General features: G+C 37.8%; 7 protein-coding genes and 1 long non-coding RNA gene across 30 annotated transcripts; 4 read left to right on the top strand and 4 right to left on the bottom strand.

Moving 5' to 3' along the window:
* Nucleotides 1–42,736: 42,736 nt before the first annotated feature.
* On the bottom strand, nt 42,737–75,263 carry pax2a (paired box 2a). 15 transcript variants are annotated; one of them, XM_089117082.1, is made up of 13 exons: nt 70,656–71,251; nt 68,873–69,038; nt 68,603–68,623; nt 67,978–68,175; nt 64,504–64,586; nt 64,243–64,413; nt 63,379–63,423; nt 57,553–57,728; nt 55,486–55,606; nt 50,317–50,526; nt 48,419–48,520; nt 45,750–45,836; nt 42,737–45,398 (listed from the first exon to the last, which is right to left on the bottom strand). In XM_089117082.1, exons 1-13 carry the CDS (start codon nt 70,696–70,698, stop codon nt 45,277–45,279), a joined length of 1,545 nt encoding a protein of 514 aa, XP_088973208.1. In that variant the 5' UTR covers nt 70,699–71,251; the 3' UTR covers nt 42,737–45,276. The 15 variants fall into 15 exon arrangements, with proteins under 15 accessions (XP_088973208.1, XP_088973209.1, XP_088973215.1 ...); XM_089117083.1 differs by having other exon boundaries at nt 42,737–45,417; nt 70,656–71,242; XM_089117089.1 differs by lacking the exons at nt 68,603–68,623; nt 70,656–71,251 and adding an exon at nt 75,149–75,263 and having other exon boundaries at nt 42,737–45,417; nt 64,243–64,362.
* On the top strand, nt 71,133–94,761 carry LOC120479341 (uncharacterized). 3 transcript variants are annotated; one of them, XM_089117091.1, is made up of 6 exons: nt 71,133–71,532; nt 81,164–81,303; nt 84,336–88,625; nt 90,160–90,264; nt 90,559–90,623; nt 91,655–94,761. In XM_089117091.1, exons 1-3 carry the CDS (start codon nt 71,133–71,135, stop codon nt 84,366–84,368), a joined length of 573 nt encoding a protein of 190 aa, XP_088973217.1. In that variant the 3' UTR covers nt 84,369–88,625; nt 90,160–90,264; nt 90,559–90,623; nt 91,655–94,761. The 3 variants fall into 3 exon arrangements, 2 of the variants coding, with proteins under 2 accessions (XP_088973217.1, XP_088973216.1); XM_089117090.1 differs by having other exon boundaries at nt 90,160–90,623; XR_016145532.1 differs by lacking the exon at nt 71,133–71,532 and adding an exon at nt 75,415–75,519 and having other exon boundaries at nt 81,164–88,625; nt 90,160–90,623.
* Nucleotides 94,762–103,012: 8,251 nt separating this feature from the next.
* cdhr1a (cadherin related family member 1a) lies at nt 103,013–231,304 on the top strand. 4 transcript variants are annotated; one of them, XM_089117080.1, is made up of 19 exons: nt 103,013–103,128; nt 115,578–115,752; nt 127,404–127,480; nt 216,474–216,569; nt 217,010–217,155; nt 217,233–217,283; nt 217,369–217,458; nt 217,604–217,690; nt 219,040–219,159; nt 219,299–219,442; nt 220,427–220,505; nt 220,618–220,718; nt 221,039–221,242; nt 221,776–221,928; nt 222,929–223,093; nt 225,573–225,640; nt 228,331–228,559; nt 228,647–228,901; nt 229,161–230,100. In XM_089117080.1, the coding sequence occupies exons 4-19, from the start codon at nt 216,533–216,535 to the stop codon at nt 229,353–229,355; spliced, it is 2,124 nt and encodes a 707-aa protein (XP_088973206.1). In that variant the 5' UTR covers nt 103,013–103,128; nt 115,578–115,752; nt 127,404–127,480; nt 216,474–216,532; the 3' UTR covers nt 229,356–230,100. The 4 variants fall into 4 exon arrangements, with proteins under 4 accessions (XP_088973206.1, XP_088973204.1, XP_088973205.1 ...); XM_089117078.1 differs by having other exon boundaries at nt 103,021–103,128; nt 229,960–231,304; XM_089117079.1 differs by lacking the exons at nt 103,013–103,128; nt 115,578–115,752; nt 127,404–127,480 and adding an exon at nt 215,043–215,359 and having other exon boundaries at nt 229,960–231,304.
* Nucleotides 203,018–209,878, bottom strand: chst3a (carbohydrate sulfotransferase 3a). 3 transcript variants are annotated; one of them, XM_039672347.2, is made up of 3 exons: nt 209,468–209,878; nt 204,682–204,858; nt 203,018–204,575 (listed from the first exon to the last, which is right to left on the bottom strand). In XM_039672347.2, exons 2-3 carry the CDS (start codon nt 204,759–204,761, stop codon nt 203,411–203,413), a joined length of 1,245 nt encoding a protein of 414 aa, XP_039528281.2. In that variant the 5' UTR covers nt 204,762–204,858; nt 209,468–209,878; the 3' UTR covers nt 203,018–203,410. The 3 variants fall into 3 exon arrangements, with proteins under 3 accessions (XP_039528281.2, XP_039528282.2, XP_039528284.2); XM_039672348.2 differs by lacking the exon at nt 209,468–209,878 and adding an exon at nt 205,214–205,306; XM_039672350.2 differs by lacking the exon at nt 209,468–209,878 and adding an exon at nt 205,016–205,201.
* Nucleotides 231,305–233,575: 2,271 nt separating the features above from the next.
* On the bottom strand, nt 233,576–235,902 carry lrit2 (leucine-rich repeat, immunoglobulin-like and transmembrane domains 2). Its single transcript, XM_089117077.1, has 2 exons — nt 235,139–235,902; nt 233,576–234,508 (listed from the first exon to the last, which is right to left on the bottom strand). The coding sequence occupies exons 1-2, from the start codon at nt 235,899–235,901 to the stop codon at nt 233,706–233,708; spliced, it is 1,566 nt and encodes a 521-aa protein (XP_088973203.1). The 5' UTR covers nt 235,902; the 3' UTR covers nt 233,576–233,705.
* A 926-nt stretch (nt 235,903–236,828) lies between these two features.
* Nucleotides 236,829–242,106, bottom strand: lrit1a (leucine-rich repeat, immunoglobulin-like and transmembrane domains 1a). Its single transcript, XM_039672063.2, has 4 exons — nt 241,589–242,106; nt 240,688–241,148; nt 239,808–240,113; nt 236,829–239,646 (listed from the first exon to the last, which is right to left on the bottom strand). Exons 1-4 carry the CDS (start codon nt 241,708–241,710, stop codon nt 238,604–238,606), a joined length of 1,932 nt encoding a protein of 643 aa, XP_039527997.2. The 5' UTR covers nt 241,711–242,106; the 3' UTR covers nt 236,829–238,603.
* Nucleotides 242,107–243,356: 1,250 nt separating this feature from the next.
* On the top strand, nt 243,357–252,974 carry rgra (retinal G protein coupled receptor a). Of its 2 annotated transcripts, none has more exons than XM_089117076.1 (7): nt 243,357–243,489; nt 248,288–248,444; nt 249,411–249,532; nt 249,859–250,012; nt 250,221–250,338; nt 252,075–252,188; nt 252,812–252,974. In XM_089117076.1, exons 1-7 carry the CDS (start codon nt 243,372–243,374, stop codon nt 252,953–252,955), a joined length of 927 nt encoding a protein of 308 aa, XP_088973202.1. In that variant the 5' UTR covers nt 243,357–243,371; the 3' UTR covers nt 252,956–252,974. The 2 variants fall into 2 exon arrangements, with proteins under 2 accessions (XP_088973202.1, XP_039527999.1); XM_039672065.2 differs by lacking the exon at nt 243,357–243,489 and adding an exon at nt 247,925–248,024.
* A 14,163-nt stretch (nt 252,975–267,137) lies between these two features.
* Nucleotides 267,138–268,729, top strand: LOC148977157 (uncharacterized). The gene is made up of 2 exons (XR_016145646.1): nt 267,138–268,218; nt 268,303–268,729. It is a non-coding gene; the product is annotated as an uncharacterized LOC148977157 (long non-coding RNA).
* The last annotated feature ends 17,215 nt before the right edge of the window (nt 268,730–285,944 follow it).

Genomic DNA, 285,944 nt, shown 5'->3' with positions numbered 1-285,944 from the left:
CAGGCAGTGAAAAGGTAATATTCCCCTCCTCATTACGGGGTCGGCAATAAAAGCCACAGGTTAGGTGGTCCCAAAGTCTGGCTCTGAATATTTGCTGAATGATGCACCCCCCTCGCACCCCCGCCTCACCTCCTCCCCCTGGCGGTGTAGAAATAAGCTGGGAAGCTAGAGGGCGGCTTGGTTGTTTCCTGAAATCGGATTAGCAGCTACTCTACACTTAGATCTGCAGGGAAAGGGGCTTTATTTGAGCCCGGCTCAAGACCACCCATCAGGTAAACAGGTACATTAACGTGGGTCTAAAGAGAGAGAGAGCAAGAGTCAAGGGGAAAGAGAGCGATCGAGAGAGGAAAAGTGAAAGATTCGGTCAGTGATAGGTGGGCAGTCTGAGGATAATACCCATTTTTCTTTCTCCCTGTTGATTTCCATAGAATGTTTTTAATCCAGAGGGACTGTGTTATTTGACCTAGAGGCAGGTGCTAATGATTTTTAGAATTTTAAATTAAATTCTAAACATTTATGCAGTTTTGGATCTTTTTTTTTTTTTTTTTTTAATTTCAGCTTTCCTATGTGATGCACCCACATCCCTCATGTGGAATCAAAAGTTAATCCCCATTTTTCCCCTGTTCATTTCTACAGAATATTTTAATCCACTGTGTTATTTGACCTACAGAGGCAGGCGCAAATGTTGTCTAATTTGTAAAATTCACCAATCTTATCTCATGGGAAAATGTTACAAGGTGGCGATTCCGTACAATTTTGTACGATGTTAATTTTGAAACGTTTTCGAAAATAAAATTGTACGAAAAAACGTATAATGAGATCTAAATGAGAATTAGCCACCAATTCACTCAAATGTAAAATAATTGCAAATTGCCATGAAGATTGAGTTGAATTCACACAAAACAAATTTTAGAAATTTAGAAAAGTCCTTTTTCATTCCATTTGACATATTTAGCCTTTGTGAACATTTATTTTGTAAAATGTCAGCTTTTATTTTGGTCATTTCCATGCGATGCATCCCTAGATCCCTCATGCGCCATGATATCTAAAGCCTGCCATGTAGTAGCACCACCAAAGCATCCTGAGGAAATCCCTGAGTGCTCCTGAAAATGAGTTTTTGGCAAGTTGCTTGAAGACATGCTCTTCCCTGCAAGCCACCCAGGCTTTGTTAGCATTGCTGGCCTGAGCCTGGAGCCTTCAAGACACCTATTATGCCTGACTCAGTGGGGCAGAAAGCGCAAGAGCCTTTTCTGCAGTCATGTGGCCACAGTGGCATTATACACAGTTGAGTATTAGATATTTTGTGAGTCATATAAACAGTGCAGAGGACTGTGAGGCTGCCTGGAGAAGTTTTGATAATTGGGAGTTATATAAGTGTCCAAATCCTCAGCGGAGGCTTGGAAGAGTTTCCCCCTCCCCTCCTTTCTTTCCTCCTATTATGTATTTTTTAAAAGCCAAGACGGCCTCACAGTGGAGGTGACAAATCCTTTGACATAAACTGTTGTGTAAAGGTTAGGGGTAAAGCAAAATCCTCAGGAAGAACGCTGCTAATTGCCTCGTCCGATTACGTTTTTTTTTTTTTTTTTGTGGTCTGTGTTTAACAAATGAAATCTGCGTTAGTGTTCGCCGTTGAGCCTTGTTCGGTACTTAATGCTATTGTATCCACGCTGAACGGTTCACTCAGTGATGTTGTTGTCAACATCCACAGACGAGGTATGTGCCGGTTGGGTGCCGGCTGGGAGAATGGAGATTTTATTAATCAGTGATGGGCAAACTGCAGCACGGTCAGCTGTCAGGAGGGAGGGTCTGGCGGGGGCTTCCTTCAGGAAGCAGACAAAAACCGCTCTTATTTTTCAAGATACTGTTGCTACAACATGGCTCTCGGGAGCGTTTGTGTTTGAAATGCGGTTACGCGCTGTCTCTCACTTGTGTCTTACGGCATGAACTGTTAGCAAACCTTAATCTGACTTGCAATATCGGATAATGAGATTCAGATAGGAAAAGAACATGACTGTAATTTAGGACCACCTTTGTTCAAAATGTGTCACTGGAGAGGGAAGCACCTGGTAGATCTAAACTCTTAACATTTTCAGATTCATGCAAAAAGTTTTTTTTTTTAAATGTCTATCAATCAATCTATCTATCAATTTATCTATCTACAACATGATTGACTGTAGATTTACAGTAAATGACTGGCTACTAGTTGCATTACTTCCACATTAAAGGTTGTATCAGTGATTGTGGGTGTCGTCACTTCTGTTTGTGTTTGAAGCGAGATCCCAAACAAACCAAGTTAGCTCGCCCCTCCCTCCCGTTTCGTGCATCATGAAAAACTCAAATCCCTACAATCTGATATTTGCTAGAGCTATCCAACTTTAGTCGAGCTTCACTCATATTTTTTAAAGAATTATATTTTCACACACAGTTCACATACAAAAAAGTCAGCACTAGAAGCTACTCATCCATCCAGAAGAAACAGTGCAACATCGGCGTCTGATTAAAAATGTTCAATTCTTTGGGTTTCTTTCCACCGTTCAAAAGCCTTCTCGATTATTATTCGTTTCTTTGGTGAAAAATGACGGTATTCCCACGTCCTAATCCTCCACCTCTTCTTGGGGATTGCCTCTTCCATGTTAAATGTATCTGGTCCATTAATAGCATAGGTTGGTTGATAGACACTGGCTTATTCTTCAGCTCTGACTTCGGAATCGGGTCCAGGCTCCGTGCACGAGCATGAGCAATCTAATATTATTGATTTGTTGATTTAAATGTTATTTGCCATTTGTACACTCACAGACATACGAGTGCATTGAAATGTCTTAAGTAAAGTTCTTAGAGTCAGCACTGCAGTAAGAAATGTGGGAAACAAAATAATTAAAGTCCCGATGTAGGCAATAATTGTATCCCTTAAAACTAATCATTTAGTATACTTGGAACCTTGGATATGCTAATTGGCCCCGCCTCCACTCGCACAGACCAGCACAGAGATTGACTTATGTCAACTTACTGAGGTAAATGCACAATGGTATCACTCTTTACAACATCGGGGACATAACGGTAATTAACATGATTAGCCTTTTGCTTGACTATGTTCTCAAACAGCTAGTAATGTGTTGCTAATGCTACACAAACCATGTTCCCGTTTGCCACCTCAGAGTCCGACAGCTGCCTTCTAACAATCATCAGAAAATTAGAACGTCAGTAGAGAAAAGCATATAGTTCATCGTAACATCATAATACACCAGTTATATTGCTAAATCTACTCGATTTTTCATATCAACAAAAATATTTACGGGATAAGGCTCGGTTCACATATAGTGGCTAAAAACGCGTAGAAAACGCTATGCGCACCGCCTTCTCCTTTTTTCAAAGCGCTAGGGTGGTTGCGCTCCGGTTGGTTCTTTTCACCTGACCTACGGTGCGCTTGCGGCATTTTGAGTTTAGAAGTTAAGATGTTTTTTTTTATTTTGAAAAAAAATTAGTGACCGCGTCGCTTCCATTATGAGCACGCATACTGCACGCCTACATTTGAAATAACGTACTAGAGCCAGTGAACAGACCCTAATCTGGCATCACTCGAGACAACCCTGCTAGTTCAGTATTAATGATATTCGAAAGCCCATCGGCACTTTGATGTGATTGGTCACAGGGTAGTTTGTGACGTCAGAAAAAAACAGAGATTTCAAACGGCATTTTTGAGACTCTTTTTTTTTTTCGCTGCAGTTTAAAGGAGAAAATACTCTGCAATGGTGTTGACTTATAAATTTGCAGATGGTTTGTCTTAAAGCCCATTAAAAACACCACATAGACATAAAAACAACATTAAACACTTGATTGATAATAATAAAAGGCACTTTATACAATGACTAAACAGCAAAAAATGCAATGGGGTAGCCTACACTATTTTGTTGAGTGTATAGTATTAGATATTTATGTTTATATTTAATACATTTAAAATGTTTTATTTCACTTAATATTCAAAACATAAAAATAATACATTTATATTAAATTATTATAAATACTAAAAACAGTTTGGTCTAGGCTGAATATATACAATGCATTAATGTTCACTGTCTTGCTGGTTGATGTTGATTGCCCCTTTCCCTCATCCCCCTCTGGTTGTGCCCCCAATTATAAACAACATGAATTTTCCCCAAAGCGGATGCATCCTCCTGCCCTGTGCAGCTGGCCGGTGTGAAGCTCTGCTCTCTGGCTGTCTATCCCCCTGCCACCCCAGCTGTGAGAGAGGAGAGTGGCTGCAAAAGGGCGGCAGGCCGAGGCACTCAGGCATGACCCTGACCATGTCAGGCCGTGTGTGCTGGGGGCATAGAACTGAGTGCCTCCAGCGGTGTGTTTTACCAAGCTCACAAACAGGGATTTAGTTGCCAGCAGAAACCTCTCCACCTTCTTTCACAGCCCTGAGAGATCTGCTCATCTCTCACACAGCTTTGCATCTCTTGCCTTTGGGATGTGACCGACAGCAACAACACAGCCTGTTGTAAATCCAGTTTCTCTAACCATTTTTTTAAATTGATAGGCCTACCGATCCTCATGTTTTTAATGAAATTTAAACAGAGGTCTTTTCTGTACAATAGAAGGGGGGGGGGGGGGCACCATAAAAGTGGTCCTTATTTCACTATAATTTGAATCTTCTGAAGCTGTTCAAAAGCTTAATGTGTGGAACCCATTAAATTTACATCATTATTCACTAATAATTGTGTTCTTTGCACCATATAAACCTTAATTTAGTTTAAAATCGTCAGTTTTCACTATTTTACTCTAGATAACGTAAAAGTCTTTTGGTCATTGTCCTTATCTGAATAGTTTTCTGGGATTTGTCAATGCAAGGCTTTGATTCCCTTGTGATACACATTATAGCTTAACTTCTTTCATATCGTCTGTCTGATTTATGCGAACGAGAATATTTTCTGTGTGGGCTTGTGCCTGTGGGTGGTTTGCCTCACCCGTCTTTGCTTGGCATTGAATTCGGCTGGCGAGAAGGCCAGCCTGGGGCAGAGGCTACTGGTTAAGCATTTTCATGGTGGATTTGAAATCAGATTATATATGGGTCCGCTCAATTGCCTTAATGGATTTTAAGAGACTAGATCCTATTAATAACGCCGCCGCCCCTGAGGCCACTCTGCCACCAGTATCACTATAATCTAGCATGCAAATTAAATCCTACCTCGATATGCTTGTCTATTTAATGTAGTCTGTTACATCCCCTTTATTTGTTTAGATGTAATATTGTTTCAAATACGGCCCCCTTACCTTCAGCCAACCCGAGGAGCGGCAGTAATTGCTGCAGGAAAATGAAGTGTGTTTTGGGGCTCAGGACGCTTGAGGACGAGCCCTGATCATCATGTAGGAGGGAGTCATATTTTGTCATTTCTCTTTCTTAGATCCACTCTCATTTCCCTTCTATTCACCACCATCTCTCAGTGGGGATTAGGAAACGCCAGCCACTTAGGTCTCTAATCCAAGCAAGTGCCACTGTTTGCTCTGTAACTGAGCTTACCCCCTCCTTTTTTGTAACTAATGAGAGTGTACTTTGCCTTATTTCTTTGCATCCTGTTACTGTACGCCTTGTTAGGAGTCAAAGGTACGCAGCCTCACATGCGGCGCATACGTTAATCGGCTTTGGTCTTAATGATGACGGAGATTATACAGCGTATAGAGCTTTGACTTTCAGTCTCTGGGTGGTGTCTCATACCCACCTGCATGAGACACATTATACTCCGATCAGAAATTAAAGTTTAAATCGGCTGGAGAAGGAAAATCCCCAGAAACGGTATACAATAAATGGCTGCGCATTATCTTCCTCTTAGTAAAATGCTTGGTTTACGTGCAATTTATTTGTTCCTCATGGCTGGAAAATGATTTCTCGTGTTTTTACTGCATCGCAAAGTAAGGGGATGTTTTTCCTAAAATGCTGTTTAAGCTTTAATTGATCCATTTACTTTCACAAAATTGAATAAAGCAGTAGAAAGTTTAGAAGTTAAATGAGTTGAATCAGTTAATTTATGCTTAATTAACTTAATATACACACGAGTGAAGTAGTTTAGAAAACGTCTTTAAATTTGCCATTGGTGGAGGGTGAAGGTTTGGCCAAGACAAGTCTTTTGCCAATTACGTTATTACGGATGTAAGCGACATTTCAGGAATTGACAGACTAAAGTAGGATAATCACAGCTCCAAGACTGCATGGTTAAAAGAGAGAGAGAGAGAGAGAGAAAAGATTATTTCCTGTTTCCCAGATATCAACATCCGGCCAAATAAAAATAAATAACCACCTTTCAAACAAAGGTATGCTCGAGAGTGCGCACCTCATTTCAAGCACAATTAACTTGAAATGGAGTGCTGTAGGATCAATAGTCCCCAGTTGATCCAAGGGGGCTGTCACTCTGTGGAAATGGCACACATATGGTAATACCCCAGCTTAACAACAACTTAGAGGATTTACTGTTGCCGTTTTCAGACCAACATGAATAACAAACAGTCGTCCACCCCCTGGGAGCCATTTTGTTTTATTCCAGCTTCAATTAATCTTTCTGGGGGAGGATACCATTTAAGATAAATAACAGGGGGAGCTAAGGAGGATGTATTGAGGAACTGAACAGTAAAGTATGCTAATTATGAAAATGAAAACCTTTTTTATGTAAATGAAATGCTTTTTCTTTTAAGCTGTACTGTGCAAGTACGAGAGACGGAGAGAGATTTCTCATTGTTATACAGCAAATACATATTTTTAGCCCAAAGCCCTCCTCCGTATAGGGAGTATTTATACCCAGGTCAGCTTATGATAATGTATGTATATAATATTGTACTCTTGTACTGTCTGGTCACATTGCTTATCAAGTTCCTGAACATTCAGCAATTTAATAGTAACTAGTATTCAAAAATGTAAAAAAAAAATCCATCACTGGGAATATTTACAATATTAGCAGTTACAAAACCTTGTGAGCTGCCCATTTATATACCACATATTAATGGTGCATTAGTTTGGTGCTAATTTTGAAAGTTTTCAGACTCATCTGAATGGTGTACACTTGCATGAGATGAAGACTGTTGTCATTAGGGATTTTTACACACGACTGTGCATAACAATGGGTTATCGTCATTCGCTTTTTAACCTTGGGTAAATTGATGTTTCACGGTTGTAATTTAGAAGTGGGGTTAGCTACAGTTTTTTAGCCTGGTTAAAACCAGACCATTCTCAGTTGGAACCGAGTTATGGTCTGGCAAAGCGTCATAGACAAATCATTTCCAGAGGGGCATCATCAACGGATGTCGCGGGTAGACCTAAAACCAATCAGAGCGATGAAGGAGATGAAGTATGCAGAGCGGCGGCCGGCGGAGAAACATCTCCGAGTGTTGTTCTTTGCTCGGTTTTTAGCAAAAAGGAAACGTTCAAATTGCTTAAAACAGACGCGATAACTGATTCGAACGAGTGATGTTCGACGGCGGCATCCATCTTTATTACGCAAAATCTGCTTCAAAATCCCAGCGCTGTCGTCATCGTGTAAAGCCCGCCCCAACGTTTCTGATTGGTGCCGCGATTTGGACGGATTGGAAATGGGCTTGAAGGAGCTCTTTGCCAGACTAACTTTCAGAGCAAATCTAAATTTGCCAGAAGTTGTCTGGGTTTTCCCAGGCTAACACTTTTTACCCAGCGTAATGAGACCCTTCTCTGGAGAAGGATTAGCTCATCTTTTGCAATGTTAACCTCACATTGGCAAAAGACAACTAGTTGCGTGCCTCTTATTCACATACTTTGGACAGTCATGGAAACACTGCTATGTATTAACAGTTTCAGTGTCAAATGGTGGCAGAAAATATTACAATTAGAGTGAAGAGACCATTTCATTCTTTAGCTTTATAGTCGACAAGTCCATTCAGAATGGACTTGATAGTACAGTCAGCATTATATATGATGATGCGCAGAGTCTTTATGTAAACAAACTCAACAGTGTGTAGAACACAACAATACCGGACAACTAAATGGAGCACAAAGAGGGACTTAAATACACTGTGATGATGACAAAAGGTTTGATGATTAATGACAACTAATGATGGGTGGGAAACTAGCAACAAAGGAAACACAGGAAACAGTTAACAAGAACTCTTTTTAAATTAGGATTTTCTCCATTACTGATGTCAAAAAGTAATAATTTGTGTATCTGACTCTGAGGATTCGATTAATTATGTCAGTTTTCATGTTAAATAAACCATTAAAACCCCATACTAGGGTATGACAAAGTTTCAGCAGGAATCTTCAATGGGCTCATATTCTCTTGTTCAGTTTTTTAGAAGGATAAGAACATGCATGTAAATACATTCAATGGTAAGTTGAATCTACTATGTGCGCATGTAACGTATTTTATGGGGTGTATGTGTTTATGTAGAGCGTTCCAAATCGCTTGAGGTTCCATTTCATTTAGGATGCACTCTTAAAAGACAGCTCCCTATGTTGGCAGGAGATAGCAAGGCAGCTCACTAGGTTTTGAAAAAGAGCCATTGCATAACAAACACTGATTCTGCATGATCTTGAGGCCAGCCCGACTCCAGTCCTGAGCTGTGCTGCTGATGAGTGCAAAAGCAGACAGGCATATAAAGAGGGAATGTCACCCTGGATGATGAGAGAGCTGAGGTCAATTCCAAATTGATTTTCTTCAAGTGCTGAATTGATGCATTCCATTTGATCAGGAAACTTTGCCATTGTGATTGAATATCTGCTTCAAGAGCTTGTATTAGAATTGACTACGGTGTGTCGAAGCGCTCTCAAACCAGGTGTGCAATTGAGCCACGTAGCGTGTATGATCGGCTATCAGCCAATGTGCCTAACTACGTTGTCACTCGGCTTTAAAGTCATTATGTGGGTATTGAGGTACTTTGAGGAGTTAAATCTAGCTGTAAAGCTGCAAAAATCTAGTTTTCTCTGTTTACCTGAGGCTGAACACCACTCTGATCTCTTGCCTTTTCGACTGATATCGCCTGTGCTGAATGTGGGGAAGCAGACACGCAGAAGCAGAGGCAATTCCTTGTCCTCTTTCCCCAGGAGTATGTTAAACTAAATCTAAATTGCTACTATGATTTCCTCAGTAGCCCCTGATGGAAAGCGAGTGATGTTGGTAAAGAAATGAATAAATGAGGAGCAGTTCCGCTTTGGGGCCAGTTCTCCGAGCCCCTGTGCCTTTCTCATGTAAATCAGAAGAACGGGAGTGGGTTAGGAGGACAATTCCCAAGCCGCCACTTGGGTGAAATGCAACTTTCCTGTGCTTTGAGAACCCACAATGAGGAATTTATTAGGAGTATTCAGTTTTAATTTAAAAGGAGTCGGCGACTCAAGGGAACCGTCGTGGCTTGTGTGATGTTCAAGACAACTAGGGCAGCCACTACTGGCTTTTCCCCATAGTGCATCACCTCCGGTCCAGCTTTTGTGTACTTGTGCGCGTATACGCTGATACATCTGAGGTTTTTCAGGGAAGGGAATTCGTCAGGGTGAAGAAGTGTATCCGTTTTGGTTATTATGTTTTTAAAAATTCTCTCCAGCTCCCTATGAGGCAAGAAAAAGAAAAAAAAATTGCTCCACTAGAGGCAGTGCCTTGAAATTGACAGCTGTTATCTCGCTCCAATGTGCGGCACCATCTGCTACTAATGCCAGACAACAAAAAGGGTTAATATTCTATGATGTTTTTTGTTGGCACTGCCGCCACAACCAGTCAAAGTGTTTTGTTCTGTGCCAGCAGATTGTATCATCCAATAGAATACAGTCTTCCATTACCTGCGTACTAAAGTCGAGGATGCGGTTCACTTAAAGGGTAAGAAATGTTTGGGATAGTGCCAGAAATACCCCTGAAGAAGCAAACGAGCCAATTTAGATGTCATACAGTACATTATTGGTATTTGCATTGGGGATCCATGTTTGAAATCTTTAATGTGTGTAATATGACTTGCACAGAAAGTTATTGACCAGTTTTAGTGGCCACAAATGCATATACAGTATATTAAAACAATGGGACACAGCTCTCTATTTGATATCTTTCAGAGAGGATGGAGCCTGCTGACAATAATAGGCTTCCTGTGGCTAAATAAGCAGTGGTGAAATAACACTAAATGTCCCTAGATTGTTTGACAGACAGGGCCGGAGACTCAGAACAGCGGGTAGTTATTATACAGTGTTCTAGAGAGGGACATATTGCAGACCTCGGGTCCCACGTCAAACCCATTACAATGCAGGGGGTCACTTATAGAAAGCCAAAACCTTCAGTGTACAATACTGTCCGACTCAGTCATTAGATACAATGCAAACTCAAATTGTGAGAGAACTCCAAGCCAAAGTTCAGAACAGAACTTTTCTTTGAGCATAAAATAACACATATGGACACTCATTTGCCCAAAGGTTTAATGTTGACAAAAAGCTAACAAATATGTCCATAAATATGTGGTTTAGCTGGAAGACAGGCTTTTTTTAACGAGTTGCTCATTTAGCATTCTGGGAGACCGTTCACAAAATGGTCCAACATAGAAAGCGTGCAGCAGGGGGTAAATTGGAGCTCAGAGATGAATTATCATATAATCAAAATTCCAGACTGCGCCAAAAACAAAATACACAACATAGAGCGAATCACGTCGCTGTTTCATTGCTCTGTTCGTCACTTTTAGATTGTAAGTTAATTTTTTTGTTTGTTGTATTTATTTACATACAAAATCTGAGTGATTTACACGGAATTGCTGCTTTCTGAATTTTTGTTAATCTTGTAACATTGTTGCTAAGTTACAATTGAGTGAATAAAAAAACAGACATCACAACCCATCAAAAGCTTCTTTTATGATTGTGGAAGCTCACTTTCATGTTGTCAGTGTGCACGTGCACAGTTTGACCTTTACAGAAGTTGAAAAAACTAGAAATGAGATGGTATTGACTGATCGTATCGGTAAAATAGGCTGATGTATTTAAAACGATAAATATATAGACAATTATGCAATCCCACATTATTTCTAGTTTGTCTGTTTTTTTAAAAAAAATATGAAATAAAAATAACAGTTTTTTCAGAGCCTGTATGTTATTCATCACTGAACACTGGCACTTTGCTTTATTCTTTGTTTTATTATTATTTGTTACAGATAAGCATTTATAATTTCTTTATTTGTTCATAGTAGATGTCCGTTTTTAATCTTACAAAAAATAGATTGATAATCGAATATAGGCCAATATATACATTATTGCTTTAAAATAAATATTAATTGTTTTGCAATTTATTAATATTTTGCTTTAAAATATTATTGCTGAAATGTTAATCTTGCTTTCTCACGTTATTTGTGATCAATGCTTAATTCATGAGCATGAGACTGCTTTTTTCAGTAAATTCTGAATGACTTCATCTTTTTAATTTCTTTGTTTTTTTTTAGGTTTTTGAAAATGACTTGTATCTCAAACAATAATTAATGCTATAGTCAAAAAGCATAATCTTATAGAATGTAATGAGATATTTGCAATTACTCTCTGTGTTTGAGTAACATACAATACTGGTTGGCTGTGTGTTTACATAAAAATCTATTGCCAGGATGAGAGTATGAGGTTAAATTAGTCAAATGCAGCAAGTAGATGTCTCCAGTGATGCTGGAAGAAGCGTTACCTGATAACTAAACATGATGTCCGTGTTTCTGCAGAGCACTCTGTATGTTACAGCTACTCTGCATTATGTGTGTAATTCGGCATTTGAAGTGTAAAATGTGGATTAGGTGCTTCTCTTCATGGCTGCAGGCTTCCGTTCTGGTGATAAAGAAAACAGCGGGGCTCTGGCTGCATGCCGAGATGAGACTTGTGCGATGGTCAATAATCTATTACCACACATCGGCCTCCGCAGAGTGACAAATGCCCATCACTGAAATAGGACTGCAAAGGTCAATGTTGGTCTGGTGACCTCAGCCCCAGCTACAAAGACTGGAGTGGTTTTACACTTGCTGCCACAGTCTCCAGGGGTAAACGCAGCCACGCACAAACAAAAATAGCTCAATGTTTTGAGCCTTACTTTTGGTGGGATAATCATGCACACTGTGCATATTACCATTAATTACACTCTGTTGACATTGATCATTATTGTTCTCTGTAGGTTATTTTTTAGATCAATTTTACCATTTTAAGACCATATGCTGATTTATTAAACAAATTATTCACTATTTTCTGAGAAAAGCATCTTTCATAGCCACCTAGGGGCATTTTCTTTCTTTTTGGTTAAGTTGTTGGACTGCAGGATGTCTTTGGCTGTCACTTCTGGCTCTTTTCAGCTGGCTATTTTTTTGTCACGAGTTCCACAGTTGTAGACAGCATGTCAAGTTAAAAGTAGTTCTATTATGTCTACAAGAGAAGAAAGTTTCCTGAATGGATGTTGCTTGTAGTAGTAGCTGTGTCTGCAGATTAGCAAAAACGCTTACTTAATTTTACAGATTTTTTTTTTTTTACGCAGATCATGTAAAAGTATGATTTTATCCATTAACATGAGTTAATGTTAACTTTTAGGCATCATAAGCTAACAATTAATGATTATTTTTTTAATAACATTTATTAGTCTAATGTTTATAAATATTCTATTGTTCAATCATTTAATATATTCATAATTCATGTTATACAAATTATAATATATATATATATATATATATATATATATATATATATATATATGAAGAGTTCAGATGCAAAAACCTCTAAATGCCATTTGAAATTTTCTTCTTTAATGATGATTTTTATCAAACTTGTATATTTAAGTTCAGTAATTTCACTTAAATGGCAATGATAATTACCTATTAATTGTTATTTAAGTGAAATTACTGAACTTAAATATACAAGTTTGATAAAAATCATCATTAAAGATGAAAATTTCAAATGGCATTTAGAGGCTTTTGCATCTGAACTCTTCATATATATGCGCACAAATATATATAAGCAGACTGTATGACTTTTTTTCTGTGGAATATATACAGATGATATTTGAGAAATGTTTTTTTTTTTTGTCCATATGATGGTAGTCAATGGGCACCAAAACATTCTAAGGTTTATAATGATATTATGGTGAGTAAATTACACTTTTTGGGTGAACTGTCCTTTTAAAGAACGTATTTACCTGGTAAGAGTTGACTTGGAAGGAGCTGTGGTAGATTCTTGCGAGTGGGAACCTTTAAGGCTCATAACCGGTAGAACAACATTCCAGTACTCTTATACCAGTCAATGTATGCCTTTAATTCACAGCCACTGAAGCATCACCCACCACCTCATCTTTTCTCGAAAACACATCCCCATGCCTCACATACTTGATTGTGCCCTCTCCAGTGCTGTACAATTAACTCAACTCATCTTGACAAGCTAGCATTGATGCTAGTCCAACAAGTCACAATTTTTGGCGAAAGTAGCCTATACCTTTTTTATTACAAATTTAACCTCAAATTTAACCTTAAGGTAAGTAAGAAGAGTAATAAACTTGCCAAGAAGCTAGTAAGTCTTCAATGTGAGATGTAGAATTGAAGAAATTAACATTTAACAGCAACCTGCAACTCTGGGCGTGATTAGAAACTGTTAGTTTGAATTTAAGCTCATTTTAAAGCTCAGTTGTTTAATTAACAGTTTCAGTTGTTCAAGCTCCATTATCAAACAGAAGAATATTGTGCAAAAATAATATTGTGACTTTTTATAAATTAGTTTACTTGACACTCCCCCTGTCTGCCATTGGTTGAATTGCCCCGCACCCAAAGTAATGCTATTGTTTGAGACAGTGTTGCTGCAGCTGTGTTGAGCTGCTGGGGCTACTGAAACATAATCATTTGGATAACACCACAGAGGCACAGTGTTTACCTTTTGTAGATATGTGTGTGTGTGTGTGTGTGTGTGTGTGTGTGTGTGTGTGTGTGTGTGTGTGTGTGTGTGTGTGTCTGTGTGTCTGTGTGTATAATGTGATTTCATCAAGTACATGTTCCTGGATCAGCAACTTTGTTGATCTTGGAACAACATTCAAATCAACCACTCAGATTTAAGGGACAAGTTTACAGTTTATGTCAAGTTTAGGCGTTCAACAAGGGTTAAGGTCTTCTGCATCATTCTTTTTCACCTATCATTCTCTCTGATTTCAGGGATAAGTTAGGGTTTGGTTTTACTAAGTTCCTGACAGGAATGTTCCAGGAGGATCAACAGAATTTGTCGTCCAGAAACACGTCTTACTTGGCAAATTCATGGTAAAGGGATTTTCACACTTGTACTAGTTAACCTGGGGTCATTCTAAACCCCAGTTAAACTCAATCCTGGGTTATCTTGATTGATGTTTCACATTACTCATATGGTTATTTGTACGCTTACATTTCACACTGTACATTCCTAAACCCAGCGTTAACTTCCTTATTTGCATATTTGTGGTGTCAGTGTCACTGATTGGATGAATTCCGCACGTGTTATTCTCACATAAGGGCTCTTGAAACCGTTTATCTATCTCGTTTTTTCTTTGTATATTTATGCTGTGCTCAATTGGGTATGGTGGGGTTGTGAGGGGTCCATGAGAAACAGAATCAGAGTGTGTGTAGACAAATTAATTTACATGAATATTAATCAGCTTGTTTTCTTGTCCCACACATGTATGACTGACAGACTGAGGTCTCATATTCAGGGGGCAAGGTGATATAAAGAAATGAATCCAATGATTCATGTATTTTCCTTTACTAAGGAAAGCACCTTGAGCCTGGACTTGTGCTTTAATGTGTTGGGTCTGCATATTGGCAATGTGGCTTCCATGTAATAATGATAAGAATGGACGTGAGGCATTTAAGTAGCAAATCAATAGCAAATTAAATTTTTCGGCTCTGAGGCACACTTTCACAATCACGTGTAATTAGCCCTGACAGTCCATCCTGGGCTGAATTAGATTGCTGCCTCTTGTCACGTAACCCATTTTTTAAGTCTACTTTGGATGGGGGCACGTCAACACTTTATGGTGCATTTCAGTGCCTCTCGACAAAAACGGTGGCGTGGTTGTGTTGTTTATCATTGCTTCAAGGCTAGAACATCTGTCCCAATGTAAGGCACTAACCAAGAGAACAGTGACAACAACTATCAGCATCTGTAGACTCTTAATTAAAGGAAAATGGAAACGTACTCCCACTAAGCCAGCTTATTTGCCATAGAGATCTTTAGATTCGACTTACATTTGGTGAAACGCGTCTGTCAGAAGTATCCGCACATCAAACCCATGAGCTTCTCTCCATGTCTTTGGAATTTAATGAACTGAAGTGTCAGATTGTCCCAGAATGATCACTCTAGCGCTATATTCTCAAGGAGATCGCATTGGAAGGGCAGGTCTTGAAGACTCTACCTGAAGTAGGTTAATCAGAGAACACATGGCTCTTGCCTGGCGGTATTGGGGGAAAATGGGCTAGAACCTGATTTAGATAAAGCATGATGACCCACAGGCACTCCTATATAATGAATAGTGTGACGAAAGCGTCCTCCAAAATGCACTGCTTGCTGGAGACCATTCTTCATCTCGATACTCCATATGAATAAACAGAGCATGTTTAATCTATCTTTCCTTCATCTCTTTGTAGGGCATATGGTCCAAACTACAATTGTTGAAGTGCTCATTCATTCAGTTGTTTGTGTGTGTGTGTGTGTAATTATATACTACTCATTTAAATACAAGGCTACTAAAGTTACAAAAAGCGACCAAAATTATTCTTTTTTCCCCCTTGATTCGGTCTGTCAATGCATTGTTTTTCACTTTTCTTCTGTGAAGGTAAAGTCGATGCATTTTGAATTAACTGCACCTGACTGACATGGCAAACACTCTCAATGGGCTTGAAATCTACAGACAAACCCCCTTTTAATAGACTTACACCTCATTTGGCCTCTAAAGCCCATTGAGGGGTCCCAGAGGATGGGTGAAGGCAGGTCTCTTCGGAGACAGCAGGCCGCCTCTGTAGCCGAAGTGAAAAGGGGAGCGTCCTGATTAGAGCATGCCTCCCAGCCAGTGGAGACTACAGCAGGACAATGCCGCATTTTCCCTTTCTAAACAACAGGCCAGCCCGTCTGACCTCTGTCACCGCCAATGTGTCACTGTGAAGATGACACATGCACACACAGAGTCAGAAACAACAAAGCAGAGGTAGACCTCACTCAATAGTTTTTGTATTATGTAAATGTGTTTCTAAATATACTCTGCACATTTTACTTAGCATTCGCTCTATGATACACTGTGTTTGATTGTTTTTATTTTGAAGGTCTCAGTCTGAAGGTTCACACATAATGTCCTTATGAACAAAATATTATTTATGAGTTTTTTTTTCCTTGCATATTGAAACTATGGAGGTAGGCGCCTCCATAAGGTTTCATGTATACATTTCGGGTTGCTTAATTGGCGGAATAATACTTGTCACAACATGTAATTAAATAAATTTAAAGTTAAATATTTACTTTAATTTTAAATGATGTTGCTGATTACTGGCCAATTAGTGAATAACTCAATTGGTAAGTTTTATTTACTCACCGAAACTAATGTATACTCACATTTCATACCTGGCAATGTGTACACTTCTGCCATCTTTAATTTGTCATAATATTTCACCTTAATCAGGCTAATTCTGCCATTTAATAAATTGCTTTGTCATGTCAAGTCAAATTTATTTGTATAACTTTACATAAAGTCATGCAAATATGTCTGCCTTGATGCTGCAACTAACAGAGCACATTTTCTTTATGACGGGGGTATAAATAATCCTCCAGATTTAGATCGTTATATTGGATTTATTATTTTGTTAGCAAAATCTTGTGCACGTTCCTGAGTGTTTGAATGTAACTGAGATATAAATAAGCAGTTCAAAAAGTATTCATGAAAATACGATCAATTATCTGAAGTCAATATAAACCGTTATCAAAGTCTGACTATTTTTTTTAATTTAATCAGCAGCCATTTAAATGACGATGTTGAGAAATATGGATTTCATTTAGTAACATTTAGTTGTTTTAGTAACAAACCACATTTCAGACAGAATTACTGAATTTACTGGGTTTTATTCTCACCTCTAAATAGTTTAAATAGGAAGCTGCTAGAAAGTCCATTTATTTTAAATTATGTTCTATCAAGTTTTTTTTTAAAATAGTGGCTATTTCTATTGTCCCTTCACAACATTAAAACAAGCAGCAAAATGAAGTGTAAAACTTTATTTTAGGGTGATTTCCTCAAATAAGAGTCAAGTAATATGAATGAACTACATGTAGGTACTTACTACAGAGTTAGGGTTTGGTTTAAAGGGATAGTTCACTTTGAAATTAATTTTTGATCTGTTTTAGCTTACCTCGAGGGCATCCAAGATGTAGGTGTCTTTGTTTCCGCAGTAGTTTCAATTTTGATATTTTTAGGTCAAACCGTTCTTGTCTGTCAGTCTTATAATGGAGTTTTATGGGGTTTACCCTGGGTCCACCTCAAAAAGCATGCACAGATAAGTCCAAATTAAACATGATTTAATGACTCGTAAATGTAAGTACACGTTGATGGCCTAAGACACGAAACGAGCGGTTTGTGTGAGAAAACGAACAGTATTTATATCGTTTTTACCTCTTGAAATCACAGTCACGTCCAAGTACAGTACTCTGAGGGCGAGGGCGCTTCTATCTGCGCAAGCGCGCCGGAAATCCCCGGAAGTGGTCTCTTGCGCATGTACGTCACTCATTGTTTACACAGAGATTTCAGAAGTGTTATCCTTCACTGTGAAGATCTAAACATATTTAGATATACAGGAAATTGCAATGGAAGACGATTTCGATATATCAACAGACAACTTCGATTCTTTTTTTTCGCAACCAAGCAAGAGATCACTTCCGGCGCTTTTCGGCGCTTGCGCAGACCGAAGCGCCCGTGCCTTCAGATCACTTGGATGTGGCTGTTGTTACAAAAGATAAAAACAATATAAATACTGTTTGTTTTCTCACACAAACCGCTCGTTTCGTATCTTAGGCCATCAACGTGTACTTACATTTACGAGTCATTCAATCATGTTTAATTTGGACTAATCTGTGCATGCTCTTTGAGGTGAACCCAGGTTAGACCCCATAAACCTCCATTATACGACTGACAGACAATTGAAAGTACTGTGGAAACAAAGACGCCTACATCTTGGATGCCCTTGAGGTAAGCTAAAACATATCAAAAATTAATTTCAAAGTGAACTATCCCTTTAAGGCTAGCTATGCAGAATTTACTGTTATTGCTATAGTACGTAGGCTACATGTAGTAATGTGTAACTGTCACCTTAAAATAAAATGACCAGGTACAAAATGATTTTTGTTCCTGTCGCCACAGTTATAAAAACCCTTTTCCACTCCATTCAGATTTTAATAGCTCCCAATATGCTTTTAAGCTGAATTTCTATACATGTAGTAAGTTACAAGAGGGAAATGTTTTGTGGCAGTGCAGGGAAAAGCCTCAGCCTGGGTTCATCTTAAAAGCTCTTCTGTACAGATGTGCTTGGAATTCAATATCCATGTTGTGTGCAGTATATCACTGAGCTGGGTAGAGATAGGCAGCCCTAGCCCTGCTGAAGAGGCTTTTGGGGGCTGAGAGTCTTGGATAGACGCTCTGTATTCAGCCCCCAGCAAAATATCTGATAGAACCATGAGCCTTCATCTCTACCTAACAGAATACTAATGCACACTCTGTGTGGGCTTTAGCCACAAAAATCCACCCTTTAAGGTGAGGACGGGAGATGTATTGTAGTATTGTAACATGTAGATGAAATGAAACAACCAAAATAAAAAAAGGGCATTTGTACATTTATCAGATTCAACTGATGGCTGAGCCGATTGCCTCACTAACCCTGCTGATGTGCAGCAATATGGCAAGTTTCCACAAGTCAGGCCTGGGTGAAGTGGTCATTAGAAACAAACATTGTCATTTGGAATGGATCGTTACTCATCTGAGTATTGTTCTCTCATATTAATATGGAGATGACCTTCTCAGGAGGGGGCTGGCTTTGCTTAGCCGCAAATTATGATGAATACCAATTGCTATTTATGATATGCCGCAAAACGCTTATGCATCATAGTGTCATATTCAAATTGGTGCCCGTAACCTTGCGATCCCTAAAAAGTCATATGTTATGAATTTGGGTTGGTGGCATTGTTTACGCTGCATTAATCATGCAAACATGCATTTGGAAAACAAATGGCTTGTGTGTTTTTTGGAAATGATTCAAAAAAGGTCTGGCGCTGGTATCGCTTGCTCAATACACGGCGAGAATAAAGAAGACGGCCGCGGAATGGCTCAGACGCTGTGTAGACACTTTCTTTTTGATTCGATTTCCTTTTAACGATTTTGTTTTGCTAGGAACTGCTTCCTGCTTTGCTGATACAAACATGTGTAAGACAAGCTGTGTGAGAGACCCATCAGCCAGCTGCAAGTATAAAATAGTGCAAAGTGCGTTGAAAATTTGTCTCTTTAATCTTCCCATAAGGCTTTTTTTTAATGTTTGTCTGCATACATGGTGGCAGCCGGTAAATATAAAATAGTAAAAATTCATCACAACAGTCTAAATCAGTACTCATACTATAAGTGCAGAGAAAATGACTCCCATAAGGCTTCAAAAAAATTGTCGTGATCTGTTCTCGATCTGCTTTTTTTTAAACGAACATTATTATTGCTGACATTATGCATGCTGTCGCTTATGGGATGGCTTGACCTTAGTTACCTAGTTACCCATATTGGATGCAGGTCAGTAATTGAATACCCACAGCAGACGTAATGCTATTTCTTAGCGAGCTCAGCTGCTGAATGAGCTGTACTGTCATTGCCATCCAATGAATAGGTTACAGCACGTCTAAATGAAGGTTATTCTTGGCTGGGACAAATAAAAGGATGTTGGTGATTTTCATGAATCCTAATGAACATGTGATGTGCACATTTTTGAGAGCTTAACCAAGCACAGCCTCTGGTCCCTTTCTCTCCGTCGCTCTGAAAGGTGACATCCAATGTTCTGATAAGGCACTTAATGTACATGAAGCCCTTGCATAGCTCATTTATTCATTGGCTGTTTCAAAAGCATCCTTTGTCTACACACGGGGCTTATTGTCTCCATATTAAGTGGGGTTCTGTGAAGATTTGAACAGCATCTTGACTCCCCTAAGTTGAAGTGCGGCCGAGGTTAAGTGGTCTCCGTGCTCGCAGCACCCATCTCCACTCCTGCGTGACAGCTGGGGACTAGGCCGTTGCTATGGTTATCACTCCTTCTGTTGCATTGCTGTGCCCCAGACTGCTCATTTGAGACAGGAGCAGTCCACCACCCAGGCACGAAACAGCGATCTGCAGATCCGTAAACTTCCAGGCAGGCACATTTCGTGCCATTTCCTGCCTATTTCCCTTCCTCTCTCTCCTTCTCTCTCTCTCTCTGCTTTGCTTATGGCATTTGGCTGAAACTGTACTTGCTTTGTTTTCACGCATTTGCAACTTTTAATTGCACACAAATTAAAGCAATCGGCATAAAAATGGAAAGTCATTTTTGGAACACAAAGTAAATTCCATTCACTCGAGACATCCTTCCTCCAGTTTATATTGCTCTCTCTTACAGAGCACAATATTGCAGATGGAAGCTTTCCAATTGATGGTGAGGCCACTGATCAGGAAAATTATTTCAAATAGTTGTCACCACTTCCCTCCCCACAGCATTGGCCTTTGTAATGCCGCAGGAATGGCATGTTTATGGATGTTGTGCGGCGGGAATTTTATTGAGATAATTCTAAATGTAGAAATATTTAGCCTCTTTAAATCCTATATAATAATAATAACAATACAATTTTATTTTAAACTTTATTTTGTGTGCATTATTTAACATATAAAATTGTTTTTTGAATTTATTAGGGGTGTAACAATATATCGTGCCACAATATATCGCAATACAAAAATGCAACAATATGTTTCGTGGATAGTCTCCCCACAATAAAAATTACTGTGTGAGAAAAAAATTCAAATTCGAGTTTTAGTGCAAGTATTACATTAAACTAATATATATATGATGTTGATTATAATGTATAAATTAATAATGCAATGTGGGACTATTTGTGGGTCCTGATAATGCCAAATGTCGGATGTTACCAGTAAAAAGTGGCTGATATTTTAAATATATCTAGTCAGTGAAAGTGTGCAAGCATATTCATCTACAATAACTCTAAAAATATTGTTATTCTGGTGTCACCATTGTCCTTGGGTTACAAGCCTATTCATTTAAACCCACAATGTAATATCCAAGACAAGTTAGCATTTTAATCAACAGTACATTTTTTGTTGACCTTTTACTTATGTCTTGAAGTATCGCAATAATATCGTAAGTTGAGTTCAGTATCGTAATATGTCGAATCGTGACATGAGGGCATTGTTACACCCCTAGAATTTATATGAATAATACTGGTTTATAATAGTATATTAGTTGTAACAAATTTTATTTTATTTTGTTTAAAATGTCATTTTTTCCTTTCCTTTTATTTTATTTTATTCACTTCACAAGCTCAATGTGTTCTTCCGTTTTGTAATTTTGCATAATGAAAATCCAATCTGTGCTGCGCTCTGTACTGATATATGAACAAATTTGTAGATTTTAACTCGTTCTGGCAGTTTATTTCTTCTTTTTTGGCTAATAGGGGGACATGCACATATGGATTAGTTTTTGTCACTTTTAGCTCCAAATTAGTACATCCACCCTCCTTTTGTTAGAAACCCTGAGAGAGACTGCGCTCCTTATCTCAGAATCTTCTCAAATCACAGAGCAACACAAGCAGACAAACAAAAACATTTCCTCCAGTGAGAGGCTCGTCTCTTGCAGGGCGAACATTAACAGCTCCGTATGCAGCTGTGCTTGTAATTGTTTTTTCTTCAGAGAGTCGTAAAGATGAACTTCAAAGACTTGGTTTAGTGCTTTAAACTAAAGGAGAACCATTCCGATCCCAAAGCGCTCCCCTTTCTCAATTACAGTCGGTTCTTGGCTAGATGCATTTTAAACTGATAGGCTAGACGAGGGTAACTTTGATCTCAAAAGTCTCAAAAGCACATTCCAAACCTGTCCCACTGCAGACGTAAATAGAGCAAGTGGACATCATTCTGGCGATTTATAGGTCTTCAGTTACCCCCGGTTGTCGTTGGCATGCCTAAACTCCGAGCCTGGCTCTTCCTGTCAGCACCTGTTTGTTGCTGGGCCAAAGTGCCTGGGCCGTGGAGCATCTGGAAGTCCCCACAGCGTTAACCTGCCTTTAGCACCTCTTCCGTCATGCTGCCGTCCGGTCTGCGTGAAGGGTAAATTCAGGCCGTGCGACGGCGGGCCCCACTGGAGCCTCCGACCAGCAGGCTCACATTAGAGCACATTTGTTCCACAATATTGCTGCCTCCTGGTTTCCCTAGGCTGGGCTCGGCGCAGAAGGTAGAGGCAGATATTTGGGTTGTGGCCAAAGCATCTCCATAGCCACCTCGCTAGCACTGCAGGTGCTGAGCTGGGCTCCCCACTGCTAGCACTCAGGGTCCAGAGCCCACACCGCCTGATGGAACAAATGCCGGCCGCACGCCGAATAAACTTATCTTGCTTGCATGACAACACATACCCTCAGGTTAGAACACTGAGCTAGTTTTGCAAAGCAAGCAGGGTCAGGAGCACATCTTCGGCACGAGGGGGAGGACGAGGAGGAGGGGTTCCTCCATAGACAGAAGAGAGGATGAAGGATGGTGTCCTTCTTGCATTCGTATTTGGCTCCAATATGCATTTTTGATAAATGAGCAGATACAAAGTGTCTTTTTAAAGCGATAGTTTACTGTTCACCCAAAATGAAAATTCAGTCATCCCCCGGCTGTCGTTTATGTCTTATCATTCCAAATCTTAAAGGAGAACTCCGGTGCAAAATTAACCTTTGTTCTAATAAAACATTGGTACCTAGTGAACCGTTCTCTGAGAATTGTTTTCGTGATAATCGAATGTAAAGAGTTTTATCTCTAAAACTGTTTAGCGTATAATGCTAGTACTGGGGGCATTTACTAAGTAAAAAGAAATCGCTAGTTTATACCACTTACAAGGCTCAAAATAGCCCCACACTAACACAGTAACATAATCAGGGTCCATACATGCAAAACGAAGCATTGAGAACTTTGTAAGTGTACAGACCGTTTAATGAGAAGATACTTTAGGAAGACAGTTCACTTCGTGTATACAGACAGGAGCCATCTTAGAAAATAGCCTTGATAAGTCGATCCCCGAACGCTGTTCATACAGTTCAGAAATTCGCTGAACTTCGTACTGTTCAGATCACTCAGCACGTCATTCGTGGTTTGACTTGTTGTGACTGTTTTCCAAAGATGGCGCCGCCTGTATACACGAAGTGAACTGTCTTTATAAAGTATCTTCTTATTAAACGGTCTGTACACTTACAAAGTTCTTAATGCTTCGTATTGTATTTAGGGACGCTCATTATGTTACTGTGTTAGTGTAGGGCTATTTTGAGCCTTGTTAGTGGTATAAACTAGCGATTTTTTTTTTTTCAGTACTAGCATTATACGCTAAACAGTTTTTAGAGATAAAACTCTTTACATTTCGATTATCATGAAAACAAATCTCAGAGAACGGTTGACTAGGTACCGATGTTTTATTAGACCAAAGGTTCATTTTGCGCCGGAGTTCTCCTTTAACTTTCATATGTGGAACACAAAAGATGTCTCAGCATTATTTTGTCCATACAGTGGGGTCGAGTGATGTTTTGGACCCCATTTACTTTCCCATTGTTTTGGTTTGAGGATATTTCCCCAGTAACCAGCTTTTATACAGGCTAGATTTAAAAAAACAACTTTTTTGAGTGTACAGTGAAGTGTCTTTTTTGTTTGTAATCATCTGAAATGATTGGTTGGAATACACAACGGAGACTCCATCCTGGCAGATTGCAGTGATTAACTGGGTTTTAATGTGAGATCAATGACTTAAGTTGAAGTATAACGGTGTTGGCATGTGTTGAGTTGAATGGCTCACTTCTCCCCTGCTTTAGAGCCCAATAAGATTTCATCAAGGTCCTGATGTAAGGGTGCCACAGGCGTGATTGATCACCCCCGGCAACCCCCCTCCCCCCCCCCCCCCCAATCCCAGTCGCAACCACCAGAGGCCAGCCGTGTCTGGGCGTAATGATTTGCAATGATCGTGGGAGAGGAGTTTGATGATGGATGAAGCTTTCTTAAGAGGTCAAAAGGAAAAAGAGCATTGACCATACGGGGTATTGACACAGGCCGCAGAGACTGAATAGCGTGGTGCCGTATGTCTTTATCATAATTAAGTGGGGATACTTAACCCTGGAATGATGTGGTTCCTCTTGTCCATTGGGAGGCACGAGCTGGCCTCCTCAGGGAAGCTCTCCCACAATAGCCGGCCATATTGTCAAATGATATGCTAATGGTTGTGACCCCTGGTTCCGAGGGCTATTCCCACATCTGAGAGGTTACTCTCATGAACTGAGCCCACTTAATGAATTTTAGGATATCTTTTTTTTGTGGTTAATATGGAAAATGACAGGTATCAGTAGGATTTTATTTTGTTTATCATTGACTATACCATTTGAAATAAAGTTGACTTATTAACACAGGTTACTTTTTGTAGTTCAGGATTTTTTTGTTGTTGATTAAAATCCTCCCAGATCCAAGTCCAAATCTAGAATGAATATATGAAGAGTTCAGATGCAAAAGCCTCTAAGTGCCATTTTAAATTTTCTTCTAGAATGATCATTTTATCAAGCTTGTATATTTAAGTTCAGTAATTTCACTTAAATGGCAATTCATAGGTAATCTTCATTGTCATTTAAGTGAAATTACTGAACTTAAATATATAAGCTTGATAAAAATGATCATTTTAGAAGAAAATTTCAAATGGCACTTAGAGGCTTTTGCATCTGAACTCTTCATATATTTGACGGTGAGCTGTGAAATATGCTGTATATATAAATTATACGAAAATGAGCCTGCAATCTGAAACAAAGGCTGGTTTTGAGAGGATCATTGACTGCTGTTCTAGATCGTACATTGATTTTCTCAATTCATACATCATTCATTTTACTTTCATTTCTGGTTTTTGATTTTAAAATTTGTGTGGATAGCAGCGGATATTGATACCGTCTGTACGAGTTTTATGCAGGCAACGCCTAAGAAGAACCTTGGATTTGGAGGGGTCGTCGCTGGCGCACATGAGTGCATGCATCAGAGAGCAGGAGTGCTCAGCCAACTCCCCCAAAAAGCCTGTCCCTCGGTACGGGGAATTACACGACCTCTCTCAGCTCACCGTAACCTCCTCATTATACACACACCAATGAACTCGGATCATATTTTCCTGGGCAGTGGGAAAAAATGGAAATGGGTGGGAGGGTGGTGCCATGCATTTGAACAATGCTTTGCTGTTTTTTAAAATGACTCCATGGAGAAGTTCAGATCCCATGTTACCATACCGACACTTCCATTTGCATTTTTGGTATTTTTGGAGTGTTTTTATGCCCCCTAATTTTAGAGCACTGAAAAAAAAGTGTAAAACTGGCTGTGTAAAATATAATGTTGTGTCTCATGTTTGCAGACTAAAATCGTAGACTTGAAATATTCCTATTTTTTATTTCTTTAATAAGGTTTGATTATTGATTATATAATAATACATAGTTTCAATCTGAAATGACTAACTAACATATGATCCGAATGAATTTTCACTTTATAAAAAGACTAGTATTTTGCCATTTGAGAGCATGTCTGAGAATGATTGTAGTGGACACTGTTTATGAGCCTCCTGTGCTGTCTCTGACCGTGGTCTCTCTCTTTCGTTCCCCCCATTCATTTTCAAATTAACCTCCTAATAGACCTCATCTGTCCACGGAGAGCCTATTAACTAAAGATCTGTTTTCATCTGCTGGACAACTTAGGACAGGAGAGACCCCTGCCACACAGACCACCGCTCCCATGCAATGAGCGGCATCAGAAACAAAAATCGAATCAAAAAAAGTAGTAATGAAAGGATTTCATTACATATAGTTAATTACCTCCCAGGCCCGGGCCAACCCTTTGCTGGCAAAAGAATTAGAGAACCTTAATTGCTTTATCACCCGGCCTGTGATTTCCGGCAATCAGGTTGCTTTCATTTAATTCGGCTGCCAGGGTACAATGGTGCACGCTCTGCTCTCTACCTGCCCTGGAGCACAGGTGCACGTTGGGTGGAGTAGGGTGAGACCCAAACTGGCAAATTTAGTGTCTGTGAATTAATGAAAATCAACAGCGGTGTCTGACTACTGCCCCTGAGGTGCGTGTTAGTGGAGGACGCTGTGCTTGAGAAGAAGATGACTGGTGAAGGCTGGTTTCGGTGTAGTGGTGAGAAGGGAAAACTTCACACTGGTCGCCTGAGGATAAACGGAAGGAACCGGGGGGATTTGGACAGCTAATGATATCCGAGCAATTAACACAGACTGTATGAGGAGGAGGAGGAGGAAATATGACCGTGTCTTGAATGCCAGAATGATTAAAAGGCAAATATTAATTATAGAGACATGTTGCTTCTTTAGAATAAAAGGATTATCATATCATGTGGATGAATATGTTTTACATTTGGGTGTCTGGAAAAGGTTCCAACTTTTTTTTATTACTCAATGTATTACTCAAAACACTTTATCACTAGATTTTTTTTTTTTAAATAACCTGTTAAACATGAAAGTATTTTGCAATTATTCAAGATATGTTTCCTTTCTGGCTTAAAGAGTTCTGTAAAATTGAGACAAGAACCTTAGGGTTTTAAAAATATGTAAAAGTAATGCTAGTCGGTTGCAGGTATTAGGGAGTGATGATACTTTGTAAACATGTGGACAAGATAAGTTAACGATATTGTTTCGTTTTCCTCAAGAAACACTATACATTTATTTTTAATATGCTGAAAGCCAACTTATAGGAATACACTGAGTAGCTGTTCAGTAGCGATAAGATGTAGATGTCCGAACGGTTTTATCCTGCAGTCCCTTACTTCTCAGTTTATCCCTGTGGAGCTAATAAGGTTAGATTTAAATACGAAATTCCTGACAGTACATTTTCTGACACTGCTACCTTTAGGTTCTGCATGGCTGTTTGAATCAAAGAGTGGTTATCTCTTATATTGAGCTGTTCTAACCTCTGTCCGGTCTAATTAAACAGGCCGCTGTGAATTTTCTTGTTATTCTGGACCAGTTTTCAGGGTCACTTACTGTGGAAAACAATGCATAAGCCAGTAAAAGACAGTACGCATGTTAAAACAAATATTAGTCCTTTCAAAGTTTTGGTTTAAGTGTTCGGGTTGGCATTTCTATTGCAGTTGGACTTTTGGGGTTACTGTTTTGTTTTAATTAGAATGCATTGCAATAGGCCTAACACTCTCTCGTGATGTGCTCGGTGAAAACTTTTGTTACATGTATCAGATTTTCGTTTATTTATTTGAGCTCTAGTTGTCTTTGTGAGCTCCAGTTGCGCTTGGCTAACTTATAAAACTACAGCAATACAACAGCATAAAACATAAAAGTTTTGATAAAAAAATAAATAAATAAAAAACTGAAAAAATTTCTCCAGTCTGGAGGGTCACATGATCCTTCAGAAATCATTCTATAATTTGTTATTCAAGAATAATTTCTTATTATTATCAATGATGAAAACTGCTGTGCTGCTTAATATTTTGGAGGAATCTGTGATCTGTGAATCTATATCTATATATATATATATATATATATATATATATATATATATATATATATATATATATATATACTTGTAATTCTTTGATTTGAAAGTTCAAAAGAAGCATTTATTTTATTTTTGTAACATTATAAATGTATTTACATTCATTATTAACTAATTAAATTAATCCTTATTATTAAAGTATTTATTATTTATTTTGAATGATAATGAATGATTTAGCTATTTGCAGAGCTTAATTATAAAGATATATATTTTTAAATCAAATAAGATTTTATATATCACTCTCTATATTTATAGCTTGTGGTTTTAATTCACATTTAAACAGAACTCATTACCCAATCTCTTCACTTACCATCACCTTCTTTGTCTCTGCACTAGATAACCATATTGTCAGCCTTTGATTAAAATGTTGACTTTTTACTCAGAATTAACCTGATTATTGTAATTGAATGTAAAAGCGTGTAGCTCAGCACAGACCATGATCAGTGGAGATGAATTAGGAGAGAAGGCTTTCAAATTGAATACAGTTTTCCCCTCTCAGCCCATTAATTGTGCCGTTTACCACTACCTGAGTAAGTGACCAGTGCTATTTAGTTTCTCTAATGATGATGCACAGTGGGCTTGGGTCGGAGATAATTAAAAAAAAAAAAAAAGAATTAGAAGGAAAAGCTCTGCTTTTCTCTTTCAGCCTTTACTTTTGGCCCATTGACAGCTGAGCACAAACGAAATATTGAGCTGTCCTCTTGGCAGCATCCTAAATGCCAGCATCGAGTTCTTCAAATGGCCTCTTGTGCTTTTTCAATAGCTAAAAAAACTGATTGGTCTCTGGTCTTCTGCTCATGACTGACAGAAGTTTTTAAATGCACTCTGGTGTTCGGCTGTGTCCTTCTGACTCTAAACTGTGAAAAAGTTTTCAAAGTTTTGAGTAGGATTTTCTTCTTCTTTTGTATGCTTTCTTGAGAGCCCCCCCCCCCCCCCCCCCCAAACACTTTTAATTGAATCAACATTAACTAATTAAATGTAATCCAATGCAGTCCACATTAAAATGTAAAAATAAATCAAAATCGTGAAGCTATATTTGGGAGAGCCGATGTCAAAGAACTAGCAGAGATGAAAGCCTCCCGTCGGCTGCATCTCGTCCAGGTATTAGTACCCTTTATAATTGAAAAAGGGAAACCGAGACTAGGACTGCAGAAATACAAATATAGCATAGCTTAGCTTCATTTTGAATATTAATCAGCTTGATCACTTTCATTCCAGTCATGTATTTATGAAAATATTGCTCAGGTAAGATGACGTAAATTTATAACAGCCTTCTGTCTTGCACTGTCTTTACTTCTTTGCTCGCTTTCATCACTTTCACTTTTATAACTCTAGCCAATCAGAGTTCTCTCCCCCACCAATTGCCCTATGCAGATTCAACATGCTGAATCCCCCCCCCCCCCCCCCAAAAAAAAAAAAAAAACTGATGGTGTCTGACTTGAGCCAATGGTGTGTAACACGCCCAAAACACTAAGACGGCCGATACTTAAAAACGGCTTGATATTATCCGATGGCCAACAGTTTGCTTGGTGTGTCCCGGCCTTATGGGACAAACCAGAGAGAGGAGGAGAAGGAGAAGAATCCCCTTTCCTGAACACCTTTGTGAAATCTCTCTCGATGTTCTCTCTCTCTCCATCTCTCTTTCTGTCACAGCAAGTGTTTTGCTATTTCACACATGACCACAGGCTAAGTGACATCAAGCCTCATTATATTCATCACATGCCACATTTGTAACCTGTTAGGGGAGTAAATTGTGCTAAAATCAGCTGATGCCCCGTCCTTATCCCCACTCTCACAGAGATGTTCTCCGCTCTGAGAAGTGCAGCACAGGGTTAATTGGGTGGCTTTGGCCCCGTTACATTCTCTGCCGTGATGCCATATCTAACACATTTCAAAGCCTGACATCAGAATACATTGTGTCTGGAGGAAAACTGCAGTTCGCTGATCTTCTTTGCAGCAAAATGAGGAATATGACATTTATTTGGAGAGGGTGGTCGGAGGTGCTGAACCTCATCTGTAGTAAACGGATAAAATGAATGGATAAGTCTGTTTAATTAACTAATTTGGTTTCCAGCAGAAATGACTTTTTAACCTGCATTCTCAGCAAGGGATACAACTTCTGCTATCACGTCTTCTCTTGTTGTTTTAACCTGCGTCACATTGTGCAGTGCTGTTCGTCTTTGTGTCAAGAGGAATACAGGCCATAATTACAAATAAACTAGTATATAAATACACTAGTTTTTACTAAATTGTATCATGGACATCATTCAGTAAACAGCTTCAAATAAAACATTTTACTACACATAAAATGTCATTGCCATGTTTTCCAGTAAAAATCTAATCAGAAGAAAAAAGTTAGTCCAAATCGAAAATGCATGCACATACACACGTGGTCCTGGTAAACATATCCCCAAAGATGGCAATATCCTTATACACACATATATACACTCACCTAAAGGATTATTTGGAACAGCTGTTCAATTTCTCATTAATGCCATTATCTAATCAACCAATCACATGGCAGTTGCTTCAATGCATTTAACTCCAAACCGAATGTCAGAATGGGAAAGAAAGGTGATTTAAGCAATTTTGAGCGTGGCGTGGTTGTTGGTGCCAGACTGGCCGGTCTGAGTATTTCACAATCTGCTCAGTTACTGGGATTTTCACGCACAACCATTTCTAGGGTTTACAAAGAATGGTGTGAAAAGGTAAAAACATCCAGTATGCGGCAGTCCTGTGGGTGAAAATGCCTTGTTGAAGCTAGAGGACAGAGGAGAATGGGCTGACTGATTCAAGCTGATAGAAGAGCAACTTTGACTGAAATAACCACTCGTTACAACCGAGGTATGCAGCAAAGCATTTGTGAAGCTACAACACACACAACCTTCAGGCGGATGGGCTACAACAGCAGAAGACCCCACCGGGTACCACTCATCTCCACTACAAATAGGAAAAAGAGGCTACAATGTGCAAGAGCTCACCAAAATCGGACAGTTGAAGACTGAAAAAATGTTGCCTGTGATGAGTCTCGATTTCTGTTGAGACGTTCAGATGGTAGAGTCAGAATTTGGCATAAACAAAATGAGAACATGGATCCATCATGCCTTGTTAACCCTGTGCAGGCTGGTGGTGGTGGTGTTATGTTGTGGGGGATGTTTTCTTGGCACACTTTTGGCACCTTATTGCCAATTGGGCATCGTTTAAAATGCCACAGCCTACCCGAGCATTGTTTCCGATCAATGTCCATCCCTTTATGGCCACCATGTACCCATCCTCTGATGGCTAATGTCACAAAGCTTGAATAATTTCAAATTGGTTTCTTGAACATGACAATGAGTTCACTGCATCTTTGAGATGTGATTGATCGGGAGCTCCGTGCCCTGGATGTGCATCCCACAAATCTCCATTAAGATGCTATCCTATCAATATGGGCCAACATTTCTAAAGAAAATGCAGCTGCAGTTTTCAACTAACTGTAGCTTGTTTATTGAGGATGCAGGACAACCAGCTAATAAAGCATTACAGTAATCTAGTCTTGAGGTCATGAATGCATGAACTAACTTTTCTGCATCAGAAACAGATAGCATGTTACGTAGCTTAGCAATGTTCCTAAGGTGGAAAAAGGCTGTTCTTGTAACATGAAATATGATGTTCGAAAGACAAGTTGTGGTCTAGTATAGGTCTTTTAGTGTAGTGGATAAAGTAACAGGACATCCTTCTATATTAAAGTTGTATTGTAAAAGGTTTTCTGGGTAATTTTTTGGTCCAATAATACCTCCGTTTTATCTGAATTTAATTGCAGGAAGTTATGTGTCATCCAGCATTTTATCTTTATCTTTGAGACACTGTCAATTTAAATGAGTTAGTGTTTTCATCTGGTCGTGATGAAATGTATAATTGAGTGTCATTAGCATAACAGTGGAAATTAATTCAATGTTTTATAATATTACCAAGTGGCAGCATATATATTGATAATAGCAGAGGGCCTAACACGGATCCTTGTGGCACTCCATCGTCTACTTCAACGTTATCTTCGATTTCTCCCCATTTAAACAGACAAAATGATAACGGTCTGATAAGTACGATCTAATCCAGCTTAATGTATGTTCCTGAACACCAGTGTAGTTTTTTAGTTGATCCAAGAGTATTTTATGATCTATAGTGTCGAACGCAGCGCTAAGATCAAGTAGAACTAGTATTGAGTTACAGCCTTAGTCAGAAGTTAAATATATGCCATCACAGGAATAAATTACAATTTATATTCAAATAAAAAAGTAATATGCTGTACAATATTTCACATTACTCTTGTTTTAGTTTTAATTAAAAAATACAGCCTTAGTGAGCATAAGATACATATTTTAAAAACATTAAAATAATACATAAATAAAATAACATATGTAAAATAAATATGATGTAGTCACTGAAAACAAGTCTTAAATTTATGCTATTATGTTAACTTATGCTGCTTCTCAAGAAATTTCATCTTGATTTAATAATGTTTGGATATATTTAGTGGGAATATATTGCAGTGCATATTGTTAATTTGGTCAGTAATATAAAATAATATATGTTAAATATTATCCAACAAATAATAGAATAGAATAGAATAGAATAATCATACTTCAATATTTTACAAGAATGATATCCATATTCGGGTGCGCTGGAAGCACGCTGTGTCTCGGTGAGTACAGGTGTGCATGTAACGAAGGAAGAAAGTCTTGTCATCTTGATTTTTAAATATGAAATCTCACTTAAGTTCTCCAGAGGGGAACATGCTTCACCCATTCTCTACTACAGCAGAATAGAGAGAGAGAGACCGAGAGAGCAAGATAAATTTATGCCGCCACCAGTGCTGAGCATATGCTGGAATAATTAGGGGGGAAAAATCTTGCGCTTATGCAAACTTCCAATTGCCAAAAAAATAATCTGTCTGAAACAAAGGAAAGACCCCTATGGTGCTGGGGTCTATGGTTTCTGTCATACCTATTCCTGTGGGGTTTCACATGACAAAATGCAGAAAGTTGTTTTGTCCCTCTTCCTGTCATGTTACACCCCTTAACCGGAGTATTTCCCCCCTCTCTCTCATCCTCTCTCTCTCTCTCTCTCTCTCTCTCTCTCTCTCTCTCTCTCTCTCTCTCTCTCTCTCTCTCTCTCTCTCTCTGTCTCTCATGTTGTCTTGCTGTCTGTGCTGTCAGCCCATAGCCTGGCACCTGCTCTCATGTTCCTAATTAGTCTCATTTAATTAATTATATTCTGCTGCACATCTCCTTATCTTTCTCTCGGTTCAGTTTTTTTTTTCCATTTACATTAGGCTGAGAAATGAGCTGCTCAGCTCTGTCTAATGAATTTAAAGAAACGTTGGCCTTTTAACACCACTTAAAATAGTATGAATTCTTGCGGCTATGGTTACTTTTTCGACTGTGACCCTCTGATGCATGAAATATTAAAACACATGTGAATAAAGTATCTTAATGTTTCTTTATTTGAAACAATATGTACAATAGAATATTACATTGCAATGTATTTTTCAAATATTGTTTATTAGAAATAGAATTATGGGTCATAATATATAAATACATTTTATTTGGTGCTAGACAAGAACAAATTATTAACTTTTTTGTGAGTTTTCTGTCTACTCCAATATTAAACAAGCATGCATCAAAGGGTTAATAATTAATGCTAAGCCATGTGTCTTGCTAAATGTTTCAGTAAAAAACAATAATTATAGCAATGAATGACATGCAGATTGAATTATGTAATTTAGCCCACTTCTATAAAGTTCGCACCATATTGCTTTATACTTCTAGGCCGTTTATTTGGTGTCTTCCAAATTTCCCATGCCAGTTTATTTGTCCGTCTATTTACCAGTCACTTAAAGTCAATCTGATATGCGCCCTCCGTCAGCAATCCCCACGCTCAAGGCCTCAGTGCTTCGCATTTAGTTACTGACACACTCATCCACCGGCTCTTTACCTTACCTAAGAAAACAAGTCAACTTTAAACGCGGCAAGTGAGCCGCAGTCAGCAAAGACAGTTTACCTAAGCACCTTCTTTCTTCTCGGTTAGTTTCTCTATTTCATTTGTCAGATTCACTCAGCTTGCATGCCTCTGTTGTCTATCAGGTTTACTGAAGGTGTGATAAATAGCGGCTTTTTTTTCCAGCGGAGTGGACTGTAGAGGAGCCAGAATTCAACGGGGCCTAATGTGCTGACTTGAGACTCAGATTGGAGAGACCGTGGGTGATCACTCATCATTTGATCTGCGATAAGGAATCTTGGTTAGGTTCCAGTGAAGTTAGAGTTCAGACCGATCTCAACAAAAAGCAATTTCTCAAATTACTGTGTTAAACTCATAAAGGACTTGATCCCGTGCTGTTGTTTTCCTGATAATCTCCGTGCAGCCGACTATAATAACGTCTTCTGCATATGGCGAAGATAAACCATAAGACGGTCTCATGTGGTGCTTCCATATTGAACACCTGCAATAAATAGACTCCACTGTTTGGCAGATCAGTCCTCAATCTTTTCATCTAAGAAACGGCTATGGAAGACCATCCAAGGTACCTGGGCTTTCATTCTGGCGGTGGAAAAAGCCTCGAATTTCACTTCCTGCTGGTTGAGATGGGGTGTTCCACAGATGCCCGACTCCCAACGCCTTCGGCTAGAGAAAGGGCCCCATCAATAATTCAGCCTCTGATCAGACTTTCCACAATAGGGAAGAACAAACTTTTGGCTTGACGGCAACCACGTCACACTGATAGTATTTCCCATGCTTAGATAGCTTTGCATTGACCATATGGACATCATAATTACCAATGGGACGAGGCAACAGTTTCTTGATCACCAGGCCAAAAATCACACAACAAACTTAATTAGTTTGGGCTGCTTCAGAGCCCATCCTGGACTAATATGGTGCTGTAATGATGTTTTCTGATAGGCAAGATACCATAGGTACTAATTAATTCTAATCCAATTTTGGAAATGGGCACGGCGAACAAGAAAATGCGAGAGGAGATATTTCCGCTGGATTGACAAGCTGTGATCTACTTTGAATTTTGTTTATGGATTTAGCATTTTATCTGTGATTTGACAGTCAATTTGCCATTTAGCTGTATTTCTTTCAGTCACATATATGAATAACTAAATGCGATATTTGACATTTTATACTAATTATAAACTGTAATTTCTTTATTGTTCTTGAAGTGCTTACTTTTGGTATAAAGTATAGTTTATACCCATTCCAGGGCTTCAGACTGTACTTATAATGATCACCGAGGCAACAAAAAATTAGTTAAATTATTTAAAATCTAGTCACAATTGGTGTCAGTTATGTGAGCACCAGTGTTTTCTAAGTTAATCGTTCATACCCTATATACAGTATGTCAGATTTGAAAGGAGCTTTGAACTATAAGTGATGTTTATATAACAATGTGTAGTTAAAGATGCATTCAGAGTTTTGTTGTAGTATATTCATATATTGTATTCTATAACAAATTTTGTTGGTTATTGGTCCAGCTTTGAGGTTGACTCGACATTAAGGGACAGTTTGTTTGGGTGACGTCATGTTTTTTTGCAAAAAAAAAATTCTTACAAAAAAGATTGATATTTATGGCACAATTGGGATAACTTTAGAGCATCAGATTTGAACTCATTTATAATTAATACGTCTAGAATACACACAAATATCCACTCCACAGACACACTGAAGCTCGAGTTGCCATTGGCTAGTTTTTTTTTATATTTTCCTCGCTAGACTTTTTAAACGATGCAAATGAAAACATTTGCCATAAATATTATGTAAGTATAAACTATAAATTTCAGACTCTATTAAAGTCAAGTAAACCATCTGTAATAAAATAAGAACAATTCAAAACTACAAGCAATAGCACAAATAAACGCAAATGAACAAAAATGCTAATTAAATAAACTGTGCTTTTCATTTTTTTCAGGTAGATCTAACAGTAGTTAGATATAGGGTACAGGTTGAATAAATGAGCCAAATGTAAAATAACACTGCGTCTTCACTGTAAAGTAAATATAGCTGAATCCGTATTAAAGTTACTTAAGTTATTCAGTCAAAAGCATTGTGATTTCTTGCACAGACAGCAGCAGGAATATTAGGCTGTTGTCACTTTAATGTATAATGCACAGATCCAACATAATACTGTTACACTGTTGACATAATTTGGTGTAAAATTGTCAGATCAAGCACAAGAAGGCATGAAAGAGAGCTCAATTCAGTATTCACAAGCTGTCAGACGTGACTTTTTGCAAGTGTGTGTTTCGGACAGTGCGCACAATCCAACATTTTGTATCTTCTTGCACTTGAATGTTTGAATTGCCAAGGCTAAAAAACACTTGCAAATGATTTGTGCGATTTTTGATTTTTTTCTGACGACACAGCACTGGCCAGACAGACAGTCCTGTCAACATGGCTCGCAATGCGTGTGCTCTCTCTTTCTTTCACGGTGAGTGCGCATGTGTGAGTGAAAGTGACCAGGCATTGGCTAATTAAAGACATTTTTGACGCCTCTCGTAAAATGTGGTCACATATGCGAGTGATTTACTCACATTGTAGAGGGTTGCAGTTTACTATGTGTTATTGTAAATAGCCAACTTCAACTTTTTCATGACCTCACGGAATACTGAAGGCCTCATGGAATACTTTTTCGTCCATTGTTTCACGAATACTGCTTATTCGGGCATACTTCTCATTTGACTTGCTGCTTTTCACATACTATATATTGTAGAGAAGTGTGCATATCGCTATGTGAATATTTCCAGAGCTGTAATTAATCACGAAATTGAAACAAGCAACATGTACATCCACCATAAAGTTGTTTTCACTTTTCAGCCCATAAGGAAGTGGCTGTACATATATACAGTTGAGTGTATATCGAATCAGATGCCATTTTCCAATAAAAGAGTTATTTCTAGAATTCGAAACGATGGGGTGGGATTCTATTCTATTAACCTGAGTGCAGTGTTAAAGGATCTGTTTATGGAGAGGAAATGACAAGAAATGGGGTTGACAGGCCTGGAGTGAGACAGTTAAATGCCCCTCGCTGCTTTGGATAATTAATAAATAAAGCACCAGGGGAGCCCTGCCATGCCTTTCTCTATGACAGGGGCTGTCTCCAGTGCGCTAAAGCATTAAATGACCAATTTCTGTCAGACTAACTTCCACCATGCACTCTCTCTTTCTTTCTCCCTCTCCCACTTGCTCTTTTTCTCCCTTCTCTCCGTGGCTTCCTCCTCCGGCTCTCTCTCTCTCTCGCTCTCTTCTCCAAAGTAAGCTACTTTGCTCTCTTTGCACTGAGTTTTTCAGCGACTGATGGCTCTAGTTCATTTCTGCTGAATTAATTGGTCCCTGAATGAATTCTGTTGACAGGGCAATTCATCATGTGTTTGGCCTGACAGTGACTGGGTGTTGGGGAGGGGGTGGTGGTGTAGAGAGGAACACTGAGCCAGGGGGAGGTTGGGGTTAGGAGGGACGATGGGGGTTGGTGCTTCTTCACTTTCTCTCTTTTTTCTGTCTTTTTCTGTCTCTTTCTCTACTCAGACTCTTAACGGGCGAGATGAGCCTCGTTGTGGAGTCTTGAGGACTGTAAGGGAGGGGGATTGTCTGTTGTTTTAGCCTCTGTGTCGAACATTAAGGGTGCCCTGGGGTTGCAAACACACAAACCCCTTAGGTAGGGTCTTTGTCGGCTTTCAGAAGATATCCACTTGATTGGATGGTCGGGTCAAAGGAAAACTCTGCTCTAGGCGCTCTGTTTTCTCATCTCCTCACAGGCTAGGTGACATAATCGCGCGGAGAAGCAGATTGCGGTAGTGCTTAATTACATAATGTAGCACACAATGGCCATTAGAAGCGATCGTTTAGCTGTTGAAAGAAAATGAGATTTGGCTGCCGCTGGAAGTGGCCAGATTCGGAGGGAGAAAGTCTCCGATCAGATGGGCTTCTGTAAGATTCATGTGCTAATAATACAACTAATGAAACCACCCCGTCGCTTGGTGCAAAGGCTGAACCTGGTAGCTCTCAGCGCCACCCACACGTCGCTTTTTACAAAGCTAAATCAATCAGTGCTTGCTCATTAGGACGCTCACCAACTTATGTAACCGTCTCTTGGATGAGCTCACACAGCTTGTGTACGAATGACCTCATAATCACAGCGCAGCCATCAAGACAGCGTCTGAGCACCAAAGCCTCTGTGCTTGCAACAGAGATGATGCTGGGGAATTTGTATTTCGTTCCCATTATTGCCACAATAAAAGAAATCCCGTGTGAAATACATATTGAAAGGTTAGGTTCATTAAAAGTTGGATACCTGCTTCATCCAGTCAAAGTCCCTCAAGGAAAGTCTGTTCTTTATTTGCAGCTATTTCAGGAATCCAATACCAAGTCCTTTCTACTTGAATCCTGAAATCTCAAAAAGTCACTTTATTTAAATTCATTTCAAATCAGCAACCATAACTTATATGAACTGTCCCATAAATTGTGTTTTTTAGGATTGAAATTGTTTATATTTCAGATCCGTGTGCAAAGCACACTGACTGTTCTTATTGCAACTATTGGCAGCTGCAGTGACACGATGACTACCAATCGCCGATTGGCTCTTTTATTTAGAAGTAGGGACTTTGCACTTTCTCCGCATTTATAAGTAATATAAGTGCAACGTCTTTGCACATTTGAAGTCGTTGCTACAGCATACACTCACCTAAAGCAATATAAAGCATATCTGGGCTGCATAATTGTTTATGCTGTCGCAAAATGTAAACTGTTTTATCACACAGCTCTTTATCTTTATCCACATACTGTACAGTACACTCATGTCAAGTCGATATATAGCAAATCTTAACTGCTTCATTTTTTTGTTGTTGCAAAATGTAACTTTTTTATCACCCATCTATAAAGCTGGATATACAAGTATGGCCAACTATATTATATACTCGCATCTCAACTGCTTGATTACTTGATTGTATTGTAAATGTAAACGATATTATCGCCCAGCTCAAATCTACTAAAGATACTAAGATATTATAAACACTAATACAGTGTAGATTACTTACACATTGTATTCAGTTACTTATTCCAAATTACATGACAAAAAATGTACTTAGAAATGTAAAGTAAATTCATTTTCGGCTATGTATTCTGATTACTTTTTAGTTTTGACCCAACTCATTTATTACGTTGATTTGAATAGCATGATCTTGTACCATATTGATATAAAAATACAAAGAGGACGAAAATATATTAAGTTTTTTGTTAAAGACATGAAGTGCATTACATTTGTCAGGGTTTCCCAGACTGAGGTTCATGATATGAAGGACTAAAAATAAACAAATAAAAGTAGGAATAAATACATAAATGCAATAAATATAGTGAAAATAAATACATTTTTGTAATATAAATGGCTATTTCTGTATTTTTACATGTATTTATTTATTTGTGCATTTATTTATGTAAATACTGCAGGTGTTCGTGAGTTTAGTGAAAAGCTATTAATTAAATTATAAAAAATAATAATAATAAAATGAAAACAATTAAAATAAAGCATTTGAAAGTTTTTTTTTTTTTTAAATGTAAATATGAAATGATGTGTTATATGAAATTTGTACATTTGAAAGAGTTGGAAAAACAAAATCCTTCCAAATACAGTATGGTCAAAAACTCACTGAGTGATAATTTAAATAATGATTGTGTTCATCAGGAGCTGATTAGATATGCAATGTTCTTAAAAGAGTTAAATGATTTCTGTAAAACCAGTGATCAAATGCCGTGTGAATCTCAGTTTTTAGTGATAATCACATAACTAGTGGCTGGTCTGTGTGTGCAATTCTACCTGGAATACCATCTGAACGTATTTAAGCAGTAGGCTTTTATTAACAATTATACAGATATGGTACAAGGCTCTCATGACAAGATGCACAACCATCCAGAAGACATTCACAGATGTTTAAGATGGGAACAGGGCATGTAAAAAGAAGTAAAAGAAATAAATAAAATACAGGCAGAGCAAATTTAAGTCAGATCTTTGGGGTACCTTCTATGCAAGTTTTATTATTATTATTTATTTTAATGGCAAAATATTTGCCACCTTTTTTCCATAAGGAGATTTTGAAATCTGTCAAAGTCTTTTGTTTTCATGCTCCGATTCATTGAGGGCCCGTGTTCCTATCATAGATATTTTAATTTACACACCATCCTCTTAAGTAGCATGAAAAATCAGTTCTTGTCAAATCACAAACTACACTTGTCTTGATGATGTACAGTACTTAAGAAATACTCCATTCCCAGACATCGTAGGAAATTTCATAATTAGCAGTGTCCCTAATGAGGTGTATTTGATTGACAGCCCCAGGTTGGCCTTTCCCCTCCCCAGCATCAAATATGACAGCGGTGATGATGACGAGCAATAGACGGCTGACAGGACTTAACAGCGAGTGCTGTCCAGTGCAACTCCTCTGGTGCTCCTTCTCTCTCCAGTGTGACACCCCATGACAGATGATGCCGTTTTCTCCCCATTCAAGCCTCAGAAAACATCCGACATTTTCCCATTTCTTATGAATAATGTGTCTACAAATCTTTATTGTTCGTAGGAAATTTACATAGAACTACATGGACACATTTTCCGTGCGATTACCAATGTGACTAATGCTTGATGAGATGCAGGCGATGTCACACTGGCCTGTTTCTTGAAAACGTGTAAGTTTCTATGTCAGTGATCAGGTTATTCTTGTAAAACCAGTGTAATACAGTCGTACTGCAGTCCTGGGGTTGTCAGATAATTGGAATAGTGCTTACATGAGCGTTTCTGTAGCATACAGGACTGAGAGTTGCAAAATGTACAGAGTTAAAGTTTGGAATACTGTGAGAATGTTAAAGGTAAAAAAAAAAAAAATAGTTCCCCAAAAATTGTATAGTATCATTAATAATGCATTAAAACCAATTATTGTAAACCTTTAGAATCTTTGAACTGCAAGGTCACTTTCACTTTCCAAAAATAGTTCACATAACCTTGGAATTCGTTTGAGAATGAGACTGCATTTGTTTGTATAGTTGTCAGTAGTACTGATCTCGGGCCCCTCGCAGTGTTTGAGGAGCCGAGAGGATGACAGGTGCTTTTTGTAATGCCTTGCTGATGAGAGCCAATCAGCTGATTCCATTCTGCCGCCCCCCCCCCCCCTCCCCTCCATCTCCCCTGTTGTCATCTGGCATGCTAAAGTAAAGATGAGCCTGATTGACAGATGCATCCGGGTTCACAGTTTATTGGTTCCAGCAAAAGAAGCAGATATGCCAATTTAGACAGGGGAGTGACAAAAAAGTTTCCATCTAAATGGAATAATTTTACCACTGGGAATTCTCAGCTGGGGGAAGAACAGAGGCAGGCCTTTTTCGTTATTTTAACAAGGGCTGAATGACAAACATATACGACAGTAAGAGGCTGACAGAACAGCAGCTTTTGATGCTTCACAGGGGAGCCATGAAATAAACAATAGGCAGAAAAATTGAATTACAGCAGGGTAGGATTGTCGGCTCGGGCTGGAGAAGAGCTGCTGCAGGCACCAGTCAGCTGCGGAGGGAACCCAATGCATCATTAAATAGTCCACACTCTGTTTTACACCCTCACTGTGACGACTGCTCTCGGCTTCCGCTCCTGCACGCTTCCTTTTACTTGCTTACACTTTCACTCTCGCTAAGACTCTCTTTGCTCTCATTCTTCCTCGCTTGAACTTCTTTTATGTTTGCATCTCACTGTCTCTTCGACTCTTCCAGCCTTAAACGTCCTCTTGTGTCCGCTCTGCAATGGCATAAAAGGCCCATATGGATTTGTGTTTGTTATGAGATCTGAATATGAAGAAATATATAATATGCGTGTGTGTGTGTGTGTGTGTGTGTGTGTATATATATATATATATATATATATATATATATGTATGTATATGTATGTTTATTTATATATATATATATATATATATATATATATATATATACATGTATGTTTATTTATTTTTATATATATATATATATATATATATATATATATATATATATATATATATGAGGCTGTCAAACGATTAATCGCGATTAATTGCATCCAAAATAAAACTTTGTTTTTACATAATATATGTGGGTGCACGTGTATAATTATATATATATATATATATATATATATATATATATATATATATATATATATATATAAATACACACATATGCTTGTATATATTTAAGAAATATTTTCATGTATATACTATATATATACTGTAGATATATATATATATAATTTATAATATATATATATATAATTTATATTATATAAATATTTTATATATAAATAATATTTTTTTCTTAAATATACATGCATGTGTATATAAATATATATATACAAAATAATTATACACAGTGCACCCACATAAATTATGTAAACACAAACTTTTATTTTGGATCCGATTAATTGCGATTAATCGTTTGACAGCCCTAATATATATATATATATATATGAAGAGTTCAGATGCAAAAGTCCCTAAACGCTCTTTGAAATTTTCTTCTTTAATGATGATTTTTATCAAACTTGTATATTTAAGTTCAGTGATTTCACTTAAATGGCAAAGATAATTACCTATTAATTGTTATTTAAGTGAAATTACTGAACTTAAATATACAAGTTTGATAAAAATCATCATTAAAGAAAAAAATTTCAAATGGCATTTAGAGGCTTTTGCATCTGAACTCTTCATATATATATATACATATATATATATATGTGTGTGTGTGTGTGTGTATACTGTATATATTTGTTTAAAAACACTCAGTGTCCTATACATTTATTTACTGGACACTAACAGATGCGCTATTTTCATAAGCAACAGAGCATTTATCCAAACCGAATATCTCATAGTTTGGAGTATCCTTGAACTCTGAATGACTCTTTCATGAAAGAGTTAATAATCACCACTACTGTCACAGGCTGACATACAAAAAATTTATTTCTCATATGCACAAAAAAAAAAGAGAGAACTGGACAGAGGTGGAATAAAGTGATGGCTAAGGCCATGTCGCTTTTTGTTACATATTTTCATCAGAAACTCTTTTAATGCTTGCAACAAATTTTGTTTGTAGTACATATTTTGCATTATTTTAATGAAAGGAGTACCAACTCCCCTTCCTGATGATGTGGGCTTGTTTTAAAAAGAAGAATTCTGTCAAGAACAAGTTTCCAAAAGCCACAACCAAATGTGGATTGCAGTGAGTGAGTTAGAATATCTTTATAGCTGAAATTATATTTAAAAAAGGAAGACCCAAATAATATATTTTCTATTGTGTGAAATAGAACTTGTAGTTGCTCTGTGTGTACATTTATGTACAGTTGTATTTTGTTATTGTTTTTTTCCTTTGCATGCTATGAATTTTGAATCATCTGTTCTTGTAGCAAAATAACTTTGCGACAAAAAAAGCTTCAGAATTCTGAAGTCTTGTGTTGAACTCTATCTTGACTTGTACAGGAAGGTTAAAAAGTACAAAACAATCCACAAAACTATGCATGTGAAATGTATTTGTTCATTTCTACAGGCTTGTCCTCTATACAGGATTTAGGGATCATTTAAAATGAAAGGTAAAATTGAACGCAGTAATAAAGGAGAATACAGAATACCATTTTACTTGATTTGCATAGAGACTTAAACAGTATGAACAAGTTAAGTAAATGTGAACCGAAACAAAACATACAAACAGCCGCACATGTGGTGATAGCATCTGAAAGCCGCCGAACGACGCAGGTCGGGTTTCAAACTTTTTGTTGTGCGTCTCTGCAAAGCACAACACATTGAAGACACAAATGTAATGTCAATCTTTTTTTTTTTTTCCTTTCAATTGTCATATCTACAAATGGAATCAGTAAATTAGTACGATACTGCAATGGTGAAATGTAGATGATCTTATATACATAGAAGAATTGTTTTCACATTATACACAAATCATTCTACAAAGCAGCAGTTTGTTGCAAATGACATACCTTTTAAGTAACAGAATTCACCTTTTCTGTGTACATTGCTGTGGGTCTAAGATGGATCTTGTCCTTTTTGTTCAACATTACCACATACAATCAGTTTTGACTACTATTAAAACATAATACTGTTTTATTGACAGATACAGCAAATAAAATATTAAATATCAAACTAAGTCTTTGGCAAACGTGGTATAAAGTACATTCACTTTACATTTCCAGGAGCGTATGTATGGACCCTTTCCATTTCTATCCTCGGTTAACATTTTGATGAAACCACACAGAGGGCTTACATGCATGTCTACCTCTCAGGACCATAGCCAAACCATATAATAATCAAATTAAAAAAGCTGTAAGGCATTTGTTGAACTTGTTGTACAATTGACTGCTAATGATTACTTTGGTACTGAGCCAGTCAGAGTCGTTCTGTCTCAGTTACACGTTACAAAAATGGTTCTTTAAGTTTAAGGAATCATTAATGATCCACACGGAAGGACAAAAAAAAAAGAAGCAATGTACTAGTTTTGTAATAAATAGCAAGTGGTTTTTGTCCAATGTTGCTGATTTTTTTGTCAATTGGAGTAGACCTTTTTGCTTCTATGTAATCTGGCAAATTTACAAAGATAATTGCAATTCATTTTGTACTTATAAATCCAGTAATGCAAAATAGTGCAAACGAGAAAAGAGCGGCACCGATCATGATGAAAAAAATGGAATATCCTGAAAAGGTATGACACACAAATGCACACACGCACGCACACAAACCATCAGCTAAACCAAAACAATAATTTAATATACGGTTTCTTTTCAGGTCATTTACAGCAACAGTTAACTTCTTCAGTGTCTGACCTGTTTTTATCTTTTTTTTTAATCTGTTTTCTTTACCCCGTTTTGATTGTGTATCACAGAAAATGTTAAATCAAGTCGGTAATTTCATACCACGAGTCAGAGATGGCTTCTAAGACTGTTACACTTGTCTGTTTGACAGATAATGGAGCAATTCTGCAGTTTTCTGCTCAGCTGACACGTCGCTGTTCTGTCCGTGAGAGGTAAGACACTAGTGAAATGGTGTAGGACATGGGCAAATTACTTTAAAGGCCTCAGGCAACCTTGTGTGTGTGATCTGTTAGTGATCCTAAATACAGTATGTAAAGGAATGTATTGATTGATTTAAAGAGAGAACAAAACAAAAAAACAACAACACATCAATTGTTACTTCGTATTTCTTCACACGGTTCGTCTTGTTTTATATCTTGTATAATATATATATTTTTGTAGAATCTTTCAAAGTCTTTCAGGAAATAGTTCAGTCATTGTTCAGCGATTTAGAGCATGATAGCCTTAGTGTTGATGTTGCGTGAGGGGGTTGGGGGTTGGGGGGGTGGTATAGTCGATGTCTGATGGGGGGGGGGCCCGCTGTTGCTTGACCCTCCTAATCCGATCTCGGCCCCATGAAACTGAAGACCGCGTAGCCATCTTCAATCCCTCTGACCTTAGCGCCATTCAGACTGGTACGATATGGAGGCTGCGGCCATGGTCCTGCAGTTTGATTGGGTTGCCATGGTAACTAGTGGCGGTCATAGGCAGTGGCAGCAGTGGGAGGGGCGGAGCCCCGGGATGCGGCACTATAATAATAAGGGGAACCTGGAAGTTAACAGAAGAGCGGAGCGTTTGAAACCACAGCAAGAGCAACATTTTACGCCCACTCCCAATGGTTTTGCTTATGTAAAATACAATCAAACTATTCTATTACGTTCCGAAACCTCGGCACGCACAAAAACACTTGCGAAGGGCTTATGAGCATCTTAATTTAGAGATGCAGTGTGTTATGACCTTGCTAATCAAAAAGAGAAATAAAACTGTAGCTAGTTTAGTAAAGCTGTATGCAAATAATGTCATTGTAAAATGTGATTATATTAATCCCACTTTAAAGCGACTAATCCCATAAGGGATAAGCAAAAAGGGTTAATACTCACTTAATAACGCGGGGTTGCTGAACCGCCAAGCTTCATTGTAAGTTGTGTACTGCGGGTGAGAGTAGGGATTTCCTGAAAAGTCGCTTCCTAAAATCAAACACAAATGACAGGTTAGCAATAAAGAAAATGGGGTATCTTAAAGCATATTCGGTAGAAGCTCAACAGTCAGAATTTGTGGTATAATGCCCTTTTTTATCACTGAGAAATTTATATTGAAAGTAAATGGTGCCAATTTATGGAAAATTTGAACGCATTTTATAATTCATAGTGCAATCAAGTCGATTAATCGGATCAAACTCAAAAGTTTTTGTTTATATAATATATATGTGTGCGTGCCTCGGTGTGTGAAAGTGTGTGTGTGTGATATATATATATATATATATATGCATGCACACATACATATAGCCATGTATGCATATATACAGTACATATGTGTGTATATTATATAAGCAAAAACTTTTATGTTGGATGCGATTAATCAATTTGAGAACCCTAATAATTTCATAAAAGCACTTAAATGAACTATTTTGTTAATTTTGTAAAGCTATTCAAATCTTTTGCTGTTGTTTTCGAAGTTGGCAACAAAAAAATAAATCAAATCAAAATAATTGTTTACATTTTGTGGCTTTACTATTTGAACAGTGAGTATTTTAACACAGATTGCCCTTTTGTATATGCCTCAATGAACACTGAAAAAAAAATTCTCTCGTAAATTGCATCAAAGAAACAGCAAGTAACACATTCAATTAAATGAGAAAATTCGTAAGACTGAACTATAATTTTCACGTTCTTACTCCAATAACTAAATAATTTTTTTTTTACAGTGGAATCTAGATTGCGGAGGAGGGAGAAGTAGAAATTAGAAATTAATTTTGTGCTTATCACCATTATGCTGTCGATTGAGCTCAACTGAATTACAGTAACGCTGTCCTTGAAATATTGCATCACATTAGTTCAGCACATCAGAACTAAAGGAACTGGCATTGTTTCGCCGCTCTAGATAGCAGATGGCTCGCCCTGTCCTCTTTCCTACGCCCTGGTGCTCGGCCATTTTGGCTGAATTTGTTACATTAATCCTGAGCTGGGGTTTGAATTTTCTTTTCTTTGATTCTGCTGTAGCGCTCTTAAGATTCTCTTTTCTTTGGCCGCACCAAAGCCCCGCTTCAAAAAACCTCCCCAATGGATTCGTTCTCGCGCACACTCGCCCCTTTTTATGCGGCCGAATTCGACTTTCAGGAAGCGGCCCTGTCCATGTCAGTGAGCAATGCTGTTGGTCCCCCACGTTTCTTTCTTTTACGAGACAATAAAGGCCGGGTTTTATATGAAGCTGGTGAGGAATGGCTTTTGCTTTAACAGTGTTTGGGGTCTGTCACTAAATCTTAGTCGTTCGAGGGCCAGATGAATGGAAGTGCACACAAAACCCATGGCTCTAGGATTTAAGAGGATTTCTCAGCCTGTGTGACCAATGAAAATGAATCTTTGATGAAAACATATTTGATGTACCTGTAAAGATATGTTTGCCCAGCAAATGAATCCTGTCACTGAATTAAATTTGCCCCTGCGAACCATTCATGTTTGTGGGCCGTGGAAGCCCAAGACAGACTCGAATCTATCTGAGGCACTCAACGGTGACCGAGAGAAGAATCCCTCTCTGTGCCTGATGTAAAATATTTGTTTTCCAATTTTCGCACACTGCGTGTTTGTGCTCACAAGTCTGACTTAGAGCGCTGATGTTATCCCTCGGCTCCGAGTACAATCGCATTTACACTTTTCCAACTTCTCTGTGGCATCTCTCAGGCGGTCCGTTTGCATGCAGGACGTATGTGTGTGTTTGTGCTGTTTGGGGAGAGGGCACCGTTCTTGCTGCCAGATTGCATCCTGTCCTGGCAGTGAAACTCAAGTCAGGTCCCTCTGAGAGATAGTGATTTAAATATTTACAGGCCTTCCCGCCCGCTGTTTTGTGACCCTTAACTGTTTGCTGTGAACCTGAACTGCAGGTTAAGTAGAGGGGAAAAGAGATACGCTCTGCAGCACTAGAGGCTAGCTTGGAGAAAGCTGTGTTTATCGATGGCCTGTGAGAGCGTCGAACGGTTGGGGAGAGGGAGGGAGGGAGGGAGGGGCGTAATGAGCACTGGAACCCGAGTGGAACTGAGAGGAACTGTCCTATATCCCGCACTTATGTCCCTGATCACTTATTGAGAGGCGCTAATTTTCTCCTCAGCAGCCGATAAGCTGAAGCTCCTACTCGGCTTATTGACGACTCGAGATCGAAATCCACACTGCCTGTCCTTGTCTTTAGTTCTCGTCTTCCTCATTATTCTTATCCTCATTAATATTATGGTCCTCGTTACTATAATCCTGTTTAATAAATATTAGCATCACCAGAAATGTCATGGGCAACATGCATGTAGCTTTTGTGACACTTCTTCTTAAAATGTTACCTGGCATTCTACACTAATATATTAAAACATACAAAAGCAAGCTTTGGGCTTGTGGTAACTGAATATTAATGCACAATATTTTATTATTTTCCAGATGCAGAAGTGCAAATTGAGGTTGGCTTTGACCTCAGGTTTCCTAAAAACGATCAATTGCACAGGATCGTTCCCTGGAAATATTACGAGCTCTCTTAAAATTAACGTCCTCGTAAAAATAGTAATTAAACTTACCAGGGACCATTCCAGCAAGTGTAGAGGTGGGGTAGCTGCCCTGCCCAGTGGGGGGAACGTGAGGTGGGTACCCTGGTAGGGTTGTGCTTGCCATGTCTCGACCTGTAAAGAAAGTAAAATTTGTAACAAACAAATACACACACACACAAAATAATAATAATAATTCAATGGGCAAAATGAGCTTAGTTTTACTACTACATTTCTTAAGTGTACTACACCTAATGAGGGAAGTTAGGCAGAATTCAAGATTTTTAGATCATACAAACACTAGATATATAGGGTATATTAGAGTTACTTTTTGATATGCTGTAAAAAAAGATAACATGAATACCACATATTTTGGCACATACAAATGCATAATGCATAGAATGGGCCTAAGCATTAAACTACTTAAAGTGTTACATGCACACCAATAACACTTTTTAAGCACAACCCTGTAACCATTTTCACTGAAAATCTAAGAAATCAGCTCAATCTTTTTTGTTGTTGACACAGATAACTAGAAAACCCACATGCCAAGCATGCACTGGGTAAAGTTCACCTCCCCTTAAATTCACAACCTGAAAAACTGTTGACCCTGCAGAAGCTAAAACACCTCCACTGCTTTTTTTTTCTCTTCTAGGTCACTCAGCCTTTTAACTTCCTTTAATACACAGAGTGGCGCTGCTGGCCTGTTTTGACTGATCCGACAGAGAGAAGCACAGAATGCCCTCGGCCTGCTGGTGGCATTGCTGCTGCTGCTAAAAAGCCCAAAACATCACGAGAGTGCAGAGCACACAGTGCCAGCTCCATATTCAGTTCTGTCATTTTAGGTGATGGCTAGCAATCCTGCTGGATGTGCTGGCTCAAACTTTGGATCACGTAGGCCTCCTTCAGTCCCAGCTGGACCCTTGTGAGGTCCTGCATCATTGTTTGAAAGGGGACCATAGGAGGGGCGGGCCGGGCAGGTGATCTTTCCCCCGGTCCAGCCACCAACAAGAGAGCTGACAGTCAAACAGGCACACCAGGATGGTAAGCAATGTGAAAACTTGTGATATATATAGTATAGTATATAGTAAATAAGTATAGTCACAGAACTAGAGACTAAAAAAGTGTTAGCAGTGTTTCTCAGGACAGTACAGGACAGAAGCTGTCTCCAGAAGCGCCATGGAATGTGCCTATCTATCGATCTATATATATATATATATATATATATATACATAAATTTTTATTATTATTATTATTTTTTGTCCGTTTTACACACGGACACTACCTTTCAAAAGTTCAGGGTCGGTAAGGTTTTGAAAAATCTCTTTGGTATCTCAAAGGTCTATTACACTCACCAAGGCTACACTTTATTTGATCAAAAATGCATTAAAATAGTACTATTGTGTTTTATGTAATTTTTTTACAACTTAAATGAACTATTTTTGATTGCAATTCATTTATGTATACATAATGTCTAATTTTATTCATATAATGTATTTTCTGCATCATTACTCCAGTCTTCAGTGTCACATGATCCTTCAGAAATCACTCTAATATGTTGATTTGGTGAACAAGATCAATGTTGATCACATGATTCTTTAATGATTACAAGTTCAAAACCACAGCATTTATTTTAAATAGATTTTTTTATAACGTAAAAGAGTCACTTTTAATTAATATAATGCTTAATGTATTAAAACTTCTTTCAAAAATACGTTAATGTCCTCAAATTTTCAAAGGTGTAACACTTAAAATTAGTTAAAGAGTGTTTTTTCTTCCTTTGATAATATGTAGGGCACCAAATGACCTTGGACTGCTATTGGTGCCCTCTTAAAAAGAAACAGATGCATGACGCCTCTGGCTGTTTCCCCCATTTACCAGCGCAAGTTTCTAATCTTTCTTTTTTTCTTTTTTTTTTTTGTAGGGTGTACCTGCTATAATAGGCTGGCTTGCATACTGGCTGTAGCTGGGGGCATGATGGGCATAGGCACCGTAGCAGGGAGTTGAGGCATCTACTGACACGCTGGGCTGGAGGGGCAACAGTTCCGCTAGACCCGAGACTGCCAGTGAGGAAGGGGTGAAAGGAGCCAGGGAAGCCTCATGCGGCTCCTGCTTAACACACGCGGAGGATGAATGTGACTCTGCCAGGTGGAGAAAAACAACAAAAAAAGCCACACACACACAATCAGACAATGCACAATCACTCGCACTCAGCAAAAAAAAAAAAAAAATGAAGAATGATTCATGACAGATGGAAGTACTGAATGGATGCAGTAAAAGAAGAGGAAAATGAAGTTTGGCTGACAGTGTTTGGTGTTGCTGTGATGCTACATTGCGTTTAGGAGGAAAAGAAGGATTTATGTGAAGTTCCGAGAGCCGTGGTGTTCTGACTCAGTTCCCCGGGTGTGTTCAAGAGTTTTAACAGAGCCTCCAGAGGCACACGCTCAGAAAACAACATTTCTACACGCACAAGGGGATTTGATCAAGGTAAGCCAGGAAATGTTACTGTGCGATGTGTGGGTTTAATCATCAAAGATGCTTTAAAACTTTTGCTACACATGTTTGTGGACTACAATTTTTTTAATCATTGGACTGTTTGATGCATTATTCCTGTAAAACTATTCGACAAAATAATTATTTATTTTTCTGTATATTTACAGCTGTCATTAGTACTCCCAGCAACTCTCAGTGAAACATCGCCTCTCACAAAAAAACATTAGGATTGATATTTTATTTCTTATGGTGGCTTGGTGCCTGGAATGCATCTCTTTAAATTCAGGAATTGCAACATAAATTTAAAATAGATCAAAAATAGATACTTTTAATCGTGGACATTTTTGTTGATATAAACATTGTATATATGTATAGATGGAACAGTCACTGATTTTATCTTCAGTAGACCAGTCGAACCTCTTAATTCAATTTGCTCACATTAATAGAGGAAAACATCAGATTCCGAATATCACAGTTTCCCATAATTTGCAATTTCAAAAATATATATTTTTGGGGGGAATTCCAAGAAAAGTTTAAGGCCAGATGGCCAGTTATATTTATTTGATAAAACAACATTTTCCTTGAATTTTTTCCCTCATTGTGATTCTTAATTTTGGGCCCTGCTTACACTTACGAACAGAATAGATTAGAAGTGAAAATATATTTTCATAGTTGTAAACTAATCATAGAAATCTATCTTTCTATCTTTGCAAACTTATAATTTGCTCCATAACATAAAGCTATCAACTTTAGCTTTATATCTGAATCTAAATAAAGCTACATTTTTATACAAATCTGATTGGAATTATTTATCCGTCAAATGAGCTAAAAATGAGCAAATACAAGCAGGTTCAAACAATATCTCTTGAAGAGCATCAGCAAACAGCAGCATGGCTCGCAGATCAATCAAGCTCAAACACAGAGAAATTTCCCTAAGGTTCGGAGGTAAGAGTCGCATCTCCAAAAAAAAAAAAAAAAGCCTGCAAATCGCGACACGGCCCCTTTGCATCGCCAGCCCTAATATCATTTGGCTGATGAGGTTTGGCATTTTTCATCTTAGCGGGTTTGCCACTGCAGCTCAAGCAATCAATTTGAGTTCTGTCTTCATCTCTCTCTCCACTCATCCTCTTTAACATCCTCTGCTGTTAACATGGTCTGTGGGGAGGGCTCTCACAGCTTCATGATAGCCTCATTAGCTGTTTCCCAACTATTGTTGTTTTACAACCGAGCTATGTGCGGAGAGTCGCTCATTAAGATAAGGCCTCCTTTTTGTCAGATGCAACCCTGACAACCCGTTCTGACCTAATGCCAGGAAATCGGGCAACTTAACTGGCTTCTTTCCCACACAAATCAATGGCAGAATTTTCTTTCCTGCGCAAGTCTGCGAATCTTCATACAGCAGGAGCAGGATTTTTAAATCGCATACAAAAACGAGGCTGTTAGATGACTATATTTCAAAGAGTTAGATGATGGCCATAAGGCCTAACTAAAAAAAACTTTAGAGGCCAATAAAGAAGAACAGGAAGAGATGCTGTCGGAGGAATTAGGCCTCGCGTTTTCACGGCCTCTGCTTTGCCGCTGTAAAGCAGACAAGGGCGTTCGCTACACTGACCGAAGCCCAGTGTTCAAGATCACTGAACTCTGAAACTAATCAGAGGTGCTGTTGCTTATTATCCTGGAAACAAGCAATACCTGCAAAAAGGAAGGCTGTCAACCTCCTGATTACAGAGATGGAAGATAAACACTGGTCTATGTGGAGGCGCATCACATCTCAACATGAACCAGAGCTATAGAGTTCTCTACGTACGTCTGTCTCGCTCTCATGAATGCATGGTTTCACATGGGTGCAGTAAGAGAAATGACTTATTTTTTTCTTTTTTTTTTAAACCCAACAGTTCCAGCAAAGTCACCTGCCTTATGTTTTGTAAAAGTACTGAAAACTCTGAGCTCAATTTTCAATATTTCTCACAAGATAACACGAAAACCAGACTGCTTTACACTGATCAATTGCAGCAATGTAATGATTTTAAGCTTGAATCCCCGATATAAGTTGCTAAAGTTATTCATTATCAAATGTGTGCTTAAAGGTTAGTGTGCTATTGTGAGGCTGAAATAAACATTCGTTTGGGCTCTAGGGCCTGCCGGGGCTTCTGGTGACTCAAGACAGAGGCAGTTTGTCACCGGGCCACACATCAGGTACCTCAGTCTAGCCAGCAGCGTGTTGTTTGCTGCTCACTGGAGAATAGCGGGCCACACTTAAAAAATGGCTCTCTGTCGGATATATTTCAGCCGGAGTTCATCAGCCGCATAAACCGACACAAAGCAGTCTTTTCTTTCACTCTGCCTGTGTATGCTGCTTTCCTTTCTTACTTTCCTTGCTTGTTTTTTTTTTTCCAGACATGGAGCTCTGTTGCTTTCAGGCTTGGGCTCTCTGTATTTTTTTTTCTCCTCCCGCCCCCTCCTCTCCCTCCATCTCTCTGAAGAGATTTGGAACAGGGGGGATCCCTTCAGCACCTGCTCAGGTTTTCAGCGGGTCGGAGGGGTGCCCATTTACACGGTACCATCCTACTGGCACCAGGAAGACTTCCATTATATGGCTCGGCAGGAACAGTGCTTAAGAATCCGCACTAGTCATTCATTGTGAAGGTATGTGCAAACGGCCTTTTTAAAAGGCTAGTCATATCTGGACAGCATCCAGACTTTTTACTGCAGTTTGAATAAATCATGCCATTGTTTCCCCCCCCCCCCCCTCTACTACGGTTAATACATGAAAGTGTGGAATGTTCATGAGTCATTGGGGAAAGTACTGCACCTGATGACAACAGAAGTACAGTCATATAACTCTATAATCTGTACTTTCTGGGATTTGATATTATTATTTAAAAATGATTCATATTTATTTAATTTTATATGTATTTATTTATATATTTCTAAATGAAAATGTATATTTCTAAGCATACATCTATTCCATTATTTTAATGAATGTACTTTTTTTTTTATCCAACATAATACATTTCAATTTTAAAATGGGTTTTCCTTTAGGTCTTTCAGTACAGAGCAGTAACCCCTAAAACTAATTGGGTAAACAGTTAACACAAAAATCTATCCTATGCCTCGTAGTGCCCTTAAAATTCCAATTTCTGTTTTGTAATGAAGAGTTCATTAATCACTCATCTTTAATAGATTATGCAAATCGCACGACATAAAATCAACAAGATCAATGGCAGTGTGAATTTTAATTGGCTCAGGAAAACATTGCTGGGAATGAACATAATCTCCAGCTCTATCCAATGAGAGGGAGTAATTTATTCAGAATTGGCTCTCAGTGTAAATGCGTAGGGTAATTTAGCACCTCCTTTAACTCTGTCCTTATTCTTATTTCCAGTTTATCACATGCGAGTACACCATAACATTACGTTATTGCCTCTTTGAACTGCTTTTCTTGCTTTTTTTATTTTTATAAATGAAGTTATTACTGCCAAAAGTCATTTAGAATACGACATGGAACAGTTAATATATACGGCTCTCACGAAATGTCATTTGGAGCCTAGACATTCTGAAAGAGCTTTAGAACATAACTACAACTGGTATTTTTTTTTTTTTTTTCTGAATTTAGGATGCCAGGGGTAGGTATTCTCATCATGCATGCATAAACAACACTGTTTTGAAATCATTAACAACAATATAAGTTAAACAACCATTTGAAAATCTCTCTAGTATAGAGCCGTTCCTGTGCTCTACCAGAAGCAAGAGGTGGTCTGCACTAAGACCCCCGGTGTGTCCCGTCCCAGGTGCAAGAAAGGCCACCTGCCATGAGGGTGCTCTCTAGACCGAGACTGCTTTCATACAAAGGACAAAAACACACCTTTCTTCTCCAGAGGCCCAACTTTCTGGAGGGAACTCTACCTCCCACATATTACAGAGGGGGGAAAAAAGCCCTTTCTTTTCACATAACATTATCCAGCTATCATTTGAGATGGGGACACAGCAATTTTCAATCATCCTGTCCTCCGCCCACACAGAACTCATTGGCTTTGATGGCTCCTGCATAATTATGTGAATTTTATTAAAAGCTCAGCATATTAATCTCAGCCCGACAGTTGGCTATCAGTAAACTTAACCTTCTCTGAGGTAATAACAGCCGCAACAATGAAACAATCTTTCAATTAGCCAGGCTGACATTAACCATCGCATACCAAACACACACACAAAACAAACGAGGCAACAACAAAGGCCAAACCATGCTAGACCGCCATATTTCTTTCTGAGAACTATGAGCTGAAGAAAACTTTTCAGTACACAAAGGTAAAGTAGTAAAACAAATCCATTGGTTTTTGGCGGACAGTTATCCATAATCACTTTGAATGATTGGGACTTGCATGCAAGAAACGGCGCCTGTCTGTTTTGATCGCCTCTCTCTTACACGGGTCCTCAGAGCAGGCAGCACTGATCCATCCACTTTAGATCAACATGTCACATTCCACTCTCACCTGTCCGCTCAACTTATAAAGCTCACTTTACCATATAAAACAGTCACATAGACCAGAATATGAATGTACTGCCAGTATTCTAATGGTCAGCTGGGACGGTCGATCCAGCGCTCTTACCTGTCACTACCGGGTAGCTCTGTGACACGCTGGAGCCCAAATCTGAGCTGACGCTGGTTGACAGACTGGGCTTGACTTCGTCCAGTCCAGGGTTCAGTGCTGGTAGCGAGTATTCATTAGCCTGCCAATGAGGGGAGGGGGGACACTTTAAGTAGATATATCTTGGAATCCAAGCATCACTTTTAGGTGTCCAATTAGAAAGCTTTCTGCCTGTGAGCTGCCATTTCCTTATGTTATTTTAAAACAATTTCGCTCCTTTTTATGATGTTTCTTGTGATTTAAGGAAGGGAAAGTGTTGTACACAAAGTACCAGGGATTTAATATAATGGCGGCTCAGCTACTGTGGCTTTGTAAATGGGCACCTGAAATCCAGTCCTACTACACTTGCATTTTATTTTTTATTTCCCCCAGTCAGATAGATGTGCATGTGTGTTTTGGTGGAGTTAATGTGAACTGTGTGTGCATACATTAAGGTTGTGAGCGGGACAGAGAGTAGGATTTGGAACAGACTGAAAGGAAGGGGTGTCAGCTGTCTCTTTGTGCTTGACTGCAGTCATTCCCCTGACCAGCCAAGGGAGGAGACGGGTCCGCTTTGTTACATTACCAACATGGCCTCGTTTTCGAGAGCATTTGAAATTGTTTTCTTTAGGATGAGAATATGATGACACGAACATGAGCCCTAAAACAGCTCTGTTATTATTTTGAAAAGCTAAAACATCGACGCTTATGTTTTTCTGGATATGTGCGTTGGATTATGCTGCATTTGAATTTCTTCGTAACTAATTCGACAAATGAGAATAGATTTCCGGCTCCCATTGTTCTTCGCGTATTAAAGTGCGAGCATACATATGTCCGCTCTTACGCGTATACGCCTGCGTGCGTGTGTGCGTTCGTGCATTTGCGCATCACAATAGGCCTGTGTCCCAATGGGAAATGCTGTGACCCCAGACTTGTCTGTCTCTATTCCAGATAAACTCTAATTGTCTGCTACAAATGTTCAGTTGGCCAGTAGCGGATGTTCCTCTCTATTTGGTCTGGCCTCAGATGCACAACAGCTATTTTATCATGCAGATAGGGGCAAGTTGGGCGTGGGGCAACTGAAGAGCCATCTGAAAAGGATGACCAAATGGCTGGCAGAAGTGTGGGAGGGGTGAGCCCATTGAGTTTAGCATTTCCAAAATGGCTTTTTAATGCCCAGCCTCACACACCAGACATGGCTAATATGTCCGCTCTTTCAAGAGTTAAAAAGGGGGCATGAAAACGGACAAATAAATGGGAATGTAGTCTGATTAATATTACATTAAATTAAAAGTGATTTTTCTAGACTGTTCCAGGGCTGTTTTTTCCCCTGCATTTAGTCTCTTTCCTTGCCTTTTTTTAATACCTTCTTGGCTTCTCTTTGTGATTGCAAGTCATTTCCAATTCGTTTTGGTATTGATCTTCCAGTAGAAATCAGTTTTGTAATTAGCTGCAAATTAGGCCCTCTACTAGGGGTGAGGGCTGTCCCCCTGATTTATCACCAGTGTAATTCTCAGCGATCGGAGAGAAATTAAAATGAACTCAATTAGGCCACTGCTTTTGCTTTATGGGCCTCTACTTGAAGTTTCAAGGGAAAAATTAATAGTCACTGGTTGTTTGATATTATAATGAAAGTAAATAAAGCTTATATTTATTTAAAAAAAATAGCTTATATGGGGGGGGGGGGGGGGGTTGTGAGACTATTCATTCAGACTGAAGATTCACCAATTATTTTTCATATTCGTATCAGTGGATTCGAGTTGATGAAACTAAATTAATCTGGCTTTAATGCACCTTACACTATTTAATGCATATATTAGTGATGCTTGGGCAAGAAGCATCATTTAACATTTGTCTGGGATTAAATCGTATGGTGACTTGATTTCACTAGTTTATCTTAAAGAGATTTTATTCAGAAAAATCTCTGTCGGTTCAAATAAACTCTGCTGTCCGCTCAAAATTAGTACTGCAGACTGTCTAACAATCTCCAGTTTTTTTTTTTATGTATTAGTTTGTTAGTATTCGTCCATTTGCCTCGATATTACTAACCTGCTCTGGCTTGATGTGTTCTGACGTAGGGAAGACGTCGGGGTATGACGGCCGCTCAAACACCCGATCCAGAGCCTCCAGCTGTTGTTGAGTGAAGGCATCGGCCCTCAGGTGCTTCCGTAAACTCTCCACACTACCCTGAGAATCACTGTTTGGGCCAGAGCCATCTGAACCATCTATGAGAGGAGAGAGGGGACAAGGCCACATGCTAGTACCAGTCGTTATGGTCCCATTTCTCCCTGGAGCAGACCCCCCCCCCCCCCCCTCCCCATCCCGCACCCCCCACAACTGCTACGTCTAGCGCTGTAGTGCACCTCTCAGCACCGCTAGATGAAAGATTGGAGTATATCAGCTCAAATTCAGTCAGCACTAGCCTCAAACTGATCCTAATAGCTGTAGAAAGATAGAGCACATGAGGCTGGGAGAGAAAGAGAGGGAGGGAAAGATGTGGACGGTGCAAAGCGGGGGAGCGAAGACCCACACATCCCCCATCCCCGATCAGCATCAGCACCGTCATCATCTGATAGGCCTGCAGTAATTGATGGATTGCCTTCACAGCAAACATATACTTGTTGGGAACGTCATGTGTTTTAGCGCGAGCCACCTTGTTCTCTTTTCAGTCAGTGGGCTGGTGGAAAATGGAGAGCTATTATTTAAAAGGCACCATTTCCTTTAGAATGTAATGCTGCTTTCACTTTCAGATTGCTTTTCCCTGGAAAAATGGGAGGCCAGTCCCGGCTTGAATACAATTACGCAGCTTGACTGCCAGCTTATGCATTTCCCTCCATCTCGCTCTCTATAAACAAATGAACAGTTTCCCCTCAGACCGTGACCCCATCACCCTGCCGAAGCAGGTAGCCTTTCTTCCCCAGTGCCTCATTTTGCTCCTCCGGAAACCCCTTCGCAAACATTCGACAAACGTCAGTGCATCCTCGCCTCGGCAGCCGCACTGGCAGCCTCCCGAGTCTCGGTCTCTGGTGGTGGAGGGGCTTTTTTTTGCTCCCTTACAAATCTGTCATTCTAAATTTGCAGCAGATTATGTTCTCTCCTCGGCGAGAGCGTAGTGATATATGATATGCAAGGCCCCTATTGATTGCCTGATCTGGTGGCAGGAGAGAGGCGAAATGAACTTGAAATGAACATCATGCCTCAACTCATTGTGCGTATAATACTCTACTTAATCCCACATTTTTCTGTGCTATGGAATTCAATTGATCAATCATGTTCCACTGATAGTACCATTTCAGGGGCTTTATTGCCATTCTACCCGCCAGCTTGACCTTTTTTCAATGGCTGAGGCCACAGGATGAACTGACTTTCAGGAGAAATGGATCCACAGAGAGGTCTGATAAGAGACTGGGAGATATTACGTGTGTGTGTGTGTGTGTGTGCGTGCGCATGGGAGTGTGTATTTAAGCTACACAGAGGTGACATTTTTTCTCTTCCTATTAAGATGTGCTTGTTTTGTTGTGTTTTTTTCTCCTTGCATTATCTGAGTCATTCCATATCTGAGAGCAGGCATTTTTTATAGACGGCTCCCTTGGGGGCCTTCTATAAGGCTGCGTGTTGTTGCCGTATAAACCTCAATTGTTCTCTTTGGTACAGAAGAAAATAGAGTCATTAATTACTTTCTATCAGCTGGTCTAAGTGCAAACTGCGATCAATAAGCAGGCGTTTGTCATTTGCTTCGGTGCAGCATGTTTGCCATACTCAAAAGCCCAAAGCGCGCAGGGCCGCTAGTTGACACAGGGGACGGAGCTGCGGTTTGAGCTGTGTGGGGGGGTGGGGGGGGGAGGTCTCCGTGACGTTAGAATTAGGGGAGATTTAGCTTAGATCAAGGTTAGATCAGCGTTTCGCCATGGAATTTTTGACATTTCTCAGGGATTCACAGTAATGTTGTCTAGACTATGTATATAGCTAGTGTTTACATCAGTGCTCATGCTATATTGATTTCATTGGAACACTTGAGTGTGTTTGTTTTGACATCCCACTGCATTAGCACTCTGGTGCTATGGGACTAGAGCTCTGTCAGATCAGATAACCAGAGTCCATAAAACAGGCCTCCCATGGGCTTCCTCCTCTGGAGAGCCCAGTTCAAATAAAACTAAGAACAAGAGACAGTAAAGGGCTTATCATGGCGAACTTGTCATTTTAAGATATGCACTCTACAAAGTCGATATGTGTAAGTGCGTTTGAATATTTTAAAGTAAAATGTCCTAAAGTTGTGATATGAATTTTGAGAGAATATATTAGGTTTTAGGAAGTTGTGTTTAGGGTTGACCGGGCAGGTGTGACATTCTTTTAAAATAACAGTGCTGTGTTTCCTGCTTTCATCTCATCAGATAAGGCTGGATTGGATGTGAGAGCTTTTTGAAAAGCAAATGAGGGTCTCGTGACCCCTATGACCCTTGACCTGATATCACACATCCTTTGTGTTTATGTATTCCTTTTATTGTTATAAGGATAGTTCAGTTTTATTATAATTTACTCGCCCTCGTGTTGTTCCAAACCAGTATGACTTTCTTCTGTTGAATGCAAAAGACAATGTTTTGAAGAATTGTTAAAGTATGTTTTTTTTTTATACAGTGAAAGTTGTTTTAGACTCTATTGACTTACAATGTACGGATTTTCTTTTGTGTTCCACAGATGAAAAAGTCACACAGGTTTGCCTCTGATGTTGAGTGTTTCATCCATTGAAAATAAATTCTAATTCTACGTTTTTTTGTTTTGTTTTGTTTTTTACAGTTTTTGTCCTACTAATAAAAAAAGTGACATTTTTTTATACATTTTTTGAGGGTTTACATTATAGGCTGTAGCGAACAGAAGAAAAAAAAAGATTTGGCAAAAGACTGCACAGCAAATAACTAATTCAGGAGAAGAGTCAATAAGAGAAAGAACAAGAGAGATGGAGGGAGAGAAAGGGCGAGGTAGCAGCAGCACAACCGGGACTGTTAATTTCCTGTTATGTTACAGCGTGTTTAAAGGCTTTATTAATTCAATTTAGAGTCGCTGAACAGTGTGCAGGCTGCCAGTAGGAGCTGCGCTTTCTCTCCTTTTCTTTTTTTCTTTTTCTCAGGCTACCGCTGTCAGCATGGGTTTCTCATCTCACCCATAACACACATTTCTTTACTGTACTCACACCCGGTCCGTCATTTAGCACATCGGCCTCATGTGACGCAGCGTTCTGGAACGCAATTAATGAATGCGTATCTCCCTCGCTCTCACTCTCTTTCCTTTTAAAATCTGCGTAATGCGGCGCACCATTAATTCTCAGCATCAACGTTCATAATTGACTTTTCTCTGACATGATTCCTCTTCGAGCGAACCACCCTGCCCTTAGATGTTTTCGTGCCGCAGATTTTCGGCCAGGCCGGGGCGGCGGGTCTGCTTGAATGCAGATGTATCAGCCAAGCGGGGGCATAGACCTTTTGTGTCCTTTGATAAGGAACCCGGCACCTTCTTCTCTGCCGGTTCCGCTCTGCAGCCTCGCTCAAATCTGGGCTTTCTCTTTCATACAGAGGCCATCATCATGATGAGATCGGTGGGATGTTCTTATTCGATTTAGACTGAGGCCAATCCATTTCTTGGTTTGGATGTATTTCATTTCTATTCTTTTTTAAAGTAGAATCCATATTGACACAATAGAATCTCACAAGCCATGAAATGGAAGCACAGGTTAAAGCATTCTGGCTGTGGGCCAAACTATTTTAGCATGGGGATTTGAAGTGTGTTGTCACTCACTCTAAAAAGCAATACTTTTCGATGAACAAACAAGCCACAAAGTAAAACTTTTGCGTACCTGTACCACAGTGGCACGGATGTAATCCCTTTATCGTGCTAACGTCAAACAAATACGCCGCTAGGCCTTATAAATCAACCAAACTTTAATTTCTTTCACGTGAACGCACGCTCCCACAGCTGATTCAAGCGTCAATCTGTGTTTTTGCAAGTAATTTATTGCAACCGGCCAACTCCCTATGTAGGGTACGTTTGAACTCATACAGATGGAAGAGAGCTGGGTCACACCAACCTGCTAATCAGCCGACGCAAGGACAGGTGAGAAAGAAACCGCGTGGAAAAACGCGACTCATGCCTGCACGCTAGTAATTAACTCAGTTCATTCATTTGTGTCATTTTGCAACAAAGTATTAACTCTGACAAATGAGAAATCCCAAACAGGCTTAATTTCCCTCTTTTGCCATTAATGCATTTGGCAAGAGAGGCATTCTATTTTCCATAATGAGATACACAAATAAATCTGGCAATGGATTGAAGGGCCTGTGAAGGCAGCAATAAGGTTGAGGCGCATTCTCTGTGCTGGCATAATTGGTATCACTGCTTGCAGACATATAAACCAATCTTTACACAGATAGGGCTGTGTCTCTCTCTTCCCCTTTAGGCTATTTCTTTTGTCTCCTCAATAGCTTGCACATCCACGATAGAGGAAGGGGGTGCTAATTTGTGAATTAATAGCTTTTCTCTGCAGAATTGCAAATTCTCTTAAATGTCACTATGTTCAACTTGCAGGGAGCTATTGCCACCAAAGAACTAATCTTGGGAGGCTCCCCCCAACCCCTCCCTTCTCCGAAGGTCCGCACCACGTCGAACGTCACCCGTGGCCGACGAGCAACACGCTACTTTTAATTTGCAGTAACACATGAAAATGACAGATTAATGACTCTTATGACACCTGTGTCCCTGAAGCCCCTCTTGCAAAGACCTGGTGTACATAACGCGTGTCACACTACATTATCTCCATATCACTCTTGTAATGGGGACCTTTTTTTTTTTTTGTTAAAGGGCACTAGCATCATCAAATAGAAAGACTGCCGATGGCTCTTAAATCAAGCACTGAATGAATGCTTACTCATTGCACATGACTTTTTCTCTTCCCCCGAAACTGGCTGTTCTCAACCTCATTTTTCACGTCACGTGTTTCAAAGTGCATTTCCTCAGCTCTTCCTAAAATCGGATTAGCATATTTCTGTTATGTCATCATCTAATGAAGGGAAGATAGGCTTCACCCAGCCAAATAAGGCTCAGGTAGCCCAAGGCTGCTGGGCTGCTATGAAATTGAAACCATACACTGGCTGTCGCTCTGCCTCCCTGATGTCTCGGTGTGAAATAAGGGCTAAGTTTAAATAACACAATGCTTTTTAGACATTTGGCACTGTATCAATTACCAGCCATGAGCTCTTCATCAGGGACACGGCATGACAAATGCCCTACAAATGTCTCTGTGCACCTTGAGAGACCTGCATAAGGCTGTGTGAGGCCAGAGGAGGGGAAACACATTGGCAACAACAGGAATGTTTACTCTAGTCGTTATAATAAAAGGTAATCCTCGCTGAAGCGGTATCAAATTAGATATTGCGCATGCAAGTAAACTCGTGTTTTCCCGCCTAGTGTTTTATGATGCAATTACACTCGAGCCCTTCATCTCGTGTCAGTTCTAATCAAACTAGGAATAACTACCGGCGCTGGCGTTTGGCTGGGTAATCCCCTCTCGTCATGTTATGTCCTTTCTCTGTTTTTAGGAGCGAACGGTCTGACAGTGGCCCCACAATGGTCTCTGTAAGCGCATGCCATGCTGTAGCAAATGTGATTTGCCACAGTCGCTTTCTCACAGTGTTTATATATGATCCAGAGCTCTTTCCATAAAGATATCATTAAGCGTCAGTGCGCTCGGTTTCATCCCCCTCCCCTCGACACACAACCCTACACGTACACGTGCACACACTCACACACAGCCTCACAGAGCACTTGATCAGACTCGAGTGGCTTGTGATTTAGCAAGCAAGAAAAAGTTAGGCTAACAAAACTTACAATATCCTATTTTCCTCCCATCCAAGTGGTTGCCACTCCAGAGAACTAAAGAGACGGAAACATAAAAGAAGCAAGTAGCCCTGCTTTGATAAATGTTTTAAGAGATCATTTCCAACCACTTCAACCTTCCTCCCTTTGACTACAGCACTTTCTGTGTTCTCGTTCGGCCCAGTGCCACATGGATGTTTATTCACTAGCATTCAAAAGGCGATTGTATGAAGAGCTGATCAGCCATTAGGCCTTAGGCATTAGGTATGTGCCCTCTCATTTATAAAAGGAGAGGGAATGTTGGCATGAGCAGGTTGGCAGCTCCCTTTTTGCTGCTATTTCAGTTCTTCAAAAGCAAAAATACACAGCCAGAAAATTGTGTGAAATTAAAATGTCAGAATATGGCTAGAGTGGTTTTTACGGTGAGCCAATTATAAATCGCACATTCTGTTCTGAGCAAATTATTATTTATTTCATTTTACGCTGCTGATTTCTTTGTCTTCATTTTCATTGACCTGTATTATTTACAAAAGCATAAAGCCGTATCCCTGATGCCCTACCTAAGCGCTATGCTGTCATGATTCAGATGTAGGCATATTCTTGTTTGCGCAGAGCTACTGTATCATCAAATAAAATGTGCTAGAGCCGTACAAACACCATAGTATCAAATGGCTGAATGTAACAGTCCAATCTGCTTTACTACATAACAAGTCACTTGAGAGCCCTTTTTTTTTTCTTTTACAAAATGCTTTGTCCAGTACTATCAAAATGCCATCTTCATCTCCTCACACAAATTGGAAATTACAGGGGGCTGTAGAGAGGCCTAGAAAAGGAGTGAGGGGAATAAAAGCGATGGAGAGAAATCCAGTCTCTTACCATCATCGCGTTTTCTCTTTTCGCCGTTGGAGCGAGGGATTCCTAGGATGCCATTAATAGAGTAGGACCCCACGGGGTCATTGGAAGCGCTTGACACAGGTGGGGAGGCTGTGCTGGGCACTGAAAGAGCACAGGAATAGGTTAACGTATATGGAGTGCTCTCAAGATCACCTTAAAAGAGAATGAATTAACATTAGGGCACAGGCATAATTGATGTCGTTCTGAATTTAATGATTATATGCTAAATGTGTGCTGCCTCACCTATAGTGTGTCCCGTTGTGGAGAGAGGGGTTCCTGTGCCGTCGGATGGATGGAAAGGCTGCTGAACTTTGGTTCGAATTATCCTACGAAATGACAGTTAAAAGAACACGATGAGTTGGGGGAGCAGCTGGTTCGCTGGATCATTGTACGCATAGCCCGAAGCGACCCATTGAGTGTGTAAAACTCTAGTGTTGTTTTGGGGCCTTCCTATATAGATGCACCGATTCTGTCACAAATAACCAATCTTGGGGTATTAGGGCCAATCATGGAGTAGATGTGAGAGGCAGAGTGGGAGCAACCGCGGAGAGAGTGGATTCAATCAAATGGGATCCCATCTTTAGAAATATGATAAAGTCCCACTACCTCGAAGGTGTGATATGGGGGAAAGTCTTCATTGCACTTTGGTCTGAATGATCTTGCAAACAAAGCATGAAATCACATCAATTCACCTCAATGATGAGCTTCACTGCCCTGAACTGGCCTCAGCTTTAATAATCTTTCTCCCTCTCCTTCTCCTTCTTTATCTATCTCAATCTCTCCCTATATCCTCTTCCTCACTGAAGCAAGTGAAGATTGCTTGTAGAGTGTGGATACTGACTTCCCAGATCCGACATTTATTTTCTAGCACAAACATGCAGAGGTGCCAGCATGGATGAGGTCCTATTGATTGGGACTTGGGGATAAAAAAAGTTGGGAATTAGAGGCAGAGAAGAACAGATGCAAATAGAGGGCTATAAATTATATGTGACAGGAAAGCAATAGTGTCTTATTGCTTCACCAAAGCCCACTGCAGCATCTGATGTCTTTAATCTGGGAGACACTTTTGAGAGGAAAAGCTGTCGCCTTATTCTAAGAACACATTTATACTCATTGGCTACACGTTTTCACATTTGTATGAACTATAATATGGCTTATTTGACTAATATTTGATTCAGTGAAGTGATACACACTATATAAATATATATATATATATAAATTTAATGACAATAAAATAATTATTTGATACTATTTTATATCTTCTGAACAAACACCATATCAGTATTTTTTTTAACATCCCTCCAAAACAATGATTTAACCCTGTGTCTATAGCAACACAAATTCAATAGCTTGGATCCATGTTCTCACTATCGAATGAGCTATTTGGAAGGTGTGAATTAATGACTTGCCAGGGTGCTGAGAATTCCCTGTAGAAATATTAAAATATGAATCGATGCTATTGAAAGGATGCTTAGGATTCAGGCAATAGAAGGGCTCAGAACTGGTTGTGTGCCAGTGACTTCATGCTGTGAGGAGGACACAGAGAACACCCCAGACAGTGTGTAATCTTTAATAATTCATGCAGAGAAAATGTGCTTAAAGCTGGGACATCTTCTAATGTCAACAGAGCAGAGGTCACCCTCTTAAGCGCTCAGTGCAAGAGGGTCCTGCCTCTGAAGTCTGCTCACTGGTGAGGGAATACTTTTAGACAGGGTATAGCCTACAAGAACACCTCTTTGAAATGGCACAAGGCTTACAGTTTGACTGGGCGACTACAGCCTAATATAATTATAGGAAATGTGAAAATATTGTATTTGCATTTTATTTGTACTTGGTTGCTTTAAGGACAGTCTTTAGGTGCAGTACAATCCAGTTTACAAACACAGCCCACACTGATGTATAGTGTAGCAACTCCTAATTTATTAAATAATACAGGCAAGTTTTGAAATAATTAGCTCATGTAAGGTTTATCCAATGCGTGTACCCTGAGCATAGAAAACCATCTTTGTATGATTTAGAATAACAGTTTGTTACATCCCTATATGTATTCATTTCATATACAAACATAGGTCCTTACAATGCCCTCCTCTGAGGTGATAACTTTAACATCATTGAAACAAAGGTTTAGTGTCTCTTCTTTCATGTCATTAATGCAGATAAAAAATTTACCACATACATGTGTTGAGACCTGTTCAAATTGCCCTTTTTAAGCAGCCATAGTGCATGAAATGAATTTTTTCAGCCTCCCCAATGTCTCCCCCCCCCCCACCCCCGTTTTTTTTTCTTTCTTTTTCCGAGGAAATGTCTTGTGCGGGTCGGCCCATGATCTCTCTTCAGCTCATTAAAATGTAATGCTGCTGGCCAGCTCTATGGAACAGTGCCTCCTAACCAAAGTTCATTACTCCTGCTTGCAGGTAGGCCTTTTTCACCTCGTTCTTCCACTCTTAACCCCTCCCACCACCATGTCTCCATCTCACTTGGGATAGTCTTGCTAGCCTTTGTATTTTCATAAGAAATAAGAATGGTAATTTAAGACTATTTATTTTCAAATGTCTGATTTAATGTAGGTAGGCATATCTGCATATAATCTCCTTTGCATTATTTATGATAACATAAGGACTACAGGGCCTGTTTGTTAGCCCTTGGAAAGTTAATAACTTACTGAAATTGCTGAGGTAGAAGCCCAGTTACACATCCACCCATTCACAATTATCATTTTTTTTTCGTTTGCACTATTCTTATTTAATAATATTAACAATAATAATACTTTAGATTTATTTTTGTAATTAGTAAAATAAGTTAAATTAAGATAAATTACATTTATTCGTTTAGCAGACGGTTTTATCCAAAGCGACTTACAAATGAAAATAATAGAAGCAGTGAAACTAACACTATGATCCTTGCCAGTTTAATCTAACAATAGATATGTCCTTTTTTAACATAATTGATATAGAATAAATGATGAGGTGTAGTATTAATGGATCACACACATTACTGAATTACACTTTTTTTCAACACATTTAAATAACTTTTTTGTCTTGCATAGGCTATATATGAAGAGTTCAGATGCAAAAGCCTCTAAATGCCATTTGAAATTTTCTTCTTTAATGATGATTTTTATCAAACTTGTATATTTAAGTTCAGTAATTTCACTTAAATAACAATTAATAGGTAATTATCATTGCCATTTAAGTGAAATTACTGAACTATATATATATATATATATATATATATATATATATATATATTTTTTTTTTTTTTAAATACTGAGATAAGTTTCCTTATAAAGCACTGAGGTCTGTTCGCGCATTTCCCAGTGCCACTGGATCTGGTTACAGAGTATTGATTGGTTTTCATCGAGACAGATGTGATTTTCGCGACCTCAACTATAGATCCTCTGCAGGCTGTGGACAGATTTAGGATTGAATTGCACATTTGAGACCACCCCGAGAGCAAGAATTTAAAAAAGCAAAAACATCACCCATGGAATAAGCAATTGGAAATTAGAAACGATAGTTTTCAGTACAAGGCCTCTAAAGGATTTTAAATTAGCTGACGATAATTTGTCCTTTAGTGTTTGGAATCGCCGTTTTAATAACAGTAGCTAGCCTCGGTAGAGAACGGAATAAACAAATAGTTCTGTTCTGTCAATGACATCACGCTTTTCAAATAAATTAGAAATTTAAAATGTGAAAATGGAACTTCAAACCGCTTTACCTGTTTATGGATGAAACACTTGGTACTGTGTCGTTGTCACAAACGCCCTCGGCCAGGAGTCGGTCTCGGATTTCCCAGGCGAACATAGTGGGATTCTGCCGCTTGTATTCTGCGATTTTATCCACAACTTTGGGCGTCGCCACTTTTGGTTTGGACCCCCCAATAACTCCAGGTTTAATACTGCCGGTTTCATAATATCTGGAAAAGATGAACGATAATTCGTTATTTAAAATTGTCCTCACGTCTTAGCGATGGCGTTTTTGTTGTTGTTGCCTGTGGCTTTGAGGCATATTTATAAACAGTGAATTATGAATACGGGCCATAAATACTTAGATTAAATAATCTATTGATTTAATTATATTTTTGACTTTTAAATTAGCAAATGTTATTTCTTTTCCCTCAAGCCTTGCGACGGGAAAAATTGTAATTTGTATTTTAACACGTAGACATTCAATAGTTTTTGCGTCTTCAATCATTAGCATTCGTAGGCTGCGATCTAAAATCGCAATCATTCATTTATCAAACGGTTTCCTCAGCGACTGATATATGTCCCATGCACCCCACGATTAATACATGCCACCAACACATCTCATAATTTCTAAGGAACATTTAAAGTGCAGAATACCTTATAAGATCCTTTTGATAGCTGAAAAATATTTCACAAAATTCAAAAATCTATAACAGTTTCCTAGAAAACATATCCTTCCTCCTTCACAATGAATTTAAGGTCAGTGAATTTAATATTATACCTTTTCACTAAAAGGAAAAAAAAAATCTTACTGATACATTACATATGGCAAAATGGTTTAAGATGTTAATTTACATGAAGCAATAACATTTGACTATAGGTTTCTCTATAATAGGACAAATTTGCTACATCTGTAATTTTTCGTACCTTCCGAGAATTTTGCTGACACAGCCATGGCTGACCCGTAGTTGTCTTGAGATGTCACAAGGTCTGACTCCTTGGTGCGCGAGCTCCACGATTCTTTGCCTGACCACGTCAGGTAGGGGTCTGCCATTCACAAACACCCCTCCTAGCTGGTTCACACCGCCGTGCCCTATATGGGATACAACAACACAGACACAAAAAGCATAACATTACATACATATAGAAGATAGGCTGTGTCGTTAACATGGCTACCACACAGAAGCATTTAATTTTCCCTTTCTCCCCTAACTCTCTCTCTCTTTTTCTTTATCACTCTCCGCGTGGGAGAGCGCGCGCGCACACACACACGCACTACCTGTATGTGCACATGTGGACAACCATAAACAATAAGAGAGTTAGCTATAATATTAACTGGGAAATAATAAAAACGCATAGGCCTTCGTAAAATGTTTTGACCTTCTTGTTCTTTTTTGTTTGTTTGTAGCTTAGGCCTACTATTTCTTTGTATGACTATTAATCAATTATCATCAAAAGGTTCACGGGACAGGTAATAATGTTTTCCTCGTAGGCTAATGTTAAAACAAATGAAACGTGTTGGGCAGTATTTTCAATTTATAGTTTAATTACTTTCTTTATGTTTACATATTTGCCAGCACAGTAAATAATAACCTACAAATTATTATACAGACGTACCGATAATAATAATAATAATAATAATTATTATTATTATATAGGCCTATTATTATTATTCCACCCGTAACCCTCTTATTTTTATACGCATTCATGATTGTAAACATTAGCAAAACGTCATGTGCTATTCTACCCAGAAGACCCATAGTTAGGTAGTATTTTCCTCTTCTATTCCATTGCAGCCAAACACATGTCGCATAGATTATGTTTCAACCTGTTTAATTTTCCTTGCACAATAATTGTAAATAATTAAAAAGAGCTTTGATAACTCATATTACAACCAGGGATAGGCTACTGCAAAATAATTAAGAATTAATTATTTAAATTATACCCAGGCCTTGTTTCAATACAGTGTTTTTAACAAATACAAATAACTAATTTTTTTAAAAACAACAACAACAAAAAAAATTACATGTGCCTAACAGCAAACCTGTTCTCCCTGATTTACAATATGAAGAGCACATTTATTTTGAGTGGAAATTCCGCGCTTTAAAAATGTAATTTTTTTAAAGGCAATGTTTTGTAAAATAATTTAAGCTTTAGCAATTTTTTTCTGGTATTTTCGCGTTGGTACATGTTAGATACTTCTCGTAATTTTGCTTTATATTTTTGCAGTAGGCTACATCTCACACATGTGCCAGTAATTCACTCAAGCATTGGACTTAAAAATAAAAAAATATATATATTGCGTGAAATATGCACTAATCATTTACGTTTTATATACAACGCAGAATCAGTCATTTTAAATTAAACCACGCTAAATATTGTAATCGACTTTTTGAGCGACTTTTTGTCGGAACAAGCGACTAAAGGGCCGCTTAAAATAACATAAGCGATCGCTGATCTTTCTTCACGGCGACTACTTTCCGTATTCCCGTAACTGAGCTAGAAGCAGGCTAGCCTATAAAATAGCTATTAAAACAATTATTTTTACATTTTTGTAAGACATTTAAAACTTAGTAAGAATGAGTAAAGCTTATGCGGACAGGCTATAGTTTTACAAATTCAACTCTACCGAAACGCTTCATAATTTAGAATTGATTTATGCTAAACAAGGTAGAGATTTTGAAGGAGAAAAAACTGATATTTTACTCACGGTGCATCGCCGAGAAGGGGTCTGCTTTGCAGTGAATATCCATGGGATAGCAAAGGAAGGAAAGATAATCGACTGAGGTCGCCGTCTCGCCTTGATTATGTAGCTATAATTGGAATTAATAAAGATCGCTATCCGTTCAAAGCACAGTGCTTCCGATGCCAGTGTAGCCTACAGGAGAAGTTCTTCAGCGAGCGACGAACTTTATCTCGTGCTGATCAGTCCATTCAATGAAGACACGAGGCTGGTCAGGTGCAGATCATGTCCTGCACTAGTCTCTCTCATAAAAAAATCTTTTACGCAGGAACGTTAGCGTAATCAGTCGTTCAGTTAATATTTGTTAGCTACATATTTAAGGGAACGCAAGCATTCGTGGTTGCGTCTCCTCCAGTGTCCTCTGGTGAAACTGCAATGTAAATTCCTCGATATGGAGAGGCGTTTCTGGTAAAGTCTGAGGGGTACAGTCAGATTCGTCCGAGGATGACAGGAAAAAACATGGACACGGCGAGTGTCTCTCGGTCCCCCTCTCTTCAAGAATGGGATGTGCCTGTTAGAAGCTTTGGGCTGAGACTGAAACCCCTCTTCTCAGTGTGTCTGTTTCTAAAAGCTGCAGTCCACCGCCCCCCTCCTTCCCAGATCCCCCCTCGCATAGAGATGGATGACATGTCAGACAAAGGCAATAGATTCCAACACTTTGTGATTCGCCAACGCAAAAAGCTGGAGCACCAAATGAGGAGGTCTCTTCATCTGACACTTCGGAAGGGGAGGGATGCAAACAGGGAAATGAGGAGAGATGGGTTTAAAAAAATCGAGGAAATTAAAAGACAAGTGGAAAGGAAGCGGTACCACCAGCGGCCAGGCATCGTGGTATTTCTAAACTGTATGTTGTCAAACTACATGAATCATGTTTAAATCATGACCTAAACGTATAGACTGAATGTATTTTTGTGTGTGTTGTTGATGTGCATTATGTTGTCAAGATGAGACTACGACGGAAGGTCTTAATCTTCATGTTTTCTATTTCTACTGTCTTTTTTTCTCGATTAGCCTAGGTATTGTCGGATGTTTTTCACATTTTTTCCCCGATTGATTAGCCTATAATAGATTAGCGTTACATATTATCATTGTGAAGCAATATTAAGCTTGTGGCTTTTTTCTAAAACACATACAGCCCTACGCTGTTTTAGCAAATACGGAAAATGTAAACAATACAATGTAGCATAAATATTCAGTTTGCAGATATAAATAGCCAAGACTTAGCCTAAATATAGCTATCTCAATTTCTGACAAATATTTTGTTAGTGCATCTGAAAGCTATCGGATAAGGAAGAATGACTGTAATTAACGTTGCATTTTAAACTATGTCAACCCTACTAAGTTTGGCCTGTCAAATGTTAGTGAAAGGATTGTCTCTTTTGACCATGCTGTTTTTGGGCTGCTGTATTGTAGGCATTTCTGTAGATGGCGCTGCTTAGTTTGCTTTATTTCACTGATGGAGGCTCTTGAAGTTTGTTTTATGGCTATCCAACCAAATTCTTGATTGCTGATGACAATTGATGAACTTAATGTATTGTAAGTTTTGTTTATTTTTCTTACAGCCTACTTATTGTTTTTATTTAAAGCTCAGATATATAATAGCCTATTTTTCGACTGAGATCGATGGTCGGTTTTATCAGTTTGTTTATGCTATCTGATTAGAGAGTAGGCTACCTATATGCCTCACTTGACGTTTCACTATTTTTATTCTATAGGCCTAATCTATCTATCTATCAATCTATCTATCTATCTATCTATCTATCTATCTATCTATCTATCTATCTATCTATCTATCTATCTATCTATCTATCTATCTATCTATCTATCTATCTATCTATCTATCTATATAAAATTCGTTATAAAACGTCTGTATTTCGTATCTCAGAAAAATTCAAGAAGAATCATATCATGTTTTTAGATCCTGGAATATCGGAATACATAGGATCGTGTTTTTTTTCATTACTGAAGCAAGTGATAAAGTTTCATCTTTGATTTCGTATTTTCTTCTGGAAAATGTATTTTTAAACCGTTAAAATACAAATAGAAACGTATGCATTTTTTTTTTTTTACCAAATCGCAATTAATAATTAGAATGCTGTTGTTATTATTATGCTATTATTGTTGCCATTATCATTGCTTTAACTATTTTAGTTTTTAGTAAAATGGCAAGTACAAATTGAGCTGAATTTAAACACCATAAATGCTTATAAAAAAACTATTGTAATTGGTGAAAAGTGCAAGCTTTGGGTTGACTAAAGAAGGCTCTCACACATTTATAAAGTGTTCGCACTATGACCGTTGTTCGGCTAAAAGAACAGGAGGCTATGTTATGTTGTGCCTCCCGGCTAAATTTGGGGACGATTCTTCTTTTTGTTAGTATTTTTGGAGGGAGCTTCTGGTACAATATGTAACACCATGGGCTGTAATTTCACACTTGACTACACATTTCCCCTAAAGCTGCTTTTATTTCCCCGCAAGACCCCAGCTTTTTGCCTTCACTCCCCTTTACTATATTAGTTACTTCCTCTGTTAAATGATAGGAAAACTAATTGCAACTGATCATAGTGGCCATTGAATTCTAAAGGCGGGCTATGGCTTTTAAATTTCACGTGGCTCATCAAAAAAAAAAAAAAAAAAAAAAACAGTACTAAATGGGGAAAGGGAAAATAAATTGCAATCATGGCCTTTAAATAAACAGATAAACATGCAAACATTTTTTTAAATGTCTGCTTTAATGTGTTTGAATTTTTTAAATTTTGTATTATTTTCTTTAGATCAGATTTCTTGAAGGTTTTACTATTAAGATAACTATTAGGAGAGAGTGATCGAACATGTCACAAGAGAGCCAGACAGAAAAGAGAGAGATAGGCTACTCAACTGCACGAGAAGGTGCAGTGATATAGTGCATCTGTTTTGACAGCCTCTGCTATACGCCACATAAGTTTGTTAGTGAAAGTGAACAGAGATGAACGTCCAATGGGAACGCAGAAAAATCACATCTTTCCAATATTTCTATTTCCACTTTTAAAAGCCCATAGGTTTCAACTCATACACTGTAATATTGTCAACGTCACCAATCGATACTTTCCACTCCACTAGACCTGCTGTCCACATCAGTGTGCTACAGCCTAGCTAAATGCAAGTATCCATAGCTTTTACAGCAGAAGTAACCTATAATGGAATTTTAAGGAGTCTGATACGCTTACTGCGATTTTCAGTCGCTGGATTGTTTTAAAATAGCGTACTTAGTCGCGTTTTTCAATAGGTATTCAATTGTCACAGACTGAAAAGATAATGGAGAAATCCATTTATATCCATTTAACTTTAAATAAAAGTTTTTTTATTTATTTTTTGGCTTATTTTTGGCAACAAACTTTTTTTCTTGGAAGGAAAGTTTTAACTAAAAAGTATAAACAAATCTCTGGTCAGGTTAAAATTATTATCATATAAATTTAAATAGTTTGCCAAATAATAGGCCTACTGACATTAGTCTAATAATAATAACAATAGTTTGTGTTGTTTTGTCCAAAATTTCAGAATGATATTGCCTACTAAAACATAATTTTATCTCCAAATGTCTCTTTCATATTAATTACATAGACATATTTTAAGATCCTACTCCAATCAACAAAAAAATATGAGGTTTCCAAATATTTGACCGCTTTAACCAAAACAACAAAACGGCATTCACAACACCAGAGTCATGATATATCAGCTGTGTCTTTAGATTACCCATTCATGGTGTCTATAGAGTGAACAGATGGACCATCAATTGAGTTCTGTCCACAGCATTAGAAATTGATTTTTTACTTGCTTTTAATTTCACCATAATTAATTAGATTATTACAAGTGTTATATTGATCTTCACATTTACACCCAAAATAGAAAGGCGAATTATTAGCATATGATCTGTTTTCAATAAAGAGAACTGCAAACAACAGCAATATTAATAACAACAACAATACTAGTACCTAATAATACTATTTCAAATATCAGTCTATTTATACGATATTAATATTGCTATAAAAACAATGCGATTGCAAAAAGGCTGATGTTGTGGGGAAATTAATTTTTGAATTATGGGAAAGCCCGCAGTAATACATACAAGGCTATTATGGATTACAGTGACCACAAATGTCAACATACGTACGGGCCCAGCTAACAACACATAATAGCATAATTCCAGCGTGAATCGGTTGCCACTTTAACTGTCTACAGATTGGCAAGGCATACCGGTAGTCAGAATTTCCACTACGTAAATTACAACCGTAAGAGCAAACGACTGCGCTTGCAACACAATAGGGCGGTCAATAAAGGTTAGTCGCTGGTCAAGTAGTTTGCGTTTGAAAAGTACAACACCTACTGTATGTTCTTACCTGAGCTGACGGCGACTCACCCCTACCGCTAGAAAATAAACACTCACACTGTTTGGCGAGACGAAAAGAGAGCCCTGCGCTTACCTGATCGACCAGAGCTGTGAGCCATGGCTTTCCCCTGTCTAATGGTCCGTTTCGTCGATGCAGCCCACTAGATCTGTCCGGCCTCCTGCGTTCCCTCCTCGGCTGGGCGTCCTGCCTCTCCCCGCTGCTTTTCACAACCTTTGACCGATCATCCAAAACTAAACGGTTTAGACGACAACAAAAAAGGAGAGCAACCTCTGCTCCACTGAACTAGATTGATAAAGGAGGGAAAATAGCAATCAAAGCAAATAAAGCGTTGCAGGTGTTATATAAAAAGAAAGAATAAAACTTGTCTGCTGGAAGTAAAGGACTAAGAGTATGGAGATATGCTAAGATCCGCACGCAGGCTTTTACGTTCATGAAACTCAAAGGTAGGACTTATAGCGATAAATATACATGATCTTTTGAAAACATATCTATATGCTTACGTGTGTGTACTTAGAAGCTTAACATTTTCTGATCGTGAACTTGTATGAAGTTTGCTCAGAAGTTCGCGTAAAGGCTGCGCGAATGGTTGTGATGACTGATTCGTGCTGCTCATTGGCTGAACTTTAAGGTGAACCTGTTCTCAGTAGGAGGGTCTATAAACCAGCTAATACGAAATTTGAATTCATGTTAATGTATTATGAGGTCAGATTAATTGTAATGTATTATGAGGTCAGATCTATCTATCTATCTATCTATCTATCTATCTATCTATCTATCTATCTATCTATCTATCTATCTATCTATCTATCTATCTATCTATCTATCTATCTATCTATCTATCTATCTATCTAATTTGTTGTTTAAATGTAATAATAATAATTATATAGATCCAATATCGATCCAATATCATCCGATTTCCAATATCCAATGTTAGTCATGCCAATAAAGCTATTATTTAATTATATAGATAGATAGATAGATAGATAGATAGATAGATAGATAGATAGATAGATAGATAGATAGATAGATAGATAGATATATAGATATATAGATAGATAGATAGATTAATGAATTGCCTAAATTTCATAACATTTATAATGCAATTGTTGAATCATCTTTATATTGTATTTGCCAGGTCAACTGAATTAATGCCTGATGACATACTTTTATATATATATTTTTTTTATTTTTCTTTATATATTTGGTTCTGCAGAATTCACGTTACACCAGTGTTTTGTTTTTTTTTTAAAGGTAAGATACTAGATATAGCCACCTTACAAAACAGTAATCCTTATCCTACCCTCCTCACCAGCCGCCAGAAAAAAAGGAAAGGCTAAACTTTTCAGTTGAGCAGTCAAAGGTTTGCTCCCCCTGTCACGGAAACAAGCCTTTACTCATTTGTTGGTGGTGATAGTAGGTTGTATTTTAAACCAATGTCGTTCCCTTCTTTGCATTAGAATTACGTTGCCGTTTATACTTTATTTGCCGTTTTGTTGTAGCCTAGGCTAATTATAATAATTTTTTAATATTCCTTGAGAACGTAGGTATTAAGTCCGTTTTGGTTTAAAAATATTTGATTAGCATATTAATGACAGTTCAAGTAAAATTCGTTTTAAAAAAAACTTTGGCAACTCCGCATGGACAACTTTAAAAGTTTAAAATAACATTTGTCGCGAGGGATCAGATTTATAAGTCTGTTAATGTTGAATGAAACCACCAGTCCTGCATTTCTGTTGCTGGCTTTATTGCTTAGAAACATTATAATAGTTACATGTCTCTGTCACTAGTAATTAACATCCAGGACAATTAAATTAGTCCGATGTAGAGCATTGCACATGTAACAAGGCGTCCACCCATGTTTTAATGAAATCGATTTCGCCGGCCCTCTCTGGCTTCAATAACCACAATTCTGACGTTTTACATCCCTAAACTCTGACAACAGCAGATTCACACAAAATGTTTGTTAACTAGGCGAAGTTGGGGCCATAATAATTTAATGTACAGTTTTATGTCTGTACCACGCTCCGTCGTACTTTTAGATTTTGTAATACGGCATATTTGCAAGTTACTTGTCTGTTAATGTTCCAGTTAGTAGACTTTATCATCCCTTTCTTTTTCTCTGCGATCGCGCGCGCTGTTAAGCTCTGACGGAAGTTCCCACTCATCCGCTCTACTTATATGTGCATTTCGGATGGGGCTATACATGCATCTCCATCGAACATTTGAGCCATATTGCTCACAACATAATTCCGTGTCGTTTTGCTACTTTAATGTACTGAAGCCTTGAGTGGCCGCGCGACTGTTCTCCTCGCATAGTTGGCGTTTTGCAATAAACCACATCTATGGTTTTTATGTCGAATCAGACGAATACGCTTGTGATTCGTTGTAAGAATGTTTCAATGCAAAGAGGATGTACAGAAATAAATACAAACGAAAAGTACTGATTTTATTATGTAGTTTCTCAGAAGATACAAGTAGCCTACTTTAAATTGTTGTAGCCCAGGTGCTTCTTTTATTTCAGCAAGGGCTGAATATTTATATAGCTTTTTTTCTTTTCTTTTCTTTTCTTTTCTTTTCTTTTCTTTTCTTTTCTTTTCTTTTCTTTTCCAAAACAAGTGATTGAATGAAGCAAATGGTCCCAGAAAAGAGATAATGATGAACTTGAGCATACATTAATGTTCTTCTTATTTTTTTTATTTGATATAGGCCTATATATATATATATATATATATATATGAAGAGTTCAGATGCAAAAGCCTCTAAGTGCCATTTGAAATTTTCTTCTAAAATGATTATTTTTATCAAGCTTGTATATTTAAGTTCAGTAATTTCACTTAAATGGCAATTAAGATTACCTATTAATTGTCATTTAAGTGAAATTACTGAACTTAAATATACAAGCTTGATAAAAATGGTCATTTTAGAAGAAAATTTCAAATGGCATTTAGAGGCTTTTGCATCTGAACTCTTCATATATATATATATATATATATATATATACAGTATATATATATATATATATATACATACATACATACACATACACACACACACACACACACACACACACACACATATATATATATAAAATGGTTACAGTAGATAAATAAATAAATCTCATTCATTTACAAACCATAATGTATTTTAATATTTCTATATAATGAGTTTCCAATTGCATTTTGTGCGTGTCTGTGTGTGTGGTGTGTGTTGGACCCTGAGGCAGCCCAGGGTGCTCTCAAGCCAGCTGCCACTGTTCAAAACAGACAGGAAACAGCTTCCACTAACATGACTGCAATATGGAAAGCAGCGACCTCCTCAATGCACCCCATGGCATGATTCTAATATCCCCCCCCTCACTCTTCACCCACACACTTACATACATGTCTGTTAAATGCAGGGTTAAATAGTTTAATATCTCACCTGGTTTGTCATTTATATTATCAACAGCATCATGTGGTTGATATTTTGGAGATCATTCATAGGACCTTGACCTGTTTCAGCAGTAGCTCAGGAGCATTTGGGAACGTGTACCTGGAGTGCAATAGACAGAGACTTTATTTCCCTGTGCTGTGGAGATGCTTTATTTCACTGTAAATTTGTGCGTGTGTGTGTGTGTGAGTGCAAATCTATTATCCTTCTGAGAAATACAGAGCCGCTCGGCTCCCACACTGGCCTCTGATCATCTCCCTGTAAATGCAGCCTGTCACCTTCAGTGGTGTAATGATCACAGAAACTGTGACCTTGATCTATGGCAAGCCATAACAGAGAAGAGAGAGCGTCTCCCACACACCATACTCAGATATAACAGTGATACAGGGGAAGCCGAAGGAGGGTTCAGAACAGGGCCATTTGATTGGCAATAAAGGTTGTTGGAGTGTCTGTAATGGATGTGAGATCTCTCCGGTTATCATCCATTTGGATAGGGCATCGACTGAAGACGACGCGGTTCCAGATTGAAAACTCAGGGAGTGGCTGATTATGGTTTTATTGTATAGTCCATTACACTGGTCAACACTACACACTGTTTCTCAAAGCAGAGGCTGTGGTGGATTAATGGGGCAGCGCTTCTGTTCTCTCCAGCCCCCTCGGACATACGCACCTTTCCTTCCCTTCAGCAAGGCTTTTTGAATATGTCCCAGTTCCTGCCACATTTAGCTTTAAATAAGTTTCACCCTCCCTTCTTCTTGGAAGAAGGGCGCAGTGGGTTCATGCACCCTGTGAGTTCAGCACTCATCATTTATCATCCCTCTCTTTTTGGAAACCATGAACAATATTACTTTTGTGATGGAACCTAATGTGAGAAATGAACGTGTTATACAGGCTTTATAACATTTGATTTGATAAATGTTCAAAAACTGTCATCATTTACTCACCCCCATGTCATTCCAAACCCGTATGTATTTTTTGTGGTGTTTTTTGAAAAATTATTATTTGCTTGTTTTGTCAATGCAGTGTAAATCAGTTTTTTTTCCAGTGTTTGTTTGGGCCCCATTTACTTGCAATGTATGTGCAAAAACATTCTTCAAAATATCGTACAATCCTAAAGGATGAAAAAATGCCATTCAAAAGGAAAAAAAATGCCAAATTTACATAATACAAATTCATACATTAAATGAATGTAATAAATGACTTATCTTTTGTATTCCACAATGGGTTTGGAACAACCGATCTCACGACCAAGTCGTACGAATTCGACGAATGATTTAAAAGTGACTAATTCGTAACAATTCATACGACCTCACTCGTACGAATTAATACGATTTTGCTAAATCGTACATATTTTACGAATTGGCCAATTCGTATGAATTCGTACGAATGACCTACCCCTTACCCCGCCCCTAAACCTAACCATCACGTGGTTTTAGACAAATCGTACGAATTAGTACGAGTGAGGTCGTACGAATTAGTACGAATTAGCCACTTTTTAATCATGCGTCGAATTCGTACGAATTGGTCGTGAGATAGTGTTGCAACAACATGAGGATGAGTCTATGATGACAGACCATTTTTAACATCTTTTGGGTGAACTAACAAACTCATTTCTGAAGTAAAAGTTAGTTTGAACAAAACCTGTTAATATAAAAATTGTGCATTATGTGCAAATGAAACACCTCAAGATATGGTGACAGAGTCAGCAAAAGGGCGCCAGGAAAAAGTAAAAAATTCTCCCTGTGGAAATCTGGATGCTTTTGTGAAATCTGGTCCCCACAACAGCGAGCCCCATCAACTCATCTCCCCTTGCCAGCTTTTCATATTTAAAGCCAGTACGGGTTTAATTACCAAATGATGACAGTGTCATATGGTGCCATGATGGCACAGGATATGTGCGAGACACTGACTGACAGTGGGAAGCTGGAAAGCAAAACGGGGGAGAGAAAAAAAAATAGCTGAGACAGTAAAACATCTGTAATTTGCAATTCACTGGTGTTCAGTGGTTGCTCATGGATTAAAGATTAAAAACTATTGTCTAGCAGATGGAAGAGAGAGAGAGAAAGAGAGAGAAACATGGAGGGAGGGGGAGCTTCTAAGCAGCCCATTTACATTTGTATATAAGCAGCACTGTTAGGATAATCACATGGAAAAAATAAGCTGTCTCCATCACACACCCAAGGCAATGCCTCCATTAGCCCCATCTCCAGATGCAGATGCTTCTGTTTTCAGATCGATTTGTGGTGACAGCATGTTGCCCTCTGTAACAGCTTGGCATATAGTTTGGTACAAGTGTAGTGAGGATCTTTTAGTTATTGTCTTTGAGATGCCACATTTGTAAATGCTAAGTGCAGTAATCTACAGTGTAAAACTTCTTATAATATGCAATACACCGTGTTTGGTTGGCCAGTGTCTAGAATAAAACGTGAGCTAGTTTTTCTTTGTTGGTAATTAAAGAGACCATCAGCTACACCTGATCTTTTTGTAATTGTAATTAATTAGTGTTTTGTTAGTCTTGCTGTGCCTTAATTAGTTAGCACTGCCCAGTAGAGAAAATGAGAAACAGATACCTGGTTGGCACACAGCAAATAAGCATTAGAAATGGCTATAAGCTAATGCTTTCACTGTGAAGTTGACCCTACTTTGATATGCTCATAGGTCCCTTTGATGTATTCGGGTGTACGGGGGTAACGGGCAGCCTATTGGAGCGTGGCAGACCACCTGAGAGTTGTTTTCTGGACTCTGGGAGGTCACCTGACACCAGTGCTCTGGAAAAGCTGCTCAGCACTGGATTTCACGTGAGTTAAAGGACCTCTTCAATAAAACATCACCAGCTTTCAATGGTGCACGCTTGAGCTGCTTGTGTAATTGACTTTTTGACTTTTTTCGGATTTGCATGGACTCTTCAAAAGTAGCTCACCTGGCAAGTATTGCTCTGCTCCAAAATTACAGTAGCTCTGTGTTATATTATAAATAATAAGAACTCTCCACTGGCTAATCATACCGTCTTACCTCTTAAGGCTCGTTCACATCAAGAACGATAACTATAATGATAACTAGCGCCCTCACACACACATCGCACGATAATTTTGTGTTTATTATGTGCTGTTTATTGAGTCAGTTGTCTGCTATTTTAAATGCTCACCCTCTTTAAAGTCAGGTCGATTGATTTGATTGGCCATCAATGTTTTAACCTTTATCAGCTGGAGAAAACTCGTTATGAAAGTGGCTCCAACGATATCGTTCCCCTGTTTCTTATCATACAGTATGTGTGGTGGACTGTGCTATTTTTTTAAAATTAGGAATATTTTTTATGATTTTAATTATATCTCTATTGTTTTTATTATACAGTAGCTATCATCCTTAGTGCAAATGGGCCTTTAGACAACTGTAAAAATTATCTTGATTTTAATGGTAAAAGACCGAAAAAATGCTACAGTGAAAAACTGTTAATTGATTAACAGAACCTTTCCTTACTATATACGGTAAATATTCATGTGTGTAAATATTCATGTGTTACCATGATGGTGTTTAATGTTTGAATGAATGACACTCGGCAGCTCTATGAGAAAGTCTCCAATATATACAGTAGATATATAGTTCGTGTGCCTCTCGTTCCTGCCTCTCAGGGAACTGAAGTTACGATAGTCAGTCGTATCGAGCTTACGATAGTTACGTCAGTATGACATAATGTCCCGTTCCCGCCTCACAGGGAACCGAGGTTACGATAGTAACCGGAGAAGATATTAATCTTAAGTTTCTTGTGGAAGAGCTTCATGTGGTGAGCTTCCATATATCATGTGACTCTCATCACTGCTGTGATTGTTGGTTTTCAGTGTATTACAATGGTATAAAACAGATATTGATACTTCAATTAGTCGATAATGTAACATTAAATCAGATCATAAAAACGGTTTATTTCTGTAAATTTTAAGGTAAGACTGTAAAACCTTGCTACCGTATTTTATACGGTAAATTTGTGGCAACCACAGCTGTCGATACTTTACCGTAAATTTTTTTTTTACAGTGTATGTTTGGTGTGAATGAGAGCCTTCTCCTATCCATGCAGTTCCAATTGTGTAAATTAAAGACACACTCTCAGAAAAAAGGTACACTTTTGTACCTAAAGGGTGCATATTTGTACCAATATGCACCCTTTAGGTACAAAAGTGTACCTTTTGAAAAGGTACCACCCCAGTGACAGCTTTTGTACCATTTTTTCTGAGAGTGCATAGTTCACCAAAAAATGAATATTCTGCCTGTATTTTCTCATATTGTTTGATATACAAACAACATTGGACCCCATTGAGTTTTGTCGAAGGAAGAAAAAAATGAGCATATTTTTATACAACAATCTGTTTTTATGTTCCACAAATAAAAGATAGGTTTGGAATGACATGAGGGTGTGTAAATGATGGGTGAATTTTCACCTGTTTAATATGTTTAAATAGCTCCTAGGCTTCTCAAATGAAATATGAAATCGGAGAATACTATAATTGTATTCTCTCCGAAATGATGGAAGGTTCAAGCAGGATGTTCTGTAGGTGAAATTTAATATGGGCAAACCATTTTAGCCATCTTTGGAGTGAGGTGAAGAATCATTTCTGTTCTGAATGGATGATTTGGAGCCAGAGGTGAATCATACAGGGGTTTGTTTGTATCTGTGCCTTTGATCCCCCTCTGATAGTCCCTACACCGCACAACATCTGTCACGCCGCTTACCACAATCGCTCACATAGAGCTTCAGGTGATGCGGATGTATGGTTATTCCTGCCACGCGGCCCGCATGGGCATCCCCAACGCCAGCGCTCATTAGCAGGCAGGTGGCGTTAGTGCTTCGACTGGGGCCGAGACGAGAAATAGAACCTGGCAAACTGGGTTGTACGTCCGCATCGGGTAATCCCTGCCAGATTGCCAGGATATCAGAAGTGACATCACAAAGCCAACAAAAATTAGCATCCCTAATGGTCTGCCAGGCCAAACATTATTCTTCATGATGAGAAGCAGTCATGCCTGCCCAGGGCTCCTGATGATTTGGCCAAAAGCAGTGGAGGCCCCCAAGTTCTCAGCTCCAGCCAAAACCAATAGGCTCTATTCTCCAACCCATGACGACAGGTTCTACAATACCCAAAGGATGTTCTTGTGAAAAATCCTTGGTGCATCCCCATCATACAGTATACTGCTGATGCCTTCAGATTCTAGAAGATCCTTGGAAATAATTTTGAAGACTATAGCCTTTATATACAACTGAGACTATCACCTGGCACTTTACTACCAGTGAATAACACCTTGACTAGATTTGGAAGCTAAAACCAAGAAAGATCAATGAGAGGAGAGGGGGAGAGTGGCAGATTTAATTAATTACTGCACATTAGAATGTTTGTTTACAAAAGTGAACAGTTACAAGGGGCCTGATGGTAATTAATTTAAAACGTACTTCCCCCTGTCCCTGCCTCGTGTCGGCAGTAGACGTGGCTGCTTCATGGCAGGTAAGCCTACGTCTCATTGGATTTCCATCAATTGCTCAAAGGTGTGTTGGAAAACAAAGATGCATGGTGCGCAAATTAGCCTGAATGTTAACATGATTGCATATTAAGAAATCTAATTAGGATTCCAGGGAATCAAAAGGGAAGAGCTGCATGATGTTGTGATAATGCATATCTAAGAGGAACGTTTCACCATTTTCCATTTCCTTTTTCATTCTCTACAGTATTTAAATGCAACTTAACAATTTTAAATAGATCTGTATATTCTCTCTGTGAAGATAACTTTATTTCCCCAACAATGTCACAGCGGTTGCATGTGTGTGTGTTTTCATCTGTGTGGTCAGGAGGTCTCTCGAGGTCCCCCTCCAGGACAATGATGTATTTAAGTCCCCTAAGAGGTCAGATGGACTCTGTCCAGAACATCACCTGCAATCAATAGTGTTGGTAAACCAGGCTCAACTGAGTGGCCATGAAGACTCCCCTTATAAACACGCTCGCAGAGAGGCCGGCATGGCCCATTGCTTTGCTAAAACTGCAACCAACATCCTGACACACACACACACAACACATGCCACCACTCTGAAAACAAGTGTTGATGACAAAGAGAAGAAAAATAACAGCACCTCAGCGGTAAGTGGAGAGCCTCCAGGTGATGAAATCCTCTCTAAAGTGACACAAAATGAAGCAAATTGACAGCCATGTGAATGTGTTTATAAATGCTAGTGGGTGGTACTGCCGTGGAGCAGTGAACTCTCTGGAGTGAGAGTATTTGTTTTTATTTTATTTTATATATATTTTATTTGTTATTTTATATATTTAAAAAAAAATCCACCTTTTACTCTTCACTATGGTATTTTGTTTCATTATTCTTGCTATTTTGATTGCTAAAATGTGCATAAATGTATATTAGCATTATCTCTGTCCGTCTAACAAAAAAAAGAAACTACTATTCAATTCACATCTATTTGTATAGCGCTTTTCACAATAAACATCATTTCTTAGCAGCTTTAGAATGCATGAGTCAACATTACAATTACAACTTAAACTATAACTGTTATGTATTTCAGAAATGTACACAAATAAAGCTAAAAATGGACTTAAAAAGTTAAAAAAGAACTGTTTTGGTGGACTGTTTTTACATTATTACGTCTAATTATTATTATCTATTCTACTTTGCCTTACTTTTATAATCATAACAATTTCAGCTTTTTGTATTTTTTATTGACCAGCAACACCCTATGCATTCAGCTTCACTCTCTTATAGCAAAGGTTGTGCATTCTCCTTAACGCTCAGGTGAATTGGGTGCACTGCTTCAATCAGGGCTTCACTATTGGGTTTGAGAGTCATCTGAGCCCAGACAACAAAAGCAAACGCTACAGTGAGTGTCTCTACTGTAAGTGGCTTTTGAAGAATTGGCACAGTCATCTGCTGAACACCTCACATCTCTCACAAACAAATGAAGGCCTGGTGCTTCAAAGTGAGATTGATATCTCTCTCTGAACTTCCACCAGAATATTCTGAATATTGAGAGAGGTGCACTCCTCCCACGGGACTGCCGAGGCGCCTCTCTCCTCCCTCGTTCCGCCAAAGAGGGGAAAAAAGATTGCCCCTAGATCTTCCGTGTTCATCAACGCAGCTGAAATTTGGCAGCTGAAATTTGGCCTAGTGTTTCTGAATAGATGACCCAAGGATCCACTTTGCTGCTATGAGTTTGTCTGCAATTGAGTTTTAGGATTAAAACAGAACAATACACAATTTTTTATCAAGTTCAGAGTCGTCTATATATTTTTCGCTATGACAGAAAACCTTTCAGTTTGCTCTGCAAATTCTTAAGAGAACCCAGCCATTTAATAAGACTATAGAATAGTAGCAAATAGATGTATTTACTTTGTCAAATATATATATTTTTCTGTTCTTTTATTTTTCAAATGAAATGGAGAAGAAACTACTGCTAAAAAAGTTGGTCATAAATCAGTATGTACTATTTGAACTGTTTTAAGCTTGTATGTAAAACAGTACAGTATAGGACTGAATTATTGTTATTAAACTAACTAACCTTGCAAGAAGCACAAATGTCTTTACACTTGCAATGTGCTTGTGGACAATGTAATATGAACTATGCACCATTGTATGACAACAAAAAAGATCAAACTACGTTTTTAACTTTACTATATAAAACATACATACATACTAGCGGTAACGGTTCACAAAATTCACGGTTCGGTTCGATACGATACACTTGTGTCACTTGTGTTTGATACGGCTCGGTACGTTTCCGTTACAGCAAAAAGAAAGAAATGGCAGAGAAATTCCCTTGATTTAATTTTTTTTATTTAATTTTATTTTATTAAAACTAACATCATAAAGTATATTTTTTAACTTTGAGCAATGACGGAGCTTGACTTTTCTTAGGAGCATATAAAACAAAACAGCTCCTAGGACAAAATGAAATGTAATATTGTAGAAGTTAAACAAATGTTTATTTTTGTTCAGATTAACATTTGAGGGCAGCAATTGTATTCATAATGTCAAAATAAAACCAACGTGATGTTACACTTGAAAGCATTATAGCCTACCTGCCAAACTTCCATGGTAACAGTTGGAAGTGTTACTACAGTACAAGTGTTACAGTAAATCCATGATGAATGTTGCTGATCTGTGGACACTGGATAGTTCATTCATGGCACAATGTTTCTTCCTGGTTTCCTAGTCAGCGCTGTTTGATCCGTTAATAATGGACAAATGTGAATGTTTCTCACTAGATCTTGCAGCAATGTTATTACTTCAGTGGCGAATTCAAATGTTTTCTTTACAGATTTGGCTGTGTAGTAACAGTGCTGCTTGATTAAGATCGGCTCGCGCTGCATTGGTCCAAATTGATAAACGGTCCGTCAACCACACAATAACGAGTAGCGTTAGCTCAGTTTAGTTCCGCTTACATTACATTTGTCATTTGATGTTGGGCAATGTTGTGGTCACGTCAGCATCTCTTACATTATGAGCACGCTTGACACACATTTGAAATAACAAAATTTACGAACCATTTGGTTCAAAAATGCGTACCGAAAACCAAACCGAAAGCCTCGTACTGAACGGTTCAATACGAATACGTGAATCATTACACCCCTAATACATAAATACATGCATCATCTTCCGCTTATCCGGGGACGGGTTGCTGGGTAGTAGTCTAAGCAGAGATGCCTAGACTTCCCTCTCTCCCAGAAACTTCCTCCAGATCTTCCAGGGGGACACCAGGACAACCAGGAGACATAATCCCTCCAGAGTGTCCTAGGTCTTCCCAGGGGTCTCCTCCCAGTGGGATGCGCCCTGAACACCTTCCAGAGAATGTGTCCAGGAGGCATAAGGAACAGATGCCTGAGCCACCTCAGCTGGCTCCTCTATATGTGGAGGAGCAGTCGGCTCTACTCTGAGCTCCTCCCGAGTGACCGAGCTCCTCACCCTATCTCTAAGGGATCGCCCAGCCACCCAGCGGAGAAAGCTCATTTCGGCCGCCTCTATATGGGATCTTGTCCTTTCGGTCATGACCATAAGGGTGAGTTGGAACGTAGATTGACCGGTAAAATCGACAGCTTGGCCTTGCAGATCAACTCCTTCTTCATCACAACATACCGGTACATTGACCGCATTACTGCAGAAGCTGCACCGATCCGTCTGTCAATCTCCCGTTCCATCCTTCCCTCACTTGTGAACAAGACCCCAAGATACTTAATACTTGCAAAAAGCAGAGACGAAGTCGTGTTGTCGCCAAACCCCAAACACCCTCTGGCCCCTGGCTGCGCCTAGAAATTCTGTCCATAAAAATTATGAACAGAAACGGTGACAAAGGGCAGCCCTGCCGGAGTCCAACATGCACCAGGAACAAGTCTGACTTACTGCCGCCAATGTGAACCAAGCTCTTGCTCCGGTCGTACAGGGACCAGACAGCCCTTAGCAAAGGACCCTGGACCCTATACTCCCAGAGCACCCTCCACAGGACTCCGCGAGCGACATAGTCGAATGCCTTCTCCAAATCCACAAAGAACATATGGATTGGTTGGGCAAACTCTCATGAACCCTCCAGCACCCTGGAGAGGGTATAGAGCTGGTCCAGTGTTCCACGACCGGGACAAAAGCCGCACTGTTCCTCCTGAAACCGAGGTTCTACTATCGGCCGAATTCTCCTCTCCATAACATAGACTTTCCCAGGGAGACAAAGAAGTTTGATCCCCTGTAGTTGGAACACACCCTCCGGTCCCCCTTCTTAAAAAGAGGGACCACCACCCCGGTCTGCCAGCCCAAATGTACTGTCCCTGATGTTGCAAAGTTATGTGAGCCAATACATCCCCACAACATCCAGAGACTTGAGGTGCTCCGGGCGGATCTCATCCACCCCCGCTGCTTTGGCATCATAAGATACATCCAGCAAAAAATGTATCTTAACACAAGCAAAATGCATTGACACACGTTCAGGTTTGCTTCTCTGTTAGTATCTCCACAGCTGTAGGTCTCTGTCAGTGCATTATTGGGAGAATTCCTTGGTAGCCAAATGAAGAGGCAAACACAGATGATGATGATGATGATGATGGTCATGACATACATATCTGAACCACTTCAAGAGGAATGCCAGCTTAAGGTGAGAAAATCTTAAATTTATAAATTACATACATGATTACTGTAATTGAGCTTACTTCTGAAGACCTAAGGCAAGGAGTGACTTAATATTGTCTTGATTGTGGTCAGAGGTGGACAAAGTACACAACTTCCTTACTTGAGTAAAAGTACAGATACTACTGGTCAAATATTACTCCGTTACAAGTAAAAGTTGTAAAAAACAATTTTTACTTAAGTAGAAGTACACAAGTACTTGTTTTTAAAAGTACATAAGTATGAAAAGTAAATGTCAATGCATATTTTTATTATTGTTGCATTGTTGTATGTAATACTTACAGTCAGTACCTTATGCCTCTAAATCCATGTCTGCGTATACCTACCACTCATATCAAACACAGTTCTAGAATACAATACAAATTTCAAGTGACAAAAAAACAAATATTTACCATTCATTAGTTCATCCTGCGAATCCATACTTCAGGTAAAACACCACATTTTAAATTCCCGGTAAATTTTCATGTGAAAAGGACTATGCGCTCACTGTGAAATGTATTACCAACGGGTTGCATACGTTTTCAATTTTCCACAATGCAACATCTACATGCGTGCATGTTTTAATCCTCGTAATGAACAAGAAAACCTACTCTATAATGATTTCCCCTCAGAGGTAAATCAATAATTGCAGAGCTACAAAAGAGTGTTTTGTCCTAAAATGGTAATTAGCACGGGTCTTGACCTCCCTCATGGCATCTCTCAGTCGCCCATCTGAGAGCCAGGGCATGTCCAGAGCTGACACTTAATGACGCTAACATTACACACTCGCTGAACATTGTCGGGCTTTTGTCTTCATTCACATCGAAATGAAGTTCTTGGGGCCCACGTTTATCAATCATGGTGGGGCTCCAGCTGTTCGCCAGTCTTTGGCCTGACTTCAACAGCCGCGCTTACAAATTGTCTCTGAATAGTGTGGAGCTCTGCCTCCCCACCCTTCCACCCCCTTTTTGTCACTGTCTCCTGACAAATGTTCCACTGCAGCTTTTCCCAGACATGGCCGACCCTACCTTCTGCTCCTCGCCATTCAGAGGGGGGTTCTGGCCTCATGTTCCTCTCACAAGATGAGCATGGTAATCTGCAATGCTATAACCATTCAGAAATGCGTAGTGTTGTGATGTCGTGTAATATGATCAATGATGCAAACTTCATCAAACATGAGTTCAATTGTGCCGTGAAGCAGCTTTACAGAAAAGTATCATTATTCGTCTCAAGTCAGTTTGTGTTGGTTCAGTTCAATAATAGTGTAAAGTTAATCAATTATGAAATTAGTTTTATTCAGCTATACAAGCATCGAATCAGTTCAATGTTGTTTCAGTTCAGTTCAATAACAGTGTCGATGTTGCAAAATTTGTCAATTATCAAACAAAGTCAGACACATAAGATTGTATGAAAAGGACAGATTTGATGGAGATACTTAAAATGAAGTATTCATAATGGTCGACTGATGCATTAATTATGAATTGCTTGATAAGATGTGTTTATCTCTCTTTACTACTCTCTAGATCTCCTGCTACCTGACGTCCATCAAACATTTCTCTTGAGAAAACACAAAACAAAAGAAAACAAAAATCAACATGGGTGAAGACGAGATGCGGCTGCATCAGAGGGTTGAGTGACTTGATACAGTTTCTCTTTCACTGTGCTTCGAAAAGTGAAATAATTAAGATAGATGGGCAGATGAATTAGTTGTCTTCCAAGGTCAAACGCTGATTGCCTTATTACTCTATTACTCCACTGTTGTGAAACTGTTACCGCTGACACTTTTTCATGATATTCTTTACATCCACAAAAGAGAAAGGAATGAGTGAAGAAGTGAGAGAGATACAAATTGATTGTTTGGCGGCCAAATCAGTCATAGTCATCTTGGGTGGAAGGATTAATGGGTCTGATGGCTGTTGCAGGTTCAGGCAGGGAGACGGGCAGAAAACAAGAGAAATTGGTTTGGGCCCCCGGGAGCTGAATCGATGTGAGTAGCATGTAAGCAGTGCACTGTTGGTGTGTGTGTGTGTGTGTGGAATGAGAGAGAGATATAAGGCTGTGACACATTTGGTTTCTTAATTAAACGTATTAAAAACAATTGTTCTAAAATAACACAAAATGTTTTGAGTTCAATATAAGCTCAATCAACAGCATTTGTGACATAATTTTGATTACCGTGACAATTCATTTCCACTTTGCCCTTCTTTTTCCTAAAAACAAACAAGTTAATTTTGAAAGCACCTTCAGTGGAAGTCCTATGGTTTTGGAGGATTTATAAGTAGAAATGTGAAGCGTATAATTTTTTATGAAACACTTCTGTTAAAACGTGTGTATTATTTAATCTGTGAAATTGTTCTTTTCATTATCATGGTCATTGTTTGATTTTATGTGTTATTGTATAAAATTTACAAAAGTATATAGAAAAGGTGTGACCATTTTTTTTTTCACATTAAAATCAATTTACTATATATGTAAAACATGTTATGTTTATGAATTGCTTCACTTCCATTGTTAGTGTCTTATTGAACCTAGATTTTTCAACCCGATCTCACGGGAATTTGTACAAATTTTATGAGGTGGCTAATTTGTAACAATTTGTACGATTTTTGCTAAATCGTTCATATTTTACGAATTGGACAATTCGCATGAATTCCCCGCCCCTAAACCTACCCATCACGTGGGTTTAGACAAATCGTACGAATTCGTACGAGTGAGGTCATATGAATTAGTACGAATTAGCCACTTTTTAATCACTCGTACGAATTCGTACAAATTGGTCGTGAGATAGTGTAGAGATTTTTTAAGAAAAGGAAAGACAAATTGAAATTTAATTCTGTGAAAATCAACATTGTGCCACAAATGCTGTTGGTTAACTCGGGTATTGAACCCGCTATATTCATTGAAAGTGAGTTTGGTTGAATATTAAATGATGCATGTATTTATTTTTCTAATTTTTGTGGAATAAAATCTTCTTTAGATCGACATCGATGATTCTCATGTGTTTTTTTTTTTCTTCAGCTCCAGGTTTCCTCAAGTCTTCCAGAAATGGGCCCAGGGAGGTTAGCAGCTGTGACAAAAATCAAAATCCATTTTCTGTGGCCAAATGTAATGAGGACCAAATGGTGGATGTTCCATTCATCTCTCCGGCCTGTCTGAGCACTCTTAGGCCACAGGCAGCAGGCTTGTGAAGGCAGGTGTGAAAGCTGCGGGGAGTCTTATGAGCAACCGCATGATGCTCTATGTACAGGCATGGCATTTTTGCTAGTGTTTTTATTGGATATATAGTTATTTTATATGTCTATTTTTATTAAATCACCACATCAATCCATGTGTGTGCAAGATAAATCGTTCTGGTTAGAGGTCCGTCTAATCAGGCATCACAAAATAAACTATAGCTTCAGGAGTGGGACGTTGTTCCCTTGAAATTGTCCCTATTTGTGGACAAAATAGGGTTTGCTTCGCATACCGAAAAACAACAGATGAAAATTGCTCCAGGATTATGACTGAGAGCCCCTCTTCAATCTTCAGAAAGCCCACCCACACAAAATCTGGCTGAGCAATTCACTTTGGTGAAGTTAGACCTTTTGTGCGACCAGAATATATTTCTCTCCTTCACAACCGAATTCATGTAAAATGAATCAACACCCCTCTGTAATTCCAAAAATTTGCCACACGGACTGATTGGGGTCAACGGCTCAGTTTGACATCAGGAGAGCGCAAACTCCCCATCATGATTGATTGCAAGCATAGTCACACATATTATTATGAAATGAGTTTATTAGCTTTGAATCTGTTGGTTATGCACTGCTGTTTTAGGCCTTGTGTGCAATTTTCAGAGGCAAGCGTGGATCACGAGAGTCATGAAGGCTTTATGATGTCATTTTGAAACTCTCACCTGGTTTATCTGAGGAACTCTTGTTACAATAGTGATAAAATAGGCCTGAACTACAGGAGATTTCTGCCTGTGATTTGTATTTAGACTGAACACTCGGGAATCTCACTGAGCACCAGTCAAGGCTCGTTATTCCCTCAGATAAACAGGCAGGTCAATCATAGAACACCAAGCCAATTCCCAATTCCTCTTATTTATGGGGGGGTTACACTTTCTTTTATTTTGGTGCCATATTTATGTTGCAATCTTCATCATGATTTAGCATGGCAGTCATAAATCATAATTGCAAAGACTGCAGAGGCACCAATTTACTTGCGGATAATAAGGTCTTTGTATTTATAGCTACGCTGGCAGTATATTTTATGGTTATGATCATGTGCATTACACCAGTTCATTACAATCAGCATTAGCTTGAGCTTTTTAATAGAATAAGAAGAGTGCCAAATGCCTGTCTATTTTAACCTGCCTTTCTAATAGCCATATGAGTCTGATAACTAAGCAAAGAGCTTGGCGGTAATGAGTCATGTGACACCTCATGGGGTTTTCCATAACTATTTGAGTAAATGTTCGCTCTCCACCAACAATTCCCTTTGATGACCCATTAGATATTATGGGGCAGCCTGCTGTGAGCTCCATAGTCATGATCTTACCAAATTTGTGTTTAATGCCCAAGAGACAAACAATAACTAGATTTTAAAAACTTCCTGACATTATCTCTCATCTGAAAGTCTAACAAGTTTTGTTGTGAGTGACACTTAATTTTTTTTTTTTTTTAGACATTAGTGATATTGTTGTTGCTACTGGGAACCCCCACCCCAATGCTTTTAATCTGACATTTTATTTGATTCTACTTATGCATAATTTGTGCCTTTTTTTGGTATTTAAACAACAGATATTTCAATGTATTTTTTTATATTGTATTTATGTATAGATTATGAATAGCCTATATTCAATTTGAACAGTTTTCATCTATATTCCTCTTATTTCATATTTCCAAATGGAAAGAGGGTCCTTCTCCTTTTGTTTTCAGAGATTGCATTTGTTTCATTGAATCTTTTGCCACTGAATCCTGATCAACTTCCATTGCAGATGCTTGTCAGCTGGGGAATATATAAAGATAAATGGTATTATGTTAAATTCCACTTAATGACAAATTTTTAATTTTCTGAACACGGTCATTTTCTGGCTTGTGAATCAAGTGTAAGGAGCTAATTACGTGAGGATCTGAGCAAAAATAACTCCTCATCTCAAGGATAATGGAACAGAAATGTTGTAGATTAATGGCACTATTTATCTTTTTTAAATTTCTATCTTTCTCTGGTGATAGCTGTGCTCCCCAAGGAAAATATTCATAAAATGAAATTGAAGTCGTAACTTAATAGGTTATTAAAATTTTTGAGCGCATATCACTTCTTCTTTCGCGGCGCTGTAAATTTAAATTGAAGTTTGTGGCGTTCGGAGTCACCAGCAGAGTTTTTTATGATGGCACAATAGAGGGGGAACATGCATCTTTGTCAGGAGGTATTTGCTATTCTAATTTTATGGCAGGCCAGATTATCAAAAAGGAATGTCATGGTGCGGGCTGCTGACAACACCTCAGCCTTCAGCCATGTGTTTCCATTAAGCGACTGAGTCGTCCGGGGGTTTGTTCGTCCCATTATTTTCCATTTCTGTCTTTTATCTTGATTTAAAGTGAGGCTCACTGCATATTCCTGTGCTGTCATTTCCTTTCCTCTGCCAGAGCCTGAGATTGGGCAGCACAGGGCGTCTCAGCACAGGGGCTCGCTCTCTCTCCAGGGGCCGCGTGTAGAGCGATTCAAGGTGGAATATCTTTAGCCCGCCTATATGTTTGGAAACACTGTGCGAATGAGAGATGGTGATGGAAAGAGAGAGGGGCCATCATCACCGCCCTGGCGTTTTTCCCTCAAGGTCATGGGGCCAAATTTATTTATTTCCCTGAAAGTTACGATGGAATTTTACTGACTACTTTGCAGTAATGATGAGGGACATCAGCAGCCATAAATTTCTCTTGCCATTTCTTTCGCCAATGATGAACCATTTTTTATTTAGCCTTCAAGGACGTTACTTACATGGTATTTGTATGGAAGCAGTGTTATATGTAATGATATCCATTTCATAGCATCATAACCCGGTGGGAAAAAAAAAGTAAAGTAAAACTGACTTGGGTGCATGGTATTCAAATTCATCTGGAGCTATTGTAATAAATAGTAAATGTCAGACAAAATTTGTGACGTCCTTGTCTGTTTTGCAACTAAAAGGCTTGTTTTTGCCCTCTCTAGGATATTAAACAGTTGTTTTTTAATAGCAATTATATATATATATATATATATATATATATATAATTAACTATATATATATATATATATTAACATTAATTATTTTTTTTTTTTTTGCATTAGACTTGTATTTATGATGTAATCTACAGACTGGAAATCAAAGGAGTGTCCCAGCTGTAAATGTGGTTTAACAATATCATCAACTTATTTTTTTCCCCCTTTACCTTCAGAAATCCACAGATTTTCTCAATCTAAAGGTCATGTAATTAGCATAACATCATGATGTCTTTTATTGATTGGCTATTTAAAATCCCATTGTGGTCCTGGGAGTAATGTTAATGGGTAGAAGCCACACCTCTTTATTGCCTCTATTATGAAATCCCATGAGCCCTTGTGAATATTCCTCAGTGGGCACTCTTTTGTAGTTCATTAATGGTCAATTACTTAGAGCTCGTGGGCCCCACTGTGTCATCAACAGCGACACCAGCCAACCCTCTCACCAATCCCCGCTGCCTCCTAAACAAATAATAGAAAACCTTTCTGTGCGCAAAGGCTAGAATCGCAGCCTCTTAACCAGACGATCCCAGAAAACCTGAAAGTTCCTGGTCCCCTGTTATTTGAAAATTAATACCATTTTGTTTCTCAATTTCAGGACGTTCAGCGTACATTTGTCATCTGAGAGATAGCAGCCTCCATTGTTTCCCCCAAGGATATTTCCCCCCCGTCTCTACTTAGAGATTCTGCATGCTGAAAGCTTAAAGTAGAACATATTGGAATGTTCAGACAATCCTGACCTGTTTATGCAAGCAGAGTTGATAGGTTGTCAGGCCCCCAGCGAGAGGGCCCAGAATGAGGCGAGCTATCCTTTAAACTGCCTGCCTGATATTTGTGGATAATAAAAGAAATAAATCAGACAATAGGCCTGAATATTTTATTTGCTATTCATATTCCTTATGGGCAGAAATGATATAGAAATGTAAAAACAGCAATTTCGCCCTGGCCCCTGACGGAATTGTAACACAGCTGCTGCTGTTTTCATGTCTAAAGACAAAGTGCATTCTTGCCACTCGGCTAGCTTGTGCTATATGTGCTGTAACTCTGTTCGGCAGACTCTTATCGTGTTTTGTAATGGGGCCGTGGCTACCCCTTTACACACATCACCCCCTTCAGCCTCCTAGAATTTCATCCTTTTCCTTTAATGTCCTTTCTTACAGTGGTTGACTGTTTTGTATATATATGTCAGTGTTACAGCATCACTTCCAAACATGGACCCGAGGCCTAGCCGGGTCACGCTGACCAATGTCTGTAGCCTATCGCCCTTCATTTAGCATCTCTCGTCTTGCTGTGCCATGCTGCGTCTCTGTGAAAGATGCCTCCATCAGCAGAATAGTGGTGACAGTCAGAGGGGAATGAGCTCGTGAAGTGATTACGAGAACGGGTGGCAGTCATTCAGACCCCCGAGATGACAGCACATTCAGAGGGAAAGTGCCCGACTGGCATTAATCCCGGGAAAATCACTGGCCTCCAGGAATGCATTGTGGGCCTGATAAGATGGTCGCTGTAATATGCACTTAATCTGCAGGTCTCCAATGAGCCTGCTTGTATTTCCAAACTGGAGGGAGCCATTGTTGTGAGGCCTGCAAGATCAGGGGCTAAATTGTAAGGTTTTATTATATTTTAATGCAAAAATGCGTACTGCACCTCATCTGTGCAAAGCTATAAAATCGCAGGCTTGTATAGAAACATTTAAATGGAGAATTCTGACATAATTTGCTCACCGGCGTCATTTTTCAATTGTGGGACTGAATGCTTTTCCATACAGTTACAATGAATGGAATTGGATCTTTTGAGCTTCAAAAAGTTTACAAAAGAACCGTTAAAGTATAAAGTAAAGTAATGTAGTACTTCAATCCTGTATAAAAAGTATTTTAAAAAGGGATAGTTTGCCCATGATTTACTCACCCTCAAGTCATCCTATGTGCATATGACATTCTTCTTTGAGATGAATACAATTGGAGTTATATCAAAAGATCAGTTATATAATGTCTGTGAAAGGCAGTTTCTATTTTGAAGTCCATAAAAGTGCATCTATCCATCATGAGAACTCCAGCCAGGGGGTTATTAATAAAGGCCTTCTGAAGCAAAGTGATGCGTTTGTGTACACTCTAAAAACTGCTGGGTTGTTTCAACCCAAATTTGGGTCAAATATGGATAAACCCAAATGTTGGGTTAAAAATGTTCACTTTCAACTGTAATTTTTTAAATTACATTTTTAATCCAACTTTTGGGTTTGTCTATATTTGACCCAAATTTGGGTTGAAACAACCCAGCAGTTTTTAGAGTTTAGGAAAAAATATACATATTTAAAACAAGCTTCCGGCCAAATGCAAGTACGGATTCGACTTAAGTCTAAACTGTTAGCTTAAGTCCAGCTAACAGTGAACATTCTCAAAACTCTGGAAATATAAATATTCTGGCAAGGTTCTCTCAAAGTTATGAAGATCGTATATTGTCAATATAATATAATATTGATCATGATGAATGTTTTATTTCTGAAACATTTTTTTTTAAATGTTACTATTATCGTTCAAGAACATTCCAAAGTATCCCATTATGTTTCCAAAATGCTAAAATGTCCTCAATGTTTGCATAACCAAAAAAAAGTTTTATAACATAAAAACGATGTTTACATAATGTTTTTTTTTTTTTACATTAATGGGAATGTTAGAAAATACATATTTTTTGTTAACTGGGTAACTGCTGCGACTGAATTATTGAGTGAGTGAGAACTAATAAATTCAAAAGAAATGACTCAAGAGACAATATAATGGGTCAGTTTTATTGTGCTTTTGCATCCTTTTTGAAGCTTTACATCCTATGTCCCCATTCATTGGAAATTGCATAAATAGTGACCAAGTCATTATCCAGAGTTTCTGTGTCTCATACAGGTTTGGAATAATATGAGGATGACGAAAAAAAAAAAAAAAAAAAACTATCCAATTTACTTGGCTATATACATATTTATATTTATATTTATATTTATAATAATTGTATTTATAGATAACATTCAACATGCTTTTTTTTTTTTTTAAATTCAACTAAATATGAAGTGAATGAGGAGTAACATGAGACAAGAGGCGTTGTTCCTGCAATAAACCAGAGCCGACTTTCTGTGCCAAAGAGAAAGGTATATGTTGGCCAATAGCTGATTATGTCCACTCAGCACATTGTCAGAGCAGAGCCGACAGTACCCCTTTCACTCTGTCATTAGACCATTTAGGGGTGAAAATATGGGGTTGTTCTGAGCGGGAGGAGAGCACTCTCTGCCTGTTATTATCAGTTTTACCCTGACAACACCCTGATGTGTAACTTTCACCTGAGAGATGGGAAGATGGAGGTCCCTGTTAAGAAAGGAACCATTGACTGATGGGCAATTTCATATGAATGTCCATGGAGCTGCACTCTAAGTGCTTCTCTTTCAAGTAGTTCATGCAGCTAATATTTTAAAGGTGTGCCATTTATTTTAAATTCTAAAATACTTTCTCCTTTACTTTTTTAATATGCAGAATATTCAGCTAAGGCTTTTAAGGGCTCTCCTCTTATAACAAAACTTTGTTTGTTTGTTTAAAATTGCCAACCTGACAACATAGCAACAGTGGCTCATCCAATGGGGAGAGTTTAGGGTGGGGCTATTGGGTTGTTTGACCAATGGCAGATGAGAGGAGAGTTTGGAAAAACCTGTTTGAAAACAGTTCTTTTTGTGGAATTAACTTTGGTGCTGGTACATAAATGAAATACCACACGTCGGCTTTACTGTGAAGTGAATTATCATTAATGAAAGCTTGTTTGGGTTTGTGTATGTACTGTGTAGAATTAAAATGTTAATTAAAATACTAGTATACCAAATTATTATGTTTGTGACTTTTCAATTTCTCTTCAATCCTTCAGAGTGAAAGCACACTGGAACAGGATTTGAGTGCTAGTCTCTGATAAAACTTTAATTGAGCTAGTTGATGATTGATTTTCATGCTTCGCTGCTGGTTCTATTGGTCCATGCCATATAAATGTTGATTAAAAAATAAATATCACATACCTTCTTCTATCATATGAGCTCATGACCCATGTTTGAGGGTTTGCCAGTATTGGCCTACAGTCACTTGCCTAACATGCACATTGTCTTCATCTGTGACAGCAACATTGCCAAAAAAAACGGTTGCTGATGTACGTAAATACGACCAGAGTTCTTGTAGTGTGGGTGCTTTGCTCCTCTGATTATTAATGACGGCGGGACAGTATGGAGTATGTGATGAGAGACCCAGGTGAGCTCCAGGAGAGTCCGTACACCACACCCTGGGGTCCCACAAATATCACCCTTGTAATTTCATGCCTCTGATTATTATTGCACACTGTAGCTCCGAGCACTGCTCTTCTACCCATTCTGTTTTCTTCCCCAGCTGAGGTGCTGTTTTAACAGGACAAGCCCACCTCCTGCTCTGTTCTCACACACACACACACACACACACACACACACAAATATGGGCATGATCACCTACTGTATTCACTGACTCGCTCTCTGAAGCACAGGCACGCTCACGCTTTAATCTTTATTTTTTAATGTTTTGCCTCCCTGGACCAGTCATGAGCTTTCTCATTTCTTCTTCTCTCATTTTCTGTTAATTCGCTACCATCTGCCTCAACATCTGTTTGAGGAGCTAGAAAAAGTGTCTGCCATGATGGAAAAAGTCTCTGGTCTTTCTTTCCCTTGTTTTCGAGTGTATCCCTTTTGCTTGCTCATTTACATGCCAACCATAGATTTCTCTTCAGTCTTTGTTTGGGTCTCTGCTCCACCCCTTTCAGCCGGTCTCTCTTTTTTTTTAGCATAATCTCTCAAACGCCTGCCTTTTTGCGCCCTCACTCTATCTGCAGTGAGTAAACCGGGCGGCCTTCTTCCTCTCTTGGCCTCAAGACAGGAGTGGGAGTCATATCCTTTCCATGTCCGACTGCTTACTTAATATCCACTGTCAACAGGAGGACACAAAGGATTAGAAAAAGTGCAATTGTAATGCCCAGACAATGCTTTCACTCAAGGTCCTCCCGACATCTCCCCCCCCCCACCCCCAAATCCCTCCCAGCCTGCATCTTTGAGGCTCGCCGACAATAGTGGCAGGCCTGCTGCAGAGCAGAGCCCGGGCCCGGCATCACCCCCAGCCAACCTGCAGATTACAGGCATTCTTTGTGCGGGCCAGGGTTGCTGCGGTCCCCTCACTGGCAGAGGCTGTCCTGCCTCAGGCTGCTTTCTCCTCTGTTTAGAGAAGTTATTGTGTTCCCCCGGTTTGAGTGACACGGAACCCATCATAATCTCCTCCCCGCGGGGACTTGCGCCAGTTGTCTAGCAGACCTTACAAACTGTTTCGACCCCGCGTCCTCTATTCCGTGCCGCATTAGTGTCATTTAATTAATTCAGGCTCACGTTTCATCTTCACTTACATCTCCCCGTGGTGTCACGGTATAATACACAAAGTTTTAATAGATATAAATAAATGGAACGCAAATTATTTTCGAAAGAAATGCCTTGCTCTGCATGTTCTTGTAAATAAATGTAATTATTATCATAAGCGCAATGTTGTTACAATTAAATTGCGGCGATAAATTGCATCGAGCGTCCTATCAGGCCCACTTGAACTCTGGGGATATACAGTAAATAGCGACTTCATTATTTTATGCAGATGTTTGATACTACAAATTTAAAGTTATAATCTATAAGCTATTATGGTTCAAATTATTTGTCTTGCGGGGACACTGACCGACCATTTCTGAATGATCCTCTTGGCTTTGGATAATAACTCTAATGGAGTGGATGCATTTGGCCTGAGGTGCTTATGCATGGCATTCATTTCCCATAATGCCTCCCTCTCTCTCTCCCGCTTTCTCTCTATTTCTCCACAGGGAACACTTTGCTGATAAGTTGCTGCATTACATACTAACTTTTCAGCAATAGCTCTGCATTTGACTCCTTTATGGTCCAAGTCCTAATGGTTACCCTCGGGCTCTGCCTCCGGCAGTCATGTCACAAATAAATAGAGGCTGACACAGTCATTTACTTAAATCTTCTCTCCGCTTTTGCTCCATTTTCCCTTGGAGATTACGCCTATAACAACAGTTATTTGAAATGTCACTGATTCATGCCTCCGGGCCATAGACAAAACATTATAAATCTATTAACACCTATAAATATTTAAGTATATTTTTTTTACATGTAGGTTTTTATTATAGAGATTTAAGATATAAGTATAGATTTATTCTAAAAAAATAATTTAACCTCTATGTGCATAAGTCTTATTTCTAGCTTTGAACTGTGCAGTTTATTTGGTGTATTTATTTAGTGTATTGATAATGTGTTTTCCAACCATCTGTACATCATTTTCTACATATTAAAATTCATATACAAATCTATAAATGTATTTATTTAAATGTGATTGCCATTTCCAGAACTTGCATTATTATTTACAACACATTTACTTCATTCAAATTCTTAGAAATATATTAACATCTAATATTTGCATTTATTTATTCTCTTATTTATTTTAATTGGCTTATTCCCAGACCCTGCCCAATGTATTCATATATTTACTTATTTAATTACATCTTTTCAGTCCACCTTTACAATGCATTCAACATGTTAAAATTCATTGTGCTCCTTTGTAACTGCATAACAAGCCTTTGTTGATGTGTGAGTGTGAGGTCATCTTCTTTAACCGCACACTGCTGCTCTTTGATGTTTCAGTATCCGTGGTGATGAGAGGATCCGCTGTGGTGACACTGGAGTTGCCACGGGGACTTTGTTTGTTTTTAATTTCCTCGCTGGCTATTGTTTAGCGTGGCCGTGTCTAGAGAGGAGGGGGATCTGAGGCCGCTGTCACAGAAAGTCGTTCTACATGACCTCCTGTAACCTTTCTTCTGGCCTTCATGGCATCCCAACATCCCTATTGACTGCCTTGGCTGATGAAGATATTTTTACATGCACACGCAGAACATCAAATAGTTGACGTAGATTAATGCATTCTAATCATGCAAAGACCTATATGCACGAATAAGACTGCTAAATGTGCAATGCACTAACTTGTAATAAATGGGTGGAATAAATCGCTTGTAGGGCTTAACTCTTTACATCATACTTTTTTTCCACAGATTTAAAGTGCACCCAGTCGTATTCCACTATGGTGCTGATGTTCACTTAAAATATGATGATATAATGATATTGCTCACAGTATCAATCTATTCCATTTGATTGCTTTTTGAGATGGGCTCAAAATCCATCTAGGAATAATAGCACCATCTACCTCTTTATATTGCATGTATTTGTTACCTTTAGCCCAGTAGCAATAAATTCAATCTAGTCTCTTGGATTTGGACCACTGACCACTAGGAACTGGTCACAGTGAGCTGCCACAGACCACTTTACCTCCACAACACACACATGCGTGTGCACACACACACCCCTGCCTACCTTTATGAGTTAAATTTTTATGAGAAAACATAAGATATCAATCTAATCTTTTAAAAGTTGTTGATGGGTCAGTGCAAACTTTCTGTTTTTCTTGTGTTTTATTTGATTTATTGTTCAAAAGTTTGGGGTCAGCGCGATTTTTTCTTCTTCTTTTTTTAAGAATAGTAATCTTGTGAAATATTCAAATTTAAAAACTGTTTATTTACTATTTTAATAGGTACATTTCAAAATGTCATTTATTCTAGCTGAATTTTCAGCATTATTACGTCTTCAGTGTTATGTCATATGATCCTTCGGATATCATTCTAAAATATTTTTTCTATTTTATAAACAATATATAAATATGTAACAAAAAAGTGTTACTGACTTCAAACGTTTGAACGGTGGTGTCCACAATGAAAAGAAGTTCATATTCATGTAGGCCCCTATGTGTAAAAATCACATGTTAAGGTCGACTGAATTTCTAAGAAACAGTTTCACCAAACATTAATGAGAAACTGTTGAAAATATGCCATCTTTGGTAATCCCAAGAAAAAAAAAATCATCAAAGTCAAGTTACACACAGTAGGCTAGTTTTAAAATCCTAATACATTAATATGGTATCTCCTAAAAATATAAATAATTTTCTCATTGGAGTACGGAATATGCTTCAAGTCAATGAAAAATATTTTTGTTTTACTTAGGGTACGTATGTTTATAAATAGAGGCGTTACAGTGTAAAATGTCGAGCGGTTGTTGAATGTGGAACACGTGTTGCAGGCAGAACAACAACTTCACATTAAGGAGTCAAAATCAAGTGAGTAAATTATATTCTCCTATTATTGTGATTATTGTTTAATGTGTCTACAGGGAACGTCAGTCTCCGAGCATCTCACTCATTAGTTTTTAAACTTCGCGACATATTGTTTCCTGCGAGTACAAACATTCAGAAAGTAAATTGCTTGTGAGTGATTACTGTCTTTCATAACTGTTCCCACGGGAGCTGCTAATGAAGCCCAGATGGCAAGTAAAGCCACTTTAAGAAGAAAGAGAAATCAGTGACATCACATGTAGGCTACATACAATTCTCTTTTTGTCCTGTAAAGAAACTTGAATATATTTATGCATTTGTGTTTACAGTCAATTGTAATCTTTAGACTCTTTTCATTACCATTAATGGACATACATGCCTACCTGTTCTAGACAATTTACTGTCAACCTTCGAAATAATCTAGTAACCTGACTTTATTGCTTTTAAGTCAATTTGGTCATTTAACACAAGAGTGCAATAGACTGTGATCGCTTAGCTGTACAGTTTATAAGTAAATTAACTTTTTGAGGAATTGCTTTTGGTCTAATAATCACATAACACAAACATTGAACAGGAGAACTCCTGAAGAATTGACATGACAAGGCAAAGTTGATCGGCACTAAACTATGCATTTCTAGTCTGGCTGGAAATGTTATGAAGTTACTAGCAGAGTAATTACAATGCTTGCGTTGTAAATGAAAAATTCAGTGACTCCTGTGACAGTGATGTATTCTACATTGATCATCCTCTGTAATTTTGACTTGCTAATTAATCAACTTTATTTATGCAGTTAGGGGAAAAAATCCTAATGAGCAAAATGCCTCAGCAATCCAGATGCGCTCAATCATATAAACTTTTAGAAATATGCTAAATATGTACATACATTTACCCATTTTTAAAACCAGTGTAAGCTTTGTGGAAAACTACAGAAAAGATATTAACATGCACTTTAAAGACTTTTTATTAAGATAACTGCTTCCACTAACTAAACTAATTTAGTTAAAGAACAGTCTTTTATTTAGCAATTTAAGTGTTGAACTCAACTGTCCACGAGTTGACAGAGCAGTTTGTCTTTTGAAGACGTATTTCCATTTAATATAGTGTAAATTTGTAAAACTTTTTTGAATGTATAAATTAAAATGTTGTTGTAGCCTACTTTGCGTTATATATTAACAAAATAAATGAATAAATAAAGATCCAACTAGGCCACTACTGCATCTTTCTCTGAAATGGCTTTATTATCCCTTGAACTATTGATAATAAACATTTGCCAAAAAGGAACGACTTGTATCTCTTGACTTATAAGTGAATATTTTCTTGTTTTGCTAGTTTACTGAAGCAAAACAGTCTTATTTGAATGTTTGAAATGGAATAAAAGTGTGACAGTAAATTAGTAGGCAGTTTTGACAAGAATTACCTATTATTAATATTTTATTTATACCTAATATTTTGTATAACATTGTATATACTGTTTAATATTGTCCCGTTCAACTATACCGCTTTTACATAGTTTCAAAAGCAGCCGATGAGGGAATGTCCGTAAACTTGTCACCTTTTTTTGACTACTGTTATCATCCAGTTTCCTTCCTTTGGATAGTAATGGAAACTTTTATTAGTGAATGTTTTCTTTTACTCATTTGCATGTTTTTATGATTTTTTTTTTTTTTTTTGTATAGAACTTCCATCTGATTACATAACTCTAAAGAGTGATCACTGGACAGGCTTGACTTCTTAGCTTTGGGTAAGACTTGTAAACAACTTTATGGCTTAGCACAAATTTAATCCACAAAATGAAAAAAAAATGTGAAAGGTTTTTATAAAGTGACTGTCACTTAAATTCATTGGACCACTAAATGGCCCCACCTTTCATTGTAATGAACTTCAGACCTATATATGCACACCCTCAACCCCCAGCCAAGATCATTGCATTGGGCAGCCCACCATATTTTATGCAGTTTTTCTTGTGTTCATTTGCATTTTTATGCAAGGTTACACACAGGGGCTCGATTACCACAGTGAATAGATTAAGGAAACTATCAATCACGTCTGTTGTCGGACACAATGAATCAGGCACACCGCTTACCTGAAAAACTGGAGGTGTGGATACTATAGAGTACTGTCTTTTTACTAAAGGATGACCCCAGACATGATCCAGCAAATGTCTGGCAAGGTTATGCTTTCGAGTGAACTTTAAGAAGTTATCATGAATATTATTATTTGAAAAACACAGATGCTGAATTAAACACGTAAATAACAGCTTTATATACTTTTTTCAGTATTATTTTGCTTTACACATGCTCTTGATTTGTCAACTTTTAGAAAAGAGAAGCTATGTAAAAAAAAACTGCATTACTTTCTGGGGCTAGAAAGGCTTAAAACTTCAGGCTAATGATAACAAATGACAGCTAATGAGTTGTCCAAACATAACAAATGAAAAGAATTAAAGGCTTAGAAGCACCACTGTTTCATTAAAATGCAATAAGGAAAGGAAAGATTAGGTTTATGGATGAGTGAGGATTTTTATTGTGTAGGTTTGGTTTGAAAATGGAAATTCACAAACAAGGGCAGAGTCATGTTTGCTTAGCTGATGGGATGTGATAAGCACCTATGCATTTTAGCCTACTTTTGCAAATAGGGATGCACATACAGTTTGGCCTGCTAATTCTACAATAATCTTATGTGATTCAGGAAGTCTCTCTGCTTCATTGTTTCTTTTTCATGGTTTTTAGACATCCCCCCCCCCCCCAAGTCTTTGTGCTCGACATTGAGCACAATATCATTTATCTTTATGATTGTATTCCTTGAGTAGCAGTTTTCTTAACAATAATCAATATTGAAGTCGCCATTGGCCAAAGCGACCAGAAGAGCACAGCTGTATGAAGACGGGGGAGGTGAGGGAATTCTTCCACTGAATTGACCTTGTCAGTGTAACAGTGCTGTTTGAGTTTGGCCCTGAGCATTCAAACACGCTCTCAATCACCCCTGGAACCCAGCAGTCCACACTCGGCTGCAGTAGTAGCCCTTCGCTATGATCTCAATTTGTATGTTGTCTCGGGCTGTTACGACTTGACATGGTAAAATGAACGGATTGATCTATCGTTTGAGTTTATCTCCTTCCTGGAGGCGGGATAACTTGTTTTTGAGACTTGTGTGAAGAATAAATAATTCGAATGAAACGGCACAAAATGTCGCATTAAGTCTGATTTTGCAGCGGGTTAAACTAATTACCAGGAATAATTTGAAGAACGGCTTGAATGAGGATGATGATGCTTTTATTATTGGTCTGTATTATCAGATATTGCGTTTTTTTTTTTAATCCTCTTACCCTAACAGGCAAATTATTTTCTTGTTTTTGAATAATTTAGTTAGGCTCGTGCTCAGTACAGTAGATTATTATTCAGTTTTGCTCTATTTGTTCAATTTGCATAAATTGAATTTACATTGATGTATTTTGTATGTTTTTCACATTACTGGGCCCGGCTCATTTGTGTAATTTTGTTTTTATTTCACGGCAGCTCTACAAACCATATAGTCTCTGCCGAAACACTGTTTTAACTCTTGACTGCATTACATCTGTTAATGAGCTCGCATATTCGGGACGCCGCCGTGAATTACTTTGCATGTTTTTAAAATGCCCGGCACAGAGTGGGTGCTGTGTGCTACCCTTCTTACAGCAGTCTCCCATAGGGAGTGGAGAATTACACTTATGTTTACTGCAGAAAAGGAGGCGTGCTCACAATTAGATTGCAATAGAGAACCCAGCAGTCCACTCGACTTCATGCCAGGATTTACAGAATGAATACATTCAGCCATCACACAAAGTCAAAGGGGGCTTCATTGTGAGGGCTGGTTTGTAGCTCAGTGTTGGTGGGCCAACATTGGATAGCTCATAATAAGGAAGCCTTACTATTCATAATCCAGTTGTCAGATACACCCATTTGAATGTTTAAAATGAAAATTCTGCCATTATTTACTTGCCCTTATGTTGATATTTTAAAGAATGTTTCAACAGTTTTTGTCCATTCAGGAAAAGACAATGGTTTCCGAAACTTTCAAGCTCCAAAAATATTTACCTATATGACTCCGTTATACTGTTATATAACAACTGTAATATATACTAACTGTCAATATACATGATTTTGATTTACTGAAAAAAATTGAAAACATTGATCAATGCAGAAATACATACACAGCATCAAATATGCAGATAAAAAAGCTAATGGTGTTTGCTCACGTGATGTGCGAGAACCAATGAGTTTTGATGATAATTGACAGTTCTTGTTGCCATATTTGATGTTGTCTCTGAATGTGTGTGTTGATTAATAATACTTCGGTTTGATTAGAAGGTGATTTAAGGCAAGTGTTACTCTATGTAAATGAGTTTAAATTAATTAATTTCACTTCTGTGTCTTTTTTCAGCTTTTATTATTATTATTGATATAATATTATAGTAATCATTGGAATTTAAAATATTTGTTTATATTTCAAGTTTTTCGAGTTTGGCATCAAATGGTGAGCAAATAATGACAGAATTTTCTTTTTGGGCTACTCCTTTAAGAGTTCTATAGATGTACGTTAACATCTGAGTTTTGAGAGGAATACATGTGCATGTTTTTGTGTGTGTGGGTGTCAGTGCTTGAGGATGAGAGAGGCAATATCAGCAGTCACTAAATCATCCTGTAATCAGCTCTCTGTGCGGATCCATCCATGCATGTTGAGAGCGAAGTCTTAGCGTGGCCTGCCTGTGAACGCGAGCCCCCCCCCCCCCCCCGTAGCCGACCCCATCTGTAGCCCATCTCCTTCTGCATTATCTGGAACCTATAAAACTCCTGAGCGGCACAAAAGAGTTAATGATTCCTTTTGTTTTGTGGAGGGGGGGACGGCGCACGGGCAAATGACAACAACAGATCCATCAAACTTAGCGGCGCTGGGCATATCAGCACTTTCTCTTCACCGCTGAAGTGCACATATTGCGCGCTGCCCCTCCCCCAGGAGTGGCAAGCGGACCGAGGGGACAGGGCAGCCCTTCGGTGGCCAGCCAGGACTTGATAAATGACTGGAGCAAACTTCCCTGTCGCCAGCCGGAGAGGAGCCCCCCTGCAGTGAGCTACATCATCCTAACAGCATTATTCTTTGTATGCTGTTTGTCGATAAAGCCACCCCCCCATGATTGGCGTGGTAACATGGGCAGGTTAATTGGAAGGCTGAACTGTGAAATGGCACGGGAAGTGCACAGATATTGTCCCCACACCATAACATATGAAGAGTGTGTATCTGTCTATCGATTACATGCTGGGCTCACGGCACCACCGTGAGCCACAGATGATTGGGGATGGGTGATAAATGTATCCCGGGACAAATGTATGGACGCCGGCGCCATGAAGGCAGGCACTAGTCAGAACTTAGTTGGAGCCTTTGTCATATTTGTTTTCTGTTTTCATAGACTTAAAGGGAAAATTGACTCAAAATTAAAGTTCTGTCACCATTTACTTGTACTTATGAACTCTAAATTTGACTGGCTTTCTTCAGCTCTTTGTCTTGCAAAAGGGCACAAAAGCAACATTATAGTAGTATAATAGTAACTATATTCAGTCAACCCAATATATGAAACTCAATTCAAAGACATTCTCAACTGTGCATTTTTTTTATCTTATCATTTAATCTTTAATCATTTTTTTTTTGCTGTGAACAATAATTATATTGTTTGTCTTATGCTACTTATTATTTTATTTTGAGCCATTTACCCTCTGCATTTCTTGTAAGGTGAGATGTAGCATATATGGATTTGTATTAAACACATTATATAGAAAACAGCCCATTGAAAAAAAAAAAAAACATTTGAGTGCCGATCCACTACTGCATGTGTGATATAAAATAAATGCAGAGTAAAATAAAGTTTATAATCAAGTACATTAACTATCATCAATAGTTCAAAATTAGGGGTGAGTGTAAGTACACATTTATGGCCTAAAACAGAGATTTTGGAAGTTTTACCTTACACTGTAAAGATCTAAATATCGAAATCGTCTTCCATTGTGATTTCCTGTATATCTAAATATGCTTAGATCTTCACGGTGAAAGGTAAAACTTCCGAAATCTCTGTGTAAGCAATGAGTGACGTACATGCACAAGTCATCTCGTCCGGCGCATACGCAGACCGAAGCGCCCGTGCCTTCAGATCAGTTGGACGTGGCTGTGGTTACAAGAGGTAAAAACGATATAAATACTGTTCGTTTTCTCACACAAACCGCTCGTTTTGTGTCTTAGGCCATCAATGTGTACTTACATTTACGAGTCATTCAATCATGTTTAATTTGGACTTCTCTGTGCATGCTCTTTGTGGTGGGCCCCGTAAATCTCCATTATATGACTGATAGACAAGAACGGTTTGACCGAAAAATATCAAAATTGAAAATACTGTAGAAACAAAGACACCTACATCTTGGATGCCCTTGAGGTTAGTTAAAACATATAAAAAAATAATTTCAAAGTGAACTATCCCTTTAAGTCGGGTCTTTTAGATCAGTATAGTTAATTTGGTTAAAAAACTGGTTTGAATGATTTGATTGCAAATTGAACTCTTCCAGTTCTCAAGTTTAACTTACTGGCTCTGGCTCAATGATAACACCTAACTGGATTGGAAATTTATCAGTGAATATTGAATACAAGTCATTTATTTTTTGTCTTTTTTTGACATAGAACTTTTATATGGCTCCGTAAGACGAATAGAATATAGTGTGCAAGGAGTTTGTACAACTTTTATGGTACTTTATCTATACTATTTTTGGTGCTTTTGCATCCTTTTTGAAGTTCTATGACCCATTTATTGTAACTACGTTAAAGTATAAAACATTTCCATTTCTACCAGACTAACCACTGATGTTATTTTTCTTTTACATATTATTAATATTTTACAGCATTTTTGATTTTTTTTAAACTTTTCTAATTTTATGATTATACTGTATCTATGTAATACTTTGAAAACAAACATGTCTAAACTTTTGTTAAATGAAATTAATTAAAAGGTTATCCTTTTATATTTCATAGAAGAAAGTAAGTCATACAGGTTTAGAACGACATGAGGGTGAGTAAATAATTCTAGAATTAAAATTTTTGTGTGAGTTGTTCCTTTTAAAAACGTCTGTCTGAAACACATTTTTTGACTTCTCAGAGACAATTTATCTCAAGAACTATTGCAAGTAGACGGTGCTGAAAATGCACTTTCCCGAGGGTTTAACTGGATTTCAGACCAGCATAGTGTCAGGGAGGCATGGCAATGTTTTGTGTCTGGACTCTTACCTGTAGCAGATCTCTTTAGACAGTGATCCTTTGCTTCAGGAGGCCTTTTGATCAGAGGGCCATGCCTAACATCAGATGGAGGACACTTGATACCAGACAGAGGAGGTAATATAACACAACGTCCTCCTCTAGAACTTTTGCTCCCTGTCTTGCGTGTCTGGCCACCCTGCTCCCTGATACTATCAGCAAGAGAGAAAGACTGACAGTAACTCGGTGCCAAAGGACAGGACATAGGCTTTTTACAAAGCTTGACAGGGGTCAGGTATTTAGTTGCTGTGCTTTTTTTCCTTAGAGAATTTCCCAGCGAGGGCGCAAAATATATTCGATAGCCTGCACATGCAAGTCATTTGGCTTGTGCTTGTGTGTTTGTTCATCTAAACATTTGTGTGTAGCTACTGTATGTTTCCATGTGTCTGGCTGATCAGGTTGTGTTTGTTTTCCTTCCTGTACGTGTCTATCTGTTACCCAAGTTATCTCTCTTCACATAAATGAAGCATTACGTGGTCAAAGTGCAAGCATCTCGGCAGTGTGTTACTTCAATTGCCTTCACATCATTCCAAGTAGCACCATGATTCATTGTTTGGGTATCAAGAGTTTCATTAGTTTGATTCCTTAGTCTCGATATATAGCTTATTAATTCTGAAATTAATTGCAAATGCGAAGTGACATTTTACAAGAAATATTTAGCATGGCATGAATTATTACAGGCAGTTCGGTCCATATCTGTGAGTCCAGGTTTTTTTTGGCTAATAAAATGAGGCATTCGTTTAACATTTTATGTGTTTGGTCACAAGAATTCAACTTAAAGGTTATATTCTTAAATAGAGGCCTAAACGCTTTTGTTTAAGGGTGTGGGCAAATGATGTCATTGAAAATGTATTGACCAATTAAAGCCTGCTGTGTTATGTTTTTATACACACACTTCTAAGGCATAAATTATCAACATGATGAAAACTTTTCTGATGGAAAAACCTGTTCTGTCTTCTGATTCATAGTTCATATTTTTTAGCAAGCAAAGGGGCTTTTAGTATCATTCTCGAAATGTACACCTTCAGGTTGTTGTACACAAGTCTTTTTGCACTGTAATACTGATTTTTATAAACTACAAGAATACATTTTATATGTCTATTAATATTTCAAGATGAACTCTTTCTGGACTGAAGCAACGTACAGTAGGTTTACTTAATGATCCATATATCATTTTTAGAAAAGTCACGTATCAAATATGGTTCATGAATGTCTCTCAATCATCATTATATTGCATTACATTATATAATATGCTTTGTCCCCCACAATGAAAAGTACATAAGCTTTGATAATAAAAATAAGTATTTAAATATAATACTTAGACATTATTGGGGGATATGGAGTTAAAATGGATACATGCATTTTATACAATAGCCTACAAAATCTCATTGATTAACAATACAATTTCATCTTACTTTTTGACCATATAAATATCAGCAACTGCAACAAATTAACTTTTTTTTTTTAATTTGGGTCTCAAATTGAGATGTTTTTTCTTCTTTTTTTAGTTTATTTAGTTTAGTTTATTTTAGTTTATTTTTTTTATTTTTTTTAGAATTAGTTTAACTATTTTCAATTGTCAGGTTTTAAAGGGTTCATATTATATTATATTATAGTTAATAATATAATTATTAGTTTTTTTTTCAGATTTTAATTCTATTGGGCTCTACAGTCTGTGCCACATACTTTTTAAACATTTTTTGATGTTCACAGTGGGACAACAGATGAGTTGCTTTGACTTTCTGATAGATGTTGTTGATGCAAATCCTGTCATCTTTCACTTTAGTACATAGTCGGATATCGTCAGCAGGACAACAATCAAAGCATCTTGCAGTAGCCTCGAGATCCACGTGTCCGCTTCACCTCCCATGGTCTGCCTGTGGAATGGGTGGAAGGCCCCAGCAGGCAGTGTTCTGGCCGCCTCCGTGCTTCCTGGGCCTCCTGGGGCTGGGCGAGTCTGCCTCCTCTCTGGGTGGATGGGAGGATAAGACCGTCCCTCACTGCACAGTGCTGGGGTCCAGATTGCTATACTGGGACAGTCTGGAGGTGGGCTATGGCACTCCAATTCATCTCCTGCTGTAGCTCAGCGATGAAAGCGCCTAGTGCCCACTTCTCATCTGTGGGAGCACTCAGGAAGATGGATTGGTTGGCCGGACCATCAGAGGAGGCAAAGCGTGTGGCTAAGAGCTTATGTAGCACGTGGCTGCTCTCATATGCAAGTTTGATGAAAGACATTCACAAACAGAGTCTGGGGAGCTTCTTCTGTATCAGATGTCTCAAAGTAGCGTACACTTTAGAGCAGGCGAAAGTGTGAAAGCGGCACACGCTGGCATGGGCCATTCATCACTTGCTTTTCACTTTTATGGTTTACTTTGAGTTTGACGTCCAACGATGGCTTCCACTTGGTTCGAAATTAAGATGCTTCGTTAAGTCTGTCTCTCGCGTTCCACCTTGCTCATAATTACATGGGCATGTCCAGAAAGACAGACTAAATTGCACACAGAAATAAGATGAGGTGCTATCGGTAATATTCTTATGATGTTCCTATTAATCAGCTTGGCTGGTTTTTATCACAGTCCGCCCTGCCCACCGCTGGCCAGGCAATAATCAGAAATACATAAAGAAATTCTCGTGGAGCCAGGACCCAGCTTTGTCTTATTATGGAATAAACCTTGTGGAAAATATCGGTTCATCCCCAGAAGCAGCTACAAATTGGTCCTGCGTGACACGCTTGGAATTTCCGCCGCATTCCATGACCTAAAACAAAAATGACATGAACATTGACAAATTTGACAAAGAAATTTGTGCAAAAAACAACCTCTATTTGGTCAGCCAAGCAGCAAATATGTCGGATGATATGCTTTATTAAGCAATCCATTTTTCAGCAATAGCGGTGCCATCTGCAAAGGTTAGCGTGCATCAGGCTACAGAAATTTCATCTACCTCTCTGGGCCTCGGCAAACACTCCGGCACATTTTTCATGTACATACAATTTTGGATGCAAATAGAATACTTGATGAAAGGGATGACCTTCTGAAGTGACTCCTTGGCAGTAAGGTAGGACGGAACAGGCAGCAGGAACAGAATGAGTTACTGCCCTGGCTGATCCAGCAGCACTGTAATATATGACTACTGTTCACACACAGAGTGAAAGCTCACCCCCACCCTACTCTGCTACATCTCGTTTTGCTGTGCCTGCTGGATAAAGAAACTTGGCAGAACTTAAAGGTGATATCCTTCCAATTGTCTCTAAAGATCCCAAAGTTTTTTTAGATTTTAAGGTCTAATTTTAAAATATGACACTGTAAATAAATATACACTCTATATTGTTGATTTAGGAACACTGAAAATAAAATGCATCTAAATATGTATTCAAATGAATATAATTAGGGCTGTCAAATGATTAATCGCATCCAAAATAAAAGTTTGTGTTTACATAATATATGTGGGTGCACTGTGTATAATTATTTTGTATATATATAAATACACACACATGCATGTATATTTAAGAAAAAAAAATATTTATATCTAAAATATTTATATATATAATATAAATTATATATAAATCTATACACAGTATATATATATATATAAAATATTTCTTAAATATATACAAGTATGTGTGTGTATTTATATATATATATATATATAAATACAGTGCACCCACATATATTATGTAAACACAAACTTTTATTTTCGATGCGATTAATCGCGATTAATCATTTGACAGCCCTAAATATAATCATTAAAAAACTGTATTCGACCTATAGGAAAACTAACATCTTCACCCTATTCGAATATTATTTATAAAAAATTGTTAAAGGTTTAGTGAGCATATTACGTAGTGCTTGGAGTCCGTTCTTTTATTTGTGATAACACAATTAAATGTGCCAAATTGTGCAGACGTTATGAACAACACATAAGAGACAACACGAGAGAACTAATTAAATATTTAACTGATGAACCTGATTATGTTGTAGTCAATACTTTTTTACTGTGAGATTAGATAAAATCTGTACCTGTATAGCTTTTTAAACAAATAATTTTGTCAGATAAAAAATCTTTTTCTTCCCTCATATTAAAAACTTTGATAGAACATGTTGGGTGATTTAAAAACAAATATCCCCTCCAGAAATCACTTTAGGCCACTAAAGTTTTTCCAAAACTGAATCGTCTGATCTATGCTATCCCCATTCATTATTAGATCTGCTTTATATCAGGAATTGGTAGTGTTTTATTTTTCTAGAAAAACATCTGAGACCATGCTGTACTTAACTGCTGAGTCTTATGGGCTATGAAAAAGACAAATAAAATAAAAAATCTGCCACAACTAAAAATATTTAGTAACTGAATCTAAGAACAGTTTTTTTTGTGTCGCCAATGATTGTGTCACCATGTAAGTAATGTTCTAGCCGCTCTGTCTTTGTTGTCTGAGGTTTAACAAATGGACAGTCAGGCAGCTTGTGTTCCACTTACTCAGAGGTGTTGGTCGCATCTGTATTGTGGCTGGCAGCACAGTCATCTTCATTCTCTTTGTCCTTACTGAGGAAGGTGATCTATCAGACCACAGACATCATGGTGAATCTAGCTGGCCTCTGCCTTCTCCCATTTGAATTGAAGACACAGTGTTTTAGTGCTCTGCAAGCGTTCCTTTAACCAGGACAGGATTGAGAATGAGTGAGCTGTCCTTGGCTTGTATTACTGTCCCAATATGATTGAGTTCCTTTGTTGGAATTGAAGAAAGGATGAAAATTGAGGACTTGACTTTCTGAGCCATGTGTTTCACTAGGAAGGAATCTGTAATCTCATTTCCATCTAGGTCATTTTTTACCTGTTTTTTTTTTAATATATATTATGAGTAGCGAACTGTTTCATAAAAACTTTTATGGAGGATTTTTAGCTGACGCTATGAATAAGATTAGCATTCCGAATGTGTCTCATCTACTCTGAGCACGAAAAATAATTAGGATCTCATTTTATTACAACAGCTTCATTATTGTTTTTGGAGTGTGATTTAAGATGTCTTGTGCATATTTATATAGTTAAGACAAGATAACCTACTATAGAATTTGAATGTTGGCTATTTGAACAGTGATCAAGAACATTTTTTTGTTTGTCCTCCCCAACAGAGGAAGTTCTAGCAGCCTGACTCTTTTGGGGGGATGATCACAGCGCGATAATTCGACTGACTAAGAAGTTCCTGCTTCAATGACTTTGTCCCACGGAGGGACACGACTTCCAGACCCCTCAGATTGATTGTTTACTTGGGAGCTGAGGGAGAAGAGCATCTACTTGTTTCCCAAGGTGAGCGTTTTTCCAAACACCTGCTGTTAAATAAGCAGGGCAGACCTCTGGCCTGTCTCTCTCCGGCCAGGGGAATACACCGGCTTTGTCTCCGTGATGAAGAACTAGAGCTATTTATCCACCCCCAACCCCCCCCATCCGCTGGATGTGTCACCAGCGAGGTGCTTAGGCTTGAGTGTTATATATAGACTTCCTCAGCCTCTAAATAGAAATGAAATGGGATTGTCAGTGTTTTTGTTGGGCCAACATCGGAGGCGAAAAAAATTAGAGATCCGTTCCTTGTGTATTTCATCACCTGCAGAGCCAATGAGGGAGAGCGCTGTGTGCCCGGCGACTGCAAACTGCGCCCAGGTTACTGCACGCTACAGTAGCCAAGAATGTGTGGTTCTGTAGATGATTAAATCAATACAATTTTGACAAGACATGTAGGAACATGCCTCTTTATTTTACGCAGTTCCTTCCCCACAGTCAGGGGGCATTTATCACCCAACCCCGGCACCGTCATCTAATGGAGATTGTTCTTTAGCCTGCGCTTGATCGAGAGGCAGGATTATGATGCATGTCGATAGTTTGCCGAGATATTGACACAGGGACAAAGAGCGCAGCCTGCAGCCGCTAGCCCGTCTATTCCCAACACGCGGCGACATACGCACACAGTCGTCACGGAAGTATCCCCCGTGGACGATTCCCATTGATATCCCATTGATGAATCGGCCCAAGCGTCTGGGTGACTGGAGGCAGTCGTTAAGACCCCCGCAAACTCATTCAGCTAGCGATTAACTCCGCGAACGTCTGCCACGTTTCTCGTCTTTATTTACCCTGGCCGTTTTCTCAGTGCGTTCTCCCTGTCCTCCCACAAGACTCATCCGAACGCATCCTCGGGACCTTTATCGTGGGCTTCTTCTCACAAAGGGTTAATGATAAAAGACGGAACGTGAGGAGAAGAACGCAGAGGGATAATGAATATGAAAAAGGGGGGCTGCATTGGAAAGAGGAATGAGATGGGGGGGAGCTAATGACAGGTGTAGCTGTAAATTCTTCATTCTGCATGGGCTGATGGGAAGCGCTCGGCTGTGCGCTCGCCTGTGACTTTACAACTAATCCTGTTTGTAAGTTATTATTTATCTTCAGCAAACTTTGTCAAACTTGGGCTTTGATTTTTTTTTTTTTTTTTCTCTTTTTTTTTTCTCCTCCCTCCTCCGATTTCCCTCTTGTGGCTCGCTCTCGCACATGCTCCCCACATAATTTATGACTGCCTCTGGTCCTCATGACAGATTATTAAAAGTAGAATTAGTTTTTTGCGCTGGATTTTTCCACTGGGAATTGGGAAGGCAGTCCTCTCAGAGGAAGGTCTCTTACGAGGTCTCCATTACTAATAGAAGTTTTTTCCCTTTTTTTGATGGGGGTGAGAAGACTAATGATTTGAATTTACTGTAGCAGGCGTCACGTGGTTGGAAAAGCATCAGCAGACGAGACAAGAGGTTAAGTTCTTCCCCGTAGAGAGCTTTATTGGATTGTTTAGCAGCAGAAGGATAATGTTTTTGTCAGAGAATGCCGGAGCACGCTAGTCTGGCAACGGAGAGAAGAAAGATGAAGAGACCGAAAAAAGACAGAGCGAGAGCCAGATTTGGGGAGACAGAAAAGAGCTTCTCTCTTATGTGGGTGGTTTAGAGATAGAGGGACACAGAGACAAAGTGGAACCCAGACAACATTGTTTTAGTATGTAACGCAACTGGACAAACTGCGAGTTGGAGATTTCAAAATACGATTTATTTCCTCTTTTGTTCTTTTATTCTTTCTGTCATGTGCTCAAATGCAAAAAAAGAAAAAAAGAAACGCGCGCACACACACACACACAAAGTGCTATTTCCATTCACCTGATGGCCGTTTGGAGCTTGTTCTCCCAGCATGCTACTGCAGCATGGGAACCAGAGGGGAGTCACAGCACAGCTGAGAGCCTCGGCTTAATCTTATGCATCATTAAGCACTCAGCGGCAAGCCAGCGCTGTTCATATACATCATCCACGCTTAATAAACATAATGATGACATAAGATGTAATTCTAGATGAATTTTCATTTTATAGGGAAATGGAGAATTCCTGTAGAAAGGAAAAGAAAGAAAAAAGTAAATTATCAGGGAAGTACAAAATAAATGATGTTTTTTTCAGCAAGATGAATAGCGGTGTTTGGGGCTTTAGAGCGGGAGAGGAGAGAGAGAGAGAGAGAGTGCGATGCGGGAAGGGGATGAAGGGGCAGCGGAGGTGACTGGGAAAGGGGGGCACCGGCCATTTGTACGTTTTAATCGCGGGAGTCTGATAGACAGGCTGAGGGAGTCGGGGTGGGACTCATCCATCATGTGCGCTGAAAATCAGTAGTATGAGAGGTAGTGTTTCAGCCCGGGTCGCCTTACAGGGGAGGAAATAGGATTCTGATGAAATTGTGAGGGGAGAGTGGCCCTAGACACTTGGTGGGGCAGCCGGGGTCACCGAAAGGCAGAGGAGACCTGAGATTACCACATGTGCTCGGAGAGAGCAGGGGTCCCGGTCGCCCATCTCTTGTAGCGCAGCGACGAGCGGCACCCGTGAATTAATGCAAAGAGGAGGGAGATGAATCGCCCTTTGAAATTAGCGAGCACTTTGAATTCCGACGGAGTGGGCCGGGCGAACTACTTCCCCTCTATCAGTGACTCTTGACACGGGTAGATAAAGGCGCAGAACGAGCATCTACAAATCAAAGCGTAATTACGACTGCTGGCATCCCATAAACGCTTTAGTCAAGATGGCCGCTCGGAGCTGTGCGCTGTTTGTACAGCTGTGTGAGCCCAAGCTTCAGATGCAGCAGAGTCAGAATGCCAGCAAGTGCACAGTTGCATGTCTGCCAAAAGGCTGAGGAAGTGGAATGCTCTGCTTCTGTCTAATGACTAACTAGAGCAGATCAGCCCCAATGCAACCTCCCTGATGCGGTACTGGGAAACATAGCACAATTAGCTAACATTCATTCTGTATATCTTTATTGTGGTTATGTTGACATCTTAAAAAATAAAAGCATATAAAATATATTTACATAAATTCTTATATAAGCTATATATATATATATATACATATACACATTTGAATCAGCATTTGCACAGTATAAGCAATTAAATTGACATGTTGTGTAATGTACATTTAATTGTAAAATGTATTATTTATATTGTGTTAATATAGAATTTGTGTGTAGACATACTGTACAAAAGTTTTGGGTGAGAATTTTTTTTTTTTTAAATGTATTATGTTTCATTTATAATGTTTAAATGTATAATGTATAAAATATTTCTGTGTCAATGCTGTTCAAATTAACAAGAATCCTGAAAAAAATTCGGTTTTCACAAAAATCCTGGAAAATTCGGTTTCCACAAAAATTAAGCACCACAACTGTTTTAACATTGATAATAAAAAGAAATGCTTGTTGAGAATCAAATCAGAATAGTAGAGTGATTTCTGAAGGATCATGTGACAATAATGAATGGATTTTCCAATAATGGAATAAATTACATGCGGTTATTTAAAATTGAAATAATCTTTCACAATACCACTGTATTTGCTGTATTCTTGATCAAATAAATGCAGCATTAAAACATGTTTTGCGTGGTAGTGAATAGACATATTTTACATTGAATAAATAGTAGTACTTACATTAAAATGACTAAAACGTCATATATACTATGAGCATTTCAACAAATTTAACATAGAAATTGTGGTGCAATTGTGAGTAGAGAAAATAAACACTGTTTAGCACTCCACAATAGTGCCAGGACATGTCCCGGTAAACTTGCTGCCAATGCTCTACTGGATCTTTTCCCAGAATGCAAGTCTTTGTTAATGTGGGCATTCAGTGTTCTCAGAATGTATGAAATCATGAGTTACATAAATCATACAAATGGAAAAAAAAATTGTGAACGAACAAACAGCAAACATTCCATGTAATAAGCTAGCTAACATCTTCCCCCTCATCCACTTAAAAAGTTATACTGCAATTCTAATGATTTAGAGCATTAATTTAAAAACAATGGGACCAGAATTACGTTTAAGAATGTTAGTCAGTCTTTCGTGGTTATAAGGTGATGTCATTATGTGGATCACCTGTTATGGAACATCCTGACAGAATCTAGTAATCTTCCATTGACCTTGTACCTCCTCTATGTTGTGCTTTTGATGTATTCTTGCTCTCATGAAGTATAGAGCTGTTCCTGGCACCACTGGCATATTGTATCTTGTTTCTCCAACTATTAAAAGTGTCAGCAGTTGTCTTCTGTTGCTTTTATATGCTGTTATTAACGACACAATGCTAACCGCCCAGAGTGTACATCTAATTAAAACCTCCAAACAGTTATAGCAAGGAATGAATCCAAAAGATAGGATATAATCATAGAGAATAATGTGTTTTTTTTTTTTTTTTCCCCACTGCCTTTGGAGGTTGGGTTGTAATGGGCTATCTGTATTCATACTGTGGGTTGTGAACCCACTCAATGATTGTTATAGAGCGCTGTAAAAGTTGTAGGTTCCTGCAGCAGCTTTTATTATTGCCAGCTCTCTTATTTCAAAGCCTCTTTTAATTTATTATTTGGGATTAAGGTTAATTTATTGAAACCTCCTACGATTAAACTTTGTAACTGTAATCCGCATCTGTCTTCCAATCAATTGGCATGATGCTACCAATGCCATGGGAATGGGTTTGGTCTTGGAATGCATGAACTGCTAAAATTCGTAACTTGAATGTAAGGAAAGTCACTTTGCAGATCTCCTCATAGGTCAAACATTTGAGAGCCGTGTATATATTTTGATTTAGATGACAGTTTGCGGAGTGGCGTATGTATGTATCTCTCTGCCGTAATGCGTTTTTGTCTGTTTGGCCGGGGTCTCCACAGTTCCCCCCTTTCATTCCTGCCCTTTGACACAGTCATCTCCCAGAACCCGAGCCTGCTGGCCTGCATTCAAGCCCCCTGTCTTAACCTGAAGAATTATGTGTGCAGATAATTAGCTCTTATAGGTACACTTTCCATTTCTTCACTTCACTAAGCACATCATCTTCCTTCCCTCTTTATTGTTTGCTTTGCTTTGTCAGATCGATGTCTTGCTACTGCGTAAGTAGCAGTCATATCTAAAGCAACATAAATCACAACAAGGTTCCCTGTCGCACCAGTCACCGCGCCGCTCCGTCTAGAAACGCGGTAGGGAGCGTCTTTTTTTCCGCATGGATCTCGGATCCGGGTATGGCTGCGCTCAGCCTTTCGATGTCTGTTTGTGTGGCGCTGTGCTCACTGGTCTTTTGCCACGTAAAATGGAATGTGATTACACAGTGCTTCGCTTTGGCTTTCAGAGGCTGTCAGAACATCAGGCATTTGTGTCAGATCCCTCTCCGCCCATCCCATAATATCCTCCTGCTCCCTTTGAGTCGGGGGCAGACTGTTGAGGGGGAACTTATCAGATTATCCCCTATCAGGTACCTTGGTGGGGAGCGGTTGGGCAGCATTTCTCCTGCCATTACTGCCAGCCCTGCGATCATGCCCCGCTAATGAATGCGCAAATGCAAATAGCCCTTCCCTGTAAAAGTTGACATTGTCTCCTGTGATAAATTTTCTGCTGAGGTAAGAGACAATTTAGAGTGGAATTACAAGCAGGCTCTTTGTCACTCTTCGGGTCCATTTACATCCGTAATTAGCTGTAATTCCACTGCGCCCATTAGAGAGAGAGAGAGAGAGAGAGAGAGAGAGAGAGAGAGTCACCACTGAAACAGATAAGCAGTAAAAAGGGGCGAGAGAGAGGAAAAGAGAAGCGCCAGATCTCTTGATGCTTTGCACAGCGCCGTCAGCTGGTGATTTATATGCACCCCTACGTGCTTGTCGCCACGCCAATGGGTGTAAACATTGATTAGGAGCAGGAAATGAGGCACACACTTTGTCCTCTGTGTCAGGGTCTTTGGGTCGAGGAAGAGGAAGGCTCATGGCCTTAATGTGTACAGTCCTCAACACCTGAGCGCATTTTAGAGGGTGGCGTTAGATACGCCTCTCAAGCATTACCCAAACAAACACATGACATTGTGCCACAGCGCCGCTTGAGTGACAAGCTCAGACTTGTCATTGAGTATCTTTTAGACCTGTGACACTCAGACACACACGGGAGTCATAGTGCATGATTTTCCTGTGTGAGGATGATGTGGATCAGCCGGCAAAACAAATGTGGATTGATGGAAAGCTTCGAATGAGATGCACCAATGATTGTTTTGTGTTGTTTTAGGTTTTTGACGAGTGTTGCCCGCCACGGGAGGTAAATTAATGCAGGGCTATGACCCCCGTGTTTAACCCTGTATTTTCCCCTGTGGTGCGCAAGGGGCCAAATAATCCTCAAAAAGGTCAAGACGCACGTCTCCTTCCCTACTTCTTCACCCCTATCTAATGAAAGTGTTTCCTGTGTTTGTATGACATCTATCTTAGCCAATCCCCCAAATCCTGTCATTAAAGAGCTTAAGTGTTTGCTAAAGCTCCTGGACAGATTTGACATAATCCATTAATAGCTAAGAAATGTTTTTCTTAGTGAACTTAGTAAACACAATTGTTGGGGAAGCTGCTTAGAAACCGTAGCTTGCCAAGCTACAAACGTATCATAATTTGAAAGAAGTTGAACGACAGCCATTAGGCTACAAGCTAAAAACAAAAAGTAGCTTGAAGCTATTGAGGGAGTAATATGTTTTTATAAATGAAATATATTCAATTATATCATTTATAAATGAATCAACTACTCCTACAGGTACATAAACAATAACAAGCTGTTTTGAATGAAGTACCCTTATACGGAACAAAAATATATGGGAACATACGGCAAAATATAATGCTATGGAAGCTTGTTTCCGACACTGAATTAAAAAAAAAAAATAATAATAATTGTGATTTTATCTCACAATTCTGATTTTTTTTCTCACAATTGCGAGTTTATATCTCTCAATTCTGACTTTATTTCTCAGAATTGCGTGTTATAAAGTCAGAATCGCGTGATATAAAGTCAGAATTGCGAGTTATAAAGTCAGAATTGCAAGATATAAAGTCAGAATTGCGTGATATAAAGTCGCAATTGCGTGTTATAAAGTCAGAATTGCGAGATATAAAGTCAGATTTGTGTGATATAAAGTCAGAATTGCGAGATATAAAGTCAGAATTGGGTGAGAAAAAAAGACAGAAGTGCGACTTTTTATCTCACAATTCTGACTTTTTTTTCTCACAATTGTGAGTTTACATCTCGCAATTCTGACTTTATAACACATAATTGCGAGTTTATATGTCGAAATTCTGACATCTTTTCTCAGAATTGTGAGATATAAACTCGCAATTGCGTGTTATCAGGCCAATTCTAAGGGGAAAAAAAACTTTTTCCCCCTCAGAATAGTTTAAATCTCGCAATTCTGACTTTATCTCTCACAATTCTGACTTTATAACACGCAATTCTGACTTTATATCTCGCAATTGCGACTTTATATCACGCAATTCTGACTTTATATCTCGCAATTGCGACTTTATATCACGCAATTCTGACTTTATATATCGCAATTGCGACTTTATATCACGCAATTCAGACTTTATATCTCGCAATTCTGAGAAATAATGTCAAGAATTGTGAGAAAAAAAGTCAGAATTGTGAGATAAAAAGTCGCAATTACCTTTTATATTTTTCATTCTATGGCAGAAACAAGCTTCCATATAATGCAATATATATATTAGAGAAAACATTTCTATATTTTGGAAGTGCTATTTACATGCATTGAACATGTATGAGTATATATAAATACATGTACAATATTTATGAATGAAGACAAAAATAGCATTACATTTTATATTCACAAATTTTATCCTTTATTGTGTACATATATTGCACATACATGTTCCCAAATATATATATATATATATATATATATATATATATATATATACACACACACACACACACACACACACACACATTCATGGAATGAATTTCAACAGATTTCTAGTTCCCAGCATGGTTTGCTTCTGACTGTTAAAGGAGAGCAAATGTTAAAATTAAGTGTTATTTAATGTGTTTTGCTCAACATTAATATAGGGGGAGATCTGTTAGTGTTTCATTTTCTATTATTTTGGAATTTAAAAGGGTTTATGATATGTCTGACTCTGAGCTTTTGGGGTTACCATTGTGCTGAAGAGAGGCTTTGGTGACGTTGACGATTGGCCGAACATCATTAAGACTATACTTACTATTTAAAAGTAGGAATGCTGTGCACTCCTCAGCACAGTGATAGTCTCTTGGTTAAATACTTGGTGTGCTTGTGATTTTATTAACTAGGTTGAAAATATAAAAGAAATATAATGTGAATAATTAAAAAATATAAGAAATATATTACATTAAATATTCCTCTATATATGTGTGTATGCTTCATGAGTAAATATATCTGCAATATATTACACATGCAGTGCCATATCTGATTAAATATATTATGAAGTGTATTACTGAATATAAATTAATTCTGATATAGCTAGGCCCTATTAGTAAATATACCTTATTGTCACATATTTTTCAAAATATGAAAAGCGGCAATTCCTTGTATTATTCAATATATTGTGATATATTAATACAATAGGCCTATATTATTCTGTATATTTTCAGACATGCTGTTAAACCATATTGGTCATTCATATGGAGATGCATTTTATTTTCTTAAGGGTAGCTCTTAGATAGACAACATCCAGCTTGATCTACATTCAACTAACAATAATTTGTATTACTGAGTCGAAAACATGGTGCATTGTATAATGATTCGAAAATTCCCGTCTTGTAATCCCGGTTCATAGGCTATAAATTAATCTTTACAAGAGTGATCTGTGCGACTAAATCACAGACTATTTCATACTTGTTTGCGAACCCATTTGACCTATTTGATGTGATTTATTCATTCCTGAATCACTAGATTCTAAACAGCTGTACTAAATACTAAGGAAAATTATTGTCAAGTAATTTCCACCAATAGACAAGAATATACAGTATCAGTAATATTTTACAGTGGCTTGTTGTGTCCCAGTAAAAAGAGTTGAGATCACCTGGTTAACTCTATAAGCGTCTTAAAAACAGATGAATTATGTTCACAATACTGAAAGTGTTGTTAGGTGAGTAGTGTCGCTACATTTGGTTACTTCCCAACACTGGCAAACAACAACCTTTTTCTTTTTTCTTTTTCCTTTGACCTGTCCCATTAATGATCTCTTAAAGAGTGCCCTTTCATTGACCGTTTATTTGACCTCCATTTGGGAGCCATACCTGAGTGCTTTTGTAATGCCATTTTCCAGTGAGCTTTAATGAGGCTCATTGTGATGTCTAATTGTCTAGCAGACATTTAACACATCAAATATCATTTTCCTGGATTCATTAACTACAATGAAAAAAATCCACACTCCTAGATTCACAATTTAAAGCGTCCTGTTGGCTATGTCCAGCTCTGCTTTGTTGATGCCAGCAGTCCCCCCCCCCTCCCTCTTTCTTTTTCCTCTAGTGCGGTTTCATTCCCTATGTACCTTCTGGTCTGTTACCCTGGTGTTGTAAAACATAGATGCCTGAATTGTGCATTAGGGCACCATGATTACATCCATCAATCATGTCAGAGAATTTGGAAATGATGGTTTAATGTACCTTTTTAACTACATGTAACTTTGTTGCTGCCTCTGTACACGTTTTGTACCACTGATATGAAATGCACGAGAAGGAAGGGTGGAAAAGAGAGCAAAAACCCATTGTGTTTTTTCCCTGTCATTAAGCTGTGCCTGGGAGATGATGTGGAAGCCGTATGTGGTCCAGGGGAAGTATTTATGGCCCTGCTTGAATCTGGTTGGGCTTCGCTGATAGCTGAGATAATGGGAGCGAATGGGATGCAGCGAGCTGTTCTAATGGCACCAACAAGACATGGGAACAGCCAGGATAAATAAATGTTAGCCATTTTCTCTACTCCACACCATTTGCATGTTCTATCATTAAAGCTGCTTAAATAGTTCCGATAATAGAATAATAATAAAAGTATACTGGTTGCATTTAAATAGTGGAAAGCAGGTCTTTAAATTTTCTTAATGCATTTAATGCAAAGGCTCCGTGTTTCATTAGAATAGTGGAGTTGTGTTCGGCTGAAGATAGCGGGAGGGGAGCTTTAATTTTAATTTGTTTTAATTCTGACACTTATGCTCCAGTGGCTTTTCTTGTGAAATGGGGATGAATACAAACAAGATTTCACTTCATTAAACAGCAACAAACTGTACGGAAATTGCACTTACTTATGGAAATGGATTTTAAGCATGCAAAGCATTACTTGCTCGGTCTACGCTGAAATTTGAAAAACATTACAGGGTGAGCCTATTAGCTCTGACAGAGTTGAGCACAATTACTGGATGGGGGGGGGGGGGGGGGATCAAGGTACAGCTAAACCCATGGTGATAAAAAGTGACAAGCTATTAGGAAAGTATATTGACCTTAAAAAGCACTTAATTTAATAAACCGCAGTTTGCACAGGTGGCATTACTGGCGTAAGAAAAGACAATGATAGAAATATCACTACTTTACAGTGGTATATTTTACAAAAGGATCTCTCTATTTAATATAAATAACTTGTACACTTTATTTAGAGTTTACTATATAATAATGTTAATGGTACATTTACAGTATGCCTGTCTTATTATAGGCCTACATTTTAAAATTAAAATGTGGAAGATTACAGGCTATAGAGTTCTGTGGTGGATTACGGTTTAGTCTCATTCAATTTATCATGAATGCCTAAATTAAAGATTATCAATATTTAAAATCATTTTGTTTTAAATTGACCATTTTTTTAAAGTTGGCGTGAAACAGAAGTTGAGATTGTCGTTTTTTCCTTGGCGTGACGTATATCCGAGTGAAACTGCTTCTGAAATTAGAATAAAATGTAGGGCAGGGCTTGATTCCGTCTTTCGGGAATTGATTGGATCGTTGGAGGTTGGGTGTTGCACACAAAATGGAGGCTGATTTGAATGTGATTCTCTGAGAGGCGGTTCACCGATAGCCGCACCCTCATCCGATCCGGCCGCACCCTTTCGCCATTCGACGTGACCGAAATAGAATAGAGATGGGAGAGGGAAGGGTAATGTATTTGATTAAAGGTTAAATGGGTACATGACTTTTAAAAAAATGAAGTGCACAGCAAGTGCAAATCATTTATAATAAACACTACAGTATTACATGTCAAAAGAAGATTTGTCAAATTTGATTTCATGCCGACTTTAAAGAAAGTTAAATAATGTTTTTTTTTTGTTTAATGTGGTAGCTAAATTGGAAAATATAATGCTCAGAGAACTGTGAATCTGTATATTTCACTTCTTTATATATTGTTTGAACGATTTTGTACAACTATTCTGTATTCGTACAACTAATATATGTTCTGATGATAATTTGTCAGTTATTGTCAACGCTTGTAGGACCAAGATGGCTGACTTATAGTTGTTGCATCTTTTAGTTGTTGAGAATAATAAAATATCAATTTAAAAAATATTGTAAATGGTAACTGGTGAAGTCAGAAAATTTGGGTTGATGATCTAGGACCTTTTGTTTACCTTTCAATGTTATCTGCATTTTCAGTATCTGTTGGAATGAGCTGGACGGTTAACAATGGACATTTCTTCTTTTTCCTGAAACAGCGTTCAAAGATGCTAGAGGTAAGGAGACAATTTAATATAAAAACTCTTTCAAGTTGCAGTTATTTATTAGTTTATTAGCTGTGTTGTAGTTCAACCTAGTTATATTGCTTATAGCATATAATATTTGAGGGCATAAACATATCTAGTACGTTCTTCTAAATAATACTACATTCTATGTTTAGCGTGTCGACAAAGTATTTAGTTGAATATGGATGCATTTGATTGTTTCACATAATTTATTTGGGTTTTGCATTGAGATTTTTGTTGTACTGAAGTGAATAGACCTCATAAATGTAATGATTATTGAGGCAGGACCTCAAAGTAAACATACTATTAACATGCTAAACTTATAACTTCCTCTTTAACTCAGCAACCTTAATTCACCATCCTCCTTCAGCTAGCTTTTAGAGTTGAATGATCTCAGGGAGGTCCAACATGTCTTCCCCGATCCTTTGAGATGTTAGCAGACAAGAATAAAGGAGTCCCCTCGCTCTCTTTTTTCCCCCTCCTCTCATGTCATCTTGTGCTCGGTCTAATCTCCCGAGCATTTGAGGCCAGAATGCCGCTGGAAGTGAATAGAAACTTCAGCCTTATTGTTTATGTGCTTCTCAGTGTGACCGCTCTTTGTGTCCCCCACCTTGTTTTGTTTTTCATGCTACTTAACAGTGACATTGAATACCATGTGTGTTTATCTGTCTTCAGTGCGTTAATCTGTTTGCATTACTGCTGGTATTCTGGTAGTCCCATTATATATTAGAAAAGCAATTATCACTTCATTAAACATCGAAGGTGTTAACACAAGTCATAAGACTAAGCCATCTGTTGAATTATCTTCTCGGTGTCCTCTTGATGCTATCCACTAAACAACGCTTCTCACCAATTAAGGTTATACTTGATAATTTAACTTTGAAAATGGGAAGTGTTCGCCGGTTACCCCTCTAATAATAGCAATGCATATGGCGGTTATTTAGACTTTTTAATGAGAGAGATGGCCCCTTCAATTTGTCTTTGAGATCTGGAAAAGGCAGATTGGAGCCCGAGGACTCAATTCACCTGAGCATATGTTAGAATCTGAGGGGTTTTTTTTTTTTTTTTTTTTTTTTGTTTTTTTGCATGTGGTGGCAGACATTATAACCTATTTTTGAAATCTGCTGTGGGGTTGTATGACAGAATGGTCTTTCCCCCCCCCATTTTTTAATGTTGGTAAAATTTAATTCAACAGATCAGCATAACCAGGTCAGGTAATGTATTTAGTCAGAGTTAAGTCGATTTGCTGTTTTCCGCACCCTTTTAAAAATGTATCCTTATTGGGAATCGTCACACATGTGATCGCTGTGAAATATAGTCCTTTAGTACTTAATTTGAAGTGCGGCAATGATATGTCAAAGAGCCTGTCATCAACTTAACCTCATCTCACTCTGTAAAATCAATAAATCAGTGCTGTAATTGGGCTGCTTTAGCATGTTTTCTGTTTTGAATCACATGCTGGGGTAATTTGAAACTGAGCAGTCATAAGCTAACATCTTGAATTATGTGACATTTAGGCATCTTCAGCCTCTTAAATCTGCGACGAAGGCATTAAGACAGATAAACGCATCTAAAAATCAACTGGATTTAAAGCTAAATGCTTGTTTTTCATGCCTCCAGTTCATCTACTTTAACACATTCTATCCAGTTGGAGCTGTCTGTATTTGAGATGTTTGTAACGCTGATATGAACAAGATTTGCACCACTTAAGTTTTAAAGATGATGTTATCACTTTAGCTGTGCATATCCTCCTGATTTAGAGATTTAACAGCTTAATAACGCCTACCTTATCCCAATAAGTAAAGGATATGTTTGGCTAGGAATATCAGCTTAAGAAGGAATTACATTTTTGAAATATAAAAATCATGTTTTATATGATGATAATTTTTTTTAACTTCTTTTTTAGCAAACATGCAAATGCCGCATGCATAGATTTTTCTCTGCATTTTTTTTTTTTTACATTTTATGTAACATTGTTACACTGAAATAAAGGTTTTAAATAAAAACAGAGCCCGATTATGTGAAATCTAGAGAAATACTGTTTGGAAAGAAAGTTATAACATTCAAATGAAGCAGTTCTTTTTAAGCGTTTATTCTTTTGCTCTTTTGAAGAAAAGCAACTGTAGTCTACCTCTGACTGGGATGGAAAGGTTTTCTCTCAGCTTCTTGCCATGTGTGAGTGTGTATTGACAGCTCAGATGGGATGCTGGCAGAGGAAATGGCCTCATTTGTTTCCTATGGCTCAGTAATGGCAAATCACCTCTTAGGGGCAGTCAATCGACAGACTCCAATCCTAGTGCGCAAACATCCATGAGGATTTTATTGGCTTCCTCTTCAACTCCTCCACCTAATGTGGTTAGCCCAATGAGGCCCAAAACTTGTAAAGGTATTACAGAAAAAAATCAATCACCTGCTGTCCAGGCAAGTTCTGTTTTAGGATGAATCGTTTAAATGAGGACATCAGTCAGACTTGTTGTGTTATGTTTATCCTAGTTGCAAAAGCAGACGTTTTGTCAGGATTTAGTATTTAGTATGACTGGAAGATTGATTTTTATAATCCATTTATGAGTACAATAGCTTACGACGTTCATCATTCTCTCTTAAGCTCTTTTGTAAAGAAAAAAAAGGAGAAAGTTTTTCCAAAATCTTCTGTGTTGTCTTAATGAACAGGTGTCTACATAACACAGCCCACCTCACAGATGGCTATATAATTAGCATTCATTATGGCAGCCTCTCCAAGGTCAAGATCTGTGTGGCCAAGAAGACTTGCTAACCTTCTCACCTTCAAGCAGACCCCTCCCTGTGGGAGGCTGACACTTCTTTTTTTCTTAGCTCGGGAAAGATCGGGGGCCCTTTCATAAGGTGTCATTTTAATGCTTGAGCATTACTGAGACATGAATTTAAATTCCAAGGAGGTCAAGGTCTCCTTGGTAGAATTAAAATATCGAGCATTGCCCCCCCCAAAAATTTTAAATTAACAAAATGTACTGGACTTAAATTGTATATTTTGTAACTAAGGGTGTACCAATACACTCATGCCAATATTGATTCAGCTTGATGCAATATTGATTCAGTCTCTCACAAAATTTTTAAGCCAAAATCGAGTTAAAATGTATTTTTTTTATTTTTTTATTATGACTCCTAAGACAAATAATAAATAGGGCTGTCAAACGATTAATCGTGATTAATCGCATCCAAAATAAAAGTTTTTGTTTACATAATATATGTGGGTGTACTATGTATAATTATTTTGTACATATATAAATATACACACATGCATGTATATTTAAGAAAAAATATTATTATGTATAAAATATTTATATTTACATATAATATAAATTAAATAAATCTTTATATGGTATATACATGAAAATGAAGAGTTCAGATGCAAAAGCCTCTAAGTGCCATTTGAAAATTTCTTCTAGAATAATAATTATTATCAAGCTAGTATATTTAAGTTCATTAATTTCGCTTAAATGGGGATGAAGATTACCTATGAATTGTCATTTAAGTGAAATTACTGAACTTAAATATACAAGCTTGATAAAAATGATCATTCTAGAAGAAAATTTCAAATGGCACTTAGAGGCTTTTGCATCTGAACTCTTCAAATATTTCTTAAATATATACAAGCATGTGTGTGTGTATAAAATAATTATGCACAGTTCATTCACACATATTATGTAAACACAAACTTTTAATCATTTGACAGCCCTAATAATAAACAATACTGAAAGACTTGGACATCGTCCTCCCCCTCATGCACAGGACAATGTTGAAACCAGAATAGCAATATTCATAACAGAATTATGTTAGACGCATGCTTGCACTCAATCCCTGACTATACATTTAACAAGTTTTAGATATTGTATTTTATTAAATCCTGAACTTTATATTTTAACTTATTATCAATTTAATAAGTAAACATGCAAGCTCAAATGTGTGACCTTCTGGGTTTACCATATCTCATGCTGATCTGTCTACACAAAACACTTTGTTGCTATCCACAATAAATATTGTTGCATTTTTGTACAGCAATTATATTGTGATTATTATTTTTTTTTTTTGTTCTGAATGCACATTCATGGTGCTCCAGTCAACATATTTGAAAATGTCATGTACGATAGTATTGGAATAGTTAAATAATATATTTAAACGTTTAGCCCATTCATACCTGAACAGTGCATTCATGCTATCCTCCGCCATGTCTCCCAGAGCTTAAAACAATACAGTTTACTCCTGTAGTAACGGTTGTGGCAGTAGCGGTCAGGTCATTCCACGAGCATGTCAGCTTTCATGCCTGACTGCTTCTGTTGTGGGGCGAGGAGGGGTGGGCCAGAGTGCAGGGAGCACAAGTAGGCCTGTAATTTTCTCCACTTAGAAATGAATTCCATCTAATCTCATTTCACCATGTCAAACGGCACTGTGACATGCTGTTTTCCTCAGTAACATTTGGTTATGCTGCAGCAGTCGACTGCCCTCCTGATGCAGCCTGACACCCTCTGGTTATTAAAAACTGTTTGCACTTTGCGATATTGTATGATGTGGGTTAAATGCAGAGCAATAGAGAGACTAAATAAACCCTCTCTGTTTTTTAGTTTCGTCAGCTGATGTCTTGTGCCGGTAGCTTGTCTCTGTTTCGAGGTTAGTTCGCCTGTCACGTGGGAAATACAGTTAATGGCTAATCCATCTTGTATTTCAGGTGTTACAGCTTTCGACCTTCTGACCTTACATTTGTTTTCTGATTAAAACCTATTTATTATAGTGTTTTCTTATATTAATTATATTATTTGAGTAGTCCAAATGAAAATGGGAATTCATTTTATGTTTTTTATTTTACATTTTTTCATTTCTTCCTTATTATTATTATGATGTTTATTGTAAATACAATATTATAATAATGAGAGAAAGCTTTGCGCAGTTAGCTTTTAGACATAGATTTAATGAGATGTAATATATTTCGCAGCTAATAACTAAATGCATAATATCTCTTTCAGTCTGTATCTTCTATAGTGAGTGCACACACACACACACACACACACACACACATGCACACAGAAGCTTTCCCCTCCCATCACAATAAAGAAGTGCACATTTAGGAGATGGAGTTGCAGACTCTGAGTTATTTGCAGGAGTAATGTATTATTCTGTTCAAGTAATGATCAGGTAGTGTTAGATGAATGCGAGGTGTTCAGCTCCATTACTGGCCGCACATCAGTGAGGCATTATTACATTATCGCTGCTCCTTAGCAGGAGATTGGCTGTGTGAGACCAGGTTCTGAATACACTCATAGTGCTCGGGTTGGCATTAATAGCAGATTGGCTCATTGCTTTCAATGATAAAAAAAGTAAGAATTGCTAGTAAAAAGAGCATGGACTCAGGCTAATCCTTAGCTGTTTGTCAACTGAAGATGTTGGTGCATTAGAAGGAGGGATGTTAAACAGGTGAGGAGATTTTCAGACTAAGAATTCTGCGGTTGGCCATTGACACAAATCTTTAATACGTTTTTTTTTTTGGTCTGGAAATGAAATGAAAGTCTGATCAGTAGCTAAAATGATGTTGTATATTTGTGGTATATTACATTGAGAATTTGGCAAACATTATGGAAAATGAATTCATATTTCAGAATGTTTTAAGTTATTTAGTCATTTGCTTGCTGATTACTTTTATTTACTTATTCTTAGTCTGGCACTCTAGACCCTGGATGATCCTTAGGAGGGAAGGAAATCATTAAAGCAAATTACACTGTAAACATTCTAAGGAGCATTTGTCTTGGGGATCAATATATTCCACAGTTCTTTCCTGGAGTCTATAGTGTTTTTAAACCATCATGAGGGAGATTATGAGAAGAGTCCTTTTTTTGTCTTACAGATGGACCAATAATTATTGACAGCTTGTAAACTAATGACTGAACCTCCTTTTAACCTCCTGCCCAAATGTAATGGATAAACCCTTTTTTTTTGGCTTGAAAATGACAAAATCTTTATTTATATTTTCTGATTTATTTAGTAAAATGCAGACATGCTTATAAATTATTCCATTTGTTATTATATCTGTCTTAGTTGCTTTGCTGAATATTTTTTTAGTTAGACTTCACTTTTAATAGATTTAATACTTTAATAGCAGAGATATTTTACTCATCTGATAAGTATTAATTACATATTTTGAGTATGATAATAATAACAATTCAATTCACATTTGTTTGTCAACATTACAATTTAGAGTGATCTGTTAACTGAGGGTAAATGTTTAAGTTACGTATTTCAGAAATGTACAGTTAGCTACAAATGTAAATGTAATAATTTACCTAACAGTCATGGTTATGTTATTAAATCAGCTTGTTTAACTAAATTCAATCTTTGTTTCTTTTCTGCTTAAAATGATTCCATTATCAGCATTAGCAACGAAATCAGGATTTGCTCTGTTCCTTCTCCACTCCGTCGACAAGGCAGGTGATTCTGAGCTGCAAATTGAAGAAAAGTGTCCCATTAAATCAGACAATATCACATGTATTCATTTCCTCTTCTTTGTACCTTTTAAGCTTATTTTCGGAGAGGATGAAAAGGAGAGAAGTGTCTTCTCTAGATAGGATTTAAGATAGGATTTAAAGCCCAATGTAACCAAAGCTCTATTGTCATTTACACAGTCTGGGCCCCTAACCTATTCGCCAGTTATACTGTTGAGGCCTATGAATTTGTGAACCCCCCCCCCCACAGATAATAAGTCTTAATGGCAACAAAATGACTCCTCTGTTTCATTCTGTTGTTATGTTAAAAACAGCTAACCCAAAATGACCACTCTCTGCATATCAGGCTGGGTTGTTTGCCTTGCTTTTGGTGGGCTGCAAGTTGGAGTTCCTTCTGTTCCCCATATGGCAGCATTGTCTTGGTAATGTGCTACAATGCCCCCCCTTGGAGCGTGCTGCAGGCCCTGCTGCTAGAGGATAAACTATTGGTTTCACTTTTTCTCTCGGAGCCCCTGGAGGCAAGCCTATGGCCTGGGGGACATGCTGCTCTCTGAGCTGGGGGGCTTTCAGCGCGTGGCGGCCCGCCACCCCCGCTGCCACTGCCTGAGAGGGCCCTTAGCCAACAGAAAAAAAAGGAGAAAGGGCTGAAGGGAAGGATGCGTAGCTCTTGGGGGCTCTGAAAGGGAAAGCTAACTTCATTGTGTCCTGTATGGCGGGAATACAGCAAACGGCCTCTTATAAGACTGTATGTACATGTGTTTTGCTGCGTTTCCATTTCCAAAAGTATTTTTAATGTTATTGATTCTGACTAATCCTGCGTCATAACTTTTTTAGCTTGTCTGTAGATGCACAGTTTTCAATTATACATTTTTGAAAATTAAAAATTCATGTTTAATGCTGGTCTTCAAAAAAAAAAGTGAAAACTTGGAAAATCAGGGTGTCACCCTTAAGGCATCATCTCAATCTAGAGCGTGCATTAGCCCAAATGACTAATGGGACTCACTAAAATAATTAGAAAAGAATTTGAAGAAGACCATTATATTATGTAAATGCATAATCATAAAAAATTGTGCTGCATTTGCAAATATGCATATGATTTCATCTTGCCTGTTTTAATTAACCACGTTGTCCTGCCTGAGAGATAATATGATTTATAATCTATCATTAGCAGTTGATGCTCTCTCATTTTTTTTTTTTCGTTTGTTGAAGTTGTCTTGTAGTGTCCGCCACTTTGATCTGTTTACTTGGCTGCCAATTTGCCAAATAGTTCACTGTTAATGGAAAAATTAATTGCCAAGCGACATCAAGAGTGTCAGCCTCAAAATGTAGGAGTCAGTTTGATATTGTAAACTAAGTGTTAGGATGATGCAGTAAGCCGACCTTTCATGTTCTCTCCCACATCAAAAATAGCAGAAGTAATTAAAAACATTTAAGCTAAACTAATGTGTTAAGTTATGATGTTATTTAAGACGCAAACCTCATAAAATTAAAGCCCAAAACCTACTGCCTGTATTTACATATTAAGCTGTGCTATCATTTTCAGGCTAACTTATTCTGACAGTGGAGATGCTTTAATACTCAAATCACATTGCTATTTAACATAGTGTTACATTGAGTCACTCAATACATTGTTTTTTGTTTGACCTATAAATGAATCTTACACAATCATTCTATTTGGATTTAGTCCATATTATTTGGAAATTATACCGATTATTTTAAGCTTACGATGTGTCCAGTTTCATATAAATTCTGCATTTGCTGATTTGTCAGCAAAAATGTGCAGTATAACAGCATGAAAATGTTAATTATGAACAGTATGGATAGAAAAAAATGCATGTTAATCTAGGTTTTTGTTTTTCAGTGCTTAGGATAAAAAAAAGAATTGTAAAAAAATGAAACAGCCAACAGATCATAACACAGTTTCTGAAAAGATATGTGGCACTTCTTTCTCCATATATATATACACACACATATAATTTCCACAAAAAATTTACAAATTCAATGCCTGAGATTGTGAAATGCTAAAACTGATTATTTAACCAGCATACAATTTGTTCATTTTCTTTAGAATATATACTTGTGCCAAAATTATTTGTAAATAGTGACACATTTTGTTGTCAACAAAAATGTACAGTGATAACATACATTTATTTTGGCGCAAGATACTTTTAAAAGAACCCTCTGTTGCCTACTGTAAAAAAAAAATATTTTCAAGATTTGTTGTCACAACGTTTTTTTTCTTTTGTCAAATCAACTTAAATCATTTATTTACTTCAGATAACTTATTATTTTGAGTTTCTGCGCTGTAAAACAATATTTTCAAGATTTGTTATCACAACATTTTTTCTTTTGTCAAGTCAACTTAAATCATTTCTTTAGTTGAGATAACTTATTATTTTGAGTTTCTGATGGTTAAATCAATCTCCTTCATTGTATTAACTCACTTTTTCCAGTTCAATCAACTTAAATTTTTAAGGCAACCAGGTTCCTTACTTTTTTAAGTTAAACCAACAATATTTTTTTTTTTTTACAGTGTAACAATTTCGCTATAGGTAAAAGCTCACCGTATGAGACTTTTAATTTCTCTTAAGATCACACAAGTTTTCTTCTCGCCGCTTGCATACTCTGAACAAGAACCTTTGGTTCACTGCTCACACAAGACATAACTTTTTTTCACATGCTTTTTTTGTGTGCTATTCATCCCCCCCTCTGGGATTGTTTCTACAACACACATTTGTGAATCTGAATTGATGAAAAAGTAACAAAGCCGCTCTGTTGTGGCAGGATGAAAGGCCTTGTGAGAACACTGGGGTTATCTGCTCAATAAATATGATGCTTCCTCATACTGCAACTCTTTGTCACTGACAAAGAGCAAACAGCTGGTAGATGAAATGCTACATTGCGGCACAGGACAACAGACATTTTCAGCTTGGCTGACCAGACACTAGCCTTTGAGCTGGCTCTGGGAAGGCTGTTTGTTTGACCCAAAGGAGTGGAATTGACAGAGAAAGCCTGCAGCACTTTTCTCTTCTATGACTAAGACGGCAAATTATTTTCCAGTTCCCTGTGTGAGGTGGTGTGTTTTTGCTAGCTCTCTCATGACCGCTTTGCACCTGCTGTGTCTGCAGGGTGTACTTCAACAAAGGGAGCACTTGTTGACTGAACTCTGCTTACACCTTCTTTTAACATTTAAATCTCTCGCATCGAACACCGATTCATATGGGCAAAGAGCTCTTTATCAAATGTGTGTGACAATTGTACAGCTTGTGTCGCTACCAGTCTTCATGAGACGTGTGTAATTGCTCACATTATTTGAATCGATTCAGTTTTAAATGATCGATATGATCCCAGGTACCTCGAGTGTGCGCCAGTGTCTGTTGGTATAAACACAGCAATCCACTGGCATTGATTTATGAGACGGGGCACTCGCAAATTGACTTATATGCAAGAGATGTAAATGGGGAAGGCTGTTTGATGGAGACGCTCATTTCCTTCTATAAATGTTTTAAATTAACTCAACCCTTGTGGCAGAACAGCACAAGCTTTTCTTTTTCCCACACTCTCCCTTTTTTATATTTGCAAGATTATCCTCATTATCAGGCAATTTGTTTCATAAACGGAAACGCTTCCCTTTGATAGAGTTAGTACGAGGGAGTTTGATTAAGAGGATTCATTTCTGAAAGTAAACCTATGAAATTAGCCAAGGAACGAGCCATGTTAACAATGATGCAGAGCAAAGATGTTTATAATCAGAGCTTTTTGACAGCACATAGATCACAGTAAAGGTGGAAATAAAGCAAGATACCGAATCACAGTCCCACAAAATGATACAATAGTATTCATTTATCAAGTTTGTGGAGCTTTTCCATCAGACCGTAGTCAATTACTGGTATGAATAGTAAAGATGCATGTGATTCCAGACTCCTATTGGGTTTTTTGTATTGCACTGCTTAGGGTAATACTATTATTTATAAGTATTTATTTTGCCAGCCAGTTCCTAATTCTGCAATAAATATTTTCTGCAGCATTAAAAATACTTATAGTTGTTTTGTAGTATGCACTTGTGTATTATTCAAAAAATATAGGGCTATTTGAAATAATTTCAGCATTTTTTTTCATATCACTATTTATTTATACATCTCTCTATGTTATGGAAGCTGGATTCCACAACAGAATAAAAAAGGTAATTGTGACTTTTTTTATCTCACAATTATGAGTTATTATGAGAATTGCATGATATAAACTTGCATATATCTATTAAAAGTTTCCTCATATATATATATATATATATATATATATATATATATATACGTATAAGCAAACTTTTTACAGTTCAGTTTCAAATTGTGTTGTCAAATTGCAATATAAATATATATATATATACACACACACTTTTTTGATCATCACACAGTGTGGGATAATAATTTTTTTTATTTGCTTCTTAATCTTAAATTGGACGATTTATTTTTAAACTCAACCTGTCTCTTTCTGACTGCACTTATCCTTAACTGTATGATTTTTAATTATACCTTCGTGCCAACAGACCTTTCAGACATAAAAGTTATCTACCAGCTCAGAATCTGTGGCCCCTGCCTCCTAATAGCATGGTATTAAAATCCTACTAATTAAAGAGAGGAAATTTACAATATGAAATCATACATGACACAAACAGAGAGACTTGACTACTGTTGGCTCTGCTTTAAAGCAGGCACCTCCACTTCTCGCTGTTAGTGGGAGGACCCCTACTGGAGGCTGAACGTTTTATCCATCCCATTGAGATGTCTCTTGAGTTCTGTTGCATTTGGACTTCTTTTGTATTATGGTTTATGCTCAATATTTAAAGGCTTTTATATTCTAAAGGAGAAGTAGAATTATTTGTTTAAGAATGTGAATGTTTTTTTCAATACTTTTTTTTAACATCTTGTAATTCATGACAAGCTTTAATGTACAGACTCGGTGAGACACTAACATTAGCTCCTGTTTTGGGATGATGATCTGAATAATTACTTTTATAAAATATATATTTACATATTATCATTTGTAGAACTTAGGCCACCACTAGTATACTGCATAAAAATTGCAAAAACAACCAAAAGAAACTATAAGTAATTACACGTAACGTCCATTTTATGGCAACAAAAAGTCCTCCGTTGATATTTTCCTCAAATCATTTTCCACATCAGTTTTATGTATTGCTTAAGCTTAAAATTGTATTCTGTCAGCATGGTCAGGTGTAGTGAAGGAGTTTCAAACCATTCACAGTGCTTCCCTTTGTTAAGGCTGTGGGGTCTTGTTTCACTAACAGATTGCAAAACCTTTACCAACACATTTTAAAATGATGAAAACCTTCATGATGGATCTAAAATCAACAATATTATCAAAACAGTTATGAAAAATGAATTAGCTGTTCATCTCATCTGAATTAAAACGGGTTTCATTTGTTCAGATGAAGTGTATTTCCCAGTTATCCTCTTACGATGGTAAATGAATTAGGGGGATATATATGAACAAAACCTTAGTCCTCCGGGAGGGAATTTGTCTTGCTGTACTTAAGAAGCAGCCCTTGTAAATTATAAGCTCCTAATTTTTGGTAATTAAATACCACTTGAATATTTAACACCATTGTTTGGGTCTCCTGCAAAATGCGTACAAATGTCGTTCGGACTATCAAGTGACTATTGTCTCCTAAATTGGGATAAAAACCGAAGTGCAAACCAACCCCTCGCTCCTCTCCATAATTTATTTGCATAATTAGCTCTTAATTTGAATTCACTATGCAAATATGTGCCTCTTTTAAATTGCATTTAAATGTGAACTGAGCTCACTGTCAAAGCTAATGTGAATGTATTGTTAAATCGAGATGAGAAATGATCAGAAAAGAAAGCCAGTGTAATGGGGAGCAGAGAGCAGAATGTGCTCGTAGACCAAATATATTGGCTATTTAATCGGTTAAGGTAGGCTCTGTCTTTTTAGTTGTGTTGAGAAATACTAGAAACTTTTTCTGTTCTTTCTTCATGTGCTTTTCATCTTGCTTTACCACACAGGCAGACTTTTGCTGCTCCTCGAAAGTGTGTTTTTCTTGCCCCCAGATGATTTGTGTCGATAGTCGGAGGACTTTTTCTGTATCCATTTCTGTTTGGATGCTCTTTTGCCAGTTTAGGGAGTATTTGCTCTTGTTTCTCTTAGAGAGGGGAGGCGTGCTTTGAGGACACTTATTACCTTCTATTATTCAAAGATATCAAGTGGTCCAGAAACGGGGCTAACTCTCGGTGGCTAAGCCCATAGTCCAGCCCAATGGTGGCCTTTGTAGAGAAGGGAATACAAACCCTTAGCTTGGACAAAGTGAAGGGAAATTGACCTGCTTGATCCCTTTTGGGGGAGCGGCTCTGTCTCTTTCATCTCCTCTTGAGGTCCGTGATCTCGAAGTAGCACTTAAACAAATCAAATTATGCCCCTGCTAACATAGGAACATTAATGTTTATATACTTGTGTGCTTTAAATGGTGCAAGAAAAGAGAAGAAGCCTTCTTTGTCATCGACTGATTTGAATCATGTGGATATTCTTTTAATCTAAAATCCATTTGTTGAATAAGTAAAAAAACAAAAAAACCAAAACCTCAACAGTATATTGAGAGAGCAGGAGCAGAATAGAAATATGAGACTGACAGGCCTTTGGGCCGAGGAAGTAGCCAAAAGGGACAAATTAGCTTTAAACAATAGGGGATCTCTTCCACTGGGGGATAATTAAATGTTTTCTTCATCAAAGCCAAGACAGTTTGCAAGCTGCTCATTTTGTAATCCTATCATGTTTGCCCCTGAGATATGCATTTTGAATTTTCTTCCCTTTCTTTCCTTAGGTTAGTCACTATCTCCATTGATGGCAATTCCATTTAATAACACTGTTGGGGGTGTTAATTATGTTGAGGGCTCAGGCCAGCCTGTTTCAGGCTGCTGCTAATGCAGGCCCTATGTTGTGTCTGTGGGGCTCCAGCCCACCGGTTCACGGCAAACAAGGACCTTTGTCATTTTCAGTTGAACGGCGGGGCTTGCCAGAGACCCTCAGTCGTCATGGTTTATAAGGTTTTTTAATTAAAAAAAAAAAAATTGAGAAATGTATTTGTCTTTTCAGATATTTTATTTTTATATTTGAAGGTATTTTATACAACTGATTTTAAAAATGGACCCAAACCTGTGGAGGAGAACTCTTCGCTGTTGCTCCTCAACTGGTCCCATCTGCAGCATGTGACGGGGACATTCTGTGCCCGCTCTTTCTCTTTGGCCACTGAGCTGTGGATTACATGGTTTGTTGTAGGCCGAGGATCAGAAGGAGGAAGCTGAATAATGTTACCCGTCTCTTTGAGGGAGGCCCACGGTCGGCCGGCTTCAGAATAGCTTTAACAGGATATCTCAGAGGAAACGATGGCTTTTGTCCAGTGCTTTCCAAAAAAGGTTAAGTCAAAAAGATCTGGGGGTCGCCTTTTAAACAGTCGCTGGAATACAGCTTAAACCCGTGCCCACAGCGTTGCCTATCTAACCTCGTGACACCATCAAACGGCATGCTGGGACGTTCCAGCCCTGAATACGTCCCAGTACAACATGCCGCCTGGTCCCTGTGGGCATGGCTGAACATTAATACCGTCTTTGAAGCGGAAATTTTTAATGTAACAGAGGGAACAAAATGCATACGGTTAAAATAGATGAATACATTGTATTTGGCTCTTGGCACATATTCCTGGCTTTGTTAGCTGGTTTGTTGGATCCCTCTATCTTTCGGGAGAGGGTCATTCCAGTGTTTGCTTTGGTGCCGCAGATTGTGGCGAGAGGATCATTGAAGTGGAGGAAAGGATTAGCAAAGATTATCAGTCACAATGAATAAGCAGAAGTGGACAAGTATTTCACTTTCTAGGGCTCATGCTAATATGAATAATCAAACACTTCCCAACCACCCCGTAGTCCAACGCACGCACACGCCAATACGTTCACAGGCCCTCAAATTATCTTTTTTTCCCCCTCTGCCGACACAAAGACAATATGTTTTGAGGAATAAAGCCGTGCTGAAACAATTGCAGCGTCTTGCCTCGGGGTCTGACACAGACTCTAGGGACGGCATTGAGCTCAGGGACCTGTTTGCTCAACACAATCCGTCCTCTTTTCCCAGAAGGCCTGTCACCGCTCAGATCATTTAAATAGCCATTTCTCTAACGGGAACTGAAGCCTGTCTTCTAAGATGTAGACGCGTTTGCTTACTGAAAAGTAGGAATTATGGATCTAACCTTAGAATGCATAAAAGGGGTCAAATTGACTTTTTTTTTTTGGAATAGGTTTCGTTCAATTCCTTGATATTCCATGTATTTCTCAGCCCAGCATGTCTTTTACATATTTGTTGGTCACAGCAAGGTCCAGAAAAAAAATATTTTTTGACTCGCTATTCCAAATCTCACCATTTTATTTTGTTTTCGTATTATACAGTAGGTCTGGGTGCTGTAAGGTTTTATACGTTTTTTGAAAGACGTCTCTTTGGCTCACCAAGACTGCATTTTATTTGATTAAGAAACAGAAACATTGTGGAATATAATTTAAAATAGCTGTTTTCTACTGTCAATATATTTTAAATGTAATTTATTCCTGTGATGGCAACACTGTAAAAAAAAAAATATTGCTGGTTTAACTTAAAAATGAAGTAACCTGGCTGCCTTAAAAATGTAAGTTCATTGAAATGGAAAAATTGAGTTAATACAATGGTGATTGATTTGATCATCAGAAACTTAAAATATTATGTTATCTGAACTGTTGATTTGACAAAAGAAATAATGTTGTGATTACAAATCATGACAATATTTTTTTCAGTGAAAGCTGAATTTTCAGTAGCCATAGTCTTCTGTGTACTTCAGAAATGATTGTAATATGCTGATTTGGTGCACAATTTCTTATTATTATCAGTGTTGAATGTTGACAGTTGTTCTGCCTAATTGTATGTGGAAACATTTTTTGATGAATAAAAGCTCAAAAGAACAGAATTTACCGTCACTTTAATTCAGTTTAATGCATAGTTGCTGAATAAAGGTAATAATTAATAATTAAAAAACATAAACTAGTAAAAAAAAAATTCCTTGACCCATATATTACTGAAACTTTGTATTAAATTACACTTTTGTTTTAAATTACATATACTAAATTAAAATACGCTAGACTTTAGACACACGTGTATGAATGTTTCTCATGATCCTAAAGGTCACAATAAGAAGGTAGAAATGTCCAAATAGGAAGGCCTTTCTTTCTGAATCCAATATGAACGCTTTTATGAAACTATAGGGAACATTTATAATAGAACAGTTCAAATAGTTGTTAATGAGATTGTTGCTTTTAGACATATTGCCTTGAAACACTCTCAGGTTTCATTTCTTGAAATTCTTCATTTCCTCTGGGATCTCCTCCCTTCTCCATCTTCTGTAAAATATCCTGACAGTGACAAATGGCAGGGCCTGTTTTACATTCTAATGTGCTTAATTGAAAATACCTATGTAATCTCAGTTTAGACTGGGAGGTGAATAGTATTTTCACAAACCAATAAAAAAAAAAAAAAAACATAAGCACATTAGAAAACCCCAGAGGCAGTTTAATAGACCTTCTACTGCTGCCCGGGGACCCCTTATGAATGTGTTTTTAGTTATATAGTAATATCTGGGAGTACATAAGCTGACAAAACTTGTAAAAAGTGAATGTATAATGGCTCTGTCAAGTCTGATTGATTTGCAGGCCATCTGCAGTAGCTGCCTAAACTGAATACAATCACACCATGCTTTTATGTAAACCTGCAGCACCCCCCCATCCCCTAATACACAGGCTGGTCAAAGCCCAGGAGCTCGGATCAATAAGACATTCATCCCTCAGTAAGCAGTGAGACAAAATACATGATGGTTAAAGAGTTCAGTTCATGAATCTGGAGCGCTCGTGAGGACTTCTCACAGGGACTGTGTATTTTTTCAGTAGTTTGCCCGAATGCAATCAATGGCACAATGAGCTTCAGCTCATTGATGATAGCCCGTCATTACAGATTACTTTCTGTGAGTAATGAGACCCCACTAGAGAAGATAATGCGATTCAATAACATGTTAACTGCGATCACTGAAAGAAAGAAAAAGAAAACTCTGTACCTGAGCAATTATCCCCCCCAAGAAAAAAAACAATTGCTCATCCTGAGTCTGCTTTGAGCTTTCACACAGTACAGAGGATTATCCATCCTCCATTATAAATAAAAGATATTTGAATGGCACATTGTGTCTCCGCAGTCCATAACTTCATACACCTACACCTGTGCCCAGTATGAATATTTTAATCTAATCCAGTCTTAATTTACAGTGTTGAAACAGAAAAAAAAAAAACGTTCTGCAATGCTAATTAATTAGTTGTGTATAAATATTTTAATGACTTCTGATACAAATGTGACACCACACAGATAGAATTTACTACCGGCTGTATCAGAATATTAATAATGCATAAATGTTATGTTTTTCCTCAGCTTTCGGGCAGTAAAGCCAATGAAGAGTTGCATTTCTTTCCACTGAATATTTTTATTGCATTATTATTATTAAATATTATTATTTATTATATGTTTTCATTTAATTTTAATATATTTTATTTTATCAGCAAAAACATATTGCGTGAAATAGGTCTGAAGTTTTGCTGAACATGTCAGTAGGGCTCAAAAATGTTCATTGGAATCCTCGATCGCTCGATTTAAATCCGTACTGATATGGTTTCTTAAATGTATAATCTTTTTGCGTGCCTGCCATCCAATAATTGTAACTTTTTAATACGTCTTAACTTTAAAATTTTGTTTCAATTTAATCATGAAATTCAAACACTCTTTAATACGGCGTGACAGATCACTGTAGCGCAGTCTAAGCGCACGTGAACAGATCATTTACTGTAATCTCCTCTTTACTACATCACGAACTAAACACAAGCAAACATCAGAAGGTATGTTGAAAGATATGGGCGGCGGTATGACGATATGTCATATATGTGAATCAAAAAGAGAAAATAACACTGCACTTGACTGAATAACTTTAATTAGAATAATTGAATATTTAATTCAGTCACAGTTAAGACTGCAATATTTTATTTTTTTCAACATGATTATGAAATGTCTCTACTAATTCTAACTATATTAAATAAACTTATTGTACCTGAACAATTTAATTTGTTTAATTCATATTTTTGTCATATTTGTCCTATTATTTTTAATTTGCTTCTTTTTTTACTTTTACTAAAATAATTGAGATAAAATAACTATATCATGATGTATATATGAAGAGTTCAGATGCAAAAGCCTCTAAGTGCCATTTGAAATTTTCTTCTAGAATGATCATTTTTATAAAGCTTGTATATTTAAGTTCAGTAATTTCACTTAAATTGCAATGATAATTACCTATTAATTGTTATTTAAGTGAAATTACTGAACTTAAATATACAAGTTTGATAAAAATCATCATTAAAGAAGAAAATTTCAAATGGCATTTAGAGGCTTTTGCATCTGAACTCTTCATATATTTCGTTACCATGAAATAAAATGGATCATATCGTAATAAGAATTTGGTTATGTTTTGTCATATTTACTTGTCATTAATGTTTGAAATTTATATTAGTTAGTTAGTATATTAAATGTTTTTACCCTGGGAATTGAAAAAAGAATTGAATTGGTAAGCAGGATTGAAATGGTTATAGAGTATTTAAAACGATAACCAACCCTACATGTCAGACCACATTTTTGTTTTTTATCTCGTTATAGTTCTTTTTTTTTTTAATATTGTATGGTAGATTGGTAGATCATCTGTTATGGACCATTAGCTGCCATTAAAAGGCAAACAAACAAAAACACACTTAAATACCTTACATATTTTATGTTCTGTAGCTCTTTGCTTCAGGTGCAGAAATGTTTCATATCCTCAAACGTAGTCAGGCTTTGTTAAGGCTAATTCATGCCACAACTCACTGTACAGCCTCTTTGACACAAACATTATGATATGCATTGGTGCATTGGTTAGTGATAAAAAGAAGCCCATTATCGCAATTATTAGCATTTTTTGGCACCCTTGTGAAAAGGCCATTAACAATGTGTGGGTGTGTGTGTATGTATTAGTGACAGAATTAGTTCTATGCACAGACACGGCAGGGAGCCCTCTCTTTCTACTCTAATTCACATCAGAGTCAAATCAGCATGCTCAGAAGCCATGAGTGGCATCAATGCGGTGTGTTCCATCCCTGAGACAGGCCTCCGCCATTAATCACCATTATTGTTATTTTGAGATTAGATGACTAAATGCTGACATTGGGGGTAGTGGCACCAGAGTCACTAGATCTTCAATGTCTGATTTGCTGTGTTCAGACGGAATGGAAGATAAGAGATGGCAAGATGAATTGTGAAGATGCTGTTGTCAATGTTGTTAAGTGCAATCAACAAGGCTAGTTTCTGTAATTGTCTTATTTGGTTTGCTGTAGAAAGGACATTTGTGTGACATTTAAATGTCCATATGATTATGACAAAACCAACACCAGAATTTCATTATTTGTTAATGGAGAACACTGGTTTATATGTGAGAGTGTCTACTTTTCACAATCCTGTGGCACATACATCTGAGACCACATTGAAAGTCTAGTATTCAGAAGCTAATATTTGAGATTTTGAACAATTTAAACCAAACATTATGTTTTCAGATTCTACACTATTTTAGGTCAATAATGAAATAAGCACATTTGTTACCGTGACTGTGTGCACTTTGTACGAAAGTTTAGGTGCTTTCATTGTGGCACATGTTGCTTTTTGGATCATCAGACCAATTTATGAAGGCCGTGAAGCTCATGTTCTACTGACATAGATTTTATTTTTATTTTTTTTACTTCAAGTTCTGATGTAAAAACTTTATTTGTAAAAATTCCACAAAGAAGCATTTTCTAGAGGTCTAAGACTTCATCACCCTACAGTATGTTTTCAACAATCCTGATGGTGTATGTTTGTCCTAAAATCACACTTTTGCATATTAAAAATGATTAATCTAGGGGAATTCATCATGTGCTTTGATAGGTCCTGATTAACATGTATTTATGCAATTAATCAAACCGTTCTTGCCAAAACAATGATCACGGCGGTGGCACTGCCAAAGATTGTACACCTGCTGCCGATTCAACCTACATTATTCTGAGGACACTGGAGCATTTATTGTAGCATCCCTGTTTCACTCTACCAAAACCACTGAAGCTACATGATTAAATTTATATCCTCAGCACTAATTTTTCATCCATGACCCCAAAGTAAACAAATTGTCTCAACACAGTCTATCAAACAAACACCATTGCAAACATGGCAATTGGACATGAATATCACTCATCAAAATGTAAAAATCAAGAGAAAGTGTCCAGAGGTTTCAAAATGGTGTACACTTTCTGTAATAATTGGTGTGGTTCTCATTCTTATATTTACATATATGTATAAAAAAAAAAACACACGTAACCTTATGTTATTCAGGGATTCAGTCATTTTCATCAGCATGGTTTGTTAGGAAAGCTGTAAAGTACATTCACATACTGTAGCTATAAACACATCTGATGAAAACAAATTAGAGCAGAGAAATATAACCGTCTCAAACATTACAGGCTGCAGTCGAAACGCATTAGAGGAAAATTTCGACGTTGCAAATAAATGTAAATGTAATAAATGACACTTGCATCACATAAAATTTGGAATCACTATTTCACATACATCATTCAAATGTGTTTCTTTTCCATTAAACATGCTATTTGGAATATCTCGACACATTTATGGAAATGAGGTTACTAAACTAACCTGTTGATACACAAGTATCCTTTTATGAGGAATAAAGTCTCACAAATAAAGTAGCCATAATCTTTTGACAACATGAGATGAGAGTTTAGCTGATTTGTTGGCGGGCTTCTGTACTATTCTTGTTAATGAATTTTTAATACCCTTAATGACAGCAGAGGAACGATGTAATTAAAGGAGCAAGTTAAGAAAAACGCTGACTTAAACTCTTTATGAGGACCATTTTAATGTTAGTTTAATTGGAACTAACACATTATCTTAATGAACAGATTGCCTTCAAGGAGGTTCTTTCCCTTAGCAAGCTCAAACCGGCCTGCATGCAGTTTTGAAATCTTTTTTTTTTTTTTTTTTTTTTAGACCGGAAGGGATCTTTCACCAAAATGTATGTTCTCTCATGATTTGCTTTAAACCTTCACGATTTTCTTTCTACATTTTGTCCATACAATGACAATGGCCAAAAACCCCAACAAAGTTCATTTTAGGGGAACATTTAAAGTAAGTATTACTCAGGCATGTAACTCAAAGTCTGTTATACTTTTCTCATCAGAATTCAAAATTCTAGCCAGATTGAAGCTGAAAAGGCAATGTCCTCGTGGCATGAAATGGATGCAAAGGGTCCAAGCAAGGCCCCAGCAAATGAAATGTCCTGCAAGTTGACATTAGCGAGACTGTCCCGTCTTTGTCAAGAATGTCTGTGCACCTGGGTCTGTGGTGGGTTGTTGCGGGGCGGGGGGCTGTTTTTATGCGATGAAGCTTTGGGCAGTTGAGTTTAATTTGGGATTTACAAGTGACATTGTGCCCCCACACCCGTCCTCTTACTCTCTGGGGTTTATGGAGTGAGACAGAGGGTCTTCTCCTCATGAATAGACAGCCTGCAACCGGCCATGCACAAAGTATTATGGCTCTGCTGCATTATGTATCCAAATACACCTCAGCCCCCAGCTCTGTCAACTCGGCTCTCGCAAACTGCGAAGGTCAAGGTTTGCCTGCAGCACTAAGGCAAATGAAGATGTTTCGTATCAAGTTGTGTTTCGGCCAAATTATTAGTCTAGAATTTCACTACAAGTCTGCAAGGATGGTCTTTTTTATTCGGAAATGTGGTTGGGGGTGATTTTTGGTGGCCGTTGGTCAGGGTGTTTGGGATGAAGTGATGTATGAACCGCGAGCACCCAGATGTCGACTGCAGGGCTTATCTTCCAGAAGCGGTTTCCCTTAAGCCCTAGCATTAATACACTGATAGCCCAAGGAATAGCCAAGCATAAAATGAATGTAAAAGGATGAAGAAACAACAAGAAAGGCAAAGAAGAAAGAGCATGCGGGTGTTTAGTCCAAAAGTTCAACAGACCAGTAATACAGAACTACCAGGAGCATTACAGGATGGCTCGCATCCACACGTGTATAATTCATTTTTGGGTTTCTTCAAGATGAAGCTCTCTAAATTAACATGGAAGGATCACGTTAACTATTTGGCATGTCAGCAAAAATGCTGCGCTCTTGAATAACCGCGCGGTATTCATCATGCCATTATAAGCATGAACTAGCTGATTATTGAGTTTGTAAACACATTATTCTTAGGGTTCAAAGTGCCGTCATTTAAATCTCCAGCTGACAAAGGGTACGGTAATAATGATACATGACGTGCCGATTTTAAAATATAGTGGCGTTATTGAGTAGTTGTGTTTCGCTTTTTGACTTGTCTGATTGTCCGTTCTACCAAGAAAATGCTCATAACATGGGAAGGTTTTCTCTATATTGTTTGATCAAAGCCACAGATGAAGAGAAGATAATAAGAGAGGATATTAACATTGTGTCTGGGCTGTAATTTAGCCTCTGGATCTTTTGCTCTAGTGAAGTGTAAAACAATTTGTAAAGGACAGTTAAGTTGTTGCCACAGCTCCACCTCCTCTGTGCACAGGACTATGCAAGACTAGCCATTTTAAAATTAAATAAATGTGTGACCATAATTACATAAACTTTATACTACATAAATAAAGCAGGAAAACAGTTGAGTGAGATCTGGGATCAATCGATCACTGAATCAATCAGTTATCAATTAAGAAATTACGTTGGTTCTGTATTAAAATGTGTTTTTTGTTTCATACCTTGTCACAGTAATGCTTTTATTTCCTTATTTTATTGATTTAAAAAATGCCCAGAGGCACTAAAACATACAGGCAATGATTAATGTCCCTCTCAGAAAAAGAAATTATATGGAATAAATTAAACTACTGCGGCAGCAAATTGAAAAATAAGGATGTAAATGAGCTTTGAATACTTAATATCTTATAAAGAAAAATAGTCAATGAGGCCCAAAAATGATGAGGGATCGCCAAAGAAACATAATATTAACACTAATGACCAAGGCTAGGTTTCTGCACTGTCAAAATCTAACTGTCACATGTGATTTGCTACCCAGAAAATGAGTAATGGGGGACAATATAGACCAATTGAAAGAGCTAACCTTGTTCACAAAGCGAAAGACAAGAGCAGTAACCCGCCGAAATGTCGCCTGTGAAATATGGCTTAGAACAATTTTTTAAATCCTGTGCATTTTAGTTATAACTATATGATTAAGCCAATCATTGATGGTTTTTGTGGATTAAGGCTTTCCAGCATTAAAACGATCAGAAACAACCACATGTGAACAGTTGCTTTGTTCATATTTTTGTTTTGTTTTGGAATTCAAATGTGAGATTTCAACAAAAATGTTCAAGCACTGTATATTTTGTTTCCAGAACCTACCAAAACATTTAGTTTATGACTTGCTTGAAACAATGCTGTCCTGGTTTCTCCGAATCCCACCCAGAGGTGCTGGTAAAAGCAGTGGGGTGAGTGACGAGATCTGATGGTGCACCCCTTCACCCATCTCTGCCCATTGAGAGGAGGTGCTGTATATTAAACATCGCTCTTTCAATCGGAACCTTTAATTAGAGCGGCTCAGTATCAGTTACAACAGTCCTGCACAGCTGCCCGGGCCCTTCGAGGCTTGGTTACTCTACCAGACTTAATCTTGGAGGGTGGTGTGTGTGTGTGCGCACATCGAGAGTCGGCTCAGGATATTACAGTAGCTGCCTCTATGGCTGTCCTCCAATTACAGAGGCGGCAAGGGGCACATGACCCAGAATTCAAGTCTAAGTCTTCGAAAATCTTCTGTTGTGTTATTGTTATTTGTGGTTTCACACCCTCAATCCCACTCCCTCCGCCTCTACCACGTTGCCAACATCCGTTCATGGCTCTCTCTCCTAAGGATATACTGAAGCGTGTGTTATGCACACCTAAAGACGCTATAAAAATTGCTGAGGTATAAAATCGAAAGTGCTCAAACTGTCGGTGCAGAAATACCTGGCTGCTTGGCCTGTTCGGTGTGAGGGAATCGCTAGCAAGGCCGGGAGCACTGTAAATCAGACCAAGTTCCGGCCTGTTTGTTTACATATCAAAGGCTTTACTGTGGTGCTAGTAAGCTGGAAGGCCTTCTTGGCTCAGGCTATTGTATGGCCCATAAAATGAAAGAATATGATTGTGCGTGTTTCTGTCTCTTGCTTGTTTGCTTGTAGGTCTATTATGGTCTGTAGGGTGCAGTGTTGAAAATGGAGTTCATGGTTTGATGAAAAAGTGTCCGTGCATTATGGAGCTTGACGTTCGCAGTGCAATGTTCCCAGAAGTTGACATTTCAGAACATCGTAAAGTGTCATTTTGCTGAATTAACTGCTTACAGAATTCTTTTTTATATATAGGTTTATGGAAAAGTTATTGTAAAAAAAAAAAAAAAACTTGCATCCTTTGTTATTTTGGAAGGAAATGTTGCTTAAGAAAAAAAAAAGCCTGTTTCATGTTCAGATAAGTTCAAAACCATGCTTTTATGTTTGCTGATATCATCATTTAGGGCAAGCGATTATGAATTGATTTAACCTAATTCCATATTTTGTTGCACTTTAATATACATTAGTATTATCAGTTGTGATTGTAATATTGTTTTATTTATTTATAGTCAAAAGCATGTTCGTGTAAGTTTCAAATGATTTGAAAGCTGTGATTAACAGCTTCTCTTTGCCAGAGTTATGATCTCTGTGGGACACTGGAGTTGGGTTACTTCTTTTACAGCATAGTTACATCTTTAAAATGGGGTCAGGAGCACTAAAATACTGATGCAGTTAGATGTCAAGCTTTGTTTATAATGTTTGTGTTTGGAGGTCATGCACGCACTCAACTTTTTCCATTTTACATCTGAATAATTAATCAATGGGGCTCATAAATTGTATCCAAGTATGTCTACACGAATTCTGCTGTATATCAAACGTTCATGTGTGCTTTAAGTGGACGGCGGGGCAATCTGATATGTTATCACCTCTTCCTCTCCCTGTCCAGCGTGCAGCGGTAGCAGGCCTACAGACTGAACCTGACAGGTCAGGCATGCAATGTGGCTTCCTCTCTGTAATCAAAGCTTATAAGGACACCAAACACTGATGTCTCCCTCAGCATCATTGAGAATAAGAGTCTCTCTCAAGCGCATGGCTGATTACAGTCCAGGCCTGCCGATCTCATGGTGTTGGAACACATATATGCCAGGCTACAGGCTTGACCATTCCTCTGAATGGCTACACTCTTCTTTATCACGCATTGCTTGTAGTTCCTGATAAGCCAAGATTTTCACATTTTGTGGTTTTGACTGGGCCACTGTTTTTTTTTTAAGGGACAGCGATGGCAGTCCTGGCTTGGAGCCCTTTGTTGAGATATGACAAACCCACAATTTTTAACAACCTACTGTATATAATAAGTGTAAGATGCTTTCGCCCAGTTGTACTATTTTTGTTTAGTCTTACATTTTGTAATATAAATACAGCAAATTGAGAAATAGTATTGTTTATGTGATACTCTCTATACCGTGGATATTTTTTTTTTAGAAGAGTTTTTTTTTTTGGGAGAGTTTTTGATAGAATGATCTTTCAGGGCTGCATTTATACGATAAAAATACATTAAAAATAATATATGTTTAAAATATCTTTTAAACGTTTTTTTATTTGAATATATTTTCGAATGTTATTTGTTTCTGTGATGGCAGCTGAATTTTCAGCATCATTACTCCAGTCTTCAGTGTCTCATGATCCTCCAAAAATTATTCTCACATTCTTCTTGGTGCTCATTTATCGTTATATTTTTAAAACAGCTTCATATTTTTGTGGAAAGTGTGATGGATTCTTTGGCGAATAGATAACAAGGTAAAAAAACGAAATTACTTATGTTATTTGTTTATTATTTATAAGCTAAATTGCAACCGAATCTGTCATTTAGTCATCACAATTTTCATTGTATGAAAATCAGTCCTTTTGTGTTGTATACAGGAAAAAAGTTGTTTCAAGCAATGTGAGTGTGAATAGATGATAATTAGAGCATGCACTAAACCCTCAGTTTATATTAGTATAATATTTAGGGTTTAGGTTTTGTTGTAGGCCATCTCTAAGACATACATAGAGAGTACTGGACATTTTGAGGAAGAAACCACTGAAAGAAGCTACAGTTAATGTTCTCATTTTCCTTAGGTTGTACTGTAACAGCGTTTTAGTTCAGATCACTAAATGTTGGTAGAAGTACACCAAAATATTGTACACCATTTAAATGTCTACAATAGCCAATGGTGTATTAGGAGGATTCAGCCTGCATGAGAATGAGAAGGACAGGCTGAACGAAAGCTTGGGGGAGGGAGGGACGGGGAGGGAAGGAGTGGGACAGGTAAACAAATTCCTTGTCATTTTCTGTTGTTGTCTTCACTGTGCCACTTGGCATTTTAATGGAAGCGAATCTGATGTAACATACAGTGGTATGGCGGCCGCGGCATCATACAAGCCAAGAAAACTTAACTCCACAGACCTATGCATTAAACATATTGTAGAATAGAGTGTAACATTTATCACTGTCAATGGCAGAGAGTTTGTATAAATTTAAATGCAGTCAAGCGTGCTGGTCCCCCCCTCCCCACTGTATATGTGCACAAAAGCCCATTTTCCTGTCTTTTCCATTGTTCTACAGCCCTGTGCCAAAAATACCACTTGAGTATTAGGAACGTGCAAGACCATTTCTCAGCATGATATGCAGCTGGCTTTTTATGTATTGAGTCAGTGTCTTATAGTTTCTATGGCATTTATGAATTATACTGATTATTGGGATCGTTTAGAATTGTGCAAAAATATGTTTTGCATGTTAAATTTAGATTTAAATATGCTATATTTAATTTATAGGTACTTTTATGTCAAATTTGATTTGTTAAGCCCCACTTTTCACTTGTAATCTTAGCACTGATTTGTCATCTTGTGGTGAACAACACTTTTTTTTTTAAGCTTCAGCTTGAAAACTCAAGCTGCAAAAGTAGAGAGCAGGACTGCTGAAATAGAATGTAAGAGTAATTTATGGGGAGCACTTTTGCCAGAAATAAGGGCTGATTTGGAAAAAACAATCACGCCTGTAAGTGTGGAATCTGTCGGGGACCAGTGCATGGCAGCAGTGGTAGCTGACACTTCGCACATTAAAATAAATTACCTAACCTTTTCACTTGCAGTGACAAAAACAGGAGAAATGAAAGATAATGGGTTATTATTCACGGCAAGATCCTATACATAATAATGATATCATCAATAATGGCCATGATACCACAGCTCCTGCGGCTTTTAAAAAACATTTAATGGAATTACTTTTCGGAATCATCACTCCTCGTCCAGTCCCCAGTTATTCAGCTGGAAAGGAGCAGGCGAAGAGAAAGTCTGTGTTAGAGAAAGAGAGAGAGAGGGAGGAAAGAAAGAAAAATGGAGAACATTATATTCTTAGAAGCCTGTTACCAACCGCCAGTCATGAGTCAATTTGCCCAATAATGCAAACAGAACTAGAGAGAACCGGGACCTACTGGACTTTTTTTTTTTTTTTTTTAGGCAGCGAGTGGCCATTAGTCTTGGCCAATACATTCAACCAAACTCTTAGAAATGTAATGAAGACGATTGGCTGACCTTCAGGGACAAATATGCTGGTAGTCTGTTTTGAAACTTCAGGTAGGATACGATGGCATGAGCTGAAGCTGGGCACATTTATGGAGGGCAGGAGACAAGACTGGCACAGAGACCCAGGGGGCTGGAACGCTCTGCTGCCCGTCACTCTTCACTGTTGCCCTGCTTAATGAGAATAAATCCTTTGAGTGGAACACACACAATTTGTCCTTAGGTACTGGGCAGTTAGATTATATTATTTCTTTGATATTGGTTGAAATAAGTAAGACAGGTTTTTTTTTAGTACTGATTTTGGATCAGTTAAATAGATGAAATTACCCCAGACTTCATTTGGATTGTGTGGAGCTCAATTATAAACCTGGCACTTAGTTTTCAATCAAACTAAAAACTGGAAGTTAAAAATGATTTCAACAATTCTTATGATTACAGCAACCTTCTTAGTCATTATGTGAGGATATCTTTATTTTTGATGAAGCTTAAGCATTTTCTTTTTTTGGGTCTCTTTATGCAAATGCACATACAGTATATTGCATGTATGTCTTCATCATACATGGCTACAGTACACTGTGAAAATGAATATGCTTTATCTAATCAATAAAATTGTGGCAACAGATTACAAGCAATATTATTAATTAAATTGAACACATTAGAATTGATTAATAATTAATCAAATTATTCCTTAAAAGTTAGCCATTTAAAATGAGTAATGCAAAATTAAACAAAAATATCTCAATAACAGACAGACGTCAACGATTAATTAAGAACTATTGAAGAAGACACCTGATGTTAACAAGCAGAATCACTGAAGAAAAAAACCTTCATTTAATAACAAACCTAAAACATACACTGATCACCATAATGGTGACTTAAATGTGCGTTTTTTTGGGGGGTTTTTTTGTACGTTTTACTCATTTTAAATGGTTAAATTAATTTGATTAATTATTACTCAATTCTAATTTGTTCAATTTAATTAATAATATTGCATGTAATCTGTTAAGCGCATTCATTTTTACAGTGGCTAGTAGCCTTGTTTTGTTTTGCATATGGCGTATTTGTTTGTGCACAAGCTTATCCTGAAATTCAATAAGCTTAAAGTTTAAGAGTGAGTTTTTACAATAGATAAGATGTCCTGCTTCTCTGAAGAATCACAGTGATTAGCTTTTTTAATTAACATTAGCATTATGGCATATGTGCTGTGACTGAATACCTTCATTTCACCGAGCATGGAGAGGGGAGCAGTATACTCTGCAGAAAATTCACTAAAGTAAATTTAACTGTCTGCATCCAATATAGTCCACCGGAGATTGCTTTATGCATTTGACTTCATAATTAACAGGTTTCAAACCCATAAACTTAAATCATTGAACACAGCTGGCGACCTGTAATTAAACACATTAAATATTTGAATGAACATCTTCCACAAAACAAAACAGCAGTGTTGCTACTCGGCAAGAACTTTAAGCTTGAACTTAATTGGGAAGTGTTATAACTAAAGTACCCCTGTAGTCAATAATTTTATCCCTTAAAACTTATCTTTGATCACTGAAATTACATATTTAAAGTTTTTTCCTTGGAAAAACAAATTCTTCACGCCTTAAAATAGCTTGAATGTAACTCTATACCCTTGCCTAATTTAGTATACACGGTGCTATGAATATGAAAACTTTAAATATGGTGTTTTGCAATAATAATCTAGTTGACTAGTCTACATAAGACCAGACAAAACAACAACAACAACAAAACAAACATTTATATCAGTAGTAAAATCGTTCTTATTATAAACATGGTGGTTAGTTCTAGATCTAATGTGAGCATGCATTTACTCATCTCACAAAAACAGATTGGGTATTCCTCAAAATAAATAAAAACATTGAAATGCAAATTAGGCAAACTAGCAATAAATAAAATGTTACATAATACATAATTTATGTATTTAATCTCACTTGATGTCTTTGCTGCTAACCTTCAATTATCCATTTCAACTATACTAATAAGTAAATTACTTTAGTTAAACAACAAATGTGTTTATTTATTTTTTTATTATTATTATTGCTGAAGTAAGAGTGTTTGAACTTTCTTCTGCATCATTTAATTTTTTGGGGGTGTGAAAGTGCATATATATATATAACATATAGAATATAACATATATATACACTCTCAGAAAAAAAGGTACAAGAGCTGTCACTGGGGCTGTACCTTTTCAAAAGGTACACTTTTGTACCCAAAGGCTGCATATTGGTACCTTAGTGGTGCATATTAGCGCCTAAAATTTACATTTTAACACCTAAAATGTACATATGACCATCTAAAATGGACATATTAGCTCATGAAATGAACATATTAGCACCTAAAATGTACATATTAGGATCTAAAATGTACATGTTAGCTCCTGAAATAGACATATTAGCACCTAAAATGTATATATTAACACCCAAAATGTACATAATAGCACCTAAATTGTTCATATTAACACTTAAAATGTACATATTAGCACCTAACATGTACATATTAGCACCTGAAATGGACAAAAGTTTACCTTTTGAAAAGGTACAGCCCCAGTGACAGCTTTTGTACCTTTTTTCTGAGAGTGTATATAGGCTATATATATATATATATATATATATATATATATATATATATTATTATTATTAAAAGACAGACAGCCAAGTCCAGCCCAGGTGAGAAAAAGTAACGTAACGCATTACTTTCATAATTCAATTAATCACATTTTTAGGGACATAATATTGAAACACATTACTTTTAAAAGTCATTTTGCCCAACAGGCTTTACTTTTACTTTTGAAATTATTATTTTCTTTATAATATCTCTTATAATATTTTTCATCCAATTGACTGTATTTGCCTGTATTCCTTTAAGTTCTATTCTCAAAACCATTTTAGTTTCTCATATAAACATGTGCAGTTAAATAAGATGTGTGCTCCTTTATAAGAGACCAAACAAAAGCTATGTTGATGGACCACCGCTGTTTGTCGGATTCTTTTTTTTTTGTTTTTTCTCTGTTTCTCCTCAACCCACCAATGATGCAGGACTCAATGAGATGTGTCCTGGATGCAGTGTGAGATTGGTTAATACAAACGCTTGTTGGTGAAAACAATGTCCTCTCAGTGGTGACAGAGACAAAGTAGCTCCGTTTGGGGGACGCGTGCGCGGGAGACAGGTGATGGCTGCTAGGGAGCCTTTGAAGAGAATTTGAATTTCATGTGCTAGAGGAGGCAGCTCGTCATTAAAAAACCTTAATTTCTATGTCAGGTAGTCTTACAAGTAATCGATCATCTTGTCAGATGGATTTTATTTTTTCCACTCCTTCAAAGTGGCCTTTACAACTCTTCAATTAAACTTGCAGGTGAAATGGAAAAATGTCTGATGCTGTTAAAAGAAAAGCCTGGGAATTTAAATTTGCAATGAATTATAAATGCACAGACCCTGATTGGTCAATATAGAGTATCTAATCTTAAATTAGTGCTGAAATATATTGTATTTGAAAAGACTTTATAGTAATGCCGTCTTCACTTTTTATGATCAGGATCAGGTCATTCATGAGGAAGACTCTCCTTTGCACACATTGTTTTACAGAAGCGTCATGCGTTTGAATGATTGCACAAGGTTTTTACTTCTTAGCTCCCATTCTAGTTTACATCCTGTTTTCTACAACTAAGACGTACGCTAGGTTCACCACCATTGCCCAGAATATCTCCACATGAGAGCCATTTATTGGTAAATTTCTAAACGTTAACGCTTGTCAGCTCCAATTTCTGTTCCAGACCCTCTTGTACCTGGGGAACAAAATGCTTGTACACTTCTGCTGGAGGCTCTTTGCCTCCCAAGGCACATATTAGATCAGACAAGGAATGACAAGAACCACCAACCGATAGCATTGGACACTCTCTTGCCCTTAAAAGACATTTATGGCTCTTGAGACTTTGCACCACATCAAATGAGCTAGTATTTGGTTGTAACTAATAATGGTGGTTGAGTGGATTTATAATGGTTGTTATTATAATAATAGCCTAATAATGAGTTGTGGTGTGCAGCATAAGTTTTGATACTAATTCAAATGGTTTTCATTATTTTTTTTAGAAACGTTTGCACCTAAATAAAAAAGCTTTTTAATAAGCAATAAGAAAAGTTGGCCAGCATCTCATTACTGATTTCATATTTACCTTGTTGCTACATGTACTTTAAAAAGTCAAATTAAAAGTTCTTCCAATTTCCTAATTTCACATATGAAGTAATTAGAAACCTCTCAAGTCATTTTGCTTCTATGTTCAGTAGAACAGAATGAAAAAACAACCCTGTGAAAAAACCCTAAGCACGTTGAGCTTTAGCAACAAGGAACCTTAACATGAATGTGTTCTATAGCCACTCTTATAAAGCCTAAATGACAAAAATGCCAGTGCAGCAAAAAAAAAAAAAAAAAAAAAACGGTGGAAGAAATAGAGTTGATTAGCAGAACCTTCCCAGCATGCTGTGCAGTGACAAATGATTGACTTGGAACAATATCTAAGGCGATCAGGATAAAGCACCGGCCATTTCAAGGCTCAGCAAAATTCAAATTCTAATTAGACTCTGTACCACATTCCAAATAAAAATTGTTCCCTTGGTATTTTACCCTATCAGGTGTCTCTCTCTGACCAGTGAAACAAAACGAATAAAGAAAATGATTAAAGTGATAACAAAGGCATAAAATTTAAATTATTGCGGCATCACATCTGGGATCTGTATGTCACTGGGCTGCCATTTTTGCCCCCACACTCAGCACTCCATTTTTTCTGCATGAGGGCAACTGTGAGAACAGAGGAGAGGAAAGAAGAGAGAGAGAGAGAGAGCGGGAGGGAAAAAAAAACGGTATGAAATTAAAAGGTAGAAAGCGAGAACGCAAATAGGCTTTCAGCTTTAGCGTTATTAATGACTCTTCAAAAATCTCAGACTTTTCCAATCTCTCCGAGAAGCGCTTGAAGGAGCTTGCAGATGAAGCTGACCTTCAAAATGTTCTTTGGTCTTTAGTTAAGAAATTCACTCACCATTATGGCATCATTAGGGAAACAAGGATAAAATTACTCCATGGTTAATGACCTATAGGATCCCCCACCAAAATTTGTTTCAGATCTAATAAAACTGTGCTTAACACACTCGAATGAATTATGAAGACTGTTACGTGGGGTATTAAAATGTGGAAAATAGATTTTCTGAAGCTAGGAGGACTGGACTTTTCAAATCAGATAGTAGAATGGAATTTTCTGGGCAATAAATTCTACCATGTCTCAATTTCATTTTTTTTTTTCCACTCTGAATTTTTCAGGCTGTGATTGAATCTCTGAGTGGGATGGCCTCTAAAAATTCATTGCCAATAGCCAGACCCCTCTTATGATAAAAAAAAAAAAACCCTCCTCTTATGACCGAGAGATTAACGGGTGCACGGGCAAATAGTGTAGTGTGTTTATCTCCAAGCAATAAAAAGTATTGATATGCGATATGTGAACATGGATATGGATAAAATGAGAATTGAACCTCTTTTAATGCACAACAATTCAATGCGGACCACCGTGGACATGCGTGAAACGTATAAAAAGAGCAGGAAATATAGAATAAAGAGTTTAATTAAGAAGATCTGTGTTACTGGGCTTGATAATTTACCATGAAGACCTTTATGAAATTGGATTTGCATGTACATTTACTCAGCATGCTGGCCAGATTAACGAATGCCAAGGTGCTAATTAGCAAAATGTGTCCTAGAACTGAGAAAGCATGCAAAAAGCTGTTAGGGAGGAAAAATGAGGCTGCAGGCTATTGGACCTGTTCTCTTGCACACGCACACACTCGCACGTGCACATACACACAGTCATTTAGGCAGATATTATGTTATTCTCTGCAGTCTTAATGTCAACTTATTTTGAGAAAAGGGAGGAGAAGTGGAGAGTTTGGCTTAGCGAGAGCTGCTTATAGCCACTGAGAGGTGGTTTGCGCGGTAATGGCATTTGCTCTCTTTAAACTTTAATCTTTCCTATTAATTCCCTGCAACTGGAGAATGTGCAAGAGTTAATGTTCCATGAACGTGTTGCTCACTCTGCAATCTCTTCAAGCTAATTACCTTCAGGTGCTAAATGGAGGGAAATTGCAATCCATTTGGATGAGAAAAATTTCACCTCTCTGTCCCCTGTGCAAGATTTTTGGGTGCTTTATTGAAGGAGGGTGAAAAGATGGGGGGATGGAAGGAAATGAAGTCTAAGTAGAGTAGTTTTCTAGACATATCGTTAAGTGTGAGTGTTTTTGGGGTGTGCTGGCAATGTGAATCTGGTATGACTCGAGGGACGCTGTGATATGTACCTGTGGAGGTCACTCGGAGGTCAACAGGTGTTGTCTGTGACGTGTGGACAGTTTAGCAGATGTTTGATTGACATGAATCATTGGGATGGGCCATAAAATCTTTTGATGAGGAGAACTGATAACACAGACACTTTGAAGCGTAAACAGTGAATGACTCTAAAGGTGAAGAGCCTTTCAGTGGCCAAGATGTCGAATGCAATGATCACACATGAAGGTTAATTTGAACGTAATTATCGTCTTCATTTTTGAGCTCTAATCATAATTGACCTGCTTTCTTTGTGTGAAAATTATACCCACACAACAAAATTCGTGTGGTTCTCCAATTCTAGAAATTCTTTAGACAGTTCTACCGTTCTTCGAACTTTACAAGGGAAACTGATTACATAAGTGTCAGAGTATTAATATAACTATAGGGATTTATAATTGATGACACATTAATATTTACTTTACACATTAATTACTTGAAACAAAAATTAAAGAGATTTTACTTAGTTGAGTTTTACTGTTTTCGAATCCATTCAGCCGATTTTCTGATTTTTAGAAGAATATCAGTAACCAGACAGTTTCTGGTCTCATTGACTTCCATAGTATTTTTTTTTTCCTACTATGGAAGTCAATGAGACCAGAAACTGTCTGGTTACTGATATTCTTCTAAATATCAGAAAATCGGCTAAACGGATTTGAAAACGGTAAAACTCAACTGTTAAACTCTGGGGGAGTTGTAAAATAAGCCTATTTCCAAAAAAAAGTGGAGTATCCCTTTAAGAAATAAGTCTTGCTTTTCATTTAATGCTAGGAAGAAGCTTGTGTCTGTGACTTTCTTGCCAATTCTTGATTATGGGGATGTAGTGTATCAGCATGCTCCCTCTTATATTCTTGCCTCTCTAGATGCTGTGTATCATGGTGCCTTAAGATTTATTACGAATTGCAAATTTTCTACGTTTCATACAATAGAGTTTTTTGGTCTTTTCTTTCTGCAAGGAAAATGCACTGGTGCAAACAAAGCAATTTTGGCGGTTTTACCATCTTATCTTTGTTGTATGGATGCTTAAGCAAAAAGTGGCAGGTGCGTTCACAGTTTTATTACAATCTGCATATACCTCGAGTTAGAACTAATTTAGGTAAAACTGCTTTTAATTATGCTGCACCTTCAGAATGGAACTCTCTACAAATAACATTAAGGCTGAATCATTTGGTGTGTTTCAGCAATTTTACCAACACAATTACACAATTGTAACACTTATATATGTGCTAGAGAAAGATTTAATGATTTGCAAATGTTTCTGGGGTTGTATTTTTATTACTAATTTATTGTGTGTTTGCATAATTGGGCCGCCTATCTTGGCCAGGACACTCCTGTAAAAGAGAAATGATCTCAGTGAGGTTCTCGCCTCTCTCCCTGAGGCGGCGTTGGTGACACATTATATTTGCCGTTATATTTCTAATATTTATTATAATATTTATTATATTAAATCATTAATTTAATTTATCAATCACATCAAAACATTTTAAAATCCTACTAACCCTTTATTTAGATTAAAAACCATTCTTATTCATTTGGTGAGGAACATAGTTTTTTGAGCAGGATTTGCAGACCCTGTAATGCTCTTTGCCATTAATGGTTACGATTAATTGATTCATTGACCGTTAATTTAAACAACAATCAATCATGAGAATTTGTGAAATTTATTTAAGCAATTTTGAGCGTGGCATGGTTGTTGGTGCCAGACGGGCCAGTCTGAGTATTTCACAATCTGCTCAGTTACTGGGATTTTCCCGCACAACCATTTTTAGGGTTTGCAAAGAATGGTGTGAAAAGGGAAAAAACATCCAGCATGCACCAGTCCTGTGGGTGAAAATGCCTTGTTGAAGCTAGAGGTCAGGGGAGAATGGGCCGACTGATTCAAGCTGATAGAAGAGCAACTTTGACTGAAATAACCACTCGTTACAACCGAGGTATGCAGCAAAGCATTTGTGAAGCCACAACACGCACAACCTTGAGGGGGATGGGCTCACTCATCTCCACTACAAATAGGAAAAAGAGGCTACAATTTGCAAGAGCTCACCAAAATTGGACAGTTGAAGACTGGAAAAATGTTGCCTGGTCTGATGAGTCTCGATTTCTGTTGAGACATTCAGTATCACGATGAAAGATGCGGAAGCAGAAATGCAAGTAAAACTTTTTATTTGTGTTTATACACACTCAGTCAGAGCACACACAACAAGCTGGTGTCGTACGGACAAGATGGTCAGATGATGAACTGATGATGAATAATCCAGAATCACAGAGAACCGTGAAACAAGACTGAAACAGAACAAGATGCTGACAGGAACGTCTCCTGACGTTCCCAGGTTCCCCTACCTGTCGATTGTAATCATCAATAAGGGAAAGATCCAGTCTCTAGCAGTAACCCAACTTCTCTGGACCGTAAGCTTCCTAGTCCACCAAGTACTGGAATCCGCGTGGTTTAATGTGATAGTGAAACACTGGTTTAATTTAAGATACATGAAAGACAGGATGAATCCTCTTGTACACTGGAGGCAAATTGAGGTGGACTGCCACCGGACTAATGATTTTGGTGACAGTAAACGGGCCAATAAATTTGGGAGCAAGTTTATTAGAGACGGAGCGGAGAGGAATGTTCTTAGTAGAAAGCCACACTTTTTGACCAACGGCGATCGGCCTTGGTCACGTCTCTCTGGAGTAGACGTCCCATGGGCTCTAGTGGAGAATCGGTCCACTACAGTTAAAGTGGTGGTAAAATGACATTTTCATAAGATGTAAAATAAATCTCTGTCGAGCCCTCGAGGTGTCGTGGGCTAGTCGATGAAACACTGAGGACGGAAGGTGCCCACTTGAAGACCCTAGAGATGTCTCCTACTCGGCATTCCAGACGGTTGTCGTGCTGGTCCACTAGGGAGACCACACTGTAGATGCAGCCGTCCTATGTGCTGACGCGCCAAGTACACTGCAGCCGTTAACGCCGGACAGAAGGGGAGTCACACCACCAAATGGAAAGAAGCGTTAATGGATGGAGAAGCATAGTTTACTAAAAAGCTACATCTTAGTTTTGCTTATCTTGGCGAAAGCCTAGTACAAATCAGCATGAAGTTTTAACATCTACTCTCGTGTAATGGAAATCATAAATGATAGATTAATCCTTATTAAAGTTACAAAAGCTTTTAAATTCAGAGCTGATGCAGTAGGCCTACATGATTCTGTAGGCCTACTCTTTCATGACCTTATAAGTTCACTTAAAGCATAACAGACTATGTCTGCTAGGATACTCATCAAGATGGACATGTTGACATACTGTACTTTTTGTGTGAATTTGTCCATTCAAGTGCAAGACTTGAAAGAGAACTCAACATTCGCACGCTGTCTGAGATGAGTAGCCTACTACACACACACACACACGTGCGATCACACACACGCTGGCACAAATCTTCTAGTAATCTTCTAGTTAATAAGTTTTATTGATTCAATTATCATCGACAATTAACTGATCGTTGATATAAGCATCCCGAGTATCTAGTGTAACATTTTTGTAGCTAAAAGCAAAAATATTCAATAAATTAGCATGGATAGACCATTTTGCAAGATGTAAACAACACTGGTTCAGAAGCACTTCCTGTTTCAGTTTTTTAACACTACATAAAAGCTGGGATAAAATACAACCAACAGAACATATAAAACTGAAGCAAAAAGTTAAACAAATATCTTTAAGATGTTTTCTTTACATGTGAAATAAAGAAAACAGTTACAAACTGAAACAGGAAGTGTTTCTGGACCAGTGTTGTTTACATCTTGTAAAATGGTCTATAGGACAAAGCATAAAATTTCTGTTGATATCTGCAGAACTTCCTCTGAAATTCTCCACGCGCAGATTCGGCCTGTTGATGTGGCCGTGAGCGTGCAAAAAAAGGTGGAAAAGGTCATCTTTAAAAGATTAAAACTGAGTCGTTTTATTTGCGAGTTAAAAATAAAGTTTATAAAATCAATAATGCTCACGAGCTGCAGATCTTGGCATGCAAGATTTCTCACTGAGAGTGACCCAATGCAGGAGTGCATCAGGCGTTTCAGAGACATCTCATATCAGACGTGAAAGGGCCAGCTGGGGAGGGCTGGACACATTGTGATCACTCACCTTCATCCTTAATTTGTTGTCATTACCTTTACGAGCATTTCAAGATCAAAAACAAGCAGAGAGGGAGGACTGCCATGTGACAGAGTGGGATTGAGGGCTTTGGCGGGAATGTGAGCGAGCGAGGAAGAGACGTTTTGGATACCCTCTGCTTCATTATGTCTTTCATTATCCCAGTTAGTGATGAACAACATGCTCTTTCCTACCCAGCATGCTCTCCTCATCTCTCCTCTTGTGCCACTCCTACTGTCTGCACATGGATCCAAATCCTGTGTTTTCTAGTGTCTCAGAATTCCAGATTCCTGTGGTGTTTGGGGGCAAATTGCCTTTCTTGCACTTGCAATAAACCCCAACTGCTAGCTATTGACAGATCTGCCTAAATGTTTGCAGGAGGGGGATGTAATTATCTTTTATCAAATTTTTCTCTCCACCTTGCGGGAGGATCCTCGGGAGGGGGCTAAAGGGAGAGGAAGTGAGGAGATAAGAGCAGAGGGAGGGGGGTGATTATCTGTAATAGAAGAGCATGGAGGGACACTTTGTCCCCTGTTTGATCTGTCCCTATAGATGACACAGCAGGAAATTAAAGATGAAAGAGCTTTACCACCACTGTCTTCTAAGCAGCGGGAAAACGCACTCATTTGCTGGTCGTGCACAACTCCTGTGACGGAATTTTAGCACAAGACATTGCCATCCGTTATAGTCATGCTTATTCTTAAATGTATTTGGTTAGCAAAATGAGGGCAAGTTTTGGTGAAATGTTTTTTTTTTCTTCCACTCATGACTTGATTTCACTCATTACATGATTTCCCTTACACAAGAGTAGATGTTAAATCTTAATGCTGATTTGCACTGAATTTAACTTGCCCTCATTTAAAATTGCACTGAATTTAACTTCCTAAAGTTTTGTTGACATTTTTTTCACTGATTACTCTGAAATATATATATATTGCATACTGTATACATTTTATATACTTTTTTTTTACAAAGTATTTTAAACATTTTATAAATAAAGCTATATTTTTACTTCATAGACAATATTTTAACTTTAATGTTTTTATAAATACACTTTTTATTTTTTTCATATTTACTTTCACAATGCTTTCCTGGGGAGATGCTTTTCATTGAACATTATTAGTGGCAGGTATAGCAGAGTATGTTGTCACACTATAGGGGGTAAGTCGTCACAATGGTTTAAGCCTTTTGAAGGTTCTTCAGCAAAATAATAATAATAATAAAAAAAACATTATCTTGGCCAAAATAAAAGAAAGCAAGCTTTTATGCATTTGGACCTTTAACGTTAAAAATATACACATATACCGAGATATAGCTGTTTTTATTGACTTCCCCGTGTGACAACTAGCCCCCGTCTAATCATATAAAAAAATCTTCAAAAGCAATGTATAAGTCCCCAACATAATTTAATGTAATTCCTATTTTATTATTTTTTTTATTGTACATGTTCAGAGGGATTGTTGTGTTTTCAATTTAAAATTTGATCTTAGTTTTTCTAGAGAGAATCTGATTTATATTACTCATTACACTAATTTAAACAGAAGAAAATCTCTGGCATGATGTTCAGAGCGGCCCTCACATTTTTCTTTGGCCATATTTCACCAAGGTAATAATAAATGAATTAGCACAGAGGAGGTATTCCAAACAGCTTGTATCTTACACAAACATGCTGAGTGACAGGGCAAAGCTCCCACTGTGGCAAAGAATCTCCCACAATTAACACTCCCCAAAATATAGTTCAACAGCTGAGAAGGGATGGAGAGCTGGCTGACTTCAAAAGAAAATCATTCTGAACTATCATGAATTTCTTTAGCTTTAAAGAAGAAAAAAAACCTTCTCTTATGGTCCTAAATATCACAAACTTGTAAATGATGAATTGCTCTTATGAGCTTGCTAGTAGCTAATCATTTTTGGCAGACATGTAGATTTGATAACAAGGATCGTATCTCTTTCCCCGGACAAGCAGTTTTATTTAAAGAAAACATTCTGAATAGTTTATGGTAGAGAATGGCTTTGGGTATTATGAGGCATATATGCCCTTTGAAATACATACGAACCACTGATCCTTTGCTTTGAAAAACATTGACATTTTAAGTGAGAGGGAAAAAAGCGCTCATAATCTCTTTGAGTTTTCAGTCTTTTGCCACTGTATGTGTCAAAGAGGCAAATATTTCTGCAGAAAGCTCTTTCTATTAGTCTGTGTGTGGGTATGAGACTCTTGAAATGAATTGCTTGCTAGTGTCTCTACCCTAGAGCAGTACTTATCCTTCAATGTAGCATGAAATATCAAATAAGAGTAATCGGCTTTGCAAAAAAAAAAAAAAAAAAAGGAAACAGAAAAGAAGAACACTAAAAGTTAGTTACTAGAAGTCTTTATCTCCCTCTCCCCTTTTTCTCTTTTTCTCACATTCAGAGTTGAGTTGAAGCTTTATTTTTCTTTAACCCTAACGATGTGCCTGTGGTGTGTGTGTGTGTGTGTATGCATGTACAGTGTGTGTGTGTGTGTGTGTGTGTGTGTGTGTGTGTGTGTGTATATATATATATATATATATATATATGCATTTAAGGGTGTGGTCCCTAACTGAATGTTAGAATAGGAAAGAAAGTTGATTTAAGCAATTTTGAGCGTGGCATGGTTGTTGGTGCCAGACGGGCCGGTCTGAGTATTTCACAATCTGCTCAGTTACTGGGATTTTCACGCACAACCATTTCTAGGGTGTACAAAGAATGGTGTGAAAAGGGAAAAACATTCAGTATGCGGCAGTCCTGTGGGCGAAAATGCCTTGTTGATGCTAGAGGTCAGAGGTGAATGGGTCGACTGATTCAAGCTGATAGAAGAGCAACTTTGACTGAAATAACCACTCGTTACAACCAAGGTATGCAGCAAAGCATTTGTGAAGCCACAACACGCACAACCTTGAGGCGGACGGGCTACAACAGCAGAAGACCCCACCGGGTACCACTCATCTCCACTACACATAGGAAATAGAGGCTACAATTTGCAAGAGCTCACCAAAACTGGACAGTTGAAGACTGGAAAAATGTTGTCTGGTCTGATGAGTCTCGATTTCTGTTGAGACGTTCAGATGGTAGAGTCAGAATTTGGCGTAAACAGAATGAGAACATGGATCAATCATGCCTTGTTACCACTGTGCAGGCTGGTGGTGGTGGTGTAATGGTGTGGGGGATGTTTTCTTGGCACACTTTAGGTCCCTTAGTGCCAATTGGGCATCATTTAAATGCTACGGCCTACCTGAGCATTGTTTCTGACCATGTCCATCCGTTTATGGCCACCATGTACCCATCCTCTGATGGCTACTTCCAGCAGGATAATGCACCATGTCACAAAGCTCGAATCATTTCAAATTGGTTTCTTGAACATGACAATGAGTTCACTGTACTAAAATGGCACCAGATCTCAACTCAATAGAGCATCTTTGGGATGTGGTGGAGCAGGAGCTTTGTGCCCTGGATGTGCATCCCACAAATCTCCATCAACTGCAAGATGCTATCCTATACTAATATGGGCCAGCATTTCTAAAGAATGCTTTCAGCACCTTGTTGAAAAAAATGCCACATAGGATTAAGGCAGTTCCAAAGGTGAAAGGGAGTCAAACACAGTATTAGTATGGTGTTCCTAATATATATATATATATATATTAGGGGTGTAACGGTACATGTAATCGTATTGAACCGTTCGGTTTGAGGCTTCCGGTTTCTGGTACGCATGCAAACCGAACGATTCCTTGGAGACCACATTATAAATTTTTTCTTTTAACAAATAGGAATTCAACAAAGGAATTTAACAAATAGGATTTCTCTGGCATTTATATAAATATTACCTACACACTTTCTTAGAAGAAAAACCTTAAAGGGTTCTGTCAGGCATTTCATATAGAACCTTTAGGTGATAAAGTGTAGATGCATTTTAAATGTGGGCTATTGTGAAGTGTCATATTGTTAAATTGTATTCATTTATATTTTCTAAAGATATAATGTCAATCCTCTAGTTTTACTGTCTAAAAAGTCTTACTGACATCATTGAACTTGACTTGATTAATCATTATTTAATAAAAAGTAGACTTGAAGTGATACTGGAGAGAAAAAAGTTTCTTGGTATGGAACCTCTTAAAAATGGTGGATATTAATATGTTGCTCCCTCTGCTGGCACAGACCCTCTAACAATGTGAAACTTGAAATAAAAGGTGATTTGTCATGAAGACAGCGACGTATATGTAATACTGTTTGAAATTCAGCATTCTATTGTTTTTAAATTCCTCTTACACCGGCTGTGTATGTAAAACTGACCTAAGATTTAGCTTAGAGGTATTGAATAATTTAGCAAAATTGTTACATTTCTTGGGCATGCGAATAGGCAGGTCGATGTAAATGGAGCAGCTGACAAAAAAGACTGTGAGTGACTCTTGCAGCTATACTGGAGGTGGCTCACAGCACTCAGAAACATAGATTTACTATTTCACGCTCCAGAGTCCATGCTGTCCTTAAAGACTTAAAGGCATTTCACACCAGGATTACAATTTTACAATCACAGAGAGTGACCTATCACTCACTCCCAGGTCCCACTACTCCAACCAAATCACCTATTCTTTCTTTAAAAATGAGCTTGCCCTCTATCAGCATTATTCATTCTCCCCCTGATGGGAATTAACAAACTTTGTCATGAGAATTTCACTTACTAGATTCCAGCAACTTGTTAAACGCGACCATTAACTCTCTTTTGTTGGGCTGGAGAAAATGAAAAGCCGCCATTGACTTAACAGTCTTTTTTTTTTTTTTTTTTACTGGATTTTAAACACAAACTCATTTTCCTCTCAATGCATCAAAGTCACTTTTATAGTAAGCACCTCTTACAAGTGATTTTGATGATTGGGTCTTGATGATTGAAGTATTTGCGTTGGCAAAAGTTTTTTTTTTCAAATTGCATTTATTTGTAGCTGTCTCTAAGGGCACTTCTAAATGTGTGTGCAAAATAATAATTTTTTAATAGACATAGTTTAGAAAATAGCTATACATTGTATACTACCCTTCAAAAGTTTGGGGTCTTTATTTGAAAGAAATGAATACTGTTATTCAGCAAGGACATGATATATTGATCAACAATGACGGTAAAGAAATTCATAATGTCACAAATAAATCATAATTTAAAATAATTATAATAATTTTGTTCATCGAAGGATCCTGAAAGTTTCCACACTTCATTAAGCAGCTCAACTATTTTCAACTAATAAGATAATAAATGTTTCGTGAGTACCAAACCTTGAGTATTAGAATGATTGTTTAAAGATCGTTTAACACAGACGCCTAGGGTAATTTCTGCTGAAAATGGAACTTTTCCATTTAAAAAGAAAACAGTTCTATTAAATTGCAATAATGTTTCACAATATTATTGTTTTTGACTGTATTAAAAAGTAAATGAACGAAGCTTTGGTGAACATAGGACTCTTATTTCAAAAACAAAATCAATCTTAATGACCCCAAACTATTTTTATTGTTTTGTCAAACTATTATTGTGCTCAGTGACTCACACACTTCATCATTTGTCCAATTTTATTTTATTTTTTTGTTTTTTGGATGGAGCTGTTTGGATGTGTGGGCTTAAAAATGATTGGCTTTCTTTGTTGGTGGTTTGTTTTTATATTGATATAATTAACAGAGGTTAATAACATCTTTGTTTTATCTTTTCATCGTCAAACTAAGAAGCATAACTGTGGAGACCCACTGTCAGTAGAAGAGTGCCATGTAAAATAGTACAGTCAGGTGGCTTGAGCAGGTAGACAGACTTCTGTGCCAAGCTGTGACCATTTAGCCACCGATAACGCAGGTAATTGCATTTCTGGAAGAGCAGAAGCAGATGAAACACGACGCGAACTGATACCACCGGCACGGCGGCCCCTTCTGTCGGAAAATTTCATTTCTTTCCACGAGGAAGCCATGAATGCGAAGGCTGAATCCAAATCCGTTCCCCCTGCACGTTTATCAGGCCTGGCCCACCAAGTGGGGAGATGGAGGTAATTCACTCAGCTGAGACTCACCACTTTAATCCAATTTACAGCCTCCCCCAGCAAGAGATAATTACAAGTCTTAAACCAGTTAGGAGAGGGGTAGAGGGGGAGAGGAAAAACCTTCGCTTTCCCAAACTGCTCCCGGGTCTGCAAAATATCGACAGAGAGTGGGAGAGAAGATTTCTGCTGGGAGGACTCAAGCAAAGGCATTGTTAAAAACTAAGAAAGTGTGCAACTAATGAGGCAAAGTGAATTCCACTGCAAATGGAAGCCTGGGGTAGAGTGCTGAAATACACCCCGGGTCATGTTTGCACATTTATGTGCACCCTGGCAAAAGGAAGCCTGCCTTTAAGGTCAATGCTTCGACGCTCTGAGTGTTTTTGTGAAGAAAATGGCCGTATTGAGAGCATCACGCAGCACTAGATGCTATTTTATCTTCATTGTGGTGCACAAATGGCATTGAGTTCTTTGTCAGTAAACTGCTGCCCTCACTCAAAACTCATTTGTGACTTGTTGCTGAATGTTAAAAACATAAAACATAGCTTTAAAAAAAAAAGCTTTCAACTTTGAAACTTGAAACGCCTGACGAAACCCGTCCTGGCAAAGTCTTTTTCCTTGCTTAGTCTGCACTGCTACTTCAGTTGATTATGTCTTCATGCCATCACCTCACTGTGATGAAATTTATCACTCTACATATATATTCAATTTTCAATGACCTGTATCCCACTAGCATCTCAAAAATGTCTTTGTAGTGAGCCTTATCGATTTTCAAAAAGACGTTATAACAAAAGAAAGGGCAGGTATTGATTTTTTCCCCCTCTGAAAATAATGTAACATTTAGCCCTTTGTAAACAGAATTAACCTGATATCACCGGGCTATCCATGGGAAGTGACACTTGCGCTGTCACATTAATAACCATACAGATGGTGTGTCATTGCATGATCCTGAGGTCATGAATTGTCATTATTCTTTGCAGTCAGTTCTTCATAGTTGTCCGTCGGAGAGAGTGTGTTAACGTCTTTGTGTGTGTGTGTGTGTGTGTGAGAGTCGGTATGGTAAAAAAAAATTATATCCCAGATATCTGGGTCATTTCAGCTGTGCCATATTTGAGGCCGATCAGCACATAATCAGAATTAATCACATGAATGTGTTCATTGATTATTTCTGCTCATCCTCGCAAAGAGTGGCATTTCGCATTCTTCTTCTTTTTACTAGAAATTGGTTAAAGCAATGGAAAAGCATTTTATTTGATAAAATAAACAATTTCATAAATTATATTACAACATATTAAAATATGTGTCTTTCACAGATCAGAAATCTGGAAAAAAAAATCCTATAAATTGCTCAAAATCTAAGCTGAAATTTAAATGTATTTCAACAATAAAAAAAATCTGGGAAGCTGATTTTTAAAATATATATCAAAATAATGTTTATAGAAGCTAAATAGCTAATCAAAACTGCAGCCTACTGTATATATTGTGTAGTTTTCTGCTCCATAGTAGAATTGGACATAATTTGTTTTCTTTTATGATATTTAGTTAGAAACTTAGTCACATAATGACTTTACATCATGGCTTCTTTTTGCAATCAGATCTCTACATTTATCTCTCGCATTTGTTTCGCATTTTACTCGCATTTTAATTTACCGTTGTCCATTGACATGGAATGAAGTCAAAATGAAAGTACAAAGGAAGTGTTTTTTTTCTTCCAAGTACTGGATGAATACAGGTCTGTTTTAAGTAGGAGCTGTTTTTTGTATAACTTCATGTGACCTACTGTATTCCTGTTTTCTCTCCAAATAATCCGGTCACCAAGGCTAAAACATGCACAGTATGCAACTGCAGCCAAACCAGTGAGCGACTGTGTGTCCTCTTCTCTTCTTTGATGTGAGAGCTGAGGAATGGGGTTAAGTTGTGTTAAAGAATGTGAGGAAATCATAATGAGGCGGACTCTCGGGGAGCGGAAGCGTCAGTGAGCCCTAATTAATGGAGGCAGAGACACTCCTAAAGTCTCCCATTCAGCCCTTCACAATGGGCATCTCTCTGAAGCAGAACCTGCGGTGGAATATTAAAGAAATGAATGAAAACGGGCGCAAATGCCGGACTCTCTGCCACCCCCGCCCCACCTCCCGTTTCTTTGGCACCCTGGTTCTCATTGTGTGCCTGTTCTCGAGTGTCTCCTCCAATCTTCCTGGGGAGTCCCATTGAGCGCAATCTGCTTCAGAAGATCCAGCCGTGCCGTTTTGTAAATATGGCCCCGGACAATACACACAAAAGAAAGGCACATTGCCAACAAGTATCCAATTTAGTGCTTAAAAAAATGTTAACTCCTCAAGCTCCCCTTGATTCTTAGCCGAGGCACGACGTGAAGAGTGACAGTGCCGTCGATGCCGAGGTCGAGGGGTATTTGAGAGGGGTGGCTGGAGAAGTGTGGACCCACCTGTCACTGATTATCCCTCCTGTTAAAGGGTTTAGTCTTGACCTCTCCTCCTCCTATCTGCCCCTCACCACTAATCTGTTCATTAACCACTAGCAACAAAGACTAAGAGTTTTGAAGGAGTCAGTGCAATGTGGCAGAAGCCACAGTTGATATGTGCATGTTGGAAATATGAACACTATATTTGTGTAACCGTGAATGTGGCCCACCAAAGCGCTAGCTGTGAATGGCTACATCTTTCTAGCAATGTATGGCTTCATTTGGTCCTGTGTTAGTAGTTTGTTCCTGTGCTTTTTTAACCATGTGGAGAGCGATAATTGGCAGAACATCACCTTTGACCCCTACTGTATAATGGTGGGCCTACGACCGAAGAACATTTTGAAGGCCTCTGAAATCCCAAGAGGCTTCATTATTGTTTGGAGATCAAAGTCCAGGGCTTTGTTTAAAACAATGCAATGTGTTAATGTGTTGGGGGTAAAATTACAGAATGGATTTTGTGAAAATATTACTTGGAAATGGCAATTTACATTACTTTTTTTTAGAATGATGTCTTTCCTACAGACACTGTGCTAAAAACTCTTTAATCTCACTTGTTTCTTCTAGACAACAATAACATTCATTGGAGAACAAAGACCTTTTGATTCTGTCTCCAGCTTCTTTTTTTTTTTTTTTTTTACCGAAAGTCAGTCAGATTTATAAGCTACCCTAAGCCACTGCTCATTAGTTGGTAAAATTCGACTAATTAAAATGAATGTTTTACTTGGATTTTTATAGAATTTTCTAACATTCTTATTGCTGAATATTATTTTTACATTTAGATGGCAGAGCCATTGTCCAAGAGTAAGTAAACCTCCGAATCCAAACTGAACAAGGTTCATTGTTGGCAAATATTTCAGTCAAGGCTCACGACTTTTATTAATTTATTTATTTCCCCCAAACTTTTTTTTTCATGGTTTTGTTCTTTTTCCATTTTTTTCTTGCCTCTCTTGATTGCTACTTTTGTTGTCCCTGCTGTACAGAATGAGCAATCTTAAGATCTTACCCACCACTGTCTTTGTTTTGTTTACACTGTAACTCACAGACACATTCTGTTCCACTGGAAATCCTCTTAACCTCCTCTCGCTCTTTTATGTTTAGAAGATTTGATGTATTTTATGTGGGGTGGGGGTGGTTGCTCTTCTGGGGGCAGAGAAAAAATTTTGTTCCACAGAAAAAAATAGTCAGGTTGAATGACTTGAATGACTTTAACACTCAATGTTAAATGAAAATAGTTGGTAAATAGCTGGGAAAATGGAGTTATAGGTAGCATGTCAAAGCAGTTATTGCTATGTTAATTCACCAGGAAGCTGTAAAAGTCAGTTAGTTGTGCATTTATTAGTTTGTGACAGGCATAAAGACATGTAGATTAATTCATGACCCCAAGAAAAATTGGACAACAATTACTGCCAAACGTGTCTGTCAGAGCATAAAAGTTAAGGTAGCAAAAAAGATGACAAGAAAACATGCTCAATTCATTATACATATTAATGAAGTTCTGCTTGATTACTTGTATGTGACATTCAACGCCTTAGTGTTTTTTTTTCACCTGACATAATGGACACTCACATGTAAATAATTGAATCCTCAATGATTAAGCATACTAACATTTTGAGTTTTATTAATGTCCTCTCCGATAGGTCTAGTAATTAAACGCTGTGCAGTCGTTGGTCATAATTAAACTTAAGCATCTCAAGGTTTGACCTTTTCGCCTCTGACCCACAGTTAAAGCAAATGTAATGACTCAGAGAAACTCATTTGTACAGGCACAGTGAGGTGACCTTTTAGTGGCATAGGACAGAGGTTTTTTAAGGTTTCTCTTGAATTCAGTTTGAACACATTTCATTCAAGCTTTTGGAACAAGATTCTTTTTTTGTACCACTTGCATCTATCTCAATATCTACTAAAGCTCTCACATAAACTACAGAATCATTTAACAGTTATTGTTTTTAAAAAATATATTTAATAATAATGAAAATATTGAAATATTATTACATGTAAATATACTGTAAAACTTCAAATAATAGCCGAGTCCCAAATAGACGCCCGTCTCTTTTACGCGCCTGATATGACTGCAGGTTTAAGTAAATAAAAGCCTGTCTCAAATAGAGGCCGGGTCTGTTTTTTTTTAGTTTTGGTTTGCATTTAATCTTCTAACACCCGTCCGATCGTTCGCTTTTTGGCGGTCGCCAAAGCAAATTTTTGTCCCACCAAAGCCTATTAACATGATAACATCACACAAGTACTGCAAATTTGTCGGCTGCACATCCATTATGCGAATCTCTAAGCGAATTGTTTACACCAAATTCTGACCATATCATTCGAATGTCGCAGCAGAAATCGAGACTCATCAGACTAGGCAACCCTTTTCTATTCTACTGTCCAATGTTGGTGAGAATTGTGCGAATTGTAGCCTCAGTTTCCTGTTCTTAGCTGACAGTATCGCTCACGGTGTATCTTCTCCTGCTGTAGCTCATCTGAACCTCTTCAGAGATGCTCTTCTGCAGACCTCAGTTGTAATGAGTGGCTATTTGAGTTAATGATGCCTTTCTGTCAGCTCCAACCAGTCTGCCTATTCTCCTATGACATCAACAAGGCATTTTAGCCCAAAGAACTACTGCTCACTGGATATTTTCTCTTTCTGACCATTCTCTGTGAACTCTAGAGATGGTTGTGCATGAAAATCCCAGTAGATCAGCAGTAATATCAGCAGTCTGAAATACTCAGACCAGCCCGTAGCACCATGCCACGTTCAAAGTCATTTACATCACCTTTCTTCCTCATTCTGATGCTCAGTTTGAAGTTCAGCAGATCGTCTTGACCATTTCTACTAAATGCATTGAGTTTCTGCCATGTGATTGGTTGATTAGATATTGCGATAAACTGTAAATGATAGCCTATGATCAATAAGTTATGACAACATATGTTTTTACATTGCTTTAACTCATCAAAATAAGTTAACTTTACACAAGTTAAGATTCAAATAATTTTTTAAGTCAATTTAATGTCATTTAAGTTGAAATGACTTAAGGCCATTGCACACTGAGCACGAAATATTCGTATGCGTATTTTCGTGTTCGTCAGCTTAAAAATTCGTCACGCATAGAAACCTTGCACACCGAGTCCGTTGCGTATTTATTAAACCTTTGTGGGAAAAAACGCAAAAATACCAAATGGATTCGTCAAGCAGTGAGGATGATTTTTGCCCTCTCTCTTATTGAAAAGGGAAGAAAGAGAAAATATTACGTCCATCCAATCCTGAAATTGCGCCGAGAGGAAGAAGAGTTCCTTATCAAGGAGTTGCGAATTTATCCTGAGCGATTCAAAATTTACCTCAGAATGTCAGTGGGACAGTTTGATGCTTTGCTAGCGATTCTGGAGCCACATATTAGAAACAAGACCACCAATTTCCGTGAACCAATACATTCTGAACGGAGACTGGCAGTGTGTCTGAAATGGACCAGGTATGGACACACACACGGACAACACACACCCGCGCGCGGCCCGTTGGAAGCGCTGGGCAGACTGAACAGCTAGGCTGTTACATATTGTGCCCAAATAATACATTAGTTATCGAATAGGCTGCTCAATCACACCTTATTCGATCCTAAATTTCAATCTGATTGAAAGGGGAGGTTTATTAATTTCATAATCCAATATAGAGAAGAGAACATAAACACTTGATCGAATTGAAAACCGAAACTGAAAGCACGGCGCATATGTGCAATGATTTGAGGACGAGCTCCCCCCTGCCCTGAATTGTTAAAAGACCTCTCAAAATGCTGGCTCTGGATGCGAAAAACGCAGAAAATCGAACCCGATCCGATTAATTTTATGACGGACGAAAGTTTCGGAGGCGGTGTGCAAGCGTGACTGACATAACGTGAGGTCGAATTTTTTTTTTTAACGTGCGAAAATTTCGGATGCGAATTTCGGACTCGGTGTGCAATGGCCTTTAAGCATCCAAGTTGATTGTACTTAAAAATTCTTTTTTTTTTGCTGTAAATTGTATTGTTCAAACATTTTGTTTTACTCTCCCACTAATTCTAAAGTAACATTTGAATTCTTGAAAGTAAAACATACAAATGACTACTGCCTTGAATCCTACAGCACTGACGTGTTTCCTCCATTTCTTCTCATTCCATCGGTCCAGTAAACAACATCTGCCATTCCATTTGCCCACCTTACACTGTAACCTCTGTCTAGTATAGTTAAGTGAATGCACAATGGAGGGTAATGATCTTCTACTAATGTCTGCTATTACCAGCACTCTCACAGTGATAGATTAGAGCAGATACCTTGTATATTTTCCCAAGGCCGCTGTTGTCTAATGTGCTTGCATTGATGTTTTTCATAGAATGTTTTGCTTTTTGCTCTCTTTTTTTTCTGTTGTTTATTTAAGGTTTTAATCAATGAACTGAATTAGGATGCTTGCGATCAGAGTACATCAATTTTGTTCTTACATTATAAGCTTTGGCTGCGTTAAGCTGTTGATAAAGATAATTGCCCTCGACCCCCGGATGCATTTGCTTTATAAGTATGCCATTGTGGCCAAGCCGTATATCAGCCTCTTGCGTGCGGATCAGGACTGGATCAATATGACACTACATCCTGACCCCGAGACCTCGGGTCAATTCCCCTTAAATCAGTGCACTCAGAATTAGCCGTCATCAACCTCAGTTAATGGAGATGCCTCATCCATGCCAGTGAACTGAATGGCTGTGGCTTTTTTTTGTTGCTTTGTTGCAAGTCAGGGCTTGTTATATGTACTTGTGGCCTTCCTTGAATTCTTAGTTTACATATGAATTCTTAATTTTTTTTATTTTAATTTTCATGGCAGTTCAGTTTATTAGGTTAGTTGACCAAAATATTTAAATTCTCTCATCATTTACTCATCCTCATGTCGTTTCAAACCAGTAAGAATTTCCTTCATCTTCAAAAGACAAATGTAGATATTTTAATGAAATCTGAGAGATTTCTGTCCCTCCATTGACTACCATTTTTGCGCTTCACAAGAGATCGTTAAACTAATCCAATTATTAATTAATCAATGAATTAAGTAATTTGCATATAAATATTCATCAACGCACACATCAGTTATGGGAAACGGAAGTTCAAGAATGCTTGCTTGACGTGCGAGAACCAATGAGGTTCATTCTCGTGTGATACAGACTATGAGTTTCCGCAAGAACCAATGAAGTTTGCTCTCATGCAACAAGCATGTACGGTTGAGCTTCTGTTTATGTTTGCTGATCAATGTTTATATGTGATATAATAGCCTAAATTCAATCTGTTCAAGAGTCTCTTTAAAAAATGTGGACTAAACCGCTCAGTCCATACGAATTTGTTTTAATATTTATGAACTTTTTGAAGTGACAAAGTGGTAGTTGCGTTGACTCAAATCTCTCAGATTTAATCTAAATTATGTTAGTGTTTTGAAGATGAACGAAAGTCTTACAGATTTGGAACAACACAAGGGTGTGTAATTGAAGACATTCTTTTTTTCATTTTGTCTGTTTTGAATTTGTGTATCCATTTTATTTTCTGAAAAGAAGTTAAAAACATTTTCATTGTGAATGGCTTCAAGCATTTCCTTGGGGAAGTAATATTAAATTCAAAATATGATGGGCTCTTTGAACTCATTTACTCATGGTTACTGTTTAATCCACAGGCGTTTCATTTACACTGGTGAGTAGGAGCAGTCTGAGGGATATTGTTTCCCTGAGGAGATCATTGACTAAAACACTTTGCATTCCATTCACTGTATGTAAGTCATTTTCAGAGGTTATAACCCAGAGCCGCTGAAGGAGGACACGGTTGCCTTTATGGTCCAAAATCGTTTTCAAGAGTTCTTTCCTTTTTCAACTGGTACCTCTTGGTTTATCCCTCAGATTGAATATTTTACAGTTCTTCAAGGCTTTCTTTTATTTATTTGACTTTAAGCCATCTGCATCCTCATTGCATTTGATCAACAAGTGCACAGGATTATTCCGGCCTCACTGCTAGAATTCCCTGCAGGTGAAGAGATCTGAGAGCAGCCATGCGAACCCTGCTGATGCTAAAACTGACCATCACAATCCCAGGCAGCCCCGGCCACAGCTGAGACTTTAACTGAGCAGCACAAACTGTTTTCCCAACAAAGGGATTGGCTCAAACAAATGTCATAAGCCTTTAATGAGAGAGCTGATCTCACTAAAACCTACTTCTATTCAAAGGCCCTATAGCCATTGGAGTCACTGAGACTAAACAGAGGCCCTCTCTCTTAGGAACCCACTGCAGCCAAGCCACATGACAATGCAGGTCAATTAATTGGTTAAAAAAGTGGGAATCCAATTAATGTGTATCAAGCTGGCATTTTTGCATGATGATAGCTCATTAGTGGGGGTGTTTTGCTGGATTATCCCCCCCTCATTAAAAGGCTGTCTCTCTCAGTAGGGCTTTAGGCAGCAGGGAGGGGATTCTTTATGCAACAGGTCTGAAACAAAAACTCTATGTTATCCTCATTTAATGGATTTAACGGTGTTGAATTTTTAAATGGCTTGGGCAGAAGCCTTTTGACAGGGCGCTGTGATTCACATTCACTTTCACACAGTTCCTAAATTGCAGAGGGGCATTTAGTGAAAAAGTGAAAGCAAAGCTGAAGTGTATACTTTTACCTGTAAAAAGTACTACGCAGGATTTTGAGAGTAAAAAAAGAGAGTGTATATTTTAATATTCAGCAAAATACATATATTTTATTTGGCAATCTTTTTGAAGTCCCAACTTGAAATGCTACTGTAACACTGCAAACACACTGAACATACTGTAATTGGTGCAAAAAACACTTTCAATCAGAAAATGGCTAAGAAATGTACAATTAATTACACAGAAAGAGCAGAAAGTAACATTGAACTAAACATGAAATAGTAATAATAGTATTTTCTTTTTAAAAACTCACTCCAGTAATCTTAGTTTCATTTACATTTCATTTCATTGTATTGTACCATTTACTGTACTGTCAGATTCAAAAGACATACATTTCATGATTGCCCATTTTGTGTATTTTTAACATGGAAAAAAACACCTAAAATGAAAATGTTCACATTTTGTTCAGTTGTTTTTAGTTTGTCTCTGAGCATAAGATGGATATCCTTGCCATACTTGTGTAGAATAACTTCACTTTAATCTTGTTTGAGGCAAAATTTCAAGTGGAGTGTGTCTAGTTGTTTCCGAGATTACTTCATCTTTCTCTCTGAAGTCACTTCCGCCTTTGTCCTCTGGCATTCAATGTCCCATTACCCTTCACAAGCAGCTAGTTTCTGCTGTTTGCCCGGTGCTTTCCACTGAGGCCAGTGTGTAGGAATGCCTTTTCTTTTCTCTCATCGCTGCCCTCCTTTACAAACTCTGATTAATTGATCTTGAGCGTGTCTTTAGCAGGGACCATTTGCTATATTCACTGCTAGAAGGAAATTGTACTTTTGTTTTTAAATAACTTTCAATTATAAAACTTTTAAACTAGCCTGTTCTTGTTTGGGTCAAGTGTTTGTTTTGGCTCAGTTTTTTTTTTTTTTTCTGTGGAAAATCCCATGTTTGTGTCATGTGACATGTTGAGAGAGCTGTGAGAAGGACAGTTAGTCCAAAGTCATGCTGTGTTAGGAAGTTACTGATCTTGGGCACATGATCTAGGTCACCAGGACTGGGTTTAAAACATAGAGTACCCGCTTGTTCTCAGAAATGGGTTGTGCTGTGTGAACTCTCCTGTAAGCTACCGGCACCCGTGCATCAAGTCACACCCATAATTGTACATTCATAATTGTTTTAATTAGTTTTGAGTTCCTTTTCCCATTTTCCCTTATTTTTCCATCATGTTCAACAAACAATCAGTTATCAAATCAAATTGCTTCCAATGGTTTATAATTGAAGTCAGTAATTATAGCCTTAGAACATTTAAAAGTAGTTTTGTATATTTGATATGTGCCCTGAACACTATGCAAAATATAAAATGGAGCGTCTATTTCATGAGGGTATCAAAGTTTAGATTAATTCAGCCTCAAGTCACGGCAAATGTTAATTGTCAACGAGTAATGATGAAGTGAAAAAAAAAATAATTAGGAATATGTTAATCATATTATTTACTATGCAACCCAAAGCATCCTAATTTTAGCCGTGGATTCCACTGAATGTTTTTTCCCCCAGTCTAATGCATATTTGGTCATTATTGAAAATGTGTAATGTTATGGAATGTTGTACACCAATCTATTTTGACAGAAAGTAAGCTTTTTGGTGTGTTTGTGCTGTAGCAATTGAACTGTGTTGACACACCAATCCCCTCTTCAAGAGAGTCTGACACATCATAGGATAAAATACTTTATGCATTTATGCACAGCATAAGACACTTATTTTGCTTCTATTACTTCCGTTCTAATCCTTCAGGTCAAACATAGAGCATCAACACATGGCACAATTACATTTGTGCAATGATTTTGCTTTCCTTTTTTCCCTTTTATTATTAGACCATTTATCCAATTACCAAACAAAAAAAGTGATTGTAAATGCCAAGCTCATGTAATGTAGTGGATGATGTTATTGAATGTTTTTCTATATTTAAGAACAGCTATACCATTCCCTCTACATTCCTTAAATTTAAAATGCTGTAGACGTGATTTCTTTTGATAAAGTCATGAACTAAAATCTTTAAAAGAAAGATTCAGTAAAAAAGAACTTTTTTATGTTTTAATTGCTTTTTTCCTCTTCTTTTCTGGCAATATTTTCCTCTCATTCATCCCCTAATCATCTATTCTGTGCAGCCAGGTGTATACATTGACAAATGTTTTCAACAGTAGTCATTTGCGTAGATAAAGAATGTAAAACATTTCTACTACATTCAGCATTAGGCAAATCTATATATGAAAAGGTTTTTCCCTCTCTGTAACATTTTGACAAATATTAAGGTGATAAGTTATTGTTTTACGAATATTAAAGTTATAACTCAACACTTTACAATAATGCCCCATTGGTTGACGTTAGTTAATTTATTAATTCACATTAACAATGAGCATTACATTTGTTATAGTATATATTTATATTTGGTAGCATTGGTTAAAAAAAAACTTGAGTCCATTAAATGAGATTATCAAAAACAACTTTTGATTTTTATAAGGTATTAGTCAATGTTGAAAAAACTAACTAAGAGTATTTTTTAGTCTTTAGTTCATGTTAACAAATGGAACCCTATTGTAAAGTCATGCTGTTATTTTTGCTTTTCATCCTCTAACAAAGCTTCCTTTTCATTCTGATTGAATCTTGCTTCTAGTGGAGTTTCAGACCCTCTGGTGTTTTACATGCTGATCTTATGTGATTTTAGCTTAATGTTTGGATGATTTTAATGTTTCAAAAGCTTTCATTTTGCTTGCAAACGCTTTAGACATGTAAAGTTTTAATGGGCTGCATGATCCCACCTATTGCCTTACAGATCGGTTGGGTTATAACCCTCACTGTTATTTAAGCACTGTTTTCACTACCAAAACTGTATGTTACCATAAGAGCGTATCCGCTTCGAAATCAGTTTAGACCCTAGCAGCGAGTCTTAACAGCAGCCGTGGGGTTAAATCCTTTTCATTCATTCCCTGTAATATACTGAAACACAGTACAGTACGGCAGTGCATCGGGGAGTTTGATTTCAAGCAGATACTGACCCCAACAATGAACAGATTTAATCTGATTAGAAAGCGGCAGTCCCTGTAAAGCAGGGTGCTTGTGCGGGACCAGCCAGTGAGTTTACCCACTCATGCCATCTGTTAAGAGGCTGCTCCAAAGTTCAGCTTGGATTCACAAGCCCCAGGAGTTCTACCAGCTTGCTTACTTCTCCTGTCCGCTGGATCGTGGCGCGTGTGCGTATGTGTGTGGGTTATGTTTGTATGTGTGTACTTGTGTTCATGTGTGCATGTCTGGACCCACCTCTGCTCCACATACCAAACCGATTGTCCCTGCATTCACACAGGCAGGTAGGAGACTGGCTGTCTTCAGAACAGGGTAAGCCTACCGTAATATAGCAATCTGTAGAACATTTCAACCACAGTAACACATATTAGGGTTCTTCTGAGAGAAAGTTTAGTTTTAGTGGCTTTCGTGTTTGTTTCCCAGGTGGTTCAGATGAATTAAACTTTTCACTCCGGCTTTGAAAAACTGCTTTGTTTTTGGCCTTAAGTGCCAAAAACCAAAGCAAAGTCTCTCTGACTCTCATTCTCTGATGTATAGCGCCACCATCATGTTCAGACTGACTAATGAAATCTGTGACAATGCATTTAGGCCGTATACCGCATGTTTCGAGCCAAGTTAAACCTTTACCCTCCTTTTTATTTCCATAGCTCTATTCACAGACTATATTTACCGGCTCATTTCTGGCTGAATTTCTAATGCATTAGAAACAGTGACTGACTTTTAGTCATTTTCTTATTTTGGAACGCTTTCAAGAGATGTGACGCACTGAACAAAATATATACTATAAAGATTATTCTTTTCCCAGAATAATTTTAAAATGTGATTGTTATTTACACTTTTTAAGCAGCAACCTAGATGCAATTCATTAACTATGAAATCATTTACTTTACATGGAGGATCGCTTTGGAGGCTACAGATAGGGTTTGAATTATGAGTCTGTCCTGGAAAAAATGTCTGGATCACGTTAATAAATCAGAATGGATCTAAACCGTTATGTCTAGTTTATCTCTTGTACGTACTGTACAAGGCAGTACTGTCTTTTTTATGTATGTATAGAAAACACTTAAAATTAGCGCATTAGGCTCATGATTTACCTCTTATATCTTGGATTCCTTCAACTCTCCCCTGGGTTTTTGGGTTAATAGATAACCGCAAACAGCTTGTTGAAAAATGATTTAGTTTGACCCATAAAATCATTAAAAGTCTAGCTGTACCCATACATACTTTACTATTGAAATGCTTTGGGGTTGTGTGATTGAATTTCTGACCTTTATGTGAAATGAGCACGAGGGTTTTTTTTTTTTCCTATATTGCCGTAGAGACAAAGCTCTCAACTTGACTCCTGTAATATGCAGTGTTTAGAAGATAAGAGTGGCCGTTTTAGACACACCGTTTTTAAATGTTGTGTTTTTAGTAGGAATTAATAAAAAAAATTAATAGTTTTAAATGGTAAATTATATATCAATTTTATATTTATTATCTAATTTATTTGAATTAGGCTCTAATTTTCATTTGGATAATTATTTTGCTTACACTCACATTACACTGCCAATTGTACGTTTTTGCATTATGGCAGTGTTGTACACATTTAGTTTTTGATCATGTGAAATGATGATGATGATAAGATAATTCTTGTGGAATATAGAAAAGAGTTTGTGAGTTCATTTGGTTAAGTGTGCCACTGGATTGAAGTGTTGAGGGTATGACTGTAGGAGACGGGATGGCGGGGAAATTTCGGAGAGAAACCTGGCAGGGCCCGCCAATCAATCGCAAAGTTCACATTAAAAAGTGCTGACAGCAGTGGGAGAGAGAGTTCCCACTTTCATCTAGCGCGAGACCTCCGGCTAACCTTCACGTCACACTTTTCCTCTCAAGACCTTCTTTCTTTATTAAATTGTGTTGCATCCCACGATGGAATTCAAGGCACCGCCTGCTTTGTCACTTATCACAAAACTTTTGACTCCTTGCATTTTTTCATATGAAAAACAATTCTCATGATAGCCTTGAAACGGGGGCCTTCTTTTTGTCTTTGTACAGCCCACACAAGCCACTCCAGTTCAAAACCCCTTTGCTTAATTGAGTTTGCTGATTAAAAGCTCTAATCTCTACTTTAGATATATTTAAAAGATTGAGTGTATGTGTTTTTTTATATATATAAAAAAATCTTTTCTATCCGGTGTACCGCAGAATTAGTTTGTCTGGTTTGAGTTGTTTTATATCCTAGTCCAGTTGTCCAGTTGTCCAGTTCTTCAGTTTAATGTGACTAAAGGGAAGAATATCAGTCGGTGTGGTATTATGGTTTAATTTTATAAAGTGTGGTATTTATTTAATTGCTTTTTAAAGGTGAGCTTGTCTCTTGCTTTTGTTTACTTTACAAAGTCTGCATCTATAATTTATAGCATTTATAAAAATAAAAATAAAATTTTTCAACTTCAAAGGATGATACTAACAGAAATTTAATGACTGTTGAAATAAAGTCCAGTATTATAGTATAAAGTATGTAGATTGTATATATAAAGTATTGTAAATGTGGCTTATTTAATTCTAACACTTCTTTTGGCAGTTCAAAATCAATAGATTAAATTGCCAATGATTTCAGCTTTCTATCCAAAAATACGCATGTCACTTCGGCCTTTGACGCTAAAGGCCGTGATCTGCAGGAGAAGCTGGTTACAACTCCTGGTTACACAAAAATGAGCAAAACACAGTCTTTTGCTGCCCCTTAAGGCTGTATGGAGGGTTGTATCTTTGTTATCTTTTTTTTTTTAACAAGGACTAGTTCTGTTCATCTACTTAAGTTAACAATAAAACAATATAGTGAGTTCAATATCTTATAACATGCATATACTTTTATTATTTTAAATTTTTTTATCGAAACCTTACCTCAGTATCACAGAAGTACCCACAGTGCTAAACTGATTCATATATGATTTTAAGAGATGGTGATTCCAGCAGAAAATGCTGTGTTAAATAAATTTGTGGTCAGTTATTAACAGGAAATGTCTTTTAAGTTTTGTTTTTGTGAAGGGTCCGATGAGCCTTTGCTAATACATTATTTGTTAAATATTTGTTATTGATATTTTTTTTTTTTACTTGATCCTTGATTGTGTTTTTGTCATACATACTGCATAAAAATGCATTATCCACTTAATAATGAAATTTATGCAAGAATTTGGGCCAGTGTTTTGGCAAAAGGAAATGTCTGGTGTGACAGGAAATACTGCCATCAGGTGGTGTAAATACACTACAGCAACAAAACTATATGGCACATACAGGACTTTTGAGGATTACATATTTTTATTAGGGCTGTGAAACGATTAATAGCGATTAATCACATCCAAAAGTTTAAAAGTTTGTGTTTACATAATATATATATATATATATATACATATATATATATATATATATATATATATATATATATATATATAGTGTGTAGTGTGTATAATTATTTTGTATATATAAATACACACACATACATGTATACATTTAAGAAATATTTGCATGTGTATATATATATATATACAAAATTAATATTATACATAAATATAAATATTTTATATATTAATAACACCTTTTTCTTAAATATATACATGCATTTGTGTGTATTTATATATACAAAATTATTATATACACTACACACACATATTATGTAAACACAAATTTTATTTTTGGATGCGATTAATCGTTTCACAGCTCTAATTTTATGCTAAATTTAGAGTTAAATTTTAATTGTGCTTATGTCGATTTTGTTCTTTGTTCTTATGTCGATTTTATTTTTTTATGTAATAAATTTAAATCAATGCGTTTCATAAGTTTTTTAAATTAAATTTATTTTAAAATTTTTTTATAACATCTTCACCATAAATCATTATACAATGTCCTTTTTTTTAACATGGCTTATCTTATTACTTGAGATGATTTTTGAATATGATTGATTTTAGACAGAAATAAATAAATTGAGAATATTTCATAAATATATTTGACTTTAGCGCACATTTCCTCTGCCAGAACTAAACCTCAGTGCACTTAACCTTGCTTCAACTTCAATGAGATGGTCACTTTAGGCTTGTTACCTGTAAAAAAAAAATCTTCTTTTCCTTTATTTTCCCTGAGCCCCACTACCAGCTGTCAAGTCTACACAAAGGAAGGAAGTAGGATATTAAGTTGCTGAGCTTTGCTTGTGGACTGTGTTTATTTGCTGTGTCAGAGACTGAGAGATTACACTGTTTATATGTGGGGTGCATGGCTGGAATCTGGTCAGGTGTCTCCTCAGGCCTAAAGTGGCAGGTCGGGAGCTAGAGATGCACTCTTGACACCGGTATTAAGAATGAAAGTTTGACTGGAGACTATTCACTGCGAGTAAGTGGCTGCCATCAATCATTCTAGGAAAAATGGTCATATACACTCAAAGTCTATAGGGCTGTTTGTGGCGGGAGAAACAAGATCCTGCTTTTGAAAGAGAGCTCATTTGTTTTCATAACATGCCCTCTGAAAAAAAAAATTGTAGTATTAGTTAAGCAGCATTGAAGCGACATAATAGGGGAGACTTAAGCTGTAGCTTCATTCATTTATACGGGTGGGTTTAAATTTAAAAGTCCATTTCTGTGTAGACATTGTAAACATAGTCATCTCCATAGCGACGTGATGACTCCGACTTCCAACCAGATGATAAATATTCTGAATGTTCTGATCCAATCTGACTTCTGAACTGTAATGCTGTCCGTATCATAATCATACACCGCTCGGTCGGTGGGGACATTTAATATTCAACAACATTATAGATAAGGGTTTATGGACGATGACGCAATTTTCTTATAGAAACAAACTTTGTTGTATTATTTTCATGTTATCACTGTGAAGCTGCTTTGATACAATCTGTATTGTAAAAAGCGCTATATAAATAAAGGTGGATTGACTTGACTAGACACACACATACCTTAAATTTTTGACTATGAAAAGTTATTGAATATTTCCACTGCTTTTTCCCTGGAAGAAAAGCTATAGTTCATTGAACACACTGACCTTTTGACCCAATAGCAGGGCATGTTGTTACACTATATTGGGTAAGATGTTACAATGGGACTTGCTATTAAAAAGCCTATTACAGGCTTGCCAACAAACTTTAAACAGTAATTATAATTAAACACAAAGCAATTAATCTAACAAAGAAAATTAAAAGTACCATACAATATATTAAATCTTAGTTAAAAACGTGAATTGTCATGCATATAAGGTCTATTTTTCATATCCCTTTTCCCACTTAAAATGTAGCTTATGTTTTCAGCAACTGTAATTAAATACAAAATCGATTTTTGAAATAAATATGTTTTATTAAAGGCTGAAACAATACTCTATCTTCGAAATGGGCTATTATTGCACAAAATAAAAACAAAAAGCCATCTTTCCTCTATCGTTGTCGCCGCATCATCAGAAGCTAAAATGGCCAGTTGCCTGGGCCGGCTGTCATTGGAATTTGATTGATTACCATAAAAAATATCTATTGCTGACTTTGTAGAAAGTTGGTCCTGTAGACCGGAACCCATGTGAAAAAATGGGGGATATATGTGTACATCTGACTTATTGTCTGTAGGAGCAAAAACACAGTTAGCAGCCATTCCTTAAAGTCATTCCTGCTGCTGTTTATAACCTGAGGCAGTATAAACAGTGGAAGTGCTTGGATATTCTCCCTCAGTCCTGGCTCCGCTGTCTCACTGATGGGAATAGATGGAGGTTTTTGCTTACGGTAGTTATTGAGATGGTATCAGAATGAATACAAATGTCTATACGCGTTGTTTTCGAATCGTCAGCAAGGCACATGCAAGTCTTCAAGGTCAAAGAGGCTGCCTGTTTTTGAAGGCGTAATTTGCTGTACATCTACTGTATTCTTGCTTTATGCCACAGAAACGGAATAATTGAACTTTGAAAGTGGCGTAGCGCACTGTGAAAGAGGGAAAGAAACAAAGGCATTAGTTGAAGGAGGTTTCCTCTTCTAACTCTGTCATTTTATTGTATTTCTTTCTTAATTAAAACAGTCACGAGTTTCACTGAGCTGGATATCAAAGCCTGCGACATTTGGAAATGGACTTGGTGGAGTGTGCTTTCTTACATGTCAGGGAACTTTACAACTTGCGCACTGACATTCCCTGTGAAAGGGGAACTCAACTTCTGATTTTCCCATTATCAATCCCTCAGGACCTGCATGTCAATGTACAGACCAATTAGGGGCTGATTTTGCTTTGATTTGGGGACAACAACTGCAACATGTTATTGTCCGTGACAGGAAAGGAAAGAAAAAATGTCCCAAGAGTATTTATTCATTTCTTAATTCTTGTGTTTATGTTTGCACATAACAGGCAAGAATAATTATATATAAGAAAAAAAGTGCATTTTTATAAAAAAAAAGTATTTTTAATCAAGGAATTTTGATTGTTCTAGTTCTATATTGTATATTTATTGTTTTATTTATGTTTTTGACTATATATGAAGAGTTCAGATGCAAAAGCCTCTAAGTGCCATTTGAAATTTTCTTCTAAAATGATCATTTTTATCAAGCTTGTATATTTAAGTTCAGTAATTTCACTTAAATGACAATGAAGATTACCTATTAATTGTCATTTAAGTGAAATTACTGAACTTAAATATACAAGCTTGATAAAAATGGTAATTTTAGAAGAAAATTTCAAATGGCATTTAGAGGCTTTTGCATCTGAACTCTTCATATTTAGATGTAAATCCTAATGCTTAAAATAATAAATTTGTTTGAGTAGGCTAAACTTAAATTCAACAAATAATAATAATAATAGTTTAATCAAATTCACTTTTATGAGTATTTAGAACTTGATTGTTGTTCACCAACAATACTGGGGTGTTGGGAGGGGGGGGGCGGTCTAAATTTTGTTCTAAATTGCTACTCATTCAGCAATTGCTATGCTATACTATTACTATCAAAGCATTGTGTTAACAATTAGCATATCCTGAATTAGCTAGTTAAAGCTAGCCAACTTTCCACTACTAAACATTATTTAGTTAAGATTACATGATAATTTTAATTTAAATGTATGTTTTAGCTGACTGATTTTTTTTCAAGTTAAGTTAATATTTAACATTTCAAGTTAAGAGCAATTAAGGAACTCCCGCACACTATCGTTACTTGCAATTTAAAATTAATGTTTATTCACACACAAAGTTTTGGTCACACGATCTTCATCAGGAGTATATTCTTCATTAGGAGTACATCATATACTACTGATGAAGGTCGTGTGACCGAAACGTTGTGTGTGAATAAACATTAATTTTAAATTGCAAGTAACGATAGTGTGCGGGTGTTCCTTATCTGCTAAAACGACTAGCTAGTCGTAATTAAAATGTATGAGTACAAAATAAAAAAAATCTGCCTGTTCTGCTTTACATTACATTTTTGATTTTATATATATATTTTTTTTAAGTTGTGCCCACATATTTGGGTTTACAGTAATTTAGGCTAAATATTTGATTTTCTTCAAAAGTGTGGGAACCCCATCATAAGTTGTTTTGCATGCATTATAGACGAGAACAACGAGGATGTTCTCTGTGTCAGTCATCAGGTAAATTGTGAGGGAAAGAGCTTTGCGTACTACTCCAGATTGTGTTGAATGATGCATGCAATGCTAAAACCATTAAAAATGCAATGTTTATTTTAGTGGGCTAATAGATGCCCTTTTTCTGAGGCTGGCGTGGGATTCCCTCTCTCACGGAGGAAAAAAAAATGTCATGATATCTGTTACAGAGAACATGAATATTGCAAGAGTAGAACAAATAATCTAGAAATTACTAATCATAGTTCAGGTCATTGGAGAAGGTTCTCCCAGGAGAGTGACTGATGAGTCTGCGTTTACGAGGCGCCTTTGGATAGTGTGTCAGTGACGAATAAACGCTCCATTATTTATGTGTGCAAAGTGTTGACCTCACGACGTGCCACCAACCTTTAGAAGTCCTCTGGAACGTTTTGAAAAAGGGAAAAGTGATGCTCTTGTGGTAAACCGATGTATGTCTGTCCTCGTTTTCCTTTTTAGTTTAGATGAGAATTGCTGGAATTTCACTTATAGCTTTATTCTAGCATCTTTTCCCATTGGGACATTAGTTTGTCTTTTGGGGTGATTTTTAACATATCTGGTCAAACATACAAGGTTAAAAAGGAATCAGCAAAATCTAAAAGTGAAAAACGTTTAGATCTTCTATAAATATAAGTTAAGGTTAGAGATATATTAAAAATATTGAAGTTTAACAAATTATGAATAAAAGTGATTGGATTAAAGGACAAATGCATAAGCAACTGTGATGAAATAATTAGAAAAAAAGTGTTATTGAACATAAAACTAATCCATAAAAACATTGTTATTTTTTTGTTGCTTTAAATGCTTATAACAAAAAATATATATAAAAATTAAACTTATTTTATTTCAGCTATTTGCCAAGGCAACATCTCATTTACATTTAACTTGATGTACTAAAACTAAAACTAAAATTGAAAAATAAATAAATAAAAATATATAATATTATAAAATAAAAACTAGGCTATATAGACATATTATTAACCAAACTTATTTAAAAAAAAAAATATGTCTAATGTGTTAACAAACAAAAATTGAAAATATAAAAACTAATTCAAAATATTAAGAACTATAATATTACTGCCAAAAGTAAAATTATAAACTATGGACGTTTAAGTTTCTTACAATTTTTTCCATCATTTTATTTTGTTTATTTTTCATATTTTTTTAATAAGAAGAATATATTCTTAAAGATGTATTGTTTTATAAAGATATCATTTTTTTTTTTGTTACTAATTAGTACAACCCCTTAAGAGGTTACAAGTCCCCTAATAGATTTTCGAGCTTCGGTTTTTGCAGCACAATGGCAGAAGCAAGCTCGTGTAAATGATAGGGGTTTTATATTATCAGAGAACTGTGTAAAGCTCTTCCTCATTCAGTCAGACGCAGATGTCCACCATCTCACATTACACTGGAATCCAAAGGGAAAGGTCCACAGCAAGAACAGGTATAGATGATGGACAGCACGCCACTCCAGTGAGGGACCATATAGTAGACCTGACATGCCATTTTCCTGACAAGCTGCCAAGCATCTCCTTTACTTCTCCCAGTTTGCTTAATTAAAAGAACACCGCCATACACATGTGCCAGTCCAACCAGTATTCATGAAAAGACAGCTCAATAAAGATCACTGTGCAATAAAGACCGCATCAATCTCAGGATCATTACACGCATAACAAATGACAAAGTTTTGGTTGTACTAATGCTGTTTTTGAAGATGCGTCGCTTGTGAGCAGATCTATCCGATTTAGATTTTAGATAAGATAAAATCAAATGCCATCATTTTATAATACAAATAAATCTCCCATGACTGACAGCCATAGTTCACTGCCCTCAGATTGTGGGCTGGTCTGATTTGAGGACATGCTTGACCTCTCAACGCTTGGTCTCTAATCTCTTAGAAATATTCATAAGTGTCTTCCCTGCATATGTCTTTCAGTGGGAGGCTTTAGAGGTGGGACAGGGCCGCTTGGGGAAGCGCTGATGTTTGTCGTGTAGACGGCCGGTTCCTCCTATCAGCGCACACATGACCAAACCTCTCGCTTTTAGCTCGGAATTGGTTCCCAAAAAATCTACAGGCCACCTTGACTGGTCTCCCACCCCTCGTCCCAGTTACCTTTATCAGAACTGGCCGTTTAAAGAGATGCCGCAAAGAAAATAATCAAAAAAACCATATTATCTCAGAAGAGGACATGAACCATCTGTGTTTGCACTGCCAGCTCATTCTGGGATGGAAATGTGAGCTGATTTGTATCTGTGTATTTTGATTGTTTGCAGTAATAATGAGAAGGACGGGGTCGCTGCCACACATTCAAAGAGACCGACTTCTGCCAAACTTGTAAACATTTTAAAGCACTAGTGCAAGTAATTTATGTATCAGTGACCTCAAATGCAAAAGAAAGAGTTTAAAAAAAAAAAAGAGCCCACACAAAACATCCTGCGCACAAAACGTTCCCATCCACAGCAGTCACTGATAGAGGCTGTTTCCTTTGGCATTAAATCACTCATTAAAGATCAGACATGAAAGTGCTCATAGAACGCTACAATGTTTAGAGCTAGCGTGCCAAAAAAAATAAGAGAGGAACAGCTCTTTTAAAGAAAGGACAAGTGACGGTTATGGAAGAGGACATTGTTTGGATGTTTCTTTCATTATTACAGTGGTACCGAAGCTTGACCCCATTTTATTCGTTTTAAAAGACAATCACAGACCACGGAAATGCTCGTTAGGTCTTTTAAGGTCTGTGCTCTCAGGCTTTCTTTGATCATTACTGACATCATTTCAACTTCTCAAACAAATGACTAGATGTTTGCAAATGTAACGTTTAACTGTATGTCTTTGTTAAAAAATATTGAAATCCATACAAAATGTACTTTTGTAATTAAGGAAAATAGGAACTTTAAATGATAAATACTATGTTTGCTAAAGTTGTGTGTGTATATATATATGTGTGTGTGTGTGTGTGTGTGTGTGTATTGAAATAAAATCAAATTTAAATATCTGATTAGAAAAACTAAACTAAACGAAAATTAGAAATGTTGCCTTGAATAATAAACTAAAACTGAAATAAAATAATATGAAACCCAAATTGCAATATAAAAAAAAAAACTAATAAAAAAAGATTAAATTACAGTAACACTTTACAATACGGTTTCATTTATTAACATGGACTGAGAATGAAAAATAATTCTACAGCATTTATTAATCTTATTTCATGTTCATTTCAACATTTAGTCATTTGTTAAAATTAGTTAATACACTGTGGACTAACATGAACAAACAATGAAGGACAGTATTTTTTTTATTAACTAACATTAACAAAGATGAATAAATACTGAACCAAATGTATTGCTCATTGTTAGTTAATGTTGGTAACACATGATCTAATGTTAACAAATGAGGCCTATTTGTAACGTGTTACTGAAATTACTAAAAATTAAACTAAAATTAACATAAAAATATATATATATAATACCTTTTACTTTTTATAATAAAAGGAAACTGAAATAAAAATAAATGAAAATGGAAAACCTAAAATGCAATATTTCATTTTTTGTTTTAAATAATATATATGTTTGATGTATGTATATTTGTATGATTTATAGGACCCATCTATTTTCTGTGTGCTTCCTGCAGCTTGAGGACAGTATGTAGCGGGTCGGGTGTATGCTGGGTATTAAAGCGGTGTGCCCATTATAGGAACAGAGTGACTGTCTGTGCACCCCTGTCCTCCATTAACTGCGGATTAGTGCTGGACCTCACACCCTTTGATGAGCAGATTCTTCACATCCGCTCTGCTTAAAGTCGCCAGACAGTTACGCTCTTGTGCACACATTTTTTTTCCCAAACCTAATGTATTGAATATAGGAACGGTGTGTTTGTCATACGCATTATTCCATGCAACTGTATCTCATGCACGACAGAAGACAATTCTCTTAGTGTGATTTGAGCATATTGAAGGAATGATCTCTCAAAAGAGAAGAGAATTTAAAGCAATAGCTTTGATGCTGTGAGGACAGCGTTTAATATAGCGAGAGGTCATTTTGAGTAGCTGACCTGTCTGTTTCAGAGCTGCTCTATTGTCTGGTGCACACCGCCCTCTACTGTCACAGAGCTTCAACAACAGGACACCAGGGAGTTTTATAAAACTGGTTTAGGTACCCTTATAATCAAACACCTTTGTTGTTTGGGTCTTTTGAACATCATCATGAAGGGAGAGCAAATGCTCTCCATTTTACATGTTGCTAATGCACTATCATTCAAAAGTTTGGGGTCAGTAGTATAGAGTTTTATCATGTCTTTGAAAGCCACCTAAATATTTACAGTAAAAACAATATTATGAATATTATTGAATATATTTTAAAATGTAAATTATTCCTGTAATGCTGAGTTTCCAACATCACGTCTTCAGTGTCGCATGATCCTTCAACAATCATTCCAATGTGATGATTTGGTGTTCAAGATCTTTTCCTTTTTTTTTTTTACTTACCCAAAAGTTTGAGCAGTGTACATCTCCAATAACTGGTGCAGGTCAATTATTTTATAAGATCAGAATGAAAAAAAGTTCTGACATTGCAATCACAAGAAAAAGGTTTTATACAGTTAAAACAAAATTCCTCAGCTATTTCTAACAACAAACATTTAAATGCAGCTCTATTGGTAATCACAACCATGTTGATATTCAGTACAACCTCAATTGTATTGAATTTTATTTTGTATAATCAGTATTATTTATATTATTGTAAAATCAATAGACCCAGTATGCCCAGTTAAAGCTACAATAAGTAATTTTTTTTTTCGCTGCTAGGGATCACTAACCTCTCACAATAACAAAGGCGTAGGTTGATGACGCATAAGCAGAATTATAGAACTTGTCGTCATGCCGATGGATCTAATAATGTTTGTGGATGAGTGATTGGTGTTTTTAACATGACTGTGGTACGAAGCAGGTCGCGATTGCTAATGAGAAACAGATATCAGCGCCACACGCGAGTCCCGCGGATATAAAGGAATAACATTTAATTCTACCGAACAGTTCTGGTCAGTTTATTAGACAAATGAAACTTGTGAGATAATGCAGCGCTGTTTCACTTGATCGACACTATCATACTTAACTGCATTTGAGTGCGTTGAAAGTTACAATGTTATTTTATGTGTTCGTTTGTCTGTATGAGATTAGCAGTAAGCTAGATCAAAAAACATACTGATCATATTCTAACTTCATCATGTTGAGATATATAAGTTAACATTTGATTAGTTTTATGAACATTTGCTCACCTTTCTAATAAAGTACATGCAAGAGTGGCGTCTCTGTCAAGTCGAAGTTTGTCACTGACGTGGAGCTCTCAGCATCTCGAAAACTATGAATAATAAGTTTTCAGGCAATACAGTGCACAATTCAGAATACATCACAATAACCTTTAATTAACAGTAAGGTTAAGAAATGTAAGTGTTAAGATCATGAAGAATGGAAACTTGATCATAAGGGAGGGTTTTCCGGGACCTGTATTTATTGTTTGTTGATAGTAATTATTGGCATAAGCAGACAAGTCAAAACCCTCTCTCTCTCTCTCTCTCTCTCTCTCTCTCTCTCTCTCTCTCTCTCTGTCTCTCTTACTCTCTGGTTGAAGGACAAGTTTGGTATTTTACACTTAAAGGCCTGTTTTAAGATCGTTACTATATGGTCGTTACTATGCACGAGAATTTTTGGTTTTATCATAGTTATCGTATCTCAAAACTACGATAAAACCTGTTAAAAGATAAAACGATAAAAGCATATTTTGCAGTGATTTTGTGTGAGCATATCAGTGAACACCCCTGACCACTCGGTGAGTTTAACGTCTTTCTAAACTAAAGTTTAATGCGTTTTATGAAGGATTGTTCCAGTGCAACAACCATTGTGGGGTGCAACCACAGAAACTGAAAATTTTCGGGCCAGCAGCATGTGTCCAAATTTTAATCTAAACCGTTCTATTTCATCAGACAAATACCGAACTTGTCCTTTAAGCCACTTTTCCAGTGCAGACTTCAACCAGACACTAAAGATAAACATCAGCAGTGAGACTCAAGGCTGCACGACTAAGCAACAACAGAGAAATAGTCTTAACAGGATTTTCCATAAACATTTTTTTTTTCTTTATAATAAGTAACCTTTTTTGTCCAGTTTCAGACGTTATTTTTTTTCCTCACGTTAGGCATCAATGAATCAATTTGAGTCAGTGGAATAATCCCTCTGTGTTGCATATGATTATTCAGCTCAAACTCTTGCAGGCCAGCGGGTCTCTGTGCCATAAACAGGCACTTCTGTGTTCTTTATAGACTGGAAGCTTTGGAAAGACAGTATGAAAGGCCTGTTCAACTGCCATCTGAGCCCTAGTGTGGACAGAACTCTACTTAGAAGGTGTGGCACATCCTGAGAGAGTGGAACACATGCACATACACATCAAGACTGATTTCCTGTTACCCTTTCTCCACAACGATCACATAGTAGTCCTAAATCCAATACTAACCAAAAAGAAGAACCGCAGAGCCAGACCAGCAGTTTCAGACAAGAAGTTAAGATAGGCGGGTTAAGACGGGTTCACACTGTATGATTTATAATTGTCCTTTACAACTGTTGCTTGTCAGACTCAACGAACAGGACCCCCACTGTGAGTTATGTCACACTGTAGCATCTCATTTTAAGCAACAGCTACTGTTGGAAAGGCAACTGCTCCATTGCGCATAAATGATTTTTACTACTACTTTAGGATGTTCTACTGTAACCATCTACTATGTGAGAACACCTTATTTGCTGTATTTATATACGTGACAGATTAAATGTAAGTGTTCTAGTTTATAGTTATACTCACTCTAAAACATGCAGGGTTGTTTTAACCCAAATTTGGGTCAAATATGGACACAAACGTTGGGTTAAAAATGTAATTAAAAAATGTAACCCAATGGCTGGGTTTGTCCATATTTGACCCAAAGTTGGGGTGAAACAACCCAGCATTTTTTTTAGAGTGCTCCAATCAAAAATATTCAGACACTAGATAAACTGACATAATATACACAAAAGATTCTTCAGGCAGTGGACTACCAGTAAAATTTATAACAATTGGGGACCAAAAATTTTTCAGACACTTTGACCTGACCATGTTTTGCTTAAGTGTGTGTTTTTTTTTTACAGCTAATGCAAACTTTTTACACCACAGACTGAGCAAAATAAAGCATTGCTTGGTAGTTGGTTGGCACACATTGATTGGTATTATCTAGTTGTGTACTTAAATTTGACAGCTGAAAGCTATTCAACCTATTTCATTTGTGAGAAAGTCTTACAGAAGGATGGCCAAAATCAGTGAAATGTCAACTGAGTTCTTGTCATATTTTATTAACATTTTCTAAACTAAACTGTGATAAGAAATGTTGAAGGTGTCTGAATACGTTTTGGTTTGACTGTATGTGTTATGTTAATTGTAGCTGTATTTTGTTAAATGATTTGTTTTGCCGCCAGTTTACTTCCGGTCGCCGTTGCCGTGCTTTTCATCAGCAGCTGTTGCTTAAAGTCCCAAATGTAGGCAGTCAAGATCAAGATGTGTTAAAATGGACGCATGCAAAAAAAAAAACTCGTCCAGGGTTTTACATCAAAAATAGAAATGGTGGCTAGCAAACATCTCTTGATCGTAATGGATATTAATCGGTCAGATTTTAGCCTAGGATCAGAGGAACATTTGTCTCTCAGACGATGTGGTAGATTTTACTTGCGTACATTACCTGGGGCATCTCCAATCGACACCCAAGTGTCTATAGTCTACACTTAATAATATCTTTATACTCTAGCTCTGTGTCTTTAGTCGACGAGTGGTTTCGAGTTCACAGTCCCTAATTTGTTCCCTAACTTGCTGCACAGCAATAACCAACAGACTTCAGACAATGCCTTCGAATATGCTGTAATCTCAGACAAATTTCAGGGAGAATCCCACTCACAAAACAGTTTTTATAGAATATGACTATGGCGAAAATGACATGATACATTACATAATTTCCCTACAATTTGATTGGTTTCTATATTAACAAACCACTCTGTTACTAGGTAGAAGCAAACTCTGTTCTCTTGATTAATTCATTGTTAATCACAAGTTTTCCAAGCTAGACATCTGTGTACTGTAGTTTCATTTCCCCAATGTGTTATTTATACACTCACACATTCAAAGTCACAACCCCCCGATCAAAGGGGTTGGAAACATTTAAGATTCAAAGGCATATGAATGTTGTTCCTGCAAGAAAAGTACATTTTAGTTAACATTACTTAAAAAAAATCCATCACAACAACCTAATTGTAAGAAAAATCGTGTGATCCTGAGGCCTGAGGCTGCTGGTCTGAAACTGCTGTCATGTACAGCACTGCGGTTCTGCAGTTAGACAAATTTACATTTACACTTACATTTATTCCTTCAGCTGATGCTTTTATCCAAAGCGACTTACAATTGCTATATATTCCATAGGTTGCACGCCTCTGAACCACTAGGGGTTAAGTGTCTTGCTCAGGGACACATTGGTGTCTCACAGTGGATTCAAACCCGGATCTCTCACGCCAAAGGTATGTGTCTTATCCACTGCGCCATCACCATGAGCTATAGACCTTATGCACCAGAGAAACGCGGGCGCTGTCATCTTTAGAATATTGTCTTTGAACTTCCGTTTTTGCGGTCGCTCTGTATATTTCTATGGCATCGCTGTCACGAAGTAATTAGCTGGTGAAGTGGATTTACTTACTGTAGAGTTAACAAAAGTTATCATGAGCATTGTAATGTTTATCATAACCATTGTAAAGCTGATGTCTTATCAAATGTCGACCGGGAATTTTTTTACGAGCAGTTCATTCATACCTTTGCAAGATAGCTGTGAAATAAAATACAGACCGGAAGTCAAAAGACAACGAGCGCAACGCTGAAAAGGGGCGGGGCTACATAAGGTCTATAGACCTTATGCACCAGAGAACGAGGGCGCCGTAATCTTTAGAATATTGTCTTTGAACTTCTGTTTTTGCGGTCGCTCTGTATATCTCTATGGCATTGCTGTCCTGGAGTAATTAGCTTTTGAAGTGGATTTACTTAATGTAAAGTTAATGAAAGTTATCATGAGGATTTTAATGTTTAAAACAGATGTCTTAACAAATGTCAGTAGACCAGGAAGATTTTAAAATGAACCGTTCATTCATAAATAGGCAAGATCACTGTGAAAATACAGACTGGAAGACAAAAGACAACGAGCACAGTGCTGAAAAGGGGTGGGGCTACATAAGGTCAATAGCAGCAGAAATTCTGCTGGTTATAGATCATTCTTTATTTTCAGCATACTTGCGTCACAAAGTCTTACATTCAGGGAACTGCTTTTTTCAGTTTGTTCTTGTGGAAATCAGCCATCACGATAGGCTAAATGACTACCACAGTGCGTACACTGAAGCAGAGCGGTAGCTTTGCTGTTTTGTCAATGCAAAATTTCCCCATGGACTCATTAAATCAGGGATTCTGATTCCAAGGGACATTTCAACACTGATGTATCACAGTAAACCCACACTTTGTAAAATGCCAGTGTGTAGACAGACACTCAACTCTCTATCTCCCATTGTTTAACAGATGCAAGACTCTTGAATGCACATTTATCTTACTGCCAGTGACTGCAATAGCAGATCTTAAATTATTTAGTGTTGCACACAGATAGCAGCAGTACAATTATGCGCATTATTTGTTTTTTTGAGGAGGAACTACAGTATTTCTGTAAAGAACAATGTATGAATTTGTATTCTGTGTGATGTGCTACTTGCTTGCAGTGCAAATACAGCTCAGAGGGAGCATACAGATATATACTGCACCTCTTTTAACTGCTAATAAAGACATCTAAGCTTTGGCTTACATAGCTTTCAGAGGCCAAGAAAGGTCAGGAAATAGTTTGAGGATGATGTGGATATTTGCTTTTCAGTAAATCTGTGTTAAGATAAGGTTGTAAAGTAATGTGTGCAGAGAAAACATCACTGTTTCCACACTCTTACTTATATTTTAAGAATGTCCCTGGAGATTTCATATTTATGTCATTCTGTCATTTGTAAGACTCCATATGTTTCCTAATTATAATTAACAAACGGTCATTCTAAAACATAAAATGGTAAAACTTTACAATAAGTAACACAAATATTAACTTCTACGAACTAACAATAAGAATGTTTGTTACCAAATGTATTAATCTTTGTTAGTTAAAAAATACAGTTCATGTTTCACAGTGCATTTACTGTTATTTTTTTTAAAATAATGTATTAGTAAATTGGTGAAATTAACATTAACTAAGATTATGCTGTAGAACTGTTGTTCATTTTTAATTGGTGTTAACTACAGATGAACTCCCTAATAAACTGACTTCCCCTCAGGGTTTGGGAGAAGCTTTGAAGGAGGCTGTGTAATGAACCAGCTCTCCACGGGAGCAGAGGCACAGTCTAGATCAAAATACTGTGCCCTGACTGCATGCCATGCTGCCCATATTATACATGGCTTCCGGTTTCCTTGCATTTATACTTCAAGGTACTCATTTTCAATTTTAAAGCTCTCCTTAACCTTACTTATCCGACTTACTTCAGCCTTATACTCCTATTTGTCCCTTACACTCTTGCAGTGTGGGATTGTTAGTCAGTTTAGTCTGGTGACTATGGGAGCCAGGTCTTTCAGTGTTGTTGCTCTCAGGATGTGGAATGCTCTTCCACAAAACATTCATTAAACATCCACCCTTTTCTCCTTCAAAAACCTCTTAAAAACACTTTTTTCACCTCTCTGAATATTACTCTTCAGCTCTCAGTCTGTAAATTGTACCTTGTTATGGATATGTAATTTGTTTGAATTCCTCTTTGTTTGTATCTTTAACCCAACCTTTAAAACGACTTTCTATATATTACAGTACGTTCTGCCCTTGGTACAGTATGTGTATTTTGCTTTGATGTTGATTTGGTTCTGTTTCCTTGTAAAGTGACCTTGGGTGTTGGAAAGGTGCTATATAATTAAAATTATAATTATTAATATTAATTATGATTTTCCTGTCCCCTCAATATTTTTCATTGATTTATTTTTCCCCTTATTACATGTACAGATGAAACTTGAAAAATTAGAATATCGTGCAAAAGTTCATTTATTTCAGTAATTTAACTTAAAAGTTAATCATCAAAATTATAACAAATAAAGGCTTGAAATATCTCGCTATGCATGTAATGAATTTATATAATATATATTAGTTTCACCTTTTAAGTTGAATTACTGAAATAAATTAAATTCAAATTTTTCGAGTTTCAACTGTATTATGTATTTTTTTTTTTTCTTTGTTTTCTCTTCTTATTTGTTAGGTTTGTTTTGTATTTATGGTGTTGTCCTCCTACATTTTGTCTTATGTCTTGCCCTACAAAAAAAAGTGAACTATTGAGAGTTTGAGACTTTATTTTAAACTACCAATATTTCTCTTGTCATATTTTATATTTCTCTTGTCAATATTTATCTTGTCAAAATCTCCTTAGTATTTTGTTGTTGAAATAAAGTATTTTGATCTATTTTTTAGGAATAAAATGATTCCTTTAATAATAAAAGCATAAACTTCAAATGTAAATTTTTTTCCTAACCTTTCCACCTCAGATTCTATTTTTGTTTTAATTTTTTAAATATATATTCAAAAAAAGTCAACTGTATGGACAACAGCCTATTCTGTGACTTTTTTAGAGAGAGAGAGAGAGAGAGAGAGAGAGAGAGAGAGAGAGAGAGAGAGAGACCGAACAATGTCACTATTGTGCTTCAGGATCACAGCTGGCTGTCAAAAGATGCTTTTTATACCGACTCTCTCTTCACACAGTGGATGTTTCACATCTGGTAATATCCAATTACATTTAGAATTTTTTTACATCCAATAATGAGAGATGAAGTTGACAAAGCCAAATTTGTCTGTTAACAAAGCTATTTAATGTTAACAAAGCAATTTAAATTAACTCTGCTGACCACACATACATAAGATTTCTGCTTGCTTCCCTTTTTGTGAAATGCTGTTCACACACACACATATATATACATACACACACACATTCACAGGCAGATTATGTCTCATCTTATAAGTATGGATGATTTGTCCTCATCAAACTGTTTTTTCAAAAGTCAAGGGCATGTACAACTCAGGTAACGCAAGCCACAAGTATACCTCAGTGTAAGCAGTGTGCCAGTGTATCTCTGCCATGTATCTCTTTTAGTCCACATTCAGTATAAAAGGAAAACCTTGTCACATTTCACGCTTGGTTCCCCTTTTAAAATGAATGCATCAAAGAAATGTAATCTACGACTAAATAAAATGTCTTTCTTCAAGCAAACTAAAAGAATTGTTTAATAGTGTCTGTTCACTGTCTACAAACCTATACCCAAAGAATTTCATGGTCGGTCCACAAACTTTCTGTACAACTTGGGCCAGTTTGAAAGGTATACTACGCCGCCATTTCTCCACCTGTTCTGATGAGTTTTTTTTGGTGGAATACACGCCATTTGCCTCCGTTGCCGCATGCGTGTTCTTCAGGATCCAGTCCCGAGCTTGTGTCGTCATTGGAATCTCTGTGAAGTTGTACATTTCTGCTGCTTTCTGCATGGGGTACCTGGCGATATCCTCGTAACGTACTAGCATATAACGGTTTTTCAGCCATTTAGGCTGACTCAGGCCTAACTCGGCGGAGATGCGGATGTTGTTACAGTTTCCTTCAAGATGTTTGACCTCCTCGTCCTCTATAGGCACGTCCCCATTCACAGCCCAACTCTTCCAGTTCCGGTACTTACCGGCAAAGGCCACCATCCTCGATGCCAGGATGGCTCGAGGATCTCTCACCAACTGTATGAGTTTGATATCCAACCGAGGGTCCTCTACGAGAGAACGAAGTGTGTCTAGCTGTCGGACCCTCACTGTTTTGATCACCCTGTGCTGTTTTTCTAGGCAGACCTCAGACGCCAAAGTCAGATTGAGAGGTCCGCAACGCCTCGTCCTGCAGCGGTACCTCTCAAAAATGTCTTTTACGACCGGACTGCAGACTTGCTCCTCGCACAGGGCCATACTGGACTCTCTGCGGAAGAGGGCAGGGGTGACGTGGTCCCGGGGAGGAGGCTTAATGAAGTTCTCCAACATGGAGAAGTTACACAAAAAGAGATGCTGCAGGACATCCCTGTACACCCAAACAGAAGTGCTAGCATTTGTGCCTCTCTTGCCATTCGATAGCACCCTCTCCACGTGCCAGAGTGGCTCAAAGAGGTAAAACATGTTGCCACCATGTTGGTTGAAGAACTCGCCCACAAAGGAAGATCCTGTACGAGTGGTGGCCATTAAGAGGATGTGCTTCCGGCCTGCCTGAGTGCCATTCTCAGAATAAATGCCCTCTGGATAGGAACTGTTGTCCCCCATTACTATCAGACCATTGTAGGACACTGGAAGCTGTGTGCTCCGTCGGAGTGTCAGCTTGTCTGAGACCCTGCAAATGTTCAAATGAAATGTTTAAAAACCTCAATATAAATAATTTAAATAAATAAACTTTTGGGCAGCTCATAGTGAATATTTCTGAATCCAAGCATTCTCACCTTGAAATGATGTTGTTTTCTTTTTCAATGATGACAAGTGCCACAATGCAGATAAGGATGACTGCATACTTGTTCCTCATTCTCAAATTAACTTCTATTTAGGAAATGCCTCCACAGACTGCTAAAAAGTCACTGTTTTGGGCTCATCTCATGTCAGAACCTGGGTCTACAATTCACCTGCAATGAACAAAATCAAGACAAGGGTGTTGGCACCATTTCCACACAGACATAAAACTTACTAACACACCAGCCCTAAGTATTGATTCCAAGTGGTGACAGATTTATAGCTCTGTTTGAGCTTTGTTCCCAAACAAGCAGCCTGTACTGTCATCACCTGTCCAGTAATTCCATTAATGTTGAATGATGAGAGATGATGAGGTCCACAGAACACAGTGTCTCTCTTTGGTTACTGCTTACTGTGGATCACCATGAATCAGTACTACTTTAGCATTTTAATGCTGAAATATATTAGTATTTAAACCGTTGGTCACAGATTTAGGTATATGTTTTTGAAATTAGTCGTTGTGCTTACCAAGACTGCTGTGACGTGTATTCTGTGTTTTGACTCTGTTTTCCCTGTTCCTGTCGTTTGACCCAGAAGTGGGTTTGATTGTGTGTTCCGTTCACCTGTTGTTCTTTAATTAACTCGTTAGTCCCTGCGAATTTAACCCCTGTGTCTCGTTAATGTGTTGGTTGTGTTTGTCTGTAGTTCTCACATGTTCCTGTTTGGACTATTATTAAAGGATTGGTTTTTTTTTTTTCTTATTTATTCATGTGCTACTTTATATATAACCACCTGTGACCGCTGCAATTATTTAATTAAAAAAAAAAAACAGTAATATTTGTGAAATATTATTACAATTTAAAATTACTGCTTTGTATATATATATTTTAAAATGTAATTTATTCCTGTGATGGCGAGATAAATATTCAGCAGCCATTACTCTGTATTCAGTGTCACATGATCCTTCAGAAATTATTCTAATATGCTGATTTGCTGCTCAAGAAACATTTCTTATTATTATCAATGTTGAAAACTGTTGTGCTGCTTAACATTTTTGTGGAGACTGGCCCTTTTTTGAGGATTATCTGATGAATAGAAAGTTTAAAAGAACAGCATTTATTGTGATGAAAAGGTAATCTATCCGAATGAGAATGGAGTGATCCACAAGCTTCGCAACAAAACTCTAAGGAGAAAACAGGAAACTAAATTATAACTCAGAAGCTTTGGATCTGCCTCTAGGCAACCCACAGTCAAAAAGAAAATGGCACTTCCTATTGCAACAAGACTGAAATGTCTTTAAACCAGATTTCTGAGAAAATGGTTAGGTAGTGTCCTCTACAGATGGTTTAAAATGATCTGTTGTTGTATATCATTTATTTAATGTCATTTTCCATCCATCTTAGGAAAGCTGACAGTAAATACACTGAAATTCTCAGCTCCCCTTTCAGCAAGGGTTCAGGACCTCTGAATTCCACAAGCCAATTGTTCACTGTTGTTTTGGTTTACCTGTTTAATTAACATTTGTTTGGAGGTTTCTTTCCTCGTAAAAGTTGCATCACTAGATTTAAAACGTAAATACTTCGGGATTTGCATACAGAGCATTAAATAGGCTTTATGACAGTTCTAAGGAGAGTATTAATGTATGTACAACAAGCTGTTTATTTGTACTGAGTATAAAAACTCCTAATGTAATGGAACTGTTTCCTGAAGGAAATGGGAAAGGAACAACACCATTACACCACTAAATAAATTGGGCTGTTACACTGCAATAAAATCAGTAGCTTTAGAGCTTGCTTGACCTCAGATAACCCCACCGAATGGCTTTAACTGGGTGAGCTGCCAGAACCTGCCGTAGCTCTGTACAGGACTGTCGTTTTCCAGCAGCAATGCTGTGTACCTTTACAGCAAGGCAAATAACACCAGTTGACAGGGGGTAATCTGGACCATATCAAGAATACATCTATGCAAATAATCCGACCAGACCTCTGCCTGACGGTGGCTTTTATGAATGTGATATTTTCCTAAACCGTGCTAAAAACACAAGGAGAGGCAGTGCAGTATTGCAGTCGTGAAGTAAGATGAGTGCGGGTGGCAAAACTGTCATAGGTAAATGCCATGCAATTTGTCTGCACAAAGAGTAGCATTTGAATATGACACAATTTCCAAGCCGTCAAGGAATGATAGTGTGCAGTCTAAGTAAATATAAACCAATTATGTGGGCTTATTATGCCATAGCCGTCAAACTGTCAGGCACGCCGGTTGAGCTGAGATCTTTACATATTCAAAAACCACTGGAGCATTTGACAAATCTGATGATCTGCTCAAGCAGAAACGGACATCACTCTGTTCATCATTCCCATACAAATTACATTAATGGCTTCTCTTACAGCCTTATAGACATGGGGTGGGGGGGTGTTTTGCTTAAATAGACTTACTGTATGGCAGTATTTTGGTCTTTGAGTAAAAATACTTGATTTTTTTTCTTAGAAATGAAAGATCCACCTCGGTAGCTTTTTAAAATAAAATACAGTGCATCTGATGCATTAAGACTGTATGACATACGGTCAATCATTTTAAACCTTTGGGATAGTACCAGTTTTTATCCAGAAGTATTACATGGATTTAATCTAGTGTCGTTTTCTGTCAGAAAACATGACACAGGAAGTGAGTTAGCATGAGTATCAGAGAGGTGTGTGCTGTCTGGGGCCAGGGATCATGTTTCATCCTTGTGTTTTTGTCTTGTTTCATTACTGAGCGCTTTGCGGTTCAGCAGTGCGTGATAGCGCCTTCTGGGAGATAGGCAGTGTTTAGCTGGAGTTCTTCTATATGAGATAAATCCACTATTACCAGTGACAGGCTCACTTGTGCTGCCTGGACCCACAAGTTGCAGCTGTAGCAGCGGTGGAGGAGGGGAACGGGAACAGGGGGCGCATTTGCCGTGGCCATATCACAAAATGTAAACATTAAATGGGACCTCCCAGTCTTACACCCCACACCCGCTCTGATCTGCGCTTCACACATACACCAATACCTCCTGCCACCCCCTTCCTGCCATTTGACCTGGTTTTTGGTTTGTGTGGAGGATGTGAGCCGGGTTTACAAAAAACTGAAGACTATAGGAAAGCTTCAGACCCAGATGGCGTTTTACCTGCCAGTTTAAAAGCCTTCACTAAACAACTGGCTCCTATCTTCAGCAATTCCTAGCTGCTTCACAGCTAGACGCTCAACTATCATTCCCCAAAAAACAAATCACTGGTCTTAATGTCATTTGAGAGACATGTGTTTGGCTACCTGAAGGACATCACTGGACCCATGCTGGATCCCCTTCAGTTACCGAGCAAACAGGTCTTGGGATGATCCAACATCTAAAATTCCTCCAACATCTCAACAGACCTGGGACTTAGGCAAGAATCTTAGTAGTGGACTTCAGTTCAACCTTCAGTACCATCATCATGCCTGATCATCTCAGCCAAACTGACCCAGCTCTTTGTGCCAGCCCCAATCTGTCAGTGGATCACCAGTTTCCTGACAGGCATCATCTTGTGAGACTGGGGAAACTCACATCCAGGACTCTCACTATCTACACTGGTGTTCCTGTGTGCTCTGACCACTGCTTTTCTTGTACACGAACGACTGCACTGCACAAGTCCCCTTTGTCTAGCTCCTGAATTTGCAGATGACCCCTCAGTCATCTACCTCATCCAAAACTGACGGATCTGCTTACAGACTGGAGGTTGAACAACTGGCTGTCTGGTGTAGTCCTAACAATCTTGAGCTCAACAGTGCTCAGAACAGTGGAGATGATAGTGGAAACCCCCAGCACTTCCCATCGTGAGTGGAGTCATTTAGGTTCCTGGGTACTACCTATTTTGGGACCTGATGTGGGACACTCACAGTGAAAAAGACCCAGCAGAGGTTGTACTTCCTTCGTCAGCTGAGGAGGTTCTACAGCTGCGTCTATATTGCGTTATTTGTTTATTTTTAAAATAGTATCATTATTGTTTTATATCTCATTTGTATCGCCTAATTAATATGTCTGCAATATGTCTATATGTTCTTCTACTGTCACCAAGACAAATTCCTTGTGTGTAAACATTGTTGGAAATAAAGTTCTTTCTGATTAAAGGGACGTGGCACCAAATGGCTTCTCTCTCTCTCTCTCTCTCTCTCTCTCTCTCTCTCTCTCTCTCTCTCTCACACACACACACACACACACACACACGCACAGGACACACTGTTCTATCACTTGCTGTTTTGAAGTAATCATTGTGGACAGAAGATTGAGCATGACAACAATATAACTTCTAAATAAGAAGTTATGGTAAGTTAATAATAGTGGTAACATGATATTTGCATTGTAAAAATGCCCCAAAATATAGGCCTACAAGTTATTTTATTTTTTTACATTTTGTTATGTAGACGAATAAAAAAATGTATACCGTATGTATTATCTTCTGACATACATCTTTTAGGTTAGCTTTATGATTTGATTGGTTAACAATTGGTCCACATGTTTTATATCAAGCTGTGTTTTTCTGTGATGCTTTTGAAATGACAAAATCCTCAAATAAAATCAGTCTCAGTCATTTTATCATATAGCTACAATTCTTACAAGGAGAATAACACTAGGTTGACTGACACAGACTGTTGCATTTTAAGTAGCTACTATTTACACTTTGAACGTTGTTGGCAGTGGTGAAAGTTATTACAGCGCGTAAAATCCTGTGGTAAAATAAGTATATCATCGATATTATTAGGCTACTGAAGAAAAGAAAATCTTACCTCACTGACTGAACAAGTCTCCAGTGGTCCATCTGCAGCAGCCTGAATGATCGCGACCGGTACACATTGTACACATTGTTCCTGTGCGTTGGCTAGATGAAGACTCCAAAATAGCATATGCATTTATCTTATCTACAAGAGTGAATACGCTAATTACACCAAAAAGTGAATTGACATATTAATAATTCCGTATTTCATGCCCTGATCATCCTATTTCCACGAACAAAAGGAGATCATTCAATGAAAAGGATCTTCCAACTTAGGCATTTTTGCAGAAACTCACAAGTTGAAGGGTCCCAAAATCATTTTCAGACTCTCGCAAAATTGAAGGAAAAACTTTTATTAATTTATTTCCAGTTGCGTTTTTCTCCGGTGCAGCATGCTGGAAAACGTGTCCATTACTCGGCGGGGTCTCCAAGTTTGGGCTATACTTGGATACACGGTCACGTGGTCAAAAAAGAACCCCCAGTGTGAGTGTTCACAAGGGCTTTTCTGTTTGAGGAGGGCCCTGGGACACTCTTACGTGGATTCCTTCACCCCACTTTTGCTCTAGCGAGTCGATTGGGTCTTCTAAAACACATGGTAATTTACACAGACATGAACCCGTACACTCACTGAATAATTGGCAGAAACAACTGTTTGAACCTAAGACGCTCCTCGGTGTACCTTTAAATTACTTTGTAACATAGTTTCAGAGAAAAGTTTCATTTGTGGATATTTTTAAATCGGTGTAAGTACGTTTTAAGCGTATTTCTGTAGTTATTTATTTAATTACAATGTTGGCAAACATCAATTATTGGAGTAACCTGCAGTGCAGTCAGATGTAGACAGGCTAGGATTTATATATGCGTTTTATTTAGTGTACTCTTGTGTTTGACTTTTCGTGTTTGATGTTTTGCTGATTTTGCACCGAATGACCCATTAACTCTCTTGACTCTTGAAAAATCTTAGTACCACAAGAGAGAGCCTCGAAACATTATCAGCAATAACATCATGTAACCACGTGGGGGCGGTGATGTACAGTGTTACATTTTTTTTTTCAGTAAACTACCATGACTAAAATATTCACATTCTTAACACTTTTGTTGTTGAATGGACCAATTGTTAACTGCAGTTGTATAACCCAAGCATATAGGCCTATATATATACATACTGCCAAGCTGAGTCTTATCAAACCACTCAAGTACCAGAGCTGTGCAATTGAGGAACTGTAATGTTCTTGTCTCATTTAACATACGGTAAATTAGGTTTAGACGGCTGGGTTAAAAGCAACCATTGGCAACCCAGCACTGGGTAAATATTGGAAAGAAAGCACCCAGGTTGGGTTGCACAGTTTAACCCAATGTCGTCTAATTTTGATTAAAAGCTGGGCCATATACCTCATAAATGGATATTATTTCCATTTTTATTTATTTTTTTACAGCAAAGTTTATTTATATATTTAATGAATTTATATAAATTATTTTTAATTATTTATATTGATAAACAAGTCACAACCTTTATTAATATAGTGCAATACAGATTGTTTCAAAGCAGCTTTATGGTGATACCAGGAAATTAATGCAACAAATATTGTTTTGACTGATCAGCAACTCTAGAAGAAAGTCATCGTCCAGTTTAAGTAAGTCCAGCATTGATTCATTTCCATTGTATAAATAGTTAGTAATTAAATTGACTAGAATGAATGGACATTAAACAAACAACATAAGCACAGTCTAGATCAAATTTTGTTTGATGGGAACTTTATTAAAACAAACATAGTTTGTCTTTTTTCAGTGTGTCTGCTACTTTATCCTCTCCATAATGACGCTTTAACTTTATTTATAGCTTAAAAACCAGATCCACGTTTGTTTACATCTCTGAAAATACTTTGGAAATAGGAGAAACATGAGAGAAAATGATTGGCTTGGTAGACCATGTAAAAGCTTAAACTCTGAGCTAATGCATAATATATTTTCAAATGAACTGAAGTTTGTGAGAAGATTAAAATGACGCAAATATGTTGATGACCCAGGCTTTGCATCCAGTCCAAAGCTTATTTGTAATCCAAGACATAACATTCAAAAATATGGATTGGAGATTTCTGATCTTTAAAAAATCTTTATAGTCAAACATTAGTATTGGAACTGGGACTCTAATGAAATAGCTAATCTGTCCCAGAGGTCCCAATTAAGATGTCCTCAGTGACCTTGTTATTGCACATATGATTTGCACATGAATTCTGAAATGCTGAAATTGATTCATTAATGTCGATATTTTCTAGTAATTATAATTTGTTGTCTATTTTATATAAAATATCACTGGGATCATTTAAAATCACCATTAGACCCTGGGTGTCACTTGAGGTTTCTTTCCATTGTGAACTTTTTTCTTTTAATGTGCATGTCCAATTTCAAACTTATTTTCAGATTTAAGAAGATGATAACATTTAGCATAAATGGCAAATCTGCCTGTCATTCAAGGTTTCTGTTCGGTCAGATAATCCACACTGCTGACGCACAATATACAAGAAATTTCCTGGGTTAATCTTACAATAAGCTGAATTTTTGACCTGCGTGCTTTTCTCTCTGATTTATGAAAGTAAACGAAAATGCAATGAGTTTCCTTTTTATGTTATATATATATCAAAATTATCATAATGATTTATTATTTTTTACGTAGACAAAGCAAGAGCATTGCAACAAATCTGGTAATCATAAGCGATTTCAAGGCAACATTTTCATGGTCATATTAAAGTAATCGATTCTGTTCAGATCTGCCCGGGGACCTGCATGTCTTTTCTGTGGAGCACATGCAGAGATGCTTCTGGTTTGTGTGTCCCTGTAGACTGGCTCTGAACACTACATGATGATGAAGGATTATTGTAGGTTAATCTGCTTGCCTGCCATCTGCCTGCTCTAAACAAATTAATCCTGAAAGCAAAGCCACACTCACAAATGTAGATGAAGGTAAATTGGCAGGTGTTTCGTTTTGTGATCCACACAGCTGCTCATCTGAGCATAATGTAGTACGAAAACTGTTTCAATTTTAATGGCAACTGGATTCTGAAACATTATTAGAATTTGCATTGTCAGGAACTTGTATTCAAAGTCAATAATACCATTCAAAGCTTTCATCCATGCCTGTGTATTTAACTGACTTAAATTTATAACAATGAACACCATATTTATCCATTAAAATGTTTGGTTTTTTTCTACTAAATGATCCATATTAGCTCTTGACCTGGAGAAACGAGGACACCTCAAAATATAAAATACTTTTTTAGCACTAAACTTAAATTGAAGCATAAATCAGTGTTAAAAAGCTCGAATAATAAAGGTCATGAAAGAGATAGGAGACATTTTCTAATGCTGATGAGTATTAGATTACATAACTTCACATTTTAAATGTGGTCTGAACATGCTCTCTGAAACTGGATTGTCAGTTAAAGAGATTTAGACTATTCCTAATATATATATATAGATGTTTATATGTGTTTGACCCCCTTTCGCCTTTAGAACTGCCTTAATTCTACGTGGCATTGATTCAACAAGGTGCTGAAAGCATTCTTTAGAAATGTTGGCCCATATTGATAGGATAGCATCTTGCAGTTGATGGAGATTTGTGGGATGCACATTCAGGACAAAGCTCCCGTTCCTCCACATCCCAAAGAGACTCTATTGGATGGGGTCTGGTGACTGTGGGGGGCATTTTAGTACAGTGAACTCATTGTCATGTTCAAGAAACCAATTTGAAATGATTCAAGCTTTGTGACATGGTGCTGGAAGTTGCCATCAGAGGATGGGTACATGGGGCCATAAAGGGATGGACATGGTCAGAAACAATGCTCGGGTAGGCCGTGGCATTTAAACGATGCCAAATTGGGACTAAGGGGCCTAAAGTGTGCAAAGAAAACAACCCCGACAACATTACACCACCACCACCAGCCTGCACAGTGGTAACAAGGCATGATGGATCCATGTTCTCATTCTGTTTACGCCAATTTTGACTCTACCATCTGAACGTACTCAGTCTGAGACAGCGATATGTCTCTGTTTTCCTCCGGCCTGAAAACAGCCGGCCCAATCAACGAACAGAGGGCGGGCTGAGAGCCATGTCATAGACGCTAAGTGCCGAGTTTAAGATTGGGGAAATCTAAAAAGACCACGGATATGGAGACACGGGATGCAATTCGCATCTGTTGTGGAGAATATTCCCGGCATTTGCAAACTGAAGCCCGACCAAGACGAATGTTTGTAAAACATTTTGAATGGAGGTGATTTTGTGGCCGTACTCCTGACAGAGAGAGTATCTCAGACTCTTTTATCTGTCGAGCTCGAACTAGCACCCTTTAGACAGGTCCGTGTCTCCTTTCTTTTCCACTTCTTAAATATTGCCATGTCATGCTGTAATCTTGCAATTAAGTTGCAGCATTTCCGACAGACTCTAGATGAACAAAGAGCTGTGGTTAGTAGAACTAATCCTAGCTTTGACAGTTGGCTGCAAATATTTTCCTGTTTCTCTCTACTGTCAAATATTAGTTTAGAGGCCCCGAAAGTCGTTCACAGCCATGTGGACTCCAGTATTTCGCTCGATGGCTTCGTTTTTGCATCATATAACTTATGTGTTTACAGGTTTAGTTCGATGCGGCTGAGGTGGCGCATAACCAAACGTTATGTGATTGGGGAATAGGTAACCAATGATTTTATACTTCAGACAAGCGGGCCGTTCCCTTGTGATAAAGGAAACACTTTTCAATGATCCCACTCCAGACTCTGTCTACGAAGCAAAGCGAATTAGCAGAGTTTGGTATTACCAGGCAACATTTTTACAGTCTTCAACTGTCCAATTTTGGTGAGCTCTTGCAAATTGTAGCCTCTTTTTCCTATTTGTAGTGGAGATGAGTGGTACCCGGTGGGGTCTTCTGCTGTTGTAGCCCATCCGCCTCAAGGTTGTGCGTGTTGTGGCTTCACATATGCTTTGCTGCATACCTCGGTTGTAACGAGTGGTTATTTCAGTCAAAGTTGCTCTTATCAGCTTGAATCTGTCGGCCTATTCTCCTCTGACCTCTAGCATCAACAAGGCATTTTCGCCCATGGACTACCTGGATGTTTTTCCCTTTTCACACCATTCTTTGTAAACCCTAGAAATGGTTGTGCGTGAAAATCCCGGTAACTGAGCAGATTGTGAAATACTCAGACCGGCCCGTCTGGCACCAACAACCATGCCACGCTCAAAATTGCTTAAATCACGTTTCTTTCCCATTCTGACATTCGGTTTGGAGTTCAGGAGATTGGCTTGACAAGTACCACACCCCTAAATGCATTGAAGCAATTGCCATGTGATTGGTTGATTAGATTACACACACACCTAAATTGTGTTAAGTCAAGTCATCTTCATTTTATATAGTGTAGCAATGTAGATTGTTTCAAAGCTGCTTTACGGTGATAATAGGAAATTAAAGTAACAGATTCTTTTGGCTTTATGGCAGCTCTTGAAAAAAGTTATTTTCCAGTTAAAGTTAGTTTTAATTGATTCACTTCCGTCGCAACGATCATTAGTTATAAACTCAGGGGCCTCTAACACGACACCGTTTTAACAGAAAACTCTTAAATTGTCTCTATGCCAACTTTAAAACCGCGAACCTGTGAGAACGCTGATGGTGTGCCCATGGGTATTAGGAGTTAATTCTATAGGTACTGTATGCACGTTTATGTGCGCAAGCATGTAGTCCTCCCCTAAAAAAAAACAACCCTCAACAAACTACTTTGAAACTGCCACATGAAACTGAATTATCCTGACAATGATTATCTGTACAGAGGTAAAGGGAGGAAGGCCTTCACAGGGAGGGACTAGTGACACCGCAGGACTGCGTCGCAGGTCTTTCATCAGATCTGGATCCAGTAGACTACGGTAAACAAGGAGCAGGATAAACAAAAAAGTGTGTGTTTGTGTGTGTAGCATGAACATGACAATGCATAAAGTTTTCTGAAAGTGGTATAGGGGTAAGTTAGTTTAGTGTATGGGGGATATAATATAGTTTGTACAGTATACAAATCATTATGTCTACGGAAAGTCCCCATAAAACATGATACCACAACAACTCTTAAAATCAGGTGATTCTTTGCATAATATTTCTCCCAGTATTAATTGATTTCTTTGTGACAGATCTCGCATTCTAAATATGGGATTTCAGTAGTACCAGATATAAGAAGATGTTCTAGAACCTTTCATCTCAGGTCAGGTGTTCCACTCATGAAGCCTCCTAGTGGCCATTAGCTGCAAAAAGATAGGCTTCTAAAAATGTGCCATGGGTTAAGGCTTGTCATTGGATTAGACTCTTAGCACCTGTCTTAGCTGTACTCAATCTGAAATAAACACCCTTAGAAGGACTCTGCCGTAGCTCTCTTTACTAGTGCGCTGTCTGGCCGGCTGTAAATGCTTTGCTTTATTAGGATGAAGAATGCTATGGGAATACAGTTTTCATCATTTCTTCTGCTAGCGCATTTCTGCTTTGGTATGTATTCATGAAAACCTTTGAACCCGAATGTGACTCAGGCAATTAAACATTCCTTTAGTTGAGTATCTTATACTGTTGACTGGTGTAGATCATCTTGACTACTGTTATGTTTTTCTTGTTCCTCCCTCATTTGCATCACCCTAATTCCTGCCTGACAGTCGGAGTTGAGCAAATACAGAATTGCCTGAAAGAATACTACATCTAAATCTAAATTTAGATATAAATTCATTATAAAAATGAATGTATATAGTGAAATAGATTTGTTAAAGCAGGGGATATTGAGGCATATATGACGTAAGACACCTGTAATCCTAGATAGAGATAGAGAGGGGGATAGAGAGAGTCATTAGTATTATTGCATTATGCAGTGTGTGTGATCAACCACATGTCAGTAAAATGACTAATATTTTGATAGGTACAGTTGTTGTACTTGTCCTCATAAGTCTGGTTACATTACACTATTAATTGAGGTTTGTTAATCTGATATCTGATTATTGTTGTTTATAGCTCAGGCTGACTATGCACCCTATTTCTATGATAATGGGCCCAGCAGTAACAACGGTAATATGGCGATGTTCAATCTCTCAGAGGATACGCCAAAAGGTAAGGTAAAACATTTGTACCATCTGATTAGGAGACTGTTTGATTTATCCTATTGTTGTCTCCTCTGTCTAATTATAAACCGTATTAACATGACCACTGCTGTTTTGAGCTTGGCATAATAAGAAAACATTTATATTCATTATAAACATGCCCATGGAGTCTTTTGCAGGTCTAGAAATCACACTTTTTAAATAGGCCTCCTTATATATCCAGGTTTTTCGAGACACTGGGAACCCTGGTTCCTCAAAGAAGAAAAACAAATACAATTGAGGCTTTGACTTAAAATAAGAAATATCTGTATTTTTAAATATTTTTGCTTATCTTAATGTATTTTTATTGTCTTATCTTAAATAATTTAAAGCCTTGTACCCATGGTTGCGAACCACTGCTTTAGATGTCATTTTGATTTGGACTTGAACAGAAATAATTGTAAATTACAGGAACACAGATATACATTTTTAATGGAACTGATCCCGAAGGCCAGCCAGTAAAGTATGGAATGACCTTTGAACCCGGATACAAAGAATATTTTCGTGTTCATCCCAAATCTGGAGTAGTAACTCTAATAGAGGAACTCGACAGAGAGGTACATTTCAAAACGCGCATCAAGTTTTAAATGCGCTGAGAACATTACAGTGACACTAACCCATCTGTTAATCACAGGCACAAGATGAGATTGAATTCTTTGTCAGCATCTCAGATGGCCTTAACAAAGTAAGTATTGTTGATTTATGAGTCTTATCAAGTGTGTGATGAGTTTTGCAGTGATTGTCTTTCTAATGCTCTTGTGTCATGTCAGGTAGTTGAAAAGGTTTCGGTTATTGTCACGGATGCCAATGATGAGAGACCACAGTTTCAGAACATGCCTTCCATCGTAGATGTGCCAGAGGTGAGGAGACTCTGTACTTAATTACTAAATCATTTAGGTTCCAATATAATATTTTTGGGAAAATACCTGGCCAGCGAAAATAGATTTGGATTTGAATGTGATCTGTATGAACAGGCTTGTTTGAAAACTGTATGTGTTTGCACAGAACACTACATCTGGGAGCAGCATCTACAAAGTGGAGGCAGTGGACAGAGACATCGGCTCTGGAGGATCAGTCACTTACTTCCTCCAGGTAACATCTGGAATCCAGTTGAAATATCAAACATGAACTCAAGGACAAATTAAAGTACAGGATTACTTCTTTTTTACCCATTTGTTCATTACTGCAAAGTCTCATAGAATATTCATATAAACGGGTCATACTCATAATAACTAAAGAATAAATCTATGTGCACATTTGAAATTGCATTTAAAAGGGTCATGCTATTGCTAGCATGCTATTGCTAGCTAGCTGATGCTATTTTAAAAGTTAATTATTATTGTTTATTTTGTGTAATAGAATAGGTTAACACATTATTTTTCACTTATACCATGGTCTGGGTGAATACTTGATTCTGATTGGCTGCAGGGTGTCCATTAAAAAGTGATAGAGGACACCTAGTAAAAGAATTCTGGTGAAACTGACTGTTTACAGTTCGAAATTGATAAATAAATGCGCTGGCTACATTAGCTGTGAGTAACCATAACAACAGGCAAAATATTTGTTTACAATTTATTGTATCTTATGTAGACGGTTCACACCTTGCCGTCGTCCATTAATACCTGACAATGGACACCTCGTCGGGCATTAACCCTTACATACTGTACATTGCAATACCTCTGTTTCCAGTCTGTCTCAAACGCGCTAATTTCTATGAAGCTCCTCCTTCCGAAAATCTCAGAGTGCTCTGATTGGACAGCAGACCCAGTGCATTGTGGTTGGCTAAACACGTGAAGCGTGTGTCTGAAATGTAACGGCCCTTACCAAAATCGTGATGGTGAGATTCAGGTTCAAGGGCAAAACACACAGTTAATAATAATAATGTTGTCGGTTTTGGACCGTATCAGTTCGAGCCCGAGTCGGATTCTGCAAAATGCGGATGATAAAGCCAATCGATCGGAAGAAACTTTGCAAGCATGCCTTGAGCAGAACGTTTCACAGAACATAGCTGCCGTTGTGCTTTTCTAGGTTCAGGAAGCTGTCCTCAATGAAATGATTTATACATAAATCTTAACCTCATCCAAAACCTGTTCTCATCCAAACGCACAACGTCTCCGCGACATGACTACAACAGTTCTATTTAATGAAACCTCGCCTTTCATTGCGTATGCCTTTGGGTGGACATTAAGCTAATATTTCACATAGTGACGTAGATGTTTGAGGAAATATTATCTGGCCTTCGATCAAGACGTTTTAGGCAGGCCTGGATCAGATCGAGCAGAAGAATTTTTTTATATTTCCCATTACGACACAGTATGGATATTTCATTCCTGTTCCTTCATACTATTCATTACTGACTATTTTATCACAAGCTCATAGACATATGGGAATCCATATACGTAGAGTGACCGTAGAGTCTCTGTGTTTGTTCTTAAATCTAGAGCAGTGAACCGAACACAAAGTTTTCCATCGACCACCATAGTGGCGTGCTGCGAATAAAACCAGGTGAAGCCCTCGATTATGAGAAATTCCGCACACATTTCATCACTGTGGTGGCAAAGGTGAGAGGGAGTTTGTTCTCCTTGTTTTACCAGTTCAAGCTTAGTTCTTCCATTTATTTCCTTTATCTGCTCTACCAATCATCATTTTAATCCTTTGGCTGTTATATATTTTGAAGGAACACTAACTTTTGTTTTTCAGGATGGAGGTGGCGTTTACAAGGGCAAACAACAAGTAATGTCATCATCTGCCACTTTGACCATAAATGTGATTGACACTCAAGACACTCCTCCTGTGTTTGTTGGAACTCCTTACTTTGGTTATGTCTATGAGGTCTCTTCGCCTGTGAGTATCCATCTTAATACTACACCATGACTTCTTACGAACACTCTACAGGTCCATTGTGCTTCAGTGTAATTAAAAGTGATTAAAGGCGAGTGATTATAATATAGACACACTGAAGTTTGGGGTTAGTAATATATATATATATATATATATATATATTGAGTTAAATGGCAATAATAATTACCTATTAATTGTTATTTAAGTGAAATTACTGAACTTAAATATACAAGTTTGATAAAAATCATCATTAAAGAAGAAAATTTCAAATGGCATTTAGAGGCTTTTGCATCTGAACTCTTCATATATATATTATGTTTTTGACTTAAGTCTCTTATGCTCACCAATAGACTCACCAAGCATATATTTGTTCACAAATACATAAAAAAATGATTTTGCAAAACTATTTTGAAATATAATTATAATTTAAAATAATGGTTGTCTATTTTAATATATTTTAAAATCTTACATAAAGTATTGTACTATGACGATTTGATTTGAAAATGTATGAATTTCTTTCAAAAATAAACAATAACACAGCAAAGCATGCAGCTAAAATCAGATAAAAGAAGATAAAAAAAGATACAAATAAATAAAGACTGTACTGAGCTACTCTACTACACATGCTGTCAATACAAGATAGTGTTAAGGAAACATTCCTTACTTTATTCCTTACTTACAGCTTTCTCAGATTATTTGTTTTAGCCAAATTGACAAACTGTGGCAAGTCAAATCAAGTCACCTTTATTTTGTACATCGCTTTAAACAATACAGATTTTTTCAGTGCAGCTTTACATTGATCAACAGAAAAGCAATGATTTAAATATGCAAACATATATCAAGTCTAAAAAGACTACTGTGTCATTGTACAGCTGAAGTCAGCTCAGTGTTGATTCAGTTCCATTGTAAAAATCTTCCGTTATTTAATGAATTGTGCAAACTTTACTGCTCCTTGTCTAAGATCTAATTACAGGGATCTTTTTACAGGGATCTGAGATATTTACAGTTTTTGCCCAAGATGGAGACATGGATAATCCAAATCCAATCATATATTCATTAGAGTCTGGTAAGTATTATTGGTTAATATTGAAATGCATTTATTTTGCACATCTTTTAATGGCTGAAAAGGAATTTCATTATGAGCTTTCTCTTTACAAATTTCCAACCAATTTATTCAGGAGCAGATGGGGTTTTTTCCATCAATAAAACCAGTGGATGCATCACTCTGAATGTGTATCCAGCAGACCTGAGGAAGGAAGTCTTTAATATTAAAGTCAAGGTTAAAATCATTTTTAAACTCTATTTCTAATTCCGTTCTATTGTGTCTCAAGTTTGATTTTTTTTTTCTGCTATCAAATGTTTGGTGACTGGACGTTGTTTGCCTCTTATCTCTGACTTGTGACAGAGCTTAAGCCAATTTCAGGAATAAGCCAATTACTAAAATCTCTCTGTCCGTGCTACTGTAGTTACATCTCTTTTAAACTTGCATGTCCTCATTACAAGAGTATCTTGAGCCAATGAATACAACATGGCTTTTTGTAAATTCTGGTTTGTATAAATATATTTGAATTAACAATCAGTCATTTCTTCCTTTCTCAGGCTTCAGAGGTTAGTCCAGAGGGGAAACGCTTGGACTTTGCAGTCACTACAGTGACCATTAAGGTAGTGGATCTGAACAACCATCCACCCACATTCTTTGGAGAGAATGGACCCCAGAACGTGTTCGAGTTAACTATGTATGAGCATCCTCCTGAGGGAGAGTTCCTGAGGGGCTTGAAAATCACAGTCAACGACTCTGACCAGGTGGGCACCATTTGTTTCGGCAGCAGGTTACAGGTCGCCTTAGCTAAAATGAGTGCATGCAGGTTTATAGATATTAGAAAGAAAATCTGGCGACCTGTTCTGGGTTTTAAGAGAATTTAATAAAAGCCGATTGAGAGTTAAGAGTAGTTTTGTAGTGCAGATCAACCATTATTTAAAAATCAACTAGATAAGACACCATTAGTTTAATGTATTACTTCCATGAGCATTGTTCAGTCATAGTAGAACATTATTATCTCTGTTACATAAATGACAGGAAAGCACCCAAACAAGCAGGTGGTTCCTTTCAAGCTTATGCAATAATATTTGTAGTTATTCAGCATTTAGTCACATTGCTATGCTGAATTCATTACACATAAAAGATCACATGGATTAGCACATCATTTGTCCATTCATTTAAAATGGCTTTAACTTAAAATGGCTTTCCATTTCTATGCCTTTGATAGGTCTCTCTATTAGCTCTGAGTGAAAGTTTTGTGTTACAAAACATGTTTAAACTATATGCTTGTTCTCAGGGATCAAATGCCAAATTCCACCTCAGACTGGTGGGCCCAGGTCGCATGTTACGAGTGGTCCCTCAAACCGTTCTGAATGAAGCCCAAGTCACCGTCCTTGTCGAGGATTCTGCTGCAATGGATTTTGAGAAATCACAATTCCTGACATTTAAGGTGAACAGAAATTCATGGAAACGAAAAGTGTATTATACAATACTTTATGTGCTCAATCCTGAATATATGGACAAATAATGAACCGACGGATTTGTTGCATATGTTACACAGTCATGTATGTTTCAGGAAAACAGTGAATGTTGTACTTTAATTTGACTGTAGCCCTCAAACCGTATTCACTTTATAGCCCTTAATCCTGTAATTGTGGACAAATGTGGGCACAGAGGACTCAGGTGTGATCATAATTTTTTATTTATTATAAATGTTATATCACTGTCTTCGATAAAGTTTTGTCTATCCATTTATGGTGTTTTTTTATTATTTTGGGGTATTTTTGAATTTATTTACTTCAAAAAGTACCATATTGTAAATACCATATGTAAATTATGCTTATTTTTATGTTTTATTTTTTAAATTTTTTTAACTACATTAAAATATCATTTCTATGGGTGCCCATTTTTGGCCCAAATACAAGATTAAGAAGTTTTTTTTCACCCACTTAACATTGTAGAATTGAGTCAAAAAAAATTTGTGTGTGTTCAGGTGGCAAACTTAGGAAAAGTAGCCAAGTCTTGTACCGCTTAGATCAAGGGAAGTATTTTTAAAAAATAAATAAAAACTGTTTTGCCCACATTTGTCCAGAATATGGTTTTAGGATTAAAGTGCAATAAAATTAAGAATTTCACAGGGTCTTTCTCAGGAAATTGTCCCGTTTTTCCCAGTTTTTTAGAAACATGTTTAAAGAGCAACAATGTTAGAATATTACATGCTTAATGAGTAAGAAATTTCAATGTATCTACAAATGTTTTCACATCAGTAAATATATATTTTTTTTATTCAATGGACAAAATGGTCTTCTAAAATTCAATTACTTTTAAATCTATATGTAATTGTACCAGTAATGGGGACACAAATTGCCTGAGAATGACCCTACACTATTATAATCAATAATATACTGCCAGTTGTGTAAGAAATGTAAGTTTATTCTCATTGTTTCCAGCTCCTCGCTATTGAGATTGACACACCTGAGAGGTTCAGTGCCACGGCAGACATAATCATTCATCTGCTAGACACCAATGATAACACTCCGAAATTCACTTCTGATTTTTACATCGCTCGGATTCCAGAAAATTCACCCGGAGGATCCAATGTTGTGTCTGTGACAGTGAGTACAGAACACTCTAGACATTATATGCACAAAAAGATAAACATGTTTGTCATTCTCTCTAGACGGCTCTGTTTATGGAAAAAAGACGCATTATACGCATTATTAATCTAAATATAACATTTGAGGGGTTGGCTCAGAATCCCAAATCATGCTCAGTATGTGAATGCATGCTAAACAGTCTATTACGTGGTAAGCTGCCAGATGGCTATCATTTTCATTCAGTTGTGTAACACTAAAACCCCAGATTTGTGCTTTAATAGACAAAAATACCACCATGATTATCTTTTTTGTGTGTCAGAATACTCAAACAAAATGGTACAGCTTTTTTGTTCTACAAAACTGCTTTGTAAATAGATACTGATCATGTTTACATGTTTAACACATCAAATTGAATCTAAAAACAATATAAGGTTTAAATGCACTACCACTCAAAATTTGGGGTCAGTGATATATATATATATTAGGGGTGGCACGGTACATGAAAAAACACCCGAACCGTTCGGTTCGCTTGTCTCGGTTCGGAGCGCGTGTGCGTCTCACGGTTCGACGCATGCGCAATGTAACCTCGTGCCCGTATGTGACGTGTGTTTTCTTTTCGCGCGACATAAACTTGTTCGACTTGGACCGGCGCTGCACAGAGCGATCGGTGAATAACATCAATCTAGCGCGAGTCGGCTCCGTATGCATTCATCACTTTCGCGGTATTTGATGTCATTACCGATCGCTCTGTGCAGCGCCGGTTCAAGTTAATAAACAAGCCAGTAAAAGTGGAGTATGGAGCGCTGCAGCCAGGTCACGGCACGCGGGGAAATGGCAAGTGGGAGAGATGAGGGAGTTGGAGGACGCGCCAGCGTCGTCTATGGTATAAGTCCGGTGTGTGGGAACATTTTGGATTTCATGTTATGATATTTTAATTTAACTACAGTGGCACTTTATGTAGATAAGAGCTTCAGTCATACGTTTCCAAACCCTGCACTTTAATTTTAAGTGGAAAAAAGTACCCTCACATTTTGGGAATAGAAGCATTGTTGATACTGTTTTTGTGTTGAGGTTGAACTTAAATTTCACTTTATGTTTATGGCCTTTGCTATTGCAATAGCTTTATTATCTAGTATAGGCAATGAGGTTTCATGTATATTGACATTTAAAAGACAGTGTTTTAAGAGTTGCTCTCTTTTTCTTTTAAAAGATAGAATTTTGGTAAGAGCTACAAAAGTTAGCAGTTGATACATGAAAGTTAATTTCTTTGTGTAAATAAGATTTATGTGATACAAATGCACAAGTTCTTGTAGAGATAGTGATACACATTCTCCTTTTTTTTGCCAAATAAACAAAAAGCATGTCAATTTCTTCTCTCTTGCTGTATCTAAATCTCACCTAGCTTTCCTCTGAGATAGTCCCAAAATGTGCTTAAAGTCAAAGAGTCAAATTCAGTTTGTGCATGATTGCATGAATATAATATATATATTTTTAATACTGTATCCTAAAGTGTGGATAATTAAGCTATATATCACATGCTGAAGTACATTTCTGGAGTGTTAAAGATTAAAAGAAAAAATAACAAGAACCGTACAGAACCGAAAACCGTGACCCTAAAACCGTGATACAAACCGAACCGTGGGTTTTGTGAACCGTGCCACCCCTAATATATATATATATATATATATATAATATATATATATATATATATATATATATATATATATATATATATTTAATATTTTTATTCAGTAATGATGCATCACATTTATCAAAAGTGACTAAAGACATTTATAATGTTACCAAAACAGTATTTAAAATAAACACTGTTCTTATAAAGTTCCTATTTATCAATGAATCTTGAACAATTTTTTATTTTATTTCATTTTATTTTTTTACAGTTTCTGCAAAATTATACATATTAGAATGATTTCTAAAGGATGACGCTGAAGACTGCCTGCTGAAAATTCTGCTTTGTCAGCATAGGAATACGTTACATTTTAAAATATATTCAAATCGAAAGCAATTATTTTAAATTATAATAATATTTCACAATGTCATTGTTTTTACTGTAGGATAAAAAAAACAGACTTTGAAACAAAAGTATAAAAAAGAAAATGTTTTCCTGACTAGAACCCTGAGTTTTTCCCCAAAATTGAACCCTTATGCAGGTACAATGCTTAACTAATTTCTGTCCGGATGTAAACTTGTCCCACTCTGCCCTTCATCAGTGGATAGAGAGATTGAACCATATTAAGCAAGTCCTCGCCACATGGGAGTTATCCTGTTTCTGAACTACAATTTGCTAAATGACCTGCCGGAATTTGACCTCGGAGGACATGCTATAACAAGGGAAATAATGACGTACCCTGATTAACAAATCCCACATCGCCCCTAATGTTTTGCTTTTTGGCTCAAAACGTCATCTGTTCTGTTACGTAGATGTTGGCATCTCAGTACGCCAGTTGCTGACGTTTGCTCCTTATGCTCTCTGCAGGCCACAGATCCTGATTCTGGTCTTTGGGGTGTGGTCAAATACTCCATCTATGGCTCAGGAGCCGACCTGTGAGTACCCTACCCCTCATTTAATGTTTTTTCCCCTCCTTTTTAGAGTGTGTGTGGTCTTTTTAATGCCTGGGATCCTACTGATGAAATGCCAGCCGACTGGAATAAGCCACATGAAAAACAGTAGCTTATGCAACACCATTAATGCCAAAACACAGACTATTTAGTGAATGGGAGAACAGGAGGGATGTGAGCTCACCTCGATTCATCACACACAGCCTACAGATACCAAAGCTAGGCAGAATTCAGTTTCCAATAACTTTTTTTGTTGTTGTAAGACTTGTATCTAGCTATGCTCAGGACTAGCTGTACCCAGGTGGATCAGATTTTCCTTTCTTTTATTAGATTCCAAAGGCGGCGCTCAAATTGCTGAAATATTATTGCCATCTTGGGACAGAGTTCAGTCATCCCGCTGTTTTCAGCTCTTTATTCAAAAATCTGTCTCAAGCTTCCCACACCTGGAGACAGATTGATGGTCTCTGATAGTAACATATTGTTACATTTTATAGACCATAAAACACATAAATATAATACAAATGTGGAAATGATGACTTGTTGACAGAACAGGCATGATAAAGCTTTCCGGTAAGCTTCCTTTTTCCAGCTGTGTGAACACTCTCATTGGCAAGGCTGAGTGAGTGTGGGATCTTTTCTGTTTTGTTTCTGCCAGACAGACCACACAGGCTGCCAATTGCAGCTTATGCCTGATTTTATTTACCGGACAACAATACCTCTAAATCGTCAGCACACAGTCTTTATGCATTTTCATTCATCAGATTTTATCATTGTCATTATTGAATTAATATTTCATAAACTACACACTTTGTCAAATGACAACAATTTTTCTCCATACAGAATCAATTGACAAGTAATGCAAAACTAAATTTCACTGCAAACAAAGAGTTAATCGGCCCTCCATATTGGTTAATCCACTAATGGGATTTGAGCAGAAAATAGACTGTTCTTCTTTTCATGTAACAGCCCCACTTAAAGGTGCAGTGTGTCATTTCTGCACATTTGCTGCACAAAATCGAATTGCGTATGTAAAATAATAACCAGACAGATTTTCAGAACACTTCCACAACCTCCAGGGTTTGTACAAACAGGTCAAAGAGCTGTTGTGTCAGGGCAGTCATATAGAGCAATATATACACACTAACGTTCAATAGTTTTTTTTATTCAGCAAGGACATTAAATTGATCAAATGTGTCAGTACAGACTTCTAAGATTTCCATTTCAAATAAATGCTGTTCTTTTGAACTGATTTCAACATTAATAATAAATATGAAATGTTTCTTGAGAACCAAATCAGCATATTTGGATGATTTGAAAGAAAATAACACTGAAGCTGAATGAAACTGGATTTATGATAACTGAAAATTCAGATCACATGAATAGATATCTTAAAATATATTAAAATATAATTTCAATAAAATAGATCGATACCTCTATTTAAATTGATGAGCATGAGAGATTTCATTCAAAAACCCCAATCTTTTAAAGCTGCAGTCCGGGAAATTATCCAAAATACATATTTGAGAAAATTCATTAGCAGCCAATGTTCAAAACTGTCTGCTTGCCTTAGCTCGATTCAAAGCGATAAGCTTGTAATGATGTTTTTAATTCCAATGGTACTGGTGGATTTCTGCGGGAGATTTGAGCACGTCTTTGCGTCATTATGTCACATCTGTACACATAAAGAAAGAGTCTCGGCTATAGTCGGCTATATTGAGTCATTACGTCACATCTGTACACATAAAGAAAGAGTCTCGGCTATAGTCGGCTATATTGAGTCATTACGTCACATCTGTACACATAAAGAAAGAGTCTCGGCTATAGTCGGCTATATTGAGTCATTACGTCACATCTGTACACATAAAGAAGAGTCTCAGCTAGTAGGCTATATTGAGTCATTACATCACATATAATTAAACTTATCAATTTGATGGCGGATCCAGAAAGGTACAAACAATCACCAGTGACAACTAGAGATTCATCCGCTGTAAAATGCCTGACTTTGGAGTGGCTAAAGAAGAAAAGAGACTGCAACCGGACCCATGAGAAAACAAGGATACATATCGGAAGGACATTACATGTAGTTATGCAATGCTGACGTTGTTAACATTAACAATTTGAGAAAAAAAGTATAATTTGCATGGTTTTGCATGATATGATAACTTATAAGCAATTGTTAGATATAATCAGCTTGATTTACTGCAATGTCAGAACCAGAACAAAAGTGGATATTTCTTAGTAGTTCAGATAACATTTTCTGTGAAAAATCTTATGTTAGTCATACTTCCAAACATAATAATCTGTGATTCTGAATCCCAGTATCCACATCTGGATACTGACAGCCTCACAGTCTCCTCAAACATTGTGTTCATCCACGCTGTGCAGTGTTGAGAGTGTTGAAGTACAACTCGCGTAAATATGATAGTTCCCCGAATGACTGCAATTGCAGATTTCAAACAGAGATGGCGACAAAGAGGAAAAACGTAGACTGTATCTAAGTATATGATGTTTTATCCTGTTTACATCATAACAAGAAGTATTCATAACAGTTTTCAAAAGGAGAGAGTGTGTTCTCAAAGTTTTAAATCACGTTAACATCTCCCTGTACAACAAGCTTTGTGTAATCCTGATTTTCCAAGAGAACTCATTTCCTGACTTATATTTTTTTCACAAAGGTTTCTCATTCAGGCTGATTCTGGAATCATCTACACTCAGCCCTGGGCCAGTCTGGACGCCGAGGTCAAATCCAAGTATAACTTCTATGTGAAGGCTGAAGACACTGAAGGAAAATACAGCCTTGCAGAAGTCTTCGTCACCATTATTGACCTCAATGACCATTCACCAGAGTTTAATGAAAACTCTCTAGAGAAAACAATGGTGATTGGTGCACCGGTGAAAATAGAGGTTAGCAGCTATTTTAAAGACTCCTTGAAATGTTGTTCTTCTAGAAGACTTGTGTAATTGTCAGTTGACTGTGTTTGATGCTTGTAGGCGATTGATGAAGATGCAGAAGAGCCAAACAATGTCATTGAATACTCCATTACGAAAGCCGACCCAGACAACATATTTGACATCGATGCAGACACAGGAGAAATAAAGTTGAAGCCGTACATCAAATCCATGGACATAGTCCACAATATCACCAATCAGAAAGACTGTACTTGGTCTGTGGTTGTTCAGGCCAAAGACAGAGGTTCACCATCCTTCAGCACCACCACAGTGATAAAGATTGACATCACAGAAGCGGTAAGTGTTTTTTTTATTAGTGCTGTCTTTTTTTTTTTTTTTTACTGAGAATCCTGTTCATTTAAAAAGTGAAAGCAACATTTTTAGTATTTCCATTCAAAACAACTCAAGAACCCTTTGCTTCTCATTCATGCATTCTATAAAAATACTGAATCATGCATATGAAAATCTTGAATCTGCACTCTCACTATTTTATCTGTATTCTGAGAAAACCTCATATCAAACCTAGCATAAGTTTTTGTTATTGTGTGCTTTACAGATCAAATCCAGATTGATTTCATACTTCTTGAGTCTGAGAACTCGGCCCTGGACTGTTTTCAGCATTTGCTTGAGCATTGTAGTCCTCGCTATCATTCTGACCGTTTTCATATCCACCATAATGTTCTGGAAATCTGTGAAAAAGTCCCGGGTCCAGCCAAGGGGCAAGATCAGAAAGATTATTAGGAGGCTCTGACCATGAGACACTTTGACACCGACACCAATTCTTAACTTTTTTTTCTTTATTTTTTTTTTTCCTTCCATGATTTTATTGTGGCTTAAAGGCAAGTAAAATGTCTGTAAAAGAGCACATTCAAATACATATATTTTTCAAAATAATAGCTTTTATTCTACGCAATCGCCCTTTCTCCATTCAGTCTACATCGTACAGTAGATGTTTTTGAGATTATGACAATGAGGCTGCATGGTCTTAATTCTGGGTGCCCTATTCAACCCTTCTGATCTTGTCTTACTGTGCAACCAGACTCTGTTGAAACATTCAAATTCATTTCAAATTAATTTAAAGAAACACCAAATCAATTGCTTTAAATCTGTCCTCAGCTGTCAATATGCCATGCAGTCACGCTGTGTATAGTCCATGTAGTCGCCCTATCGGTGCTTTCTAACCCACGCTTATATACCATAGTCCTACAAGAATGCTTGGTAGCCTGCTACTGGCCTCTCAGGGAATTATTTATCTGCCTCACTTTTATCATGTGTCTCTGGCCAAACAGAGAAAAGCCTAACGTATATCACCCTTGAGTCCTATGGACTTGATTTCTCTTTGTGCTCTTTTACAGACTCAACTCAAGGGACCTTTGACGTCCTTTTTATTGAAAAGTAGGGAAAATCCCATGCATTTCCTAGGCTTGATCAGTGGTGTCATTATAATCATGGTTTTTGTGACTGTCTTGATATCTACTATTATATTCGTGAGAAACATCAAGTCCAACAAGATCCTACCCTCCCGTCGCATCATACGCAGGAAGCGTAAATTCCGGAGACAAGACGACTTCCAGCAACCATTTAGAGAGGAACAGGAGAACCCTACATCTGAGAATATCAACTGTAACAATAACAGCAAAGTGTGTTTTCATCATCGAGCGCCTCCGTCGCCTCCTAACATGCCCCCGCCGTTGCCAAGTCACTATAGACACGGTGACCGCGAGTGGGCGGTACCTACAGTGTCCGCCTCGGTGGCCTCCAAGACAAAGAGAAAATCTTATACGAGTAAAGAAAATCCTGTCAACACAGCACTGGTTTCTGAGCTCAAACTTAGACTGGAGCAGAAAAACATGGCCAACCGGTACTGATTATAGTGAAATGGATGTAGAAATACCAGTGTTCACTGGTGAGAAGATGTGTTCCTCTGCTAATTCTCTGTCCTGTTTCTTCTGACCAAGAAGATTTTTGGCAAGATTTGAGCAAGATCAAGATCTCAGCAGGACAACTCTGCCACTTGCCGTATGTATGCAGAGTTCAGATGGGATTGCAGGTTTCTAGTGGAAAAGTGTCACTTGCCAAGACTAACACCCTGCTAATCCGCACACTATGACGCTGTGTACTGCCCTCTTCTGGATGGAAAAGAATTGGTTCACATTTACTCAATGCTTCTCTGACATTTCTCCATCTGTGGATACTTTTCATCCAGAAATGAACCAAACCAAAGTCTTTTTTTTTTTTTTTACTGTGGATAACTGACAAGAAAAATGAAATATGTCTGTGATGTGAATGTTTACTCTTTAATATCATGTACTTTTTACTCAATACATGGTTTTTAAAAGGGAACACTAGGTTGTTGTTTAGGTTTTTTTGTTTTTGTGTTTTCAAAAACACAGTAGTGTCTCTGAGACCAGCAAATTAATGGCTTTTTAAGTCTAACACAATATCTTTTGGACCTTGAATGAACATTTACAATGCCAAATTCTAAACATTGATTTGCTGGATGAACCACAAAGACATCCAATATTATATCCATATTTTACTATCCTTCAGTGAGGAAAACCATACAGTTACATTATCATATTGTGCCGTGTTTCATCCATCTAATGTACATTGTCAGGTGTCATGCCGTTCAGTATTAAATGTAAAATAATTAGAGTGATCTCTGTTTATATTCAACCTTTTGTAAATAAATGGACATTTCATTCAAATGTGTTGTTTTATTTAAAGGCATATTAAGCAAAGCGAGTTTTTATTCTTGTTTGTGAAGTGGTCTCATGATATGAAACTGCTGAATGTAATCTTATAGCCTCTGTTGTTGTTTTTTTTTTTATTCTGTATAATATAGGATTGAGAAAAAGTATTATTTCCTTTAATGCTGCATTTCGTCATATGGGATCATGGTGCAGTTGGTGTGACCTAAATCTTTTTTAAAACAGAGATTTATTTTTCAAATACAGATTTGATGACTCTTGTGACACCAACAGTCAACTCAAATCTTTGAGAAAATAACCACGTGCAATGACGGTTTGCTTATTTTAGCTCGTGCTTGTTCTTTTGGGGCTTAACATCAAGTTCAGATTTGGTGATCCCATTAAGATTTATAAGACAAATTATGCGCTTTCTCTCTGGCTTTTCTAAATCTCTAAACACGGTATTTATATATTCAAAGAGAAGTGCATTGTAAAGTTTTTTAGGTGAATGTTTTTTTTTTTTTTTTAACATTGGTCAATTCTTTCTTTTTTAAAGAACCCCTGCGCATGAGATAAGACTGCTGTGATGAGGAAAGTCTGTTTTCACATTGTAAAAGCAGCACACTGCGGGGGTAAAAGCACAAATGACATGGAATTATACCCTGTAGGATTACTGTTTTTTTTTAGAGAGGATTACAAACTTGCAAAGTGCGCTGATGGACTAGGATAAAGGAAAAACAGAACATTCTAACCAAGATGCGGACATTTTATTTGGAACTTGACTAGTTTATTTCGGAGCAAGGTCACAGAGCTCTGGAAAAAAGTCAGAAGCCTCAAAGTTTATTACTGACATAAATTAGAGAGAGCTGTGGAATTCACTTTATGCACTTTTTTGGTTCAGTCTGAGGTTCACGATTGGTCATGTGCGTTTTAATCCGGGTTTAGTAGCACCACAATGGAAAAAGAAGCATAGATGTCAACGAGCCTGGATTAGTGCAGAGCGGCACGATTCGACAGCGCTATCCGTTCAGTCTGTTAGTGGTGGAATAGAGTTATTTCTTATTTCTGGCATATTTACAAATAAAGTTGACTGCCTTGAATGACAGTCCATGTGTGATATAAATTTTAAACATTTCAGTACAGAAACATTGTATAAGTTCAGCAACAAATTTTCATTTTAATGTATATATTTACCTACAAAGATTACACCCATCACTCATTTGTTAAGAAAATAAAAGGGAACAAAATATACTTAAGAGGCAAAATCATTTATAGAAAACAATCTTAATTACATTTATTCCCCAACTCTTTCAATGATTGGAGTTCAAATTGATCAATTAGTTTGAAGGTCAATTGTGTCGGTCTCTGTTTAATTTTCATTGTATGTGGCATTTTCAATTGTTTGTCAGAGGACTTGCTGACTGACGCTTGAGTCCATTTTAAAAGATAAGCATTCAGTCTGCTGTTGGACTCACATGATATGGAACAGGCCTCAAAAATCCTAATCTGCTTTTAAACCCCTAGGTTTGTATCATGTGCATTAAAAATAAATCTGTCACTTAAAACATGCCACGAATATAACAATCATACAAATGCACCTCAACCTAAAATAATTCACTTACCGGTAGTTTTAAATGGAAATATAATCCCCCAAATTATGTTTTATGTACAGTTGCATTATCAATGTCTTCTATACTCTGAGCGCTACTTGTCACTGGTTGTTTCTATAAAGTGCAGTGAGATGATAAACGGTCTGTTCCCCTCTGAATATAACTCTTACAAATATAGATTTCAAAAGGGTTTTGTTTGTTTTTGTTTTTTCAGTGAACAGTTCTTTTAAAAGACCGTTTTTCGAATCTAAAGAAAATCCTTGCATGGAATGGAAAGGTTCAATGGATTTTAAAGGTTCTTCATTGAAACCATTGATGCCAATAAAGCGGCTTGGCTATTTGCAACTTGAATGTTGGAGACCAGTACAGAAACAGCCTGTTATATAACTTTATATTGCAAACGTATGTTATTTTTAATTCATTATTATAATCATAAACACTGGTGTGCAGCACTTATTATTCTTAGTTATTTACCTACTGTATAGTAGTAGCTAAAGAATCTGAAGTGTCAAACATTCAATGAAAATAGCTTGCTTATGCCATGTAGAATACAGCTGATGGAAGTGTTTGATTCAGTGACTTTGCTTTTATTCAATGGCTTCCTTTGGTTTTCACCAGTTTGTCTGGAAAAATCCTGTCCAGCTGCACCTGATCCGTGAGTTCATGATCAATCGAGACATCCATAATAAGAATATTAACTTTACTCCGATCTCCTGTTGACCACTCAAGCTGGATGACAATGCACTGAGGCTTTCCTGCTCCTTTCATGGGTATTGATCAGTCTCTTTTCAATGTGCAGTGTCAGTAAAGCTCAGCTGTTGGTCTTCGTTCATTCTTTATTTTCTGTATCTTTTCAGCAGACCTTCGTCGGGCCTTTATCTCCTTGCTGGACTCCTTGCAGAGGCCCTCATCACTGGCGGCCTGGAGACTGTCAAACGTGCCCTGCCTCTCGTCAGACGAGTGTGAGTGCTCCGTGTTTCTCCTGTTTCTCCACATCTCCGTGCAACGCTCAAAGCAGGTGAACTTGGCATCGGTGGTGCAGGCGTACATTCCCGCGGGCACAGCGAGCACCATGGCAAGTACAATTACGACAATATGAATGAGTTTTTCTCTCTGTTGCATTTCATTGAAATCACTGCCTGTCACGAACACGATGCACTGGCCATTTCGAGGAGCCTGGTTCTTTAGAGTAACACAGATTTCATACTTAGTGACTGGTAGCAGGTCTGTGACAGAATATGTGTTAATACCTGGTCCTATGTATATCTGCTCTTTCTTAAGTGTGTCATAGCGGCCAAAATGAATGGTGAACCAGGTTTCTGCTGGATTGTCTGTCACAGCATGCCACTCAATTGTAATGCCATACACTGTCTGCTTGGCAATTCGGATATCAATGTAAACATTTTCCTCTCCAATGGCAGTAGGGAGGTCTGAGGAATGAGAGAGTGAGCCTTCTGGAGATGTCACATCCAGTAATATACCGATTGAGGAGTTGCCGATGAAATTGTTGGCAAAGCAGGTGTAGAGTCCTCTGTCGGCCAGATGGAGCGAAGGAATGATCAGCTGAGACCTGATAGTGTCTTCATCCACACGGTTCTGAATCTCTGAAGGAAAAAAAAGTGAAGTTGAGGCCAACATGGAGTATGGCCAAAAGGTATTTTTGTGTAATTTTACAGTATAATAATAACAATAATTTCTATTATTAAAATTGATTCATAATTTCATAAATGTATGTAATAATTACACTAGTTAGTAATTTGACAATGTGAAACTATTTTTTTTTTCCATGATTTGTAATAATTTGGGATCATTTTCAGAAGCTTGCATAATAGGCATCATATGCGTCACAGTAGCATAATCTGGTTTTAAGTAGTTTGGATTTTTGACAACTCTTTATCACTTACACTCCTTTTTAATGTATAATTATATATTATATTATGTATATAAAAATATAATATTTAAAAACACATTGTCCATGCACTATTTGGAATGTTTTTGAAAACTCAGATTTACTGATGAATTGAAAAATTCTTATTATATTCAAATTAATTGTATAGCCAAGGTCTAAAAGCATGTCATTTTGTAACATAAACGGTGATGTTATTGCATATAGGCCTAATTAATTTGCAAAAGTAAAATGTGCAATTATCGAGGGTTAATTACCTATTTTTTAAAGAAAGATCTATTTAAGTAAAGACACACATGTTAACACGTTTTAGGAGTATATCTCTTACCACGAAATCCTCTTAATATCTTAAGACCGTATGTCCACCGAATGGCAGGTTCAGGTCTGGCCGTGACAAAGCATGTTAGCGTGATGTTTCTGCCTGAAGGCGCGGTGATGTTGTTGACTGGGGCGCTGACCACTGGCTTCACACACGTCTTTAAATCGACATCATGGAAAAATTTCCCTGCCTTGAATTCCGGGCCAGAGCATGTCAAATATGAGTTCATTAAAATGAAGGGCGGACTCAACGATTTGATAAACTCAATGAAGCCTCCCAGGCGACAGTCGCACAACCACGGGTTGTCGTGAAGCGCCAGAACAACATTTGACGCTGAAGGTTTTTCGTGCTTACTTTCTGTGTGGTAGAGAGGCCAGTTCATAAACACATCTTTAGAAATGACTGAGAGTTGATTAGAGGACAGGTCTAAATAGGTGAGACCTGGCAAAAACTTAAGCGCGTGTTCGGGGAGCGCGTCAATGCGGTTGTTCTTCAGATCCAAAATCTTGAGGTTGGGCGTTTCCTCAAACGCTGTCCATGGCACTGAACGCAGCTTGTTACCCTGCAACCGGAGCTCCGTCAAGTTACCCATACCTTCCAGACTTTTGATGTTTATGATGGCGATGTCATTGAAATTCAGCCAGAGATGCTTTAGACACTTAATATGGGAAAACGCTGCTTTTGGTAGTTCACTTAGCTGTGATTTCTCTATTCGAATTTTAGTCAGATCTTGCGGTACGTCATCAGGAATCTGGGTTAATGCAATTCCCATACATGTGAGTGACCTAGAGAAAAACGTTCAATACTTTCAATTGTACGTTGATGTTCGACAACTTTACAACATATAGCTACAGTATAATATAATATAATATAATATAATTATATTATATTATATTAAAAATAATGACATCAAGTTCTAATAACAATGTTCTCCTGGAGAAAATTGTTATCTAGAATGTTTGGTCAGGAACAGCAATTCTTTGTGTTATGAAAACAAAAACACTTACATTTATAATGTGTTGAATTTTAACACTGAGGTTTAATTACTATTTTTTTCTAGGGCAGAATAGCTCCTCGGATCGCCCATTTATTTACAGACTAGATCTTACATTGTGCTATAGCTATAACTAATCTCAGCACAACAACATAATTTTTGCTCAATGATACTGCTGATGTCTTTAACAAAAGGAACAGTAACTAACCTCCCAAAACGGTCAGTCCCACATGAACATCCTGGAAAACACTCTGAGCTAATATGACTTAATAAAAGAAGGAAAACAATCAAACGAAATATAACTGAGGCATCCATGGTCTCCTATAAATGTAACATCCACTCTATGTCTGTGCACGACATGACTGCAGGTAGGCTACAGTGGAGTAAAGCCTATTAACATTAATCCTTGACTAACCCCATGAGAGACTGATTTGAACTTAATTGTAAGTCTGACCTAATATTGTTGTTAAAAAAATACTGTAACACTTTTTTTAAATGTATATACAAAATTTATTTTGAAGCATAAATGGGTACTACTAAGAAACCTGGGACAAAAAAAGTAGAACAAGTTTTACGTGGTAAACAGAAAAAAAATGTCATACACAATGATGATTATGTTGGTGCATATGAAAATCCCAAATGATTTGAATGATTTTGCATATGTTGCACTAGACTCATCATTCTGTTAGAAAAGTAACTACTCTAATGGTTCTTAAATGTATTTAATCTGGTATTTAAATGTGTGGTTCAATGAAGAACCTTTTCCATCTATGGAACCTTTCCATTCAAGGATCTTTAAAGTGGAAAAGGTTGTTTGTATTTGTATTATATTAAAATGTTGGACACAAGAAAAAAAGGGTTCTTTTAAAGGTGCAATGTGTTCAAAATTCTGAGTATCTATTAACAGAAATGCAATAAGACATCCATAACTATGTTTGCAGTTGTGTATAAAGAACTTACTTAATAAACCGTAATGTTTTTATTACCTTAGAATGAGACATTTATATCTACATAACTGCGGGTATACAATCGACATATTGTGACGTCATGTTTGTACCGTAGCCGACAGCGAACAAACAGCGCTACAGAGCGTGTTTCGTCACTACCTTGAAAGAGAAGCCGGAGAAACCTAGAAGCTAGCCATAAACACCTCAAGTAATGACCTTTCCCTTGTCAGAGGTGTAAAATATGTAGTTGGATTGTTTAATGTAACTTAGTTCTTCTCCCTCGCTGTGTTATGGCTTTGCTATGTGGCGATAAATGTGCTGGTTACGTTCGTGAGACGGCTGATTAGTACTCTTGTCATTGACCATAAAACAGTATGTTAAAGGAATCACCAACCCGTCGATTGCGGCCGACGAAGAGTTTTTAAAATCAGAGAAAAAAGCCTGTTGTGTGTAGTAAATGGTGTCTAGATGATGCGGATGTGCTTGCGCTGTTACAATCATGTCATTTTTGCCGCGCGCACCTTTGGGCTCATGCGGACGCGTCAAGTTTAAACAAGGCTTTACGCTTTAACCAGCTCAGCCACAGTAACAGCTCATAGTTAGCCTGCTAAACTTTTACTACCCTGTTAGAAAAAATATATAGTTGCATAGTTTCATGTGGTTCTTCTTTCTCACTGTATTATGGGTTTGCTATGTGGGGAGAAATGTGCTGGTTACGTTTGTGAGACATTCAGCTGATTACTATTGTTATATTAAGACCCTTGATCCTCAACTGACTATGGCTTTGTAAACTATATCCATGATGTGGTTTATAATGGACTGGGGTACAGAAACAGTGACAATGTTACACACTCTTGGCTTACTCTGCCTATTCTCTGCTGTCTCAGACGATGATATATTTGTCCCGTTTTAGCCACTGTAGCTTCTTCGAAAGGGAGGGGTGAGCAGTGGGCTGAGCCCTTAGTGCAAACTCGCAACCGAACCGCTAGATGTAGCTAAAAATCACACACTGCACCTTTAAGAACTGTTCACTGTAAGATTTCTTAACCAAAAATTATTCTTACACGGCATCACTGCAAAACCCCCCTTTTAACTTTTATTTTTTGAGAGTGTATGTGAAAGAGAATCCCCACTTCCTTACATAATATCACTATCACATATAAATCGATTTTTTTTCTTCCATATACACAAATTTACAAGAATTCATATGAACAATTCCCTTTAAATCAGTTCCTTCTATCACTATCTGAAGGGGTAAAAGTCCATGAATGCATGTTCCTGGGATTGCTCAGCCACAATCCCACCACAAGCCAAATGGCTTAGTTTAGAAACCAAGTCCAAAAGCACAGTAACAAAGAGCAACATTACCAAAACAACATATATCTTGACTTTGTTACTTATGCAAAGTATCCTGAATCTTGTTCATGGATGGCCAGTCATGTACTGCTGGTACAGATTATGTGCACTCAGGTACTGCGGCTGGGCCTGGATACTCAGGCGGCTGCGTGGAGGGATTGTGGCTGAGGGATATTGTCAGCAGAAGTATTCATTGGGCTGTCCCTCAATCTTGGCGGTGGACTCAGAGTCTAGGCTGGACCTGGCCGACAGCAGTCTGTTGGACTCCTCTGCATTCAGTCTGGTGAGATATTCCCCCTCCAAGCCTTTAGCTTTGGTACTGGGAGACAGAGTCTCAAACGTCACATATGAGTCTTGAATGTCTTTGGACTTTTTGCCCAGAAACTTCTTGATTTTCCTCTTAAGCGCCCCGCAGCAAACGATCACAGTCAGAGGCACAGCTATCACGCAGGCGACCGTGATCACTACCACATTAATGAGCTTTTGGGTTCCAGTAGCGGTAGCCGCTGCGTCTGTTGAGAAGATTACGCACTGCTCCTTTTTGGGGATCAGCCCCTTGACGCACACACAGGCGATGTATTTGGTTTTTGGAACCAGTCCCTCGATGAGGATCCGGTTGTTACCTGGACTGACGTTAATTCTGCGCATATCCCTCTCCCCAAACACAGCGTAGAGGACGCTAAAAGCGGTTGTGTTCTTGGCGGTGGGTGCCCTCCAGTTCAGACACACAGTGTAGTCCGTATCGCCAATCACTTTGACCGAGCGCACGACCCTGTCAGGGTCTTGCTGAAGTGAGGACGTGTTTGCAGCCAGGTTGCTTAGATTGGTCTCCAGGAAGCCGTCAGGACTGGCTGTTTGGGTATTTGTCCGACTGTTAGCAGCATTGTCGCTCTCCATACCTGGATACGGGCCTGTGTAGCTCACTGTGGCCCCGAGTGGTAGCTTATTGTTGGGTGTTGGGGAAACGTACGTGGCTATGTGTTTTTCTTGATAGGCTGCCTTGACTTTAGGGTTTGGTTTCTTGGACATCACTTTGGTTTTTGGATCCACAGTCGGATTCTCGGCTTTGGGTGCATCGCTTATGACCAAAGAAATGACGGCCTCTGCACTTCCTGCATAATTTGTGGCTTTACAGATATACTTTCCCGTGTCACGAAAGGACACGGCAGGCACACTTAAAATAGACCAAATGATTCCCTCCTTTGAATTCTCCAGCTGAACTGTAAATTTGAAGGAAAAAAAGAATACAGTTGAGTACATTTGCACGAACTAATTAGTATTGTGTAATCACAGTGCATTGTTGTGTCTGTGCCAGCTCTCTGTAATCACTATTGCACCTCTAGCTAATACTGCTTAGCCGCCCGCCTTTGTGCTGACTCACCTGTCCCATTCAGTGGCTTTCCATCAGCTCTTCTCCAGGCCAGCTCAGGGATGGGGACCCCAATGGTTCCGCATCGCAACAACACATTGTTGCCCACTGCGCTCCTCACACGGGCTACGGCGGTGTGGACCCGAGGCCCCTGGCAGCGTCTGAGCTCGGCATCACTAAACAGAACTCCAGAGAGGCTCTCTGGATCAGCGCACCTGAGCCTCGTGTCAATGAAGGCCACTGACAGACTAGGAGACTTCTGGAACTGGACCAGGTCATATAGTCGACAATCACACAACCATGGGTTGTCATGGAGACCTGGGGCAAAAGAAATTATCAAGTTGCAAAACCCAACAAGTTAAGAAAAGCATTATAATTGTAATAAAAAGTGATCATTGTAAGGGCATTTCCTTTTCTGAAGGCATCTGGTGTTTTTTTATGCTTAAAAAAATAGTAAAAAAATTGACTAATAACCTATAAACCTATAAAAATGCACCTATATGCACCTATAAAAATGTACTGCACACTCTATAACTACAAAAGAAACGGCAAGTAACACATTAAAAACGTGAAATTTTGATATTAAAAGACTGAAATAATATTTTCTTGTAAAGTATTCCAAAAATATTTATTTACTAATTAGATTGTTTTTACAGTGTTTATTGATATTATTACGGTATATATTTTAAAATAGATTACATATTTTAAAATATTATTTATAATTGAAAAATATATAGGCTATTATAATAGTATAATTATTATAATAGCATAATATATTTTTTTAAATATCATAAACATTTTATATATATATATATATATATATATATATATATATATATAAAATTACGGCAATATATAAATTTAAGAAAATAAGACGAAGAGAAAAACTTACCAAGAATCATTTTTGAACTTTCTGCTCCCTGGACGGGTTTGACTGTCAACCAAGTGTTGAGAACCTCAGGTGGCACTGTCAGCAGATTGTTACTGGATAGATCCAGGTAGGTTAAGTTTTTCATGTAGAGAGCGGCCTCAGAGGGGACCGAGGACAGCTGGTTGTTGTGTATATCGAGTAGCCTCAGACTGGGCATATCCATGAGGGATTCCCACGGAAACGAAGTGAGAGAATTTCCATCTAGCCGTAGTTCCTCTAAACTGTCCAAGCCACGGAAACTGTCCGAGTTGAGAGAGGATAAAACGTTAAAAGACATCCAAAGGAATTCTAAATTAGAGAGGTAGCTAAAAGCCTCGCTTGGGATCCTCTTGATTGCAGTCTTTTCAATCCGAAGTTTTGAAGTGTCCCCTGGGAACGTGGCGGGCACCAGTGAAATTTCTGGATCGTTGCAAATCACACTCCTGCGAAACGCATTAGAAACAAGAATAAAGACTCATAATAAGGGATTTTGAAGCATGCGCACGCGAATCTTTAAGCAACAGTCTTTGACTGAGTCTGACAAACACTTGTGGAAAAAGAAAGAAATAAAACAAAATTTGAACAAGTCAAGAATCATTACTTGCGTAATAATGTAGCCTACTCACATTTCGAAATGACAGTTCTTGAAAATGTTTCTTATTTAAACTTATTAAATATATCATCTTTTAAAACTAAATCATAAATAAACAAATTGTGTACGGAAAATACATTCTAAACGACATTACACACAATATTGTTCATGTGTAAAATACATAGCCTACATGATGATGCGCAAAATGCAGAAGTGCACCACATTTCAAGTCGAAAAAAAAAATGCATTGCATTCATTCAATAAAGTTGAGATAATTAAATACACACGAACCTGGCTCTGGAACCATCACTCAGGTTATGATAAAAGCAGCTGCATTGGGATGGGCATGTGCTCCGAACAAGTGGTAAGCCACCAGATGCCAGTAGTACACCCAAAAATACAATAAGAGACATTTTGACTCTAATGTCAACAAAACACCTTGAAACGTTGTTTTAACGAAGAACCATCACTTGCAATTATGGAAAAAGTAACCAGCATCGCGTCCCTCTGCTCCGATCTCCCATAATGATCTGACTGCAACGAGTCCAGCAGATAAAAAGGACAGACGAGGATTAGCGAAAGCATGCACGTTATTTTTATTTAGATGCGTAACCCATGCATACTGGAATCTGATAGGCTGCATAGAGAAACATGATGTTAATTATAGGGATGAAATCTTTTCGAATTGGCCATGATGTTTAATACGCATCTGTAGCTCTCTTTTGAACCTCTGCCTGACAGTTAAACATCGGAATCTGTTGTATTTTACTGATTCACTTCTAGAATGTGTAAGAGCTGATGAAACTTTGGAAGCTGGTCTGTTCTGGCTGTGCCATGCACTGTTGCACTGAACTTAAAAAATAAATAAATAAATAAATAAAAAACAGAGGAGACCAGGGAGTAGCATATTGAAAGATTTAGTTTCGACATCTGTTAAAAAAAAAAAAAAAACTAAACCACGCTCAAGTATTTAGCTACCTCAATGTTATATATCTATTGAAGTGAGAATCCCGAATCCATACTTGTGTAACAAGTGCTTTTGAAAGAGACATTTTGATCTATATGCTGAATGAAAATACTGATGTCTATTAAAGTCACCTGCATGAGAGTTTCTAGTTAAGGACATCCAGTGGCAATTTTTCAGTGGCGTATCCTGGGTTTTTAAAATATCTTATTTCATGTAATCCTGTATAGGCCTTGGATCACAGGCAGCTTGTTCTTCACAATAGCTCGTTGTTTGTAAATACATATGCTTCATTAGAATTAAACCAGAAAATATCTTAACAGGATATAAGCTCAAAACAGTAAAAAAAAGAAAGTTGCAGGAAATAAATAATAATAATAATGTTTAGAAATCTAGAGTTTTTGGAATGGGGGTTTAATGCAACACTGTAAAATCCAAAGGCTTTCCTGGCTCATATACTCAGTTAACTTTACTCAGTAATATACAATACATACTTCTTACTAGGTTTTGTTGAGAAACAGTGAATTGCAGGGAATGAGTTACTCAATCGCTTGAGTGAAGCTGACTTAAAAAAAAGCAAGTAGCAAAGGATTCAATGACGTTGCTAAACCAGTGAGAGGCAGCAGTGTGTTAAAGGTCCTGTTCTTCATGTTTTTTAAGCTTATTTGATTGTGTTTACAGTGTGAAACATAACATGTGTTTATGTTTTGAGTGTAAAAAACACAGTATTTTTCACACAATTATCTGTATACCTCTGTTTTCACTGTCCAAAAAATGGGCCGTTGACTTCCTTCCTTATGAAGTGTCCCTCCTTCAGAAATAGTAACTGACTTCTGACGAGTTCTGATTGTGGCAGCGGTTGCTGTGCTGTGATTCGACAGCAGCTTAAGATATGTTGCCTGGAAAGATCAGCCCCCTTACCATAAATAGCTTGTTTTTATATGATGGCGCAAAATACAAATGGAGGGCAGGAAGTGTTCTGCTGTATTTAGAAAGCACTATAACAAACTCAAAATGCCTGTGTTTTAAATCATTTATGGTTACTTGAATCGATCAAACCACAAGGAGTTTTTATGGTATACCAAAAGTTGTTGTTCATAATGGGGAAAAATGCAAGACACTGTTCGTAAAACTCTGGCAAAACGGCTTGCAAACCTACGTCTGCGGTCGGGAGGAGCCGAATGGGATAATGCTCGTGTGTGTAAAGTTAGTGATCACTTCGTCAAAGGTGAGTTATTACAACTTAAGTGACTGTTTGTGTCTCGTGTAACGTGTCCGAACTTTGTGAAGTCAAAGTCTGTAAGACAAGGTAGTTGCTGATATCTACCGCCTCGATGGCAGGAAAATATTTCAATTCAGTTGAAAAATCAACACATTCTCACCCCAAGGCGTCACCTTTGACCATGCTTCAATATTTGACGTTTTAGGCGCCCTTTAGCGTCACTTACATGACGCGATCCTACGGCGTCATCTAACTGACGCTAAAGGAAAGCGTCAGTTAGAGGACGCGGTTAGGTTTAGGTATGGGGTGGGGGTAGGGTACACGCGATCCTAGGGCGTCATCTAACTGACGCTAAAGGGCGCCTAAAGCGACAGATATTGAAGCATGGTCAAATGGTCAAACTGACGCCTTGGGAGTGAGAATGGGCTGGAAAAATCGCTCCTCTTCATAACATAAGGATCACGTCCAACATATGTTTGATTTTTTGTTCATTTCTTTCTCTTGTAATAGCGTGTAAAGTACGGACTTTCCTCCATCTCGTCCATTGCGCTCTTCACTCCCTGCCCTCCATCTGAATTCCACGCATCATCATAATCACGTGAGTGAAACCCAGCTATTGGAGATGCATGCGCTAATTGTTATTGTAAAAATGTCAAACATTACCATATCAATTTTAGCCTGAAGAAGATGAAGAGAATTGATTAGAACTTGTTAAAACACGACTTTTGCAGGATGTTTCACATTGGTAAGTTGTTTATTTAGTAGTAGTCATACTTTTAATTGGTTAAATTGTAATGTTAATATGTAATGTTAAATTTTATAAACTGTTATAAAAACTTGTGGTGTATTTTTTTTTTCTGTCTGTCGAATTCACAATGGTGTTGTTGACTTTTTAAATTAAGTCTATTGTTTATTCCTACCTTAGTTACACGTTTGCACAAGTTTTGATTAGTAATATGTTTTATAGGTGTATATGTGGTAACTGTAACAAAATGCCAATAGAGGTTGAAAATATCTGCTGAAAACAAAAATTACTGTAACACTATAATTAAATCATTTTTTGTTGTATAGTTCTTTTGAAATTGTTTTCATCTAAACAACTTTATATAAATATACTTAATTTTTACCATGAACATAGCCTTACAAGCTGCCGTGTTGTGTAAAAGAAATCGTTGCCATGCATTACAATAATTTATTTATTAAAAAATTGATTGTTACGCGACTGCACATTAAATTATTACTGCCTCGCATCAATGTGTAGGTTTGTCTACGAATTATCGACAAATGATATTCTTCCTCTTCTCTGTGGGAGCTCAACAAGACCATACCCCCCTTTTTGTGGATTCCTGTGGGTGGAGATTTGTCAAAAAACTGTTCTAATTGACCCTTCGCTAAGCCCCGCCCTCCCTAGTTACTGTTGCTACGCCTGTCAAGCTTTCACGCCTGACACATATATTTCAGTATGTATGCACCGGTGTCAGACATTCTATAAATTGACAATAACTATACATTATATAAGGTTATTTCTTTTCGTTACGATATTGATGTTGTCAAGTAAGCTTCATGCTTTCCCCGTTGCGAAGTGCACTCCTCCGAAAATATCACATTGACAATAACCTTTTACTTTCTATGAAAATAACCCTTTAGAAAACGTAATTCCTTTGTGAACTTGATCTGCATTCTCCTTGACAAACCTGAGTGCGTGCAAGTTAACATTTTCTACCGCGGTAACGATATATACCGTAATACCGCCCAGCCCTAATTGTGACTACAGTAGTTCAACCTTAATATTATGGAGCGACAAGAATACTTTTTATGTGCAATGTGTATTTAATAATGTTGTTATTTGGCGGGGATTGAAATGCACACAAAAAGTATTCGTCGCTTCATAACATTAAGGTTGAACTAATGTAGTCACGTGCTATTTTAACGGTGTCTTTACTACCTTTTTGGGCTTTGAAAGTTGCAATGGCTTAGTCTATGGAGGGACAGAAATCTTTCAAATTTCATCAAAAAGATCTTCATTTTGTGTTCCGAATATGTACGAAGGTCTTGCGGGTTCGGAGCGACCAAATTTTCATTTTTGGGTAAACTAATAAACCTTTAAGACGCTCAGCGTAGTAATTTCTAATGTACATGTATGTCAGAGACATTTACATAAATTCTATATCCCAAATGCAAACTTGTGTGGACCAACCCTGTGTCAGTTGTTAAGAAAACAAATACAATAAATTTACCTTTGAACTGTCTCATTGCCTTACATCTGTTTGTCCAGTTGTAAATGTTATCTTTGTAAAATTGTGAAACTATTCTCAATGATTTATTGATTGCACTCAAGTTATTGGAGTAAAGCTTACTTGCTTTTTTAAGGCAATTGGTTTTCATGGTTTTAACAAGTAAACTGGATTGCTTTTTAAGTAAACTCAGTAATTCCAAAAGAAAGCCAGTAAAGTGTTCATTGTTAATGTGTGGGGAATGTGTTAACATTTCTGTTAACCTCTGACTGCCTAAACCTCTCTCACACACCTACTAAGGTCACATTATTCACATTATTCACATTATATAGATCTTTTGTGAGTTTCACAATTAGAAAGTATAGCTTCAGTTATAGAGTAAAAGCTAAAAGCTGCAGTAAGTACAGTAAACCTCCTTAGAATTATGGTTCTACTACCCTAATCCCATATGCACTGAACAAAACAAATCTGTCTTTCACAAGTTATTGAACAGAGTGCGAATAATGTGTGAAAAATCACAGTTTAGAGAGATATAGTCATAACAGTCATGGGACTGGTGTTTTCAAACCATTTATGTTTTAAATGCATGTTTTTTCAAAAAAAAAAAAAAAAAAATCTTTTGATCCAAAAATGCATATAAGACATTGCTGATCTGTATACCATAATCAAAATAATAATAATAATAATAATAATAATAATAATAAAGATGTATTTTTAGTAACAAGTCTCATTAGTTAATGCACCATGATTCATGAACTAGCAATATATTTTAAAGCATGCTAACCTTTGTTAATGTTAATAAAAATACAATTATTCATTTTTATGTTAGTTCACAGTGCAACAGAGATAGCTTGAGTTTAATAATGTTTAATAATTCATTAATAAACATCAGCTAAGATGATTAAATGCTGAATAATTGTTTATAGTCAGTTCATGTAATGTATCGTTAACAAATGAAACCATTGTTTTTCAAACATACAGTATAGTATAAACTTGAGTAGAAGAAATTTGCTTATACAAATCTTTAAAATTACGTTTGCTTTTATACTGTCATATGACTTTTTTTTTTCTTTTTTAACATGTGTAGTATTGTTTCACAACCTCATAATCTTGGCTGAGGCAATGACTGAACAATATGGGTCTTGTTTGTGAACTGTATACGATAAGCCTAGAGGATTTTGCCATTTCATATATGTTCTCCTCAAAAATTATATATTTTGTTTTTTAATTGCAGGACTTCATTTGATAAAACCCCAATGAATGTAGATTTTCAAAACAAAAAAGTAGGTTAGTGTATCAGTGTTACTCTTTGTAACTTGTCTTTTTATTTGGCTTCCACTCAAGTATGAATAATGCAATCTGGAAACAAAGCATCTTTTAATAGAGCAAAATTCAGAGTGGTTATTGTCTAGACAAAATATTCAGAATGTTTCTTTTTCAGCACTGAACACAGTTTATGATTATGACTGAGTTTATGACTGTATACACTGTAACAATATAAATATATTATTGGTTTAACTTACAATTTACTGGCAACCACGGTTGCTTACTTTTTTAAGTTCATTGAAAAAAAAAATGTTAATACAATGAAGGAGATTGGTTTAATCAAAAGAAACTCAAAATATTATGAAATAGGATGCACAGGTTAAATTGACCCCACAATTATTTCTTAGAAGAACCACTGCTTGTCTATTCGTGAAGACATTTTCTCTCTCACACTTTTGTGTTTGAAGTATTCAGTATCTGAATATGACACGCCAATGTGACAGTCTGCATTTGAGAAAAGTACTCCCGTCATTCGTACGCTGCAAACCGTCAAATCCACAATATCTATCAGTGTCTGGAGTGACAGCTCGACGACACCTGTTGTTCAACCAGCCAGCAGAACACAACACACTGAATTGGCACAGGCTCAACTGGTTCACATTCAGCCCGGTTTTACCATCAGTGCGCTCAAGCGTCCGACACAAAGGCTTGTTGTGTAACTGAATGAGCGCTTTACTGATGCCCTGTGTAAATACGTATTAGGGGTCAATGGTAGGAGTTATGTTCATCATTAATACATTCTTGCGCGGATTGAGGCAGAGAGAGAGAGCTTAACATAATTACGTTCATGCTTTTTCACGTGAAACGCTCCTTTAAAAGAAGGCTTCGTTTGAACACATTGAGGCACATCGCGCGCGCGAGCGGACTGTGATTCTGCACACTTTGGTGTCAAAATTGCGTTCAAAATGGTAACGTATCCATTACCGGAGGGATTCTCCGACTTCGATGTGTTTTCCCTGGGATCTTGCCTGCTCGTGGAGGGTAAGCAGAATCTTTTTCAGGTTAAAAAAAGAGAGAGGATCGCGTGCAAATCTTACTATGTGGATGTGTAGCCTATAGCCTTGATAGGATGTGCTTCACCCAGGAATGATTTAGCAAACGGTTGCAAAATCAATAACACATAATGTTGATTTATAGATAGAACTGTCTATCTAAAGAGACAGCCGATTACTGTTTCATAACTGCGCTGTTATGGGGGCTTGGGAAGGCTCTGATTCTTCACACGTTTTCTGTGTTCTCTAAAGGTCTCCTCGGGTTCTTCCTGAATGCTGTCACCGTTGTTGCTTTTCTTAAAATAAGAGAATTACGGACCCCAAGTAATTTTCTCGTGTTCAGTCTGGCCATGGCAGATATGGGTATTTCTATGAACGCCACTGTCGCTGCCTTCTCAAGCTTTCTGAGGTGAGCACGCGCACGTTTGTGTGTTGATGATGTTGTTGTTGACGGAGAGGCGATGGCGCGTCACGGATGCGAGTGTGTGTAAATACAGCTGTGATGTAATGAGGGGTCTATTTGATCGTTATAAATTACAAAATTGCAGCCATTAAATTAAAGGGATAGTTGGGTTTGCAGGGCTTTTTAAATTCCTTGTGGGATATTTTAATCACATCCTTGCTGTAATAAATAATAGCATAATCCAGATGACTTGCCGGTCTCCCGACCTGGTCAGGCTGGTTTGAGGCTTTTTGGCTGCCCCAGGCACAGCCACCAAGCTGCATTACCAGCTTAAACAAGTTAAGACCATCAAATATGTGTTTTCTTCTTTTTTAAAAGATGTTTTGTTTGTTTTATGCAGGAATGGCCTGTTGGAAAATCCACCTGGACCAGTTAAACCAGCTGCTGGTTTAACTGGTCCAGGTAGTTCATTAGCTTGTGCAAATTGGTAGACCATTTTAGGCCAGAAACAAACCAGCTACCAACTGTTTCTTTTAAATATTGCAGCCAGCTAAAGACAGCTTAAGACTTTTGGAACAGAAACCAGCTGTAAAAAAAATGATTAGCTGACTTAACTTAAAAAAGTGAGGAAACTTAAAATTAATAAATAAAATTGTGTAATTGTAAACATAGTTAAATGGAATTGTCAAGTTTACATACCTTAATTTTTCAATTAAGAATTAAGTTTATTTACTTAATAATTTTAAGGCAATGGGTTTCCTCTCTTCTTTTTTACCAAGTTAAGTCAACTGATCACTTTTTACATTGTACCATGTTCCAAAACACAATATGTTGGATTCCCAAATTTACTGATAAGCAAAGATGTTAACAAATATTCAAAATAGGAGAATGTTTAAGAATCTGTCACTGAGAAAAATACATTACACAGTACTAAATTACGTTTTTAAATACGTGATCTTCTTGAAACTCCAGATACTGGCCTTATGGATCAGATGGATGTCAGACCCATGGCTTCCAGGGCTTTATGACTGCTCTTGCCAGCATCCACTTTATTGCAGCCATTGCTTGGGACAGATACCACCAGTACTGCACAAGTGAGTAACAGGAACAGAGAACCTTAGTAAAAATCAATGGTATCCCTTTCGCCAAATAGGACCTGCACTTCAATGGAAAATTTGACAGTCTTTGTTCTAGTGCAGACCACCCATGTTGCAAAGATCACCATCTGAAGGTACTTATAGTGCACATAGGCTTAGCCTAAGACCACTCTTTTCAAAATCTCAGTGAATTAGGGTTGATTTTAAAATTAGTACAAATGTCAACACTGTGGACTCAGGTCTAACATTATTTGGTGTGTTCAGGGTCATTAACTAAAACAATTCAGTACACAGCACAATGTTTGATCACCTTGTATCATTAGGAACAAAGCTGCAGTGGAGCAGCGCCATCACCCTGGTTATTTTCATCTGGCTCTTCACTGCCTTCTGGTCCGCCATGCCTCTGATTGGCTGGGGAGAGTATGACTATGAGCCCCTGAGGACCTGCTGCACACTGGACTACAGCAAGGGGGATAGGTAAGATGCACAGTACATTCATGATTCACGTCGTGTTATAACATATCTATAAATTATTTATAGTGTCAGTTTCAGACCCACATTCGGACCCATATTTACAAATATATGAAAGCAATATTATGGTAATGTAAAGTTTCATTTCCTTGTAAATCTGTTCACTGTAATAAGACCCTTGAAGGCCTATACATGTAATTTTGTCTGTCCTTAGGAACTACGTGTCTTACTTGATCCCCATGTCCATCTTCAACATGGGCATTCAGGTGTTTGTCGTGCTGTCGTCTTATCAGTCCATTGAAAGGAAATTCCAAAAGAGTGGGCAGGCTAAGGTGAAGTATCCTCTGCACAATATTACAATTTGACATGTGAGATCAAAATGCGCATGAGTACAGAGTAAACATTTCCCCTCACATTGCATAAGACCGTTATTCACGGAGACTGAGTGGGTCAAAGAAACGTTTTGCCTGGAAGCACAAAGGCATCTCTACAGCTCTATTGAACTCTTCTCCAGGACAGAACTATTATGTAACGCTAAAAAATACCAAAGTGATAACAGAAGAAGGGGATTTTCTTACAGACCGTTAAGACCAGCAAAGAACAGAGTAATTAACGTTAACTATTAACAAAAAATGTTTTAACTAAAATAAAGGTCAAATAAATAACAATAATATTAGATAAAAAAAAACTTAAATGAAAACACTAAAATTACTTACAGGAAATAAACACAAACTACAATTCAAATTAAATCTCATTTGTGATATTTTCTTTAAAAAAAAACATGAAAATGTTGGCACACACCAAAATTACTAAAATTAAACTAAAATAAAAGCTAATTATGAAACATGTAACAGTATATAAATAATACTAAAATAACATTGGCGCAGTATCATTTTAATGGAGGCCTACTACTGTATTCTACTACTGTATTACTGTTTGTAAATATAGTATATCCTTTCATTATAAAATCTGAAAAAAAAATCTGTGAACTTTAAAGTAAAAAAACAGCAGCTGTGATTGTGATACATTTCCTCAAACAACAACAAAAAATACAGTACCAACTTTTTAGGTTTTACAGATTTGACTGAAATTTACTGTAAAAAAGATATTTCACTAACTGATATTAGTACTAATATCTGTTTTGTGCCTTTGTAATACACTGACATCCACTACTACTACTACTACTACTACTACTAACGCAATAAACATTCATTTAACAACATTAGATAGGCTACATAACTGATTAGAAAAACTAAGAAACCGAAAATATTTTTTCAACGAAAATACATCAAATGTGAAGTGACCAGGGCCGGGTTTCCCGATAACGATGTATCTTAGCTCTTAAGAGCGCTCTCTACTTGCAAGGTTACGAACGATCGCAGCAATTCCACGTGCGTTTCCCAAAAATGCACATAACATGAACACGCGAGAACGCGTTCTACTTGCTACTTAAGCGTCGCTATCCATTCGCAAAGTGCTGAAATATAACCTTATATGGAGTCGTATTCTGAACGTTTAATAATCGTCATTTGTTGTGGATTAGAAATCAAGACAAGTCTATATGGATATAAAGCACCTATACAGGCTGACAAAATGGCTTTTAAAAAAAAAACAAGAGAAGATAGGCTACCTTTCAAAAAGATAAAATTAATGTCCTTCCAGAGGTGATAGAGGGAAACAAAGATTTTATTTTTAACAGATTTAAAGGACACCATACAAATAAGGGAAAACAAAACATCTGGAAGGACATGTCACATTGCAAACTAACTGCAACCGTGTTCAAAGATCAGGGAAGGAGGTCCGCGAGAAATGACCAGTGGCTGGTTTTCGTGCAGTCATTAAGTCATTGACAGATTTATTTTAATTCATAAAGTTAATGCTGTAAAGTTAAGGTTCGATCTATGACAGTTACACCGTATATAGTAAGGAAATTTAAAATCACAAAAATGACTGTTCATATGCGTTTGCTCATATGAACAGTAGGGTATTTGATGGTGTATAAGTTAAATCTGAGTTAAATCTGCAGCTTGTGACTTGGAAATCTCCTGCTTGCTCTCTTTATGTACAGTTCAACTGTAGCACTCCTCTGAAGACCATGCTTTTTTGCTGGGGCCCGTATGGTATCCTGGCTTTCTATGCTGCTGTGGAGAATGCAACCCTCGTCTCTCCTAAACTGAGAATGGTGAGGAAATCATTGTTATAAAAGCATGAATAATCTGTCTTCTAAGGGAGCACAAAAGACGATATTTTAAACTGTTATTGCCAAATACAACACTGAACCCCACTGACTTTCATCATATTAAAAACATATTTATTATTGTTATACAGTATATTCATCAAAATATGTTATGTTGTGTTCCTTTGAAGAAAGTAAGTCATATAGGTCTGGTATGAATATAATGAGATAACCAGTAAATCTCATATGAACTCATAGACTACCTTTTTTTAAGGAAATGAATATTCAGCAAGGATAGATTCAATTGATCTGAAGTTACAGTATAGACATTTATAATGTTGTAAAAATTGTACTTAAAAAAGATTGTAATTGTATAAATGATATAAACTCTAACAACTTCATAAGAAATGTTTCTTACTAAAATTCAGCTTTATCACAGCAATAAATTACAGTAGAACAGTAGAAAAACATTATTTTAAATTGTAATCTCGCTGTTTTTTATCAAATAAAATCAGCCTTGGTGAGCATAAGAGACAATAGCATAAACACATGAACTGATGAATAACATTTTTGTTAAACTATTTTCAGTATGTGCATAGAGAGAGTCTGATTTGGATGTGTTCTTACAGCTTGCACCCATTTTGGCTAAGACATCACCTACTTTCAACGTCTTTGTTTACGCCCTTGGAAACGAGAACTACAGGGGAGGGATCTGGCAGTTGCTCACTGGTCAAAAGATTGAGACTATTGCCATTGAGAACAAGTCCAAATAAACAAGGCATATGACAATAACAGTTAATGTCCTGGTGGTTTCTAACAGGTATAAAACATGCTTGTTGGCTTTGTGTGCTTATATGTCATCCTTTTGCTGTATTTTTGTGGACTGTGTGGTCGTGAGTGTGGAGTCTGTTTGTGGTATATTTTGGTTTGTTATATTTGACATAGAGGATTTCAACATGTAATAAAATTTCTCAACTGATATTTTGACAAAGCACATAAGCTGCTCCTAATGGAAATCTTGCAGAACGGCGTTCAATTTTATCCGTATCATTACAAAGCACATGTAAGAAGAGAATGTGTGGCTGTCATTCAATAAGAGTTAAGCTGCTTCTATAAATGCAGTTCTGAATGGAAACACAATCAGGAATAATATGTTTTGAAGTTGCTGGTGAACTGTTGAGATGTAAAGATTGTATACAGTACAATTGCTGTTACGCTGTACATCAAACAGCCTTTTTAAATGTCAAGCAAACAAAAATGTGGCACTAGAAAAAGAATAAACAGAAATGAAATTAGTGATCCCTTTAACAGTTCAATACTTTTACAATTTCTAAAGTATTTTAATTTGATGTTCATGTTAACCAAAATGCACAGTTTAGCACACAGAACATAAAGTGTACTTTATCCATAAGGAAATGACTTGAGATAAGGTCTTCATCCAGCTTATGAGACAGAATTAGGCGAGCAACATTTTCTAATCCTAGAAACAACGGTGCTTTTCATGAAAACACATTCCCCAGTGCACAAGATTAGTCAAAAGAAAAAGATTATGCACGAGACTTACTGCAATTGGAAATGTTCTGACTAAAAAAATAAATAATAATAATTCATGCCAAATCATTTCTTTATGAAGGTATTCTGTACACTGTCAGAAAAAATATTTGCTCGGGCAACATAAAAATGCATTTCACTATTAAATATTAGTATTACAAATATACTTATAGTTTCACTTTTTATGCATAACAGTAATATCATTACTATAGACTGAATATCACAAAAGAACAAGATCTCAAAAACATCGAATCGTGACAGTACCCTCCCCCTCCCCGAAGGCGCGTCCTCGTGCATTCAAAGGGGTGGGGGGGTGGGAGGGTGGGCGACCAGGAGGCTGATATGTGCATGGTGACGCAGGAACGGGAAGCCTCCAGGGTGGAGCTGGTAGCTCAGGGAACTGGGGTGGAACGGGCCGTGGACATGGCCATGGCGGAGCAGGCTGTGGGCGTGACCAGGGTGGAGCAGGATGTGGGTGTGGCAGAGCAGGCTGTGGGCGTGACCAGGGCGGAGCAGGATGTGGGTGTGGCAGAGCAGGCTGAGGGTGTGACCAGGGTGGAGCAAGACGTGGACGTGGCGGAGCAGGCTGAGAGCGTGGCCAGGGCGGAGCAGGATGTGGACGTGGCGGAGCAGGCTGAGGCCTATAGTTGATTTATTTTACAACTCAACTCACAGGAAAAAAGGAAAACTTTCCAGGACTTATAGTTAATTAATTGAACACAAGTGACAGGAATTGCTAATTAAACAAAGCGGGAAACACTAACAGGACTAAACCAAAATCACAAAAGACAGGGTGAAACAAGATCTCAAAAACTGCTCAAACACATCGAATCGTGACAGTTAGTAAACAGACGTAAACAGAATATGTATAAATGATATTTCAAAAATTCCTGGACAATATAACAACTTTTAAGGATACAAATGAAAGATATACTGTACTTTTTTCTGTACCACAATGATTGTGTTAGTGACACGCTTAATAACAAATGGTTGATAAATGTTTACCCCAACGGAATATCTCTGCAGTGGTTCATGTGTCACTTGTCATGTTAGAGATGTGTCTTTCAGATGTGTCTTTGTGTCAACTTTAAGCTTGACTTCCTCAACAAGTGCATTTTTAAATAACCCATAAATAATGTTGTCATGTTCAGTAGATGTCTTGACATCAACAACTGATTTGTATATCTTGGCCAAGATGCACAACAGTGAAATAAACATTGCTGTCTACATTATTGTGTTGTAATTGAGTTCAGACCAGGCTTTAGTAAACTGTTGAATAAACAATGGGCACTTTTCACATTTCCGGGGTTCTCAGAAGCAGAAGTCGTCAGTTGGGTAAACTTCTATATTGGTGAATGGGAGATGACAACAAATATCATTTTTGTATTCCAATTTGCTCCAACACTCTCAAACAATGCTGGGTTGTTTTACAAAATATGGACAAACCCAAATGTTGGGTTAATAAAAATTACTTCAACTTTCACTTTCAACTGTACATTTTTTAATTTGGGTTGAAATAACCCAGCATTTTTTGAGTGAATATATATATATATATATATATATATATATATATATATATATATATATATATATATATATATATATATTATGATTCTAGCAGTCAAAAGAGAGAATCGTATGACATTTGATTCATGTTTTATGTTTTGTAATGTACTGCCAGGGTAATATGTGTAAATCTATTTTCTTAATGAATGTATGACTTTTTTGAGTTCTAATCTGTTAAAAAGTAATATTTTGTTGTGTGGATGTTACCGATAAGTATATCCATAATGTGAGCAAATGTGTTGTAACGGAAGTTTGTATTCTTTGAGCTATTATAGTGTAAATCTACACTAAAAAATGCTGGGTTGTTTTAACCCAATTTTGGGTCAAATATGGATGAATCCAAACATTGGGTTAAAGAATGTAATTTAAAAAATGTAACCCAATGGCTGGGTTTGTCCATATTTGACCCAAATTGGGTTAAAACAACCCAGCATTTTTTTAGAGTGTATTTACTCCTTGAATGGATTATGTTTTTGAGTTCTAATCTGTGAAAAAGTGAAATAAAAATATAATAAAAAAATTCTAATACTAAAACAATTCTGTAAGTGGATTATTTAAATGCTAATTCATTCCTGATATCCAGTTTTTGACAGTCAGGTCAAGTTCCTACAAAAGTAATGTAGGCGATATGTATTTACCTTTTCAATCCACACTTAAAAATGACTTTAGAGCTTTAAATGACTGAGAACACAGAGCTCTCTAAAGAGCAATGACGCACATATCAGTAATCCAGATTACACTGGCCATAATCCTTTAAAATACAATTTCTTAAAAAAAAAAACAGCATTTTTTTTTTCTTTTATGTCTACTGTTAATTGTTCACACATTTAACTGAATGTTTATGAACAGTGGCACAAATGTCTAATATCCCAATATATTTGGTGCCAAATGAATCTCGCTTTCATCGTTTTTTAAAACTGATGTTATCTTGAGTGTCACTGTTTGTGAAAACGCTTCCAGCATGAACTGACAATTCAGCTGATATGACAGACTGCTTCCCATGCACATTTGCGTAATGATTGCATAATCTGCTTCAAATGTTCTTTAATCAAATAAAAATGCATGGCTTCTGTCAGCCGGTCTGACCTTTCACCCTGCTCTTGAACCTTTGGATATCTGATCGTAAGCTTGTGACTGATTACTCTGGATTGCAGTGCAGCGGCTCACACACTGACAGTATGTGTTATAAATGTCATAAATCAAATACAAATCAGAATCGGAGACAACTGTTTGTATCTCAAAGAGATGTCGCATTTGTGATTTATTATTTCACTTCACCCATGAATTTCACAAAGCTGTGGACCATTCATGTTGACACAGGAGATTGATATTTTGGGACTGTTTTGAAGAGGTTTTCCTTTCTGCCTGGTACAAATATTCCAAGTATGAAAACAGATTTCATAAGTGTAGAAAAAAGCACTTCTCTGACCGTAATCTGTCTTGACAATGAAATGCCATATTTATGCCAGAGTTATGCATTGGTTAAACTCAATAAAACCACTGTAAATACCAGGGGAATTTCAGAATTCCTAATCTATGAGATTTGTGACTTGGCTGCTTTTTCCACTAATTAACTTTTAATAAAAAAAATAAATTAAAAAAAAAACACATTTTCAGATGACATCTGGAATAATGATTTAAGGATTTAAAAAAAAAAAGTCATTTAATTTTTAAAAGCATTATTTACACTGAAATCATTGAAATCATGAAAACAAAAATGTTAAGCACACTAAAACAAAATATGGTAACACTTTAAAATAATGGTCCGTAGTTAACAAGTAGCTATGCAGGAAGTGATAGGTAGTACTGCATTAACACCGAACTTAATACTATTAACTAATATGGAAGCAATATTAACTAAGCATTAAGTAATAGGTAATTTAGTACAAAGGTAGTTCCTTGGTAGGTATTTGATTATTACTAAAGAAATATATCCTCTTTGAGAACTACTTGTGAACTAAGAAATAATAACCAATTAATTACTAATCACAAAAGTAACATGTCTAAAAAGTGAACAATTATGGGGGTTTTACATGGTCATAACATTTCAGAAGCATGTGCCTCAAATGGGTTCTTTGTGGAAACCAGTTTATGAAGTTTATACATCCCCCCAAATACATTAGCTAGGTTGAGATTGTGACCACTACTCTTGCCAGGATGGACGCATGTTCTCTGTTTATTTAAAACTTAAACATAAAATAATACTAATAATGACAGTTTTTAAAAATAAACCTTAAATAATTAAGAAGTGATGCTGACACTCTCATGATTGGATAAGTTCACTATTATGAGCTCTATTGAATGTCAGTCACATATATCTCAGACTCCAAAGAGCTATAACTTTATGTTCCAGTAGCTGCCTGAGGACATGAATATAAACATTGATGTTCACTTGTCAAAAACAATTAGCATCTTTAATGAAGAAATTGTCTGCATTTATGTTACGATAAGCGCAAAACCACATCTTCCAGATTACAGTGTTTGTTAGAATATTAGTGCCTCACACAACCTGTACAGTATGTGTCAAATATAAAATTAAATTACTTGTATCATTTGTGAAAAACATGTTAACTCCTTAAGCGTTACCTTGTCATCCCGCAGGAACTACTAGTGATGTGGCCCATTATTTTAAAGTGAAAAACATGTTAACTCCTAACTAACTACAAGCGTTAAGGAAAAAAATAAGTTTCTCTAATCGCGATACGTGGGATCGCAAAATCTCGCCTCTAAGGGTCTAGAGCCTCCATTTTTGCACTCAGGTCTAAGTCCCATGGCCCTCTATCAGAATCCAGAGTTTCAAGAAGATCAGAGAAACTCAAAATTTCGACCCCCCCCCCCCCCCCCCAAAAAAAAAAAAAAAAAAACGACCCCTTTCGTTTTTGTTTTTGTTTTTTTTGGTGCGAAAAAATAAGTTTCTCTAATCTTCTTGAAACTGTGGATTCTGATAGAGGGCCACGGGACTTAGACCTGAGTGCAAAAATGGAGGCTCTAGACCCTTCCAGAGCTGAGATATTGAGATATTTATAACGGCATAAATGCTACGTGGGATCTCAATATCTCAGCTCTGGAAAGGTCTAGAGCCTCCATTTTTGCACTCAGGTCTAAGTCCCATGGCCTTCTATCAGAATCCAGAGTTTCAAGAACATTAGAGAAACTTATTTTTTTCGCACCAAAAAAAAAAAACGAAAGGAGTACCACTGTCGTTTTTTTGGGGGAGGGGTCGAAATTTTGAGTTTCTCTGATCTTCTTGAAACTCTGGATTCTGATAGAGGGCCATGGGACTTAGACCTGAGTGCAAAAATGGAGGCTCTAGACCCTTCCAGAGCTGAGATATTGAGATATTTATAATGACATAAATGTTACGTGGGATCTCAATATCTTGGCTCTGGAAGGGTCTAGAGCCTCCATTTCTGCACTCAGGTCTAAGTCCCATGGCCCTCTATCAGAATCCAGAGTTTCAAGAAGATCAGAGAAACTCAAAATTTCGACCCCTCCCCCAAATAAACGACAGTGGTACCCCTTTCGTTTTTTGTTTTTTTTTGGTGCGAAAAAATATGTTTATCTAATCTTCTTGAAACTCTGTATTCTGATAGAAGGCCATGGGACTTAGACCTGGGTGCAAAAATGGAGGCTCTAGACCCTTCCAGAGCTGAGATATTTAGATCCCACATAGCATTTATGCCATCATAAATATCTCAATATCTCAGCTCAGGAAGGGTCTAGAGCAGAGCTAATCAATTGGCGGCCCACAGGCCAAGTGCGGCCCCCCAATCATCTCCGTACAGCCAGAGGGCACCCCAACCTCCCCCTCCCATTTTCTGGTGGTGCGGCTACATTTGGTTAGATATGCACGTGGCCGCAGTGGTGCCTGCAGCTGGACGACGCACTGTGTGTGTACCATGAGCGCTCCGACTGACCTGAGAGAATTGTTTTCAGTCCGAATATTTCAGCAGTTATTATGTGTCCCGTATTTCTGTCGACTGAACTAGCGATATTAATCATTCGTTGGTTCGATTATTTCCTTTCCATGAATTGGCCAAACACGCTTGCGTAATGGTCTGAAACGATTCGGATTCGTTTGGACTGTTCAGTCACTTGATCATCTGAAGCAGTTTCTTGATCATCTGAAGCAGTTTCTCGGTCAGTAACAACAAATAGAGAACAAAATAGCGCTGGTTTCAGTTGTTTCACTAGTTTACTTTGAACTAGGCAGCACGGTCCAGTGGATAACGGAACGCAAGCTTAAAGGAGTTGCGTTTACTTCCGGTCCCGGACACTATTATGAAACAGCGTTGCACCATCCAGTGAGAAGCGTTTCAATTGGACACTCCTCTCTGTTACAATCCACAAATAACTCAATGATTTTAACTCGTTTTAAATCGGATGAAACAGTCTTAACATTCCCAACACTACTGATGAGGTAAATAGCAGAAACATGAACAAAGTTAGAAGACTATAAATCCCCTAATCACCACCCTTACAAACATTTACCATGAATGTAATAATTTACAATGGTTTGGGCAGAAATGTGGAATATTTATATTGAATATGTTATTGTGAAGACATGACCAGAGCAAACCAGTCATGACCAGTCAGTGAAATCTTTACTGACTTCCAAATAAAGATTTTTTTTTATTTTATCAAATAAAAAAAAATAATAACATAAACAAAACTCACTCAAGGTGACCCTCTTCACCAGGGGCTTGTACCATGATGGTAGTTGAACAAACTCAGGGTTGCAGGACTAGTTTCGAGTTGACAAAACCAAACCAATCCAACCAGGCTTTGTTGGTACCATAATGCTGATCATCAACTTTCTCTGTCAACTCAGGCTTTGATCCTGAGTTAAGGAGTTTAGGTGTGACATCAGTAGCGAACAGCCAATCACATGCTGAGAAAGAGTGAAACTCATTCAAAACTCATTTAAATTAATTTCTCGCGAGAGAAGCAGCGCAATTCACGTATTAAATAAAAGTATTAAAATATTAAGAATTTAAACAAACTTACACAGCAAGAAGAAAATAGCTGTCTATGAAAGATGACAACTAAAAGAAAGTCTTGCTACTGTATATCAGTGCAAGAAAAAGTTGTGAAGTTAGTTTATGTTGATAAAGGTATAGAGAGAATTGAACATTCAAGCTCACATGCAGTCATTTTATAGCTTCATTTATTGATTCTAAAGCGTATTTATATTGCCTTTATACGTATTCATTTAAAATCTGCGTAATAATAATTGATAAACTTATATTAGATTGTTTTAGGATATAATAATTACAGAAATAATTTCTAAATCATACAAATTTATTTACTAAAAGCCATGATTTTGTCTTTTAAAATTATTTGCTGTGGAGTGACTTTATCGTGTCATACATGTGTCACTTTGCTTACAGCTGATTGGTCCAAGTTCGGTTTGCAACCTCTTACAACATGCCTCGGACCAGGTTAGCCGTGGAGTGTAAGTTACTATGGCAATGAACACTGCTAAAAGCCAAACCACTTTCATGGTACCTAAAACCCAGGGTTGGCACAAACTAAACTGAAACATATCGGGCTAGCCACCTAAACCGGCTTCATGGTATAGGCCCCAGAACTACTTTCACAGACAAACATAGCCTACATTCCTTAATACTGAAAGGGTCAACCATTTTACAGTAATAGGGAAATTTAATAATGTTCACACATATAATTCATAACCACACTTAAAAGGAAAATAATATTCAAAATACATCAATCTTAAATATACAAGGAAAATAATACAAATAATAAACAAATACATTTCTACATACAATGAACATAAACACAATAAACATGAAACAATAACCCCCTGCTCCCATTGAGAAATGGACTATGCCTACACTACCCAGAATTCTTTGGGATGGCATAAAATGAGGAACAGGAAGGCCGCCCATCCTCTTAACACCCACCCCCGGAAACCATGCTGCAGACATGAACCCAGAAGGTTAGTTTTGCAAATGAGGATAAAACTAAGGATTTATGTAAATACCAAAAGAAATAAAAAAATAAAGAAATAAATAAATCTCTTGGTGTTTTCATCAGTCTAATGTGCACCTCAGACTGAAAAAGTCACCAAATAATGAGAAACAAACGAATATAAAGCAAACAGACACTGCCATAAGGGGTAACTTAGGACTTTGTCACAGTTATAGTCATTTATATTGCATTAGATTTATTAGGGGGGTAGAGTAATATATAATTCATTGTGTGTATAGTTTTTACCTGTTTAGGCATTTTTTTGTTTTTTTAGGCATTTTCTTATGGTTAAGTCTCACTGTCAGGATTTTTAATTTAAGCCTATAATAATGATTAATAAAAACTAATGATTTATGTAAATACCAAAATAAAAGAAATAAAGAAATAAATCTCTTGGTGTTTTTATCAGTCTAATGTGCACCTCAGACTGAAAAAGTCACCAAATAATGAGAAACAAATTAATATAAAGCAAACAGACACCGGGAATACACTGCCATCAGGGGTAACTTTGAACTTTGTCACAGTTATAGTCATTTATATTGCATTAGATTTATTAGGGGGGTAGAGTAATATATAATTCAGTGTGTGTAGTTTTTACCTGTTTAGGCATTTTTTTAGTTGTTTTTTTTTAGGCATTTCCTTATGGTTAAGTCTCACTGTCAGGATATTTTAATTTAAGTCTATAATAATTATTAATAAAATAATTCTTACCAATAGCCATGATATTGTATAATTCATATATTTGTAGCTGTAAATAAGTTATTATGATCTGCATACTGTTGGGTACCACATTGCAAGTAAATGCAATACTTTTTTTGGTTTACTTTAGCTTACTTATTGATACTGTTATGTTTAAATAAATAAGCTAAACCCACCGGCCCACCTCAACTTTTTGATTTAATAATCTGGCCCTGGAATGAAACTTGAATAGCCCTGCTCTAGACCATTCCAGAGATGCGATATTGAGATCCCACGTAGCATTTATGCCATTATAAATATCTCAATATCTCAGCTCAGGAAGGGTCTAGGGACTCAATTTTTACACTCCAGTCTAAGTCTCATGGCCCTCTATCAGAATCCAGAGTTTCAAGAAGATCAGAGAAGCTCAAAATTTCGATCCAAAAAAAAATAAAAAAAAAATGACAGTGCTACCCCTGTCGACTTTTTCGGTGCAAGAAAATAAGTTTCTCTGATCTTCTTGAAACTCTGGATTCTGATAGAGGGCCATGGGATTTAGACCTGAGTGCAAAAATGGAGGCTCTAGATCCTTCCAGAGCTGAGATATTGAGATCCCACGTAGCATTTATGCCATTATAAATATTTCTATCTCAGCTCAAGAAGGGTCTAGAGCCTCCATTTTTGCATTCAGGTCTAAGTCCCATGGCCCTCTATCAGAATCCAGAGTTTCAAGAAGATTGGAGAAACTTATTTTTTCATACCAAAAAAAAAACAAAAAAAAAAACGACTGGGGTACCACTGTCGTTTTTGTTTTTTTGTTTTTTGTTTTTGGGTCGAAATTTTGAGTTTCTCTGATCTTCTTGAAACTCTGGATTCTAATAGAGGGCCATGGGATTTAGACCTGAGTGCCAAAATGGAGGCTCTAGACCCTTCCAGGGCTGAGATATTGAGATACCACGTACCATTTATGCCATTATAAATATCTCAACATCTCAGCTCTGGAAGGGTCTAGAGCCTCCATTTTTGCACTCAGGTCTAAGTCCCATGGCCCTCTATCAGAATCCAGAGTTTCAATAAGATTGGAAAAACTTATTTTTTCGCACCAAAAAAAAAAAAACGACAGGGGTACCACTGTCGCTTTTTTTTGGGGGGGTCGAAATTTTGAGTTTCTCTGATCTTCTTGAAACTCTGGATTCTGATAGAGGGCCATGAGACTTAGACCTGAGTGCAAAAATGGAGGCTCTAGACCCTTCCAGAGCTGCGATATTGAGATCCCACGTAGCATTTATGCCATTATAAATATCTCAATATCTCAGCTCTGGAAGGATCTAGACCCTCCATTTTTGCACTCAGGTCTAAGTCCCATGGCCCTCGATCAGAATCCAGAGTTTCAAGAAGATTGGAGAAACTTATTTTTTCATACCAAAAAAAAAAACAAAAAAAACGACTGGGGTACCACTGTCGTTTTTTGGTTGTTTTTTTTGGTCGAAATTTTGAGTTTCTCTGATCTTCTTGAAACTCTGGATTCTGATAGAGGGCCATGGGATTTAGACCTGAGAGCAAAACTGGAGGGGGTAGATCCTTCCAGAGCTGAGATATTGAGATCCCACGCAGCATTTATGCCATTATAAATATCTCAATATCTCAGCTCTGGAAGGATCTACCCCCTCCATTTTTGCACTCAATATCTCAGCTCTGGAAGGATCTACCCCCTCCAGTTTTGCACTTAGGTCTAAGTCCCATGGCCCTCTATCAGAATCCAGAGTTTCAAGAAGATTGGAGAAACTTATTTTTTCGCAAAAAAAAAAAAAAAAAAACGACAGGGGTACCACTGTCGTTTTTTTTTTTTTGGGGTCGAAATTTTGAGTTTCTCTGATCTTCTTGAAACTCTGGATTCTGATAGAGGGCCATGGGATTTAGACCTGAGTGCCAAAATGGAGGCTGTAGCCCCTTCCAGAGCTCTGATATTGAGATCCCACGTGCCATTTATGCCATTATAAATATCTCAGCGCTGGAAGGGTCTAGAGCCTCCATTTTGGCACTCAGGTCTAAGACCCATGGCCCTCTATCAGAATCCAGAGTTTCAAGAAGATTGGAGAAACTTATTTTTTCGCACCAAAAAAAAAAAACGACAGGGGTACCACTGTCGTTTTTTTTTTGTTAGTTTTTTTTTGGGGTCGAAATTTTGAGTTTCTCTGATCTTCTTGAAACTCTGGATTCTGATAGAGGACTGTGGGATTTAGACCTGAGTGCAAAAATGGAGGCTCTAGACCCTTCCAGAGCTGAGATATTGACATCCCACGTACCATTTATGCCATTATAAATATCTCAATATCTCAGCTCTGGAAGGATCTAGAGCCTCCATTTTTACACTCAGGTCTAAGTCCCATGGCCCTCTATCCGAATCCAGAGTTTTAAGAAGATTGGATAAACTTATTTTTTCGCACCAAAAAAAAAAAAAATGACAGGGGTAGCACTGTCGTTTTTTTTTTTTTGTCGAAATTTTGAGTTTCTCTGATCTTCTTGAAACTCTGGATTCTGATAGAGGGCCATGGGATTTAGACCTGAGTGCAAAAATGGATGTTCTCGATCCTTCCAGAGCTGAGATATTGAGATCCCACGCAGCATTTATGCCATTATAAATATCTCAATATCTCAGCTCTGGAAGGATCTACCCCCTCCATTTTTGCACTCAGGTCGAAGTCCCATGGCCCTCTATCAGAATCCAGAGTTTCAAGAAGATTGGAGAAACTTATTTTTTCGCACCAAAAAAAAACAAAAAAAAAAAAACGACAGGGGTACCACTGTCGTTTTTTTTTTTTGGGTCGAAATTTTGAGTTTCTCTGATCTTCTTGAAACTCTGGATTCTGATAGAGGGCCGTGGGATTTAGACCTGAGTGCAAAAATGGAGGCTCTAGATCCTTCCAGAGCTGAGATATTGAGATCCCACGTAGCATTTATGCCATTATAAATATCTCTATCTCAGCTCAAGAAGGGTCTAGAGCCTCCATTTTTGCACTCAGGTCTAAGTCCCATGGCCCTCGATCAGAATCCAGAGTTTCAAGAAGATTGGAGAAACGTATTTTTTCGCACCAAAAAAAAAAAAAAACGACAGGGGTACCACTGTCGTTTTTTTTTTTTTTGGGGTCGAAATTTTGAGTTTCTCTGATCTTCTTGAAACTCTGGATTCTGATAGAGGGCCATGGGATTTAGACCTGAGTGCCAAAATGGAGGCTCTAGACCCTTCCAGAGCTCTGATATTGAGATCCCACGTGCCATTTATGCCATTATAAATATCTCAGCGCTGGAAGGGTCTAGAGCCTCCATTTTTGCACTCAGGTCGAAGACCCATGGCCCTCTATCAGAATCCAGAGTTTCAAGAAGATTGGAGAAACTTATTTTTTCGCACCAAAAGTACCACTGTCGGTTTTTTTTTGGGTCGAAATTTTGAGTTTCTCTGATCTTCTTGAAACTCTGGATTCTGATAGAGGGCCATGGGATTTAGACCTGAGTGCAAAAATGGAGGCTCTAGATCCTTCCAGAGCTGAGATATTGAGATCCCACGTAGCATTTATGCCATTATAAATATCTCTATCTCAGCTCAAGAAGGGTCTAGAGCCTCCATTTTTGCACTCAGGTCTAAGTCCCATGGCCCTCGATCAGAATCCAGAGTTTCAAGAAGATTGGAGAAACTTATTTTTTCGCACCAAAAAACAACAACAACAGGGGTTCCACTCTCGTGTTTTTTTTTTTGGGGGGGGTCAAAATTTTGAGTTTCTCTGATCTTCTTGAAACTCTGGATTCTGATAGAGGGCCATGGGATTTAGACCTGAGTGCCAAAATGGAGGCTCTAGACCCTTCCAGAGCTGAGATATTGAGATCCCACGTACCATTTATGCCATTATAAATATCTCAATATCTCAGCTCTGGAAGGGTCTAGAGCCTCCATTTTTGCGCTCAGGTTTAAGTCCCAGGGCCCTCTATCAGAATCCAGAGTTTCAAGAAGATTGGAGAAACTTATTTTTTCGCACCAAAAAAAAAAAAAAACGTCAGGCGTACCACTGTCGACTTTTTTGGTGCAAGAAAATAAGTTTCTCTGATCTTCTTGAAACTCTGGATTCTGATAGAGGGCCATGGGACCGGAGTGCAAAAATGGAGGCTCTAGACCCTTCCAGAGCTGCGATATTGAGATCCCATGTAGCATTTATGCCATTATAAATGTCTCAATTGCTGCATTCCAAACTGCTTACTTCCCTACTATTTAGCATGGGAAAAAGAGTAGGCGAGCGAAAGAATTTGTATGAATCCAAAATAGTAGGCGAGAATTACCTGGGTGACATACTAATTATCACGAGATTTGGACATACGCATACCTAAAGTGCATTCGAATATGCCTACTTTAAAGGGTTAGTTCACCCAAAAATGAAAATTCTGTCAGTATTTACTCACCCTCATGTTGTTCCAACCCCGTAAGACCTTCGTTCATCTTCGGAACACAAATTAAGATATTTAAGATATTAAGATCGCTCCTGTATACTAGTCCATAGGCTTCTTGAGGGACTGGCTCTTGCTGTCCCCGAAAAGTCATTAAAGACATCGTTAAAATACTCCAAGTGACTACAGGGGCTCAATCTTAAGTTTATCAAACGACAAGAACACTTTTGTGTGCAAAAAAACAACAAAAATAACGACTTTATTTCAACTATTCACTTCCTTCTCCATGAGCCTGTAAGTCAGTTAACGTAGTGTGATTGCGTAGAGCTACGTCACACGTAGGCTCACTATTGGCCGACGCTGGTCATGTGTGTGTGATGCGTGTGACGTACAATAACAGAAGCTTACGCTATTAAACTAGTAACCTGACTCGCGCAGAGGGAGAAATAAACGAATAGTTGAAATAAAGTCGTTATTTTTGTTGTTTTTTGCGCACAAAAGTGTTCTCGTCGTTTGATAAACTTAAGATTGAGCCCCTGTAGTCACTTGGACTATTTTAACGATGTCTTTAATGACTTTTCGGGGACAGCAAGAGCCAGTCCCTCAAGAAGCCTATGGACTATATGCAGGAGCGATCTTAATATCTTAAATATCTTAATTTGTGTTCCGAAGATGAACGAAGGTCTTACGGGGTTGGAACAACATGAGGGTGAGTAAATACTGACAGAATTTTTATTTTTGGGTGAACTAACCCTTTAAGTAGGCGAAAACAGTATGTGAAAGAAGCAGTAGGTTCGAAACATCAGTATTCATAAAAGAGTAGGCGAGAAGTGCCCGGATGGCTTACTGCTTCCGCCCAGATTGTTGAGTTCTGTCCGATGGGTAGGATACTCATGATACTCATCTATCCCAGGAAGGCCACATGAGTGGATACGTCATTATCAACATCGCGGAGATCAGCGACGCGGGGTTTTCAAATGTGAGTAAACACGGTTCCTTGTCTTTAAATCGTATGTGTTAAACTACTATAGAGTAAACGTTTTAACTGTTGGAGGTATAAAGGACTTATAGTACAGTTGTGATTTTGCTGTAAACACGTTTTATTATGTATAGCTAACAGGGGAGCTCCAGTAACATGTAACTTTACATTTCTGAAGTGGATTTACATAACCATACATCTTAAACACGCTTATTTAAAATGTCTATTTTCATCATGAAGGAAAATATTGTATAAGTATTGCAAATGATTACATCCCAACATGAAAAATACGTCTGAGTGTAACATTATGTGTGCTATTATGTAGGATAATTCACTGTTGTCAACACTGCTTACATTAGACAAATAAACAATTCTATAAAGTAACTAAACATGATATATTTAATTTGTCCCTTATTAGTGTTGATATATTGAGGAACATTTAAGTTGGATTAAAAGTGAGTTAACACATCAACCTCAGCATGTAAATGCAGTGTTGAGCTCATACATCACAGAAGTAATGTGAATCTGTCTGTATGTTACAGGGACAGAAGAACATGCATGTGTTTATCCGGTGAAGAGAGGCTCATGATGCTGAATGCTGTCATCAAAGGCTTTGAATGAGTATACTACAGAAATGGATAACAACATCTATTAAATCTTAAGTTGTAGTTTATTTGAATTCTTGTAATTTCAAACAAAGAAATTACAACACTTTTCTCAGTCTTGATTTCTGTACATTTGCTGCAGAACTTATGTGGTGGAGCAGGACCTGCAAGCAAAGATGATGCAGCATTTGTTGGGGGAAAAAAGGTTTTAGGGATTTTACTCAAATATAAAGTAAGGTTATTTTTAATACATAAATCAAATGACATTGTGCTGTTAAAATAACTGCTTTTGTGTAATGTTTGTGCATTTTTCTAGGATCTGAAATGTCTGCAGACTGGTGTGAGCACTGAGGATGAGGAGCCCAGAGCTGAATCCTGGAAGTGCTGCCATGGATGAGTCCCCCCATCTCTCCACCTGGCCTTACGAGACCCTCTTTCGCTCCACCTGCCCTTATTGCCTCAGATTGTGAAGCGCAGCGTAGCAACAAGCTCTGACATGAAGGCACAGTCACCTGTGAATTCAGCAGAATAAAGCTGCAGATTGGGACCTGCTGAGTTGAGATGGCAGTAGGGTTTGGGGTTCAGTGCTTGTAAATACATGCTTGTAGTTTGAATAAAGCTTTGTTTCATGTGTTGTTGACTTGTATATGCATTTGTTTATTGTGCTGGTTACTTTTATTTGTTCTTTTACTCATTTATTCATGTTTCTTATTGTTGTCTGTATATAAAATATACTGGAATTATTTAATGTATGTATTAATTCTTACTGATGTTATGAAGTGTCAGTGCACCTGTTGCTCTGCTCTGCTCATATCATATTAACTTATTACATACAAGATCGTGGAACGATACCATAACAATCATATGTAACAATCACAATGACAAAACAGAACATATAAAGATCATTGGTCTGTATACATCATAATATGACATTATGAAATTATATTTAAACACTAGGAAACAATAATGTCACAGGTCAGGGCAGGCCAATCTGACCTGCACCCGCCCCTCGAGACCCGTACCACCCTTGGGGAGCCTGACGGAGGACGGAGCAAGGAAGATTGGGTAAAACAAGGTTTTTAATAAAGATAAAATTATTCAAAAGAATGCAGGGTCAGGGCTGCTCTGTGTCAACTTCTCCGGAGTCAATCAGGGGAAATTTACAGCACTTATTCCTTTCATTTGCAGTCTGGAGGTTTCACTGCAAAGCAGACAGGTGAGTATACAGGTATGTAACCTCTACACTGGCAGGGCCAATGGTATCATGAGCCTCTGGAAGGGGCTAGAGCCTCCATTTTTGCACTCAGGTCTAAGTCTCATGGCCCTCTATCAGAATCCAGAGTTTTGGGAAGATTGGAGAAACTTAATTTTTCGCCCGAAAAAAAAAAAACGTAAGGGGTACCACTGTCGTTTTTTTTCCGGCCGAATTTTTGAGTTTTGATATCTCAGCTCTGGAAGGGGCTACAGCCTCCATTTTTGCACTCAGGTCTAAGTCTCATGCCCCTCTATCAGAATCCAGAGTTTTGGGAAGATTGGAGAAACTTAATTTTTCGCCCGAAAAAAAAAAACGTAAGGGGTACCACTGTCGTTTTTTTTTCGGGCCGAATTTTTGAGTTTCGATATCTCAGCTCTGGAAGGGGCTAGAGCCTCCATTTTTGCACTCAGGTCTAAGTCTCGTGGCCCTCTATCAGAATCCAGAGTTTTGGGAAGATTGGAGAAACTTAATTTTTCGCCCGAAAAAAAAAAACGTAAGGGGTAACACTGTCGTTTTTTTTTCCGGCCGAATTTTTGAGTTTCGATATCTCAGCTCTGGAAGGGGCTAGAGCCTCCATTTTTGCACTCAGGTGTAAGTCTCAATGCCCTCTATCAGAATGCAGAGTTTCGAGAAGATTGGGGATACTTAATTTTTCGCCCAAAAAAAAAAACGTAAGGGGTAACACTGTCGTTTTTTTTTCGGGTCGAAATTTTGAGTTTCGATATCTCAGCTCTGGAAGGGTCTAGAGCCTCCATTTTTGCACTCATGTGTAAGTCTCAGTGCCCTCTATCAGAATCCAGAGTTTCGAGAAGATTGGGGATACTTAATTTTTCGCCAAAAAAAAAAAAAACGTAAGGGGTAACACTGTCGTTTTTTTTCCGGGTCGAAATTTTGAGTTTCGATATCTCAGCTCTGGAAGGGTCTAGAGCCTCCATTTTTGCACTCAGGTGTAAGTCTCAGTGCCCTCTATCAGAATCCAGAGTTTCGAGAAGATTGGGGATACTTAATCTTTCGCCCAAAAAAAAAAAACGTAAGGGGTAACACTGTCGTTTTTTTTTCGGGTCGAAATTTTGAGTTTCGATATCTCAGCTCTGGAAGGGTCTAGAGCCTCCATTTTTGCACTCAGGTGTAAGTCTCAGTGCCCTCTATCAGAATCCAGAGTTTCGAGAAGATTGGGGATACTTAATTTTTCGCCCAAAAAAAAAAAACGTAAGGGGTAACACTGTCGTTTTTTTTTTCGGGTCGAAATTTTGAGTTTCGATATCTCAGCTCTGGAAGGGTCTAGAGCCTCCATTTTTGCACTCAGGTGTAAGTCTCAGTGCCCTCTATCAGAATCCAGAGTTTCGAGAAGATTGGGGATACTTAATTTTTCGCCCAAAAAAAAAAACGTAAGGGGTAACACTGTCGTTTTTTTTTCGGGTCGAAATTTTGAGTTTCGATATCTCAGCTCTGGAAGGGTCTAGAGCCTCCATTTTTGCACTCAGGTGTAAGTCTCAGTGCCCTCTATCAGAATCCAGAGTTTCGAGAAGATTGGGGATACTTAATTTTTCGCCCCAAAAAAAAAACGTAAGGGGTAACACTGTCGTTTTTTTTTCGGGTCGAAATTTTGAGTTTCGATATCTCAGCTCTGGAAGGGTCTACAGCCTCCATTTTTGCACTCAGGTGTAAGTCTCAGTGCCCTCTATCAGAATCCAGAGTTTCGAGAAGATTGGGGATACTTAATTTTTCGCCCAAAAAAAAAAAACGTAAGGGGTAACACTGTCGTTTTTTTTTCGGGTCGAAATTTTGAGTTTCGATATCTCAGCTCTGGAAGGGTCTAGAGCCTCCATTTTTGCACTCAGGTGTAAGTCTCAGTGCCCTCTATCAGAATCCAGAGTTTCGAGAAGATTGGGGATACTTAATTTTTCGCCCAAAAAATAAAAACATAAGGGGTAACACTGTCGTTTTTTTTTCGGGTCGAAATTTTGAGTTTCGATATCTCAGCTCTGGAAGGGTCTAGAGCCTCCATTTTTGCACTCAGGTGTAAGTCTCAGTGCCCTCTATCAGAATCCAGAGTTTCGAGAAGATTGGGGATACTTAATTTTTCGCCCAAAAAAGAAAACGTAAGGGGTAACACTGTCGTTTTTTTTTCGGGTCGAAATTTTGAGTTTCGATATCTCAGCTCTGGAAGGGTCTAGAGCCTCCATTTTTGCACTCAGGTGTAAGTCTCAGTGCCCTCTATCAGAATCCAGAGTTTCGAGAAGATTGGGGATACTTAATTTTTCGCCCAAAAAAAAAAAACGTAAGGGGTAACACTGTCGTTTTTTTTTCGGGTCGAAATTTTGAGTTTCGATATCTCAGCTCTGGAAGGGTCTAGAGCCTCCATTTTTGCACTCAGGTGTAAGTCTCAGTGCCCTCTATCAGAATCCAGAGTTCCGTGAAGAATGGGAATACTTAATTTTTCGCCCAAAAAAAAAAAACGTAAGGGGTAACACTGTCGTTTTTTTTTTTCGGGTCGAAATTTTGAGTTTCGATATCTCAGCTCTGGAAGGGTCTAGAGCCTCCATTTTTGCACTCAGGTGTAAGTCTCAGTGCCCTCTATCAGAATCCAGACTTTCGAGAAGATTGGGGATACTTAATTTTTCGCCCAAAAAAAAAAAACGTAAGGGGTAACACTGTCGTTTTTTTTTCGGGTCGAAATTTTGAGTTTCGATATCTCAGCTCTGGAAGGGTCTAGAGCCTCCATTTTTGCACTCAGGTGTAAGTCTCAGTGCCCTCTATCAGAATCCAGAGTTTCGAGAAGATTGGGGATACTTAATTTTTCGCCCAAAAAATAAAAACATAAGGGGTAACACTGTCGTTTTTTTTTCGGGTCGAAATTTTGAGTTTCGATATCTCAGCTCTGGAAGGGTCTAGAGCCTCCATTTTTGCACTCAGGTGTAAGTCTCAGTGCCCTCTATCAGAATCCAGAGTTTCGAGAAGATTGGGGATACTTAATTTTTCGCCCAAAAAAGAAAACGTAAGGGGTAACACTGTCGTTTTTTTTTCGGGTCGAAATTTTGAGTTTCGATATCTCAGCTCTGGAAGGGTCTAGAGCCTCCATTTTTGCACTCAGGTGTAAGTCTCAGTGCCCTCTATCAGAATCCAGAGTTTCGAGAAGATTGGGGATACTTAATTTTTCGCCCAAAAAAAAAAAAACGTAAGGGGTAACACTGTCGTTTTTTTTTCGGGTCGAAATTTTGAGTTTCGATATCTCAGCTCTGGAAGGGTCTAGAGCCTCCATTTTTGCACTCAGGTGTAAGTCTCAGTGCCCTCTATCAGAATCCAGAGTTCCGTGAAGAATGGGAATACTTAATTTTTCGCCCAAAAAAAAAAACGTAAGGGGTAACACTGTCGTTTTTTTTTTTCGGGTCGAAATTTTGAGTTTCGATATCTCAGCTCTGGAAGGGTCTAGAGCCTCCATTTTTGCACTCAGGTGTAAGTCTCAGTGCCCTCTATCAGAATCCAGACTTTCGAGAAGATTGGGGATACTTAATTTTTCGCCCAAAAAAAAAAAACGTAAGGGGTAACACTGTCGTTTTTTTTTCGGGTCGAAAATTTGAGTTTCGATATCTCAGCTCTGGAAGGGTCTAGAGCCTCCATTTTTGCACTCAGGTGTAAGTCTCAGTGCCCTCTATCCGAATCCAGAGTTTCGAGAAGATTGGGGATACTTAATTTTTCGCCCAAAAAAAAAAAAACGTAAGGGGTAACACTGTCGTTTTTTTTTCGGGTCGAAATTTTGAGTTTCGATATCTCAGCTCTGGAAGGGTCTAGAGCCTCCATTTTTGCACTCAGGTGTAAGTCTCAGTGCCCTCTATCAGAATCCAGAGTTTCGAGAAGATTGGGGATACTTAATTTTTCGCCCAAAAAAAAAAAAACGTAAGGGGTAACACTGTCGTTTTTTTTCCGGGTCGAAATTTTGAGTTTCGATATCTCAGCTCTGGAAGGGTCTAGAGCCTCCATTTTTGCACTCAGGTGTAAGTCTCAGTGCCCTCTATCAGAATCCAGAGTTTCGAGAAGATTGGGGATACTTAATTTTTCGCCCAAAAAAAAAAAAACGTAAGGGGTAACACTGTCGTTTTTTTTTCGGGTCGAAATTTTGAGTTTCGATATCTCAGCTCTGGAAGGGTCTAGAGCCTCCATTTTTGCACTCAGGTGTAAGTCTCAGTGCCCTCTATCAGAATCCAGAGTTTCGAGAAGATTGGGGATACTTAATTTTTCGTCCAAAAAAAAAAAAACGTAAGGGGTAACACTGTCGTTTTTTTTTTCGGGTCGAAATTTTGAGTTTCGATATCTCAGCTCTGAAAGGGTCTAGAGCCTCCATTTTTGCACTCAGGTGTAAGTCTCAGTGCCCTCTATCAGAATCCAGAGTTTCGAGAAGATTGGGGATACTTAATTTTTCGCCCAAAAAAAAAAAACGTAAGGGGTAACACTGTCGTTTTTTTTTTCGGGTCGAAATTTTGAGTTTCGATATCTCAGCTCTGGAAGGGTCTAGAGCCTCCATTTTTGCACTCAGGTGTAAGTCTCAGTGCCCTCTATCAGAATCCAGAGTTTCGAGAAGATTGGGGATACTTAATTTTTCGCCCAAAAAAAAAAACCGTAAGGGGTAACACTGTCGTTTTTTTTTCGGGTCGAAATTTTGAGTTTCGATATCTCAGCTCTGGAAGGGTCTAGAGCCTCCATTTTTGCACTCAGGTGTAAGTCTCAGTGCCCTCTATCAGAATCCAGAGTTTCGAGAAGATTGGGGATACTTAATTTTTCGCCCAAAAAAAAAAAACGTAAGGAGTAACACTGTCGTTTTTTTTTCGGGTCGAAATTTTGAGTTTCGATATCTCAGCTCTGGAAGGGTCTAGAGCCTCCATTTTTGCACTCAGGTGTAAGTCTCAGTGCCCTCTATCAGAATCCAGAGTTTCGAGAAGATTGGGGATACTTAATTTTTCGCCCAAAAAAAAAAAACGTAAGGGGTAACACTGTCGGTTTTTTTTCGGGTCGAAATTTTGAGTTTCGATATCTCAGCTCTGGAAGGGTCTAGAGCCTCCATTTTTGCACTCAGGTGTAAGTCCCAGTGCCCTCTATCAGAATCCAGAGTTTCGAGAAGATTGGGGATACTTAATTTTTCGCCCAAAAAATAAAAACATAAGGGGTAACACTGTCGTTTTTTTTTCGGGTCGAAATTTTGAGTTTCGATATCTCAGCTCTGGAAGGGTCTAGAGCCTCCATTTTTGCACTCAGGTGTAAGTCTCAGTGCCCTCTATCAGAATCCAGAGTTTCGAGAAGATTGGGGATACTTAATTTTTCGCCCAAAAAAAAAAACGTAAGGGGTAACACTGTCGTTTTTTTTTCGGGTCGAAATTTTGAGTTTCGATATCTCAGCTCTGGAAGGGTCTAGAGCCTCCATTTTTGCACTCAGGTGTAAGTCTCAGTGCCCTCTATCAGAATCCAGAGTTTCGAGAAGATTGGGGATACTTAATTTTTCGCCCAAAAAAAAAAAAACGTAAGGGGTAACACTGTCGTTTTTTTTTCGGGTCGAAATTTTGAGTTTCGATATCTCAGCTCTGGAAGGGTCTAGAGCCTCCATTTTTGCACTCAGGTGTAAGTCTCAGTGCCCTCTATCAGAATCCAGAGTTCCGTGAAGAATGGGAATACTTAATTTTTCGCCCAAAAAAAAAAACGTAAGGGGTAACACTGTCGTTTTTTTTTTTCGGGTCGAAATTTTGAGTTTCGATATCTCAGCTCTGGAAGGGTCTAGAGCCTCCATTTTTGCACTCAGGTGTAAGTCTCAGTGCCCTCTATCAGAATCCAGACTTTCGAGAAGATTGGGGATACTTAATTTTTCGCCCCAAAAAAAAAAACGTAAGGGGTAACACTGTCGTTTTTTTTTCGGGTCGAAAATTTGAGTTTCGATATCTCAGCTCTGGAAGGGTCTAGAGCCTCCATTTTTGCACTCAGGTGTAAGTCTCAGTGCCCTCTATCCGAATCCAGAGTTTCGAGAAGATTGGGGATACTTAATTTTTCGCCCAAAAAAAAAAAACGTAAGGGGTAACACTGTCGTTTTTTTTTCGGGTCGAAATTTTGAGTTTCGATATCTCAGCTCTGGAAGGGTCTAGAGCCTCCATTTTTGCACTCAGGTGTAAGTCTCAGTGCCCTCTATCAGAATCCAGAGTTTCGAGAAGATTGGGGATACTTAATTTTTCGCCCAAAAAAAAAAAACGTAAGGGGTAACACTGTCGTTTTTTTTCCGGGTCGAAATTTTGAGTTTCGATATCTCAGCTCTGGAAGGGTCTAGAGCCTCCATTTTTGCACTCAGGTGTAAGTCTCAGTGCCCTCTATCAGAATCCAGAGTTTCGAGAAGATTGGGGATACTTAATTTTTCGCCCAAAAAAAAAAACGTAAGGGGTAACACTGTCGTTTTTTTTTCGGGTCGAAATTTTGAGTTTCGATATCTCAGCTCTGGAAGGGTCTAGAGCCTCCATTTTTGCACTCAGGTGTAAGTCTCAGTGCCCTCTATCAGAATCCAGAGTTTCGAGAAGATTGGGGATACTTAATTTTTCGTCCAAAAAAAAAAAAACGTAAGGGGTAACACTGTCGTTTTTTTTTTCGGGTCGAAATTTTGAGTTTCGATATCTCAGCTCTGAAAGGGTCTAGAGCCTCCATTTTTGCACTCAGGTGTAAGTCTCAAAGCCCTCTATCAGAATCCAGAGTTTCGAGAAGATTGGGGATACTTAATTTTTCGCCCAAAAAAAAAAAACGTAAGGGGTAACACTGTCGTTTTTTTTTTTCGGGTCGAAATTTTGAGTTTCGATATCTCAGCTCTGGAAGGGTCTAGAGCCTCCATTTTTGCACTCAGGTGTAAGTCTCAGTGCCCTCTATCAGAATCCAGAGTTTCGAGAAGATTGGGGATACTTAATTTTTCGCCCAAAAAAAAAAAACGTAAGGGGTAACACTGTCGTTTTTTTTTCGGGTCGAAATTTTGAGTTTCGATATCTCAGCTCTGAAAGGGTCTAGAGCCTCCATTTTTGCACTCAGGTGTAAGTCTCAGTGCCCTCTATCAGAATCCAGAGTTTCGAGAAGATTGGGGATACTTAATTTTTCGCCCCAAAAAAAAAAACGTAAGGGGTAACACTGTCGTTTTTTTTTCGGGTCGAAATTTTGAGTTTCGATATCTCAGCTCTGGAAGGGTCTAGAGCCTCCATTTTTGCACTCAGGTGTAAGTCTCAGTGCCCTCTATCAGAATCCAGAGTTTCGAGAAGATTGGGGATACTTAATTTTTCGCCCAAAAAATAAAAACGTAAGGGGTAACACTGTCGTTTTTTTTTCGGGTCGAAATTTTGAGTTTCGATATCTCAGCTCTGGAAGGGTCTAGAGCCTCCATTTTTGCACTCAGGTGTAAGTCTCAGTGCCCTCTATCAGAATCCAGAGTTTCGAGAAGATTGGGGATACTTAATTTTTCGCCCAAAAAAAAAAAACGTAAGGGGTAACACTGTCGTTTTTTTTTCGGGTCGAAATTTTGAGTTTCGATATCTCAGCTCTGGAAGGGTCTAGAGCCTCCATTTTTGCACTCAGGTGTAAGTCTCAGTGCCCTCTATCAGAATCCAGAGTTTCGAGAAGATTGGGGATACTTAATTTTTCGCCCAAAAAAAAAAAAACCGTAAGGGGTAACACTGTCGTTTTTTTTTTCGGGTCGAAATTTTGAGTTTCGATATCTCAGCTCTGGAAGGGTCTAGAGCCTCCATTTTTGCACTCAGGTGTAAGTCTCAGTGCCCTCTATCAGAATCCAGAGTTTCGAGAAGATTGGGGATACTTAATTTTTCGCCCAAAAAAAAAAAACGTAAGGGGTAACACTGTCGTTTTTTTTTCGGGTCGAAATTTTGAGTTTCGATATCTCAGCTCTGGAAGGGTCTAGAGCCTCCATTTTTGCACTCAGGTGTAAGTCTCAGTGCCCTCTATCAGAATCCAGAGTTTCGAGAAGATTGGGGATACTTAATTTTTCGCCCAAAAAAAAAAAAACGTAAGGGGTAACACTGTCGTTTTTTTTTCGGGTCGAAATTTTGAGTTTCGATATCTCAGCTCTGGAAGGGTCTAGAGCCTCCATTTTTGCACTCAGGTGTAAGTCTCAGTGCCCTCTATCAGAATCCAGAGTTTCGAGAAGATTGGGGATACTTAATTTTTCGCCCAAAAGAAAAAAAACGTAAGGGGTAACACTGTCGTTTTTTTTTCGGGTCGAAATTTTGAGTTTCGATATCTCAGCTCTGGAAGGGTCTAGAGCCTCCATTTTTGCACTCAGGTGTAAGTCTCAGTGCCCTCTATCAGAATCCAGAGTTTCGAGAAGATTGGGGATACTTAATTTTTCGCCCAAAAAAAAAAAACGTAAGGGGTAACACTGTCGTTTTTTTTCGGGTCGAAATTTTGAGTTTCGATATCTCAGCTCTGGAAGGGTCTAGAGCCTCCATTTTTGCACTCAGGTGTAAGTCTCAGTGCCCTCTATCAGAATCCAGAGTTTCGAGAAGATTGGGGATACTTAATTTTTCGCCCAAAAAAAAAAAACGTAAGGGGTAACACTGTCGTTTTTTTTTCGGGTCGAAATTTTGAGTTTCGATATCTCAGCTCTGGAAGGGTCTAGAGCCTCCATTTTTGCACTCAGGTGTAAGTCTCAGTGCCCTCTATCAGAATCCAGAGTTTCGAGAAGATTGGGGATACTTAATTTTTCGCCCAAAAAAAAAAAAACGTAAGGGGTAACACTGTCGTTTTTTTTTTCGGGTCGAAATTTTGAGTTTCGATATCTCAGCTCTGGAAGGGTCTAGAGCCTCCATTTTTGCACTCAGGTGTAAGTCTCAGTGCCCTCTATCAGAATCCAGAGTTTCGAGAAGATTGGGGATACTTAATTTTTCACCCCAAAAAAAAACGTAAGGGGTAACACTGTCGTTTTTTTTTCGGGTCGAAATTTTGAGTTTCGATATCTCAGCTCTGGAAGGGTCTAGAGCCTCCATTTTTGCACTCAGGTGTAAGTCTCAGTGCCCTCTATCAGAATCCAGAGTTTCGAGAAGATTGGGGATACTTAATTTTTCGCCCAAAAAAAAAAAAACGTAAGGGGTAACACTGTCGTTTTTTTTTCGGGTCGAAATTTTGAGTTTCGATATCTCAGCTCTGGAAGGGTCTAGAGCCTCCATTTTTGCACTCAGGTGTAAGTCTCAGTGCCCTCTATCAGAATCCAGAGTTTCGAGAAGATTGGGGATACTTAATTTTTCGCCCAAAAAAAAAAACCGTAAGGGGTAACACTGTCGTTTTTTTTTCGGGTCGAAATTTTGAGTTTCGATATCTCAGCTCTGGAAGGGTCTAGAGCCTCCATTTTTGCACTCAGGTGTAAGTCTCAGTGCCCTCTATCAGAATCCAGAGTTTCGAGAAGATTGGGGATACTTAATTTTTCGCCCAAAAAAAAAAACCGTAAGGGGTAACACTGTCGTTTTTTTTTCGGGTCGAAATTTTGAGTTTCGATATCTCAGCTCTGGAAGGGTCTAGAGCCTCCATTTTTGCACTCAGGTGTAAGTCTCAGTGCCCTCTATCAGAATCCAGAGTTTCGAGAAGATTGGGGATACTTAATTTTTCGTCCAAAAAAAAAAAAACGTAAGGGGTAACACTGTCGTTTTTTTTTTCGGGTCGAAATTTTGAGTTTCGATATCTCAGCTCTGAAAGGGTCTAGAGCCTCCATTTTTGCACTCAGGTGTAAGTCTCAGTGCCCTCTATCAGAATCCAGAGTTTCGAGAAGATTGGGGATACTTAATTTTTCGCCCAAAAAAAAAAAACGTAAGGGGTAACACTGTCGTTTTTTTTTTCGGGTCGAAATTTTGAGTTTCGATATCTCAGCTCTGGAAGGGTCTAGAGCCTCCATTTTTGCACTCAGGTGTAAGTCTCAGTGCCCTCTATCAGAATCCAGAGTTTCGAGAAGATTGGGGATACTTAATTTTTCACCCCAAAAAAAGAAACGTAAGGGGTAACACTGTCGTTTTTTTTTCGGGTCGAAATTTTGAGTTTCGATATCTCAGCTCTGGAAGGGTCTAGAGCCTCCATTTTTGCACTCAGGTGTAAGTCTCAGTGCCCTCTATCAGAATCCAGAGTTTCGAGAAGATTGGGGATACTTAATTTTTCGCCCAAAAAAAAAAAACGTAAGGGGTAACACTGTCGTTTTTTTTTCGGGTCGAAATTTTGAGTTTCGATATCTCAGCTCTGGAAGGGTCTAGAGCCTCCATTTTTGCACTCAGGTGTAAGTCTCAGTGCCCTCTATCAGAATCCAGAGTTTCGAGAAGATTGGGGATACTTAATTTTTCGCCCAAAAAAAAAAAACGTAAGGGGTAACACTGTCGTTTTTTTTTCGGGTCGAAATTTTGAGTTTCGATATCTCAGCTCTGGAAGGGTCTAGAGCCTCCATTTTTGCACTCAGGTGTAAGTCTCAGTGCCCTCTATCAGAATCCAGAGTTTCGAGAAGATTGGGGATACTTAATTTTTCGCCCAAAAAAAAAAAACGTAAGGGGTAACACTGTCGTTTTTTTTTCGGGTCGAAATTTTGAGTTTCGATATCTCAGCTCTGGAAGGGTCTAGAGCCTCCATTTTTGCACTCAGGTGTAAGTCTCAGTGCCCTCTATCAGAATCCAGAGTTTCGAGAAGATTGGGGATACTTAATTTTTCGCCCCCAAAAAAAAAAAACGTAAGGGGTAACACTGTCGTTTTTTTTTCGGGTCGAAATTTTGAGTTTCGATATCTCAGCTCTGGAAGGGTCTAGAGCCTCCATTTTTGCACTCAGGTGTAAGTCTCAGTGCCCTCTATCAGAATCCAGAGTTTCGAGAAGATTGGGGATACTTAATTTTTCGCCCAAAAAAAAAAAAACGTAAGGGGTAACACTGTCGTTTTTTTTTTCGGGTCGAAATTTTGAGTTTCGATATCTCAGCTCTGGAAGGGTCTAGAGCCTCCATTTTTGCACTCAGGTGTAAGTCTCAGTGCCCTCTATCAGAATCCAGAGTTTCGAGAAGATTGGGGATACTTAATTTTTCGCCCAAAAAATAAAAACGTAAGGGGTAACACTGTCGTTTTTTTTTCGGGTCGAAATTTTGAGTTTCGATATCTCAGCTCTGGAAGGGTCTAGAGCCTCCATTTTTGCACTCAGGTGTAAGTCTCAGTGCCCTCTATCAGAATCCAGAGTTTCGAGAAGATTGGGGATACTTAATTTTTCGCCCAAAAAAAAAACGTAAGGGGTAACACTGTCGTTTTTTTTTCGGGTCGAAATTTTGAGTTTCGATATCTCAGCTCTGGAAGGGTCTAGAGCCTCCATTTTTGCACTCAGGTGTAAGTCTCAGTGCCCTCTATCAGAATCCAGAGTTTCGAGAAGATTGGGGATACTTAATTTTTCGCCCAAAAAAAAAAACGTAAGGGGTAACACTGTCGTTTTTTTTTCGGGTCGAAATTTTGAGTTTCGATATCTCAGCTCTGGAAGGGTCTAGAGCCTCCATTTTTGCACTCAGGTGTAAGTCTCTGTGCCCTCTATCAGAATCCAGAGTTTCGAGAAGATTGGGGATACTTAATTTTTCGCCCAAAAAAAAAAAACGTAAGGGGTAACACTGTCGTTTTTTTTTCGGGTCGAAATTTTGAGTTTCGATATCTCAGCTCTGGAAGGGTCTAGAGCCTCCATTTTTGCACTCAGGTGTAAGTCTCAGTGCCCTCTATCAGAATCCAGAGTTTCGAGAAGATTGGGGATACTTAATTTTTCGCCCAAAAAAAAAAAACGTAAGGGGTAACACTGTCGTTTTTTTTTCGGGTCGAAATTTTGAGTTTCGATATCTCAGCTCTGGAAGGGTCTAGAGCCTCCATTTTTGCACTCAGGTGTAAGTCTCAGTGCCCTCTATCAGAATCCAGAGTTTCGAGAAGATTGGGGATACTTAATTTTTCGCCCAAAAAAAAAAAAACGTAAGGGGTAACACTGTCGTTTTTTTTTCGGGTCGAAATTTTGAGTTTCGATATCTCAGCTCTGGAAGGGTCTAGAGCCTCCATTTTTGCACTCAGGTGTAAGTCTCAGTGCCCTCTATCAGAATCCAGAGTTTCGAGAAGATTGGGGATACTTAATTTTTCGCCCCCAAAAAAAAAAAACGTAAGGGGTAACACTGTCGTTTTTTTTTCGGGTCGAAATTTTGAGTTTCGATATCTCAGCTCTGGAAGGGTCTAGAGCCTCCATTTTTGCACTCAGGTGTAAGTCTCAGTGCCCTCTATCAGAATCCAGAGTTTCGAGAAGATTGGGGATACTTAATTTTTCGCCCAAAAAAAAAAACGTAAGGGGTAACACTGTCGTTTTTTTTTCGGGTCGAAATTTTGAGTTTCGATATCTCAGCTCTGGAAGGGTCTAGAGCCTCCATTTTTGCACTCAGGTGTAAGTCTCAGTGCCCTCTATCAGAATCCAGAGTTTCGAGAAGATTGGGGATACTTAATTTTTCGCCCAAAAAAAAAAAACGTAAGGGGTAACACTGTCGTTTTTTTTTCGGGTCGAAATTTTGAGTTTCGATATCTCAGCTCTGGAAGGGTCTAGAGCCTCCATTTTTGCACTCAGGTGTAAGTCTCAGTGCCCTCTATCAGAATCCAGAGTTTCGAGAAGATTGGGGATACTTAATTTTTCGCCCAAAAAAAAAAAACGTAAGGGGTAACACTGTCGTTTTTTTTTCGGGTCGAAATTTTGAGTTTCGATATCTCAGCTCTGGAAGGGTCTAGAGCCTCCATTTTTGCACTCAGGTGTAAGTCTCAGTGCCCTCTATCAGAATCCAGAGTTTCGAGAAGATTGGGGATACTTAATTTTTCGCCCAAAAAAAAAAAACGTAAGGGGTAACACTGTCGTTTTTTTTTCGGGTCGAAATTTTGAGTTTCGTTATCTCAGCTCTGGAAGGGTCTAGAGCCTCCATTTTTGCACTCAGGTGTAAGTCTCAGTGCCCTCTATCAGAATCCAGAGTTTCGAGAAGATTGGGGATACTTAATTTTTCGCCCAAAAAAAAAAAACGTAAGGGGTAACACTGTCGTTTTTTTTTTCGGGTCGAAATTTTGAGTTTCGATATCTCAGCTCTGGAAGGGTCTAGAGCCTCCATTTTTGCACTCAGGTGTAAGTCTCAGTGCCCTCTATCAGAATCCAGAGTTTCGAGAAGATTGGGGATACTTAATTTTTCGCCCAAAAAAAAAAAACGTAAGGGGTAACACTGTCGTTTTTTTTTCGGGTCGAAATTTTGAGTTTCGATATCTCAGCTCTGGAAGGGTCTAGAGCCTCCATTTTTGCACTCAGGTGTAAGTCTCAGTGCCCTCTACCAGAATCCAGAGTTTCGAGAAGATTGGGGATACTTAATTTTTCGCCCAAAAAAAAAAACGTAAGGGGTAACACTGTCGTTTTTTTTTCGGGTCGAAATTTTGAGTTTCGATATCTCAGCTCTGGAAGGGTCTAGAGCCTCCATTTTTGCACTCAGGTGTAAGTCTCAGTGCCCTCTATCAGAATCCAGAGTTTCGAGAAGATTGGGGATACTTAATTTTTCGTCCAAAAAAAAAAAACGTAAGGGGTAACACTGTCGTTTTTTTTTTTGGGTCGAAATTTTGAGTTTCGATATCTCAGCTCTGGAAGGGTCTAGAGCCTCCATTTTTGCACTCAGGTGTAAGTCTCAGTGCCCTCTATCAGAATCCAGAGTTTCGAGAAGATTGGGGATACTTAATTTTTCGCCCAAAAAAAAGAAACGTAAGGGGTAACACTGTCGTTTTTTTTTCGGGTCGAAATTTTGAGTTTCGATATCTCAGCTCTGGAAGGGTCTAGAGCCTCCATTTTTGCACTCAGGTGTAAGTCTCAGTGCCCTCTATCAGAATCCAGAGTTTCGAGAAGATTGGGGATACTTAATTTTTCGCCCAAAAAAAAAAAAACGTAAGGGGTAACACTGTCGTTTTTTTTTTTCGGGTCGAAATTTTGAGTTTCGATATCTCAGCTCTGGAAGGGTCTAGAGCCTCCATTTTTGCACTCAGGTGTAAGTCTCAGTGCCCTCTATCAGAATCCAGAGTTTCGAGAAGATTGGGGATACTTAATTTTTCGCCCCAAAAAAAAAAACGTAAGGGGTAACACTGTCGTTTTTTTTTCGGGTCGAAATTTTGAGTTTCGATATCTCAGCTCTGGAAGGGTCTAGAGCCTCCATTTTTGCACTCAGGTGTAAGTCTCAGTGCCCTCTATCAGAATCCAGAGTTTCGAGAAGATTGGGGATACTTAATTTTTCGCCCAAAAAAAAAAAACGTAAGGGGTAACACTGTCGTTTTTTTTTCGGGTCGAAATTTTGAGTTTCGATATCTCAGCTCTGGAAGGGTCTAGAGCCTCCATTTTTGCACTCAGGTGTAAGTCTCAGTGCCCTCTATCAGAATCCAGAGTTTCGAGAAGATTGGGGATACTTAATTTTTCGTCCAAAAAAAAAAAAACGTAAGGGGTAACACTGTCGTTTTTTTTTTCGGGTCGAAATTTTGAGTTTCGATATCTCAGCTCTGAAAGGGTCTAGAGCCTCCATTTTTGCACTCAGGTGTAAGTCTCAGTGCCCTCTATCAGAATCCAGAGTTTCGAGAAGATTGGGGATACTTAATTTTTCGCCCAAAAAAAAAAAACGTAAGGGGTAACACTGTCGTTTTTTTTTTCGGGTCGAAATTTTGAGTTTCGATATCTCAGCTCTGGAAGGGTCTAGAGCCTCCATTTTTGCACTCAGGTGTAAGTCTCAGTGCCCTCTATCAGAATCCAGAGTTTCGAGAAGATTGGGGATACTTAATTTTTCGCCCAAAAAAAAAAACGTAAGGGGTAACACTGTCGTTTTTTTTTCGGGTCGAAATTTTGAGTTTCGATATCTCAGCTCTGGAAGGGTCTAGAGCCTCCATTTTTGCACTCAGGTGTAAGTCTCAGTGCCCTCTATCAGAATCCAGAGTTTCGAGAAGATTGGGGATACTTAATTTTTCGCCCAAAAAAAAAAACGTAAGGGGTAACACTGTCGTTTTTTTTTCGGGTCGAAATTTTGAGTTTCGATATCTCAGCTCTGGAAGGGTCTAGAGCCTCCATTTTTGCACTCAGGTGTAAGTCTCAGTGCCCTCTATCAGAATCCAGAGTTTCGAGAAGATTGGGGATACTTAATTTTTCGCCCAAAAAAAAAAAACGTAAGGGGTAACACTGTCGTTTTTTTTTCGGGTCGAAATTTTGAGTTTCGATATCTCAGCTCTGGAAGGGTCTAGAGCCTCCATTTTTGCACTCAGGTGTAAGTCTCAGTGCCCTCTATCAGAATCCAGAGTTTCGAGAAGATTGGGGATACTTAATTTTTCGCCCAAAAAAAAAAAACGTAAGGGGTAACACTGTCGTTTTTTTTTCGGGTCGAAATTTTGAGTTTCGATATCTCAGCTCTGGAAGGGTCTAGAGCCTCCATTTTTGCACTCAGGTGTAAGTCTCAGTGCCCTCTATCAGAATCCAGAGTTTCGAGAAGATTGGGGATACTTAATTTTTCGCCCAAAAAAAAAAACGTAAGGGGTAACACTGTCGTTTTTTTTTTCGGGTCGAAATTTTGAGTTTCGATATCTCAGCTCTGGAAGGGTCTAGAGCCTCCATTTTTGCACTCAGGTGTAAGTCTCAGTGCCCTCTATCAGAATCCAGAGTTTCGAGAAGATTGGGGATACTTAATTTTTCGCCCAAAAAAAAAAACGTAAGGGGTAACACTGTCGTTTTTTTTTCGGGTCGAAATTTTGAGTTTCGATATCTCAGCTCTGAAAGGGTCTAGAGCCTCCATTTTTGCACTCAGGTGTAAGTCTCAGTGCCCTCTATCAGAATCCAGAGTTTCGAGAAGATTGGGGATACTTAATTTTTCGCCCAAAAAAAAAAACGTAAGGGGTAACACTGTCGTTTTTTTTTTCGGGTCGAAATTTTGAGTTTCGATATCTCAGCTCTGGAAGGGTCTAGAGCCTCCATTTTTGCACTCAGGTGTAAGTCTCAGTGCCCTCTATCAGAATCCAGAGTTTCGAGAAGATTGGGGATACTTAATTTTTCGCCCAAAAAAAAAAAACGTAAGGGGTAACACTGTCGTTTTTTTTTCGGGTCGAAATTTTGAGTTTCGATATCTCAGCTCTGGAAGGGTCTAGAGCCTCCATTTTTGCACTCAGGTGTAAGTCTCAGTGCCCTCTATCAGAATCCAGAGTTTCGAGAAGATTGGGGATACTTAATTTTTCGCCCAAAAAAAAAAACGTAAGGGGTAACACTGTCGTTTTTTTTTTCGGGTCGAAATTTTGAGTTTCGATATCTCAGCTCTGGAAGGGTCTAGAGCCTCCATTTTTGCACTCAGGTGTAAGTCTCAGTGCCCTCTATCAGAATCCAGAGTTTCGAGAAGATTGGGGATACTTAATTTTTCGCCCAAAAAAAAAAAACGTAAGGGGTAACACTGTCGTTTTTTTTTCGGGTCGAAATTTTGAGTTTCGATATCTCAGCTCTGGAAGGGTCTAGAGCCTCCATTTTTGCACTCAGGTGTAAGTCTCAGTGCCCTCTATCAGAATCCAGAGTTTCGAGAAGATTGGGGATACTTAATTTTTCGTCCAAAAAAAAAAAAACTTAAGGGGTAACACTGTCGTTTTTTTTTTCGGGTCGAAATTTTGAGTTTCGATATCTCAGCTCTGGAAGGGTC

This window comes from Pimephales promelas, chromosome 11, assembly GCF_988280905.1.
Source record: "Pimephales promelas chromosome 11, fPimPro1.hap1.1, whole genome shotgun sequence".
Lineage (NCBI taxonomy): Eukaryota > Metazoa > Chordata > Actinopteri > Cypriniformes > Leuciscidae > Pimephales > Pimephales promelas.
Note: the sequence above shows the minus strand (reverse complement) of the source record. Positions and strands in the feature narration are given on the sequence as shown.

Bases quoted from the DNA above. Each gene is read 5' to 3' on its own strand.
- chst3a (XM_039672347.2), bottom strand. From the start codon at position 204,761: ATGAGGAACAAGTATGCAGTCATCCTTATCTGCATTGTGGCACTTGTC. The intron at 204,576-204,681 runs GTGAGAATGCTT...GAACATTTGCAG, and splicing joins GAAAACAACATCATTTCAAG to GGTCTCAGACAAGCTGACAC.
- cdhr1a (XM_039672343.2), top strand. From the start codon at position 215,885: ATGCTTTGCTTTATTAGGATGAAGAATGCTATGGGAATACAGTTTTCA. The intron at 217,156-217,232 runs GTACATTTCAAA...TGTTAATCACAG, and splicing joins TAGAGGAACTCGACAGAGAG to GCACAAGATGAGATTGAATT. The intron at 217,459-217,603 runs GTGAGGAGACTC...GTGTTTGCACAG, and splicing joins CCATCGTAGATGTGCCAGAG to AACACTACATCTGGGAGCAG.
- lrit1a (XM_039672063.2), bottom strand. From the start codon at position 241,710: ATGTCTCTTATTGTATTTTTGGGTGTACTACTGGCATCTGGTGGCTTA. The intron at 241,149-241,588 runs GTTCGTGTGTAT...TGCGTTTCGCAG, and splicing joins AGTGATGGTTCCAGAGCCAG to GAGTGTGATTTGCAACGATC. The intron at 240,114-240,687 runs GTAAGTTTTTCT...CTTTTGCCCCAG, and splicing joins AAGTTCAAAAATGATTCTTG to GTCTCCATGACAACCCATGG.
- LOC120479341 (XM_089117091.1), top strand. From the start codon at position 71,133: ATGACAGGAAAAAACATGGACACGGCGAGTGTCTCTCGGTCCCCCTCT. The intron at 71,533-81,163 runs GTATGTTGTCAA...ATATGCTCATAG, and splicing joins CATCGTGGTATTTCTAAACT to GTCCCTTTGATGTATTCGGG. The intron at 81,304-84,335 runs GTGAGTTAAAGG...CTGTGTGGTCAG, and splicing joins TGCTCAGCACTGGATTTCAC to GAGGTCTCTCGAGGTCCCCC.
- lrit2 (XM_089117077.1), bottom strand. From the start codon at position 235,901: ATGGGAATTGCATTAACCCAGATTCCTGATGACGTACCGCAAGATCTG. The intron at 234,509-235,138 runs GTAAGAGATATA...TTTTTCCTTCAG, and splicing joins GATATTAAGAGGATTTCGTG to AGATTCAGAACCGTGTGGAT.
- rgra (XM_089117076.1), top strand. From the start codon at position 243,372: ATGCAAGACACTGTTCGTAAAACTCTGGCAAAACGGCTTGCAAACCTA. The intron at 248,445-249,410 runs GTGAGCACGCGC...TTGAAACTCCAG, and splicing joins GCCTTCTCAAGCTTTCTGAG to ATACTGGCCTTATGGATCAG. The intron at 252,189-252,811 runs GTGAGGAAATCA...GTGTTCTTACAG, and splicing joins TCTCTCCTAAACTGAGAATG to CTTGCACCCATTTTGGCTAA.
- pax2a (XM_089117082.1), bottom strand. From the start codon at position 70,698: ATGGATATTCACTGCAAAGCAGACCCCTTCTCGGCGATGCACC. The intron at 68,624-68,872 runs GTACGAAAAATT...AATATTTTTCAG, and splicing joins GTCAGCAAAATTCTCGGAAG to CTATCAAAAGGATCTTATAA. The intron at 45,399-45,749 runs GTGAGTATTAAC...TTATTATTATAG, and splicing joins CAGCAACCCCGCGTTATTAA to TGCCGCATCCCGGGGCTCCG.